Source organism: Rattus norvegicus, chromosome 2 (assembly GCF_021556685.1).
Source record: "Rattus norvegicus strain SHRSP/BbbUtx chromosome 2, alternate assembly SHRSP_T2T, whole genome shotgun sequence".
NCBI lineage: Eukaryota > Metazoa > Chordata > Mammalia > Rodentia > Muridae > Rattus > Rattus norvegicus.
In genome coordinates, this window is record NC_141535.1 from 30,553,403 (window position 1) to 30,840,000 (window position 286,598).

Below are 286,598 nucleotides of genomic sequence, written 5' to 3' on the forward strand. Positions count from 1 at the left end.
GTTCAGGTCCCCGTCATCAAAATTAGGTTGCCTGGCTTGGCAGCAAGCACCTTTTTCCCCCTGAGCCATCTCCCTGGCTCCCTCGATGATTTTGACCTGGAAATCAAATGGTTTCATTGGAAGGATGTATACCTTCAACAGCAGTATGGTTCCGTATTCTGTTGGATTTACATACTCGACTTTGCTCACCCAGGGTTATGACTAGTCCTGTTTTCTGCATTGTTTGATGTTGGGCATTTGCACACTTACAGGCCAGGCTCATAGTGATTCAGCCCTCCCAGAGCTGCTCATTCTGTGAGATCGCAAAGGCTTGTCTGGGAGCATGCTTTCCACTCTTTGCTTTTTCTGCTTTTCGTGTACAAATGAGCCCCTCTAGAGCTCACGCCCTCAAGCACTCCTTATCAAACGCTCCCACACAGAAGCAATATTCTCCATACCCTAAATCATCCCTGAGCTGGGTTCCAGCCTACCCCCAGCCAGCCTCTCACTGAGCTTCCACATTGACAGATCGTAGGCTGCTGGTCCCTTCCCCAGGATCCCCCAGGACCCCGAGGACCCCACCAGCACCCTCCAGGACAGACTGTCCTTCCCCTCACTTTTGTCCTGTTGTTCTTTGCCTTTGTGATGATTTCTTGTGGACTCACATGTGCTTGGAAATAATGCTATCTTTCTTCAGTACTCCCTGCTCCCAGTTATGCCTCCCTAGATGATATATTGAGTATGTTTCTGGGACAATTAGTTAATGTTAAACTGCCTTTTTTTATATATATATATTTTTTATTAACTTGAGTATTTCTTATATACATTTCAAGTGTTATTCCCTTTCCCGGTATCCGGGCAAACATCCCCCTCCCCCCTTCCCTTCCTTATGGGTGTTCCCCTCCCAACCCTCCCCCCCCATTGCCGCCCTCCCCCCACCAGTCTAGTTCACTGGGGGTTCAGTCTTAGCAGGACCCAGGGCTTCCCCTTCCACTGGTGCTCTTACTAGGATATGCATTGCTACCTATGGGGTCAGAGTCCAGGGTCAGTCCATGTATAGTCTTTAGGTAGTGGCTTAGTCCCTGGAAGCTCTGGTTGCTTGTTGTACATATGGAGTCTCGAGCCCCTTCAAGCTCTTCCAGTTCTTTCTCTGATTCCTTCAACGGGGGTCCTATTCTCAGTTCAGTGGTTTGCTGCTGGCATTCGCCTCTGTATTTGCTGTATTCTGGCTGTGTCTCTTAGGAGCGATCTACATCCGGCTCCTGTCTGCCTGCACTTCTTTGCTTCATCCATCTTGTCTAATTGGGTGGCTGTATATGTATGGGCCACATGTGGGGCAGGCTCTGAATGGGTGTTCCTTCAGTCTCTGTTTTAATCTTTGCCTCTCTCTTCCCTGCCAAGGGTATTCTTGTTCCCCTTTTAAAGAAGGAGTGAAGCATTCACATTTTGATCATCCGTCTTGAGTTTCATTTGTTCTAGGCATCTAGGGTAATTCAAGCATTTGGGCTAATAGCCACTTATCAATGAGTGCATACCATGTATGTCTTTCTGTGATTGGGTTAGCTCACTCAGGATGACATTTTCCAGTTCCAACCATTTGCCTACGAATTTCATAAAGTCGTTGTTTTTGATAGCTGAGTAATATTCCATTGTGTAGATGTACCACATTTGTTAAACTGCCTTTTAAACTGATGGTATCACTCTCTACTCCCAGTACTAGTTAGTGAGTCTGTGGCCATCTAGGCCAGTGGTTCTCAACCATCCTAATGCTGCAATCCGTTAATCCTCGTGTTGTGGTGGCCTCCAACCATAAAAGTATTTTATTGCTGCTTCATAACTGTGATATTGCTACTGTAATGACTTGATGCGAGTACCTGATGTGCAGGACATCTGATATGCAACCCCTGTGAAAAGGCTGTTTGACCCCCAAAGGGTTCATGACCCAGAGGTTGGGAACTACTGTTCTAGAAATTGTCCGTAAGTGGATAGGGTATTAGCTGCACTAATATCATGTAGTCAGATTTTGAGTGAATCTGGGTAGATTTCCTGTTGAAGAGGCGTGGACTAAATGTATCGTGGCTGTTGCATAGGCATGGCCCCAGCCTTTCCCTGGCGGTGGGTCAGACAGCCTCCAGATTGAAAGATCATCAGGCTTTGAAAGGAACTAAGTACGATTCCCAGTAAGTGATGCTATTGATTCGCTCTCATTCTGGTGTGATGTTTTGCTTTTAGAACGCTGAGACATTTTCAAATTGGCAATGCTTGAGTTGCCTGCCAAATATCTCATCTTTCTTTCTTCCTTACCCACAGAAGTCTGGCGCTGTGAAACCACCCACCGAGCCCTAGCAGTGGCATGGCTAAAACCAACCATGACAATTTATTCTGGCTTTCTCACCCTTTGTCATCTGTATATCTGTATAACTGGGGCTTATTACTGACCGTGGGTTAGTTTTAGAAATAGAGATCTGAGCAGAAGTCTAGAGGAAAAAGAGAGAGAGAGAGAGAGAGAGAGAGAGAGAGAGAGAGAGAGAGAGAAGGGGGGGAGGGAGGGAGAGAGGGAGGGAGGGAGGGAGAGAAGGGAGGGAGGGAGAGGGGGAAGAGGAGAGGGAGAGGGGATGGGGAGGGGAGGGGAAGAGGGGGGAGAGAGAGAAAGGAGGGAGAGGGGAAGAGGGAGAACAAGAGGGAGAGGGAGAGGGAGAGGGAGAGGTGGCTAAAACCTATTTTCCCATCATTTATGTCTACCTCAGAATCTAGATCTAACATCAGAACACTTATCTTGGCTCATGGTCTCAGAGCACCCAGGTCAACACAAGAGCAAAGACACGGAGGTTTAGGAACTATTCTGAGGTGATAATTTAACACAGTATTCAAGCCCTGGCAACTTTCCCCATATTTCTCATGACAGGAAATAAATCCCCACTTGGTTAAGGTCAGATATTGGTTATTGTAGCCGAGGGCACTGCTAACTAATGCGCTGAAGGTAGCCTAACGTGACCTGTACAGGACGTGTTATCTAACGAGTAATAGAGCTAGAAATGCTGTTATTGAATGGTTTCAACACAGGGACCATATTTGCCTTTCGTTCTGTATCTACTTCCTATAAATAATTATCGGTCTATACATATTTATCATATATCCAAGTACTGCTGAGTGCATGCTAGGATAAACTAGACAGTTGTCCTTCTTCAAAGGGACTCGTGGTTTGTTGGGAGACAGTGGCAAGAGTAGTTGTAGGAATCTGATACACGAAGAAAGAGGACTTGGATAAGTGTTTTGTTAGCACAGAAAAGACCGGCCCACTATGCTGGCGAGTATTGACCTGCCAGTCTCTAGATTCACCTAGGAGTCAAACCTCTGAGCACATCTCTGAGGACCTTTCCAGATTAGATTCAGAGGCATAGGAGACATACAGTCCTGTTGTGTGGGCTGAATGGAAAGGAGAAAGAGATCTGAGCACAGTACTCTGCTTCCTGATTGCGGAGGCCACATGACCAGCTGCCTCATTCCTCATTCCTGCTGCCTTGACTTCTCCACTGTGATGGGCTGTATCTCCAGCTGTAAGGTAAAACAAACCCTTCCACCCTAAGCTGCCTCTGTCAGTTGCATAACCATAGCAACCAGAAAAGTAACTAACACAGCCACTTTGCCTGGGGTTGGCAAGGTTGGGAGCGAGTAGCAGATAACATGGGAAAAGAGCGCTGTGGGGATATTGACTCTTGAAACCTTTAAGTATTGGGAAGACATGCTAACAACCACCTTCCTAAGAAGAAGCACAACAGGGAGAGAAACAGACTCTAGAGGTCCAGAGCACGCGCTGGGGGAACCGCAGTCCAGCATCCTGGAACTGGCTCTTAAATTACTTTAACCAGTGTGCCCGATACGATGGAGCGGGGGAGTCAAGTGCACCCCAGTGATACAGAATGATGGGTTCGGTATTGTTAATCTTCCCGGTCACCTTAACTAGATTAACGAAGACCTACTTTGGTGGGGGGGGTGTGTGTGTGGGGCTATCCTATGGCTCAGGGGACCTCACTGGAATAAACTAGGAAACAGGAAGACTCCAACGTTCTCTTCTGTTTTGCTTCCCGGCTTGCCACAATATGAACGTCTCATCCATACTTTCACCATCACATTGAGCTAAACAAACTCTTGGGCACTGCGAACTGAAATAAATGGGGTCCAGTTGTCATAGACCATATTGTGAGGCCAATCACAATGGAACCAAGATCAACCTTACCTATGAAGAAATCTTCTAAGTCGGTGCTTCTCAACCTATGGGCCATGACCCCCTTGTGGGGTGAACGGCCCTTTCACAGGGGTTGCCCGAAACCATTGGAAAACACAAATAGTTAGATTATAATTCATAACAGCAGTAAAATAGCAGTTATGATGTAGCAACAAAGATAATTTATGGCTGGTGGTCTCCATAAGATGAGGAACTGTGTTGAGGGGCCTCAGTATTAGGAAGGTTGAGAATCACTGTTCTAAGTGATAAGTGGCAAATCATTTCTGTCTTGTGTTCCGACCTGACTAATATGCAGAAATCCAGAACAACATGTTTGGGAGAATATGAATCAAACCTTTTATTAGCTAGGACTATTCCGTTTACAGTCTGGTGACCTTCTTTTAAAGGCCTCTCTAGGCAGTTGACTCAGACACCACAATGGACTCCACCCCCACTTCCCCAGATTCAACATATCCATGTCTCTCCTATTGTTTACTTCCCTTCATGGGCAATGCTAATGTAGTACAAGAGTCACCATTAGAAACTGCCTCAGCCATCTGTGTGGCTGGGAGGAACAGCTACCAGGTCCTTTGGTTTTGAAATGACAGGGAGGTTAGGTGGCGGGTGTCATTTTCTTGTCCTAGAAGCAACAAAACAACCAGTTTCCTGTGCTATCATTAAAGCAAGCATATTCATTACAGAAAAAAAAGAACAATTTATATTTTGAGTCTCTTTTTTTCCCCCTCTCTCAACCCAAAATGATCTCAACATTCTGTCCTACAAGCTGCAGTGTATAATGTATTTAGAGCAGGCTTGTTAGCTCTGCACCTCTGAAACTATCAACTTCTTGGTAATAAAAGAAAACAAAATGAGCCACATCTCTGATAACCTCAGCTTTCTCTATCGGTGGGACACTTACACACCTGCGTATCAATCACACTCCAGGGCAGGCCCTGGGACAAAGAGGGGGTGGGGTGGAGCTGGGTAGGTAGGGAGTAGAGGAGGAGGGTACCTGGAAGGTGTTAGGGGACGGGAATAAATATAATCAAAACCACTATGAAATTATCAAAGAATTAATAAAAGCATTACTTTTTTTTATAAACCCTATATTATGCAAGACTTTGTTTTAGGTTGGGGGTCCTGGGGCATATCTTTGTCAAGTTAAATGGCCCAAGAGGAATAGGTTTGTGTGCTGAATTAATACCACTTACAAACAACAACCCCCCACAATTCATGCAGATAGCAGTAGTCAAGATTTTCCTGACTCTACAGTGATAAAATAGTCAGAACGTGTCTTGGATACCAGCCCTGCCCCCTGTGCCCTGAGAAGTTAGTTTCTACCCTGCACAGTTCGCATGAGCAATCTCTGTTGCTTAGCAACTAGGATATTGACTTCCGTGTGCTATCTGGCTTAGCTGCAGCATATGTAAGGCTTGGTGTCCTCTCCCTTCCCCCAAGCGCTTATGTGTGAGGAGTTTGATTCCCAATGTTGCAACATTAAGCCCTGTAGGACCTTCAGGAGGTGCATCCAAGCTGGAGGCCATTGAAGGGTGCTGTCTTGGGAGAAAATAAGGTCGTTCTCATGAGAAAAGCTGTCCCCAAAGTGCAAGACCCTGACAGGGATGGTGGTGTGTTCCTCTAATCTCAGCCATTAAGAAGCGGAGGCAGCAGGAATTTGAGGTTAAGGCAAGCTGGGACAACCTAGGGAGACCCTGTCTTAACAACAACAACAACAACAACAACAACAACAACAACAACAACAACAACAAGCCAAAAAAACACACACACACACACACACACAAAAAACAAAAAACAAAAAAACAAAAGGGCAAAAATCAATCTTGTTTTCTGTCAGGTCCTGTCAGTTTTCCTTCTCACATATGTGCCTCACTCTCACTGATTGAAGATAAATGAATGAATAAATACATAAATATAAAAGGAGGACATGATGCCCCTAGATATGAAGGAGAAGAAGGTCTAGTGTAGATTTGAGGGAGAGCACAGGCAAAGGCATAGGGAAGGGTCCAGAGTGAACATGAAGCCAACTAAACAGGGCTGTGAAGAGAGGAGAGAGGAGAGAGAGGAGAGAGGAGAGGAGAGAGGAGAGAGGAGAGAGAGGAGAGAGGAGAGAGGAGAGAGGAGAGAGGAGAGAGGAGAGAGGAGAGAGGAGAGAGGAGAGAGGAGAGAGGAGAGAGGAGAGAGAAGGAGAGAGGGAGGAAGGGAGAGAAGAGAGAAGGAGAGAGGGAGGAAGGGAGAGAAGAGAGGAGAGAGGGAGGAAGGGAGAGAGGGAGAGAGGGAGGAAGGGAGAGAGGGATAGGAGAGAGGGAGAGAGGGAGAGAGGGAGGGACAGAGGGAGGGACAGAGGGAGAGAGGAAGAGAGGAGCCAGAATGGTGGTCAAGAGGCCAAGAGGCCAAAGGGCCAAAAAGGACTGGCAATGTCACATGGCTGCCTTTATAGGAAGAGCTTCACAGAGAAGGGCAGCCCAGACTAGTGCCTTAGCTGGAGAAGTTTGGAGTAGGGGGCAGGGTATGAGAAGTAGGAGAGCGCAGTAACAGGTAGAGACTGAGGGATGCCTGGAGAACCTGGTGGCCAGTGTCCACTTTGATATGTTAATAGGTACCTCAGATTGGTGTATGGTGTGTGTGTGTGTGTGTGTGTGTGTGTGTGTGTGTGTGTGTGTGTGTGTGTGTGTATTCAGGCCCTCACCAAAGTGTAGCATATTCAGGTGCCATGATCTTAAAAGAAAAAAAAACCTTTTATTTGATAATTTCACACAATGTATTTCAATCATATTCTCCTTCCCTCCACTTCTCCAAAGTCCTCTCAGACCTGACTCCACCTTCCCACTTTCCCCACTCACTTAGTGTCTTTTTTTCCCTTTGTTGTTTATCTTTGAGATTGTAATTTGATTGCCTTTCTCTCCTCCCTTCCTTCCCTTCAAACTCCTATACACCCCTCCATGCTCTCCTTCAAATCTGTGGCCTCTTTTTTAAACATCAATTATTATTGTGTGCATATGTGTATATACATCTACATATGATATACATAGACACAGATACAGACACACACACACACACACACACACACACACACACACACACACACACACATCCATTTCAGGGATGACACCGGACAACCCAGTGCTGTGCTCTACCCTGCGTTTACTGTTGTACGTCGTGGACATGCCTTGTCACACGGACCGTTATTGTGTCTCACAGGGTTTACAGCTGGGGGTTTATAGCTGGGTCAGACTGCTGGTGAGCTCTACCTTACCCCCAACCCCCAGCAGTCTGTAAGTGACCTCGAGTGCTATGAAGGCTAGTCAGAAGGTAGGAAGCTTCCTGGTCAGTACGGTTCATGATCTTGAACTTTTAAAACTATGAACTAGGGCTGGAAAGAGGACTCAGCAGTTAAGAGCACTGACTGCTCTTCCAGAGGTCCTGAGCTCAATTCCCAGCAACTACATGGTGGTTGGCAACCATCTGTAATGGGGTCTGATGCCCTCTTCTGGTGTGTCTGAGGATGGCTACAGTGTGCTCATATAAATAAAATTACATAAAAATCTTTAAAAATCCCCACAAAACCAACTGTGAACTAAATAAATATTTTTTCTTTTTATGTATTTGTATATTACTGAACCTCTGGCAGCCTATTGCAGAAACAGAAAATGAAAACGCAAATGAAGCATACAGTAACTCCAATGTCTATACTTTAAAAGTCAGTCTTGGTAAGAACTGTATAAGAAGTAAAGCTTAGAGAAGTTGGGTGATTTTCTCAAGTTCTAGAACAGTACTAGCAGTAGAGTTAATATTTGTGACTTCAACTATGAGGCCTTTTTGTCCCACTAGAGCACCCCAGCCAGACTCCTGTATTTGGGGGAGCTCTGTACAGTCCTCAGGTGCTGCAGCTTTTCCTGCCTTTCCCTTATTCCCTGGGAGAACCAGGAGGCGGGGAGCCCAGTGTTTGCCTGAGTGTGACTCTGTCTTCCCCAGGATTCAAAACTCTAGTCCTGGTCCCTACACAGCATTCCTCTCCTGGCTGTCCTACCAGTTTCCTTCATGCACAGCACCACTGCATCCTGACAGGAACAGGACTCTGGGCTCCTGAGGGGGTTGAGTAGAGAGCTAGAATTTTTTTTGTTCCTATGCCTGTGGTTTGGACCCTTCCTGAGGAGTCCAACACTTCTTGTCAGTGACTCTAGGTTCCTTGCCCAGGCAAACCGATGCACTGCTTACCAAGCTTCACTTTCCTCAAGTTAAGGTGGCTAATGTTTGAGAGAATAGTCATTGCGATTTATCCACCACCTGGCTTAAAACGTAACAGGTTTTATTTCTTAGATGATGATCAAGGTGGCCCTGGCCAAAGGAAGGCCACATTGTTGGCCAATCCCTTCTGAAACAGTCCTGTTCGCTGACTTACTGAGGATGGTTCAGCTGGAACTTGTAATTGGTGACTTCTCATTTCTTTTGTGTTGGGAGATGCGACAGCAGCAGAGAGGTGGGGAGGGAGGGAGAGGGAGAGGGAGAGGGAGAGGGAGAGGGAGAGGGAGAGGGAGAGGGAGAGGGAGAGGGAGAGGGAGAGGGAGAGGGAGAGGGAGAGGGAGAGGGAGAGGGAGAGGGAGAGGGAGAGGGAGAGGGAGTGCATTCTCAGGATGCCCCCAGTATCTAATTGAATGGAACTGGGAACCAAGGAGAGATAAACGAAATTGTGAGTGAAAGCAAAAGATATTTAAAGGTTGTTGGAAAAGGACCTTTTACAAGTTGGTCATCAGGACAGTATACACTCTAGGACTCATGTATAGGAGCCTCAAGAAGAGAGAGCTGTAGGGTGAGGTATGTGTTTGCACAGAATGTACCCAAATGAACACACACTGGTGTGCTCACACCCACACGAACTGTCCCCCACTATGTTGGCTTCTTTCTACCCACTTCTGAATTTGCTGACGTGCTTGTCTGACCCAACAGAGAGTTAAGGCTTTTCTCATCATCTTCATCCATGGAAATGATGAGGTGTGGGGGCGGGGGAGGGGTGGGGTTGCTGACTGAACAGACAGCACCTTGAACACTTCTGGCTGTGTGGAATTTATAGTAAGTAATTACCACCATCACCATCACCACCACCACATCATCCTTGAGGAAAGCGTCCTTCCACAGTTAGCCTTGGCACTCCCTTGTTGCTATCTCAGTCTCCTTTCATGTAGGTTTGTCTTTCTACTGTTGTTTTTATTATCATGGCTACCCATCAGGGTTCTAACTGAGGGCCTTGGATATTCTAGACAAGCAGTTTACTGCTCTCCCAACAACCTGCCCTCTTTTTTTTTTTTTTTTTTTTTTTTTTTTTTTTGAGATTCTGTGAATGGTTTTTGAACTTTAATGAATTTGAAATATGTAGGAGTTTCAAGTTTCTGGATGTCCTGAGAAAGGTGTGAACCTGTCAAAGAAGGAGTTGGCCTTGTCACATGGCTGAGAGGTTTCCTGAGCCACTCAGCAGAACCCAAGAAAGTACAGACTCTGAATATCCTCACTTACCCCCTCTCTGGGGATTTTTATCAAACCGTGGTGACACGTGGTGACTAAAAATGGAGGGCTAAGTTTGTTACAATGGAGGGTTCTGAATAGGTAAGCTAGGCCATAACACACACACACACACACACACACACACACACACACATATATATATATACATATATATATATATATATATATATATATATATATATATATAAAACAGCTTCAAGGAGTGGGGGGAAGGGATCTATCCTAGACAACAGATGTGAGAGCCCTCTTTTTTTCTCTTTCTCCCTGCCCTGTGGATATGCCTGAGGCTCCGGCATAGTGACTCACTCTTGTGGTATCATATACCTCAAGATTAAGTGAGCGCTGTAGAAAGTGTGGGACAGGATTTATCAGTGCCAGTTCCTCCTTTGAAGTATCGGGGCAGGCTACTGGGTTGATGGTTTCTGGAACTTGGCCAAGTCTCAGTATGCTGTGAAAATAGCTGTCTTAGGTTCTCTTGGCACTTGATCGCATTTGCACTTGATTCTCAGGCCCTTGTAGCTTTCTTATGTTTTCAAGGCTGTGTGTTCTTGGGACTGAGGGCCCGGGGCCAAACTGTAATCCTGCCTGTTTGTGCTCCTTCAAATGCTTTATCCCAACAGGGCTTTGATGGCTTGAGATACAGGCTATAACACCAACCTGTGTTCTCAAAGACTGGCAGGCAGGCTGTGAGTGGCTGTTGAGCACTAATGTATAGATTTCTCTGTCGTCTGTATTTCCTGTTGTCCTGTGCCCAGATACAAAATGTTGACCAGTCAGGCTTTACTCAAACAATGTTTCTGTGTACACAGTGCTACACCCTCACCTGTATGGCTTCCAATTAAAGCAGTGTATAGGAGGAGGAGAGCCACCGTGCCAGTCAACCAAAGAATACAGACGCACACAAATAAAATCCTTTCCTAGTAAAAATTCCGGCACCTGTGCCTTTCTCCTTCTGCATCTACCCATCATCATACTACTATTAACTGCGAGTTATATTAATTACAACTTCTATTAAGCATAGAAGGTTAATTATGTTGGATTCCCAGACACTCTTCCAGAGACAGGTTGGGCTATCAGCCACATTCCTCATCAAGCAACTATGTGTAATAAATAGCTTCCTCGTAAATGGGATTGCCCAATGGGTTCTCCACTTCGTGTTTTCTCCCCTGGCCTGGGAACCTGAGCTTTTCCTGATTTAAATCTTGTCAACTGGTGTTAGGGAACATGTAAGGAAGCCTTTCTGAGCACCTTTCCCTCTCTCCATGCTTGGCATCTTGACTGAACTGAGTCTCAGGGAAGACCCAGAGGCCGTGAGCTCTGAAAGCACAATTGAATATGGTTGCACAGTGGGTTTTGTTATGGGATAGACTGTGTCTTCTGCCTTGCCTCCCAGTTCATATATTGACGTTCTAGCTCTTGGTACACCATGTGGTCTAGGGACAGGCTGTTTACAAAGATAACCAGATGACAGTGAGGTCATCAAGGTGAGCCCTAATCTATTTTTGGTTGTGAGTCTAGCCTTTAACGGCTGAGCCATCTCTCCAGCCCGGTCAGCCCTAATCTAACACAGGTGGCATCTTCTTTTAAAAAAGGGAATTTGAGGGTAGGTGAGATGGCTCAGCAGGTCAAGGTTCTTGCTGCTGAGCCTGGAGACTTGAGTCCAATCTCTGGGACCCACACGACGGAAGGAGAGAACTGAATCCTGCAAATTGTCCTATGATTTCTACAAGTTTGCAGTGGCATGTGTATTTATGGTGTGTGTGTGTGTGTGTGTGTGTGTGTGTGTGTGTGTGTGTGTGTATGCGCACGCAAGCACATGAGCACACAAGTAAATTAATGAAATTTAAAAAATCTAAAGAGAGTATTGAGAAACAGACCTTCCACGCAGGGAGAATGGATAAGAACATGAACACGGATATCTTCAGGTCAAGCAGAAAGCCTGAGGCAGATCATTCCTCACCCCCCCCCTTCGGAAGGGGCTGACCCCTGACTATTCCTTGATTTATACTTCCAACCTTTAGAAGTCTTAGCAAACACATTTCTGTTGTGGAAGCCACTGACTGTGATACTTTCTTTGAGGCAAACTTATCGAATGACTGTTGATGTGTTTGTAAAAAGATAAAGAGAGGATGTGTTCCGTGTTTTGGCACCAATGTTGTGTTTATAAAAAGATAAAGAGGGTAGATTATGTTCTACAGAGGTGTGGTGAAGTATGGGAAAGGGGGCGCCTCAGCAGGCTTATGCTGAGACATCCCTTCCCCCTGAGGGACCAGCCACATGATGGTATAGCATAGACTAGAGTTTATTCAAGGCATGGGGAGGGGAGTTAAGAGGGTAGTAGGGCAGAGTAAGAAAGAGAAAGAAAAGTAGAGAAATAGAAGAGTAGGAGAGTAGAGTAGAGGCCTGCAATGGGCACGTGGAGAGAAGTGGGGAGGGGAAAAGGGTAAGAGCAAGAGAGCAAGAGAGAACAAGAGAGAAGCAAGAGAGTGAGGAGGGGGCAAGCAGCCCCTTTTATAGTGAGTCAGGCACACCTGGTTGTTGCCAGGTAACTGTGGGGGTGGAGCTTAGACAGAATGCTAACAACAATAGGCCTACCTTAGCTTGTGTTTCTACAGCAAAATACCCAAGTTTTGGTGATTTATTTGCAAAGAATAGATTCCCCCCTCCCCCAATACAATTCCAGAGGCTAGCCAGGAGCCCAAAGTCAAGGCCAGTGGAAATTTGGTTATCTAATGAGATCCATGGTCTGATTTCTGAGGGGACAAGCACTGCCACATTTCACACGGGGTTAAGAAGATTCTGTAACAGCAAGGCTTAGTTCAAGTCCTAACACCTCAGGACAAGAAAGCAGTCAGAAAAGCACAGACCTTGGGATTCAGGTGTTGATTGGTGTGAGTCATGAAGCCCAAAACAAGAGCCAGAAGGTCTGACATCCACAGGCAGGAAGAGACTACTTCTGATGTAAAACAAAGTGAATTTCCTTTCCTCTGAGTTTTCGTCCCATACAGGACGGGACAGATCGGGTGTTTCTGTAGAAAGCAGCTTCTTTCTCCTAATTCTGCACCACCCGACTCTGGAGAGACCCTTCCGCGTAGTCATCAAATACCAGACCGGCCATGTCTCCCTGTCAGCAGAAGTGTGGGAAGTAAATGACGCTCTGCCAGATTTCTTGGTATTCTGTGGTCAAATAGGATCACCCATCACTATGTCCTTTGTGTATCTGACTATGAGGAAGAGAGCAGAGTGTAGGTGCATGAGGACATGCTCATGGGATGGACTCTCAGGAGAGGAGAGGACCCTGGGACCAGGCTGTGGCTGAGCTGAGTTGGGCACCCAGCAAAGGTGTCAGAAGCCAAAGATTCCCTCACAGTTAAGATGCAGATTTGCGCTTCCATACCCTTCTGTCAACCAGTTCCTAGGTGATGAACTGCTTCCAGAAGGAGCTGTGACTCCTGGGGTCCAGTTTGTATCAGACTCCGAAGAAGATGACAGTTGGGGGATGGGGTGGTCCTTGGGGGAAATCCCAGAAACCAGGGTAGGAAGTGTTCTTTTTCTTTGGGAGAGATAGCTCTTGAGGGCACCCAGTGACACATGTCACGAGTACAAGCCGTCATAGCTCTCTGTTCCTGTCGCTTTTCAATTTAAGGGTGGCTTGTCACATTCAGTTTGAGTTGAATTTGACTGCATGTGGTGCTCTGTTCATTTCTCTGTACCCATGCTCTTGGCAAAGCAGGGTGTGGCTCCCTTTGCTTTCCCAATCTTCCCTGGAGAGAGGTAAGACATGGGGACTTGCAGATATCTAGGGATATCTAGACTGGACACAGAAACTACTGTGGGTAGATTGAAGCAGAGGGATTCATAGGAGAAGGTAACAGGAGTGTGGGGCAGGCCGGAGAAGCTCAGGAGTGGTAGGTGCTCCCAGAGACTGGAAGCCGGATGTGGGCTGGCTGTGCTGGAACCTACACCAACCCTAAGCTACTTCCAATGACTGGATCTACGAGATCCCCCTTGAAGCAGAGCTCAGGACATCATGTGTCCTGAGTGTTGATGAGACCAGGGCTGCCACTACCTCGGCTTAGAGACTGCTAATGCGACATCTCTAGAAGCATTCATCCTAAGATTCAGGTTCACTTCGTTCATTATTCTGAATGCCATCGGATAATAAATTGATTCGTGTTTGTTCCGACGTTGCTTTTGAAGCATCGTCATTTATCCTTATGAAAGAGACTGAGCGCGCCTGTTCCCCCCCCCCCCCACACACACACACACACATCGCTGAGCTTTGCGGATGCTAAGTAAGCAAGGCACTGTGCTCCTTCTGTCTAAGCATGTGGTTGGTATAATTTTTCCACAGGCAGCTGAAGGCAACAGACTGTGCGTGGTAGTTCAACAAAAGTGAGGACAAAGTGAGGCGATCAAGGTCATTAAAAAGACACCTAGGATTTTACTAGGCGCTGATGCCTCAGCCGGGCAGTCAGCTGTGGCTAAGGCCAGTTTCTTCGCATCCGAGAACCTGACTCATCCCTTACGTACTCCGTTTCTTCCGAAGCCCAGGCTTGCCGAAGTTTTTTTCATTAAGTGCTGTAGTTACTGATGGATTTTTACCACCTAGCGTATCGTCTTAGCCATCTCCTGCTTTCTTCAAATACGCTGCGTTGTAGACATTTTCCCAAATCATACTTCCAATCTTAGATAACAGGCTAAAGCCACATCGCCTATCGAGAAGTCACTGTGCGCCTGAGCCGCGTTGTTGCCATGGTTTCTTAAGAGACAAAGACATTGCAAAGGGGAGAGTGTGGCTGGATACAATGTAGCATGAACAGGAAAAGATGCTTCATATTCCTTGTGCTCAGAGTGCCAGCAACACTTCCTGTTCACGTTAGGGACAGTCATCTGCCTTAGGAAAGGGTGTTGACAGAGAATAAAAGCTTTGTTTAGCTCACTTAGGATTTGTAAAGTATATTCTGGGTAAGAGGTAGTTCACCCTCTCAACTCCCAGGGGGGGAAAAAACAGTTGATTTTCCTTCATGCTTCTGGAATGTTCCCCCACAAGCAAAAGAGAAAAGGCGGTTTTGTGGAGCCACAGTTGTATATGGGCTTAATTTGAAATGATTAGTTTCATTGGCCTTGATATTCTAATTATGTCTCTGTACTTTCCCATGCAACACTTCACCGCTCAAACGAGTTAGCTCAGAAAATAATTGTCATGCTCATGCATAAAGAATATACAAAACAAAGGGTTATTGTGCCAGGGCTGGAAGAAGTGTGTTTTTCAATCGTTTCTCATTTCCCTCTGTGTTTTCTACAGAAGTCGATGTGGAAAGTTCGGTAAGGCCTGTGAGCAACTGGGAGTCATCATCCAGCAGAGCCCTATCAGGATGTGAACATACCTGGATGAGTTCTTGAGTAGTCAGTCATTCGCTTGTGTCACGATGTAGGGACAGCACTAAGATTCTTTCCATTCGGGACAGAACCCATGTCTAGTTCTTTTCTGAGTAATGTGTAATGTTCAAAATTAACCTGGAAGCCCCACCTGCCGAGTAATTAAGTAACTTCCTGGAATGCTGGGAATTGTAGTCCTTGGGAAATATCAAAGTCTTATGGGAAAGTATGGTGGCCTGTAGGTTTGTGCTTATAAGCCCCTGCAAAATGTGACTTGAGGCCATTTCGGATGGGAAATTCAGAGAATCGTCCTGACTAAAGCCCATTTCCTGGTCAAGTATTTAATATTTAATAAAACTTGGTTCAAATTTTGTCCAAAATGGTGGAGTTGTTTTTTCTGGCAAATCTCAGGATTAACACATGAAGCTTATGGAGTTTGGAACTCACCAGACCTGACTTCTATAATAACATTTCTGTTTCAATTGATAAATCAGAGGAACCGGGCAGCTGTGTAAGATACTGTGTGCATGAAGTGATGTGACTCAGGGACCTAGGATTCATTACAGGATAACGAATCTATACTGAGATCTCAGTTGCTAGGGAATCTTAGTTTAGTCTACTCTGGAACAAGAAACAGAACAACAAAGCAGAGTGATTATTTTTTTCAATTTTTCCACTAATGCGTCAGTACTGAGAGTTCCAGAAAGATCACACCCTCATGTCAGCCATTTCTTAAAGTTGGAGAGGAAATCTTGGGGGAAAACATATGGTAGTGAAAGGAGAATAGAGATGGCTCCTTACGGTGGGCCATTTCTTCCTGGAGTCCCCTGTGTGCCCTAGAGTGGGAATACCAGGCAGTGTCTCTGTCTTAGCACCAAGCTGTTTATGAAACGGTAGAGTCCTGACTCCAGGTAGAGAATCCATGGTGTTTCTTGAGTGTTTGCATCCACCTTTTCTACATAGAGATGTGGCAAAGGCAGAGAATACAGGCAGTCTGCTTGGAGAGGTACAGTGAGCACATTCAGGAAGGTTATCAAACTGTACACCCGTCTGTGCTCTGGGTTTGTAGGGCAGAGGTTCTTCTCTTGTTTAGGGAGAGAGAGGACAAGGTCAAGCTTCTTTGGAGCCACCATGGAGAAGCTTCTGGAACAAAGAACAGTTTAATTGCAGAGAAGAAAAAGGTCTAATAGGTGCCAGCCAGACATTTGTGAGCTCCGAGTTTCGTCAACACCATGATGCTACTTCATTTCCCTCATAAACCACAGTGAGCATCACAGTTTTGCTTCTGTAGTGACAAAAGAACCACAGGCTGCGGTGAGAGATCCCCCGACAGGGCCATGCTTCCTCCCAGCTAAGTGACTCACCCTTTACCCCAAGGTACAGGACTCAGACTGATGGCAGATAGGGACAACCCATGGCCCTCCAGCTTGCTCTGAGGTAGATAAAATCAGGATTCCGTTCTGTTTCGGGATGGGGAGGTTTTGGCCTGAGGCACAGAGGCGAGACTGGTAGAGAGTCCCATCCAGCTGAAACTCAAGGGAGAAAGCAAGAGAAGACGAGGCTTGCCGGGAAAGCATCTTAGTTGGGCTTCTGTTGCTGTGACGAAACACTAAGACCAAAAGGAACTTGGGCAGGAAGGGTTTTCTTTCAGTTTGCCATTCTACAGTGCAACCATCATCTAGGGAGCTGGAGCACAAACCTGGAGACAACAGGATCTGAGGTAGAAACCAGAGAGGAGTGTTATTTGCTATCTTGTGCTTCATGGTTCTCTCAGCCTGCTTCCTCATAGCTCTCACGACCACCCACCAGCCCAGGGCAAGCACTGCCTACAGTGAGCTGAGCCCACCAGACACCAATCAAGAAATGCCTCAGGAGCTTGCCAACAGGTCAGTCTCGTGGGGGTGTTTTCTCAATGGAGATTCCCTTTTCTCAGATGACTCAAGCTTGTGTCAAGTTGACATAAAACTAGCCAGCACAGAAAGAGCGCCAATGGTATACCCAGAATAGTAATTAAGGAGGAGCTAGTATATATGCGTGTACTTAAGGTGCTATTTATTCCTTGGAATTTTCTTATGTGTGTAACATGTATGCTGATCATCCAGTCTTCCCTCCCTTCCACCCCCCCCATTTATTCAGTCTATTGTATACAGTTAGTGCTGCTTATGTGCACACAGGCATTAGGGTCATCTACTGAGGCATGGAGAACCTACCAGTGGCCACACTCTTAAAGAACAGTGAATTTCCCTCCCTGTAACAGCCAATAGGTTGGTAGCCCCTCCCTTTACATGGTGGGATTTCTAGCTGGCTTGATAGCATGCACCCATTATGTAGGTGACTACTGTTTCTATGAGCTCATGTGAGTTCATGTACAACAGCAATATTATATCCATAGGACTCTCCCCTGTCCTCCTGTGCTTATGTTCTTTCTGACAAATTCCCTGAGCCCTAGGAAGGGAGAGAAAGGAAGGAAAGGGGAAGGGAGGGGAGAGTATGGGAGGGGGAGGGAGGGGAGGTGATACAGATGTTCCATGTATGGTCGGATACTCATAATTGCCTATTTTCTAAGCACTTTGAACAGGAACAATTGTGCGTTCCTGTAATAGCCATTACCACTGCATAACAACAACAGAAAGTAATATCTTTTGATGGAGGATGGGAGCAGCGCAAACCTATGGCTATAAACACAAATATTTAGAAGGAGGTTTGACAAGAAAACTTAGAGAAATAGCATTAATAGTGTCTCCCCTACAGTCTATGCGCTCCCTAGACACGGGTTTTTGCCTTTTCCTGTCAGGCATGGAATGCCACCTGGGGAGCAGGCCGCCCATCTCCCTCTCTCTAACTTCCTCCTCCCTCCGGTTTGTCATATTCTACTTCCATGGGAATAGTTCTACAAATTAAACAAACAGACAAGCAGACAAATAGCAAGAACAAAGCCCACTTGCTTTCCTGTATCAGTAGCACACCTAATAAACTCTACTAGTAAAATACAGGAGAAACGAAGGCAGAGAGGAGGCGCATCAGGAGGAGAAATGGAGGAGAAGTAGGGGTTGGCAATGGCCTATGGCTTCCCAATACTTCACCACCTGAAGTGGCTTTTCCACGGAACGTGTGTTTGGGGTGAAGTTGCATGTCCTTCTATGCCCATGGCCCATAGCATTTTTAGTTAAGAATTTTAAGGATGATAAAATATGCACAATACAAAAGAAACTCCCAGTCTTCACGGTAGTACTTCATCCATGGACATTCTTGTGTAACCTGCCTCCAGAGCTTTCTTCGTCTTGCAAAACTGAAACTCTGTAGTCATTAATCACCACCCATTCCTCCTAACTCCCGTCAATCACTCCATCGCCATTTATGGCGAGTTCTCTGTGATGACTCTTGTGGGATACTGAGTTTGCGACTGGCTTATTTCACTCAGCATCATATTCTCAAGGTTCGTGTTTCGTCGGTGTGGAACCAGCTATTACGTATTTCTTCCCTTCTGAACAATGCTCTATCACGTGTAGAGATATTTGGGTTTCTTATTTTCTGCTCTAAGCACAGCTGGAGAAGTATCTCTTCAGGACTTCACTTTCCAGTCTTTTGGTTACGATCCAAGAAATGGAATTGCAAGATCATGGGTGACTCTATTTTCGCTTTGTGAGTAATATCCATGCTGTTTGTCTCGGCACCAACACAATTTTGTATTCCAACCAGTGGCATGCAGGCACTCCGGTTTATCTGTAGCTTTGACATAATTTTCTGTTTTGCTTTGTTGTTGTTTAATAGTGGCTGTATTACGTACGAACTTACCCCTGGGGCAAATTCCTGAAATGAAGCAGAAGCTCATCGTTTTGGGATGTATACGGTCCATGCTGGCAGGGAAGGCATGGCAGCTAAGACTCCAGGCAGCTGACCACACTGCATCAGCAGTCAGGAAACAGAGAGGGGTGCATGCTAGGGCCCAGTCACTATCTCTTGTTTCCTCTTTTTATTCAGTCTGGCACTCCAGTCGTGCAATAGTTCCATTCACATTCAGAGTGGGCCTCCCATGCTCATTTAAGAATCTCTCTGCAAATGCTCTCACAGACACACCGGGACATGTGTCTGTTAGGTCACCCCAAATCCAGGCAAGTTGACAATGAAGCTTGACAGTCATGGTCGTCAAGGCAATGGGTGTAAGTTGGCTCTTGGGGGTATAAGAATAACAGGCAATTTCACTGACTGGCTGTGAGTCCGTCTTTGGAACACACAGGTGCTAGAATTTGGAGCTGAAGTGTTCCCTGGTGCCTGTGTGTTAAAGGTTTGGTCCTCAGCTTGGTGACCCTAGAAAATGGTAGAACCTTTAAGCAGTAGGGTGGGGTGAGAGATGACTGTTTATTGGGGACATACTCTGAAAAGAGACCCTGGAAGGGTAAGTCCTTCTACCCTTTCCGGCAACTGTGAGGTGAGATTTCCTCCATCATGAGATCCCCACCAGGGATTAATGTTGCCTCATGGCTGACCAATCATGAACTGGAGTCTCTGGGCCTGGGAGCCTATACAGACTTTTCCTCCTTTTAAGTAGTCTTCGTTGTAGTAATAGGAAGCCGGCTGACATAATTAGTTTATAAATGACTGTGAGACAGTAAGAATTTTGACCTGGCTCTAATGTGCCAGGAATGTAATTAAAGGAAACTGTTCTTAAGCTCAGACAGTCTCTTTCATGAGCAAAACCTTATTTTACACAGTTCCTGTAAGTTCTTGAGACATGTCGATCTGTCCTTGACACCGGAACTGAGAGCCGTTTCCCTTGAGTTGTGTTTTCAGTGTAAAGCAGACTCTTCACAGGCATCCAATTAAATTACATCTGCCATAGGTCAGTGCTGCCAAGGAGACAAAGACAAGGGAAATCCAGCAGTGAGTCAACCTTATGCTTTGTGGATCACAGTCCTATGGCAAGGGCTCCTGTCTATGAAGACTCTGGTGTCCATATAGCTAAGACACAAAACATACATATTGTACACTTTTGTTTAAATTGGAGTGTGTGTGTGTGCATGTATGCATGTGAGTTTATGTATGTGTGTGTATACATGTATGTATATGTGTGTATGTGTATAGGTGTATATCTGTGTATGTGTGTATGCCTGTGTTCCCTCACTTCTTGCTGTACTTGTAAGAGCCAAGGACATTCAACACCTTATTTGTATCTTGCTGACACTTCCTCTCTAAGTCATAAGCAATCTAAACAATTGGTTTTAAAATGGAAACCTATATGCTCTTTGTATGTATAGGGGGCACATATGTGTATATGTGTGTGTGCAGGTGGTGCCCATGCAGAGCCAGAGGTTGATGCTGGATCCTTCTATCATTCTGAACTTTGTTTCTATCTATCTATCTATCTATCTATCTGTCTGTCTGTCTGTCTGTCTGTCTGTCTGTCTATCTATCTATCCATCCATCTCTTTCTTGATTATCTCCTGACCAAGAGACCAAGTAGGAAAAGAAACAGTGGGCACTAGGTAGCTGGTGACACTGAGTAGTTTACTTGCCTCTTAAACGTTAGTTGTTCTGGCTAGGATTCCTTTCTTTCTTTCTTCCTTCCTTTCTTCCTTCCTTTCTTCCTTCCTTTCTTTCTTTCTTTTTATTTTTTATTTGTTTTTTTGTCAACTTGACATAGGATAGAATCATTTGAGAGGAAAGAACCTCAGCTGAGAACCTGCTTCTACCAGGTTGGCCTATGGGCAAGCCTATGAGGCATTTCCTTGGTTAATGATTGTTGCAGGTGGGCCCAGCTGTATGAGAGGGGTCATCCCTGGGCAAGTGGTCCTGAGTTGTGTGAGAAAGCTGGCTAAGCCAGCCCTGTAGAATAAGGTAGCAATAGGCACTCCTGCATGGCTTCTGCATCAGCTCCTGCCCACAGGTTCCTGCCTTGCATTCCTGCCCTGAGTTCCTTAGGTTGTGAACTGTGATGTAGAACCGTAAGTCAGATAAACTCTCCCAGTGACTTTTGATTATAGTGCTTTATCTCAGCAATAGAAACCCTAACTAAGATAACACAGTCTTCTTCAGAATAGGTTTAGGATTGGTTCCAGGACCCCTGCAGATACCAAAATTCTCAGATTCTTTAGGTGTATATGATCTAGTATTTGCATACCATCCATGTATGCCCTCCCACAAACCGTAAGTCATGCTTAGATTACCAATAAAACCAAGCACAATGTAAAGGTTATGTAAATAATTGCCACGTCGCTTAAGGAATAATAGAGTCTTTACACGGTCAACACAGGTCCTCTTTCTTTTTGATCCACTGCTGGTTGGATCTGCAGATACAGAAGGCCTGCTGGACCTTCAGCTACTGGCCATTGTATGTGATCTGTGGTTCAGTTGTAGGTTTGTCATGTGCAGAGAAGGAAAAGATGCTTCTGAGAAGAGCAGTGACAGGAAGAGCAGTACAGGCTCTGTGAACAAGTTGAGCAAATGCTGGCCTCTCGTTTTGCATGTTTGAAGATGTTTATGTGGGAACAGATCACAGACATGCGTAGCTGCTCCTGATGCTATTGAGGGAAGCTGGTGACACAGTAGTCTCCTCTTCTCTTTTCCCTGCGTCTCCCCCATCCCACTGGATGAACGTTTGATTTATAGCTCAGATTGGTCTCACTATCCTCTTGCCTCAGCCTCCTGGGGGTTGGAATGACAGGTCTGCAATACCACAACAGGTTCAAATTTGTAATCAATACTATCACTTGACTTGGGCAGGAACCCTCATTTCTTGGTGTATCTACTTGTACAGTGTGGAAATAGGCCTATCTCATGAGATGGCTATTGGCTTCGAATGAGATATTGTATACAGATTGACTAAAGATAGAGCCAGGCACATAGTAGGTATTTAGTAAACAAGAGATGACCTAGAAATTCCAAGATTTTGTACAGTTGGTAGGTAGGTCTGAAGCTAACAATGATGCTTTCTTCTTCCCAAAGAGAACACACAGAACCAAAGACCATCAGATCAACCAGTCGGCCAAGCAGAAGATATAGCAGCAGATGGGAAGGAGTCATCTTCTTAGGAAACTCCCTGCAACACCAGAGAGCTGCTCGGTTGAGGTATTAACATAGTCTTCTCTTGAAACTTCTGCTCATAGACAATAGCACTGATCTGAGTCTCAACTTCAAGTTGGTAAACAGCTCAAAGGAATTTAATTTGCCCTGTGAAGTGTGGGTAACACCGCTTTATCTTTCAGAGAAGACACACTGCAGCTTCCATAACATTCGTAATGAGGCCATTACCACCGGAGAGCGACTCCCTCCTGAGTTCTGACAGAGCTGTAGGCCACATGGTCGTGATTCATCTGTAAATCATGCTCTCTGTTTAGAAATCTTGGCGACTTCCTCCTTGTGCCCTGCTGTCTCTGTGGAAGGAGGCATGGGAGGGAACTGAGGGGAGGGGAGGGATGTGAGGCTTGACTCTGTCTTCTGTAAAACCATTACCCTTCTTCATTTCCACTAGAGTACCCCCGTTTTTGCATGGTATTTTATACTCGATTAATTCCTGGAGATATTGCCAGAAACTAACGTGTTCTGTGTGCCTACTGAATAACTGTGGGGATTTTTTTTTTTACTGTTGTTATTTGTTTAGGTCATATTTTTGCAGACAGCGGCAATGTATTAATTGTTCATTCGGTGCATAGAGTAACTAGCCTGAAACTATTATTCTTTCTTTGATATGATTCATGCATTCTTGACCCAAAGGCTGTTTTGCAATGAGAAAAAAAAAAAAAAAAAGGCCGAGTGCAGTGGCAGCGTTTGGAATCCGTGCCCTTGTGGGATTGGTACGTGGGAGGGTGGGGTGGGGTGGCTGATGTTGGGCTGGGTGTGGTGGAATACCCCTTTAATCCCAGCACTCTGGAGGCAGAGGCACTCAGGTCTCTCTGAGTTTCAGCTTAGATAATGTGTCCCATACCCACCATAGTTCAATTGTGAGACACTGTCTAAAAGAAACAAAACAGCTGATTGGGGTTTGGAATGGAGGTTAAACATTGAGTTGTGTTGTGCTTTTATAGAAAGCAGAGATGATCGTGGGTGAGTTCATAATCTTTGTGAGTCTCCAAAAGGGGAGACACCACAAGCTGTAGAAAACACATAGATTGGGATCAAAGTGCGTAGGTTATGATTGGCCCAGACGGCAACGGGTCTTTCCCATCCTTTCCTCTCCTCACCGCCTCGTAACAGAGGCTTTTTATCACACTCTAGTGCATGGCCTGGGACGACAAACTCCAGAGGCTTGGAGACTTATGATGGCCTCATGCCTAGTAGCCCTTTCGGTAATACACTTTTCCTGCCTTGTTTTTTGCATAGGTGCTAACATCAAGTTTGGGGATCCATCAGGACTTGTGAGTCCTCATTTGAGTCCAATACCAATACCAACACTAGTCTTCTTCCAATACCACACTAGCATCACCCTATTCTGTCAGGCTTTTCTTCTTTGTGAATACGAGTCAAAACAAAACAAAAAGAAGGAGGTGGTCTGGGACAGTTGCTCAGTCATACATAAATATCTGAGTTTGACTCCTAGCACCCATGTAAAAGAGCACACTTGTGATTCCTAGGCTGGGGGAACATAGAACAGTCAGATTCCCTAGGGACTCAATGGCCATGCAGTCTAGATGATATGGAGACTCTAGGCTAAAGAGAAACCCTGTATCAAAAGTGGAGGCCATCTGAGGGAGGATATCCAAAGTTGGCCTTTATATATACACCTCTCTCTCTCTCTCTCTCTCTCTCTCTCTCTCTCTCTCTCTCTCTGTGTGTGTGTGTGTCTCCCCTCCCCCTCCCCTTCCCTCTCCCCATCCCTACACACACACACACACACACACACACACACACACACACACACCGGTCTTTTTTGTTGAGACTCTCACAATATCTTTCTGGGTCTAATTATGATGCTGGGCTAAGGTTTCAAATGAATGATTTCATTCTTTAAACAATCAGTGTCTTTTAAAGCTCCAGACATCTTTTTGACCATGTCCCAAGGACCTCGGTGGACTGATGTGTCAAGGGGTTTCTCAGTCCTGGCTCATGTTTTGCCAGCTGCTCTGACCAGCAACAGAGAGAAAAAGGCACTCAGGCTTATAGGTCGGATGCTTGCATTTTTTATGTGTGGGAAACATTCATGGACAGACCTCGAATTGTAAAAAGCCGACCGGTGCATAGGATGTCAGAACACTCACTGTCTCTGTCCTGGGGACAGTTTCTTGGCATGGCCTTTTGTTGTCTAGGTGTGTCTAATTGTTTTAAAGGCACAGCTGCATGAATCTGATTTGCCTTCGAAGGTGGGGGTTGGGAGAAAAAAGGGGGAAAAAAGAAGGGGAAAGAAAAAAGGGGAAAACTATTTTCCTAAGTCAGGAAACAATTTTCAACTACCTTCTTGGTTCTCACCTTTGAATTTCTGGGAAGCCTGTTGTAGACTTTCAACTCATTTGGCGGCTAAGTAGAAAGCATTTTCCCTCTAGCCTCAGAGGGCGGCTTTCCATATCTTTGAACTTATCTCAGACAACAAAGAGCATTCAGAACTGGCCTCCTCACTTGTGCTTTTAAGCATGCTCATAGCTCAGAGCTAAATGGGAAAAAGAAGAGGGAAGAGAGGCAGTCTTTGACGGTCACCCCTTTGTGGATTTGGGTGACCCTTTCCTGCAGGCCGCTGTGGGGGTGTTGCCAAGAAAACTTCGCTTCCGCCAGCCGGACTGTAGAGACATAACAGACACGTTTTCCTGGAGCTGAAGTAAATATTTCACCATTGATGTTGAAGGCGCCTGATCGCAGGGAAGCAGGAAGCTACTATTTTTAGTTGAGAAAAACATCAACATAGGATGAAGAGACCCAAGCCGAGGCCAATACTTCAAGTTTCTTCAAGTTAATAATATCAGAGACACCCACTAGGCAATGGGCACAGCCCACTGGGCCTTTCATTTTTCTACAGTCCTGGCAAATATAACCTAGTGTATTAAGACTGCTAAGCATTTTCTCCACTCTGAGTTGCTCCCCAGCCTCAGTCCGGACCATGCATTTATGGAGCCTACTGATCAAACAACGTTACCCAAACCCAGCAAGGGCAGACACTTCTGGAAACAAATTCATCTTTGAACCCGGAGGAGGCTGCCTCAGTATCTTCTGTGGGAAGACTGCGTGACTAGAATGTTCAAGAGGTGCCATGGTCCTGCCAGTTGCTAGCAACTGGGTCACACCCTTCCCTTTTAGGAGCCTTCTTGTGGCTTTGGAGATCGCCCTCGGAACACTCCCTAGCAAGTGACTCATTCACCAAGCTACTCTGGCCGAGTCGCACAGATGTTAAAGCGCTCACCAAGTAGATGGCTACTCTCAATTACTGTTGCTCACAGAAGACAACCCTGCTGGAAAACAAAAACAGAGTCAACAAGAAGCCACTGCTCTAGGCTTCTGATACCCAGGAAGCACTCTTTCCGAAATACCTCAGCACGAATAGCCCCCAAGTGGCCCTTTCTCAAACTCCCTAGTAGATAGATATGATCATTTTTGCAGTTTAGTGGCAAAGTGGGTGGCTCTCAGGGCTCTGTGCCAGTTATAAGTGTCAGAAAACTAAATACTGCCAGGAAAGCTAAATGTTGTCAGCAGGACATAGTCAGTGCTCGTTGGAAAACTACCTTTGGGTCTCAAGGCAATCTTACCTGTTGTCACTGTTGACTGGTATTTTAGTGAGTTCCACAGGAGTCACTGCATGGTACAGGGGAAATCAAAGTCTCCTTTGGGGTTCTTAGTCTCATTAATAAAATAATTTAATGACAGACTCAAACAGAAGCTTGGGGGACAATTTTCTTGAAATTTAAAAGACAATCTTAGGCTGGCTCAGGGGTTAAGAGAGTGTACTGCTCTGTTCAAAGGAACCACATTTGGTGGCCATCACCCAGGTTAGACAGTTCACGACAGGAGGGATAAGTGCTAATGGAAGAAACCCTGGGAGATCTGATGCCTCCGGATACTTGGGCACCCACATTCACACGCACACAGCCACACAGAGATGTATAGACATCACATTCACAAATAATACACAATGAAAAGAAATCTTTAAAAAAAACCCACAATAAGAAACCACCACTCCCTCCCAAGAGCAGGAAAACTAAATCTTGGCAGCTGCGTAAGGAGAAGAATGGAGGAGAGAAGGAAAAAGGTCATGCGGCTCAGGCAGCATGGCGGCTCAGGCAGCATGGCGGCTCAGGCAGCATGGCGGCTCAGGCAGCATGGCGGCTCAGGCAGCATGGCGGCTCAGGCAGCATGGCGGCTCAGGCAGCATGGCGGCTCAGGCAGCATGGCGGCTCAGGCAGCATGGCGGCTCAGGCAGCATGGCGGCTCAGCCAGCATGGCGGCTCAGCCAGCATGGCGGCTCAGCCAGCATGGCGGCTCAGCCAGCATGGCGGCTCAGCCAGACCGCAACTAAGCAGCCACATGGTGGGAGGCAAGGGTTAGAGAAGGAGTAAGGAAACAGGATCAGCTTAGGCTCCTCCGCATCTGAAAAGAAGAAAAAGAAAGAGTTAAGCCTTTCTCAGTCTAAACAAAGGTGGGCAGAAAAAGCAGAACTGTGCTGGCGGGTGTGTGGGAATTTGGAGAAGGAAAAGTACAGTATCTCATTAAAGGTATAATCATTCCTCTCATCTCTTCAGTGTGGCTTAGGATAAGATTGCCTTCCTAGGCGTGGTCCCTTAACCTGGTCATCAACCTGCCCAATTGCAAGTCCATCTAGACCCGAGATTTCATTCTTGGACAGAAGGAAAGAATTACCTCAGTTGGCTTTTTCCACTACTGTGATATCACCATTGAATTTTGACAGTTCTATTTGTTTTTTGTTAGATTGAAAAAAAATGTCAGTTCTATTCGATGGCAAGATGATTGTCAGCTTCATTACAGAAAGAAGAAGAAGAAGGAGGAGGAGGAGGAGAAGGAGAAGAAGAAGAAGAAGAAGAAGAAGAAGAAGAAGAAGAAGAAGAAGAAGAAGAAGAAGAAGAAGAAGAAGAAGAAGAAGAAGAAAAGAGCTATTTCCTTCACAGATATCTCAGTCCTCACTGGGACCCCAATCTTCCCTCATTGACTCTAATAGAGTCATATACTCAGTACAATGGTCACTTTGGATGCTGTGAGTCATATGTCATGATGAGCCATCTTTCCCAGAATCACAAAGGCAGAAAATAGGAGGTGAGCTTCCCAATGAAATGGGGGCATCTCCACAAAAAGGACACCTGGAAGCTAAGTGTGACAAAACATACATATGCCCACTGGGGACACAGACCATGGATGCCACTGTGTCTTCTCAAGTAGTAACAACTTCACAACAGAACCTGCTCTGAGTTTGGGTTAGAAGAAAGGACAGGGAGATAGCTTCGAAGAGGAATGTGGTGGGACCTCTGTGCTTAGGGAGCCCAACCCCCAAAATCTTGTTGTCAGATACTGCAGATGCAGTAAAGTGGGTACCAATGGACTTGGTCCTCAGAAATCTTGGCTTCACTGTGCTTGAAGAAGCCAGTAACCAGAACCAGATGCTGGCACGTAGCAAGACTCTTGCTTTTCAAGTTTCCTTAGGATGATCATCAGTGAGTTGGGGTGGTCAGGTAAAGTAGGTTGAGTGTGAACTGAGGGTGAGGCAGAAGGTTACTACTTAGTCACTGACTAAAGGTCACTCAGCGGTTACTAGAAAAACCTGTTTGAGAGTAAATGTTCATGTAGATGGATATTTCATGACTGTAGATCCCTGGTTCTTACAAATGGGCAAGTTAGTTATCACGTATCTTTTCTAAAGTACTTAAATATAATAATACTGGCTAAATCAATAAATAGATAGCAAAGATGCTGTCTGTCCATTTATAATTTCTTTTGACTAAGAGCTTTGTGAGATAGAAAATTCTTTCCTTATTTCACTTTCTGTAACATAATCTACTACTCTCGAGACTCAGAAAAAATAATCAGTTGACTCAATGGGTATAGTACGTAAGGACCAAATCTGTTTCACAATAGTGCATGGCACAAAAGGCAAAGCAGAAGTGGTAAAAGCCACAGGAGACACAGACATTTTGAAGATGGGTGCATCCTTGATGCTCTAAGAACGATCAAGACTTGGGACCTGAAAACATATAAGGGTCATGACCTCGAAGGGGTCCTGGCTGTCAGTGGTACGTGTTATTGTTCTCAAACTGAATCCATACACGTCTTCTGTGGTCCTACTGTGTGCGTGTAACTATTAAAGCCTCCATGACATCAAAGAGGATAGGGTTGCCCTGTTAAAGAAGAAATAAAACTCAAGTTGAAGATGAAATATTTATAAGTATGAAAACCTAATAAAGCAGTCAACAGAAGGAAGTATTAATGGAAGAAATGCAGGTCGACAAAAGACGAGTAATTAGTAAATGAATCATCTGAACAGTCAGGGGAACCTTTTAGAGAGGAGTGATTAGTTCAAGGTAGGCATTGAAGAGCCTCTTCCTAAAGAGGTGGCCAGACCTCAGTCGTGGGATGTTAGTTCTGCATAGGTTAAGTAGCCCCAGGAACAAGAAGGTGAAGAAAAAGGTCACATTATAGTTGAAGAAAGTGTGCAAATCATTTGCCTGGAGGTGGTGCTCAGTGTAGAGGAGTAGAGAAGGCTGTAAGGCTCTCAAATGTTGACCAGAAGATTTTAGACGTAATCCAGTTAGTGATGGAGGATCACGGAAGGCTTCTGAGTGACAAAGTGGGGTGGTCGATCCATGTTTGGGATGTGTGTGTGTGTGTGTGTGTGTGTGTGTGGTGTGTGTGTGTGTATGTGTGTGTGTGTGTGGTGTATTATGTGTGTACGTTGTGTTTGTGTATGTGTGCATTGTGTGTGTGGTGTGTAGTGTATATGTGTGTTTTGTGTGTATGTTGTGTGTATGTGTATGTATGTTGTATGTGTATATATGTACTGTGTGTGCATGTTGTTTGTGTATGTATTTGTGTGTTATGTGTGTATATATGTTGTATGTGTCTATGGAAACATTTAATACAGTTGTTGGGAAAAGAATGGCCGTAATAGATTGACATGAGCAGGTGTGTCCCTGGTGTTATGGTGATAGACAGTAATAGATATTAGAGATGAGGAAGACATTAGGGGTTTAAAAAATAATACTAGAAAAAAAGCAATTTAGTTTGTTGTCAGTGGGAATATAATCAATGTCATGAAATAAAAATCAGCAAGACTTGGTCACAACTTCATGTTTTTTAGAAGAGAGGCACTGTGTGGGTCCTAAGGACTGAAGTCAGCTTACCAGGCTGGTGGCAGGTCCCTTTACACACCAAGCCATATGGTTAGCCCTTCAGCGCATACTTGCTGCAAAAGTAGTTAATTCCTTTTTAGGGATGAACAGTGTTATAAAATATAATGAGGCAAGGGAGTACCTGGCGAGCCCATGCCAAGGTGTCCCTCTCAGAAATCACTCCATGCAACAGATCTGGTATAAGGGGGTTTATTTGGGGAAAGGAAGGGGAATGAGGACCTGCAGAGGAGGTGGAGGAGTGGACATGTAGACAGGCAGACAGACAGGAGCAGAACCATGAGGGCAGAGAAGGGACCAAGAAGAACAGACAGAAAGGGAGAGAGAGTACCAGCTTAGAACATGTGGGAGCAAAGAGAGAGAGGGTTGGAGTGTCGAGGCTGTCCTTTCATACACAGCCCAAATCTGAAGTGGTTGCAACAGGTGATGTAAGGCATTGCTAGGTCCCTGGGAGGGGCCTAGTGGGACCACCTGTAAGCTAACAGTGTTTTATTACATTACAATATGTTTATCTTCCTGCCCGTTGATGGACATCTGTGTTGTTTCATTCTGGGGCTATTATAAGTGAGGGTACTATGAAAACCCCAGCACCAGTTTCTACACTTGTTTTTATTTCCCTTGGATGGATACCTAGCCCCTGTGATAAGTACAGATTTGTTTCCCCTTTGAGGATACTGCCCTGTTGTTTTCTAAAACAGAGAGTAGATGAGTCTTTTTATATTCCCAACACTACAATCTGAGGAACTGACTCCTCACTTTCATCATTGGGGTGTGTGTGTGTGTGTGTGTGTGTGTGTGTGTGTGTGTGTGTGTGTGTGTGTGTGTGTTCGCGTGCGAGCGTGCGCGTACACGTCCATGCACATGTATGCATTTACATGCTTAATTCTTCAGGCATACTAGTGTTTGCATTTTTCAAACAACTATGTAGCTGATCCTCTTTACATGGGTTTATGGGCCTTTTATACATCTACAATAAACTGTTTTCTTTTGAAAGATATTGCCCATTAAATCTATCAGATTGGTTTTTCTTGTAGTATTCTTTATTTGACCTCCCTCCCTCCCTTACATTCCTTCTCCCCTCTTTCTCCATCTCTACCGGGACCTCCTGTTCCATCCACCCCCACCTTCACCCATGCATGGACTCTTTTTTACTTTCTTCAGGTGCATACTTTGAAGAGCAGGCATTTTAAATTGCTGTGAAATTCAGATAAACAGATTTTTAAGGAGTTGCATTTCCCATGCCCTACTGAAGAAATCCACTTACATTAACTTTGTAAAGGTTTTTTTTTAAAATGTTACCTTGTAGAATTTGATATGGTTTTCATTTGGACTTAATTATTTTGTAGTATAATATAAAGATTGAAATTTATTTATCTGTACATCAATATTATCTTCCCCCAGCCCATTTCACTGCAAAAGTACCTTGAATCAGATTGAAATTCTAGATAATTTCTGAAGCTCTGGAAGTGTCTGGCTTTTCTTTCCAACAGATGACACAATGTCTTCTTTAAAAAGAAGCAGACCAGTTTTCAGAGTTAGACACTGACTGAAAACACACTCACAGATCTGGCTGCACTGACGGTGGTTGTAGCACTGTGTAGATTAGTCAAGCTGGGATGTACTGTAGGACATGAGAGATGAGCCGGACCTATTCACTGTGGGGCCTGTGGCTGAGACCCTGTAATAAATGGCAGGTTGACGAGAGACAACAATTCATTTAAAACTAGAGATATCCTGTGTGATGTTGGGGCTCCGAGGAGTGAAGACACAGAAACTTCTATTTTTATTCCATTTTTGATGGCGAGGTGAATGGTTGTGGAGAAATAGACACAGAGGTCACGATCCACTGGAAATAAAATGGGGAGCTTAGCAAGGCCAACTTTTAAAATTCCTTCTTTGTCCTTGTCTTCAGAGAAGAGGACATCTCTCTCCTCAAGGTACGGTGAGGGACAGCTCCTACACCAGGGCTTTCTGGTGTAGTTCAGAGGAGAGTCAGGCAATTCTTTCTGGATGGTATGACCTGTATCAGGGCAGGAAGAGGAGAAGGTCACAGTGATCTTCCTGGGTCTGATGTTTTGACAACTGTCACAGTGCCATCATTTGGACTGGTAAAGCTTAAGGTTCAGCATAATTTAAACAGCCACCCATTGGGGGCACGTTAAATTAAAGGATATCCATGCAGTACACAGTAGGATATTATAGCCCATGTTATACTGACATTCTATATGCATGAACAAAGAAAACCCCCCTAATGTGCTTCAAAGGAACATGTGCCAGTCACAAAAAAGGGACACCTGATATGTCAATGCTACAGAGCCTAAATAATAATAGTTCTTCATGTTCACAGAGAAAAAGACAGGCAAGAGATTCCTCGGGTTCTGGGATTCCAGAAAATCGTTTATTTTATTTTTTTAATAGATTTTTTTATTTTATTATTTATTTATCTATTTTTAAAGATTTATTTATTTGATGTACATATATGTATGTATAGACAGTGTCACTGACTTCAGACACACCAGAAGAGGGCATCAGATCGCATTACAGATGGTTGTGAGCCACCATGTGGTTGCTGGGATTTGAACTCAGGACCTCTGGAAGAGCAGTCAGTGCTCTTAACTGCTGAGCCATCTTTCCAGCCCTAGATTTTTTTTTAAAGAGTATAAATGACCTTTAAAGTCAGGGAAGAGGTTCTTTATGAAGAAAACCATGTCGTCTGGCACAAGGCTTAAGGATTCCCATAATTGTGGCTTAACATATCAGTGTATAATATCTTTATCTCAAATACTTTTAGATGGTGTGAACTTTGGGAAAATCCACTTATAGCTTAAATCTGGCTTTCCTAAGTTAAAGAGAGCCACAAAAGGCTTACTGTCTCAGGGACCGAGGGGAACAGACATTTGAAGCTTCATTTCCATTAAGATGCAAATTAGAATTAAGGTTATCCATATGGCGGTGTGTCTAACTTTCCCTCAGTCTCTTTCCAACCCAAATAAGAGATAGTTTCTATTTCTAAAATCTTCACTGATGTCATTCCTCATAATGATAAGCATACACGGAAAGCTCTGTTTTCCTATGGGGAGATGAGTGTGTCTGATCACTCACTGGGCCATACATTCCTTCCCCCCGGGACACATTCTGTTTTCAGGTGCACAAGTCCAGCTTTGCAGAGGATGGCTCCCAGGCACTGACAAAGTGTTAAAGGAGTCAAAACAAACAAACAAAAACCCCTCAAGACACATGGGAATCAAGAAATATTGGGTTACATCCAAAATTGACACAGAGATGAGCTGGGAGGCGCTACAAAGACAATGTATTCCAGCAGCACAGAAAATAAAGCAGAGCAGAACATGGCTGCTCATATCAGAACCAGAGCGCTTGTCTAATGTATAAAATATTGATTCTCTTTAAGTCAAGAAGAAGAAAATACAAAAACAAAACAAAGTAAAACAAAGCTAGCAGGCAAACAAATAAAAAATAGCAAGTAAGAGGGACCATGCTTACTCTCGGTGACCAAGGCAAACAGTGTCTTAATTTCAGGAACCGTGATAGCTTTTATGATGTGAAAATAATTAAAATCTTTAGAAATATCTTATTTACTATATAAAAAGCCTTTATTACTTCTTTTTTGATGTGAGGAAATGGAAGCTTGGGTCCTAAGTATTAAGATTACAGATTTGACCCCAGGGCCTAGTGAGGAAAAATTTGTGTCATCAAGGATTTCCATCACTTAACTTACGATTTACTCAAAAATAACAAAAAAAAAAAAAAAAAGAAAAAAAGAAAAGAAAGAAAAGCTGTTAGAGAATGGAAAAAAAAAAAGCACTGGTCAGCCATGGTGGTGGTTTTAATAAGAATGGTCCCCATAGGCTTAAATGCTCAGTCATCAGGGAGTGGCACTACTTGAGAAGGATTAGGAGGTGTGGCCATGTTGGAGGAAGTATATAACTAGGGTTGGGATTTAGGCTTTCAAAAGCTCAAGCCAGGCACAGTGCTTCTTCTCTTGCTGCTGCCTGAGGTTCCAAGTATAGAACTCTCAGCTACGCCTTAAGTATCATGCCTGCCTGCATGTGACCGTGCATCCTACCACGATGACAATGGACTAAATCTCTGAAACTATCAGCAAGCCCCCACTTAGATTCTTTCTTTGTAAGAGTTACTGCGGTCAAGATGTGTCTCCATAGCAATAGAATACGTCATACAGTAAGCACATAACATACTTTCCCTCATTACATAGACCTTTTGCTGGTTGGTCCGATACGTTCAGAAAACTGTACAGAAACCCTGCAGACCCGAAGAATGTGAATCTGGCTACTGCTGATGGGAATTACATCAGCCAACAATTAGCCAATCCAATGAGTGCATATTGCATCTTGCTATGAATTAGGCACATGATAAAATTTATCACATTCATATTCATTGCTACTATAAAGAGATTTACCTGTAGGCAAGATGACATATATATATATCACTTTATAATGTTCAAACTTCTTATCCATTAATTGAGCTAAATTATATAGGAGGTGTGAAAAGCAGTTGCTAGGCCACTTCGCACACAAGAAAAGTGATTCCCATGGGGCTAGTGTCTGTGTATAACCAGCAAGTATGTGATCTCACATCCTAGGTGTTTCTTGCTATTTGTTTTAAGGCTTTATTTGGATATGTTCAATTTTTTTTTTGGTTTTAATAGAGTGGAATAATGTCTCTGCCAAAATAGATAAGGAATTAATAACTAGCTTTGGCAGAATCTCTTTTCCTAGCATGGATGCAGCAAGTTATAACGTGTAGTGTTTGAAAACCATGGCAAAATAGCCAAGGTGTGATTACCTCTGAGAAGCTCTGTTGTGCCTGGGGTTCAGTCCCTGGCTGGTGCAGCATGGGAAATACGCTCTTTGTCAATTTGTATGAGAAGCAGCTCAGAGAACTGTGTCCATTTTGATTTTCGATAATTAATGCATTTTAATTTTCTGAACAGCAGAAAGAGAACCCAGATACATCAACCCAGTAGGTGAATGCCTTTGAGAAAGTAGAGGGCTGTGATGTTATAGGTTAAAGAAAGGGCTGTAAAAAGTGAGCAATCAGAACAGATCCTACAGTGTACATCCCTGAGTTGTCTTCGTATTATTTAACCTGCCACAGATGCTCACAAGGAAGAGCTGAAGCAAGTCTAGGCTGGGGATCACCTGGGAGGATGTGGAAGACAGCTAAGATGGCACAAGTGCTTCCTGTAAGCTGGTCACTCTTCGGGAATGATCAATAGACGTGAAACTGTTATTGGAGGAGAAAGATCAATGATGGCTGAGTATGAATGACAATATCCCTGGTACTCTGTCTCTTAACTGTCATTTTCTATTTTCTTTTTAAAAACAAAGTTAACTCATTCCTAGAGTTTAAATTCCAGAATAAATATAGACTTGTGATTCATTTTGCTTTGTAACTCTCTTGGGATAAAATATCAAGACTATCAAAGCCACTTGTCTTCATGGTGTTGTTACCCATTCAGTCAAGGCTGGGGAAGACCTGTGTATGCATAGGACTATGCTGGGGACTGGCCCTCTGTGGGTTTGCAGCTGAGGAGAGATAGGAATGACACACAGATGTCATATTAGTCTGTCCTGAAGCTATCAGAAGGTCTCAACTCAATGCAAAGACCTTCTGTTGTAGGAATTAGAGGAAGAAGATATTTAGTACTGTTGAGTGGCAAGAGGGAAAAGAGAGCCTTTTAAATGAGAGAGTCCTCATGGGGGCGGGGGGAGGCTTTCTCAGGAGCTGTTTTACTCAACTAAATAAAAGCCCAGGGAAGTTTACTAGCAGATCCTAGATAGATGGGCAAGCTGGAGTCAGATTGTGGAGAGTTTCAGTGTTTGGCTAAGTGACTGGTATTGGGAGGCTAATGAAGGACCAGCTGAAGGCATCTGCAAGTATGGCTGTGCCTCAGAGCGATAAATCCAGCTGCTGTATAGGGTGGACTCAAGTGGAGAAATGGGACAGCGAGAGACACACATCAAGTGTGAGGCTATTGTAATAGACCAGATAAAAGATCAGATATCCCTGAGCTAACAAAGGTGACACAGGCTGTGAGCTATTCCAAATCAAAACCAGCAGATTCTTGGAGACTGTGGGATTTGAGGAAGAATGAAGTGGAATGCAAGACGAAGGACTCATGTTTAAAAGAAGATGCAGAAATGCCATCTTGGAGTGTATGTAGTTCTAGTGATTGAATATGCTTGGCCCAGGGGTGGCACTCTTAGGAGGTGTGGCCTTGTTGGACTAGGTGTGGCCTTGTTGGAGGAAGTGTGCCACTGTGGGGGTGAACGATGAGACCCTTCTCCTAACCACTTGAGAACCAGCCTTTTCCCAGCTGCCTTTGGAACAAGAGGAGGAACTCTCAGCTCCTCCAGCCCCATGCCTGCTGGGATGCTGCTATGTTCCCACCTTGATGATAATAGACTGAACCTCTGAACCTGTAAGCCAGCCCCAATTTTGTCCCTTATAAAAGTTGCATTAGTCATGGTGTCTTTTCACAACAGTAAAACCCTAAGACAGTAGTAGTAAACCCTAAGATGACCCTGACAGAGTAGCCACTTTCTATGCCGTTCAAGATCACTGTTCTGGAGACTCCAAGTTCAAGGTCAAGGTCCCGAGTGAAGCTAGTCAAGCCTCTCTTCATGGCTCACAAATGGCAACCTACTTGCTTTCCTTTCTTATGGTCTTACAGTGTGCATATACCACTGATGTCACCCCATGCCTTATTTCCTCTTCAGGTCATCAACCAGATTGATTAGGGGCCCATGCCTATAATAAGACCTGTGGAATTTGAGACACATAAAGATGTCTAGAAAGTGGCTTAAGGCATGGGCTGGAACCCTGAGGGCAGGTGAGAAGACGAGATCAGTCTCAGGTCACAGTGAAAGACAAGAAGGTGACAATAGCTGTTGTGTGTTGACCTTACTATTTATCAGTTCAGGGCTAAGCCCTATGCAGGCTTGGATCAAGGACTATAAAAGGGGGATCTTTATTGATACACTCAATATCATTTATCCTCACTGTATAGAAAAGGAGCAGAAGTTAAAGGTTTAATAGTTCAGAGTAGAAGAAGCAGAATATAAAATTGTATGTCAAAGTCAAAGACAATGCTTAAGCCGTGAGCCGCCCTGAGACCAAGGAAAGCAAGCAGAAGGAAAGAACGGAAGCAGAGGTAGAATGTGCATTTGCAGAGGAGGTGGAGCCCAAGTGAGAGGCAGAGAAAGGTCAGAGAGAAAAGCCAGGGAGCCAAAGAGGGCTGCAGCAGAAAGGTGGCTGGCTGTGGGGGCACAGGGAGCAAGGCCAAGTACAGCAGAAGTCTAAGAATTAAAAATACACCCGTGGGCCGGGTAGCAGAGAGGCTGCAGGGTAACCTTTATGAGAGCTGGTGTTTTGTAGAGCTGGAGGCTGTTGACAGATGGCAATGTGAGGAAGAGAGAAAGGGACGCGAAAAGGAGGAGGTGGCAAGCTTCGTCATGAGAAGGACAGAGAAGGCTGTGGTTGGAAGGGGAAGCCGAATCAAGGGAAATTTATTTTCAGAACAGGCCAGAAAGAATTAACAGTATTAGTTGGTAAGGACGAGAAAACACAAGTTCTGAAGGTGAGAGAGAGGACACAGTTGAATGAAGCTTCGGCAGAGGTGAGAGGGCAGGAACTCAGGTTGAGGTGGCTTTCTGAAGAAACTCTGAGATGTGAAGGAATTCACTAAGGAAAGGTGACGATGGATGAGGCAGGGGGTGAGCTCATCTGAACCAAGAGTTGCCGCACAGCAAATGAGATCTTCTGATGAGTTGGATGGGTCTGAGGAGTGTCCGAGGCACCATCCACATGGATCCATAGATGGCAATGTGTAGACTGCAGGCAATGCCTGAGTTTACAGAGGCTGTGGTCAAACCTGCTTCCAGAATCTTCTAACACAAAACCTCCCTGGTGTCTTATTTTAAGACGATGAATGCAACACCACAGACTTCAACAAAATGTTTAACACAGCTAATAAAAATTTAGCATTGTTTCTCTGAGGCAGGGTGGAGAATGTGAGTGCCTGACGATACGTAATCCACAGCGTGGGCTGGATAAGACAAGGCAAACCCAGACCTGAGAATGGAATCAAATGGATATAGTGGGATAGTGAGCTTTTTGTGACCTCCCTATATGCCTGAATATACACCGGGAAAGCCATTTCCAATCAGACAGCATTTAGGGAAGGGCTTCTATATAAAGAACACTGTCAACGCTTGGAAGATGGCAGCTGTGAAGTTTTTCTTGTTTGTCTTCATGCAATCTTACCTTTAACCAATGACAGAAGCAGCAGCATGGGTAGAACCTGAACAAAAAAAATGGTTAAGCACTAGTCACGTGCCTTCCCGTAGTGACTTTGCAGATGAGTTTAATTCCTTAGAGTTAGACTGGGTAATAACTAAATCATGGTATCAAAGGACTCAGCCTCTAGCAATCTGGCTTGGTAACACCGAGAGCCAATTAATTAGAAGGCAATTTAGTAACATTGCCTCTAAATCATCCACATGATAGAGCCGAGGATGCTGGGCCTTTGGAAGTCATGGTCATCGTCCAGAGAAAGGCCAGGTCTGAGTGTGCAGCTCTGGGTGGGAGTCGAGCACAGATACACAGCTGTTCTCTGAACCACACCCTGTCTCCCAGGAGCATTGCCCAATGGCTGGGTGATACTCTGTTTGGATACTGGGGTAGATTCTTCCAAGGGAGTCTAGTTCAGTAAAAGGAGAGCTTGGTTTAAGAGTTTGAATCTAGTGTGGAGTAAACGTTGAAAGAAGAAAACAAAAAAGGGTTTCATAGATGATGCAGGGCTGTGAGCACCAGACGAAAGCCAAAAGGGACTAAGGATCCCGAGGCTGTGCTATCTCCCAGGGCCGGGCAGTAGGTTGAGGCTGTTTTCCTCCTTGAAGGTATATTTGGTTTGGTTCTCACATATTGAAAATCGATTAGTGCTAGGGAAACTGTTAAAGGACTTCTTTGGGTCTAGTATTGTAGCCAGGACAATGGCTTATCCAGGAGAGTTTGCAGACAATGACCTGAGTTTACAGAGGCCGTGGTCAATCCTGCTTCCAGAATCTCCAGACACAAAACCTCTCTGGCTTCTTATTTTAAGACGACGAGTGCAGTGCCATAATTTCAACATTTTTTTATTAAATGCAGCTAATAAAAATTTAGCATGATTTCTGTGAGGCAGGGTGTGCCGGGCAACACATGCTGCAAAACTTATTTTGCAGCCCTTTAGGCTGTTACATGGATGCACAATTTAAAAGTCAAGCACCATTGTTTTCAAATGAGAGACTAAGGGAGCACTGAATGGAGGAGATATTTGGAGGTCGTTTAGTCTGTGTTCAGGAAAAAGAAAGCCCAGGCCTTACACAGAGTTCTGACAAGGGTTGCCCAATGAGTAAGTAAATGCGTCTCTGGCCTCCCTTTTGCCCAAGAGCTCAAAGACTTATTCATATTTACTACTCAGTGAACACTTTCAAAATCGACTCAATATATCTGACACACACTTAGATGCGAATTAAGACCCCAGAGAAGATTTATACACCACAAGGGCTAGTACTATATCAGAGGGATGATCATGTCAGAAACTTAGACTGAGGGACACCACTGCTTTAATGCAAAGGTGACTTCCCTGTCAGCCAAAGCTGAAAAGAAAGAAGAGAAATCCAAACCAAACTAAACCAAAAGCAAAACAACGAAAGCTATACAAGAATTGCTGAATTAATGACCATTCATTTTGAAAACTTCTATTTTTTCAAGGAGGAAAACAGTGAGAGGGATTTGCTGAATGTGTTATGATATGATAGCGTTATCAGCTAATTTTCCATTGCTGTGCCCACAGTATCTGATAGAAACAACTTTATTTGGGGACAGCAGAGCTTCATTCCATCATGGCGGGAAAGCACAGCGCAGTCACTCAGCTCATTACAAGAAGCATGTGGCAGAGGCTGTTCACCTCACAAAGACCACCGAACAGAGGCTGACAGGAAACAGAGCCTCAGTGCCTGTTCCTAGGGACTTTCTCAGCTACCTAAGTCCTACCTCCTAACAGGTTCCCTGAATAGCGCTGCTAACCGGGGAACCAACATCCAAACCATTGAACCTGTTGAGGGCTCTTCAGACTTATGGCAGTGGGTATAACAACAGCTAGGTATAATAACTGCTGTTTCCTATATTATAATATAATTTCTATATGCTCTTAAAATATCGAGCACGACCCACAGTCACATTGGTGTAAAAGAATTCTAAAGAGAACTTGATGTAGTCTGTCTGTCAATGCCTTTGTAGCTTGACTTGAAGGACTGATTAGTTTGTCACTTCTTTCCAAGTTGCTGTGGCAGGCAGGAGCCAAAGTCCTAAGATAAACAGTGCAAGGAACGATGATCATTTTACCCAAATGTGGGAGTGGAAGGAGACAAATTTAAGTAGCTTACCTGGTACAGAGAATCTGACAGGTTAAAAGGAATCTGGCTCTATGAAGATGCACGGTATATAATAACTCCAAATCAGAAGGGTTTTGGGTGTTTTTGATGGAATCTCTAAAGGAATTTCTTCTCCCAGCAGGCCACTTCAGACTATAATCCAAGACCTTGATATAAGTACATATTTGATTATATTTTATCTGAGCTTTTTACCTTTTTTTTTTTTTTAGGAAAAAAACCAGGAATTAGATGATAATTCGAAATCAGAGTCTCTCTTAAGTACTTAAAGGACGGTCATTGTAGACTGAGAGACTCTCATCTCTTTTATCCTTTTATTCTTTTAATCTATTTAAAAATGAGATTTTGCTTTTAAAAATGGATCAACACCCCTTCACTACTGCTACAGAGAGAGAGGGGGGGGGAGGGGGCCCACTACTTCAACAAACACACAATGCTGGTTCACAAGTTACATCCAGGCTGAGGTGCAGAGAGTCTGAGAGACGCAGATGAGAGCTTAGTTTAAGAATCTATGTAATCCAGTGTACAGTTTTATAATTTGCTTGTAATTCACGTAAATTACTTTGTACTGTGACCAGCATTAGAGAGCGTATTGAGGGCTACAGGCAGGGTGAAGACTTCTGCTGTGTAGAGAATATAGTTCAGTTGAATCCAGGGACATAGAAGCAGTGCACCTTGCTATTCCAAATGCCACAGTCCTAAGTCTTCAAGATAATTTAGGTTGTGAATGCTACTTGTGTCCCTAGTCCATGCTTTATGGTAATAACGTCTTTATATAATTTTCTTTCCTTTTTCATTTCCAGGATTTTTCAGTCCTGACCATAGCACATTCAGAGTCTGATGGAGTCTGAACCCCTTCTCATCGGGACTTCCTGGGAAGATGGGAACAAATGCCTATTCACTTCAGATAGGGCACAGATGACAGACAGAAGAAATGAGCCCATTCAAGTCTAACTGGCTGAACCAGAGAGTTTATGGGGGTTGCTTACAGAGCATGGGTGATGATTTAGAGGCACACAGGTGACTCAAAAGCAGCTGTATCACCCAAAAGCCCAACCCAGCATGGGTGGCGACTTAGGCAAGTTACATCCCTAGAGCTCCCTTCACAGCTTGTGCGAAGCTTGACTGATCTGGTGAAAGTGTTTGCCCTCAACAAGTTGTACCACTTCCATAACCTTGTGTGTGTGTGTGTGTGTGTGTGTGTGTGTGTGTGTGTGTGTGTGTGTGTCCTCAGGAATCTTGTGCATTCTAGATGCTTTCCCAGCCATTTAAGTTTCACTTTACTCAAATCTTACAAGCCTCCTTCTTCCCACCAGAAGGGCGAGTTTCAATTGAGGAGGAAATGGGTACCCAGCAGTGTAATCTATTCCTCTTTAGGTTAGTAGCTAATGGGTCTGGGAACGGTCAAGTTCTTGTCCACCTCTAACTTGACTTTCATTATGTTACTCCAGATACCAACTATCCCAACCTCTGGTCCTCAAGTGTGTACTGCTTTCAACAATCCACTGTGGCTTTCTCGGACATGTTTTCCCAGTCATCTCACCAAGACGATGACGACGACTACGACTACTACAACTACTACAACTACTTCTTCTTCTTCTTCTTCTTCTTCTTCTTCTTCTTCTTCTTCTTCTTCTTCTTCTTCTTCTTCTTCTTCTTCTTCTTCTTCTTCTTCTTCTTCTCCTCCTCCTCCTCCTCCTCCTCCTCCTCCTCCTCCCCCTCCTCCTCCTCTTCCTCCTCCTCCTCCTCCTCCTCCTCCTCCTCCTTCTCCTCCTCCTTCTTCTTCTTCTTCTTCTTCTTCTTCTTCTTCTTCTTCTTCTTCTTCTTCTTCTTCTTCTTCTTCTTCTTCTTCTCCTTCTTTTAATACAGTTTTCTTTAAAAAAAAAACCATTTATTTATTTACCTTATGTATATGGCCACACTGTCTGTGACATACCAGAAGAGGGCATTGGATCCCATTACAGATGGTTGTGAGCCACCATGTGGTTGCTGGGAATTGAACTCATGACCTTTGGAAGAACAAACAGCCAGTGCTCTTAACTGCTGAGACATCCCTCCAGTCCTGGAAGACTTCTTTTCGTTAGCAGCACTCCAGCACTCATAACTACCATTATATAAAACAACTGACTGACATTTGATGATTGGATTTATTGACTATCTTTCCTCACTAGAATGTCAACCCCATGAGGGGATATGTCTGTTTTGCTTACTCCTGTCTTACCACAATCTAAAACCCTATCTGACTATATGCTTGTCTTTTTTTTCTTGAGACAGAGAACAAATTAATGTCTAATATCCTGTTCATGTATAGACTATCAATAGTTGAAAGAGGCCACTGTTTAAAGATGGGTGGTGCCTGGTGTCACGTGACCAGAAACAATTTAAATACACACACACACACACACACACACACACACACACACACACACGGGTAGAAGCACAGAAATATGAGTTGAAATAGTTTGTAATCTCCTCCCATAGAAGAAATAATAGAAGGTACAAGTGTTTATGCAGAATTCGAGAAATAGAATATAGTGGCACCAAACAGTGTGTTGGGGAATAGTTTCTAGACATTCCATCCTCACAAATTTTCTTTTCAAAATTTTTTATACCTTTTGTCATATTGTCAAAAACTTAAACATTTTCATAGTAATTCACTGGTCTTTCTGTTTTGTTCGTTAAGCTCATCTATAACTGTCAATTAAAATGTTGGATCAAAACTGAAATGCTCAGAGCATCATAAGATGATGCAATAATTTCCTCCATCAGAGGTGGAGGCTATACACCGTTTGTTTCAATAATTATATTCTCCCTGTTGGATTTCCAAGACTTCAAAAATAGCTCAAGGATCTCCACTAGCTTTGAAAATGCTGTGACTTGCCCACGTAGCAAATCATTAACAATATTGGACTGGGACTCTGGTCTTGTGATTCAATTGGTACAATGGGATCAATTTCCCTGGTTATCTATGAGCAAGCTCTGCTTGAATTATGCACTGAGATTCTGGTGGTAACAATAGATATTTTTATTAAAGGTAGATTATGTTTGTACTAATAAGACTTGATTCTCAAGGTGCCATTTATTAGAAAAAGTTTTACCCTTATTTTAAATAGGAAGAGACACAAAGAAGGCTCACAGCTAGTAAGAGACAGAGCCAGGATTTAAACCAGGTTTACCAATGTCAAAGCCCATTATGTTCTTCCTTAAATCTTGCCACCCCTGGATCTAATGCCAGAATCCTGTGCTTGACTCACCTAGCCTAAGACCATTCCTTGGATCTGGTTTAATTATTTTGATGATGGAGCGCTTCCTCCCAAGTTAATAGGAATCTACTGCGTCTTTAATTCACTACTTTCTGAGGCATAGGGACGGGAAGAGATAATCATAGGAAATATGGCTAGGAAGGTGGGCGGATTTGGGGGCCGGATGCACTCTTAAACTACAGCCATTTCTGGAGTCATCCAAATCCTCTTCATTTCCCACAGATTTCCCCACCTCTTCCCTCAGCTCATTCTCTGATACATGCACACAATGCATTATTTGTGTCACCATAACTGGGGAGACTTTCTGTCTGGGAAACACATTTTCCGGCTGTTTAGAGGACTCCTTACCCACAAGCATGGCCTCTTTGAGCTCTGTCAGATGCTGGGCCAGCCAAGCTGTGGTCACAGGGCTTCAGAAAGCTGTGAAGGTCACACTGGTGGCCTAATGAGCATTTGGTTTCTGATAATGGGCTTGTGACCGACACCTGTCATTCCGACAGTAATTACAATGAATTGGAGTTAATCCTCATTGGCTGCCTAACCAGATAATGTTCTAGAAAGTCCCCAGTGGGAAAAAGACACAGAATCATGCCTGGCATGGCAATGCTGAAAGGCAACAGTACACTTTGTTCTCCTGGCGTGCTCCCTTCACTGACAAATCTGTTGAGCTGGAGCCCTGTTTGAGGACTGATTTAATTCATGTGACAGTCTAAATATGATATTTCCAAGATGGGCTGGGAGATGTCTGATCTCCCCCCCCCACCCTAAAGAATTAAATTCATGTGGGAAACACATGAATTTTTATAAACAAACAGACCTAGTTTGTTAACCCCTTCATTGCTGTTCATTAATGCTCATATTATTGAAAGCAACAACAATAGCAACACAGTTAACTCTGCACAGCCAGGCAGTGTACTAAACGGGTATCTGCATCACAAGCACTTGGTGTTTTTGCTGTGAAGTGTTGTCACTGTTTTACAAGTGAGGGGGTTGAGGTTTAGGGAGTGTATGAGTCAGGGGCCTGCTGACTATAATGAAAGGATACCTCACAGAGGTGGGATGGCAGGACGGAAGTTAACTAAGTATGTCAGGGTGCCAATCTAGAACAGCCCTGGTGTACTGTTAGCATCTAGAACAGAAGGGAGAAGGAGAGATGTGACGGATGCTTGTGAACGGATATGACTTGTCTGGAGGGAGCTGGTGTCATATGTGTACAGTGCCAGGCCTCCTAAGAACCATTTATACCTGTCCCCACAAAGGCCAAAGCAAACAAAGAAAACCAACACTGGAGCTGTGTCCTGGAGCTAGCAGTAGCCCTGTTGTGGACTGTAGTAGACACTAGTCCAGCTATTCAGAAAGCTCAACTCCTGTCTTTTAAACCAGAAAATATCATCCACTGTAGGCCAAAACAGGACAGGTGGGTGCCAAGATAAAGAATGGAGGGACTCATAGGCCAGCTCTGAGGGAGTGACTCCCTCATCAGCCTCATTGTGTTCCCTTCCATGAACAGACTGTAAAGTGTGAGGCCCCCAGTGCCATGCTGATTCCCTAAATTTTATTAATCACTCTTTTATACATGTTCCTTTGCACAATTTGCTTTTTGATGAAGCACACGTATTTATTATGACTGGACAGGGCTGGTTCACCCACACATCAGGCTTTATAACAAGTAACACAGGCAGTGGTAGTCCTGCATGGGACAATTCTCCAAGACTCTGGGAAATTCCCCAACTGGCTAGTTGGCACGGCAACCCCCAACAAATGGGATTTGTAACAACTAAGGGAAGTCAAGGTAGAGTTTGTGAGTAAGAAACCTGTAGACTCTTTTAACTATCATCTGGTTTAAAAAGGCAGAAGCAAATGGCAGATCAAGTGGGTGTTGGGCCCTGTCATCTACACCTGACTTTGTTCCATCACAGGATGATAGCGTTGGCACCTCATACCATGACAGAGAGAGCTGAGTCTTGAGCAACAAGACTCCTACTTCAGAGTCTTCTTACATAGCCTCTGAGCTTCCTGTATCCACACTGGCTTCAAACACCAGAACTCAAACTTCCTATCATTAGGCTGATTCAATGAGGGGTTTCTAAGTTGAGGAAACTTTATATATCCTAATAATGGTTTATTCCCTACAGCAGGTGTTGGAAGCCTTTGTATTTTCTCCTTAGTGATCATAAACAAAGTAGAGTGGGGTGGATTTCAACCTTCATGGAAGAGCTTGCTTGAGAACCGTGGAAGCGTCTTTCCATTCCTGGATCCATCAAAATATGCCACAAGGGCCTGGGGTGAGTGAGTAAGGCTCCATTAAAGAAGAATGGGAGGGAGATGATTCTTATTATGAGCCCAGTGCTCTCGGAGCTTTTCATCTAGTTGTTTGGAATTCTAAGAATCTGTCTCACAGAAGAGAGAATCAGAAGCATAGCCAAGATTTGTGTGGATGATATTGCTTGGAAGGGTATTTTCCTAGCTGGGAGAATATTTTTCCCATGAACTGGTCACCGAATCCCAATAGAGGGACAGCAGTCTTGCATTAAGAGTGTCAACTTCTGGAGTGATGGCACTTATAAAGATGAGGGGTTCTACTGATGAATAGGAACCGGACAAAGAGATGTCTAGACCGCTCAGCTAGAGTGGGAAGAAATGATCAGGACTGCCAGAGGAGGTGGGGCCAAGGGAACAGAACATCTGCAGGGGTGATGCAAGAACTATTATAGAAACTTCTGGGCCTGTACCCAAAGTTGGGGTGGCCTTCAGCATCTGACTGCATGAGTTTACTTAAACGAGAAAAAGAGAAAGGATACAGACTGGATGAGGAAGACAGAGTCATACCCATGTGGTCCTTGGGTGGAACCTAGCAGCGTAAGCATTGGCTTATTTCCACAGAAGGCCCCTGGAATCCTGGAAGTCTACATAGAGTGCTGGACCAGCAGAGCAGCCTGACCTGGAGTCATGAAGATCCAACCAAAATTTTAGTAAATGAATCTACATCTTTACATGGTCCCAGGTAACTTGTATGGTCACTAAAGTTTGGCAAGTACTAAATTTGGAGATAGGCATGTCCAAATTCATCCCAGAGTGTGGGACCAGCTGTCTGCCTCAAATCTCCCTCAAATGCAGCCCTTGGTTGGGACAAAGCATGGAAGGGGCCAACCTCAGCCTTGGTGTTTGGGGGAGGAAGAATCTTATAGAAAACTGAACCCTCAGGTGAGTGTTTAGATGGAGGAAGAAAGTATAAAGGGTCAAGGAAGAAGGGTGGATGAAAATTAAGATGAACACAAGACCCATCTGTCCTGGGAGGTCTCAAAACCAACATTGAGATTAGGAAGACAACAGAGCATCCTTGATCCACACACCCCAGGGGTTCATGCTGCTGGTAAGGCTTTGTTGTATTCCTTGCTGGGAAGGAGCCGGTGGCCTCAGTTCTGTATGTTGTTGTCACCATCTTCATTATAATGGAGGTGTAATGAGAATGGGATTCTATATACTCAACATCACTGCTTTTCAATTTTTGGATTTTGCCCCCCAAAACAGTCTACTGCTATGTAAGTCTGGTTGTTCTGGAACTCACTATGTTCACAGAGATCTAACTGCCTCTGCCTCCCAAGTGCTGGGATTGAAGGTCTGAGCCATTACACCTGACTTTATGTTTGTTTGTTTTTAAAATTTACTTAGAAGAAGGATTGAAAGAAAAGTACCTCATTTTTGTATAAATTCAGAGTTTATCCTTTTGCATTTTTGTACTTTGAAAAAAAGTAATGCAGACCAGCAACTTTCACAGTGCCTCCTCCCCAGTACCAGTAGGCCTCTTCCTTTCTCTTCTTGTCTGTCCCATCTTCTAGAAACAGGCCGTTCTTTTGTAATTAGAAGAGAAACAAAGGAAGCAAGAAATGAGGACAAAGACTGTGTTTAGATGTACCCTGTATTGTTGGCCATGTATCCTCTGTCAGCCTTGGCCAACATCATTCTTCTGTGGAAACACAATGTCGTAGCTCCCCCAAAGTTCAAAAGACGGCTGTAAGGAGGCCCCGGTGAACAGGAAGTACTATAAAACTGTAGTTCCAAGCTTGGCATGGTGGATCTTAAGAGAGTATCTTTCCAGAACTCTATGGCCCACCCTGGTAGGAGGAAGGGTTGAGTACAAGAGTCAATGCCTGCTCCAGTGAAAAGTCTGCAGCATATTAGACAACAGGGATTTTCCTTCCTGTAAATGAAAGGACTATGTGTACCCAAAGTCATCCACTACTAGAATGTCACCTCTTCAGTGTCAGGCAGGAGGAGTATCCCCTATTAATGCCTGCAGGATTTTGGCCGGGATGTTTTTCTGGGGCATCCTCGACATCTGGTGCAGCTGTGGCCTATTCTTAACAGACAAGAGTAATTATAATTATGAAGCAAACAAGGATGTGTTTCTGAGATGCTGAACAGGTTTGTAAAAGAATATGCGACATAATTAGCAAACAAAAAAGATGTATAATGTGACCTCAGTATATATGGAAAAAAAATCTTCCTGCTCACACCACAATAGCAAGACACCTTGATCCTGTAAACACGATGGACGATGTTAAAGAGTTGCTGAATCCAGGGCAATTAGAAGGTTAATAAGACTGCCCTTATAACTCTTGCTCGGTATTTTGGATACTGTTTGAGATGGTGCTTTAGAGATGAGTTCTTCATTGAGCAACACAGTGTCTGATGGTAAAGCAAGAGCCCTGTGAGACCAAGGTTCCTGATGATTACACACCACACACACACACACACACACACACACACACACACACACACACACACAGGCTAGGGAGATAGCATAGTTGGTAAATTACTTATTTTGAAATATTGAAGATCTGATTCCCATCCTGAGAACCTCTTATGCCTACCAGGTAAAAGATCATCAACCCAAATGGCCAAATTGGAGCAAGATTTTTTTGTTTGTTTGTTTTACTGTTGTTGTTGTTGTTGTTGTTGTCGTGCACAGCAGAACACAGCCTGTCCACTGGCCATTTTCCCCTAACGTGGGTTTCAAAGAACAGCCTCCTTGATGTAGAAAGGTAAGGACCAGAGTAAGAGGTTTCCAAGGGGGAGTTTTGGAAGGCAAGCAATGAAGGTCACAGAAGCAGAAAGTAAGCTTAGCAAAGTCATAACGACTTCGTGAAACAAAGGCATGATTATTGTCCCTAGAGCAGGCGGTGTAGAATCGTTTGTAGTTAAGGTCACAGGTGAGGCATAGGCCAATCCTTGAGAAATAGAAGTCTGATCACAAACAGGATAGGGCCTAGTTTGTCTTTACTATAAAATGACCTTTAAGCCCAAGATGGGGACAGGCAGGTTCATCAAACCCACCTTTAAAAAATCGAGGGTTCTGCTGTGGACCTGTAGTCCCAGGATCAATGAGGTAGAGGCAGAGCAGGTCCTGGGCTCCATGGCTGGGCAGTTCAGCCTCCTTGGTAAACTCTAGGCCACTGAGAGACACTGTCCCAAAACAAAGGGTAGGAAGTGGCCATACCACATGCCTTTTCAAATGCACACTTGTAAAAGACCTCTTTAGCTTTCAGAAGGAGTTCTGCCCCACTCCATTTCTCCAAGGAAATAAGAGCCAGGGCTGGGCTCTTTCTGCCAGTTTCACACAGACCTCCCACTTCACAGATGCAAAAAAGCCTACAGCTCAGCCCCCTGACTTACTTCGTAATGGCCTTGACCACCGTTAAATACAAACTAGACTATTTGGTGGCTTATTTGCCCTTGTCTGTGCCATCAGCTTTGACAGATGGTGGTCAACATGGTGACCAAGAAATGTGTGCTGGGCCAGCTCTCCCTGGGGTCTGTCAAGAAGGTCTGTCTGTTCCTCATTTTGTGTCTGTGTGGCTGTTTTGTGGACCTCAGCTGCACAGGGACTCAGACAGGCAGCTGCGGGGGAGGAGCCAGCCAGGGGGTGGAAAGGAGACCAGAGACCATTGGCATAGGAATGGCCAGGAACTTTAGGGTGGCGAAAGCAAGGCTGCTCTTCCCCATATCCTTGCCCTCTGCACCCCACATTGCCCTCTTACGGCTTGCTCTTCCCGTCAGGCCACATATTCCTTCCATTTTCACCAGTTTGCAATTGGGTAAAAGAGGAAGATAGACTCCTGTAAGCTGGGAACTGAATCGGACGCAGGAGAAAAGAACAGGTAAAGCACAGCATGAGCAATACTTTTAATGACTCTCATTATTTTCCAGATACCGACATAGGTAGTTTATATGTAAATTTTGGGGAGTCTAATGTAATAGAATATGCAAATTTAATTGTGTTACTCATCTCTGCCGCTTAGAAAGAGCAAGTTCTTTGTTTTTGGTGGGGAGAGGAGTCAATGCTGTTTTACTATGAACTGAGTCTTCTTTCTCCTCTAAAAGATGAGCCAAGCTCTCTACAGTGGTGGAGTTGATTCATAAATCACCCATCACTCCTTAAAAAATACCCTCTCTCTTTTGTAAAACCACAGGATAGATAAGTTTATCTCCCCCACACCACTCCCAAGGGCTAAGAAAGAGAGGCTTGAGGAAGAAGGAGAAAGGAGAACAGCCCAGAATGTCAGCCAAGGAAAGATAGGAAAGTTTCCAAGGGCAGTGACACGTTGTCTGTGTCCCTCGACTAGAGGGATATGGAGGGGTTGCCTTCACTAACAGGGCCACCTGCCTCTGACAAGACGAGCTAGCTCTGTAGACCTGGCTGTCCTGAGACTTGCTCTCTATACCAGGCTGGCCTCTCTCATGCAAGCAATGGGAGCAGAGGCATGTGCCACCCACCAGAAGTTTCAGGGGCAAATTTCAATCGTGCTTGTTAGAACAAGGGATAGTCGAATATATCTGACAATGGTGTGAAACGTAAAACATCGTACAAAAGAAAATAGAGGTGTACTCGTCAGCCTCATGTTAGAATAATGAAATGCTTGAAGAAAGTGGTTTAAAGAGGGAAGGCTTCTCTGACTCATGGTTTGGGAGCCCCCAATGCAAGATGGGGCAGACATGGTGCTGTGAGCCCCTTATAGGCATTTAGGGAATGTGAGTACAGAGCACAGAGTCAACCTGGCTCCATTTGGCTAGAAAGCAAAAGCGGAAGAGGACAAGCCAAGATGCCACTGTCCTCTTTGATCCATGCCCTCCTGACCTCAGAACTTCACCAAAGCTACCATGGCCAGAAAGGTCCACATTTCCCAATGGTGCTTCCCTGGGGAGTAAGGTGACAGCACACAGACCTTTGCTGGACACTGCCCATCCTCCAGCCACAGTGGGAAAGAATCAACAGACTCGAATCCTAAGAAGTTGGAAGTGTAAGAGGAGAACCAAGGGAAACATGTAGACATTAAAAAAAATACAGCAGCCAAATAAAGAAACAGTAGATGAGGTTAAGAGGGGAACAGAGAGGTCAGGGAAAGAGGATGTGAATTTGATGACAAAAATAGACATCACAGTCTGAGTGACAGAGATAAAAAAGTGAACAGATTCATTCAGGAAATCGAGGCAGTGAGGGCAGACCCCTCCCTTATGCCTCAGGGAAGACAAAAAATCAGAAAGCCTACATTCTCAAGAAGCTGAGAAGCTACCCCAAAGAAGCCATACCAGGACACAATGCAACTTTGGGAAACTAAAGGAAAAAAGGAAAAGATCTTAAAAGCAGAAACAGCTGCAGCTTTTCCTAAATTGTAAAATGCACTGCAATGGTAGTGGCCTCCTCACCAGACAGCAGAAAGGCCAGACTCAAACTGCACTGCTTGTTTTAGAAGCTGAGAGAAAAGGAACGTCAGTTCTAAATTCTGCATCCTGTGAAATTGTCCCGGGGAGGGACGATCAAGACTTCTTAGATGGAGGCAAGCCAAGAGCCTTTGTTGCTAGCAGTGAGCCCATCCTGAGGGAATGGCAAATGGGGGGCAGGTGGCTCTTGAAACACAAAGGAAAAGACAAAGAATCTTAGGATGTCTGGAAGGGGAAAAAGTGATAGAATAAAAATAGGAATAACATAGCTGACTTCCCTTCTACCCGGGGCTTCTAAATCTTGTTTGACATCTTAGGGAAAACCGTAGCATGTCTAAAGCTGAATTCCATATAAGGAGGGGAGCATGTGGGACTGGTCACAGAAAGTGTTGACTGAGGGCACAAGGGGACTTTTAGGGAGATAAGCACCTGCACTTTACTCCGAATGGCAGGACATGGATGCCGGTAGATCTCGGTGTGGCCCATAATTTGATTTTGATGGCTACTGGAATCTGAGGAACACAATAAAATGAATCAGAGCCAAACACATACATCATATCAGGGCCAGTTCCTGGGTTTAATACTATCTTGTACAAGGTGTGACTTCTGAACACACAGTGAGGGCTGCATGAGAATATTCTACATGTTCCTGTAAATCTAAAATTATTTCAAAATGAAAGAAGAAAGGGAGAGGGGGAGCAAGGGATTGATAGATTGAGGTGTGGGACGGAAGGGGGAGGAAGTGCACACACATGAACCCTATACCCTCATCCTGCCTTGTGGAGCCAGTTGTCTTTAGGGCATCTAGGTAAACCCCAAGTGGCTTTTAAGATGTCTGAGGTAAGTTCTGGCTCGGTAGAACATACACTGATTGAATGGAGGCGTCTGCGGTTCAGCCTGAAACAAGACGATCTTGTGTCTGGAACATATCTTGCCTTCCTGTGCCCTTTCGAGGGAATCAATATATTGATTTTCACTTACCAAGCCATATGCAGCAGAGCATGGTCTCTGTAGAAATCTCACTATCTATGCTTTAAAAGACAATAAGGCCAACTAAGTGGTCTACAAAGACAGCTTTCCTAGAGAGGACCGAGTCACCAAATTGCCTCTCCTTTGGAACTCTTCTGTTCCTTCTGGTTTGATCTGAGCCCACATTTTTGTCCTGGTAATGAGCTTATGATGTAAATCTGGAATTCGTACAAGTGCCCTCCCTTGGCTTCTTCTGCAAACTGGCGTTTAGTTTTCGTATCCCTTTTGGATCCATCGCCGGCTTCCTTGCCTGTCGAACTTTCATTGTTGTGCAGCACTTCACCACTCTCTCTTCTTGTCTCCTTAAATTCACTCTCCACACAGAGGCTCGTGTCTCACAACACATCAGATTCTGCCACATGTCTACGTAGCATGTTCAATAGACCCCCTCCCACTTAAAATCAAACTTGCTTGACCCGCCTTCTGGCTACTTCTCTGACCTCGTTTTGATAATGTACATTAGATACATTTGATACATTTGATACATTTGATACATTGGCCACATTGGGCTCCTCCTTCATCTAAGTTATGTCATGCCAAACCGGCGGCTCTCAACCTTCCTAATGCTGTGACCCTTTAATACGTTTTCTAGTGTTGTGCTGACCCCTACCATAAAATTATTTCATTGCTTCTTCATAACTATAATCTTGCTACTGTTATGAATGTCATTGTAACTATCTGATCTATAGGGCATCTAGTGTGCAACCCAGAAGGTTGAAGGGATTCCCACAGTACCTCTGTTGTTCCCTTCTCTTGTTTCCTAAGAGTCCTAGTATTTCATTGACTCTCCTTCCGAAGAGTTTCACTTCGACACCAATATCACACCAGAAATTCTTGTGCACATACCTTTAATCATGTGGCAAATTACTGTATTAACCACCAGGGACTCCAGTCGCATCACTTAATTAAACCATCTCTTTCTGTTCTTCTTATTAAAACCACGTGGGTTTTTAAGTTCTGTGTGGGTTTTCTCCCCACCCCCCTCTTTGAGTGTCTGCAGAATACAAACTGTACAGAAGAATGCCTGTTATTTTGTGTGGTTGACTAAAGGGTTACTATATTAAATACACAGGGAGGGCCAGCATTGTCTGGGTAAGCTCAGGCTGCCCAGTGATGTCACGGCTACTTGGGTGGTATGAAGGTCTGAGATGTATATGGTTGCTTACTGCTTTCTCTCGCCAAAACATCTGGAATACAAAATCCTGTCATTAGACAGCCCACATGTTAGAAAAACAAAGGACAGGAAAAAAAAAAAAAAGGAAACTCAGTCCCCCCACCCCCCACCCCAAATGGCTGGACGGAGACTCATTATTGCTGGTAGGAAATTAGACATTTAAGGTCACACTTCAAAGCAACTATTTTTATTACGAGAGGCTCAACGTTTTGATTTATTGGGCAGCAGAACAAGACTGTGACAAATATTTTCACCTCGAAGAAAAGGCAGACCAGGCCTCTAAGAAATCTGTATTAAGTAATTTAAAAATAAGATCTCTTGTGACAATAGATACAGGGTGCTTCTACTCTTGGACCCAAATAGATGACTACTTTGGACCTCAGGCCTAGGAGAAAAAGCGATTTAATCGTGTGGGAATTCACTTCTAATCACAGGAGAGTAACTACAATTGTTAGAAAGTCCAGGATACCTTTCAACAAAGGCACTATAGGGTCTGTGTACAATCCTCCTGCATTTCCTCCCTTTAATAGGGATGCTAAGAACATAGTTTAGGTTCTGAGGAGTCCATTAATATAATTGAACTACAAAGAACAGGGCTTTCAGATAAAGTTGTAAGAGTTTTCTCTTAAAATAATTTTTGTAAAGTGAACAACATAGCAACAAAGCTAGACCATTAGGCCTTGGCGTCTCTCTTATATTATGTGGTCATCACTTAGACCCTTCTTCAGTGGATGTAACTTTTCCTTCTGTTTGGTGGGTGCTTCTGACTAAATTAAGTCAGAAGATGTTCGTGATAGACTGCACATTAATAAATCTAGGAAAAGGTTCTTGTTCGCGTTTGTGTGCTTCAGATGAGCTGTAAGGTGGCCTTCTCCAGAGGTCTCTGGAGATGAAAAGCACTTGCCTTAGGGGAGCACATGGAGGCAGAATGCAGTGAGAACTCAGGCTGTGAGGTAAAGACCACAGCCTGAGGTGTGGTGCCAGCTTCTCTACTAACAAATCCTCTGACATGGGCACACACCTAAGGGGCATGAGTTTATTGTCCATAGCGTGAGACTGGACTAGGCTGGCTAAAAGACCCAAGTGGTGTGTTTGGAAGGAAGGCAGAAAGCATATGAGTCTGCTACTTAGGAAGGGCAGTTATATAAGTTGGAGGATTAGAGGATCAGCATATAGGGGTGTGTGTGTGTGTGTGTGTGTGTGTGTGTGTGTGTGTATGAAAGTGTGTATGTGTATGAAAGTGTGCGTGTGTGTGTGTGTGTCTGTGTGTCTGTGTGTGTGTGAACTTCTAAGATAACCTAGCATCGAGTCCTTCTACTCCCTATGCCAAGATAAAGGAGAATGGAGAACCAACCAAAGCACCAGAATGCTGAGTGGACTTTCTGAATCACTGAGACAGAAATAACGCCTACCCAGGCCACTTTAAAAAAACAAGTGTGCTTTGCTGAGTTCTGACTTTGAATGGTTAGGACATAGTCAGTGTGGTTTTGTTTATTGGTCGGATGGTATGTGAGATAAAAGTCTACTAACTAGAAAACTAAACTTGCTAGAACATCTCAGGTCTCGCAGTCGCTTTGCTTTTGGGTGATGATAATGAATCAAAGGGAAGAAGCCATGGGAACTACTCTAGAAGCCCCCGGAATGATGGTGATGACAACAGCCTGCTTTAAAACAGTGCCTCATGAGAAGCGTGCAAACCTCAGAGAACCAAAATTAACCAAGGTCATGGAGAGTCTGGGAGTGACAAGATCCCGGCGGGCGGGAAGATAGGAGGAAAACCAGTGTGCTGCTCACAATGTCTTTCAACAGAGCCCCAGTTTATCAGCTGACAACTCCTAGGACTGTCAGCCTTGGACTTTAAAACATTTGGAAAATGTCCCTAAACATGTTCACGATCCCCTGGTGTATGTAAAACATTTTTATACGATAACAGAATAGAGAGATGGCAGAGGCTTTGTTTGAACAAGTGTGTTGGTGATTTATTTTCCTGAGGTGAACTTTTCTGCTGAAAAGTCTTAATAATTGCTCTTAGGGAATGGTTCTTCTTAATTTTTGAAAACACCATAAAATTTATGCAGATCTCTAAACTTTATTAATGACAGTTCCTGACCCTCAGAGACACGTGGAGAGAATTTGAAGGAAAAAAAAAATGGCTTCACTGGTGCTAGAGTTGAGGAGAATTCAAAAGGAGACAAAGGGATTCTTACTTTGATCCCTGCTAATGTGGAGAGGAGGGTTTCTGCCCATGAGGAATCCTGCAGGCTTCTCTGGGAGGTGAGGAGGCCCATCCTGGAACAAACTAGCTATTTCCAGAAGAGAATCGAGTGTAAACTGCCACTGGCCGGTTGGTATGAATTGCCACTATTGACAGTTTAAAGCTTCAAAGGACAGAATGACTGGCAACAAAATTAGTTTATTATACTGGACACAATAGAAATTAGACTGGCTCTCTCCCTCTTGTCCCCTTTAAGGGATTTCCTAAGGCCATTGGAAATACTGTCCCTAGGCTTTCAGGGTGGGCTGCAAAGCTCAAGCGGGTTGCCAGGAAGTGGTGCCTGGCCAACCCTCATGTTCCTTCTCTGGCCTTTGTCTGACAGTTTCAAAGGCATTCCTTTGGGAGAAGGCACTGGTTGGTGTAAACAGCTTTGAAACTGAGGAGTCCGACCCTTCTCTGGGGCACTTGGACGGTCCGGTGTTTTCCTTCAAGGAAAGGGGAACAATGAGAAGACTTTATTTTAGCAGCAAGCGGGACTTGTGATAAGAGCCGACCTCAGAGCTCGTCTCTGTGTGTCTAGTTAATGACCAAACATGGGGAGGAGCAAGAATGCCAGCGTCTCGCCTTAGGATGAAATGGCTGGCATTCCTGAAGCAGCCCCAGATTCCTCACATCTCAACAGGCAAGCCTCAAGTTCACTCATTTGTGAAGAGGACCCATGACAGCCCTCAGTTCTCTCCTTACCTTGGCTTTCAGCTTATTGTGCTGAATGGCCTCTCTTAAACTAGAGAGTAATGACTGCTGATTTGACCATTGTCCACTAGGCCTAACTATGTCAGGGGTCAAGATCCATAGCTACAGAGAATTCAGCCCTCATGGGGAAAAAAAAGCTAGAAGAAGGCTTCATTCATGTGGCTAAATATTTAGACATCAGAAGGCAGTGGCTCTGTGGAAGCAATCTGAAAGGGCAGAATGAAAGCCAGGGAGACTCCAAACTGCCTCATTAAAGTGCTGAGGAATGCTGGGAGAGACAGCCACACAACAGAGTAATATCTATCCATTCAGATTTGAAATCCCTTCCCCAACCCGCCAGACAGCTTAACTGTCTTCACGATCCTTGGCCACACTGACGGAAGAGTCCTGTTTTATGTCTTCTAAGATTTGACAAAGTTGGAAAGGGAAAAAGGGTTAAAAAGTTCAGAGGTCAGCTTAAAATATTTAAAGCAAGGTTATCTGTAGAAGCTGTAAGGTTTTGGAACACAGTAAAATAGCATCCTTCTGTAGACACTGGATTGGTGGGAAGCGATTGTTCCATATCAGTGAGGTAGATTCTCAATCCCATTAGGGTTAACACCCAGAAAAGGGTCTTCTGGGCCATACGTTTGTGTAGAGCTAATTTCGTGTAACTTTAGGAAACTGCAGTGTTTCCTAAAGCAGCACCATTTGGTGTCCCCAGCAGCAGCATATGACAATTACGCGTGCCCACGCCTTTAACAGTAGCTATTGTCAGCTTTTATGCCAGCCAGTCTAATCACTACTTTGTGATAGCTTACCGTAGCTTTAACTCACATTATGTGGTGACTGATAGCATTGCCTGTCTTTCCATGCATAGATCTGTTTCTCCTTAATTTCCTTTGGGAAAGTCTCCAACCACTTATATTTATTATTTTCTTTTACTTTTCGGAACAAGGTCATATGCATCACGTAACAACCTCAAACGGGTTGCTTATCCCAGAGTGGCCCTGAACCTCTGCCTCTTGAATGCTAGCCACATACTCCTCTGCCCAGTTTATTCTCTGCAGGGACTGAACTCAGAGGTTGGTGTGTGCTAGGCAATCACTCTACCAACCGACTACACCGACCCCTTTATTATTTCTTTTATTGCTTATTCATTTTTATTGCATTGCTGATCTTACTATTAAATTTTTAACAGTTTTTCCTCAGGAATACACACACACACAGACACACACACACACACACACAGACACACACACACACACAGAGAGAGAGAGAGAGAGAGAGAGAGAGAGAGAGAGAGAGCGAGAGACTACATTTCTGTCTTCAGCTTCCTGTCCTGCCAACTAATATCACCGTGTGAAAATGCCAAGTTGAGCTCAGTGCTCTCTTTATCTTCAATGCTACCACCGTGTGAACATGCCTTGCTCACCCACAGACTTATCTCTTTATCTTCCGTGATCCTGTGACTTTCGAGGTATTCAGGGTGTGAACAGCAGGTTTCGTGCAGTAAGCCACGAGGAAGCTGGCTTTCTTTCCCACTGAACTTCTCCAGGCCTCAAAGCACCACGATTTTGCCTGGAGTCTGATAAATTCTGTAAGAGATCCACGGCTTCTCCAATTTCACTGAATTTCAGATCAGCGTAAGACGGTGGTTCTCAGCCTTCTTAATGCTGTGACCCTTTAATAGTGTTCCTCATGTGGTGGTGACCCAACCATAAAATTGTTTTCGTCGCTGCTTCATAACTGGAATTTTGTTACTGATATGATATAAATATCTGACATGCAGGACATCTAATATGCAAGCCCTGTGGAAGGGTCATTGGGCCCCTAAAGGGATCGTGGCCCACAGGTTATGAACCGCTGGCCTACAAGGTTGGTTGGGAACTGTTAATAGTATGTCCCACAGCACTCAACAAAATACATGTACAGTGATGTCTAACTTTCCTCCTCCTTTTATAGCTCCTAGAACAAGTTTCCTTCCGTATTTAGCATCTCGAAGGAAGCATGCTAGAAATGGCTGTTATCAATAATAATAGTATTGGGTATTCCTTAACAACAGCAACTCCAGTCTAACAATAATCACTGTGTGGTGATTTAGGAGCTCTCTACCTATCATTTTACAGTCATGAAAACAGAGGCGGGAAGCAATTTTATCTGTGGTCATATAACAAGGAAGTGGTTCCTGGACTCGGGTGCAGTGACCTGAAGGTCACTGTCATACAAGCTCAAATGATTTGCTGACTCAGTGTCTGTCCATCTCCTTGAGAAAGCACTTCAGGAAAGCAAACATGGGTTTTGCCTCACGTTTTAACACAGCCTGTTGTAACAGAATAGCCACGCCAGTGTCCCTCAATAGATCCTGTGTTCTAAGAACCATGTTCTCTGTGGAGTTTTTATTACGATGCAGTAATCTTGTGGCTTCGAGACAAGATTTTAGTAAGAGTCTGACATAGAATACTAGAGAGACTTTAAGGAAGCAATTTTGGGGAGGCGACTTGGAGAATTAAGGAAAGTATGTGCATTTAGTTTAGACCCAAGGAGCCGGGTATGTGTGGTAGGGGTCATGCAATCCATCAGATCAAATCCCTCAAAAGCATAATGTGAAGAATTGTAATCAGGATTTGCACGTTTAGAGTCTAGTTCTCACCCTTGTGACCTCCCACTTGGAATGCAATGAAAAGGCAAGCAAATCTGATGTATTATTTCTGGCTGAGCAGTGATGGTCTGTGAGCAGGAGGTCTAAGCTGGGTGTGTCTGTGGGGGAGACTCTGTTGCAGGCCTAAGGAGCTCCACTGAGTAAACCCCTCAGAGGATGACGGTATCCAGACCTGCGTCCTGCCTAACGTAAGGCTGGCTTCCACCAACAGAATGGCCTGTCAATAGAGAGCAGCAATTGTACTCACTAAAGCTTGCACTCTGGATCGATCATGCTTCAGCACCATTCACACGTATTTTATTCACATGTCTTAGCCACTGACATTTAATAAACACTGTATGTGTACATGGTATTTATGATATATATGTACCGGAGAGTGAGCTTCTCTTGAGGCCTTGCACATGTTGGGCCAAGTGTTCCAAACAAGATTGTATCTCCAATTTTAATTTTGAGGTAAGATCTCACTAAGGCGGCCAGGAAAATCTTCACCTTGTACTTCTGATCAGTGTTCTTGGTTATTAGAATCACACAGCTGTAGTAACAGACCTTGTCAAATATTTCTTCCTCTTCCCCCTCCCCCTCCCCTCCCCTCCCCCTCTCCCTTCCCCTCCCCCTCTCCCTTCCCCTCCCCCTCTCCCTCCTCCTCCTCCTCCTCCTCCTCCTCCTTCTTCTTCTTCTTCTTCTCCTGCTGCTGCTGCTGCTGCTGCTGCTGCTGCTGCTGCTGCTGCTGCTGCTGTTGCTGCTGCTACTGCTGCTGCTACTGCTACTGCTATTGCTGCTGGGCTTCTTCTTTCTCCACCTCCTCCTTCTCTTCTTTCCCCCTCCTCCCTTAATTTTTTGTGGACATGGGGTTTCACTGTGCAGTCCTAGTTGTTCTGGAACTCACTATGCAGACCGGGTTGGCCTCGTACAGAGATCCTTCTACCTCTGCCTTCCAAGTGCTGGGATTAAAGGCATGCAACACCACACCACACAGTTTCAAATACTGTGTTCTTAAGAGAGCAAACCTGGCTGACCCTCAGGCTTGCGTGCTTTCTTGCCTCAGGTATTTTTCTACTGCAGAAAAGATCTGAGGCAGTGAGAAGCATGGTTCATTATACCTCAGGAATCGGGTTTCAGAAATAATCACAATTCAGAAACAGATTCAGGGACAGGAGAGTGTAGTGGCTGTGGAAGGGGCCACAAGAAGATTACATCCATTGGCTCCGGGAGGAGTTGTCATAAAACCTGCTGCCACCGTGCTTTCTGGATACTGACTACTTCAGATACAATCCAGCAGGTCCCAGGCATTTGTCTCAGGAAGAACCCATACCCAAGAACAATGTGAAAGTAAAGTTGTCATTGAGAATGAACAGAGGGTCTGGCCAAGAAAAACAGAAAGAGGAGAGCTGTGTCATGCCACCCGTGAGCTCTAGGCATCATAGTCACAGGCTGAAAAGTTCAGAGAAAGACCAAGACTACAGGGGCTGAGGCACTGCTTCCACAGCCACAGTGGTCATGCAAACAGTTTAACCCAGGGAGACAGTCAACAGTATTAAAATGGCTCTCTGCCAGATGGAGCAGTGCTGGCTCAGGTGGCCTCTGATTGGTGCCTCTACTTCCACAAGCAGGTTAGGGTGTGTTCCTGGCCATCACAGATCTGTGGAAGCTGGTCATCCCAAGATGGAATCTCTCCTGTCAGACCTAGACATAAGGAAAATCAGAAACTACAGCAATTCAGGCCTACTTGCCCGAGATAAGCACTTTCTAACAATCCAACAGTTATTCCTTCTTTCCGTACATGGTCTGTGCCCTGCATCCCATACATGTATGCACACATTTCTAAAACAAAGTTTATCTTTAACATTCTTTATGCCTGTATAGAATTAGAAAAGGTGTTCTAAATAGACTCCCACAATGAACTCATTCCAGTTCCTGCCCCAAGTCTATATGACCAACGAACCCTGTCTCCTATCAGCCTCCTTTTCCTCTCCCAGCCTATTGTGACACAGGTATTCACATTTCTTCATGGAAAGACATGGCTAGCATGTTTATGACATATGTTTTTTCATCAGCAGCATTTTTTCCCATTATATAATTACCTTGCTCTCTCTCTCTCTCTCTTTTTTATTCTCCATCTTTATTAACTTGGGTATTTCTTATTTACATTTCAATTGTTATTCCTTTCTGGGTTTTCAGGCCAACATCCCCCTAACCCCTCCCCCTCCTCTTCTTTCCCCATCCTCCCCCCATTACCGCCCTCCGCCCCCAACAATCACATTCACTGGGGGTTCAGTCTTGGCAGGACCAAGGGCTTCCCCTTCCACTGGTGCCCCTACTAGGCTATTCATTGCTACCTATGAGGTTAGAGTCCAGGGTCAGTCCATGTATAGTCTTTGGGTAGTGGCTTAGTCCCTGGAAGCTCTGGTTGGTTGGCATTGTTGTTCATATGGGGTCTCGAGCCCCTTCAAGCTCTTCCAGTTCTTTCTCTGATTCCTTCAACGGGGGTCCTATTCTCAGTTCAGTGGTTTGCTGCTGGCATTCGCCTATGTATTTGCCGTATTCTGGCTGTGTCTCTCAGGAAGCAGTATTTTTTAATTGGCTGAGATGTTCACTGTGACTTTTCCCACCAATGACCAAGGCAACAAAAGAGAGGCCATGGCAACTGAGAAACTTTCCAAACAGTTTCCAAGCTCATCTCCATCCTGTATCCAACATCCCATCCCATATACCATGATCTTATACACAGAGCATGATGGACAATCTGGGTTGCCAACTCGATGCGACTGGTAAGAAATAGAACCAGAGATGAGGCATCGTCTCCCTCTGATGCACCTGTGGGGGGTTTCTTCCTGGTAACATTTCTGATTGACATTGGAGGGCTCAGCCCACAGTGGGAGGTTCACTTAGAAAGTGAACATGGGCTATCTAAGAAAGGTAGTAGAACTTGATCCTGGATGTAATTCAGTAAGCAGTGCTCCTCCGAGGTCTCTGCTTCCGCTCCTGCCTCCCGTTCCCTGCCTCAGCTTTCCCTTCATAGGAGACTGTATAATCTCTAGGCTGACCTAATCTCTTCCCCAAGGAAGAGATTATCGTCTCTTCGTCACAGTTATCACAGCAACAGAAAGCAAGCTAGGACACATGCTTACCGATTAGTAAGGGAGGGGATAAGGGGGACAGGACACCTTCCTGAAGCCAACTCTATCCTGGGAGACTGTCACCTAAGTTCCTCACAGTCAAGTTCTTTGTTGTGCCCAGTATTGTTTCTATAAGATTTAAACAAGGCATCAAGACACTGTGTCAGAAATCTTACAGAGTCAGATGAATTGGAGGGAGGGAGGGAGAGAGGGAGGGAGATGGGGAGGAAGGGAGGGAGAGGGGGAGGAAGGGAGGGAGAGAGGGAGAAGAAAAGAATGAGATCTCTGACTATAAGTGGGCTAGGAGTAATTTTTTTCTTGGAAGTGTACAGCTAGTTGCAGTTATCAAAAGCAATTCTCTAAGTACTAAATTAGTAGCCTTAGAAAGAAAACAAACATATATATGTATATATATATATTTACACACACACACACACACACACACACACACAGAAACGAATCAAAACCAAACATAAAAAAACCCTCACTCAGGACTGAGGATTAGAAGATGTGGGGCGTTGTAGTTTCAGGTCCTGACTGAATGCAGCTGAGCTCAGAGCAAGCAGGAGACTGAGCTGGCCTCTCTCCCTAGGAAACCCCCCCAAAAAATCCATGCAAAAGCAATTCAGTTATGGTGGGCTTAATAGGGGAGAGATTTCCATTGAGTCAGAGGGGTTTCTACAACAGCCCATTGATGAAAGCCACTTGAGAAGCACCAGGGGCTGCTGTGACATTGTCACTCAGCAGATTTAGGCCAACTCCACTCAAATGCAAACTTGTGGATCTGCTACAGAGCCCATCGAGTTCTCAAAAAAAAAAAACAAAACCATTTTTTTTTCGCCTGTGTAGCAGTACAGTCCGGAGTGCTGTGGTTTGAATCTCAAATCCTCTACGAATCCATGTTCTGAACATATCCTCAGAGTATGCTACCATTTCAAGAGGCTGTGGAACCTTCACGGAATGGGAGCTGTTTGTGAGAAGCCTTCAGAGTGGACAGGGCTAGGTTATTTAGGGTCTACCTTCTTCATTTTAAATCTCTCTCTCTGTCTCTCTCTGTCTCTCTCTGTCTCTCTCTGCCTCTGTCTCTGTCTCTGGTGTGTGTGTGTGTGTGTGTGTGTATGAGTGTGTGTGTGTATGAGTGTGTGTATGTGTGTGTGTGAGTGTGTATGTATGTGTGTGTGTTTGTGTGTGTGTATGAGTGTGTGTATGTGTGTGTGTGAGTGTGTGTGTATGTGTGTGTGTTTGTGTGTGTATAAGTGTGTGTATGTGTGTGTGTGTGTGTGTGTGTGAGTGTAAGCATGCAGGGTTATACTTAGTCGGCTGAGCATGCATTACCCACCAGCAAGCACTTTTGCTAGCCCTGGGACCCCAATCCCCTTTGGAGATACAGCCTTGTCCTGATTTTGGTCCCTCTCTTGCTTCCTGGTTAGCCATTTTGTGAACACCTACCAATCATACTTTGTCTACCCACCATGGACTGAATTATCCTAGAATGTCTTTTCTATAGACTGAAAGTATGAGTCGGGATACAACATTCCCTCCCTTATGTTGTTTCTGTCAGGTCTTCTGGTCACAGAGGCACATAAGTCATTGATACAGAGAGGTGCTGCCTTACCACGCTCCTTTGTCATTTCTATGTCCCTCGCATGTGTTCTTGCTTCTCTAGATACCGCCATAATAACAAAGCCCATACTTCCTAGACTCTCATTTTTGTGGGTGGTTCTGTGTGGCCCTCTCCTATGAATATGGTTCGCCTCCCTCAAATGCACATTGTTGAAGGCTGGGCCCTATTGTGGCAGCATGGAGGGGAGAGAATCCTTACCGCCTTCCTGGATGGACTGGGTTAGTTGTCAGGAGAGTGAGTTGCCATCAAGAAGGGCTACGCTATCCTTGAGCTTGGCCTCTTTGTTGCCCCTTTGCTCTCTAACCAGGAGTTGGGGTACCCTGAGGCCCTTCTTTAATAGGGCTGCCTAATCTCAGACTTGTGAGCCAAAATAAACCTTTTCGTTATATATCACAGGTATTCTATGATAGGACCAGAAAATGAACTCAATCAGGTTCATGTTTATTGTTAATATATGCGACAACTGCATATAGTAAGACTAGAAATCCAAGGCAGAGAGAATTAAAGAACCTCCTCTTCGGTGGTTGTCGCTATTGAGAGAGGCAGGGAAGAGAGTTTATCAGAGCCTGGATTCTTCATTGCCCCGTGCATTCAGGCTGATACTGTTGACTCCGTACCCTTTCATGGCCTCCTGAGGAACCTGGTGGCTCTTTACGAGAGCACTACTACCTCCAACAGTTGCCTGGCCTTTCTGAGGCCCCATAGCCCTTCTTTGTCAGTCTTTTGTTAAAACTCATCTATCTAGGGCCGAATGCTTCTGTCCCTTAAACTTCCTTCCTGCCTTTAACAATTTTATTTTGAGGAAATTTTTCTTAAAAGATCTGAGTCTTTAAAAAAAAACAAAACAACAATTATTTGTTTATATGTATATGAAGATGACATTTATTTATATGTATATGAATATTAACACCCAGAAGAGGGCATCAGATCCCAGTACAGATGGCTGTGAGCCACCATGAGGTTTCTGGGAATTGAACTCAGGACCTCTGCAGCAGCAGCAGCTACTACGCTTAACTGCTGAGCCATTTCCCCAGCCCCACATTGAGGAATTTTTAAAATGGAAACTACACAATTAACAATGAAATCCAGGCCCCTGTTCGGTGCCCAGTACCATTCTAAGCTCTTTACACAGCTACCTCATTTAACCATCTTAATAACCCCTTGTGGTTGGTTATTTTTGTTGTTGTCGTTATTTTTCTATTTTTAGAAAAGTAGACAGGTTCCAGTTAGTGATCCTGGAGACAGGCTTCCGACTGAGTCCATGGGGATCAAGTGCCAAAAGTACAGAAACCCATTGGCTCCCTGCACTGGATTAGTAGGTTCCGGCTTGCCCAGATCTGTGTTCAAAACTCTCGTACCAGACAGGGATGCTTCCTTCTCTCCTATAGGCCAGCAAATCCTTGTCTTAATTCTTAATATTTTATCACTTTTAAGTGTGCGTGTTCATACACGTATGTATGCGCTTGTGCATGTGTGTGTGTACCTGTGTGTGTGCGCGTGCGCGCGAGTACACGCCCTTGCTTCCTTGCATGGATTTGGCGCCCCTGCACTATAGTGTTGGGAACCGCCCACATTCCAGAACCAGGTACCCTCCCCTGCCTGCCAGCACTTCAGTCACTTAGCGGCCGCAGCCATGTCATTACTAGCTGCCAGATGTGGCACATTTCCACTGTCACCACGAGCTGTGTACCCTTTATAACCATCACCCCACCCCTGTCATAATGCTCCCCAGCCCTGTCCCAGGTTAGAGGCGGTACTTTGCCCCACTGCACCTCAATAAATCTCTTGCATGAGGTCCTTTGTGTGGTATGAGCTCTGCAGTGTCCCTTGGCCCCCATTGCCAAGATACCCTACCACCACAAAGCCCTAACACAGAGGAATCGGGTATTCTGGAGCTTAAGTTACAGGCATTGTGAGTGGTCTGAGGTGGGGCGAAGAACTGGGACTCTGGCTCGTAAGCCCTGCAGCATCAATCACTTTAGCCTGCCTAGTGCGTGTTTGCGCTCACCCTATCTCTTTAGCATCTATATGTGTCACGAGCAGGTAATGAATCTTTACTAACCCTCATGAGTTCATACACTTGCTTGTCTCTAGTTATTCTACCGTCTACCCTATCCCCTTCATCTATACCAAACAGTCTTTCACTTCTCAAATATAGTTTGTATTTTTTCCTTTACTTTATTTTTATTTAATTTTTGAGACAGAGTCTCACTATGTAACACTGGCCTCAGACTCTCAGAAATCTGCCTACTTCTGCTTCCTGAACGCTGGGATTTAAGGTGTGTGTCACCACACTTAGGTGTTTTTTTTTTGTTGTTGTTGTTGTTTTGTTTTTTTAATCTTCTACAATCTGCAAACAAAGCAAAACAAAACAAAAACAAAAAACAAAAAAACCTTCCAATGGACTATACCCTACCTGCCAAGTCCAGACCACAGACCACAGTTTATTCCTGTTTAACCTTCATGGTGTGATTGGTCTTTATGTTTTCTAATTGTTGATGAAAAAAGTCCCAAGAGTAATATTCTGTGACAACTTGAACATGATGAAAATTGAAGTTACGTCATATCTGCTTTCAGTCTCATGACCACTTTAGAGTTACAATGGCCAAACTGATTGGCAGTAACAAAGATCTGTGCCTGGCAAAACCGATCGTTATTTGTCCGTTTTAGAAAAGTCAGCTGATGTCCGATGGAACCTTAGCTCCTTCTCAGTCCCTCGCCTGCTTTGGCTTACAGCGGAGATCCTAAATCATTTACATTAAGGGCTGAAGAGAAATCCCAAACTCCACTAATTGGGCTATAAGCTGACACAGTCCTTTGGACATTTCTCTATGATATCCACGAGGGCTAGCCATGAAGACGCCTTCCACAGCAGAGGTTGTACCTCAGGTGTACAGCCAACAGCAATTCTGTCATGTGCATACCAAAGGCACTTAAGCAAAATGTTACTGTGCATTGCTCACAATAACCTCAAGTGGGAAAAAACTTGTAAAAAAAAAAAAAAGCAGTAAGGATGTAAATACGCTATAGTCTATTTACCTAAAGAATGGCAAAACATAAAACAATAAATAATAAAAAACAGAACCAGCTTGTGTGTATACAGTATGTGATGGTTTGCATATGCTTGGCCCAGGGAGTGGCACTATTAGAAGTTGTGGCCTTGTTAGAGAAAGTGTGTCACTGTGGGGGAGGACTTGGAGACCCTCCTTCTAACTGCCGGAGGGTGTTCAGTCTGTTCCTGGCTTTCTTCGGATGGAGATGTAGAACTCTCAGCTCCTCCTGCACTATGCCTGCCTGGATGCTGCCATGTTCCTGCCTTGATGGTAATGGACTGAACCTCTGAACCTGTAAGCCAGCCCCAATTAAATGTTGTGCTTTATAAAACTTGCATTGGTCATGGTGTCTGTTCACAGCAATAAGACCCTAACTAAGACACAGTATAAACCTTACACGTAAATGACAAAGAAAGAAGCCTCATTCTAAATAGCCCACATTGCGTGTAGTGTGAATTTCAAAACCAGTGACATTGTCTGTGATGTTAGTAGTTAAGCTGGTGACATCTTACTTTGTGGTCCCTGGGAAGCAGAGATTGGAGCACAGGATTTTATTAAGGCTGTAGTCTGAGGTAAACACCTGGAGAGGTGAAGGATACTGGCCCAGGGAGGGAAAGCCACCACCTGGGTCCTAGCTGACCAATGGAGCAGCTGTGCTCCGCCCTCCAGGTTATGTTGGATTGGGGGTGGGGCCTTCAGGGCACAGTCATTTGCATACCAACTGCTCATCCAGAAGGAGATATTCCAAGGGAGGAGACAGGACCCTGGGGTAAGTCTCTCTTCATCTATGAAGACTGGAGAAAGGTTGGCACGAGAGCTTTTGACTGCTGATCCTCATGGCTCCAGAGTGTGGGAAGGACCCCAAACCATTACTGAAACCGGTTCCTACTCAGGGTAGTGATTGGAAGTTAACATCACCCTGATGGCTGCCACGCGGCTCCCTGCTCAAGAGGTCACGTGTTCATCTGGACATGTTTATACTCGTGATGTTGTCATTTTCTGTATCAACGTTTACAAATTGCTTGCTTAAGACCATTTAGGTGAAAGGACGGAATCAGCCAGAGGAAAAGGGAACTTGGTGGAAAGTAGTGGAGGGAGAAAACGAACGGAAACAAAGGAAGATGAATATGTTTACAATGTTTTTTTTTAAAAATATTAAACTCTATTATTTTGTGTGCTACCCTAAAAAACAAGAACAAAAAAGGTGAGAAAAAAACAAACAACCCCACTCCCAAAATGAAACTATGATAAAAATGAAACTGCGAGGAAAAAGGAAGAGCCATGGGGCTGGTCTCAGCTCGCTGGAACTGGTTACTGAGATGAAGAAAGGTAGACTGGAGACATGGCTCAGTGGTTAAGAGCACTCGTTCCTCTTGCAGAGGACTCTGGTTCGATTCCCAGCACCCATGTGGCAGCTTACAACCATCTGTAACTCCAGTTCCCTGGGATCTAACTGTTGTGGTTTGCCCTGGAGTTCTCTGTGTTTTGATGCTAATTCCATTGTCCCAAGGACCGCTGCCTAGTCACACACACTGAGGTGACTTCACCAGAACCTTCTCCCCATTTAATTTGTAAAATACAGGTGAGGGCTGATTCAGGATAGAAGGAGGCCTGTCATTGGACGAGAAGGATGGATGGGCGGGAGAAAAGTTTGAAGGAAGAGGAGGAGAGAACATGGAAGCTGATGTTAAGATTCCACTCTGTTATTTACGGGTTGTTATGAATGTTCTTGAGGGATGGATGGTACCGGGCTTTGTATGTTTAGGTGGTCAATTATATCTTATCAATTGGGTCAAAGGTTATTGTGTTGTGTGTTCTTTCATGTAGCGATTTAAGTGTAAGAAAGTGCGTGGTGGCTGGTCTGGGCCGCCACGGAGTTGGGATGTGTGTTTCTGGCATGGAATCCTGCCTTGGGAACTAGATAGGTAGAGAGATTGCTGCCAGGCTCAGAGAGAGGCCTTCAGCAGTGTGATAGGGGATGGAGCAGAGCGGGTGAGACGCTTTGCTGACTGAGATGAAGATGTCTAGCGGATACCTTGGGGCGCCGCAGTGCCGGACCTAGTGGGGGATAAAAGCATTTACTTTTTATATTTTTACAACAACATCCAACACTTTCTTCTGGACTCTGAGGGCTCTTGCGTGTCCACACTGCACATAAATCCCCACTGAACATATGGATACACATAAAAGTAATTAATAATTCTTTTAAAAAATTAAGAAGGGTAAGTAGCTCATCTGATACTGTCATGGCTACTGAGTTTTATTTATTTATTTATTATTTATGTATGTATGTTTTAATGACTGGAGGATGAGGTGATAAAGGCTTTCACAAGTCACCGAGATGCCAGGAAAGGTACAGGATGTAGCATGTTCCGTAGATTTTATAGAGGGATGCTCATTCTTTAGCTTGATGGCTGGCCACCTTTAGAGAAAATATCTTGCATATTGTATGGATACATCACTTGTCAATAAAAAAAAAAACTTATGGCCTATAGGAAAGGGTAGAATAAACGGTGGGACGATCCAATAGGGAGATTGAATTCTGGGGTAGAGAAAAGGTGGGGGGAGTCTCACTGGGAGGAGGAGGAAGAGATAAACTTGTGGGAGCCGAGCACACGTAACCAGCCACAAGGCAGAACGTAGGTTAGAATAAATAGGACATTAGTTATGATTGTATTTGGGAACCAAATGAGGCTAATAGCCAAGGTGTTTGTTAATACATTTTGAGTCTCAGAGTTGGTATTCCAGGAGCTTGGGGCTTGGAAAAAAACTTGGATCCGACAGCCACCCACTTGGGTGACTGTCAGGATGAGGGTGGTTTTACAGTCACTGGGGTAGAAGACACAGAGGAGCTGAGTGCAAATGACTCAGATGGTAGCCTGAGAATGGTAGGAGTCATGTGTGACCAGATGGGGCCCACAGAGGGTTCTGGTTTGAATGGAAAATAATTGAAAATCCAGGAGCAAGTATCCAGTGGAGAGGAACACACTGTATATATTAGAAAAACAGAGACAGTTGATAGAGGGCCGTTCCTGAGAGCATAGAAGAAAGCAAGTTCTGAGCATAGCCTCATCTATGAAAACAGCATGACTAACCTGGACCTCATCATTTATTTAGGTCACTTCTCTGGTCCTTATCTGGTGCCTCCTGTTGGTATGTCTCCCTCTACATGAGTGATTTTCATCTTTCAATAAAATCCTCTTGAGAACCATAGCTAAGAGCCCCCGGCTCCCCACTGATCCCTCAGCCCAGGGCCTTCTAAGTGCAGGAATTCCACAGCTGTGCCATGGTAGTAGATGTTGACAAGATGAGAGAAATCAAGATAAAGAGAGCAGATCCATGTGTTAGGCCTTGGTATGGAGCTTAAAACAAAAGCATCACATGAAATCGGACAAAGAACGCTCTTTGGATAAACTCGGACATTTTTCCATGGTTCCATCGGTACAGTTAATGCATCTGCAGAAGGGACAGAAAGTTCAGGGCAGTGGCCGAAGCAGGGCATTCCAAGTTTCACAACCAAGATGAAACGCTCTGTTTGATCCTTTCTCAGGACCATGACGTAGTCCTTAGTCACCCTTCAAAGCCCTTTCACAATCTAGAGAAAACAAGCTGGGAGACTTAGGCAACTCCTTAATCCCATGACTGTTGGCAGAAGCACTCCAAGTGTCCAGGTCTGTCCTACCAGCAGCCAGTGCCTGTCTGTCTGCACCGACCATGTGTTCCAGAGGGACTGCACATGCTGGTGGGTGAACATGCCAGGCCTGGGAAACTCGAAATGTGTATTTGATCAGGAACTCAGGGGCTTGGTCACTGGTGGAAATTCACTTTTCCCTTGGACTTGTCTACCCAGACATGCATGTTTGCATTATGATGACAATTTGTAATTACACGAAGTCTTTCAACCTCAAAAATCTTCAAAAATCCTTTTAGATGGGAAATGCTCTCAGGCCTTCTGTTTGGCTTCCCCGGGCTTTTCTGCTAGCCCAAGTTTTATGGAGGTGACGAACTGTCCTCTATGCACTGCTGGTGGGTGGATAGAGATTTCAAAGCAGAAGAACTGAGAGCTGTAATCAAAATTCTCCCTTCACAGTTGGATTACACATCTCAGAGAACTCCCTCACCACGTACAGCCAGGGACGTTCTAATGGAGTAAATGTCGAGAAGGGAACATGTGGCGTTTTTCTGAGTTTAGGCAATGCCACATCATCTCTTGTCATGGCAACCCTTTCTTTCTGCCTTTGCCTATTTTGGGGTTTCTGGTTTTAGAATCTCTGAAGGAGGATTAACAAGGAGTGCGTGACAGCAGGTGACAGTGGGGCAGAACTTATCTACTGATGTCTTTTCCAAATTTCCACCATCTGTCTGCCTGTTTGCTTGCAGTAGAGGTAGATGGTTTTGACTACAGATGGCTTCCCACCACTAGGTTCTCTTGCTTCTCTCTACTCTGGAAGGGCTTTTTGTGCCTCCCAAGGAGCTACTCAACTCTCTCAGAGTGAGGAAGATGTTTTCTGGGTTAACTATTCCCAGTGGGAATCCTCAACACCAAGACTCTATAGAAGGCTACACCTGGTTTCCTGATCCTGGGGGAGGAGGAGATCCCATAATAAGTTCTGCATTGTTTATATGGGGTCCCAGTGGGACTAGTGAGCTCCAGTTTGTTTCCATAAATGCCTTGTCACATTTTCCCCCTTTCCCTTCTCACTTTTCTTCATTATTTCAAGTTTGTTTTCTAGACTCACCTATGTGTTCATCCACCAGCTTCCAGTCTATGTCCCAGCACATGTTTTTATGTTGACTATTGTGGAGGACACTGTCTAAGCCATGAATTCAATTTAGTGGGGCAAAACCATCTGCAAACACGCAGAGTTTCCGGATGGCATCAGAAACACTCAGGTCTCTGGTTCTATGCATATGAAGGTATATACTGAATCACTATCAAGATTTACTTCTCCCTGTAGTCTGTGTTTAAAGGAGTTTGGGGATCATAGTTCCAAATGCTTTGGACATTTGACTTGCTCAAACCAAACATAATTTCCATATGGGAAGTGAGATCAGAGAGGGAAAGGAAACAGTGGGACTTGCAGGCAGCATTTCTCATAGTCATAGGAAGAGGAAGAGCCCGGATGCCAGTTTTAGAAATCAAAGGCTCAACCTGATGACCTCGGGGGCCTTATCTGCTCTGACATGCTGGACATCACCATTCCTGGAGGGTTGGCAGATGGCCATGCCCACATGGGTGGCTATCTCTTGATCTGACCCTTGAGTGGTTCAGAGTTTAGGGAAGCCCTCCACCCTCCTGCCAGTGCAAAGGAGCGGGCAAGCGACTCTTCCTGGAGTTCTGGTTGCTCATGGGAGAGGATTTCACTCATGGGTCACAGGGAAGTCACGCTGTCTGTTGGTAGGTAGAAGGTGTCCAGCGTCACTCCAGTTTGTTCTCTGTCTTCGGCGATGCACAGCTTCTCCGAATGGAGCTGTGAAGGCAAAGAGCAAACCTAGAGGGCACCGAGAACATGACGGATGGGATGCCATTGGAAAGGTGTTGTTGTTACTACAAATCTCAGTGTTTCCTAAGATTAGAGTCTTAGATGCTTCTGTCATTGCCCTAATTACTTCACATGCTTGACTTAGTGGCACCCACTGGTCCATGTCATTCCTTGACCAGGCAATCTTGAGATCCCTTCCCCCTTTCTTTCATTTCTTTCTTTCTTTACACACACAGTTCAAAACACCAGCCCTCTTCTGGTGGTATGAATAAGAATGGCCCCTCAAACAGTGGGCAGTGGCACTGTTTGAGAAGGTTTTGGAGGTGTGGCCTTTGTTGGAATAAGTGTGGCCTTGTTGGAGGGCTGGAGGAAAATTTTCACTGGGTATGGGCTTAGAGGTTTCAAAGTCCTTGTCAAGCTCAGTATCCCCCTCCATCACACATCTCCTCTGTTTGTCTGTCTCCCTCTGCCTGGGTAATCAGGTTATAGCTCTCAAATTACTTCTCCAGAACCATACCTGTGTGCCTGTCATCATGCTCCTCAACCATGATGATAATGGACTAAACCTCTGAACTGTAAGCCAGCCTACAATGATAAGTTGCCGTGGCATGGTGCCTCTTCACAGCAAGAGTGACTAAGACACCTCCCTTCTCCAGACTGTGATTCCAGAAGTCAGGGAGGTTGCTTATGTTATTTCTAACTTCTTTGTGCTCAAGATGAAACCAAGAGCCTCATACGTGTCAAATCCGCATTCCACCATGGGGCTATGTCTCCACTTCTCACCCAATTTTTATTTGCTCTCATTTTTACATCTCTGATAACTCATTTATTAGTATATAACTTGGAAGGGAAGAAATAAAGAAAAGAATCGGACCTTAAACCTTACCTTAAAGGACAGATGATAAGATATGGTTTTAAATTAGAAGAATCTATGGCCAAAAAAAACACCACCTCGAGGAAATGAGTTACCAGCTGATGGGAACAAGATAATCCCCACAGGAAGTAAAAAGCAATAGCAAGAGTAGTTAATAATTATTGAGTAGTTATTTCGCACCAAGTACTCTTGAATTCCTTCTCATATATTCACATTTAATGAATAGAACTGTGAGGTTGATGTGATTTGTGTCCACATTTGGTAGGTGAGGTGACCAGAGCATAGAAAGCTTGACCCAGGGCTGCCCAGCGGCATTGTTGATATGTGAAAACAGGGAGAACCTGTGCTCTTAACCAGTTACCTCTCCCATCTGTGGATGGAAGGTTCATGGAAACCTTGAAAGTCTTATTTTGTTGGGATAGTTAGAAGGTGGGAGTTTGGAAATGGGGAGCCAGGCATTTCACCTAGAGGACAGAAGCATTTTTCTAGATGCTAAAACTGCCCTGGTCCTGAGAACTGCTTGCTTTTCCTATAGTATAGGGCTTGTTGTAGCTGAATGTTGGATGTGATCTCCATTTGATAAGGAATAAATACCAGGCATAAGTAAGTAACATTTATCTTGTCTTACAGTGGGTTTCCTAGCCCTCCCTGCCTTTCTTTCTTTCTTTCTTTCTTTCTTTCTTTCTTTCTTTCTTTCTTTCTTTCCTTCCTTCTTTCTTTCTTTCTTTCTTTCTCTTTTTCTTTCTTTCTTTCTCTCTCTCTCTCTCTCTTTCTTCCTTCCTTCCTTCCTTCCTTCCTTTCTTTCTTTCTTTCTTTCTTTCTTTCTTTCTTTCTTTCTTTCTTTCTTTCTTTCTTCCCTCTCCACTTCAATCTTTCGTCCCCCCCTCCTTTCTGGTGCTCAACAGCAAGATGCTCCAGTCTGGGATGATCTGAGGAAAAGGCAAGGAAGAACAGTATATTCTGGGAATGCAGGCGCCGCTGCTTTGGACTTGCTTCCAGCGGAAATCCCCGTGTAGATCGTATCTTCCACGTGTCTGCTCAAACGCTAAGATAAATGTCACGAGACAGGAGCAAAGGAGAGGCTTCTAAAACACCAGGATGCTTGAAAGCAGAGAATCCTGTAGGGCCTAGCAAAGACCTTTATCTCTCTGCTTCATCTCTCTAGGGAGTCTTAACCACCCTAGATTCAGTATCGCCCTTGAGTGACTGGGAGGCTGCAACTGGTAAAATTATTTTCATTGTTTGCACAGAGTCCCTGGTTCATCAGGAGGCCAACGCCTCAAGAGAAGATCCACAAAGGACTGTCACAAACTATGGGGCCACAAGGAAGCAGTGTGCACACTGGCCTGGAAAAACATGTCAGGATCACAGGTGTATTTTACAAGCTTTTAGTTGATTCCTCGTAAGGGCAAAGTCTAATCGAGTCTCAGATATCAAAGTCGTGCTGCACAGAGTCCACTGTAGCCCTTAAAAAAATTTATGTTCTGTTTACCAGGGCCGGTAGGTTCAGAGCCACGGTCACCGGCTGCCTAATTACTCTTGCGTGGTTCCCTTTGCCTCACCCTTCCTTTGCTGCAGCCAAGAATTACGACCCTGATCATTCCAGGCTGTTTCTCGAATGTAACTGGAAATATTACACAGTGTGGCCGCCTCTCTTCTGGGACTGGAATATGAGATATTGTGCAAGCTTGCCTTGCATCCTTCAAAGCACATGGGGGTGGGGACTTTCTCCTGACGATTCCCACACTCTGTCCTCTTGCGTGTGCAACCCCTTCTCCCAAGTCTGCATTCTCTTCTCACATTCAGAATGATAATGAAAACAGGCTTATTAGGCATGCTGGCTCTTAAAACTTAGCACTCAGGAGACAGAGGCAGGAAGAAAATGAGTTCAAGGCCAGCCTGAGCAATATAGTAAGAGCCTATCATAGAAAGAAGACAAGAAGAAGAAGAGGCGAGGGGGAAGAGGGAGGGGAAGGGGGAAAGAGAGGAGGAGGAGGAGGGGAGGGGAGAGTAGGAGTAGGAGGAGGATGAGTAGGAGGAGGAGGAGGAGGAGGAGAAAGCAAGAGAAAAGAAAACCTGGCTCTTAGATTCAGTATGAGTGGCCCTCCTTTGTAGAGTCTCTTGTATTTTAAAAGACATTCATACAGACAGACATGGCTGGTCCTCAAACCATTGCTTCATACTAGTGGTTCTCACCTTCCTAAGATATAAACCCTTTAATACAATTCCTCGTGCGGTGGTGACCCACAACCATAAAATTATTTTTGTTGCCACTTCATAACTGTAATTCTGATACTGTTATGAGTCATAATGTAAATATCTGATATGCAGATGGTCTTAAGCAACCCCTGTGAAAGGGTCCTTCAACCCCACAAGGAGGTTGTGACCCACAGGTTGAGAAGTGCTGCTTTTTACCAATCCAAAGGCAGAAATGCATCTACAAACTGGCCAGTGGTAATATTCTGAGCTCTCACAAGGCAATTCTCTTGCAAAGCATAGCATGGCCTAGGGCAATAGGGTTTATAGCCAGGAATAAATGGATAGGTCTAAATGATAGGTCCCGGAGTACTGTCTTGGAACAGCCCACCAGGGCTTCAATGCAGGTCTCTAAGCTTTGTACAGACTCCCTGCTGTGCTCTGAGAAGCTGTAGGGCACGTTCATCCGCCCAGGCTTGAGGCCTTGTCTCACACTTGGCTCATTTATGTTTCAAGAGGTTTGCATGAGGGAGGTCAAAAGGAGCAAGACAGGCCAGGCCTCACCTCAGCACCAGCCAAAGTTTCTGTCAGCACCGGATGGAGAAATCATCAGCCCAGCCAGGTAAGAGGCCAAGGGAAACCTCTGTTCCCTCCAAAATACCGAAATGCTTCGCATTTTTCCTCTCTTTCGCAGATGACAATGTTGAGAGATGAATTCTTCTTTCTGAACGTTACTTCAGGGTCTATGGGCCAGCAGTCCAGAAAACTGAGGAGTATGTTTGGCCTTACTACCTTTGTAGGTTTTTTTGTTTTGTTTTGTTTTTTCTCTTCCGCTCCAGCTCATTGTAAAATTGGCCAACTTTATTCCTTCATTTAACTGTAAGTGTGCATTATGCAAACATTCTAAATGCATCAACACAATTGTATGGGATAGGCAAGGGGAAAACTCCCCAGTCTCAGCTCAGTACACTAAGTCGCCTCTGGGTTTCGCCACGATAGTGTGCAGATTTACCAGCAAGAAAATTATAGCGGACATGAATCTAAGCGTCAGCTTTGCAAAGAGCCTAAACACTAGATGGTAAATCTTCTCACACGTCACCACAGAATTTATACCCATCTTTCTATTTTGTGTTTATCCAGTCTGTTGGGTAAATAGAACGAGGTAAACCAATTTCCGTCATCAGCACAAATGACTTTAGCTTCTCCCTCTTCTTTAAGGGAGACGGTGCTGGCTACCTGTTTGGGATTATTTCCTCGAGGGAGCCTTCTAAGGGACTCGGTTCTATTTTTTTGCTCTGGACCCAGGAATACATGCTGTTTTCCTGCTTAGACTACCTTCCATGGTCTGAGCCCCATGGGAGATCTTCCCCGGGAAACTTTTCCCCAGATGTCGTAAGCCACGAGGGAGAGAGACAAGGTAGAGAGAGGGGTGGCAGAGGGGGCACAGGCCTTTATAGGAAAGTGGAGAAAACTCACCACACAGTTAATTAGAAAGTGCCGTGAAGCAAGTCCAAACTTTATGGCTTTCCTAGAATTGATGACGGCTTCTAACCGGGCCTGCCTGCTCCCATGCAGGTGTGTGGAACCTCCGGATCCATATGGTTTTTGGCTACCCTGGGCCTCATTCTTTGTTTAGCCCCGGATCCTGTAACTGAATATCGCTTAATAACTTTTTGTAATAATGTAGCTTGGATCAGCTTCTAGGTCCAACTACCCCCTGCTTCCTCCAGACTCCTGCTGTCCTCTTGGCACACCTGCAGGGAGACACAGCCCCTTGGTTGCCCCCTAGGGCAATAGCCACATCCTAGGCTTACAAGGAGCCAGCTGTGGGTTCAATGAGGGAGGAGGCCAGGGCATAGCTCTTACTCTCTAGAAGCAATTTGTTTCACTTAGGACCTGTGGGGAGGGCTGGGGTCCTGTGACTTGAAAAGAAAAAAAAAACAGAGTAGTTTACTTTAAAAATATTTTATGGTAATGAATAACACACAAGCAAGCCCAGGCTTATGAAATCTGATTTATAGGCACCCCTGAGAGGCCCAGGTCACTTGGGAGCCTGAGAATGGCCGGGACAGCCTTGTTACCAAAGAGATTCTCTTCCCTCTCCATTTGTTGTGGCTTATCCTCCTTGTCTGATACCCTCCCCTCGACCCCCTCTGTCCCACCACCTAACTAAGCGCATCACACTGGGAAAAGTCCCTTGTGGCTGAGCTTCAGACTTAGCGGGGTTCCTGCATCGAGGCAAGCCTGCAGTTCCAGACAGCAGGCGTTCATCTGATCCTCTGGGGTCTGTCTGAACCTCAGAACGTCCAAGGGGCTTTTGAGAGATGCTGGTACCGGAACTCACTGCACTGAATAGAAAGTCTTCCGGTGAGTATCAGAGTGTCCCTGGCTGGGCAAATGATTCTCCTCAGGAACTCCTTTCAAGTAAGGCACAGCCATGGTCACTTAACGTGCCTCGATGACCTTCCCTCTGCGGTTTGTTCTTAGGGGCGGGGCTTGCTTGAGCCTAGCCGTAAGTCCTTCATCCTTCGTCCTTCATGCCACGAAACACAAAGCAGGAGATAGGAGGGAGAGAGGCATGAAACTGCACTTTGGCAGTCACCTAGGCACAGCATCAAGAAAGGAACACCACGTGTGTCCTGAGCAGGGAGCAAGAGGGTCGGACATATCTGCAAATGTCCCGGAAAGCCCTTACCCATAGAAGGATCCGACCATTCAGCTGGACCAAGGCAGGCCGCATAGTGCTTCACGTAAGGGCTGGAGGTGGAGGGAGCAGGAAAAGCAGTCGGAGCACAGGAAGGAGTTTCTGCTTTCTTGTGTCTACTCCCACCGTGTTTTCATTTCTAACACCGATCCTGCCCCAGTGAGGACATGTACAACGGCCGCAGCTGTCCTGGCGTTTCTTCACACGCGAGGACGGAAGAGCCATGGTATCTGCTCCACTTGGATCATCTCACCAAATCTGAAAAAATAAAAAGAGAGATAATTATGAGTACGGATGTGTTCTACAAAACCAAGGATATGCTCTATAGGGTGGGTATGGTGCGGTCGGATGGGGGTACCTCATCGGGCTCGTGCTGAGGCTTCCTTCCCCTCAAGGTACCAGCCTCAAGGTACCAACAGGTCTAGTATAGACCAGGGTTTATTTGGGGGCATGGGAAGGGGAGTTGAAAAAGGACTAAAAGCAGAGAAAGAGCGAGAGCGAGAGCGAGAGGAGAGGAGAGGAGAGGAGAGGCTGGGCAGGAACACATGGAGAGGGAGAGGAGGCGGGAGGGAGGGAGGGAGAGACAGAGAGATGGAGAGACAGAGATGGAGAGACAGAGAGATGGAGAGACAGAGAGATGGAGAGACAGAGAGATGGAGAGACAGAGAGATGGAGAGACAGAGAGACAGAGAGAGGAGGTCAGAGAGAAAAAAGGGTCAGAGAGAGTCAGACAGCTTGGGAGAGGCCAGACATTCCCTTTGATAGGAAGCCATGCCTACCTGGCTGTTGGGTGGGTTGTAGAAAGAATGCCTTCAGGAACCATCACGGTCCCCATCTCAGGTGTGAGGCTGAGAGGTCTTAAGGGCATTTTGCTGCATTCAGGAACCCACTGCTGGTTAAGGGAGGGGTGTGGATTCAAAGCCAGCTGAAGCCTACTCTACTTTGTGACCTTGCATTTGCTTGATATGGCCCATGCTTTCTCTCCAGGAAGCAGGACCCAAGCCTGAAAAACACCAGGAATAATCTTGGCATTTACAGGTTCCTCAGAGCCCTAATGCATGCTGCTCTCCCTAAGGGGATACCTTCATTATTCTGGACACAGATCTTGGGAAAGCGCAGCAAAAAGGTTGAAGCTGAAGCCATAGGGTTCTCAGCATTTCTAGTCTATATCCCTTTAGATGTTATTTCCAAGAAATAAAGCCAAGGGAAGCTTCAACCAAATTCTTTGCTGATGCTTGGAACATTCCTGTCTCCTCCCAGTTCTTGAGATAGGCATAGAGGCTACTGAGGCATCGGGTTGATTTTGGCTAAGACAGCACAATGGGGCACAGAGACTGCCCCCTGCAGGCTCCGGCCTCCTATTTACCAATTCTGGGCCTGAGCTTCCTCCAACTGGTTTCTGAGTCCCCTCTAACCTACACACCTGCCTTGAGGGACACACACATCCACTTTGACTCTGTGGACACAAGAATAGCTTACAGGCAGATGTCACAACAGAAGAATGCCCACTTTGCTACTTCCAACTGTGGGTCAAATGTGTTCGTTCACCTGCCTGTCTCCTGTGGGCCAGGGAGAAGGGGGGAGGTGACAGCCCGGAGAAACTGTTAACGAAGCAAGACTTGATGCAAGCTGCCTAGACAGACACATTATCTGGGAGTAAAGGCTCAGCCTTCAGAAAGATTTATGGCAGGATGTGAGGGGGAGTGGATCTGAGGGTGTGTATATGTGGCGTGGGGAGTAGCCGTTCTGGATTTAAAGAGTGTAGCCTTTTGTTTCCAAAGCCACATCGCTGAGGCAACAGTTACCTGCTGGCAGCACAGTCCCCACACAATCACTTAAGATTCCTTCATTCTCCTTAGCTATTATGAGCGCATGACACTGGCTTCCTGGATTATACATTAGCCTAAAAATGTTATTAGGAGAGCACGTCATTGATGTATGCTTCAGAGTAATAGAAATAGAATCTTAAAGCAAGAAGTTTGTTTGTGTGTGTGTGTGTGTGTATGTGTGTCCTTTTGGGTGAGGTGTGATGAGAATCCTGTGTGGTATGTTTGTATGGTAATAATGTTAATGGCTGTGGAGTGTCCATGCTATGTGGGACTATGTGTATTAGTGTGCATAGCGTGCCATGTTTGTGGTATAGGTGTGATTTGGTGCACGGAGTTGGGGGTAGTGTAGCGGTGACGCTGCTGCTGCTGCTATGACGATGCATGTGTGTGTATACGTGAACCCCTGCACGGAGCAATGACGGGCATTGCTTTCTTGCTTCCATTTTTATTATATGGAATAGCACTCTGTCGCGATCAGCCAACACATCTTAGAGATTTCTCTTGGTAAACAGTCCCTAACACACATGAAGTCAGAGGGTTATTTTCCATTGCATGGGGGGAAATGTATGGTAGGTGTTCTTGAAACTCGTCTACGTAAGTCAGTGGGGTGTGTGTTTGTGTGTGTGTGTGTGTGTGTGTGTGTGTGTGTGTGTGTGTGTCTTTGGTTCCCTGACTTGGACACCGTAGTACCTGTTCCCCAGGTTAACCCTGCTAGTCTGTAACATTACCACATCACCACCGCCCTTGCTTTGCACAGTGGACATGGCACTGGAGCGAGGCTGAGGCACTGGGTCGGCTAGGTCAGCCATGACCTGCCCTAGGCAATATGGAACAAAGCAAAGGGTGAATGATGGGAGGTACCAACCCACTCTCTCCCTGAAGTTAGCAGTGCCCAAGTTCCCTCCACTGACTCTCAATGCCCAGGCTTCCTCTGTCTGACTCTCAGTGCTCAGGCTTCCTCCATCTGACTTTCACTTCCCCAGCTCCCTTCATCCGACTTTCAGTGAAGGTCTGACAACCTTGTACCTTTCCAGGTTTCTTCCTGTTTTGATACCAGATTCTCAGTCTTCAGTTTCCTTCTCACTTCTCAACGTTTTCCATAATGAAGTTTACTTTGCCATATTGCTCAAAAGAGGAAAAAAAGGCTCTCTTTTTTTCCGGGAGAGGGTCTTACTTATTTTATAACCGGTCACACATATCAAGTAACCTTTTGTGTTATAATCATTTGTCAAAAATGGACTCTCTTACAGCATGTGATTTAGTGGCACAGGAAACTGTGATAATCCAATTTATTTCCATCTTGACTGTAATTGTATATACCAAAAGTGTGTGTGGGTTTCCATGGTCTTTGAATTAAAAATATATCCATGTGTGTATCTGTTTTCCTGAGCAACATGTACTTTTGAACAAAAGTTTCAAGTCTTTAAGGGTACCTTGTTCTCTTCCAGAAAAGAAAGTGTTCTTCATTGGGTTTGTCCCACGTCTTGTAGGTTGGCTTGCTATGTAACCTTCTCTATCGTTTCTTGGTACAGAGCAGACAAGTATCTTGTCTTATAATTTTCTTCATTAGTTTAGCAGCTGGCTTGTTGCTTTTCTTGCCTCCACTACCTACAATACCCCTTTATTTTACTGCCCTTTTTCAAAAATTTGAAAGCGATCCTTAACAATCTCAGAAGATTGTGTCTTCTCAGATTTCCAAAGCTCACAGTTTAAAGAAATGCGTTTTCTGTTCCTTAGAAGTAGAGCCTTATTTACTCTGAATCATTAAAACAGTTCTTTGGACTTCTAGAGAGATTGTCCCCCAGGTCACAAGACACTTCCTGCTCCAAACCTGTTTCTTAACTGCTAGAACTTTTGAGATCCCACACATTGAAGATGTCTTGGACCCCAAGGCCATCATGACTCAATCTGGATTTGTTCAAGTGTCCTGAAATTCCAGCTGGCAGGCAGCCCATGTGATTGCTTCAGTGACCGTGGAGTCCGAATCTGTCGCACGTTTTGTTTTACGTGTCTTGGGTGTCAAGTGGCATCTCACGTGAATGAATGCTGTTGGTGTGAAACAACTGTGGCAATGGGGACTGTCTAAAGACCCTGATATGGCAATCCTAGATCTGCTTGTGATGAATACACGGCCGTCCACTGCTGTCCTGTTTGCTCTCTGTGCCAAGTCAAGCAGGAGAGCCATGAGTGCTTTCTAAGGAGCCCCGTGGTGAGAGCTCTTCCTGAAGAAACTGAGCTCTGCAAGCATCTCCTCAGCTTGAGCATCTCTTCAACTTTTTCAACTGAAACATGATGGACATGTTGGATTTTGAGATGCTGGCATTTAAAAAGAAATCAAAGTTTTCAACCACAACTTTAATTTCTTTTTAAGTGCATGATGTTCTTCCCCTTAATTTCTCCTCGCTTCCATATTATAGAAATTCTGGCTTATATATTTTCATTTAAAATATAAACCAAGGGCTGGAGAGATGACTCAGAGATTAAGAGCACTGACTGCTCTTCCAGAGGTCCTGAGTTTGATTCCCAGCAACCACGTGGTGGCTCACAACCATCTGTAATGGAATCGGATGCCCTCTTCTGGTGTCTGAAGATGGTGGCAATAAACTCATAAATAAAAATTAAATAGACCTTAAAAAGTAAACCAAATACAATATTTTGCTAACAAAAAAAATCAGTTCTTTGTTTTGACAAATTTATCTTTATGTACACATACTACGATTCACTTAAAATGAACCAAAAACCCAGATGACGTGAAGGGAAATCAACTATCTAGAATTGTTGTTAATTTATCAAGACTGCGAGACACAGACCAAGCAGAGTACAGCTGATTTTGTTCCTGTGATAAAACACCTTAGATAAATCAACTCAGAGGGAGAAAACATGCATTACAGCTCAGGCATGGTTTTGGGGGTTTGGTTCTAGGCTGGCTGATTTCAATGCTCTGGGACCTTGGATAATGAAAATCCCCATGAATTTTGTCTATAATAGAGGGAGGCAATAGACCTCCCAGCCACCAAGGAGAATGAGACAGAGACAGAGACGGGAGAGGGAGAGGGGGAAAGGGGAACATGCATGAGCCAGTGGAGACAAGGTTTACTTAGATCTATATCCTAACAGGCCTGCTTCATCCAGCCAAGCTCTGCCTTCTAGTAGCCAGTTCTCTGTGCACATATCAACCTGTGGATGGAGTTAGTACCCTCGTGATCCAACAGACTCCTAATGTCCTTCAGCACATGGCCCTTCTGGGGGCGGCATCACATGTAAACCAGAACAAGAAGGTAGTCTAAGGTGAGATAAAAGCGACACCTCCCTAATTTTGTGTAGAACTGGGAATTTCAAAATAACTGAGATCTGTAAACAGAATGTCAGAACCCAGAAGATTAAACTTCCTTTAAAAAGTTGCAGTTTTGTTAGCTGGGATTATGCCGTTTGATCGACTTCCATCTGGCTTGACGAATTACTTTGTCTAAAATATTCCTCAACTAAAATATTCCTAAACGTGTGACACGTTAGCGAGTGGTCTCCACCGCCATCTCGTTTTAGTTGGATTTTAGAAGTTGAGCCTGAAACATTCTTTCCTTAATTCTGATTGGTACTCCTTCCTTGTATCCTTCTTTTAATGAGAACACATGAAGAAGAGGCATGGATCTTCTAAATCTTGGAGGAAGTCTGTTCTCCTCAGTCGGAGAAGGGCCCCGTGCAGAAAAGAATAATCTGGAAAATGGAGGATGACACAGACTTTTGGCTTGGAGCTGAGTCATGTTATTGCCACACCTGGCTTGTGATCTTGGTTAAGTTACCTATTTGGAGTGTGAGTGTCTTTATTGGAAAAATAGGTTTACTCATATGTATTCATTAGTTAGGGCTAATAAAGCAGCACACACTGAGTGGCTTAAGCAACAGCATTAATTTCCTCATGTTTCTGGAGTCTGGTAGTCTATACTTGAGGTATTGGTAAAGTTTGAGTTTCTTCTGAGGCCTCTTTCCTTGGCTACTAGCTTTCTTCTCCACGTATCCTCACATGGACTGCCCTCTCTGTGTCCGTGTCCTAACATCTTCCTATAACACTCATCTTACTGGATTAGGGGGCTGATTTAACTACTTTTCTGTGTTTTTTAGCAAAGTAACCATGACCAAAAGCTACTTAGAGCAGAAAGGGTTTGTCTCATCTCAGAGTTCCAGGGGGGTACGATCATGGGGATTTGAGGTGGGGATGGCTATTAGGAAGCAGATCATGTGTCAAGGACATACAGGAAGCAGAAAAAGAGAATTAAAAAAAAGCAGAGAAAGACAACAGGAAGTGGAGTCAGGATGCAAAAACTCAAACCCCACCCCTAGTGATGCATTTCCTCTATTAAGGCTCCACCTCCTAAAGATTTCATACCTTCCAAGAAAGCATCATCAGATAGGAAACAAGTAGTTAAATACATGAGCCTATACATCCATATTTCTCATTCATCCATAACAGGGGCTTCTTCTAAGAAGCTTCCAAGGTTTTTTCTTCAAATCCAGTCATATTCTGAAGTAGGCGTTAGGAAAGAGGGATTTCAACAAGATTATGGAAAGGACACAGTTTGCCCCACCTCATACCTTTTTCCTAGGGGAATATTTTAAGATTTGATGGCTAAAACGTTTAGTATGCAGTAAAGATGCTAACAGTTGCTGGCATTCTCTCTTCCTTCCCTGAAGTCCAGATTCCTTGATCCTTGGTGGTAGAATGAACACATTTATTTTTCCATCAATCTAATTTCCCTCTCTTCCTTTCCAAGAAATTATTTGTCAGATATCATGGGAAGATAATCTACCATGTTTCCCCTTTTGTGAATCTCAAGTAGAATCCCTACAATTCCCCCTCTCTTCTGCAATATAGACATGCTCACTAGACTTACAACAGCTGTCTGCGCTCAGACCAGGAAATGACTCTGAGTTTTGAGTTTCTGTATAAGGTAGGGGTGAAAAAATTAGGAGAAACCCCAGGGCATAGAAGGTGGCATGTAAATGCCTGTCCTCCTTGGATACCTCAGATCTTCATGCTACAAAAGAGAGAAAAATGCTATTATTTATGTGATTGTTATTTCAGCCAAAAGATGTTTCCTAACTAATAGGGTATATGAGTGAAGTTGCCAAAATTGAGATGCATTTAATAAACTCGTTTAATGCATTTAAAAAGCAATGATTTCTTGTCCTCTTACAGTTGCCTGCACTGAATATAACAACACGATATGAGTGTGTGTGATTCTGAGTTCCAGAATCATGCAGGATCAAAACATGCATAATTAGTGTGAGTGCACAGGTGTTAGGTGTCAGATAAAGTCAGGCCACAAGGCAGGAAAGGGGCATGTGCAACATGGCAGCCATTGTGAGGGCTTCCACACTATTTTAATTCAAGGTGTCAGCCATCATCTTATTTTAAAATTTGAAATCCTGGTATAGATCAAAGAAAGGTGAGAAGGGGTGTCGCAATAGGGATGTCATTTGGGAAGCCATTTATTAAGGCAGGAGGCACTAAGAAAGAGGCCCAGGGTAAGAGGTACAGTTTGCAGGTTGGTTGGATGTAGAGGTTGACAAGTACGAAGAACCAAAAAGAACATATAATGATGTCATTTGAATAAGTGAGCAGATGACTGATTTTAAGGAAGGACACAGGGAAGTTGGAAGAGATCTCAGTGTGTTGGAGAGGAAATGAAGTCAAGATCTTGTTCTCTCTTTCTTTCTCATCCTCACTGTGTAGAGATGGTTGATCTAGAGCTAGCAATCAATCCTCTCGCTCAGCTTCCTCAATGCTGGGATTCTGAGTGTGGCCTACCATTCAAGAAGTTCTCTTTGGGTAGGAAGCATTCATGATGCCAGAAGCCCACAAAAGTCATATGGAAAAGACAGATGGCTATATTCCCTGAGTCTGGGCTTCAGGGAAGGTTTGAGATATAGATAAGATATAATGTAAAAGTGATCAGAAGCCATGGGCTTGGATGAGATCCCAGGAGGAAATAATTGCGTTGACTTGATCCCCAGGTTGTCTCTTCTTCACAAGGTGATTGGAAGAAGAAGAGTCATCAGCTCAGTGGAGAGTGGATATTGATGTAAATGGACAAACAGGAGTGAGGTGTCCTCGTGGCCAAAGAAGGGGCAGAGTGGAGTGTTGATGCACGCACAAGAGCAAGAGGCAAGGGCAGCATTATAGGGTAGTCAAGGACTTGATGGTACAGAGAGGGCCACTCAGCAAATAGGTGGGGATAAGGAAATGGGAACTGAGCAGAGGAAACTGGAGTCTCCTTGTCCAGAGGAAGGGAGGACTTGAATAGTGTGGGCTCAAATAGAGCAGATGAAGTTGGGGGTAGGGGAGAGACTAATGGTGGAGTAGGGGATGTATTATGTATATGTATGAAAAACATTTCATAAATACAGAATATATAGATACCCGTGTGTGTGTGTGTGTGTGTGTGTGTGTGTGTGTGTGTGTGTGTGTACACACACAAACATATATGGATACAACTGTATGTAGCAGATAAAGAGATTTCCAATGCGTACAATAGAAGAATGGAATATCTGACACTCTAAGGTACAGTTTCACAGTGAGATCCAGAACACAGATAGACTCCGGAAGAGGAGAAACATTGCTTGTGTGTTTTTGATGCAGAGGACTGAAACTGGGACCCCCACATGCTTCATCATAAGCTGTGTCTCCACCCCAGGTTTGCTCCTAAATTACCTTCCAAGATAATGCTGTGAAGCTCATTACTTTATATCAGCCTATTCTGACATTTTTAATATACTTATAGGCAAAAATTGCCAAAGTTCAAGCTATGACTTTTTTTTTTAAATCCTCTTAACATTTCTTGGCATGACTAATTCTAGAAAGATCATATGAATTAACATAATGTTATCTTTACCTCACCTTCTTTTGAATATTCAAAACTATTTTTGGTCACTGCCACTTTTCTTCTTTTATATGTTTAAAGTTAGGACTTTAAAAAAAATGTGTGTACGCGTTCACCTGAGTGTGTGCACACGTTTGTGCAGAAGCTATTGCATGTGCGTGTGTGCACCTGTGGAAGCCAGAGGTTGGGTCCCTTTCTCAGTCACTTTCACTGGGTCTTTTGAGACAGAATCTCTTCCTGAACCAGTTCAGTTAAGTTGGCTACTGGTGAGCTCCCAGACCCAACTGCCTCTGCCTCCCTAGCCCTGGGTATCACACATACTGCCTCGCCCATCTTTTCCGTGGGCGCTAGGGATCTGAATGCCGGACTCCAGGTTTGTGTGGTTTCTTCGCTGTGTGAATTACCTCCCTAGACTTTTAAAATATGTGTGCAGAAGTTTTGTGTGTGTAATATGGCTGCATCTGCTATGTTTGGGACATACCTGTCTCGCAGCTGGCTTTTATTTACATTTCCCACAGTGTTTTTGAATAATTTCCCACTGTGATTCATTTTGTTGATTTTTCTTCTAGAAAGTCATTTTGCCCCTCCAAAACCTAATAGTTGAAGGAACTATTTTGAAAGGCCGGAATGCTTTTCTGGATGGCTCTTTCCCAAGAGCATAAGGCTGAGCAGTGAGCAGTTTACCTAACCTCTCTGTGTTCCCTCAGGAAAACCCAGTGTATGTGAGATACTTGTCCCTTGGCTTAGCTTCTGGGAACTAACATCTGTGAACTGCATCTGTGAAGGTCGCTATGGCCCATTGTTTCACGTTTATTTTTTTGGTTTTGTTGTTTACTGTTCAGTTAGGACAGAGTCCATGTCTGGTCTCTACCCTGTAATATGTGTGGAGAAATGGAGCGAAAATCCAAAGCCTAGGCACTAACTTCTCTATAGGACGTTGGTGACACTAATCCAGAGGAAGAATTAGCTCTAGGCCTGTCCCCATCTAGGTAATAGCAGAAACCACCTAGGATTTCTAAAGTCCACTCACCGTTATTCCTCATGTCTCTCTTCTCCTCCCCCGCCCCCACCATATCTGATACCATTTTTGGACCTAGGCACAATGGCACCTGGACTCATTCCTGGACTCATTCCTTGAGGATCTTCTCTTGAAGTCCTTATTTTCTCCATGGGCTGAATATTCCACAGACCCATAATATGACCAGTTAGCTTCAGCTCTCCCACAATACCAGGCTTCAAGAAACCAAGACTCCAAGATTCCCTGCCTCAAATATGGTAAGCCTATGTCTAGAGCCTGCCTATGGTTCTAGCCTCTTGTGTGACCTTAGAAGGCCTGGGCAGTAGAGAAGGGAGGCTGTTTATAAGTGTTGTGAATAAAGTTAACTCTGGGATGGCTTATCCATGCATGTGAATGGAGCCCCTCATGGTGGGGACCAAATTAGGGAGAAGAAAGGAGTGGACCATGGGCCAGACTAGAACAAGTGGCCTCTTCTCTTGCCTCTTGGCATTCTGGAACTCTAAGGAGTCCAGGAATTCTGAATTTGTCAACCTTGGCTTTCCAATTTGCTAAACAAATTTCTCGTCAAGGTTGGAGGATGTCAAACAGTTTAATTAATAGACCTTGTTTAGTTTTCTTGTTTAGTTTCATGGTGTAAGTGTCTTCATTAGACCTTTTGCTCCTAGCCTCCTAGATGATGGGGTGAATGTGGAAAGGTTTGCCCTTCCCTCTCTTCTCACTTTTGCTACTTCTCACTCCTGCCCCGTTCAGCTCACCTTGTTTGGTTCTCTCAATGCTCATGGAGACCTGGTGATGTCCAGTTCCAAACTTCAGTACTGAAATCCTTCTGGTTCCCTCTCTATGCCTGTCTTTCTCAGATCATTCTTATTTGTCAGTTTGAGAATCCAGAACATGAAGATGGCTTTTTAGAAGATAAATAATAGAAACCTTTTTAATTCACTGATAAAATTAATAAAAGGACAGATGAGTATGTTCTACATATCACTCAAACAGGCCTAGGTGTGTTTTTTTTTTAATATTTACTCTGTCTAGTCCTTGGCCTACCTCTACATTCTCCCCCCTTCCCTTCCCTTCCCTTCCCTTCCCTTCCCTTCCCTTCCCTTCCCTTCCCTTCCCTTCCCTTCCCTTCCCTTCCCTTCCCTCCCCCTCTTCTCCTCTTCCTCTTGTCCTCCTCCTTCTCTCTTGTACATTAACCAGGCTGGCTTTGGATTCACAGGGTTCCACCTGCCTCTGCCTCCCAAGTGCTGATATTAAAGGCATGTACCACTATGCTTGGTTTTGCCCTTCCTTTCTGAGGTCATGAGGCATGTGGCAGGTGACAAGTGGGGACAGGGACACCTGGTTAACATATCCTGGGTTCTCTTAAAAAAATCTGTCCTTGAAATGGTCCCCTTCATTTCTACTACTAGTAGTTCTCAAATTTTTGCAGGCACCTGATTTAAAAAGAAGAAGGATTTTCGAAGCTCTTGTTGCATTTGCCCTCAAAGTTTCTGAGGTAGAAGATGGGTGAGGTTCAAGAGTTTGTCTAGCCATTTCCCAGGTAATGTGGTGGCTACTGGTCCAGGCAGTACCCTGAGAACCACGGCTATTACATTTTCCTGTGTAGGTCTCCATTGCTAATGACAAAGCACTTTCAACTTGTGGTTCTCAAGCAGACAGTGCCTGGGTCCAGAGCACTGCTTAGAGGCAAGAAAAGTGTCTAGTTCCTTGGCCAGGCAGACTTAGTTCCCAATGGCTGGGACGTTCTCCCACAGAGGCAACTTGAGCCTTGGCTTGGCAGAATATGAAACAACCTTGGCCTATACCCTTCTCTGTGAGTTCCTCTTTAATTGCAGAATCTGGGTGGCCTTCACACAGTTGTTTGCATAGCAAGGGAAAAGAGATAAGTTCAGTAACCTTGGAAGACCAGTCTCTCTTCCCCCCAGTCTCCTGAGAAGCGGTGCCCAGAGGAAGAAACACTGTGTGTGGGAAACCAGAGAGGGGCTCCAGAGGGTAGCCTACAGAGGCCCGACAAAGGGGTGGCGTTTCTAAAGAATGAATGTCTACTGAGCTGCCTAAAATCACTTCCTGTTGCTTGAGGGTTCATGAGGTGGAATTCTCTAGATGACAAGGGTCTCTAAATCTCCTTAGTTGGACTCCAGGCCATGATTCTCACTCCCAGGATATAATCACTCAGAAAGACAATCTTGGCTCCAGCTGCTGGATTACAACATCAGTCCAGAGAGGGGGGTGGCTTTTAAATTGAACCCCTAGAACATTAGTATGTGATAGGGACAAGGAATTCTCTGTCCGTGAATAACCACAGGTACATCAGGACACAGACTCAAACACAGTGAGTGCAACCAACAGCCCGGGTGCCTGAGACCTAGCCTGTATTTGTTTTCTCTTGTGCAAAACCATAATCCAATAATTGCTTTCTGTTTCCAGCCACACCTTTTATAAATGACTTGGGCCATGGGTTGCTGTGAGTCCATCCTGGATCTGTCATGCCGTGAGAGCCCGAGACAGTTTCAGTTTCATAGTGATATTAGCAATAATGGGTGTTAGTTGTGAGGTGAGAGCTTCCCAATGGGACCTGGACCAAGCATTCCTCATTCATGACCACATATCATCATTGTCCTCACAACAGTTTTGGACAATGGTGTTCATTACTCTCAATCTACAGATGGTGGAACTGAGGCTCCAGGGGTTGAATCACTTAAGCTAACCAGTGTATCTACACATACATAGAAAAGAACTTCAAAGGCAAGTTCTAACCTGTATCATTTAAAAACAGGAAACTTACTCAGCCAAACACTCCATTTTCTAGGCAAGCCAGCTAACGAAATTGTTAGAGTATAGTCAATATGCAATCAATACTCAACAGCTGCATGGTAGCTGTTAGCATTAGTGGGGAAGGGAGAGTATGGGTATGGGTAAGCAATACAATTGTGACCGTGATGAAGATCTTCCTGGCTGGCGCTTGGAAGCTCTGTATGAAACAAACATGGCAACCTATCTGAGGCTTATAGAAGTGTGGAGCCAAAAGCTCTTTTTGTAGGAACACTTAGGGTCCCCATATTCTTCGGCCAACCTCTGAAGACATGCTAGTTTGCACAATTTACTTCTTGATATAAAGACTTGTGGGGTTGGGGATTTGGCTCAGTGGCAGAGCGCTTGCCTAGGAAGCGCAAGGCCCTGGGTTCGGTCCCCAGCTCCGGGGGAAAAAAAAGAACCAAAAAAAAAAAAAAAAAAAAAAAGACTCGTGCTCTCAGCATTGGCTTGCTGGCCTCACATTGGGTGTGAACGAGCACACAAGGGAGCAGGCAGGGGATGTGAGCATATGAAGACATGCAAAGGAAGGATGTCTGCCCAATGGCCAAAAAAACCAGTGTGGGTCGTGCCACGTGGGATCAGACCCCTCTACACTCAGGGGAGTGCTGTGAGGGTGAGCTGACCTCAGAGACAAGGTCAGGAGGTCAGGAGCAGGACCTGGAATATCTCAACACCCCAGGGCTTTGCTCCGTCTTTGAAACCCTTCTCAAGTGTGTAGCTTTATCAGACAATGACTTTGGGGAGTTAGTAATTCTGCAAGGTTGCCTCTATTTTCCATTTGTTAAAACTCACTCTGGACAAGTCCGTTTTATGGAGCTGTTCTGGAAGAAATGTGCTGTAATAAAAGAAACCATCATGCATAATTTCACATGTAGAATATCTAGCTCGGAAACCCAGATCTGTCCCTTACTAGCTAAGGAGGACTTCCAGCCAAGATCATGGGCTGAGCTTCCATGGGGACCCCTTTCTAATCTTTAGGTATCAAACCACTTTAAGGGCTAAGTAGCTTAGCAGAAACATGCCTCATAGGCAGGAGACCCTGGGCTCAACCCCAGCACTGTACCTTAGCAAGCAACATGGACTGCTATCTAAAACAGTTTTCAAAACCTTCTTAACCCAAAAGGAATAAAGGGAACCTTCAACGGTCATGGTTAAAGAAGAAACCATGGACCACAGTGGGGCGGGACAAACTGTAGTGCCACACAGAACAGACACATGGCTTGAAAGATATGTTTTGAAGCCATTGTGGCATGCAGACATCAGCTCTTGTCCCTCAAAGGCAACCAGAGTTAGGTTCTTGGGGGAAAAAAAAACAACTGTGAACCAAAAGGGTTCTTCTGAATTTGGGCAAGGAAATGTCAGTTTTTGGCTCCCTGCCCAAGATTATGGTAGAAAAGGAATTAAGCAATGTCAAATATCAGATTGTTGGCACATCGTGGGTCAGGAGGCCTGGATTCTTGGTATTGAGTAAGTGGTAGGAGTCTCATAGCATAGTAAGCAAAAGAAACAATCATGTCCTGTTGGCAAACTCAATCAGTTTCTTGTGGTCACTGTTAATAATCTCATTCTTTTTAAATAATCTCATTTTCATTGTAATGATAATCTGAATGTAATATTTTACTACAGCACCCGGAGAGAGTAGCCCAGGCAGTCTTGAGCTTAAGGCTTTAAGATCTGCAGGAGGTTGGGTGAGGCCTTGAGGTTTGCTGGGATCCACAGTGTCTGCTTGCTTTCAGGCCCAGCTCTGGGAGTGGGGTGGGGTGGGGTGGGGTGGAGTGGGGTGGGGTGGGGTGGGGATTCAGACCTCCATTCTTTTGTCTCCTTTACTTTTCTCCCTTCCCAGTTGTATTTTCTAAGAGTTGCTACTGGGATTTAGATATTCAGCCCTGAGTTTCCTGAGAATGTTGATGATTGGAAGAGAAGCTTGGCTTGCTTCTAGTGGAAATCATGTGAGGCCCAGGACTGCTAATAATCCTGCGGAGGCTGTGCGGCCCAATAGCTCCTAGTCTGTAATCTTGCTGGTTGATTTGGAATGATTCCTGTGTTTTGTTTGTTTGTCTTTCATTCTTGAACTGTGTGGTCCTCCTCCCTCTTCCTTTATCTCCAGATACAAGTTCGTTCTCTCTCTCTCTCTCTCTCTCTCTCTCTCTCTCTCTCTCTCTCTCTCACTCTCCCCTCCCCCCCCCCCCCGTGGTTCCACACCTCTTCATCCTCTTTCCTATTGGATGTTTCTACTTACATACCCCACACATTTCCTCCCAATTAAAAAAACCAAACCCAAGCAAACCGAAAGCAACCTACCTGCCTCTAATCTCAAACTCAAAGAGCTTTCTAACAGGGTCACCTTTATAGCACAGCTCTTCACTTGGAGGGTCATCTACAAACAAACTAAATAAACCTCACACACACACAGACAATTCCCTTTCATTGCCATATTAAATTCACTCCGTCTTTTGGTATCTAGCTCCTTTCTAGAACTGTGTATTGATGGATGGTTCTACTAGCTATTCAGGAAAATTTTCTTATTAATTATCTACAATGCCTGGTTTAAATGCCATAGGAATTTGGTATCTATTAAAGCAGTTAAGTGTGTGTGTGTGTGTGTGTGTGTGTGTGTGTGTGTGAGAGAGAGAGAGAGAGAGAGAGAGAGAGAGAGAGAGAGAGAGAGGTCAGATTTTACCAGTCTTTCTCTTGCAGTAAAGGAATGAGACTGGGCACCACCAGGGACTCCTTTATTTCTTGCTCCAAATATTTCTGAAATAACTGATGACCCATGAGTGAAGACGGCAGATGCCTTAAAGGCAGCAGAGTGCTCCACCTTCTCGTTTAGGGAGGAGAGAACTTTGTAGTGTTAGTCATTGTTTCCTTCTCAGGGGTTTCTGTGTCTGTCTCTTTCTCACTTCTTACCAGTCACCAGCATAACTTGGACCAGTTAGACACTCCCCACACTAGAAGGTGACTGTGGCGTCTACAGGGATGAGAGAGGGTGAGTTCAAAACAAAATACCAGTGTGGTCAGGGATGTTTTTTTAGCTACTGAGCTTTGGTTTCTAGAAAAAGAAATCCTTTCAAAGTTGCCCAAATGAGTTTATGGTGAGGATGCAAAGGGATCCCACAGAAGCAGCCATAGGAAAGGCAGCAGTGCCTCATGGAGAGTGGAAAAAATCACTGGACAAATCCATCTCTGGATCGTATCCACATCACCTCAGCTCACCTTTACCTGCGATTCCTTTCATGCGTTTGCATGTATGTTTTAACACCCTTCACCTCTGCAGAAAGCCACCCACTCCAGCGCCCAAGTCTGCATGACATTCTGCAGACTTTTCTCTCCTCTGAGCCAGCCAACCCAGTGTCTTGGTCCCAGTCTCTAGTCCCACGGAGAATGAATCTGATTGATTTTTGCCTGGATGAACTATTTACCTTTGGTCTAGTATTATGCTTAAGATTAAAGGTGAAAAGACAAGAACAAGGAGAAAATTTTCCAAAAAAATCTTTTAAGACCGTTGTGGGTAGGGAGACATTTTTGAGTATATAAAGAAAGATACAGAGCCAACGTATACAACATACTCCAGACCAATCTGAGCATGAATCAAAGTTTACCACCACTCCAGCCCACCCAGGAAGCTTCCACTCACTTAATTGTCCCCAAAGACCATTTCTTAGGTATTTGTCTGCATTGAGTGTTGACACTGGGAACAGCCAAGGAGGACCAGGTCTTTGAGATGGCTAAATAAATGGCCCATACTTAAGAACTCACCATAACCAGGTCCTTTTTCAACAAAACAGTTACTCTCAGACCTGACTCACGCATCCTCCAGTGGTAAACAATTTTAATTACAGCTTCTCATTCAGTCTAGCTTTAAGAAAAGCATTCATGTTTCGGAGCACACCAATGTCCTACAGCGAGTTTCTTGAGACCTGGTTGACTCACCAGGGGCTGGTGTCTCACAAATGGAAGTGGAGATCTTTTGACTCCAAAAAAAGAGGGGTAGGTGTCTAGGACATTCTAAGTAGTTCCCTGGACTGGGCTATCTTAGGGTCATACAGGGGACCACTGTCTTGCTTTGAGATGTCTTCCAATGTGACTCTGTGTGTCAGGTAAATTTGTCCATTAAGTGACTTAATGTAGACTGTGAGGTGATGATGACGTTGGTGGAAACAGCAGTGATGACAGAAGTGGTTCTTAGCAGAGTCCCCCAACATTTCTTATCTGTTACATCATTTGGTCCTCACTGCAGAACTGTGAATGTAAGAACAACTCGCTCTGTCACATGGAGGCTTAGATGACATGTATCTTTATTTCTTTCATCCAAATGAGACATCATCACAATGCCCAAGAGATAATCAAATCAAGTCAAGTCAAGTCAAGGTCCTTTACATACCTGGTTCAATTATTTAAAAATCATGCTAATAAGTATCTTCTAGGCATCTCAGTGGATATCTCTCATTCTCATTATTTCTAAATTGGTAGTTTTCCGAACAAACCCTGAGTAAAATGCAGACTTTCAAGTCAGAACTTGCTTTGCCCTACATTCCGTACCCGATAATTCAAAGCCATATATAATGTTTATTCTGTTCAACTTCAAGCACCATCAGTATACCATGAAACCAGAAGAGGAATTTGTAGCTAGTTAGGCTGGAAGTCTAATGTGTGAGTCCTGACAGGTTACCTAGAAATAGTAACAGAAAGGCCGTTTCCCTGTCTCACAAATGTAAAACAGACAGACCTGTAAGTTCAACATTCCAAAAGGTTGAAGTCATCCTTTTACTGATTTAAATAATGAGGAAAAGAAATTTACACTACTAATAAAAATATTATTTATGATCGCCCAGTCATAGAGGCTGCATTGTCAATCACTGGGTCCTGGTAAACATTTTGTATCCCTTTGGTATTTGCAGACGGTCTATTTCGGTAATATGTTCACAGTACAAGGCTTGTGTTAGGACAGACAGAGCTTTTGTTGAAGTTCGCACTCACCTCTCTACCTCAAAGAGTCCATTCTTCATACCAGATCTCTCCAAGGTGTCTCAGTCAATTGATCTACTGGCTGCAGAGTGGGCTGGGAGCTCCAGGATCTTGAGAATTGGCTGTTGTCACTAGAGAACTGCAACGGAAACGTCACTTCTTGTCCTTTGACAGTTATGACTTTGAATTAGGACTCATTTTCTGGATCATGAATTTGCCCTCTGTCTTCTCTTTGCATAAGTTTATCGATCATTTCATTGTGCTCATTGCTGGGGACTCCTGTCTTCCTTGAAAGACAACAGGGAACTTGAGCGTGGGTAGAGCTAGAGGAAGATCTAAGGTCTACCATTTCCTAACCTGTCATCCTAGTCAAAACGCTTATTTATACCTCTTCAAGTACCTCAGCTCCACAAGAGGGATAACAGTGACCTTCTAGCGAGGCCTGGTAGCACACATCCATAACCCCAGCACTACAGAGGCTGAGGTAGGAGACTTGCTGTAAGTCTGAGGCCAAACTGGGCTACAAAATGAGTTCAAAGCCAGCCCGAGATGCATTGTGAAACGCTGTGTCAGAAAACATAGCAAAGCAAAACAAATGATTGTCTTTCAGTAAAATGAGAAGAATGAGAACAAACCAGGCAATTAAATTAATTGACGTAAGTAAGCAAAGTTTTACTCTGTTGTAATAAATATGATAAATTTAAAAATTCATTTGTAATTATCATTTTCTGACAAAAAAATCCTCGTTTCATGGCGATCTCTTTCATGAGTCAGTTCAAGAAATATTACTGCGTGCCTGGTTCATGTATAGTAAAAAATGTGACCCCCTTTTTCCTTTTGTATTTTTTGAGCTCATTTTTATTCATTTACTTATGGAAGATACAAGGCTGAGTATAGGAAGTAGTTGGAGTTAGCATCTTGCTTGATGCTATAACAACACCGAGGGACTTTTGCCTTTTCTTTGTTAATTAGTTAATCAAAATGAGTACAAATGTTAAATGTCTTAGAGACACAGGCAGGGTACTCGGGTGAGATACTCGGATTGAGAAAGGGCACATTAGTTCACACCCTCACTTTCAAAAGCGAGGCTTGTTACTTTTGTGAGTCAACAGAGTAGCCTTGGGCCTCCTTCACGGAGCTGAGAACTGGATCTTGAAAAATGGTTGGACCACAGTCAGGACAGAGTTATTCTTTTCACTGTAGTAGCTGCCAAAGTTAATCTGCAGAATAGTTCCTCTGGTCATCACTAAGGTGTCTTTAGGGTCAATACGACCCTTAGGTGTGCTTCCGCATCACTGTCTTAATTGCTACTCTTGAATGCTGGGGCACTGTTTTGAAGGTGATTCTAGTAAAACTGATCCCAGTCAGCTTTAGGATCAATCGCCACGTCATCATTGCCGTCATCGTTGCCCTTTGCTGTGCATCGGTAGATGCCGTTCCTTACGGGGGAGAATGCTCAACACTTTGACTCCTTGGGGCTGGAAGGAGCTAAAAGAAATGTATTTGCTATTCAGGGCTGTCTTATCCAACCAACCATGGCCATCATGGTTCCTGGCCAGAGCAGAGCTAAGAAGAGCTTTATTTAAGCCCCTTCTCCCACCCTCCTCCTCCTCCTCTCTCCCTATCTCTCATTCTCTTTCTCTTCCTCTCTCCCTCCCTTCCTCACTTTCTCCCCATCCCTCACGAAGACATCTGTTTTTAAAGGAAAAGTAAGTTCTTCCATAACTAAGAACACTTTTAAGATCATTCACGTCATGAGGCCTGTTTTAGCTGAGATGAGACAGGAGATCGGATGGCCTTTGTGGGGAGCAGGCTCTTCTGTTCTGCTCGTCTTTTAAAGCCTTTAGCAGGAGGCTCATTGATTCGGGCTGTCCCACCAGCACCTGAGCTAGCTTTCCTTGTTTGGTTTACCCCACGTTTCATCTCTACAGTGTTCATATTTACATAATTTGAAAATTTTCTTCCTAAAAGGCTTTGAGACATGATTCTGTACATTGTCCACACACACACACACACACACACACACACACACACACACACACACACACGAGCAAGTCAGACACACAGACATACAGACACAGACAGACGAGAGAGAGAGAGAGAGAGAGAGAGAGAGAGAGAGAGAGAGAGAGAGAGAGAGAGAGCGAGCCCATAGGTGCTGGAGGTAGATCATTCTGCATTCTGAAGGCTGACACAGCTCTTACTAGTCGTGCCAGGAAGGGTCTGGAAAGGGCCACGACTTTCCTCAGTTCCTGGGCTTTGGGAGTTTTAGACTCCCAGGGTGGTAGAAATTGGCTGGAAATGAGTAGTGAGTATCAGCGAAAAGCGCTAGCCCAGGTGGAAGCAGCCGAGCTTCTGCTGGACTAGAGCCATGGGAAGAACGGAAGGAGTGCAAAGGTTCAGAGCCCCCAGGGCCTCGGCTTGGCTCCGCCATTGATTGCTGGAAAGAACTAGAACATCTCCCGTCCAGGCCTCAGCAGTTTCGTTTGTGTAACTAGAGAGTTGATCTACATCAGCAGCCAGCTAAGGTTTGCAGGTCAAAGAGCCGCCCGCTGTCGCTGCCTGTGAGTTTATAAGTGACCTGGTGTTGGGCAGGTCTGTTCAGGCACCGGCTGTAGCTAGTTTTGTAAACAGGGAGGCAGAACTGACTCAGAAACACCATGCCCCACATGGCTTACAGGACTTACTGACTGGTCCTTTCCAGAAAAATCTGTTCAATCCTGGTCTAAGGGGCTTCTCCTCTTCAAGTCTTGATCTTTACCATTCAAAAGCTACAAACTGATCTTCACGAGTGCTGGGGAGACACATCCTAGCACCTCAGAGGCCTGCACTCCCGAAGGCTACAGAGGTGTGCCTGACAATGAGAGGAGCTCAGGTAACAAACTTCTCCAGGGAAAGGACACTGAGAGGCAAGGAAGGACAGTGATGACTGGGAGAAGTTTGGGAAGAACTCATGGGGCTGTGGGGAGAGGCCACCAAACTCCTGCCTTCAGAATTCTTCAGTGGCAGGGCCTGTGTCCCAGTCATAATGAAATCGGTTGTCCGATAGGGAAGCTGAGACTTAGCAGTGTTAATGGAATGAGGGTGGACCGGCTTGGTGGCCGAGGGGTATTCCTCTCCAGGAGATGTTGCCATGTATGATTCATAAGACGCCCTCTCTACTGAGGAGTTCTGCAAGAGGCAGAGACAGGGAGAGAAGGGGGAGAGAGGCATGTGGGGGATGGGTGGAGACACTGGGGTGCAGCAAGCATTTGCCATGATCATTGCTGTGCTCCAGCAGATGAGGTGGGTACAAAGGGGAGTAGGGTTGAAGCCTCCTCCAGAAGCTAGGCTAGATTTCTAGGGCTTGGGTGTTAGCATTGCTGCTGAAGACCGCCTCTCATCTCTGTCTTCTTAGCCTGGTGCACGAGCTCCTTCATGACCTATCACATCACTTCTTCAGTTTCCTCTCCTTCTGGTCCTTCCCCGGTGTGCAGAACTGATACCACTTCTTTAAATATAGCTGCGGCGTTGTTCATGCTTGCCTCTGGCCTTTGTCTGCGATCGTCAACTAGAAGTTCCGCCAGGCTGCTTGCCCCACGTACTATGGCCCCATTCCTACTGCTTTGGAAAGAATTTGCCATTGTTCTGGCACTTCTCTTTTATCTGAGTGTATGCCCTATGAACATGACAGTCCACGGCAACAGGACAGCAAGGACATTATCCCAAAGACTGCTTGTATTACAAAACTATGGAATGAACAGTGGCAGTTAGTAGCTGATTTCCCCTGCTCTGCTTTTCTGCCCAGAGGTGATAAAATACCAAACACTAAGCAGGAAGGAAGTGGGACAGCAGAAGGAAGATAGAAACAAGGGAGTTTATGGAGTGCGTTGTCACTGTGGGGCAGGGAGGTCTGGGGCACCTGCGGGCAGTGCAGAATACTGAGGTTATGCATACATCACGTGTGTTAATGGAGCCCTTGACATGCCCAATGTGCTCTATGGACCAAAGTGTGTGTGAGAGCCAGAGTTGGTCCTTTATCAGGGAAGCATCAATGCTGGCACTTAGATTTTTGGGGAACTCTGAGGTGGGAAGGTTCATTGGTTCCAGGTGTTGGGGAGCACTGACAGCTGTAGCTTCTGGATCCGACCAAAGAACAGACTTATAAATAACCACTGCTAGAAAATCCAGGGCCAGAGGAAGGCAGGATGGTGGGCTGTGCATCTCCCTCCTCCCGGAGCGTCAGTTCTGCATCCATGTTGGTTGGGCTTCTTCGTTCTCCGTGGTGTCAGAGTCTCTGAAACCTCAAATGGAGGACCAGAGACTCAAAAGCAAGTAAGAACGTGTCCCATGAGAGACAAGTTTTGTTGCCCTTTGATGGCCTGACATTCATGTCCAGCTTCAAGGGGAAGAGTCACAACTCACTTCTCCGTGGGTGGAGGGTGACGGTTACATCATAGGAGAGAACAGGCTAGAGATGCAGCCATAGCTTTCTCTAGAAAGTGGTTTGTCATTTGATGGCCTTCGGGTCTCTCTCTCTCTCTCTCTCTCTCTCTCTCTCTCTCTCTCTCGTTATTAAGATAGAGTCTTATTATGTAGCTGAGGGTGGTCTCCACAGTGTATGGTCCTTGCATGTGAAACTCTCGCAGGAGTGCATCACCACACCTACCTTAGACAGTGTATGTTAAAACTTCCCTTCACTAGAACGACCCATGACATCTCTGGGTGCCTTTGGGTATCCCCAGGGCACCCAGACTAAGCACTCAGGGACTCTGCTAGAATGCTAGCGGCAGTCTCATCTCTCTGTAAGTATTCCGTATCCCCACCGCTCTGCCTCGCTTTCTGAGCTCATTTGCGTGATGTGTCTGCTCACCTCCCACCTATGGCGTATGTCACAGAATAAGCAGCCTCAATCGCGGTGCAGGAAATGTCACCAGCAGTAGAGACTTCGAGAAAAACAACTGATAAGTCTGACTAAGATAAGTTTAGAACCGCAGCAGCCCAAAATACGATGAGCCAAACAAAAACAAATTAAGCACCAAGAAACTTTGACAGTATCATAAAAGATCAATTTCGGTGTTGCGGATACATGGAGAGATTTGCAATTGGATTAGAAAAGATGAAGAGTCTGATAGATGAACCCTGGTCACCCCAAAGGAGAAATACAAATTATTAAAATAAATAAAAAATACTTTTCGATAATTTTTTTAAGTAAAAGTAGTAATGCATCATTTCACGTTATACATCAAGGACAATGGACACCCTTTAATGTTTGCACATTCAATTAGTGAACCCTAAAATTATAAGGCTGTGGCCGTAGTTCAGTGGTAGAGAGAATGCCTAGCATGTACAAAGCCGTGGGTTTTGACATCCAGTGCAGACAGAGAAGAGAACATTCCAGTGCCCACATTGCTCAGTGCATAGGCACGTGGTCTCTTACCTCAGAAAGGGAAGAAACGACAGCATCTTCTAGCAGAGCAGCCAGGCAACCTCTGGAGAGAGAAGCTCTTGCAGTCCAGCAAGAAAAACCTTGGGGCAGAGGCGGGACAGATGACTCAGGAGTTACAAGGGCTTGCGGCTATTCCAGAGGACCCAAGTTCAGTTCCCAGCACTCACAGCAAGAGGTTCATAACTGCTTATAACTCAACTTATAACCTCTTATGGTCTACAAGGGCACCTGCATACATGTAACAGAGATTCAACACACACACACACACACACACACACACACACACACACACACACTCTCTCTCTCTCTCTCTCTCTTTCTCTGTCTCTCTCTGTGTGTCTCTGTCTATGTCTCTCTCTCTCACACACACACACTCTCTCTGTCTGTCTTTCTCTGTGTCTCTGTGTCTCTCTCTCTCTCACACACACACACTCTCTCTGTGTCTATGTCTCTGTTTTTCTGTGTCTCTCTGTCTCTTTCTCACACACACTCTCTCTGTCTCTGTCTCTGTCTTTCTCTGTGTCTCTGTGTCTCTCTCTCACACACACACACACACACACTCTCTCTGTCTCTTTCTCTGTGTCTCTGTATCTCTCTGTCTCTCTCACTCACACACACACTCTGTCTCTGTCTCTGTCTTTCTCTGTGTCTCTCTCCCTCTGTGTCTCTGTGTCTCTGTGTGTCTCTCTCTCACACACACACACACACTCACACACTTAGAAAAAAGACAAAAATATATAGACAGGAATAGTATTCCCATTAGCCAAGTTTGGCATGAGCAGAGGTGTCCGACAATAGAATGCTGTACTTGGTTATCTTCCAATTCAACTATTGACACCCGTACACCATTACAGATTGAATGATGTTTGTGATATCATTTCAGCATGTATATTTATTTTATTTTATGTGTAAGAGTGTTTTGCCTGATTGTGCATATGTACACCCTGGGCAGAAGAGGGCATAAGATCCCCTGGGTTGCTATAAACCACCATGTGGGTGTAGGGAGCTGAACTCAGGTCCTCTGCAAGAGCAACAAGTGCTTGACTGCTGAGCCATCTCTCCAGCCCCCACACAAGTGTCTTCAATGGAAACAACCACAAGTCAGTTTAAAACCGGCAAATATGCATTAAGTCTGTGCTTGTATCTAAAAATATGTCTACCTTTATGAATATATGTATAACTGTGTATACAGGAAACGAAGATGGAATTACGTATCTAAATATAATCGGAGATTACCTCTGAAAAGGTGTAATTATCGGTCTTTGATGCTAATTTCTTAAATTAATGCATCCTTAGGCTTCTTTGAAGTGAATGTGTCTGTACTATTACCAAATGTATGAGCAAAAATATGACAGTCATTTAAAAGGCATGTAAAATTGTGTAATAGTGCATGTAAGCCACTCACAGAATTCATATGTAATCCTGGCACTCGGGAGAATTGAATCAGAAGGATCTTGATTTCTAGGTCAGCCTAGCTATAACCTGCATCCCCAACCTTTGAAAAATAGCATATTTCTTACTTGTGCAAATTTAACCAACACAATAAGCATAAATGATTGATATTAATATATAATGTACATTGTTATGTTTTATATAGTATGCCCAATATAAATATAAAATAAAAAGAAAAATTCGTCTCCAACAAATGGTTTTCTGAAGGGCAGGGGAAATCTAGCCACCTTTCATAAACACAACCCAATGTGGCTGAATTCACGAGAAGGCACTGAGCATCTGAACCACTGACTAACAGTCTGCGGAACTGGCTTCTCAGCCTTCCTGATGCTCCCACCCCTTAATACAGTTCCTCATGTTGTGCTGACCCCCAACCATAGAATTAGTTTCACTGCTACTTCATAACTGTAGTTTTGCTATTGTTATGAGTTGTGACACAGATATCTGACGTGCAGGGTGTCTGATACGTGACCCCTGTCAAGTTGAGACCTACAGGTTGAGAACTGCTGGTCTATGGTCTTTATTTAAGAATAAGTACTAATCAGAAAAACCACACAGTCATAGAACAGACAGTGTGCTATTGTGAACTATCCCAGCGCAGAAGCACCGGAAAGCCCAGCTGGTCAGACTCAGAAGCAAACAATTCTTCCCACCCTCAGCCAGCCCTTCCCTGAGTGGAAGGGCGATGACGATGATGATGGCGATGATGATGCCCATGGCAATGACAATGACGACGATGATGATGGTGACGATGACGATGATATAAAGCTTGGGATGCTGGAGCACAGGGCCCAGCTTGGTGTAGAAAGGCTGACCGACGACCAAGGGGTGCTAATGAAGTGGACACTGTAGGAGGGAAAAAGTCCATTCTTCTAGGGTGACAGCAGTGAGACTCAATCAAATGGCACTTAAATCCCACCTGAGTGGGTTTTTCTTTTATTTCTTTTTTTTACAAAGCCCTGATAAAACCAAATAATGCTGGTGATCAAGCTTTTCCTCTTTCTCGCCCATCCCCTTGCCTTTGCACATTTAGAATCCAGGAAAAATGGAGCCTGTCAGGTGACTTTCCCCTGGATATCACTATCGTCTGTGAGTAGCATTTGAAGCTGGCTGAGAAATGTCTGTCCACACAGGTCATACCTAGTGTGAAAGCCTGACTTTGTTCTGCCTGCTGATTCCAAAGAGGGGAACTCGAGTCTCATGGAAGAGTCATGAACATCCTAGCCTTGAGGATTGCCCCTAGTCTCTGAGTGCATACCTGGGACACCGTTGGTTTCTCTAGGTTTCAGTCTCCTTGAATATGAAACAGGAATAGAAGACCGTTCTTGTGCAGCATGAGGGAGGGAAAAAGCCATTCCAGATGTTTCTAGTTCAGTATACATTGCCAGATTTCACAGAACAAGAACATAGAAGAGTTTGTGAGAGTTTTGAAAACACTCTCCATCTGGGGAAAAAAAAATACAAAACCACAGATTATTTCATTGTGTTCTGCAAGAGGATGGGAGGTTTTCACTCATAGCACTGAGAACCCAAAGTTCCTGCTTTAGGTGATGTCCCTAGTCCTAGATGTCATGTCCTGAGTTACTTTTAGGAATCAACTAGCTGCATTTTAAGGTAGACACATGTGAACTATAATAGGACGATGTGAGAACACTGGGTCTCCCAGACCTGTCCCTGGCTCTGTGTCAGCATAGCTCTGACATAGGCTTAACTCAAGTTGCTTCTCTCCCGGACCCGACCGTCATACACTAGGTGTGTAATGAGGAGCACGGGCTTCGAAGAAGAAGCTTCTACAAGCCCTCCGCCTTCTGTGTCTATTTTTCTCCTATCCACAGTACGGGATGAGGTTTTAACACCTATCTCAGAACCGTGGGAGGATGAATAAAATCATGTACATGATGTTCTCAGACTTCGCTAGGCTGCAAGGAAATGGTTTGTAAGTGTCGCGTTCTGGAATCTGTCTCCCATACCAGAAGACTCCGGGCATCCATTCCTCTGTGGTTTGCAATTCTGTGGCCACTTATCTTTGCATCTTGGCATTTTTCACTCTCTCTGTGAAATGTTCCCTTGGGTGAGTCTCATCAGTACCCCCAACACACATACACTGCACATGACAAAGCAATAGGAAAAAGAAGAAAGTGAAGGGTGTGTGTTCATACATGCGTGTGTGTGTGTGTGTGTGTGTGTGTGTGTGTGTGTGTGTGTGTGTGTGTGCAGGTGTGCCTGTGAATCTAGAAGCCAGAGGTCAACCTCGGATGTTCTTCACCAGGACGTTGCCTGTCTTGAGATTTGAAACAGGATCTCTCACAGAGACTGGAGGTTTGCTGACTCTCGCTAGTCAGTGAGTTCTCTTGGCACTAGCATCCCAACTCTTCACAGTTAACTTTTCTGTGGGCACTGGGGGTCAGTTGGGCCCCTCATGCTTGTATGGCAATCCCTTTGTAACTGAGCCATTTCCCCAATGCTCTCTCTGTGTGTGTTATTTTATGCACAAAAAGATTGTAGAACACGCACCAGATTCCATGTCCTTGTGTCCTACACAAGGTAGAATAAATTTTATTTAAGCATCAGAGAGCAGAAACATTGATGGGGATTAGGCCTGAAATCCGCAAAGGGAGAGCGTTAAGTACTCAGAGCTTCCTTTCGCTGTGTTTGGAAGGGGCAGTAAAGCCCTGTTGCTCCTTAGCTACCCTCTTTGAACTCACTCCCCTTTGTCCTCACTTCTGTCTATCGAAATTGTTCTTGGTTTCGTTCTGGACCCCAGCAAGATGCTGCTGGCTTGTCATTTAGCACCCAGAAGCTATTTCCAGGCAGAAAGCTAGACACACGCTGTATGCATGTTTTATGCCCCAATTCTTCACCTTGGTAGACTCCAGGAGTCTATGCCAGTCCCTGAAAATATTTACCTTGGTCTACAGCTCGACACTGAGTTAGTGACACATGATGCTTGCCAATCTCTTGAATTAGAAAGGGACCCAGGACAGCTCCCTATCCTGCCAGCCTGGGCTTAAACTTTCCATCCTGTGGAAAGAGCCTGGGTCTCACTGCTTGCTCTGAATTAAAATAGCCCAGTGCTTAAATATTCATGCTTTGCTTATTTCTGGATATTTAATTTATTATGTATCACTTTTCTGGGGTTTTATATAAACTTGCCTGAGGACTTTTTTCCCCCCCAGTTTGAATGCTGGCAGAATGTCCCCTTTTCTTTGGCAGTATGTTGATGAGTTAAAGAAAGTCTGCTTAGCTGGGAAGATGATTTTCTTTTTACAGATTGCCCTCGAACCTTAGTAAGAATGATAGTGGAGTTATTGCCACCAGAATTAATTAGTCTTTAATGCTCATTAGTGTGCTGTCCAATGTGAGGTTCTATTAAAACCTCTGCTTCATGGACTCCCAAGGCTGGAAGCTGATCTAGGCTGCAGGGTCAACTGACAATAGCAAGAGTGAGGTGATTTCTTCCTTTCTGTCCATTTCCCACTGAGAAAGACACTCTTGCCCCCTCTCTCATATCCTCACCCCCCTGTGAACTCATGGTGGGGTAACCCAGAGAGCAGGGGATATAAACTACATTTCCACCTACAGCTTCCTTTTGCCTGACTTAAGCATGTGTGAATTCTGGCTGGGTCTGGTCTGGGGCAGGGGTCTAGCTAGGACTGGGGCTGGAGCAAGGCTGGGGCTGGGGCTGAAGCTGAAGCTCAGGCAGGGCTGGTGAAGGCTCAAAACTCCAGGGTGGCACAGAGCATTTCTCCCCACATTGAAGAGAAAGGAACCATTGATTAGAAGTTGAGAGGTTCTTTCTCTGCAGGAGCGAATCTAACGGTGACTCTTGGGTGCACATTTTCCTCTTTGGTGCAAGTCACAAGCCTGCTGTACTCATAGTATATAAACAGAGATTGCTTGATTATCAAGTGTTAATTAAAAATGACATGTGTCGCCCCCCATCCCCACCCCCACACGTCATAAACCTGCACTCCTTCTTGCTACCACCCACACGGCATCTGCCGGAGCTTACATATGAGTTCCAGTATTAGCCTAGGAAAAAAAATCACAAAACAAAGTTAGAAATTTAAATTAGCTGCCATGGAAGGAATTGTATGTCATTCCTCTACTCAGAAGCATTATATAAGGGCACAGAAGAAAGAAAGAAGGGAAAAGGGAAAAAGGCAGAGAGAATCGGGTGAAGGTGTGCTAAAGACAGAGGAAGGGGAAGGGGAAGAATGGGAAGGGGCAAGGGAGAAAGCCAGATGAAACAGGAGGGAAGGAACAGCGCGGCTAGGTGAAAAGGTGGAAGCAGGCAAAAGAGAAAGTTACAAGTTACTGTTGGACATACAGTGAAGACTTTAATAACAGATATCTGCTTTGAAAACGGGATCAGGTCGTAATTCTAGAAGACGGTTTCTTTGCAAATTAATTTACAAACTTAACATGCTTATTCTTGAATAAAAACTCTCAGACAATTAAAACAAGTTACTCTAACCTTTCTGTTTTCCCGAGGACTAACTAGTTTATTGCACTTCTCTATTTCTAACGGGATAATCAATGTTGCCAGATACGAGATGGAGGAGACACGACGTGGTAATTCACACAATGCTGTTAAGAACAGACTGACAGAGGCGGAAAAGCCTGAAGCCAATGTCATATGTGAACATCCTACAGAGGGTAGAAGTGACATTCAATTGCAAGAACAGTACAATGGGGTTCTTGTGGCCCTCAGCTAACCTGGGATAATCTTCCCATGTCAAGATCTTTAACTTAGTCACAGCTGTCAAGAGCTTTCTGTGCATACGGTAATATACACAGGTTCCAGGGATTAAGACCTGATGTCTTTGAACTAACATCGTTCACCTCACTACGGTTAGTGCTCGATTAGACTCTTATCTCATTCACACATCAAATAAACCCACAGCACGCTAACTATGTAAATAGAAGAAAGCAAATAGCCTTGTGATCTCGGAGACTGTCTCTTGGAAGACGAAAGAGGAAATTGATAGTTTTCCAGGGTAGAAATTAAAAGCCATAAACAAGATCACAAAGAATCGCCACATTGCAAAACGAATTTGTAAGGGACGAAATGTTTCTATCTTTAACGTTTGAGAAATTTCCACAAATCAGAAAGAAAAAAGGTAGTTTAATGGAACAATAGCCCCAGGGACAGGGACAAGGTTTTCACTGGTGTAGAAAATGTAAAAGTCACTGGACATTTAATAATGTATTTTTGTAGTAGTTCAATGCAAATTAGACATTAATGGTGTATTGGCTTTAAACCAACAAATTGACAGAAATGTTGAAAAACTGCAGTAGTCAATAATGACAATGAAATGAGAGACTGATGCTTTCGTGCTTTAGCTGGCATGTTAATGGTAGAGGCTTCCTCAATGTATGTGTATATATGTGTATGTATATATGTATACACACACACATATATGTATATATATATATATGAAAGACCTTTATATTATCTTGGATTCGGAAGTCACAATTTTAGACTATGTTAATAAGTGAATGACTACAACACAGAAATGGGCATGCATGCCTTTTCTAGCTTCATTGAGACATGCAAAAATTACAGACTGCCTAATACCCACAAGAGAGGTTGGTTAACAGACTTTAGCATAACTTTAGACAGGGATACTCTACAAGCTTTATATAAAGAATTCTGCTTAATGAGATGGGAGCTGTTTGTCATATGTAGTTACATGTAAAAAGCTAGCAAGCAGACTACACATCTGGTCTGTGAGCACATGTGTTACACACGCATGTTCGGTTGTGTGTGAGTCTGAACTGATGAGGGAAAATGTTAATGGCTGTTATCACCGGACCACAGGATCATGGGAAATCCTCCCTGCTTTAAACAGAGCGATGGCTCCTCAGAACATTCAAACTAGAACTGTGGTGTGTGGTCCTACCGTCCTAATCGCAAGCATGCTAGAAGGAATCTGTGTCTGAATTTCAGAGAGACATTTGTACCTCCACATTGGCTGCAGCTGTATTCACAGTAGTGGATATACAGAACTACCTAGATGCCCACCAAACAATACAAGGATAAAGCTGGTGTCTATGCACACAATGCACGGTTACTCGGGCATATAGAACAAATGTCATTGTGGGGAATTGGGGGTCTTAGAGATCGTCATCTAGCTCAATGAAAAAAGTCAGACCCAAAAGGACAAAAGCCTCATGCCACCCTCTGTATGCAGAATCTAGAGTTTAAGAGGAAATGTGAGTAGAGAGGGGACTGTTTGGCAGGCAGGAGGACCACCAGGAAGGGGACGAAGCACAAGAAAAGAGGGAAACTGAACGAAACCAATGTCTATCATGCACTCATATGAGCGAATCTCAAGGAACCCTATTGTTAGCGATAAGGAATTATTTTGTTTGGGGGCTGGGGAGATGGCTTAGTCAAGAAAGACCTTGCCCTACAAGCGTGGGGACCTGAGTTTGATTCCTAGCCCCCACTTTTTTTTATTAACTTGAGTATTTCTTATATACATTTCGAGTGTTATTCCCTTTCCCGGTTTCCGGAACAACATCCCCCTAATCCCTCCCCCTCCCCTTCTTTATGGGCGTTCCCCTCCCCATCCTCCCCCCATTGCCGCCCTCCCCCCAACAATCATGTTCACTGGGGGTTCAGTCTTAGCAGGATCCAGGGCTTCCCCTTCCACTGGTGCGCTAGCCCCCACTTTTAAAAAGTCCTGGGCACAGAGTCCCTCACCTGCAATCACGGCTCTCAGGAAACAAGGACAGGAAGATTCCTGGGACTCACTGGCTGGTTGGTGTAGCCAAATTGGGGATCTTGAGTTTACTGAGTGTGGTCGTTAGGATGAAAATGGCTGCCAGAGACTCACAGAGGGGTATTATTGGAGGTGTGGCCTTCTTGGGGGTAGGTGTGGCCTTCTTGGAGTAGGTGTGGCCTTCTTGGAGTAGGTGTGGCCTTCTTGGAGTAGGTGTGGCCTTCTTGGAGTAGGTGTGCCCTTCTTGGAGTAGGTGTGGCCTTCTTGGAGGAAGTGTGTCACTGGGGGTGGGCTTTGCTTTTTCAGAAGTCCAAGCCAGGCCCAGTGTCACTCTCTCTTTCTGCTTCCCGCCCATCTGGATGTAGAGCTCTCAGCAACCTCTCCAGCACCATGTCTGCCTACACACTGCCATGCTTCCTGCCATGACAGTAATGGACTAAACCTCTTAACCGGAAGCCAGCCCCAATCGCATATTTTCCTTTACAAGAGTTGCCATGCTCATGGTGCATCCTCACAGCAACAGAAACTCTAAGATAGCGAGAAGACCCTGCTATAAAAGTTAGCATGGAGGCACACACCTTTAACCCCAGCACTTGGAAGGCAGAGGCATGCAGATCTGTGTGAGTTCAAGGCCAGCCTGGTCTACAAAGTATAGTCCCAGAGAATAAGAACTACACCATAAAACCCTGTCCCCCAATCAAAATCAAAATCACGCAAATGCACACATGTACGTGAACACACATTAAAAACAAAACAACCAAAAACTACCAATCCCACAGTTAAGTGGTAGAGAGTGATTGAAGAAGGCAGCTCACGTTAACCTCCGCCTTCCACAAGCAGGTGCACACACGTGTGCCAGCATGCCTATGTGAACACCCACATTTTTCCTTTAATTTCTACGCATGTGTGTTTCTCTCATAATTTGGGATGAAGACAAACAGATGTTTTTACCTTAAAATTACCTCCAGAGTGATGTGAAACCTCACTGTGGCACACGTAGGCCCTTTGTAGGCTGAGTGTTAATACCTTCCCATTTCTGCCTTCCTTGATAGCTTGTCACCTGCCCAAGGTTGCTATAGCAACACTGGATTTCTTGGCCTTCTGTGAACTGGTTCCTGGGCGCTGTAAGTCCATGTATATAATCATGCTGTTCCTTCTGGCTCAAATCCCAGGAGAGCCCCACCAGTCAATCAAGCTCAGACCTCTAGGGCAGGCCGAGAGCTTGGAGGGCTCTCCCCACCTGAACCCAGCAAGCTCAGCAGAATAAGTCACTCTGTTGACAAGCTTAGTACATTCACATCACCACATCATGGCTGCACTTCCATTCCGTTTCCTCCCCTGTCCTGTGAGCTCTTGAAAGGGGGTCAGAATCCCACAGATGAACCAGCACCTAACCTACCTATGAGGCAGGAGGGAGTGTGGCCCATGGAAAGCCTAAAGAGAAAGAGGCTACCTGGGCCCCCTTCCAGGAAGGTCAACAAAGAATTGGAGACCCAAGATAAGGATCAAACCTGACCTGCTCTGATGACCTAACTTATAACTGCATGCGATTATGTATTGATTTGTGTTGATGGAAATGAAATCAATTCGCTCTGAGTTTGGTTCGAGCTGCCTGCTGGAGGATTTTCCCAGCACTAGGAGAGCCATTTTGACAAATTTGGGATGTTAGACAGATAACTTGTGTGTTAAGTAGTTCACTCCTATTTCCAGATTTGCTGGTTGTATTTCAAAACAGTCTCACCTTTTTACAAAACCCCATCCCGGAGTTGCCTGGAATCATTTGTTGTGTGTCTTTGAGGATAATTAGCAACATTTGGAGAAGCAGGTGCTGGTTTCACACATAGCTTTTCCTGAAAGGCAGAGAATTGACTAGAAAAAGAATCGTGTCCTGGGGAGCATGTCTCAAGTGTCCAAACTCTCAGTGTTTGTCTTTTGTCTTTTAATAAGGACAGAAGGAAGAGCCTTCTGTGACTTTGATTGACAGCAGTTCCTGTGGATCTGACATCAGACAGGGGAGCGAGATGTTCTCTAGGGGCTGGTGGTGCTGACGGCAAAGCAGAGGACTTAACTGATGAGCAAGGTCACTGTGCCATCCATATCTAGATGTGGCTAGAGCAGGTCTAAGAAGGGACCTGCCAAAGAAAGTCAGGGTTGAGTCTGGCCTGCTCTGGTAGTGCCTGCCTGTAATACCAGAATTTAGAAGGTAGAGATAGGATGATCTTGAGTTCAAGGTCCTCCTTGGTTACACAGAGAATTCAAGAGGTGGACGCTCCAATACAAGTGTCCTGCTGTAGACTTAGAGCAGGGTGCTGATTCGATGGGGCCTTCTGGCTCTTAAGAGGCAGTGTCTCACTGGGCGCGGCGAGATTAGTTAGAATCTAGGAGCTGGGGTTTTAGACTTTAGAATCCCCCACCCCCATATTCCTAAAGTAAGCCTAGGTAGGGGCTGGAGTGATGGCTCAAGAGTTAAGCACTCTTGCTCTTCTTATAGAGGTGCTGGTCCTTGGTACCAGAACTCTCATGGTGGTTCAAAACCATATATAATTCCTAAGAGGTCCACTCAGTGTCGTCTTCTGGCCTTCACAGGCGCTGCACACCTGTGCAGGCAGAACACTCAGACACACAAAAATAAATGATTTTACAAAAAAAAAAAAAGAAAAAGAAAAAGAAAAAAAGCTGAATTCACCTGCTCCTGCAGATGGAGCAGAAGGCAGGGGTGGGAACGCAGTACCTAGTTTTCCCAGGAAGCAGAATGTTGAAGAGAGACAAGTGGGCGGACAAGCTGGCCTTGGGCTAAGCAGTGAACCTTGAGTAATTCATAAGAACACTGCTTGATAAGATGCAGGACTTGGACAAAATCATTGTTTATGTGCACAGGAATCTTGTGGGTTTTTTTTTTTTTTTCAGAGAAAATCTTACGCCCAATCCTGCCTTATCCATGCAAGATGCTAAAAGTAACTCTTCTTCTTGATACAAAGTAGGGGGAATTGGGTTCTGTCTGCTGGCCTCCCCTCGTGACCTTTTTTTTTTTTTTTTTTTTTTTTTGACACTCTAACACACAGGCGTCCCTTCCTGTAGCTTCGGCCCTTGACCCTCCCTCAGCTGGCATAGGCTCCATCTTCCCCTTTATCACTCTGACCTTGTCTTGTTTGGCCTCCTCCACTATATCCATTAGAGACCTGCCGGCTTCTCATTCTGTCCCAACTCTGTCTCATTTTGTGCCCCAACACCATTAACTCTGTCATAGTCGCAGGGAGAACAGAGTCATGGGGTTTCTGCTTGTTTTGTTGCTGTTTCCCTTTTCATACATCTGCCTATTCATTGAGAGGGGGGCGTTGCTATGTATTCCGACTGGCCTTAAACTCACAATCCTCCTGCCTTGGCTTTTCAAGTGCTGAGATTACAACGCACCACCGTGCCCTGCCTAGTGTCTTCTGTTTAGAGTATATGGGGAGGAGGGTGTAAGAGACACTCAGGGGAATGCCCTCATGACCCCACTCCTCACCAGGGGTCCCCATTCCTAAAAAAAAAAAACCGCCTTCCCTGACAGGCACTTTAACTAAAACCATTAAAGACAGATGGTTCATTATGGAACCAACCAACACTCTTGATTTCTTCTTCACCAGCAAGCACTGAAGGAGGGGATCCTCCTCTCTCTCTCTCTCTCTTTCTCTCTCTCTCTCTCTCTCTCTCTGTATGTGTGTACATGTGTGATAAGGCCCATGTTTACCTAGCTCACTGTTACTTACAGAATCTACAGGAACTGTGATCCAGTTCTGCCTAATCCTAGGGCAGTACACCTGATGGTAACTGTGTAGAGTGTGTGGTTTTTTTTCTTTCCTTTTCCTAAATCAGGTTATTGGAACCACTTCATGCTCTAACAGAAGATGGTCATGTATAGAAAGTTGGCCAGGTTCTCCTGCAGCTAATAGGACTACTTAATGGGACCTTTCCACATGAGTTGCCCAGTAGGATTCCTCAGTCTTTCTGTGGGGTCTGGGGCTTCCATAAGTTGGGAGGTGCCTCTGAGGCAAGCAGGTCCTAACCGGGCTCTTGAGAGCATTATCTGAGCTTAGATAGGGCTCAGAGGCGTTTCCAACTGGTCTCCACACTTACTGGTGTCCCTAGGGACTAAGGCTGTCTCTCAAGCAGAGCCAGCACAGGGTTAAGTTCTCTTCGGTTCTCCATGAAGGAGCAACATGATCTCTGCTGGAGCTTCAGAATGGTGGTGTTTTCCTAATCAGCACGCTCAGGTTTCTTGTCTTTGATATGTGTAGATCCATTCCCTCATGTGCTATTGACTCCTCTAGTGCCGTAGTCCCTGCTTCCAAAAACACCTATCACACACACACACACACACACACACACACACACACACACACACACGCATGTACCTCTCAAGACCAGCTCTTGACAATTCCACCATTCTGCAGACTGTGTCCTCTATTCAGTGTTTGCCAACAAACCTGTCTCCTTGGCAGCCATAAACCAACCACACATTTAAAAGAAAATTGATTTGTCCACATGGCCAAACTTGGATAATAGAGAAAATTCTAAGATATAGAAGGGTCTTTGTGTGTGTGTGTGTGTGTGTGTGTGTGCACATGCATTGTGCATGTACTTTTTTTGTATAAGTGCCTGTGTCCTATGTGTGTGCATATTTCTGTGTGTGTGTGTGTGTGTGTGTGTGAGAGAGAGAGAGAGGGGGGGGGGGGGGGGAGAGAGAGAGAGAGAGAGAGAGCACAACAAGACCATGTTGATCTAGCTCATCGTTGTCTAGAGAAACAACAGGAGTTATGAAGCAGTTCTATCTATTCCCAGGACAATGCCTCTCATGTAAATTGTACCCCACCAGCTCACTTTCTCTCTCTTCTAAGACCCAGACTTTGCTTTGGCTGAAAGAGACATAGAAAGGGTGTCAGACATGGATAGAAGACCTTGTTCACATTTGAAACTTTTGGGAGTGGCATAGAAATTCCACGGTGAGGTGGCTAATGGTTTGGACCTGCAGATGAGTTCTCATGGCACTGATTTTTGTGGCTCTGAACAGGTTATTTGATACCCCTTTGTCTCGGTCTCTTCATGAGCCTGGTGAGGATGAAAATACTAGTCCCTACCTCATGGGGCCATTATGACTGGAATTAGTTCCTGTCTGTACTATTCACAGTAAACTCTACTACACAAACATTTGATATTTATTATTATTAGACATGAGACCAGCATTCTATTCTCCCCAGTTACTGCTTTGTTCCCTGTCATTACTGACTCTGACCTGGGTCACTATACAACTTCTAACTTATCTCCTCATTTCTGGCCTGATGCTGTATCTTATCTGCTCATCTCAGAGGAAAAGAAAAGCTTATAGATGAGGCTTTAAAAGCCCCTCCCCTCTGGCCCTTATATGTTCTCAGCTTCCTCCTTTTTCTCATTCTGCCTCGCTTTACCAGTTTCATTGCTATTTCTCTGACAGCATAAAGTTTCAGATTATCCTCTCTTCAACTCTACTTGTATTTTACATTCTCTGGATACAAGAGGCCCCTGGAGGTAAGAATAGAAGAATAACCCTTTGGCAGTCTCCCAAGGACAGAGTTCAAACTCTGTGCAGTGCTTCTAATTGCTAGGGCACTTCCTTTCTAGAAATTCCACCTCAAAACAACGGCTCCTTGCTCTACTGGACTGAGCCTATCCCATCACAAGTGTGCATGCTGAACACTCAAAGTGCCATGACCAGGAAGCTGGAGAGGATTTGGTTTGATTCTGTGCATATGAATGTGTACCTGATTTTGGTTATTCTGTTGTTATGATAAATACTATGACCAAAAGCAACTTGGGATGGGAAGAGTATATTTAATCTTATGTTTGGAGTCTACCATCTAGGGAAGTTAAAGGAGGAACTTGGAGGCCAGAATTGAGGCAGAGGCCTTGGAAGAGTGTTGCCTACTTGCTTGCTCCACATAGCTTGCTTAACACCCAGGGTCACCAGTTCAGGGGTGGCACTGCTCACAGTGAGCTGGGTCCTCCCATATCAATGATCAATCAAGAGAATGCACACAGGTTTGCTGACGGGCCAATGTGGAAGGGTCATTTTCTGGATTGAAGTTCCCTCTTCCAAAATGGCTAACTTCTGTCATGTTGACATAGAATTAGCCAGAACAATGAATAATTGTGGATTCTAGAGACAGGATGCATAAATTAGAATAAATTCCTCTAAGCTGTGATTGCGTTTAGGGCTAAACATCCTCAATTGTTTCTGACACCCATGCTTCACTCACCAACACCCTTGCTGGTCTACTCAACTTTAAGTCCTTGTCTGACCTAGACACCATCTTTTCTTGTCAGTGGTGGCACTCCAAAACTTCCCCACTCCAGAATGACTCACAGGTTGCTGACTACCAGAATTCCCAATTATTCGTTGTGTTGGCTAATTCTACGTCCACTTGACACAGACTAGAGTCATTTTACAGAAGGGAACCTCCGTCCAGAAAATGACTCCACTGCACTGGCCCCGTGGGCAAGCCTGTGGTGCATTCTCTTGACTGATGATCGATATGGGAGGCCCCTGTTGAATGCCATGCATTGTGTTCACATTCCCCAGTGTAAATCTAAATGTCTTATGAGTCGTGGAGTAGAAGTCCTGCTGTAATGCATTTTTATGCTTGACAAGGGGGCAAGGAGTAAGTCTGTTAGCACAAGATACCAACCAGCAGGGTACTCAAGTGCCATGCGGAAGCTGATGCTGGAAGGGCCTCAGTTCCCATGTTCAACTCAGGCAGCCTCTGAAACCTGAATAAGGAAGAGGGAGGGGCAAGGCTTCAAGAACAGCCTTTGAGTTTCCTACCTGAGAGAAGGCCTGGGACTCACCTGATCTCAGCGGCTAAGACTTTGTTTTTATGAAATAACAAACGGGTCGGATATTTACACTCTACATGTGGGTTTTCATCACAATAGCTGCCCTGCTTTTGGAGATCTGTGAACAATTTGGTAGTAGAGATAAATAGGCAACCCTTTGAAAGGGAACACCGGTGAAATACCATCTCTGTCAAATGGGCACGTTCCCCCCATCCCCTCCCCCTCCACATAATCTCTCTGAGAACTAGGATAGTGACTCCAAGTGATCATTTCTGCGCCTTTGGATAATGAATTTAAAGACATGTCTGAAGAGCTCTTGGGCAACCAGGCCTACCCAGAAGCTGGGCAGCACGCCACGGACCTGGCTGTGAGCAGAGAAGAGGGGGCGTGTGTGTGCAGTAGTGTGGGGAGAACCACCCTGAGCCAACATGCCGCCTCTGGGGGTGGGGGGCAAGTTTTTGAGAATCTGAGTGGGTAGGGAGGAGTCAGAGGCAAACTAGCTAATTTCTAAATTGGAGAGAGAAGCAAGACCACTCTACACTCTGGATAGTATGTCCATATTTGAGTCAATGTTACTCACTCTCCTTCACTCCCCTTAGAGGGAATGGGAGGGCGAGCATGTGAATAGTTTGTACCTCAAACAATTCTGAGTATGGGACTGGGAAACTTCTCCCGAGAACCACTGTCATCGGTCTGCAAAGTGACCTTAACCCTCAACTCTTGCTGCTTCTGACACGGATAATAAGCAGGCGTTCTGCGTCACGGCGGTGCTTGCACGGGGAGCAGAACGATAAGAGGCCAGCATCTCAGGGTAATTGAAGGACAGCCTGAAGGGTTTGGGAACACGGGCTGAGTACAGAAGCTATTGTGTACAAAGCCATTTTGACCCGTATTTTATGCAGCCTGAGTTACTAAAGCGGACTGACTGAGTTCCGATGAGGATTCTTTCCTGGCTTGAAGACAACTAGCTGTCTTCTTATGGTGCTCAAATGTAGGAAAGACAGGGAGCAGGAGGAGGGGACAGTATGCCACTTCCTTACTTCCTCTACTCATGAGGACGCCGATCCCACCATGGGCCTTCATACTATTCACACTATTGGGATGAACCGTGCAGCGTTGCGGACACTGAGTCTTTTCCTTCACCAATTTAAAGAATTGAAAAAGCAAGAAGAGCAAACTTTCAGCCCTCAGCCAAGTTTCATAGAAAGCGAAAGCACATAGTACACATCCAAATCTCTTTGGTGAACTAGGGTTTTTATGTTTGAGAGGTGACTTGGGAGGTGACTTCCGTTCCACCTCCTGAACTGGCTGGTTTGAATTGTTGCAGGGGATTGGATAATCCAGACAAAGACAGGAAAGGTGATTGGCTCTTACCACAAGATGGCTCTTGCCTTTCAGTGGATAGCTTGAGAATCCAATCACACAGCGCTCTCTCTCTCTCTCTCTCTCTCTCTCTCTCTCTCTCTCTCTCTCTCTGTGTGTGTGTGTGTGTGTGTGTCGCGCACTCGCACCAAGTCTTTGTCTTACAGGAGGTGGGGGGAAGAACCCTGAAATGGGCCATCTTAGATATCTGATATTCCTAGAGCCTCTTTTCCCTATTTGTCTACCATGGTTGTCTCTACTTATGGCCTCTTATCTTCCTATTCATCTCCCAAAGGCAGCACGTTGAGAATTAGGACTTCAAATACTGTGTGGTGGTGATGGTGGTGGTGGTGGTGGTGGTGGTGGTGGTGGTGGTGGTGGTGGTGGTGGGTGTCTGTCAATCCGGAACTGTTTCACATATATGAGTAGGGCATCAGATTTTATCCATGTGGTGGCTGGGAATTGAACTCAGGACCTCTGGGAAAGCAGTCAGTGCTCTTAACTGCTGAGCCATCTCTCCAGCAGTCTGGAACTGTTGGTACTGTCTTTCCACTCTCCAAACGGAAAAATTCTGATCTTGTTTCCTAAGCCTGAGTATCCAATCAGGAGGTTTGGAAACTTAGGAAGTGGGTCCCCAGGTGTATTACTTACTTTTCTCATGGAGGTTATTGAACAGCTGACAAGAGTCCTTAAAGGAGGAAGGACTCATTTTGACTCACACTTTGAAGGGATACAGTCCCTGGTGGTGAGGCAGGCAGAGGAGCAAGTGGCTCCAGGGTAGTGGAAGCATGAGGCTGCTTGCTCACATCGGGCTGGTCAGGAAGCCGAGAAAAAGGAATGGCGAAGTTTAGCTGATTTTCTCCTTACCTCTCTTTGCTCAGTTTGTGACTTAGCCCCTGGGACTGTGCTACCCACAGCCAGAGCATATCTTTTGCAGACACGTGTCTTGTGTTCCCTAATCCAATCAGATTGGCAACTGAATTTAACAATAATTCCAAGATGGGAACAGAGAGTTTACCCTTTGGTTTGGGAGTTCTGACACATTTGCACTCCCGTGCTTTTTCCTAACACTTCTGTCTTTCATTCATTCTGGCTGTTGTGACAGAACACCAGAGACTGGGTGACCTGTAAATTATAGAGATTTATCAGAGATAAACAGAGCTTTTACTGACAAGAGTCTGCTTCATCGGTCATGTGCTTCTTGGTCTACCTTCACCCTTGTGGTAAGGGCAAGGCAGCTCACTGGGACTTTGTGTTTTATTGTTGTTGGGTTTGGCTTGTTTGTTTGCTCTCGTGGTTTAATTGCTCCCTCCTCCGATACCTGCACATTAAGGAGTAAGATTCCTATACATGAATTGTGGGGGAAATAGGTATTCAGCGGCAATGGTCTCCCTGTAGGTCAAAGGTATGGGGAAGAGGCCGCAATTGACTGGGCAACGTGTAGAGGAGAGGACACTGAAGGGACAGCCAGCTGTAAAGGTACCATGCAGTGCAGAGGGGCTTGAAAGGAGGAAGCCATCCCTAAAGAAGATCAGTTCGTTAAAGAAAGAAGATATTTGGTGGTGCTGTTCCTTCCAGAAGATTCTCTTCAGGGGGCTGAAGGTAGAGGTCTTTCCTATTCTAAGGCTGTCCCATTCCTGCCTCCCAACCTTGTGAGCTTTTGGTCAGGTTCAGAACCAGTACACAGCTCCAGCAACTGTGGCAAGGGTTCTTTCCTTGCTCTCTGAGTGCAAAGTCCACTTCCATCTCCTGAGGTCTTCTGTTCAGCCAGAGTTCTTTGCCTTGTGCCCCAAACCGCATTCCTTCCACACCTAAAAAAGGGTCTTGCCTTTAAATTCCTAAGTTTCCATTTCCTTTTGTACATTGGGTGTGGAGGATGATAACTACGTTTAATCTCTTTAAAGCTGGCTGAGTTTAGCTTTGCTCTGGCCTGAGGGACTTTGTGACCTACTGTTAACTCCTGTGCATACTCCCCACTCCATATCCTCACCTCTAGGTTTTGGCTGATTTCCTTACAAGCCCATAGGAGGAAATAGAACTTATTCATATTTTAACACCAGCTCTCAGCACAGGTCTTTGCTCCAGGAAGGGCCACCAAAAATTGTAGCTTTGAAAAAATGGTGTAGCATCAAATTATATGTATTTAAACTTCGATAAAGCAGGAAAATATGAATACTGTGATTTAAGTCATTGCTACAGACAATTTGCAAGCAGTTGACCTAATCCTAGAAGTAGGTCAAAAATGTTCCTTCACAGAAGGAAGTGTCACATAATATAAATGGGCTAATTATCAGCTAATTATGGGGAAGTTGGAAAATAGTAATTTATCGTGCTTTTGAGACAATCTGCGCTTGGAATGATTAAATTGTAGAATGATCTCCTAGTTTTTCTCTGCAATGTTTAAAGGCTTCAAGTTGGGCTCTGTGTGACTGTGGACTGTGATGTGGAACCCTTCTCCCTTTGCCCCCCATACTACACTGCAATGGGCCTTGACAGTGTGAAGGTCAGCCTAGCCCCGGGCCTGGAGGGATGCTTCAGTCACAGCTCAACCTGGAGTCCTCTGGGTGCAAAGGACCTACATCTTAATGGCTATGCCTGCGGTGGGGGTGTGGTTAGAGTTTGGGGGTTAGAGGTTGGCCCTCCCCCTTCCTCCTTCCCTGCCTCCCTGCTTTCCCCCCACCCCCGGTGTGTAGAAGTGTGGATCTGAGGACACTCGCTTGAATGGCTGGTGTTCAGAGCTAACCTTTGGACCTCTCCTCGATCCTGTCTCTTTACCTGACCAGCTTCCTTCCCTGTCTCACTTCCCCATTCTTTCTGTCAGTTTTTCAAGGAAGATTTCAGGATGAAGCACTTCCACAGGAAACCTTGTCTCTAGGTCACTTCAGGAAAGCCTAGCTCTTGGCAGTCAGGCTATGTGACTTAAGACAAATTACAAACTCATGTTTAAAACGGTTCGTGTGTGTGTGTGTGTGTGTGTGTGTGTGTGTGTGTGTGTGTGTGTGTGTTGTATGTTCCTATGTAAGCCTGCATGTGCACATCAACATTGAGTGTCGTCCTAGCCACTCTCTGCCTTATTTTATTTTACTACATAAATCTGTTTATTTACTTTAGTTGTGTGTTTGTCGTATATGTATGAATATATATACACACACACATATATGTATATATATGTATATGTACATATATGTATATGTATACATATATGTATATGTGTGTATGTGTGTGTGTGCACATACATGTCTGTGGGAATTTGAGCGCTATAAGAAAGTCAGAAGACAATTTGTGGATCAGTCTCTCCTCTCCTTCCACCATTTAGGTCCTGGGGATGGAACTCATGTTGTCAGGTTTAGCGGCAAGGGTCTTTTCTAGATGAGTCACCTCACCAACCATCTTTCCCTTATTTTTTTAAGACAAATTTTCTTACTCGGTCTGGAGCTCGCTGATACAGCTGGCTAGCAAGCTCTGCCAGCCCCATGCTGGGATTGCTGCCTGGTACAGCCATGCCCAAATCTTCTGTGTTAGCTATTGAATTTCGTGTCTCATGCTTGTGCAGCAAGCTCTTTACCAAAAGAGGTATCGCCCCAGGCGAGAAACTATGTCTTCATCTGTAAAACCGAGAAAGACTTAGGAAGGGAGATTGATACGTGGGACACTGGGCAGTTGTAGATGCCAGTTGTTATTGGGTGTCCCTCCAGGGTTGTTGTGTCACTTACCCCTGCAGGGGTAGTCTCCATGTCTGGAGTAGGGTAGGGTAGAAGACTGTTGGAGCTGCATAGAGGATTAAGGCCCTTGCTGTGCTGCCCTAGGACTGAGCTGAGGGTTCTTTCAACACAAAGGAGTCCATGGAATTCCATTGTGAGCTTTTGAAAAGTCTAGGGCTCAAAATTGGACTTTAAGACCATGAGTCAAGGTGTGGGTGCCAGGGGAGAATGCGGGGTTGGACTTCAATTACTCCGAGTTGTCTCCTGACTGTGAAACTCTCCTGTGGATTTTTTAACCCTGACAAAAGGGGCCTCTGCCTCATCCAGATCTTATACTGTGCCTTGGAGCCTGGGAGTTGGTGAAAGACCAAGACCGTAAGAAGGGCTGAGGCTTCCCCTGGGGAGAAGGGGGAATTGGTGTTGGGTAGAGGTGGGGCCGGAACGAGAATCAAATGGCTTCTGAATCAGGAACCTTATCAGAATTTCTCATTTAATGTACCATATCTGCTAGTGAAATCCAAGTGACTCACTTCCTCTCTGAAGCTGGAGTCCTGGGGACTTAATGTTGTAAGGTGCATTCTCGGGGTCCCTCCCCCAACTTCCACGTACTCCGCAGGCAGTCTTTACTCCACTCGCTTCGCCCTCCCGCATGTGGAGTGTCAGCCTGGGATTCTCTTATGCCCTGAGCATCTATCCCCAAGGAGCATTCAACATCTGCTGCGGATTGCTGCCTCAGCTCCTGAAGAGTCTCCTTTCACCGCCCACTGTAAATGCAGATGGGCTAAATGGCCATTTGAAATGAGTCAGAGCTCGCCCAGTGGAATGGTGCACATTGGGCAGAGTTGAGTCCAGAAGCAGGCTGGACTGGGAGGGTGAAAGACAAGAAGGCAGTAAGCCTTAGGGTAGAGAGCCACCAACAGAGCGCGCTGCTTTGCTTCAGGCACAGAGCTGGGAGGACACACCAGATGTTTTTTGTGCCTTAAATGTCGCAGGGTAAGAAAAGCAGTCCTTGCTGGCTTTGGGGAGAGCAGGACAAAGAAAACTAAGAGGACACCAAGTGAGAAAGTGTTTTTGCTGTAAGAAGGTGGCTTTGTTTCTAGAAGAGAGGCCCCCACTTTTGACAGGAGAGATGAGGTCCGAGGTGTAGCTCAGCTTGTCTAGCATACACAAGGTTCTGGGTTCAATCCCCACCACTGCAAAAGGAAAAACGCATCAAATGCTTAAATGCCCTCTTTAGAGTCGGGCACAGTGGTACTTAGCACTTGTGAGAGTGATAGAGGAGTCTTGGGAGTTCTAGGTTAGCCTGGACACCGTAGACCCTTCTCAAAGCAAAAAGCAAGAAAGAACTGGAGATAGACCATAGTGGTCCAGTGCTTGCCTGGGGTCCACAGGTTCAATGCCCGGTGTATTAGTTCCTTGTTTGTCACATTGGCAGGATAGCTCACAGATTTGGCTTGTGGTTTAAAGGGAAACAGTTTACCATGGCAGGAGAGGCATGGCAGTGGGTGCTCAAGCCTTCTCAGCAAGAGCTTGTGGTGTGGCTTGTGTCACAGAAGATCAAGAAACAGGGAAAGCTTAGCTCAAAGGGTTCACACACCTCAAGACCATCCATCTTCCAGTGACCCATTTCATTTAATGAGGCAACCCCTAAAGGTTCCACAGACCCCTAAACCACCACCAGTAGCTGAGAATGATTCAAACACATGAGACTGTGTGAAACATTCTACATCCAAACCAGAATACCCAGTGCCACAGTTAGAAAAGGAAAGGAAGCTAGGCATGATGCTCGTACCTCCAGCAGAAAGGAAAAGAGAACAAAGCAGGAGCTCCTGGAAGAAGCCAGGTCCCAACAGGAGTTAGAACATCGCGAAGGAATGAGCTCCTCCCGCCTGAAGTTCTGACGGGCTGAAACCTCTTTAGTGTGAGTGCTCAAAATGTCTCCAACCTAAAATAGGTTCCTGCTTCCAGAGAGGGCCTGTCAGAAAATCCATCGTGGAGAGGGGAAGTACAGAGGAGCACCAGGCAGGGAACCTTTTGATGAGAGCCGTGCTCATGGGCCTCCGTCGGCTCAGCCCTGGACCTTAATACTGTAACCCCTCAGCAGAACTCCTTTCCCACCTTCCAGAAAGTTTAATAAGTCTTTAGTCTTACAGACTAATCGGGTCTCAATTGCTGAACTGTATCCGAGATACACATCACCCTGCCAGGGCCAGATTCAGGGCAAAGAAATGTCAATGAAAGCCCAATGTAAATGGGGGAAGATTTTCCAGTTCCTGGTAGGGCATTAATAAGAGGCATGCTGTTGCCAGAGGACTGAAGAGCCCATGCTAATTAGCTGTGTGAGGAAATCTGACATTTCTAAACCTGCTGCCCTGTGGACGCCACATAACTCCGGCTGCTGCTGTGTGTACACAGCACACCCTGCACCTGTCAACTCTCCTTGTTTGCCCAAAACATTAACTGGTCTTTTCTTTGTCCCCACTAATCACCACTAATCCTCTGTATGGCACACATAAAGCCCCTCCCTGCCTCGCTTCCTTCTGCACCTACCTGTTATTATTAAATCGTGTTTTTCGTGGAAACATGGGGACACAGGGATTGCTTCTTGCTTGCTAGGTTTCCATGGATGCACCACCCTGACGCTGCCAGGCTGCTCTCAGAACCCTACTTCTTCACTCACATGACAATACCTGGTCAGATAATTCTCCATACGGACAAAGCTTTCTTAGCTATTAACCCAAGCATTAATAGACGGCCCCGTGTTGTCCTCAGTCTGAGGGACTGGTTAGTTTCATGAGGGGTGTGTGGCTGCCAAACAATAGTGTCTGGAAAAGGGCCACACTGTTTGTTTTCTGCCCAGGGCCAGAGAGAGCAGGAAGTTGGCTCAGTTAAGTCAGCGTGGGTTCCATTAGATAATATGGTACAGAGGCAGCTCGTAGGTGGACTCATTTTTGGCAAGTCCTGAAGAATGCCTACACTCTACCCACCATGACGGCAATGTGCCTCAGAGTGAGAAGTACATTTCTCTGCTCCAGTCTCAGCTCATAACACTTATCTAAAGCTTCTGGTAGAAGGCCAAGGCTATTTTATGAATGTGTTGGGATGTTGTTTATGGGAAATCTTTGGAGATGAGCTGGTCCAAAATCTGAGGGGTCAGTATGAACTCAGTTTCTCCATCTCTCCCTAAATCTCTTCATGTTGACTGCTGACTCAGTAAGACTTCATCTCAACCTCTCTGAGGGATCATTTGCCCATCTCCGTTCTGACAGCTACTGGCTATCACTGAAAGACGGCTTTGAGAAGTGGTCCAGGGCTTCCTGTGACTCTTCCTTGACCCCCTTGTGATGGTCTTGTGTTAGGTTTACAGAAACCAGGCAAGAGAATATGAAGGGACCTCCTGTATGTTCTCCAAGGGTGATATAGTCATAGCTGCTGCTTCCTGGGAACTTACAGTTGTGTGTGAAGTCAGTAGGGGCTGTGGTTCCATCAAAAAGATGGGTCCAGGAGCCCTGACAGCATCTGAAGCAAATCTGTATTAGTCCCACATAATATGACTGTGTTATATGGAAGATTTGATAGGAAAAAGGGACAGTGTGTGCTTCAGCCCCAAGCTAACGTCTATAAACTGTTAAAAATAAAACACACACACACAGTGCCACACACTGTCACCTGGATTTGTATTTTCTCATTACAACAAATTTATATTTGAGTGCGATGTTACTGAGTGAAGACTTGGTAATCTTCACAATGCTGTCACATGGGTCTTAGAACTTCCCTTTGCAACTGGCATCCATTCATTGATATTGACATCAGCGACAGACTTGGCTGCCCATCATTTTGTTTGCTAGTCCCTGCTCAGTCCTAACCTTTGTCTACTCTGTTGCTCTTTCATGGGACTCTTGCTATCTTAGAACGCTACTTTCTGCCTTCTCTAGTCCCTTTTGTTTGTTTTCTGCATATCATCCAGATACTGTCAACTCTCAAGCACTTTCCTGCCCCATGCCTAGGTGTCTGTCTGCCCCTTTCAGTACGTCCAGTGAGAATAAAATCTCATTAGCTGTTCTTCATCTTGCTCCTCTGTACCTTGTGAACTGTCAATGAGTTTTGTTGTTGTAAAATTATAAAATGGCTGTCTTTTACCCCCACTTGCTCTGGCACCACAGTAGCCCAAGATATCTGGTAGATATCTTGCCAGAAACACACATCCCAACTCCATGGCAGCCTAGTGTTTCTGCCACCACACACTCTCCCAAAGTCAAATCTCCATAAGAAAGAACACACAACACAATAACCTGTGATCCAATTGATAAGATAGAATTGCCCACCCAAACATACAAAGCCCTGTACACATCCATCCCTGAAGAACATTCATAACAACCTGTAAAGGTACAGCATGGAATCCTAACATCAGCCTCCATGTTCTCTCGGTGGCTTCTCCTCCAGTCTTCTCCCATTCCAGTCTCCTCCTCTTCCCTCAAACTTTTCTCCCGCCCATCCTTCCTTCTCGTCCAATGACAAGCCTTGTTCTATCTTGTACCTGCCTCACCTGTATGACATCATCCTACAGAGTTTGAGGTTTTTTCAGGTATGTCATCCTGTCTTAATGATCATTGTGAACACATGTGGTTCGTTTCAGTGTGATCTTGCCTAAGTACCTCCTCAGAAGAGTTAAAGGCATGCTAACCTTTCTGAAATATGGTCAGACCAATACACTGACCCCATCCTTCATAGGCTGTGGAGGTTTGAATATGAATGACCCCCACCAACTCATGTGTTTGAATGCTTGGTCTACAGGGACTGGCACTATTAGAAGATATATTGGGGTAGCTGTGACCTTGCTGGAGGAAGTGTGTCACTGTGGTGGCAAGCTCTGAGGTCTCCTATGCTCAAGCTTTGCCCAGTGTGGTAAATAGTCTCCTTCTGCTGCCCTCTGATCAAGATGTAGAACTCTCAGCTCGTTCTCCAGCACCATATCTGCCTGTGCACCTTCATGTTTCCAGTCATGATGATAATCGACTAGACCTCAGAAACCATAAGCCAGCCCCAATGAAATGTTTTCCATTATAAGAATTTCTGTGGACATGGTGTCTTTCCACAGCAATATAAATCCAAACGAAGATGCAGGCTGACTTAAAATTTGATCAATGTGCCTTCAGCAAGTCTCCTTTCACTGGAAATACATGTAACCAAACTGCACACTTTTATCACAGATTGTTACACGTCACTGTCTAAACCAAGATAGTAGTCTAGGGTTTGAATAAAAGAATAGAGCAGAAAATGTGAACCTCAGGAAAGCAGAGAGCAGGTGGTTGAATCAGGTGAGTGGCTCACGTTTCAGTTATCTACTGTTGTCCCTCAAATCACGCCTGAGGTCCACGGCAAAGGCAGTGAACACACAGACTCTGTGGGACAGAAGTGTGGGTAGGACGCAGTGGATGTGGCTTACATTTGCTGTGAGGTGGGTGGACACGGAACAGTTGGATAGAAGACTTACCCGGGGATTTCACTTGAACAACTGGCTCCCGGACTGGGGTGGCATCAAGGGTCCATTACAGGACCTCTGCACTGTCTCTCTGAGTAAATCAGAATCCCTTAACCATTCCAGTCAGAAAGACAAAGGTTGTATGACCCCGTGTAGCGAGACCTTGCAAGTCGCACAACATTAGTCCCACTGTACTGAATTGGTCAAAGAAGACCCAGCATCATCCCAGAGCCACAGGAAGGAGACCAGTATGTCTTCATCGTCAGATGGTCCCATCAAAAATAAAAGTTCTTTTTCTTAAGAGTCAACTGTATTCGTCATCCTAAGAAAAAAAAGCCCGCCATTCTCATTCAGCTCCTAGCTGTTCCTAGACCAGCCTACTACAGCTCCAGGAAGTCTCTCCTACTTTGATCTAAAGAAGGCCACCACCCCGCTTGCTGGTGATAGTGGTTGACAATAATGGACTATGCTTTTCAGGCTTCAATTTTGCTTCCTCCTCTTACCTACCTCAGGATCTCCACAGAGAGGACAGACAGGATCCATCCCTTACTTCACTTGTCAAGGACAGATCTACATTTGTGTGGATTCATCAGATTTTCTGAGGCTCTGAGGGGACCAAGGGAATATAGCAGCATGTAAAGAAAGGAATTTCAAACCACATCAGGGCACGACTGCCAAAATTACAAATGAAACCTCCCTGGGGTAGAACTTTTGTATCTTGTGTCTGCCTCCTTTTTTTTATAGAATCCCTCTTTTATAATGTGTGCTGATCTTCAGTTTGGGGGAAATTTTAGTGTTATCTAGGACACTATATTAAGATCTCTTTCTTCCCTTCTCTCTCTTCTGTCTGTCTGTCTGTCTGTCCATCTATCTCTGTGTATATGTGTTTATCTATCTTTTTCTCTCCTTCACCCCCTCCCTATCCTGTCTCTGTCTGTCTGTCTGTCTCTCTCTCTCTCTGTCTCTCTTTATTTGTCTCTGTCTGTCTCTCTCACCCCCCATGTGGTGCTAGGAACCAGTCTCAGGGTCTCATACATATTAAGAAAGTAATACTCTACTCCCAGGCACACCTTAATACTACACCTCTCTTGTAAGTTTGAGATATTTAGCAAAGAGTGATCCCCAAGAGAACTTGGGCACTCCAAATTTCTCAGGTCTTTCCAGAAGGAAGTTTAGTGCTCTCAAGTCTTGTAGAATTGTCAAAAATCATCTCCTCAATCTACATGAAGCTCTCAGTTAGTGTGGCTTTAGGAATAAACCATATTTGTCTTACTGCGTAATTGGTATTGTTCAAACATGTGCGGACAAATCTTTAAGAGCATCAATTAGTTACTAAATGTACTAGAGGTTCAGGCACAGGAGACAGTGGAAAAGATTTCTAATTGCCTTGGATACATGAGCTGCTCTGAGATTCCATGTCCTATCTCCCTTCACTGTCCTTCTTATTGCACCTGGAAAGCCTGCTAAGTTAAGAATTGCTCTACCGTTGCTGAGGTAGGCATGGCACTTAAGACTTGGCTGCAGTTTTAATATTATGTTCCTAAAGACAATTAAATTTTTAGAAAGTGGATAATCTCACCTGGCTTCTCCTAAGTGTGGGAGCAGGGGCCAAGGAGAGTAGGAATGCTTCTGGTGCGAGCACAAGGACCTAAGTTTGAATCCACAGCACCATGCAGAACTAGACATGGGCTGGCATGGTGGCCCATGCTTTTGATCTCAGTACTTGGGAGGCAGAGGCAGGATTATCTCTGTGAGTTCCTGTACCAGTACCAGAAGTAGAGACAGTCAGATGGTGGGTCAGTCAGTTGGGCCAAAATGTTTAACTACCAATGTGGCGAGTAGTGCTGTCTCTAGGCAATAGGGCAAACAGAGCAAGGGAAGACACTCAATGTGCTTTGGTGGCCTCTGCAGGTTTACATATGTGTGCACACACTCACATGCATAGATCACACACACACACACACACACACACGTTTGGGAACAAAGCAGTAGAAGTTGGGGTGCTTTATTGTTTAAGCTGATGAAGTCAATAGCAGTTTCAAAGACCCAATGAATGGTCCATGATCCGCAGCAGAACTCAGCCTATAGCAACGCTTTGACAGATTGACAACTTGACCTGCAGAACCAGCTCAGCACTAGCTGGGAAGATCCCTCATAAGCAGATTCAAAAACCATTTTCTTCCAGGAACATTGATGTTAAATATCACCAAGGTGAGTGCCCACAGCCATCGGGCTGTGCTGAGGATGGTTGGTAGATGACAAGCTTGGAACCCTGGTCCCTCCAGGCACAACAGACCTAGCCTTCTGAAGGAGAGTTTACTTCAACCTGTGTGGTTTCTGTCTGTGTGTCTGCCTGACGGTAGTCACGGAACCCAGCAGTTTGGTGTCACCATTCTTCATGATTGTCTTTTCTAATTTGGCCCCGCCCTCTCTTTAATCTACTCAATTCCACTCTGACTCTCTTGTTTCTTCTCTATCTCCTAACAGATAACTTCTTTATTTTCTGATGGCACCAACCTCGTTCTTCTATAAATGACTACAGGATTTTGTTTCCTTTGCAGTGCTCCAAATACCTCTGTTTTCATTTACCCAGGCACACGTCCTTTAGATTATAGGGTTCCTTCTTACATCCATGAGCAACGCCTTAGTAAGATGTCCATGGTACAAGGGAGAGATCCTCTTCACCTCCATCCCAACATCTGCCCCATCGATGATCTGCTGGAGCTTGGAAAGGCCTGGCCCTGTGGATCCAAAGCTGCAAGATCTTTGTGACATAGGGCAACAACCAGATGTCCTAGAGGAGTCCCTGTGAGGAACCAGTATTGATAGTACAGCAGAAGCCAGAGGTGTCGACCAGACCAACAAGTCATTGCAATGAACATTTGCAAGTAAAGATGTGTGGACAAAACTGTGTACTGTGTAAACACACTGCGAGACACTTTAGCTATCATGACAAGCCTTTATTTTTAGTCTGTCTTGCCTTATTTTCTTTGGGAGAGGTAGAGATTGCAAGGGCAGAGGGCTGATATAAAGATCCCCATGATACCATAGTAAGGAGTTCTAGGTTGCAAGTTTGTTAAGGCCACCCTGACTTGATAGTGAATTTTCCTTTTTCCAAGCTCATCTTAAACACAACAAAGGTACAGCCCTTGAGAATGAGTGACTTATTTTCATTTTGTGCATAAAATATAAATGACATCACATCTTTCAATTCCCCTCTTTTGCTTGGAATGAAGTGGCTTCATCTCAATGACTTAGACATCACATGATTAGAAATGTGAAAATTGTTATGTTTACAAGTATTTTGGCATGAGAGAAATCTCAGTCATTTGTATCATTTTTTACACATAGGTACCTCCCCCCCCCTCCATCCTCTCTCCATACCCATTTTCTCTTCTGTGGAGCCTGAAGCCACTGCTCTCCTTGGTCTTCAGGTTCTGCAAAGTTTGCCCTTTTCTGGAGCCTGACCTCCCCTCTCCTTTTAGCTTGGCCTGCTTCTGGTCCTCCTCCCCCACCCCCAAGCTCACACTGTGTTTTAAGCTCTCAGGGGTTTACCCCTTTAACCCTTTTCCTTAGGCTCATTCTTAGCAAGTCCCCAAATGTCCTGTACAAGCTAAGACTGATTATGATTACAGTTTAACCTGCTGCAGGGACTGTGACCATTGTTGCTCACCACCATGTCCCCAGTGCCCCCAGAGCTTCAGGGTTTAATGCAGATGACTGAGCTGATATTTAAATGAACATGTGTGTAGATAGCACTATATGAGAGATGATTATGAGAGGTCAGATCTCATTGAAAACACCCATCTAATTTGCTACTATATGACAAACACTACTTGGTTTATCTGATATTCAGATATATAAAACTTACTTAAGTTTTAATTTGTAAAATTAAAACCACAGTAAGTCTTCATCTTAGTTCTAGATAGTTTTTAGTGTCCTAGATTGGTAATGAGATCTCTCGTTGGCCTTTAAGAGTTCAGATTTCTATCCATAGGGGCATACATCTCTACCATCCAGGAAGAAGGTGACATCTGGTTTCTAATAAGCCCTGTCTTTATTGTCTAGAGGAAACATGTCCTCTGTTCTTCCTGAAGTTGCCAGCATGTGTGATCATGATATGTTGTGGCAAATCCTCATCCGACACTTTATACTTCTCTAATGTCTCTGATGCCTGTTCCTAACAGTGTTTTCCTCTAACTCATTTATACTCCAAAGAAGGGAAGAATTAATACTTGCTTTCTCTGTTTTCCTCAGAGTGATTCTTTGCCAAAAAGGGAGTTGAAGTGAGTGAGATACAAACTTAAGGTCATCTGTGTTGTTAGCTTCTTACTCAAAAGGCCAGGCATTGGGCATGGACAGTCATCCGGCAGTCCCAGAGAGGAGCTGATGCTCTAAGGATGTGGGACCGGATGAAAGCACTTGGCTTCATGATAACATTGTGACAACTGAACAGCTCTGCCTTAGAATAGCAGCCCCTATAGCAGCCCCTTCTATGGGTTTTCTTTAAGGCTGCATTGGCTAGGCTAGTATTCCTTACAGCCTGGGGCATTCCTAGCTGCTAAGAAGAGTGGCTATTAGTTCTCTATATCTGAACATACCTTAAACTTGAATCTAGTCTTCATCTGACATGATGAAGCTAACCTTAATCTGAACCTTACCATAACACAATAGGCATGTGATCCTAATTAAATACAACTACTTAAAACGAGATCCAAACTAAAAAACAGGTAAGAACCTTTCCGTTATTTATTGAGTTACAGACTGCCAGGACCACAGATAGCAAGTCATAATGATACACACTCAGTTATTATAAATCTATGCGTGATTTGACTGTTCCTTTTTACTCCATTGAAAACTAACCAACCCCAAACCCCACGCTCTCTCTACTTTCTTTGATTTTATCACACACAAAAAAATTTCATTAATGTGACTTATTTTTAAGAAAAAGAAAAATACTCTTTTCTCAACATCTAGTTCACCCAAGACCCCATCATTACCCTCAATTCAACATCAAAACTATTTAGTTAACTAAGAGCATAGCACACAGTCAGACAATGCTTTACTCCCTGACTTCCATACTGCAATTCTATATCTATAACAAACGAGATGAGTAGAACAATAACCCTTTGGCTCATTGGCCAATTTGAAATGAAAAAAAAATTGAGACAATAGTTATTCAATGCTAAATGAAAATGCAGAGACACTTCCAAATTCACATTATGCAAAGACCCCAAAATGGTTAGCTCTTTTTATCTCAGCGAATTAGGAGAGCCTGAGGCTTTGACTAAAACCACAAAGTGAGCCCTCCCACCCCTGCGTCTCCTTCTTTCTCTTGGCCTTTTCCCGTGGAGCCCAAAGCTAATAGGTTGCACATGCTGTTAAATAAGCCTCCATTTCCCCAAGGAGTCAACTCTGCCAAGAGGCCCTCACTCGCAGCGCAGCGGCATGTCTCACCAGTTCCTGGCTTTGGTTTCACGGGATCTGAAGCACTCTCACACGAAGCCAGGAAGATCTGCGGTGCAGCGGTGTGGAAAATGTGAAGCATCAGGCGGATGGCGTCGCTTGCAAAGCTGGACTCCGTAAACAAAATTTGGCTTGCCTGTTGTCTGCTTGATAAGGATGTATGAGGGATGAAGACTCTGCTGGCTTTCCAATCGGAGTGTTGGTCTTAAAGTGACACACCAAAGAGGCAATTAAACTGGGCACTCTTTGTTTCGCAGCCACTGGTAGCCACTCCTCATGCTGACCCGGTAGGGCATTCAGATGGGCATTCAGGAAGGTTGGAGGTGCTAAGTGGCTGGACCTCAGGCTGCAAATAGGTTTAGCAAGACCTTGGTGAGAGCACTAACACTGCGTTCTCTCTGGGGCTGAGAAATGAGTCTACCTGTGGTGGCTGCCTCCTGAGAGAGGACGGGGGGGGGGGGGGGGGGGGGGCTGTTCCAGTTGAAAAATGGCCTCACCTGTCTTGAGCCCGCCTACTGGTTTTAGGCACTCACAGCTGGGTTGTTTGAAACAAAACTAAATAAATACACTTTGAGCTTCCAAGATGGGTAGGACTCTATACTATTCATTAGTTTGTGGTGTGTCTGCTTTGCCTCTGCAGAGGCAGGATGCCATGTCTGTCAAGTCTGTTCAGGGTTTTCCAATCTTTTATTGATTACTCTTTACACACCCATGAAAGAGCTGAGTAAGAAGAGTGAAGTGAAGCTGGTGTATATGCATATGGGGTTTCCTTTTCTCTGATATTCCTTGACATATTACATCTGGCTGTGTTCCCCAAATTCATTTTTGTAGTTTACTCCTGTTTGGTGACATTATGGAAATCACTAATTTAAACTCTGAGCCATAAAAATAAATGCAGTATATCAACTAACTCAGCCTTTTTATATGCGGTGTATGCCAGTAGCTTTGGCTTCATTTTCTCTTATTAAAACAATGGTGGTCATGAGCACTGAATTTATTTTGACTCAACAAAGAGTGACCTGTTTCCCCATTCAAAATACTGGAATGGACGGGTAGTATCAAAGTCTAGGTGCTATTGTTCAGTCAAATATGCATTTACCCTAATTCTACATTTATTTGTCCTACATTTCATGGATGCTTTGTGTCAGGAATGTTTTAGATTTAACATTTTCTTTGGCCGATATATCAGCATCTTCTATTGTATCTTCTCCTTCTGAGATTCTCTCTTCATTCTCGTGTATTCTGTGTTTGTTATCCCTGTTCTCTCTCCTAGATTTTTCCATCTCCAGAGTTGCCTCAGTTTGTGTTTTCTTTATTGCTTCTATTTCTAGTTCCAGTTCCTTCACCTGATGGTTTCCTCTTGGCTTTCCTTAAGAAATTTGTTCATTTCCTCCAATTGCTTTGATTTCTTTTAAAGGGTTTATTCATTTCCTCTTTAAAGTCCTCCCTCATTTTCCTGAAGTTTGTTTTAAGGTTGTTTTGCTGTTCTTCATCTGGGTTGGAATATTCCAGGGTTGCTGTAATGGGAGAGCCGGCCTTCAGTACTGCTGTCTTGCCATATTGTTGTTGATTTTTGTTCTTACACTGATGTCTAGGCATCTGTGTTCGCAATGAATAAAGGTCTAGGTGTCTATTTCTGAGTTTGTCTTTGTTGGATGTGTGTTTTGTTCCTTGGTTTCTATTTCCTCTGTCATTTCTGGTCTTCTTGGTCTGTATTCTTCAGGCCTGTGTGACCTCTGGTCCAGCAAGGAGTTTCCATCAGAGTTGGGGACTGGGCTTCTGGCATCCAGAGTGGCCTTTGATCTGGCATGGCCTGCACCTGAGAAGCCACGTAGGGGTAGGAGCAGCAAGGGGTATCATTGGCTCTGAGTCCTTCAGCTCTGAACCAAGGATAAGAGACGTTTCCAAGGGCAGGTAGACCTATTCAGACTGATATGGTCTGCACCCAAGCAGCCTCAAGTTGAAACTGTAAGAAAATACAGATACAAGCCAACCACTAGGAGAAAACATTTTTAAAAGCACAACGAATAAAGGACTATTTTCCAAAATACACAAAATCTTTCTTAAAGTCAACTATTGGAAAATGAACAAGTATTTTTATTTTTAAATTTTTAAAAACAAATACTTTTAAATGAGCAGATTTCTCACCAGCACACACACACACACACACACACACACACACCACACACACACACACACACACACACACACACACACACACACGATAAACATATAAGAAGCTTTTCATACTGTGAACACATTGCAGGGTTGCACACTAAAGTAGCAATGAGGCATCACTACAGACCTGCTATAATGTCTAAAATTAAAAATTCTGTTGATACCAATAATAGTCAATACTGATGAGGATGTGAATCTATTGGAACACTCATTAAATACAAAAATAGTACACTTTGGAAGACAGTTTGGCAATTTCTGGGAAACTAAACATGCTGATACCATATGATCCAGCAACAACACTCTTTGGTATTTTCCCAAAAGAACTGAGTGTTTAAACTACACAAAACCTGCACATGATATTTACAGTAGTTTTATTCATAATTGCCTAAACATGGAAGAAATCAAGATGTCCTTCAGGAAGTATATAAGCAAATAATCTATGGTATATCTAGACAATGAGATATTTATCAATACTAAAAAAAGAAACAAACTATCATGCCATGTAAAGACACAGAGGAAACAAATATACATTGAATATTAAATATACATCAAGTTTTGAAAAGGCAAACTGAAAATCTGTATACTACATAATTTCAACTGTCTGACACTCTGAAAAACAATGAAACTATTGGGATAATTAAAAGAATAGTGATATCAAAGGTTACCTGGAGAAGGTAAGAAAGATAAGAATAAAGGCAGGACAAAAAGGATTTATATGGTAGGAGGACTACTGTGCATGGTGCTGTGATGACAGATACGTATCATATTTTACCCATCGAACTCACAGAATGAACAACACCAAGAGTGTGTCCTAATATAAACTATACATTCAGGAGGATATTAATGTATCAGTGTAAGTTCCTTGTTAATGGTGTAGATTCCCTGACTGAGTAGGCAATGTTGATGGTAGGAGAGGTTAAGCCTATGAGGGCAGGTATACGAGCTCTTTGTCCCTGTCTCCTATTTAACTTTGCTTTGTACCTGAAACTTTCCTCTAAAAATAAATTTATTAATTAAAAATATTTCTTAGGTTGTTGATGGTAAGCAAACCTCTACATAGCCTTCCTGAGATTCCACCCCTGTAGGTCCTTGACTCTAGATATCGTTTGGTCCCACGCACTTGCTTCTGGTTAATAGAATACAGTGGTGGGATGCTGTATTTTGTTAGTGCTTCGTTAGAGCCTGGTTGGCCCTCCTGGTGACATTCCCTTTCTGAGCTTTCACAATTCTACAATGAATGAAGCTACAGAGGTCCATGTGCCAAGGACACTGAAGGTACCCTCTAAACAACTGCATATTATTCCTAAGCCGAGTCTTCATCTGAGAAGCTGCTCTCCCTCTGCTAGCACCTTAAGTGCAGCCTTGTGTGAAACCCTGGGCAGAGGAGCCAGCCCAATCACGACTAAATCTTTTGGCTTCAGAGCGACATGATCCTCAATACTTATTTCGAGAAACTGAGTTTGGGGGATAATTTGTTGTGCGGTGACAGTCACCGTTAATCACTTTTAGTGACACACAAGGATGAATTGTGATTTTTTGGCTCTGGGACAGTACTCGCTTGACTTACTGTCCATATGAAAGGGCTTTTGGATACATTGTTTCTTGTGTGTATAGTGCTAGGTCTAGTCTAGTCGTTGACAAAGAAAGTTTTGAAAATTGTTTCTGAATGTCACTGTCTAAGGATTCCTCAGCACAAAGATGAAAGGTTTTAAGTCGTCTGCAATTTTAGCCTTAAGATCTATTTTATGGTCTGAGCAACTCCATTTGAAAACATCGGAGAAAGACGACAATCAATGCCAAGTTGCATGATTCAGCAAAATGGAGTGTTTTGAACCAAGCAGGAGTAATTCTGAACACGATTATCCGGAGCCATGCCAGGTGTGGATTTCCAAACCCCAGAGTGCTGCTTGCCTGCTCTCAGTCTCTAGATGCCTTCTCTTCTCCACCCACACTCACTACCTGAGTGATAGCAGCCGGTCTCATGGCTTAACGTCATCCACATGCTGGTAGAGCCTGAAAATATGTCTCAAGCCTACGCCTTTCCCTTGAATTCCAGACTTTTCTCTACATCTGCCCACTTAACATCTCCATGAGGATGTCTAATGGAAATATCTTAAACTTAACATATCAATATCAACATTCAAACCTCGCTTCCCTTCTATTCTTCTAACTTAAAAAAAATGACGGAAGCCAAAAACAAAAACAAAAAAAAAATACCAAAAAAAAAAAACAAACCCCAAAAACAAACAAACAAACAAACAAAAAAAACCCCAAAAACAAACAAACAAACAAAAAAAAAAACAACCCAACTTGGACTTGTTCTTGACTCATCCTGTTCTTTCTTGATTTATATTTAAGCCCATGAGCAAATCCCTTTAAAGTTTTTTCTTTGAAATAGCCGAGGACCTGGCCACATTTCCCAACTGTCACGTGACTCTTCAGTATCCTTCCTAGGCTGTGTTGCTATAGCAATGGTCAGGTCCTTTCCTTTCTACTCAGGATACTACAGTGGCTCTTTCCTGCTCAGACTAGAAGCTCGAGGTCTTAGAAATGGCATGCTGCTTAAGGTGTCCTTCCCTCCTCTCTGCCCTTCACTCTGGACGTCCCTTTCTTCCTTGCTCCAGTGATACTGGCCTCTTCCTTGCACACAGCAGGAGTAGGGCCCTCTGGTGCTGAGTTTCCATGACCGTCGTGACGATTTTAATTGAGATATTACACGACCGGTCATTCCATTCTTTAGGTCTTTGCTCAGATAGTGGAGGAGCGTTGTGACCTTGTCTTTAGAACCGTCTCTTCCCCTTTCCTGTTTTAGAGACAGAACCTCATGATGTAGCTCAGCCGGGCCTTGTGTTGGTGTCCTCCTGCCTTTGTCAGCCATTGTCTTACATTCCAGGCATACACCACAATTCCCAGTCTCATTTAGTTTCCTTCTACAACATTTTTCTTCTTCCTATGACCTACCATCCATTTTACACTGAACTAGAACACGGTAGTGTGAACGCCATATGGGCAGGCATTTTGTGTCCTCGGTACCTAGAACAGCCCTTGGATCAGGCTGGATGCTGCTGATTAGTTGTGAGTGCATGACAGAAGTTCTTAGCCTACCAGCCTCTTTTTGGTTTTCCGTTCTTATTACAGGTATCCATGTAGTAGTTTCCTGAGAACCGGAACTCATGAGAATCCACGTGAGGACAGATGTGGGATTGCCTTGTGGATAACGCCCTACTGCGTAGGAAGGGTAAGGAACAAAGTTTGGATTCTCAGCACCCACGTGAGCATAGGGTGGGGATGGAGGCACATCTGTGATCCTAATCCTGGGAAGGTGAACACTGGAGCTCCCCAGAGCAAGCTAACAAGCTAGGTTAACAGAATTGGTGTGCTATAGGTGTAAGGGCGACCTCGAATCAATGTGTAAGGTAGGGAATGATTAAGGAAGACATCTGATGCCAATCTTGGCCTCTAAACACTGGCTTACACATTTGCACACGCACCTTACTCACACATGCATCCACACATATGTGGACATGCATATATATGTACTTATTCCATGTGCATAAAAAACAACAACAACAAAGCAAACACCCCTCCCCCCGAATGTGGCTCTAGGGAAAAGCTACTCTTTTTCTCTAATACATAATTGTGTGAAGTCTGATTTTAATATACCGATGTTAATTTAAGCATAGCAGGAAAGTGTTTGGGAGGTTCAATAGTCTGAAATAATTAGAATATTAAATCCAACAGGGGTCTACTCCATAATTAATAAGGGCAAGGTTTCTACATGCAGAAGGCATGCATGTGCATGTTTTAAGTGAGTTAAAGGAATAATAAACTTGAGAGCAAGGTTTTAGAATATTCAGAGAGATCTTGCTCATCTGGAGACATAGGAAAACCACACAGTTCCTCGTCAGTAGCAAGAGGATCTCTCTTAAGATGTATAAGCGACTTGCTTCCTAGACAAGAATGCTTATAAACAACGTGAGAATTGATTATCCAAAGACCTACCCAAACAATGGAAAAAAATGCTTGACCGGAGAGGAGGCAGGATCCATGAATATATTGCCTCACACTCTTTTCTGCTGGCATGCTTGAACGGAGGAGCCAAGGCTCGCCTGCTGAATTAGGGCCGGTTGGCAATAAGAACTCAGAATGCTCTGGCATTTGCTCGTTGGAAGCTTAACCTTCCGAATAGTTGAGTGTAATTACATGTGGTTTCTTAAAAGAGGCTCGAACAAAGAGAATCATTTCAGGAATGTCCTAAAAGACATATTTAGAGGAGCTATGCTTTGGTCCCCATAGACCTGACTATACCTGTAAACAGACTTCTTCCTCTTGAACTGATGGAATGTTCAACAGCACAAAAGACAGTAATCTTTTGAACTCAAATTCCTCCTGACTCATGGGATCCAACCCACCTCAAATGTTCCTTGCCTGTAATTCCTTAACATATGCAACCTGATCTTATGTACCGAGCCAGGTAAACGAGTAAGGGAGGGTTTGCCCAGGGAGGCCGGTGGAACGGAGTAGTGAACAGAACTTGTGAAAGATGTTTTAATAAAAGAAGATACAGAGCTGCCCAGTGTTTCATTTCTCTATTTACCCGGCAAAAGGCCGGTCTGGGTGTTTAGCTTTTGTGCCTTCTAAGCCTTTGTATCTACTCTGTATTGAGTAATTTGTATATGTTGGGTAAAGTGCATGACAAACCCTGCAGCAAGCTCTGTGTGATGAGTACAACCGTCATATCTCGTTTAGCGTGGGGAGACATGAGGAGAGGAGGCCGAGGATGCTCTGAGGTACCCCGTCAATTGTGGAGCTTGGCCCGTATGCTGGTCTTTTGACCGGAGTCTCTACTTTCAAACACACAGTCCCTTGAGTCTCAACAAGCCCCATTCCGCACACCACACCCCCTAGTCATCCCTGATAATTACAGTGAGTGACTAATGGCACTCTTTGCAGCCTCCTCTTTCCCAGGAGGATCAGGATGGAGCCAATTCTGCAAGGTCCCTCTGCCTCGAAATAGTCTGTGGTCAACCTCCAAGTATATTGTTTTCAGATTCCCTAAGCCTGATGGTACAAAACGCATGGCCTGGCCGTTGTCCTTTGTAAGGGCAGCGCGTGGCTTGTGGGGGATGGGACTAGAGCCAATACTTGTCAGAGGCTGAAATGGCTTTGGCAAAGTGCTTCTAAGGATAAGATTAGATCTTTGAGGATTTGTTCTATTATTTTATGTTCCCAAGGCACAGCTCTGTGGTTTCCTGTATCTTGTCACTTCTAAAGACATTCCTTATTCTACTGTACTGTGGTCCCACCAGGTTATTAAGTGGTTCTAAGGGAGAAGAGAGAGAGAGAGAGAGAGAGAGAGAGAGAGAGAGAGAGAGAGAGAGAGAACCTGCTGGATGCCGCAGATTAAGATAGGAAGTAAGATTGAAGCAGTTCTTGGCTTCCTGGGTTCCCATACAGTGAGAGACACCACCAAGAACACTGTAGCTATGGTTAAGCCTATGAGGCAGGCTGGTTGGTGCCATGGGAATGGAAATACAAGATCTGAACATGGCCAGAGAGAACAGCACAGGTGCTAACACAGTCTAGGGGGTCTTGAATGGGTTTGTTTCCTCTGCCAGTTAAATAATTAAATGGCGGGAAAATTCTCAAGTAGCAGTAGAGACCTCTCAAAGGCTGCAAACGGGAATAGAGAGTCAGCAGGTAAAAAAAGGCATTTATTGAGGGTGAGGAACAGACACCCACACAGGCATACAGAGGAGAAGTCCCTTTGCAATGTAGAGGGAGTGGGGGTCTCAGAAAGTTGAAACAACTAGGCTCTTCTTGAGGGCTGGGTTTGTTGTTGTTGTTGGTGGTGGTGGTGGTGGTGGTGGTGGTGGTGGTGGTGTTTTTTCCCTCCCCTAATTTAGGGTTTGTCAGTTTGAAGGAAGATATGATATTGCTTGATCTACAACTGCTATGTCTTTTTCTTGTCTCAAGCCAGACGGGAGAGGAAGAAGCTGACCATTTTGGAAATCTGCCACCTTTATTACCTGTCCGTCAGCCATTTCTCTACCTGTCTAGCTCCTGGTCTCTCAGTGTGTTGAGGACATGAGGATAAAGGAGGAGAGGGGAACTAGATGGAGGGACTGGGCATCCTTCCTGTCAGGCTCCATGGTATGTCAGGGCCACCTGGCTCTACGGCACGTGACCTGAATCACTCACGAAAAGTGGCTGCCTAGGAAAAACAGTGAGAGCCACTGGAGGCTCTCGAGGTCCACACCCTCTTCAGGGCTGTCCAAAGTTGTGGCCACTGTGAGTGGTGTGGAAGAGCAGCCAAGAGGCAAACAACAACTTGGCCAAATCCAGTCAACTTCTTCAGAGACTTAGCTACTGCGAGTCTTAAACTCACCCTATACATTCTCTCCCTTAGTTTTTTCCCTCTGAGTCAGCTGACATAGACATCTTGGGGAATCTGCAATGTGGCACAAAGGGACTGTCAAGGCAGAGGCAGCAGAGAGTTCCCACTGCTCATCATCACGCGCTCCTTCTAGTGCACTGCCGGGAGCAGACAGGACAGAGGCCTGCAGGATGCTGACAGGTGAATGAGAAGGCTCTGGAGTAGAGGCCAGCAACTCCATTCCAACCACAGAGGAGCCGGGAGACACAGTTCAGTGCAAGAACATCTCTCCCTTCAAGCGAGCTTTAATCGCCCCCAAATAAAAGAAATTATCTCTACCAGAAAAATATGGAAGCAGGTGAACAGAGGCAGTTCCTTCTTCTCCTCACCTCCCCAGGTGATTGACAGCTACTCGCAGCTGCCCTCTATTCCCAGCCAGCGGGTTGGAGGGGCACAGATTAAAGGCCCGGCTGACAAAGGCCATGGGATTAGATGGTTCCTCAGAAATCCTTCTTTGAGCACTTAAAAGCCAATCTAGTTTTATTTCCCAATAACGAGGCTTAACAGCAATTCAGAGGCAAAGGCGGCAACCCGCAGACTTCCGCTGAGCGCTCCCTTCACATCTGGGGCTGGTGGCTGCCGTGCACACGGAACAGCCCACATCGGGAGGGAGGGTGCCTAGGAAGCAAGGCACAAATACTTCACTGCATGATGGAGCCAGTCCCGCACGGATAATCTTGGTATGTTTGCCCTCCCAGCTGCTGTTACCACCCTTCAAGCAGGGCCCACTCCGACAGCCATCAAAGTAGCAGACCCCGGAAGATGGATCGGAATAGGAAAAGACTTCCTCTCCAGCACCTAAGAGGCCACTTGCAAATGGATGTCGTTGCAGAGACATCTGTAAAGTCCTTAGCGCAAAGGATGACATTTGTTTAGAGCTCACGTCTGATTGCCTCAGCAGGCTAGCGTTTCAGAGTATGCATTCTCGGGCTGGTGGTACTGGTTTGGGAGATTATGTGACCTCTAGTTCGTAGAAACAGGTCGCTCACTGAGGGTAGCGGAGTGGGAGGATATAGGAGACGGTAGATTAATCAGTAAAATGCTTGCTATAAAAGCATGTGGACCTAAGTTTTTATCTCTAGAACGCACATAAAAACCTAGGTGCGGTGGTGGGTACTTATAATCCTATCGCTGGGGAGATACAGCAGGATCCCTGAGTCTAACCGGCCAGTCAGTCCACCTGAATCTACAAACCCCAGAACACAGGGAGAGACCCTGTCTTTAAAAAATGAGGTAGACGGCTCCTTAGGAACAAATCCTGGCCTATACAAGACTTCATGGCATCTGCGGTCCTAACTCAGACTCTAGGATGCTTCCTTGGCATCCCCAGGCCACTAGGGACTCAGTCAGTCTGGATCATCTGTTTCTGGAAGCTTCTCTAGATCAGTGAGGACAGCGGGTTGGAATTACACCCAGGAATAGAAAAGTTGTCTTTCTGGGTTACTTGGGTTACCTTTTACATTGCTCGAGGCCAGGATCTACGTGGTTGGTTTTACATCTTGGGCTGATTCCTACTGGGAGCTTCTAAACACCCGTGCTGAGCCTGGCTTGGCTTTTTCAGATGAAAAGCTTTGGTGGTACAGTCTGGAGAGACGTTTCAGTGTTCCACAGGTGATTCTCATGTGCAGCTTCATGAGAAGCAGTGATTTACACACCCTCTGCTCTAAATCTGTTAGGGTGCAGGGTTGGATCTTCCTGTTCATCTGCTCTCTGGGCTTGAGAGTATAATAAGCAATGAATTTATAGTATGAATCCCTGCGGGGGAGGGGGGAGAGAGATAGAGATAGATAGATAGATAGGTAGATAGATAGATAGATAGATAGATGATAGATAGAGAAGAGAGTCCTGTTCCTGCAGGCTTCCTCACCTCTAGAAAAAACCTACTGATCAGGGAGCTGCTTCTCCTATAGGAATTCCTTTCATCTTGAGAACATCCAGGAGTTTTGAGAGGCCCCATAACCCCTCACATTCACTTTTTTTTTTTAACCTGCAAACCCTTTGAAAAATCAATGTCCTTGAAGATGGAAAAAGCCAGGCTTTGACTCAGGTGGCCTGGAAGGTGCTTGTCAATTCTAAGTGTGAGCTGTAGGTTGTGGGGCATCAGTCCTCCCATCTCTGGCACGTGTAACACGTCACTCATACCCTACCCAGAACTGTCAGCTCAGCCTCGAGAAGCTCATGAGATGGTGCTTGCCCTGACTGAAGTTACTGAGTCCGTAGAAAGGTCTCAAGACTAGCTGGAGGAGCTGAGAGAGAGAGAGAGAGAGAGAGAGAGAGAGAGAGAGAGAGATCCTGACTTAAATGACAGAAGATGCTCAGTGAGAAGCATTCCCACTTAAACGATGGAATAAATCAAACTGGCTAGCAGGCACACCAAAGTCCTTTAAACCTGCATGAATTCTTAGGCAAATGCCACCAACATTCAGAGATGCATTGCTCTCTTTCCTCTCGGACACCCTCCCTACCCCAGGACACACCTCTGCCTCTTCGCCATGACAGTTTCTCACAGTCTGATCGTACTGAACACTGGGTAGAGAAATTGGGCTCTGGTTGGTTTTCAAAAGTGCCCCCACATATCTTGAAAGAACCTAATTTATTTGGCCCCATTTTTTTCCAGGGTGAGCTCATGGGAAACCTCATCTGGGGTATCTGGGGCTCTGTAAGCCGCTCATTATGTGGAACCTGGAACCCCACTTCAGATGATGCCAGGAGTGACATCTTCTAACGAGGTCACAGTGATTATGGGCAAATGACAATTTCCATGTCTGCCACCGCTGCTTAAATTGTACATGGTCTAAAAGAATAGTAAGGAGCTAATTTTGTCCCTTGGGTGGGGACCCACATGAGGATGTCACAGGTTGCTGCTGAGAAGGCAGTCCTGCCCTGACATCACAGATCTGAAATTCTGGAGCAGGCTCAAGTTGCTTTGGGCTGGTGCTTTGTGTGAGTGTTAACAGAAAACTTTCTGGGAAAGGACTGGGCTTTAGAATTTAAGCATTGGCTGCATAGGACGGGTGATGGTGACACATCCTTACAATCCCTGAACTTGGGGTTGGGGGCACTAAGGCAGGAAGATTATGCATTGAAGTCTAGCAAGACCTTGTCTCAAAACAAAATAATTAAAAGAAGTCACTGCATTTGTGTGCTGACACTGCCATAACGGTCACGACTGGGTGGTATAAACTACAGAAATCCACTGTCTTGAATGCCAGAAGTCCAAGATCAAGGTATCAGTGTCACCAGAGCTGTTAGAGTCGAAGCCTGGGCTATGATGGGCTTCACAAGCTAAGCATGGCCACCCGTTCTCAATATGTCGATTTAGAAACAACCCTGAACAGCAGAGAAAGGAGATTTATTCAATGCAGCCACACTTGGAAGAAGAACAAATAAAGGGGTCTAGTGAGCTCCAAGTTTGTCTTCCAGGTTCTAACACAAGGTTTAGATTTAAATAGAAGGCAAGAAGCATGCAGAACTGAGCAGTCCTGGCCAAAGTGTGGTCCTACTCAGCACTGGTCACCAATGCCTCTGCTCTAGACTCTCCTGCAAGGTGTTCCCGCAAGTCGGCAGAACTTTGTGACATCTCTTTCTGGGAGACAGAATCTTTTTCTAGCACGAGGCTTTAGCCTTTTTCTTCTCCCAGCATGAGATTCCTGGGGGAGATTCAATTCCTTGGAGATTAATAGTCTGATAGCCAAAGGGTGGGGCACAAGTCTGTCTCCTTAGGGGAGCTTAATTCTTGCCAAGATATTTACACAAGCAGACTTGCTTCTTGTGAGGGAGGGATCTGATCCTGGTTTACCTCCCTGGCTTCCTCGTTCCTAGTTTCCTTGTTCCCCTTCACGCCCTCTTTCCTGTAAAGGTATCTGTCTGTATGTCCAGATTTCCTTTTTTATAAAGTCACCACTCAAAGGCCCAGCGTAATAATTATGTTTTACTTTGACTGTGTTGGTGACGTCCCTGTCCGCGTGTGCCAGCCCATAAAGGTGCTGAATGAGAGCTCGGAAGACATGTCTTTCCGGCAAGGCTCAATTCAACTCATGGCAGATTACATCTAAAGTAAATCTCGTAAAAACGAAGTTTTATGGTTAATTTCTAGTGCGAACTTGACAATCGTTCTGTGCCTTCCCTTCATTAGTTTACTGGATTCTTACGATCCTTTGAAATCACTGCCGTCAGTACGCAGTGATAAAGGTCACGTGTCAAGGAGCAGAGCCTTATCTGGTAAGAGCCGGGTCGTAAGGTAAGAGCACATGGTTCAATGCCTAGAGAACTTACCAGCAATATTCTACATATCCTCTGCTTTATAAGCCTCAGTCGGAGATGTTTTGAGGTTTGTAGCAGCTTAAACTTTTTACTCTGGGGGGACTTAAGTACACAGGGCCCGAGCTCTTACTCATGGAAACCTGTTGCGTGCTGACGTCATCAAGGGTGGGCCGTCACAGCCTGAGCATGACCGAGATAGCCTGGGAAACGGGAGACTTCTGCGAGGGTTGGGTTTTGCCCTGAGGACTCCAAGACAGCCTTTGAAACCTTCCCTCCAAAGCAGAGCAGTCCAGGGTGAGTCTCCTATCTCGTCCACTCTTCCCTTCTCTCCTGTAACTCCTTCGATCTCCAATAAATTCTGTCTAACTGTGTCTTCTTGTCTGCATCTCACCTTGACCCTGGCCATTCCATTTCTGGTGCTTTCTGTAAATCTTAGCTTTTTGAATCTCAGGACCAGTTTGCTTTCTGGTGTGTCAAATCTCCACAATTAATAGGTTTCGTTTTCATGGTTCTGACCCCACCCCTGACCAAGAATTTTTCCTCCCTGCTAAAAACTAAGGCCGAAAATGGGTGCCTTTGCACCTCTAGAGGCCACCTCGGGTTTGTTTAAAGATGGCTCAAAGCTGATGGAAGCTGGTTCCCTGACCAGCATGCACATATGTGGGCTGCTTTGATGTGACCGATGGGATCGTGTTTGCTGATAGGGCCCGCTAATAATCCAACTAGGTGATGTCATTCTTGGCAGGGCCCAGAAAGAAAAACAGAGGCCAGCAGCTCCCCTTGGCTGCCCTGGCCCCCATAAGGGATCTTTAACTTGGCTTTTGCCAAGCAGATGAAATTGGAAAGTTCTGTGAACCCAGCTGAGTTTTCTTGCCTCCCAGGGATGAGAGTTTTTGTCAAAAACCTTGGGCCACTAGGCTGGTTTCCATAAATCCCTTGGAAAGCGTTGTACTATCTTTGGAAATACTCTTGGGAGTGGAGACTTCTCACGGAGCTGGGTGATAACGAATTCCTGAAGACCCAGACTTTGTTCTAGAATCGATCTGCCCTGTAGGGAAGAGATAGGAGCACCTGACCAGAGTAGCTTAAATGGCCGAGGACGGGGTAGGAGCACACACTGGGAGGAGAGTGGGGATCCAGCTCAGCTCAGTTGCTACTGTACTTGCTTAGGGTGACCTAGGGCCTTTATAAAATTGGGTATAGTGATGTAGGCTCACAAACCTAACTCTTGGATGGAGATAGGGGCAAGGGACTCCAAACTTCAAGGCCAGCCTGGGCTAACAAGACCTTGTTTATAAATAACCAAGCAAACAAACAAGCAAGCAAATAAATGATAAATCCTTAGTCTCTAATAAAACGCTTTCTCTTTTAATTTCCTCAATTTTCTTAGCCCAAATGCAAAGGGAATCTTATTTCCAAGTAGGGAGATTGTTAGTATTCTATTTAAGCTCCGCCCCACAGTAGCCTGGCAACAGCCTGGTAAGCTCCGCCCCACAGTAGCCTGGCAAGCTCCGCCCCACAGTAGCCTGACATTATATAAGGGTCTGCTTGCCCCCCCCCTCCTCATTCTTTTTGCTCTTCTCTTCTCTGGTCTTCCCTGTCCCTTCTCTCCCCACCCCTTTCCCTTCACGTGCCCATGGCCGGCCTCCTTTCCTCTCTTCTACTCTTCTCTCATTAAACCTCTCCACGTGGAACCGTGTTGGCTCGGTGTGTTCTGTCTGGGCGCGAGCCGAGATTTAATCCCTAACAGAGATTGATTGCAGTGCCATCCACAACTCCACTCTGCTCCTGGAAGCATATTCTGTGGCCAGCTCCCTGCCCAGAGTTGACCCTTTAGCTCCTCTGTGCCCACACCATGGCTTCTCTGGTCCCGTAGGCAGATACTGTTCATGGTATGAAACCCACACAGATCTTTATCTGTGTTTGTTAGGGAAGTCTGTGAAATATTCACGGCCTTGAGGGAAAGCATTCACCATAAAAATCAAAGGCTCCTGTCCTTGATCTGCATAGCCCAAGTTGTAAAACTCCCTTCAACAGGGTGGTCATTTTTACATCGGCTTACAAAGATGTACTTTCGGCCAAATTGCCTTCATATAATGGGGAGAGCGCATTCCTTTTTAGAGTCATTGAGAACCAGGGACTTTTATGGGCTGGGGAGATGCGAGAAGTAGTAGTTATTCAGGAGAAATTCTACAAATAAATATATTTGGTGGTTTATAGACTAGATCCCACCTAGCAGGCTTGGAAGGGTAGCAACTGTTGGTAAAGCAGATGATATTTTCCAGTTGGCTTTTATGATAATCAGGGCTCTGTTGCCATGGATAAATTCCATCAGGATGCAAAGTTGAAAACACTCGGAGGGAAAGGCTGATGGTGATTTCCAGTCCTACAGAGCTACCTCTGTCCATTCCTCAAATACTCATCGATAGTCACTATGTGCCTCCAGGCACTCAGGGAGCAAAGGGCTGCAGTGGTGGCCGGGCAGAACTAGCTCTGGGTGTCAGAAGCAGGCAATGAGGTAACAGTAGTTAAAACTGTGGACTATTGTCAAACAGTGTTAAATACTATTGAAGATGCTAGGCAGGAAGAAGGATGGGGGAGCAGTGTGCAATGTATACCCAGAACAGGTTATGCTGAAAATGGAGCATTCTGGTAAGGACCTGGGGGGAGAAAGGGAGACTGTCACTAGGACATAAAGTGCAGTGAAGGCAGAGGCCACTATGACTGTGGCAAATGAAAGTAATATTGAGGAGAGGTCAGAGGAAGTTGGAGAGCATGTTGGATGAGCCCGAAGGGCCAGCCACCCAGACTTTCTACAGAAGGCCCTTCTCCCAACACACACATTTCCCAACATTCCATCGGGTACACTCAGTTCCTGACTGTTGTTGAACTCCCTGGCTACTGCCCTTTCGAAGCCCCTTTCTGGTGGCTACTATGAGTTCTGGAAGTGCGGTGGAACTTTTATGAGTCAGCATGACTGGGCTAAGGGACACCCAGGTCAGGAGGAAAACATTTCCTGGTATCCCCAAGGCATTCCTGGAAGAAATTAGCATTTGAGTCACAGACTGTAAAGCTGATCCACTGTCACTAGGGGAGGCATACACCCCCCTGAATCAACTAAGGGCTTGACTGTGACAAAATGCAGAACAGGGTGTACACATTCACTTCCTGACACCTTTTCCTGCCATGCAACAGAGGTTGTAGGCTTTGGGGCTTTGGACTCGAGTGTAAGGGTCCATGATTCACCAAAGAATGATACCTGGGCAGACTCAAATAGTATGCAAAAGCAAAGAGCGTTTTATTCTGCAGAAGTCCAGCATGCTGGGGTCTACCATCAACCAAGATGGAGGCCCCTAGTGAGCTTGAAGACCTGACTTAAAGCACATTAGGGGAATTCTGGGAGGGGTAGGTGACCTCTATCTTATGTTGTCTATCTCTAGGGCCCCATTGCTGGGGCATGGCGGGGGGAGGGGCTGGAAACTGTTGCTGACAAATTGCCCTTGCCTCAGGTCAGGAGGCGGGGTGGCTTCTGATGGTGGGGCAGTTTCTGATTGCTGGACAGCTTCTGACTGGCTACCTGAGGCCTGGGTTTTTTTCAGTTAACTGATTTGCATCAACTTGCCCAGTTCTTGGAAATAGAGATTTAGGCCTAGTCTCCTGAATTGCCAATTTGGAGCCTGCCATGGAGTCAGCCTAGCCTTCTCATTAGGATTTTGGATGCTGAGGGCTTTCCTGGTCCTTCTGCTTGTAGCTAGCTCTTCATGGAACATCTCAGCTGAGACCAATACAGCAGCCATGTCGAATCACCTAGTTCTGTTTGCCTTAACTTCTCGTCAGGATCCAAGTCAGATGTAGCCTTTTTTTTTTTTTTATGTCAGGCACTCTGCACACACAAGGAGAATGCTTGTTACATAGAAAAGCTCTACCGGAGAGCTTTGAGAACTGTGCGTTTGTCCTTTGTGTCTGAAACTGAGGAGAAGGTGGTGTGGGATCATTTAATCTTGTCCATTAATCAATATTCTTTCAAGTACCATGATTTCATTTTGGAAATATTCAAGCCCAAATCCAAGGATTATAGAATTTCAAAGTGTGCCGTACTTACCCTGCCTTATTTAGTCTGTAGTAGGAAAATCACGCACCTTTGAAAATACTTCTCAATTTCTATCTTTGATTCGAATACAGATTTTGTTTGAAACCTTTCAAATCATAAGGAAATAGCAGTCTGAAATCCTTAGGTATGGAGTCTCGTGGGAGAGTGGGCGACACCTCCAGAAGGGGCATGACGCCAGACAGTTGGGGTCCTAGGAGTGCATGGTCCTTATCTCACTCTTTCCTTTATGTTTCTCTGTTGTCTGCAGAAGGAAGGGATCCAGCCAATGCTATGTTGGCAATGTTGTCATCAGTCTGTCTCACAAGGGGAAAACTGAAAGTCACACACATCATTTGCAGGGTACATAGACCTTGGTGGCAGGTTGGGTCCCAAAAAATGCCTGCAATCATGCTCCCCAATCTGTCCTTAGCCGTCAGGATTGGGGAATGTGTAAATAGTGTCAGTCTTTCGTTTGCACTCTGTCAATCCGTCTGTCCCACTAACTCTCTGGGAAGATAACCGAGCCCTTGGGTTCCCATGGTGGAGGCAGATGGTAGGACGTATCTTAATACAGGTGACATTCAGTAATCAGCAAGATAAAGGATCCAGATTCAGAGCTGATGCCTGGGGAGCACAGTCGGTGACGTGCCTAGGAGCCGAGGCTATTTTTGACTGTGGTAGAAAAGTTGCCACATGCTCCTTCCCAGAGTCTGGTAGTTTAAAGGTATATGAAAATGGCTTGGAGGTAGGGTATCAATGTCTGTACACAGATTCAGCATTCTGAGAGAAGTGCAAGTGATTCCTAGCTCGTAGACATTGGGGGAGTACAGACACCACTCACTGAGGAGAGATGAAGTTCTGGGAAACAATCTAGGGGTCCCTGTCATGGAGAGGTGCAGACTGGAAAAAGGCCGTCATAAAGTGAAGGCAGCAGGAGACTGTCTTCTTTGGGAGCTCTGGGCTTCCGCCTCTCCCAGGAGCAGAAGTTGAAAAGAACGGGAGGGTTCATGTCAAACTAGTGGGTTCAAGTCACATCTCACTCCCAGCTCCTTGGACAGAGTCTTAACCTCTGTCCATGTCTTCCCCATGACCAACCAACCCGCTCTGGTCAGCCGAGACTCAGACCTCACTTCCATGTTCTTTTTTGTGGGCTCTTCCAGCGACCTGCTCCACTTCCCCAGTGTCTGTGCATTCAGGCCACACATCAGCCAGGCCCCTGGGACTCTGAGATACTCATCTACCTGCTAAAGATGGAGGAGTAGGAAGGCCTGAGTGGATCAAGAAAAGCTAAGAGGGATAAGAAGAGCAATACTATCTTTGTGCATCTGACCTGTCTGTCTTAGTCAGGGTTTCTATTCCTGCACAAGCATCGTGACCAAGAAGCAAGTTGGGGAGGAAAGGGTTTATTCAGCTTACACTTCCACATTGCTGTTCACCACCAAAGGAAGTCAGGACTGGAACTCCAGCAGGGCAGGAAGCAGGAGCTGATGCAGAGGTCATGGAGGGATGTTTCTTACTGGCTTGCTCCCCCTGGCTTGCTCAACTTGCTTTCTTATAGAACCCAGGATAACAGATGGCACCACCTACAATGGGTTAGGTCCTCCCCACTTGATCACTAGTTGAGAAAATGCCTTACATATGGGACTCATGAAGGCATTTCCACTACTGAGGCTCCTTTCTCTGTTATAACTTCAGCTTGTGTTGAGTTGACACACAGCTTTGGTATCACCAGGTAAAGAAATTTGGAAAAGAGATCCTGGCCCTTTTGGGAACTGAGTCAGGCACCATGCAGTTACACATGCCCCCTGCTTATATAGGCTGCTTGGCCTTTCCTAGTATGTCACCCCATTAAGGATGGGCAATCTACATATGCAGACAGCTGATGTTACTTTACCCGAACATAGAAATAGCCCCCACTGACTTACTCAGAGACCACAACCAAACAAAAAACGATCCAGACTGACCCAAGGGCAAACAGACCCAGAAAAACTAATGGTACCTTCCTTAAATAGACTTTTTTTATTTGAAAACTCTTCACTTTATAAATAGTGTCTAATTTAACTCCATAAAAATAAATTGGCCAGATCATCTTGTGGGAAGATGAATTGCATAATGGGTCTAGTCAAATACTGTAGCCTAAATATTGACCCTATTAGAACTGTTGGGCTGAATTTTTCAGAACGTGATTCATCACATTCCTCCCCTCCTGCCTTTCTCCCTGCAGGCAGCCTGCTTTTGTTTCTGTTTCTCCAGCCCCAGGTGGGAGCCCCAGAACAACCTTGCCCTCTGTGATGTAGCACTTTTCTGATTTATGAGAGGCTTGAAAGATCTCTGTACTCCACCTGAATGGGGGTGTCCCTGTGTAAACCTCACAAAGACCACAAACAGCACTGGTAGGCTGCACCTGGGCCCCCAGGCCTTTGAAAGAACCCCGTAGGGCACAGGCAGCAGCCAGGCCATACCTTGAACTCTGCCGGCTTGTTTTTCCAAGACATTTTTATCCATTAGGGAGATTTTTCTGGGATCTGTGTAGAGGTTCTCTCAGTAAACATTTGCTTAGTCTCTGTGTGGTAAACATTGCCAAGCCACTTAGGGGACACAAACAGAAAAAGCTCACAAGGCAAGGCAGTGAGGTGCCTAACTGCCAGTCACAAGCTCCAGCCAGGTGAATGTGACATCCAGGTTCAGGTGGAGTTGCCTCGGTTCATTAAGAAGTATTTCTCATGAGATTCTAGGCTTAGAGGCACTGCTCATCCCCCAGAGAGAGCCTGACTGGAACTGTGACAAGGAATGCCTTCACGAGAAGCCCAGAGGGTGAGCACACTTCGGTGCTTTTCTTAGGACCATATGGTTTATCTTCACTGGTAAGATCTACCCTGTGGAGAGTTTGGGAGAGAGGGAATTTCCTCCCAGAACATTCCCCTGCTGTCTTGCTATCTCCCTGCTGAGACAAGAGTCCTGAGAAGGTGAGAGAACAGCTTGGGCTGGTCCTGAGAACTCTTAGGGGAAGAGCACTCACATTCCACACCCACTAGAGCCTACCAAGGCTTCCTGGTGACAGGCAAGGAATACCCCTGCCTGGGCTTTTCCAAGTGGCAGTCTGCATGAGTGAGCTGAGCTCCCAGGACAGATGCCAAGTAGTGTGGAGACGACTGTTTATGGAGACGGACCAGAGGACTAAGCAGGTTCACAGCATAACTTTTGCTACGTTTGATTCTCTTTCTTGAACTTTCCTTTGCATTGTGGTTCTCACCCATGCCTCCTTGGAACTTTAGCACACGTTTACTTTGTAGAGCATCTTTAGTGAGGGGTGGAGAAGGTGAGGAAAAGAAGCTGTGCTCAGAGTTTGAGAAGGTGGTAATAAGCCAGCTACAGGGGCTAAGACAGATGCCCATTCAGCCAACAGACAACAGCCTGGGTCATCGTTTGAGCCATATCAGCCCTAAAACTGAAATGTTTTATCTGAGCATCAAGGGGTGTCACCAGAAGACCAGAAGACTGGGAAGACTGTCAGGAGACAAATGTTTTAGTTGCAGCATTAGCTTGGGGATGGCAGATGATCCCTTTCTGTCTTTCCAGGTACTTGGCAGAGGGATAGAAGACTTACTTGGGTATCTTTGTGCCTCATGAGATGCATGTAGCCATGTGAAAGTCCTCAAGAACAGTCAGACCATCCCAAGTATATTGGAAGCTATTGCTAACCACCTCTTTTTGATGCAGCCCAACCCCTCACCACCATCATCTCCCTTTCAAACCACTGTGGTCAAATATGGTTCCAGAACATGTTAAGAGGAACAACTCCAGAGCTGACGTCAGCAGCATACAGTTCATCCCAGAGAATGGCTGCTTCCACACCCTGGTGCAGCTCTCAAGGCTGTTCTGTGGCATTCTGAAGCTTCAACCCACTCATTCTGGGTCTGTACATCTAAGACAAAGCACACAAATGAACCAAGGACAGAGGCTTTCAGTCATGGTCCTATGCTTTCTGAGGATGATCTTTAGAATGCAAGATGTGATCTTTTGTTCCCTTCTTTAGAACAGACAGAAAAGCCCAACTCCTGGGACACTTCTCATTGTTCATTGATACATACACTGGGCATTGTATGATTTTTGAAGAGACTGACAGAGGTCTGTTTTGTGCTCTTGTAAGATCATGATTTGGTGCAGGAAATTGTTAATTCCAAATCCCGGGAGGTCACTGTGCTAGACTAAAGTCCTAGACTGGGCCTTGAGAAACCAGGCCAAAGCTAAAAGTGCCATCGCTCTTCCTAAAGTCATTCATCATCAAGCTGAAACGCAACCACTTACATGATATCTAGAAACCAAGATTAGAGAGGAATAGCCAAAGCTCTCAAATGAGTGACCCATGGAGCTTCCTTCTAGACCCACACTCCACCTTTAGCTCTTCCTGTTTTTTTTCTTCAAGTTTTTAATTTTTCTCTCTATAAAACCAACTTCCTCTGTTTAATTTATTGGAACACTATTCTATTTTATGGAAGGAAGAGCTGTCAAGAGTCTAGGATCAAAAACGAAACCAATTAAGATGTGTGAGAGAGGGGCTGGAGCAATGGCTCAGCGGTTAAGAGCACTGACTGCTCTTCTAGAGGTCCTGAGTTCAATTCCCAGCAACCACATGGTAGCTCGCAACCATCTGTAATGGAGTCTGATGCCCTTTTCTGGTGTGTCTGACAGTGTGCTCACAGATGTAAGATAAATAAATCTTAAAGAGGAGGAGGAGGAGGAAGAGAGGGAGGAGAAGGAAGAAAGAATGCAGGGAGGGAGGGAGTAAAGAAGCAAACAAAAGCAGGGAAGAAGGAAGGAAGAAAGGGAGGGAGAGAGGGAAAGAAGGAAGGAAGGAAGGAAGGAAGGAAGGAAGGAAAGGGGAAGTTTTATATTTCAGCTATTAGGACCTGTTTCTCAGTCTCTATCATAGTCTTCTTGGAGGTAAAGATGGTCAGAAACCACGGGGTTAGCAACCTCCCATGGCTGTTTTTTGCTCCATTGGCATCAGTGAGGGAGATGGTGGCCACTGGGAGCTCTTCACATCCTGCACCTCACTGTATCGTCCCATAAGGCAGATACATACATGGACATCATGTCCATCATCTAGAGAGGTGGACTGAGTGATACCAGCTGACATCTGGAGAGGAGTCAGCTCCAGTCTTCATAGTCACAGAAGGACAGGCCTGCCTCTGAGGAGCTCCAGGGTCTTGCTAGAGTGGGTTTGCCAAACATGCCAGGTAAGAGCAACTCTAGAGTAGAGAAACAGTGCCTGCCTTCAGTCTTTTCTCCAGCTCCAAACAACCCTATTCTCAAGAGAAACAGGAGGTTTCTCCACTATGTTTATCTCAATTGATGGACACCCAGATTGGCACTTTTTGTGAATTTGCTTTCTTTGACATTTTTGCGGGTGGGTCATGTGAGGTGGACTTGTCCCTTTAAAATGGTTGCAGGTCACAATGCAAGAGATCAGCAAATCCTGGGACCTTGTACCTAACAGACATGTCTACACCACAGCTCCTGCATCTATGGCTTAGGGAACATACTGGAAGAAGGGGTGGAAAGACTGTAAGACACAGAACATCAGGAAGTATGCTGTGAAAGAGCCTTTCCTAAAAATGGCTGCATAAAGAAGATGAGAGGAATAGGCTGTTAACGGAAGGGAGAAGTTCTGCAGGGTCCCACTCTAGCCAAGAACCACAGGCAGCTAATGACTGCTGAGAGAGGGGAACTTACCCTCTGGCAGTGATGACTCCAGTGCAGAGTAGTCTACCCTGAAACCATACATGCACAAAGAGCACATAGGAGCTCAGCAGATTGTATTTCTACACATCTGTACACACACGTATAACAGGCCCCAGGCCTTAGTAGGCCCTGAGTCCTCAGCACAACTGAGTGCATAGTGTAAGTGCCATTTAGGTTTTAAAATGGAATACGGACAGTACCACCTGTCAAAACTAAAACAAAGGCCGAATCCATCAAATTCCATTGTCTTAGTACTTTGTCTTAGTTAGAGTTTAAATAGCTGTGAAGACACACTATGACCAAGAATTCTTATAAGGGACAACATTTAACTGGGGCTGGCTTACAGGTTCAGAGGTTCAGCCCATTATCATCATGGTAGGAAGCATGGCAGATGTGGTGCTAGAGAAGGAGCTGAGAGTTCTATGTCTTTTTCTGAAGGCAAACAGGAGAAGACTAATGTCCAGGGAGCTAGGACAAGGGTCCTAAAGCCCACGCCCTAGTGACACACTTCTTCCAAGAAGGTCATACCTACAACAAGGACACACCTCCAAATACTGCCACTCCCTGGGCCAAGCGTATTCAAACCACCACGTCCCTATGGTTCTGGGAAAGTCTTTAAATGTTCTAAATTTGCTTTTTGGCTTCCGTAGTTCCACTTTGTGCTTTTTGTTGACTGAAGTATAACAAACCAGAACATGGGTTTTGTGTTTAAAAGCTCACTCCAAGAAAAGCTCAAGACTACACTGTGATCCCAAATACCTAGTGTAGTCAGGGGTTGCTAATAAAGATTTTTTATTGGCTTAAACCCATGTCTGAGCAGTCTTCTCTGGTGGATACCCTACAACACACACATATATGTATGTAACAATAATAGTCAAAGAATAAGAAGCTACAACTTGAGAGTTGGGGAGAATGAGAAGGATTCAAAGGATGGTGGCAGAGATGGGCTGGACAGAGGAAAGGGAGAGAAGAAATGATACAATTCTATTTTTATTAAAAACAAAATAAAGTAGCCTCAGGAAAAAGTCACTCATTAAAAAGAGTTACATGGGCTGGAGAGATGGCTCAGCGGTTAAGAGTACTGACCGATCTTCCAGAGATCCTGAGTTCAAATCTCAGCAACCACATGGTGGCTCACAACCATCTGTAATGGGATCTGATGCCCTCTTCTGGTGTGTCTGAAGACAGCTACAGTGTACTCACATACATTAAATAATAAATAAATTTTAAAAAACCAAAACAATAAAAAAAAGATTTAAAAAAAAAAGTTACATGATGAGAAGCTGGGGTGGGGGTGGGGGTGGTGACTTCATTAGGGAGCACACACCTTAAGTGAAGAGACAAGTTCTATACTCAGAACCCACATTAAAAAATGCCAGGCATGAAGAGCCATGGTGGCACATACTTCAATTCCAGCATTTGAGAGGCAGAGGCAAGCAGATCTCTTGTGTTCGAGGCCAGCATGTTCTACATAGTAAGTTCCAGGAGATAAACAGAGCTATGTAAGGAGACACTGTCTCAAAATGCCAAAAAAGAAAAGAAAAAGTGTTGGGCGTGGTGATACATTTATAATTTCTGGAAAGACATAAGAGAGTCAGTCAGTCTACCTTAACTGGTGATTTCCAAACCAGTGAGAGACCTTGTCTTAGAGGAGACAAATGACATTTCTGAGATTATCCTCCTACCTACCTATCTAAACACACACACACACACACACACACACACACACACACACACACACACACACATACTCACACCACACAAACACTCACACCACCTATACACCACACATACATATACACACACTACACACACACACACCACAAACACACACCACACACACATACACACATCAAACACAACACACACAGCACACAACACACACTACACACACACCACATACACACCACACACACACAACATATACCACACATACCACACACAAATACCATACACACATACACACACAAACACACAAACACACACATATGCATGCACTCACACACACGCCACTCAAAATAATAATCATAATAACAATCACAATACATGAAAGGTAGAGGCAAGGAATATCAGGAGCTCAAAGCTAGCCCCTGTGAAATGGAAACTTAAGGGTTCTTTGGAAAGTCGGTTGAATGGTGTTTTCCTGGAGCAAACACATGATGAAAGGTCTAGCTGAAGCAGACTCAGGAGAAAGGATGTTCTGCTAAAGCAAGCATGTGAAAGGACACGTGATGAAGGATTCTTCACTAACGACACATGTGTACTGTCCCGCCTTACACTGCACAGTTGACCTGCATTTGTTGGGACTCCATAGAAACACACCAAAATCTTCTGGTGATGTGCTGCAGTTTCTTGCAGCTTCTGGGGGCTCTGGCCAATTTTCAGAGGGATGTCAGCTGAGATACGTGTGCTAAGGTTAGACCTGTGGAGGACACGTGATGTTTGGTCTTCTCTGATCGCTTCACTGAGAGAGGCACAGCAAAAGTTCTGGCCACCACTGCTGATTCCTTTTTGCTATCCCAACTCTACCGAACTGGACTGCTGGTGTATCTGTGAGGTGTTGTTGAGTGGATCGAGCTGCTGCTGCTGACCTGTGAACTGAACCGCCAATTTCCAGACAACACAGACAGGAGTTGCTCCAAAGAACCTTTCTAAACAGGTCCTCTTCCCCCATATCCTTTCTTTTCCACCACCTCTGGTGGGTGGTGGGCCACAAGGGAGATTAAAGCATTTAAGAACCATCATTAAAAATAAGGTTTGGAAAAAAAATTAAAGTTATACCTTTGCTTCATAAAGACTTGTCTCAAAATAAAACACTTCACAATGGAAGCTTAGAAAGGCTGAGTCTTCTAGGAAAGTTCCAGAACAACTGGATCAGACATAGCCCAGAGACCTCCAACCTAACAGGCCCTGGCTCCACTCACCCTCCCATGTATTAACATGGGGTACACAAGAGATTTTATCGAATGGGTTGTCAGTTGTCTGTGGTAGGTCGTATCGTCTGGCTGTGGTAGGTAATGTTACAGCACAAGGCCTTCCACCTCAGACATGAAGCGACTTTAAGCTTTTCTCATCCTGACATCTGTGTCAATAAATTCTGGATCTTCCTGCTCCCTTCAGCCATGATCGCTGCCCTTGTTAAGACTGAAGAATCCTTCCGGCCTCTCCTCCTGTCTCCAGAGTAGTCACCATACAGTGTTTCTCAACCTGTGGGGTTGGGGTCAGGTTGCCTGAGACCATCGGAAAATCAGGTGTCTAGATTACAATTCACAACAGAAGCAATTTTACAGCTATGAAGTAGTAATGAAAATACATTTTTGTGGTTGGGGATCGGGTCCAGAACCACTGCTCTAGCAGGAACCACCGCAATCAGTGTAAGCCAGACAGCGCTGGATTCAAGCCTCTGACAATGTCCAGCTTTGAGCTTTTAGCTTTCACTCTTACCCTTCACTTTGGCTGCTTCTCCTAAGGACCACTGGTCTTTTCCTTGTCGTCTTCTGCTTTCCCGACTCCTTTTCTTTTTATTGCTACAGGAGGTTGAACAGAGGATGCTCTTGCTCTGCTCTGGTCTCTTCCTTGCTTTTCCTTGAGTAAACAGTACAAAAGAAATCAGCACCCGAGGACCTTAGTAGAGATCCCATCCCCATATCTTGCGCTCAGTTCTCCATAGTCTCTGATAACATGCCATCTTGTCATCAAAACCATTGATGACCTCCAATTACTCCCTGCCCGCCCACACGGCTTAGTCTTCTAGACACCATTGTTCATCACCACCTGACAAGTTGCATAGACTCTTGACCATTTGAGTTTTGTCAGCCTCTCTCTGTATGTGGAGACTCTTCCACCATTAGAGTGCAGCGGTGTCTGAAACGAGTCCTGGCCCATAGCTTGCACTCACTAAATATTTATTGAATGGATAAATGAATTCCTGAGTCCTAATGTTCTGTAGCCTCAGTTGCCTGGAGAACCCAGCCAGGCTGCAGGTGATGGGGGTGGGCCATGGGGGTAGGGGCATGAATAGGAAGAGGCTATTGAGATGGTCCAGAGTTCTTGGGGAGTAAACAAATATGGAAGAAATATGATTCAAGAGTGAAGTAAGAGGAAAATAATCAGAAAGACCACGAAAGGCTCTGGCTAGCGCTCCCGTTGGTGCTGAACCAAGGCCAGGCCTGACTTGCTCGCTTCAGCTGTTGAAGTCTGGTTCTTGTCATACAGCAACCCCGACATCTATTTTGATATCCATCTTATGCGTCTCTTGGCATGCAGAGGACTCCTATCATTTAGCAGATTTATAGAAATTAGGGAAAGCGGTGTGAAATGCCTCCTGCCGTATGGGAAAGGCAGAGAAACGGCTGACATTTGGCTTCTTGCCAACTTCACTGAAGTTTCCAGTTTCCTACTCCTGCCCTGTCTTGGGTGGAGTAGCCCTCTTATCAAACGTCTATTCTCTGGGTAGCCATAAAGACACATCCAGGCATCTGGTGGGGTTTGAATATTCAAAGACTCATATGGTAAACATGCATAAAACCCAGCATTTCGGTGCAGCTGTTTTAAGAGCCAAGGTTTTCTTTGTCCTAAGCATGGTCTGTTCCCCCTGCTTCTCTAGCCCTCACGGGCTGGAGCTGACATATAGGATGAGGCATGTGCCAAGCCCAGCTCCAGCCGAGGCATCATGGGCACAGCAGTCTGTGCTGCCACCACTCCCGTGTCATGTGGCTTTTGCGCAACTGACTGCTTGCTCATTATGGGTATGGTCCTCTGGGATTTTTTATTGATAATTGAAAGGTCCTTCCCTCTGGGTATACTTCTGCCCTGAGCCTTATTTTTGAATTATTCCAAACTGCATATTATGCGCAGTTTAAGTTGGTGCTTGGCTCTCAGGCCAGCCTGGCTCGCATTCTGTGGAAACGTACCTCAGCGCCACGTGATTGTCCTGGATGACACAATGCTGCCTTTGGTGTCCCTGAAGCTAAAAGAGCTTTATTTCCAAATTATGTGATAAACAATGCTGTGAGGTCAGCTTGACAGAAATGATCAAATCTCCCTCCATCTAGATACAGCTCACCCTCAGGCCCCAAGCTACTGCTTATGTATTCGTTCATAGGCCGTGTTCTTAGTTCTCGAGAAATTTATACTTAAAGAGGTGATGGTGATGGTGATGGTGATGGTGATGAGGATGAGGATGATGAGGATGATGATGATGGGGTGGTGGTGATGATGATGGTGTGTGTGTGTGTGTGTGTGTGTGTGTGTGTGTGTAGGAGTGTGTGTCTGGGTGTCTGAAGGGGGCACGTGCATGCCATGGTAGGAGTGTGGAGTCAGAGGACAACCTCAGGCACTGTTCCTCCCTCCCCCTCATCCTTATTTGTACAGAACATCTTGGTTATTCTTGTTCAGTTTTGTGTAAGTCAGATAGCCAGCCCACAAACGTCTGGAGCTTCTCCTGTCTCTGCTGTCCGTCTTCCGTCTGGGATTACAGATGTGTGCTCCGTCTCTCAGCTTTACAAATTCTGGGCACTCCAACTCCGGTCTTCATGTGCAGTGAGCAATTTACCCACCAAGTCATGTCTGGAACCCGAAAGAACATTTTCTAAAAGGGTACTGAGCACGTAGGATGCACAAAGCTCCCTGTTGCGAGGATCCATGTTCATACAGTGTCACGTGAAAACCTCGGTGGACTGCCGATCGACTCTGCCCATGGGAACCGCACACGTGTTTCTCATTCCTCTGCTTATCTTTCCTCATGTGCTGTTTACATCTGTTTACTCTCTGGTGGATGCCTCCACAATTCTTCTGTTTGCAGTGCTAACTGTGTGCAGAAGGAAAATGTCCTTGTTAACATATAACACCAGCCTGTAATTTCTCCAGAAAAGAATTTTGTTAGTGTTCAGATGAGTGTTACAGCTAATTAGGAACACACACTCATTGGTAAAGTAAATTGCCTGGGGTTGGCAGTAGGTAATTGCTCATGAAGTGTAATGAAGTCTTGCTTTCTCCATCTAGATAATATCAGTAGACGATAAGCACTTTCTGACTATGTCCAGTAAATTATGCTCAGACTCTGGCTATGAAATATTCATCTTCACCACTTTGGATAGAAGCATCCTCCTAGCGTGCTTCATATTTCTTGTCACCCTCACTTAAAAGAATGAACTATTTCAACCTTCACAGTGACTCAGCCACTGCTGTGAGCATGGTTAATTCTACTCCGCTAAGGATACACGATGACCCCAGAGCCTGTTGAGTTATGAGCTGTGCTGGGAAAATTCCTAGGTAAATGGTCTCAGGGTCTTAGATTTCTTGAGCCTTTGTGAGTCTTCTGATTCTTCGCACCATGTCATGTCCATACTTCCTGCCTTCCCTGCAGCCTTCCGTTCAGGGTGTACTTCTGGAGCATTCACTGTGTTGGGCTTTCTTCCATGTATAGAGAATAGAGTTCCATTGGAGACACAGTTTTGATGCTTTCCTTGTATGGGGTGCACCTAGAACTGGAAGAGGAAAACAGTACTGAGGCCCAGTTAAATCAGACGACTCATTTGCTCTGGTCTGAGACAATGCCCATCGTACTTAGAGGGTTGTACATCAAAGAATCCAAGAATGGTCTATGTTAAGAGTCCATTGCTGTTTACTTCTGGCCCAGACCTGAGCAAAATGGCTCATTTTATTGTAATCAGGCGACTCTTTGCTCATCTTAAACTCAAAGCCAGCGTGGTCAATGCTGCCAAGTCAATGATGCCAAACTTCCATTTCTGATTTTGCCAGCTGCCATGTGAATGACTCTACAAGTCCCTGTCACCTCACCTTCCTGGGCTTAGCAGGTAGTACTAGAGGCTTTCCCCAAATCGAGAAATTGTTCTAAGTCCTTCTTTTAAGATCTCAGCCTCCATTCTCCCTCACATTCAGTGCCTCAAGGAAGCACATTCATGTTTTCAAATACACGACACTGAGACTATCCAACTAGAGGACTTTTCTGCATGAAATCCACCAGGTGCCTTTGGTTTGTGAGCCACCATTTGGTTGCTTGGAATTGGACTCAGGACCTCTGGTAGAGTAGTTGGGTGCTCTTAACTGCTGAGCCATCTCTCCAGCCCCCCTGGTTTGCTCTTGAATAAAGACTCTTATTACTGAGAAACTACACTGATATAATATTGACCGATTGATAGATTAACTGATTGATTGTAAATGTGACCGTGAACATGGTCACAGTGCATGTGTGGAATTCAGAGGACAACTTTGGGAAATCAATTCTCTCAGGGCATCAGGCTTGATGGTCAGCACCTTAACCCACTAGGCTATCTCACTGGCCCCATTCCTGGAGACTTTACAGAAAAAGTCTGGCCTGAGCTATCTTAGCATGTTAGGCTTGGCCACCCATCCATCACACACCAGTTAAAGACTCAATAAAAGTGAAATGAGCAGAGAAAGGAGATTTGGTCAATGTGGCCACATCAGAAAGAGGATCAAATAAAGGAGTCCCCTTTAGTGACTCCCAAGTCCATCAGAAGGGCACTGACATGAGGTTTCATTTAAATAGAGGGAAAGAAGTACATTAACTAAGTAGCCCTAGTTAAGGTGTGGTCCTGCCTATCGGTTACCCACCATAGTTTGGTCTATGGACAAAGACGATCTAAGGTATTAGAACTATATGAAATCTCTTCCTAAGAGGCAAATTATTTCTCTGGTTGGCACCCAGATCGGGCCGTTCCCTGTCCCCTGTCCCCCAGTATGAAAGTACTAGAAATTTTAAAATTCACTGGGGTCCATTGTTTCAATAGGTAGCGCAAGGTCTTTAAGGTTCTTTCTCTTGTGCCTGGATCCTCCTAGAAGTGAGTGTTGTGTTTTACAAAAAAAGAAAAAGAAGCCAGGGATATGTTTGGTGGAGTTGCAGTATGGTGAGGTAGAAGGGAGTGCCTCTGCAGGCCCATGCTGAGGCATCCCTTCCCCTTGAAGGACCAGCCAGACGATGGATGGTTATTATAGAATAGAGTTTATTCAGAGCATGGAGAGGGGAGTTGAGGGGGTTGTAGGGACAAAGAAAGGCAGAGAGAAGGAGGGGAGAGCTGGCCATGAGCACATGGAGAGAGAGAGAGAGAGAGAGAGGTGGGGGAGGGGAATGGGGAGAGAAGGGACAAGGACAGAGGAGGAAGAGAGGAAGAGAGGAAGAGAGGAAGAAAAGAGAAGAGAGGAGAGGAGGAGAGAGGAGGGGAGGAGAGGGGAGGGGGAAGGGGAGGGGAAGGGAGGGGGAGGGAGAGGAGAGGAGAAGAAGAATCGAACAAGAGAGCAAGAGAGTGAAGAGGGGGCATTATAGTAAGTCAGGTACACCTGGCTATTACCAGGTAACTGTGGGGGTGGAGCCTAGAAGAAATGCCAGCGGTGGGTCCAAGGACTGGTGTGACTAGCAGTCTGTTTAAAGGCTTCATTTCTTCTTTCCATGCCCCTTCCTGCTCCAGCCTCCTGTCCACCGCTCTCTCTTTTCCTGGACCAATTGTACTCACCGTCATGGTACTTTATCTGTGGGCATTGTTCAGCCCCTTATTGGACAGGTGACAGTCTCCTTCCGGGCACCAATGGAGAACTGGCTTCTCAAACATGCTCTGTACTCCTACAGGCTTGTGTGGAACCTGACTTAGGTGGTCAGGATTGGCTAGGAGACCACCATCTAACCAACTCTCAATAAAGACCTTAAAGGCTTTTGCCTGTACTGCATCTTGGTGGGCAACTAAAAAATATTTGTGCAACACTGTTGGTCTCGTCACCATCCCTAGGAGTATAAAGGTGACCACTGCCTACCTCTGTGGGACAGCAATCTGTCTAAAATGAAAGCATTTCTAAGTGAAGTATTAAGGTTTAAAGAAGCATAGTCCTTCAAAATGCCCCAAGAATGATAATGTAGTTCACTTGGGAAGGCTGATGACTAAATTAGTTATGGTCTTCAAGTAGGATTTTGCTTGTTTTCTGAGTTCCCCTGATAGAAAGTTTACATCATTCCGGAAACAAAACTTTCCAAAGGAAACTTGGGATAAAATCGAAAGGAACAATGGACTCCAAGCCAAAGCCTTATTTACTGTAGAGCTTTTTCCTATAAATACAGTAACATCAGACTGTGAAAAGGGGGAGGAGAAGACGTCAGACTGCATAGCTGAGATCATCCTCTGGCTTTCTGTTTTGTAAATTTACACTTCAAAATAACCACACACCACAACTAGCAATGCCTTTCTTTACAAACAAAGCAAGGGCCATATAGTCATTTTATGATGAGTGTTTGCAGTATAATATCAAGCAGTGCATGCTTCCTGTGTTCTAGCCTACTGCAGGATATTCTTTGTGCACATTTCAATGCACAGTGACTGCCTTTTGAGGTAACTCTGAGGTGAATAAAAGATACAGATACCCCCTTTGAAGTAAAATACCAATTCTGCAATAAGGAAATAGGAGACTAGTTTCTTTTGACTCAATGTGAAGGACTATGGTTTAGGAATACAGATTCAGGTTGCCCTAAATGGCTAGTTCTACCTCACAAGGATTATATAAACTTATGGTCACAGCAAGGAAAAAAGGCACGAGTGAGTGTTTTGAAAACAGGCATGGGTGGGTAGAAAAGCTCTAGCAAGAAACTACACATATGTTGTCTGTAGAACATTCCTGGCATTAGGAATGGTGATGTTTGTTGGGACAACAAGAGTAGAGACATATTCCAAGAACTTTAATGGAAAATCAAGAGACCGTTAGCTCAGATACAGAAGTTGGTAGCAAGTGGTAAAAGTGGTAACAAACAGTCCAAGATAAATGCTGGCTCTTGACCTGTAACAGACACCATGTTCTTAGTTAGTCAACATCATATCTGCAAGATCTTTCACACAGATGCAGCCTCTTCAGAGAACCTTGAGATGTCCATTTAAAGTAATTTGGATCAAATTAAGTGCCTCTTTGAAGACTCAGATCCAAAGCATTTGAACCAGAGAGCATTCTGAGATGATAATAGCCAATTTTGCACCTCATGTTGCAGGGTGCAAAGAGTGTCTGTGTTAAAATAGAGTTTTCAGATGCAACAAACGGGCCTAGTTGGAGCTTGGGAATTCAGTTATTAGAGGTTCTCAGGAGAAGCAAAGCTGGGGCGGTAAGAAACATGCTTTAGAAGAATAATAGAATAGAATTACTCAAAACATGCTCACCAAGTCCTCAGACCCTCCCCAATAATCCTACTGAATCTGGATTTCCGGGAGTTAAGAGTATATGTGATGTTTTAACAAATGCAATTCTTACACTTTCTGAAGACTGGGAAGCCCTGGTACAGACATCAAGTTCCACAAAGGCCAGATGTGTTGAGTTCAGGACATGTGTCCACAGCAATTTCAGCTCCCAGGCACTATCAGGCCTTTGTCATTTTCAGGGCCTGTCAACTCAATATCAAGGGGCCTAGTTCAACTTTTCCAACATAAACAGGCAGATAACTAACCAGGTGCCCCAGTGAAAGGCTGACACTCCCCCAACATGCTATTAGGAGCAGGCTGAATGAGGTCAGAGAGAAAATAATGACCAGAAAAGAGTGGTGCTGATTTGAGCCAGATTGATGGCTAGCTAGTCTTATTGTAATATTCATGATGAGCTGAGTTTTTGTAATGGATTTAGCAGATGTGGACATCCTCCTGCCAGACTCCCTCTGTCTAAATGGGAACTGCAGTCACCCAATATGTTTCCTCATCCTCTGGCCTAAGATTGAGTTGTCACCCTCGCCCAGATACTCCTCCAGGCGCCCCAGATGGTACTGACTGACACACTCCAAGGATGTCATTATGAACACGTGTAAACCACATGAGGGGAATGACTTTCTGGAGACCAGATACATGGTACTACCCTCACCCCTGAGGGCCTTAAGATACTGCTGGGAGCAGCAGAGGTAACTGGGTCTCAGGTGTTGGGAGGTCTTGGAAAATCAAGGATCCATTGGAAACTCTTAAGCAGAGGATTCTAGGCAGACAGTGGGAAATTCTCTAACGAGTTAACGTGACAGCAATATATGTTTGAGTTCTGGCATTTTCTGTCTTCTTTAATTCCAATGCTGTTCAGCTGCCTAATTGAGGGAGAATCTTTTTGGAATCCAGGTAATGTCACTATTTATCATTCTCTCAGAAAATTTAAATGATTTATTGTTATTTATTTTACAAACAGTATGATAGCTCTGGCCAGTTATAACACAAAGGCACATAGTGACACAGAATTGACAGAGTCGCTGGATAATTAATGGTCTATGACATAATTGACTTCACAAACTAAAGAACCTCATTAATCAGGATGCTGCATCTGATTTTTGGGAGTCAGGACCACCAGAATTCAGATCACTTGTCAGCACAGGGGCTTTGGTCCAGCTTTCTAAATGACACTTGGTTAAGACAAGCACTTTTCACTATTTCTAGTGATGTAGCGAAACCAAATGTCCACACGAGTGTTACCTCTGCTGTGGCATTCGGAAAGCTGGCGGGCCCTGTTCCTCTTGCAAGGGTTAATTTTCATCATCTACCTGACTGGTTTTAGAACCACCATGGCAATATAATTCTGAGTATATTGGAAGGTGTCCCAGGAAGGTTTAACTCAGAAGGTTGAAAGGTGGGGAGGCCCACATTGACTGTAAATGTGCCACCACTGTAGGCTGGAGTTCCAGACTGAATACGAAGGAAAAAGGGGACTGGGCACCAGCACTCTTCCCTCCTTCATTCCAGACTGTAGAAGCAGCACAACCCTTGGCCATGCCTTCACTGTCATAATGGACTATGTCCCTTCTCAGGCTGTAAAGGAAAACAAACTCTCCTTTCCTTAAGTTGCTTCTTGTCAGGTTGTTTACAGCAGTAAGAACATAACTAACAGACTCTTCAATGTCCTGGCTGGCCACAGCACAGATCTCCTGTGGGAGCTTCAGCTTAAATCTCTGAATTGCGGGAAGGTGTTGAGGACCCTAGAATGAATTAGATTTTGAAATGTCTTGCCAGTGGAACGTTTTTAAAGCCAATGAAGGAGAGATCACAAACCTCAGGGGGCCCATAGGGTACCATTTGAGAGGAACTGGGGACAGAAGTCTAGCAACTAGACTGTTTCAAGGAAGATGTATGACACCATGCCCAGCGATACCTCATTGGAAGCATTTTTTCCTTCCTGCAGACCACAGTGATACTTAGTGTACGTTTTAATTCTCTCTCCCAAGACCAGAGAACAAACAAGTGTGACAGTATTTTTGAAGGGCTCAAAATCCTCAGTAAATCTGAGGTAGGACTTTCATGGTGATTTTCCTGTCTTGCACCAGGTGGATATGACCTTTGGAAGATGGAGGTAGGAGCTGACAGGATCCTGGAAGGAAAGGAGCTGTCCACAAACACTGCTCTAGTCTTTGGAAGTTGTATCTCTGAAGATGTAAGACACAGTGGAGGCCCAGTCACAGTCCAGAAACCTGAGCGCCTGAGTGGGTTGGCAGTAATACACACTTAAGACAGACAAAACACACTTGGGGACACCATAGCAGTCCAACCTGCCCATTGACAGGGATATTGATTGGGATATTTTGGTTTACTTGGACGTTGGCTTTAGAGCTCCCTTAACTGACTCTCTTCCTAGAATATTACCTATTTCTAGAATAAACAGTCTTTTGAACTGTTTATTGAATTATTTTCTGGTGTCAGAACCAGAGAGAAACATCTCTGAAAAAGTCACCAAGACTAGAAGGGCTAATGCATTAACCATTGGTCTCCAGTATCTGCACAGATGGATTTATTAGACTTCAATCTCTCCGGAGATCACAGACGATCTAGACAACTGGAGGGACAGAGGCAAGTAAATACTCCGAGAAGATGTTTAACAACAAAAAAAAAAAGTTTCCACCTTGCAGAATGGCTTATGGAGCTTTCTTTTCAGAGAAGTGAGCAAGCTTGTAAGTGGTTTCAGACACTGCAAAATTAGACTTCTTCTCAAGGAAAAGTGGCCTGAAAGAAAACTCATAGGCTAACAAAAGGAAAGGAAAAAGTACTCTAATGTTTCCATCTCACGTCTTTGGATGGGAAAGTCAGATGGGATGTGTTTAAACACTTCCACATCCCCAAAAGATATCCAGGCATGGGAACTCTTTGGGAAGAGGGTATTTAAACATATAAGTTCAGCTGCTCCTGTCTTACCTGAGTGCTGTAGTCACACGATAATCCTCATAGATAAATCATAACACTGTCCTAGTTATTGGAAGGCCACGCTACTGACAGGACCATTAGTGAGTGCAGGTGTGCTCACAGGCCTGGGAACGAAGAAGTCTTTCCACACTGGATACGGGAAGATTGTGCTTCAGTCAACATCTGCAGCTGTTATCAAAGTCAGTGGTGCAGATGCTGGAATAAAAAGAGTTGGGAATAGCTAAGCTCTGGGGAATCATTTGCCCCTCATGGGCCCGACAGAACCTGGGGACCATCCATGGCGTGGCCGTGGCTCTTGATAATTGATCATTACTGAAAGGCTAAGTAGAATGCAGAATCTAGATTAGATCCTGGACCAATAGGAAAGGGACATCCATAGGAACACTGGTTTAGTTTCATTTCTGTTGCTCTGTTAAAAATAGTCTGATGCCCTAAAAAAAAATTTAGGGAAAAGGGAGCTTATTTGACTTATAGTATAGGAGATTACAGTCTCCTATAATAGGAAAGTTACAGTGGCAGTAGCTCAAAGTAGCTAATAAACTCCATAGTTGATAGCACGGAGAAAATGTATGCATGCATGCATGCATGCTTAGTGCATGTTATTTCTACTCTTACACAGTCCAGGTTCCACATGTCATCCATGGAGGAAAATAAATGAGTGCATGCAATGGTCATTTGCTTGCTTATGCTTGTTTTTTTTTTCCTTCTACTTTTATGCAGTTTAGGACCACCAGCCTAGGGAATGTTGCCACCCACAGTGGTTTGGGTCTCCCCACATCTAATGTAATTGAGACAGTTCCCCACAGTCTTGCCCACAGGCCCACCCAGTGCAGACAATCTCTCCTTGAGACCCTCTTCCAAGGTAATTTTGAATTGTTACAAGTCAACAATTATAGCTAATTACCCTAAATGGTGAAACCTGCATAAAGCATGTAGTTTAATACCAGCCCACCAAGGTGTATTGCTCAGTTTGTGTTAACATTAGGGAAGCTGAGTGTACAGCATATGGTAAATCTCTGAGCGTCTTTTGCAATATTTTATGTTTAAAATTACTATGAAAGTTTAAAACTATGTAATTTTAAAGCCATATTGCTTTTAGCATGTAATACGGAAGAATAAAGTCAACCAGGCAAACCCGGGCACACACAGAAAAGCCCTTATCCTGTGTAGCCAGTGTTGAACAGCAGAGCTCTAGACAGCAGTCACCATGTGGAAATGTGGGTTCTAGTTCCACAATTTCCTTAAGAAAAAACTTTTTCAAGAATGTTTTGTCTGCTCGTGTTTTTTTTTTTTTTTTTTTTTTTTTTTTTTTTTGGTTCTCTTTTTTCGGAGCTGGGGACCGAACCCAGGGCCTTGCACTTTCGTGTTTCTTTTTTTGAAAATAGTTTTTGTTGGCTCAGTTCACTCTGATCACAGCTCACCTCCCCACCTCCCAGTTCTTCCTCATTTTCCTCCCACCCTGACCTATAGTCCTTCCATCCCTTATCAGAAAACAAGCGAGCAGTTAAGGAATGATGATGATAATAATAATGATGATGATGATTATGATAATAATGATAATAATAAACAATAAACAATAAGATAAATCAGAATAGCACAAGACAAAAATGAAAGAGTCAACGAGAAGGCCACAAGAAACACACACATAGACACAGAGACACAGGCATTCTCACACACGGGAATCCTATAGGAACCCAAAACAGGAAGCCATAGTAAATCTGCAAAGGACCTGTAAAGTTAAAAAAGGAAAAAAAAATATGCCCTGACTCAACATTCAAGACAAAGAACTCCCGACTTCAAAGATGCCACTGGGTTCATTTTCTGTTGGCCGTCCACTGCTGGGCATAGGCCCACCCCTAAAAGTGGTTTGCTTCAGGGCCTCTTCAGGGTAGGCCCTACACTCAGCAGCAGCAGATGTCTAACGGAAAAAGAATGAGACAGCAATTTTGGATGTTACTTGTCTAATAATGTCCTGTCAGAGCCCTTCCTTTTTATCTTTAAATAACAACAACAACAACAACAACAACAACAACAAAAAAAAAACCAAAACCAAAACCAAAAATGTTATCTTAATTTGTTAAATTTTTATTTCATTTATTTCTTACTCTTTACTTCAGCCCTATGGATTCCTTCTGTGTATGTATTATTACAGCTTCCAGCTTAGCGGTTTGTTTGTTTGTTTGTTCTCTATGGAGTTTCTGAGTGTTCTGACGAGACGAGTGGGTCTCTGTTCTTGTGCCTTCTCTTAGACTCTTTCCTTTCTTCTTGGTGTGTCCAATTCTAACATGTTAGTGTTTTGTTTTATCTTATTATTAGTTATCATTATCCCCTCTGCCAAAGTGGGTTTTTTTAAATTCATAGACTCTCTTGGAAAGCACTAATTTTTCATTTGTTAGTGGTTAATAATTGAAGATAGCTTCTGGGTGAGGGTCCGGAGCATATATGTCCACGTCTCCTTTTAGCTCTAGGACTCCACCCGGTGCAGACCTGTGCAGGCCCAGTGCATGCTGCCTCAGTCTCTGGGTGCTACTCCTGTTGTATCTAGAAGGCCCGATTCTCTTATTTCCTTGATGTCATCCACTGACTTTGGCTCTTAACACTCTTTTAACCCTTCTCTTCCACAGATTCCTGACTTTTGAGGGGAGGGATGTCATGGAGACATCCCATGTAGGGCTGAGTGTTCCAAGGTCTCTCTGCATGTTGTCTGGCTGTGGGTCTTTTTATTTATCCCCCACTGCCGTGGAGGAAGCTTCTCTGATGATGAGTTCTCTGGTCTATGAGTACAGCAGAATGTTATTAGGAGAATGTCTTTTTATTGCTGTCTTTTTTTTAGGAGAACACTAGTATTTGGTTTTAGCCTAGGTCCCTCTCCTAGCTAGTGTTGGGTTCTTGGCTACTCAAGTAACATTAGGTCCACAGGGGTGAAGGCTCTAAATTGACACCAGAGTGAATTCTACCTGTGTTATCCTCAGTCATAGGGCCTTATTTTGCAGAGATCGACCAACAGCTTTGGCAACAGCCTGAACAGTTTGGGAATCCCTATGGGTCTCCTTTGACTGTCATCTTGATTAGACGTAACCCATTCTGGGTAGCAGAAACTTCCTTTGGTAGTGAGATATGTCCTGCTGGAGCTCTGTCTCCTCTGTTACTTGGCAACCTCGTTTAGACCACCTTCATACGTGCAAATATTTTAGGAAGTTTTAGGTTTCCATATGACCCCTCAGATGGCCCTTAGTTTTAGCTGTCTCTCCCTATATTCTTTCTCTTAGACTCCTCTCCCCTTTCTTTCCCTGTTTAATCCTTCCATTCTAGTCTCGTTTACTCATCCATCCATAATTGTCTATTGTATTTCTCCTTCCTAGGGATATCTATCCCTGCCCGCCCCCCCTTGAGTCCCTTACTGTATACCTAACCTTTGTGGCTACACAGACTGGAGCTTGCTTATCGTTTTCAGGTACTTTAAAAATGTGCATGTGTGTATGCTTCCCTGACGATTAAAACGTTTTTTGTTTATTTGTTGTTGTGTTTTACAATACTTCAGGGACACAGAGCACATTGTCACGCACACAGATAGGACTTTTATTCTGGACAGAGCAGAGCAGAGCAGAGACTGTGCAAGAGAATTCTCTAGAAGCTTTAAGAAGGTGGTGTTCCGGGCCTCATCCTTAGAGGTTTCAATTGGGTAAAGCCCTATGCCCAGGTTATTCTAGGTTATTCGTTTTTAGTAAGCATTCTAGGTGACTTTAGTATAGGAAAGTGACATACTCCTCTCTAAAAGACGATCCTTAGTTAAGTTTCTTTTTTCTTTTCCTCGTTATCCGTGATAACCAGTGCTCCTTCAAGACCAGTTCCACTGTAGGTCTAGAGGTGCCTCACTCTGTGTGAGCGAAGGCAGAGCACTGAGTATAAAACACACGTGCCTCGAAGACGTACTACAAACTTAACGGGCAAAGCATCCTAACATTTTACTATTAACAACAAACGATATCAATATTGATTAAATGTTGACGCGAGAACATCCTATGTGTGGTTCACATTCTAGCTATTTTTATTGGACTTACCTGATCTATGAAACTTTGATGAAGAGGCATCCTCTGACTTCGGCACATAATGGCGAAAAGAGCACCTAGTGTTTAAGCATCACACACGTGCCTAAATTACCAGGCACGTGTGTGTGTGTGTGTGGTACAACGTTAGAGCATTAAGCACTACCCGTGTTGCAGTAGCCATCTGTGAGAGCTGGATAAGATTTCCGACACTCAGTGTCCTCCAGTTGCTGTATCTGCCATCAAGAGTCATGAGTAAAGGACAGTCACATGACCAATGGGTCAATCACATGACTAATATGTCGCAGTCTATTGCAAGCACCATTTCTAGGTGTAGGCACAAAGGTTTTGTGCACTGCCTGAATATCCTTATGCTATTCAAATGCTGATTATCCTGCCCCCAATACTGTGTTGCAGTCCAGACATGGCATTGTAACGCTTTCTCTAAGAATCTCCTGTTTCAAGTTTGTGTAAACAGTGCTCCCCATTCATTCTCTGACTTGTCAATAAAAGCTGACCATCCAATGGCTGGGCCAAAGAGGACCAGACTTCCACTAGCTGGGGAACTTGGGGGGTTGGGGAGGGATTCTCCACCAGGAAGGGGTCTAGAGAGCCTTCATGAAAAAACACCGGAGCCCAGAGAGCCAGTCCAGTACTAAAATGCAAGTATGTCAGGACTTTGGACTGGGAGGGAGCCAGAGGGTTATTTTAGAGGGTTAGAATAGATCAGTGACTTCTCAGGTTTTGTGTTGGAAGCTAATTAAATACACGTTACAGTCTCAGTCTCCTTCATTTGAGAGTTAGCTGGGGATAAAGAAAAACTGCCCCTTAAGAAAAAAAGCCTTTACATCTAGGAGACTCCACAAAAGCTACATGTTCTGAATTAGGTATTAAGAAAGCATAGACTAGGGCAATGGTCCTCATGTCAGATTAAGTAATAATATCTTAGAGCCAGGCACGGGGGTGCGGACCTCTAATCCCAGCATCCAGAAAGCCGAGGTAGAGGAAACAGGAGATTAAAGGCAGCCTAGGCAAAATAGTGAAGACTTTTCTCAAAAAGCAAACAAAACTGAAATATTACGTTGGGGAATCATAAGCAATAGATGAAAGAAGCCTCTAGGATATCTTCATGCTGATGGTAGAGTTATTCAGTGGAGAAAAGGCATCAAGACTGAGACAAGATGCCGATAACAGAGGAAGAGTTCGAGGTCCTAAGAGTTGGTCAGGTTGTCCACAGTATCTCCAGGTCTACTCCCATCCCATCCACACATCAAACCCCTAAACATTATTACCTCAGTGCTGGCTTTACTCATTTTTATCCTTAAATTTTCACTGAATGTAAGGACTGTGGCGTGAAATCTTGACACACGTATTTTTCTATGTCACTATATGGCCATGCATCAGTCAGCCACAGCTGAGCTCTGAGACCTACCTGCACCGTCAACTGATTTGCTCATTGTGCAAACATCGTGGGATGCACTGACACAGCCTCAGAAGGAACAGGCTGCTACAGATGGGATTTGGAATATCTCCAGGCTCGATTATTTAAGCGTATGGCCACCAGTCTGCGGTGTCACCTGAGGTGGCGGGTCCTTGATGAAATGTAGCCTATGGTAGGTACATCTTCCCACCACTGAGAGCACATACTTGAAGCAGAGACTGAATAATTTTTCATAACAATTTACATATTACCTTCTGGTACTACCATCAAGATGATGTAGTCTGTCCCATACCAAATTTTGATTATGCCGCTGCATGGCGAAGTGACTCCTACAGTCGGGTTAACCTACTCATCATTTCAAAGTAGCCACACGTGCTTGCACGAGTGCATGCTATGTGCAAGTCAGGCGTGCAGGAGTCCGTGTGTATGGGGGAGGGAGTATGTGCGTGCGTGCGTGCGTGCAGGAGTGCATGCGTTTGTAAAGAGAACCTACTCTCTCGGCAAATTCTCAGGGTGCAGCCTACTACGTTAGATGGCTAGCCTGGCTCATCCTTCATGACTTTGAATCATGCTATCCCATTTTTCCCACACCTCTGTTAGCTCCATTTTATTTTCTATGTGTTTAATTTTTTTTTTTTTTAGATTGCGCGTATTGGTGAGACCATGCAGTATTTTAATTCCCACTTCTGGTATTTTACTGAGCATGATGTTACTGAGACTCACCCATGTTGTTACAAATGACAGGACCTCATTTTCAAAGGCTGAATAATAATCTGTTGTATGTTTGCAGCACAATTTCTCAGTCAACGCCTCCACCAGATCAATTCCCCCCATTCGAAAGTTTTCTGGCATCACAGGGGATTGAACCCCAGATTTTTTATGCTAAACGTGCTCTAGCACTGACCTACAACCTTGGCCTTCCATCCACCCTTCATTGGGTATCTCAGTTGTCTCCATGTCTTAGCTATTCTAAGTCACTCTATAATGAACATGGATTTAGATAGCTTTATATAGGAACTATTTCATTGACTTTGAGTCAAACTCCGCAGGAAGAGGCTAGATCATACCACAGTACCATTTTGATCTCTTTCAGAGCCTCCATACTGATTTCCACAATGTTTGCAACAAATATTCTCATACCCAACATTCCTTTAACACTGACCTCTGGCCAAACCTCTGGTGTTATTTTTGTGTCTTTTTGATGAAGCTATCTTAACAGATGTGAAACTACACCTAACTGTGTTTTGATTTACATTTCCCGAGGGATCAGAGACATCAAGAACTTTTCATCTAACTATTGGCCTTGTTTATGTTTCCTTTGGAGAAACGTTGTGCTGGTTAGTTGTTGAGGTAAATATTAAAAATACCTGAACCTTTTATCCTGCGCTAGCACTGGCACCCGTAGGGTCACATGGCCCTGCGGGTTATCTTTATCTCAGTGGCTCTATGCTACCCCAAGTACTCTCAGACCCAAGTGGTCCATGAGCCATTCCAGCGCGCACCTTGCCATGCTGGTCCCCGGAGTTAGTTCTGGAACCGGAGGGCCATATGGAACTAACCATAATTTACGTCTGGTTAGTATCTCTCCCAGGCGTCCTCTCCTAGCCTCGAACTCTCTGGTTCCAACTACCCACTAAAATCATGACTCAATAAACTGTAACTTAACAATCAGATTTATATGTTAAATTCTCAACCCACAATACATCCACACAATAAACTCACAACCAAATGATAAAGATATAAACTGCCCACCTAGATAAGATAAATTGACCTATGGAAATCTGTCCCTTAAGAAATATTCTTGGGGTTGGGGATTTAGCTCAGTGGTAGAGCGCTTGCCTAGCAAGCGCAAGGCCTTGGGTTCGGTCCCCAGCTCCAAAAAAAAGAAAAGAAAAAAAAAAAGAAATATTCTTAACAGCCTGTATCTGTGGAGAGATGCATGGTGAGGATTGTTTACATCTTCCTCCATGTTGTCTCTCTGCTCCTTTTTGCCTCTCCCTTTCCTTCAAAAATTTGTTCCCACCTCCTTTCCTTCTCATCCAAAGACAAGCTTCATTTTATCTTGTGTCTGCCTTCACCTGCACATAGATATCAACCTCACTTCACCCTTTCTAAGTATAAAACAAAAAACCCTTTTCTCTCTCAAATATTTGTGAAGTACAACTATTGCCATTCTGTAATTTATAAAGCATAAACTACACCTAACACCCAGTCCAACATTTATCAGTTAAACAGAACATTTAGTTATCTAGTCCAGCTTAAGAAAGAATTAAAATCCGTGTTATATCCTGGCTAGCTTGTATATTATCTGATAACTTTCTAATTAAATATGTCTTCTCAAAGTTAATAGCCTGTATAGGCTATAACTAGTTTCAACCTCATCAGAAATCTGAGAATGACCAATATTATCTGAAAATATAGGAAGCCTAACATAGCTCCCTGAACCGAGACAGGTTATAGAGACTGTTTTCTACTTTTGCAGTCCCCTGTTAGCAACATGTGAGAGCAAGTCTTCAGCCTTTTGGCCTACGATCATCTGAGAGACTTTTGAAATCCAGATTTATGAAAGGCTGATTATTCTGGCTCGGCAGAAGTTACCAGTCGACTATCCTGCAATGTGTCCTTTTCTAGACAGGATTTGTCTATAGATGAAATAGGCAATTTTTGCCCAGTGGCTACCTAGCCACAATGCCTAGTTTTTTAATAGCAGTAAAGAACTTGGTGTTGTATAGGCACAAAGCCTATATATGACACTAGCAATATTAATTTTAATCTTAAATCAATAAGAAGTTCATATAAAAGAAAATCTAAGCTTGTATCAAATAAATTCTGTACCAATGTAAAAGATTATAACTTTAGCTTAGTAACAAATATAAGGATTTCTACCAAATGAGATTATGGCTGTACAATCAATTTGAACTAATTCCTCCCTGTTAAATTATGACCATTTCTAAATTCTCTAGAAAGACAACCTTAGAATAACCACCTCCAGCCTCCCAAAGTTTAGGGACTCAGAGTGATGATGCTTCAATAACTTCTTCAAGCTGTATGTGGGTGTTGAGATATCCTTGAGGGGAGGGGGAGGGAAAATGGGGGATTTGCTCAGCCTAAAGAAGGCCATCCAACAATTGTTGTGGCCTGATGTCTGTCTTGACTGGAAAGTCCCTGAGATCAGGAATCCAAGCAGGCCAATTCAGCATTCTGATGATGAGCTTCACCAAAGCTGTACATTCTGTAATATATAAATCTCAAAACAAAATTTTAGTATCACTGAGATACCTTTTTGTTTGATTCTCATGAATCTAGTTTTTCAGGAGGTCGACCTTTATCAAATCTGATCAGAATAACTCTGGAAGGTGTCAGAGCCTAACCAGCCTTTTTAAAAACACAAACACAAAACCTTTCTTCTAAAATAATGTGTTCTTTAGTCTGTTACCAGAAAAGCTTGTATCTTGCACTCTCTCCCAGAGAAATAATATAACCACAAGATTCAAAATCATACCATTATGAAAATTAAAACAATTTAGAAAACTGAAGTATATATGAGCCTGTTAGGCCTTTTTAATCTGTCATGTCAGGAAATCAACTCAAAATTCCGGTAGAACCCACGGTAAGAGAATATGAGCCTCCTGCTGTGGTAATTTAAAAAATAACCACAAATCCTTGCTAGCCAGCATCGATGAACCATATGACCTTAGTGGGGTAATTCATAAGACAAGTTAATCACACTTTTATTAATACCAATATCAATAAGTAAGCAACTAGGATTTTAGCCCAAAATACAACTATCTCTTATGTTCTCTACCTGGAGCCTCAGACTTTTATTTATTAAAAACTGCTGTGATATATGTCTGTATTCACTCTGCCCGGTGTACAGACTTCTATTTTTTAATAACTTTTGTAATTGGCAAATATACCACTCTCTACTTGGAGTCAGTGACTAACAGGCAGCTTGTCTAACCAGGATTTTAACTCAAAATTCCCGTGGAGCTCATGTTAGAGAATATGGGTATGCTGAAGGACTTAATAAAGCAGTATATCTTCACCCGTCTGTTAAGTTCTCTACCTGGACGTCAGACTTTTATTTATTAATAACTTCTATCATATATATTCTATCATATATGTCTGCATTCGTTCTGCCTGGTGTACAGACTCCTATTTTTTAAATAACTTTTAATAACTTTTCCTTCTAAAACTTTATTCCCACCTCCCTTCCTTCTCATCCAATGACAGGCCTCATTTTATCTTGTGTCTGCCTTTGCCTGCACATAGACATTAACCCACAGTTAGTTTCCGTCAACTTGATACAAAACACTTACCTTGGAATAGGGAACCTCGGCTGAGGACTTGCCTCCTTGGATAAGTATAGGTAAGTCTTGGGGGATCATTGCTGGCATTTTCTTGATTGCTGATAGATGTGGGACATCCAAGCTCACTGAGGGTGGTGAGGGGCTTTTGTGATTGTCCTGGCTGCATAAGAAATCTGACTGAGCAAGCCAAGGGGAGCAAGCTGGTAAGCAGCACCCCTCCATCCATCACCTTTCCCCCTCCACTGCCTGCCTTGGAGTCCTCCCACGATGGACCCTAGCTGTGGAATGAAATAACCCATTTCCTCTCCACATTGCTTTTGGCCATGGTCTTGACCACAGCAATAGAAAACAAACTAGGACAAATATCTATTCAGGGCCTTTGCCTAATTTTTTTTAGTTATTCACTTCTTTGCTCTTCACAAAAACATTTTGTTTAATTAAGATAATTTTGAAGGTCAACAAGAGAGCACTGTGAATAAAAGTACTTGTATCCAAACTGGTGACCTGAGTTTCATTCTGGGGATTAACATGGTTCAAGGAGAAAAGTAACTCTGGTATATTGTCCTCTGACCTTCACATGTATAGGACATGTATGTATGCACACATGTGCTTACACATATACAATAGTAACAGTAATAATAGTAATTGTGATGATGATGATGATAATAATAATTTTTTAAAACTTATTTGAGGAGTCTCAGTATGTACCACAGGCTGACCTCAAATTTGTAATCCACTTGCCTCAGCGCCCCCGAGTGCTGGAATTAAAAGAGTGTTCCAACAAGTTCTTTGCTATTAGTTTGTATAAATCCCTTACATATTGAGGGTATACTAATTTCTTATAAGGTAAGTAGTACACAAGTACGTTCTTCAACATTTCTTCATTTTGTAGGTTCCTTTCTGTATCTTAAACAAGACTTTGCACTTCAAGCAAAATTTTTTGCATGTGTTTATAATCCGCGTATACTCGCCCAACCAAAATGTTGTTTCAAAGTATTTCAAAAACTATTTCATAAGAAACTTTTGATATTAAAAAAAAAACAGTTTCAATCTCCACTTATGACCTTCAACTTAAAGAGCTTCCTATACAGAAAGCTACATTTGGGTCAGGTTTGAAACTTAAGACAATTCAAAGTAGTTTTCCAACTTATTAAAAGGAACCCGACCAATTCAGTTTCAAGCGCTATCTCAGAATCTACAGGTAACTGCTTATTCTTTTGGGAGGTTCTTTTCTTGATCTTAGCTACTTGGATAATGTGAATCAGTGTATGTGTATGTAGGTGCAAGCATATGTGTGTGTGTAGGTGCAAGCATATGTGTGTGTGTAGGTGCAAGCATATGTGTGTGTGTAGGTGCAAGCATATGTGTGTGTGTAGGTGCAAGCATATGTGTGTGTGTAGGTGCAAGCATATGTGTGTGTGTGTGTGTGTGTAGGTGCAAGCATATGTGTGTGTGTGTAGGTGCAAGCATATGTGTGTGTGTGGAGACCAGAGGACAAGCTCAGGTACTATTGGTACTACCCATGCACTTTTTAAGATGAGGTCTTGCTAAGTAGGCTAAGCTGGTGTGATGGTTTGAATAAGAATGGCCTCCATAGGTTCATAGATTTGAATGAGGGAGTGGCATTATTTGAATGGATTAAGAGGTGTGGGCTTGTCTAAGGAAGTGTCACTGATGGTGGACTTTGAGGTTTCAGAAACCCAAGCCAAGTCCAGTAGCTCTTTCTCCTGCTGTCTTGAGAACCAGATGTAGAACTCTAAGCTACCATGTCTGTCTGCATGCCGCCATGTTCCTCGCCGTGAGGATAATAGATTAAACCTCTGAAAGTGTAAGCCAGCTCCAATAAAATGCTTTCTTTTCTAAGAGTTGCTTTGGTCATGGTGTCTTTTCAAAGCAGAAGGATATAGAGTAAGACAGCTGGCAGACCAGAAAGCCCCAGGGATACCCCTGTCTTCACCTCCCCAGAGTTGAAACTAAAAATTTGCATCACCACACCTGGCTTTTCTTATGTGAGTTCTGGGAGACTGAACTCAGGTCCTCATGCTTGAAAGGCAAGCTCTTTATTCACTGAGTTATGACCCCACTCCTTGTATTAATTTTCGATGACATACAAAATTAATACCCATATTCAGCATTTTTATTCCCTTGGCAATTACTTTTCTCTCCAGTCCCCTTTTGTTCATAAGCCCCCCAAGTCCTGACCTTAAACTTTTTGTTTTCATGGCTCTTGATGGTCCTACTTTCTGCATCTCTCTTATCCATCTCTCATCAGAGTAAGCATTTCTTCCCACATGAATTCCCGTTGGAAGCTCCTGCCTCTAGTCCAATGTAAAGGCTTACTTTTTTGCTCGATGTCTGTTTAAAATTATTTCCTAACTATTTTGTATCCATGGGGAGTTGAGGTATGGAAAATCTGTAAGGACTGTGTCTTTCTGATGGGCAAGCCACACACCTGTAGCAGTTAACCATTCCTGCAGACAAGCCAGGTGTTATTAGAATCAGAGAATGATTTGGACACCTACCCCTTGGGCACCAAATCAGAAATCCTTTTTGAACTATTAAAAGCCAATGGACTCAGCAGAAAACTTTAGTAGAACTGTTCATAGTTCCTTTTGAGTTGATAATAATCAGAAAATAAATGCACGACTAATAAGAACACTATGACTTTGAAATATGCAAGTATTTTGGCAATTGTCATAGAAATAGATGTGATCAGTTTAAGTCATGGCTTGTAATTTAATAGATATTGGCTATAAATTTGTCTAACTTTCTCATACATTACCACATTTAGTAAAATTCAGTCTCTTGGCTTCTCCATTCACATAGTGATTTTCCCAAGATGCTTAGCACTTCCCACTCTAGCCTGCTTCTTGGGCTTTGACTCCTGTGGGAGGCTCCACACCCTCACAAACTACGCACAGTTTGTGTCTGGTTCCTTCCAGACCTGCCTTTGAGGAAATGAGAAATACCTGAACCATGGAGTAGGAACATGAAGTAGAGATGCTTGTTAACCTCGGCTCACTTCCAAAACGAACACTGTATGAAAGAAGACATGTTAATTACAAGAGCAATCCTCAAAGTAGGGCAATGATTAGAAGAGAGGGGATTAACACCCCTTCGATCTAGCTTAAAGAGAGTTGTACCAAAAACAGTAAACGGGACCCTAAGCCTCATTAGTCACCCTAGGAAATGGGGAGGTGTGTTGAGCTTCACAGTTTCAAGCACAAAGTTCCTTAACAGCGACATGTTTTCCCCTGCAATATATGCATGAAGATTGCTGTGACAATACAAACTGAAAGGTGGCTTACACTAATATAGTAATGTAGAAATGGTTTTCTTATAGCCATTTTCTTCTACTGACCTGCAGAAAACATGAGAGCAAGCTGCTTATTAAATCATAACTCAGCAAAGATATTTCTTTGGGGAATTTAGCTAACGTGGTCCAGACCCCAAATCTTTCTGCTGATTTATCTTGACATACAGAGCGCTCAGAGGGCCTGGAAGAATGGATGAGTCAGCCTGACTCAGAGAGCCCCATTCTCGGGAATCTATTGCTTTGGTTGATATTTAGAATGGGGCCATGGACTGGTCCACATGTCTGAGAGCAGTGTGAACTATGGGCTGTGATTTCAGGCAGCAATCCTGAAATCATATCATGAGATGCTATGGTTTGAATGGACTTCAAAAATCGATGAGTTACGTGAGATATGGCAATGTGATAACATTAAAAGGTGCTTATGTCAGTGAAGGCTACTCCCTCATAAATGGGAGTAAGGTCCACAGTGGGGAGCACTTGCCAAGTCAGGGTGAGGAATGGAGTTTGGATTCCCAGAATCCCTACAAATGCCAACTGGGCATGGTGTCCTGCCTGTAGGAGATACAGAGCAAGCTGGTTAGGTAGAGTAGCCATGTTGATGAGCTCTGGGTTTAAGGGACACCGTCTCAGTGAAAAAGTAATTGGCAATGATTCCTGACATCAGCCTCTGGCCTCCACATGCATGTGCACATTACCACACCTGTGGCATTCTGCCATAGCACACGCATGAAGCAAATAATGAGAGAGCCATTTCTTTATGTACGAGGTAGGTTCCTGTTTCCCAGTTCAAGGCTATTGAAATGTAAACTTTCCCACAGATTTGGAGTAATGTTAAATTGTTGAAAGTCTGCATTACCCATGGGCTGTGACAGTCAAGAGATTTACCTGTGACACATTCGAAGCTGGCATTTCTAGTTGTTCTTCCTCTGATAGCTACAAAATGAACCCTCACCTATTGGCATGGCATTGTTTGACCTCCTTATCCACAGAGATAGTAAGCAGTCTCCTTGAGAGAACCATTCTACATGGTTCTAGGGACCATTTCAATGTCAAGAAACTCTGCTATGTCACATCCTTTGAAACCATGGCCTAGAAGAAATGGGTTGTATAGACAAAGAACTTCCTCATTTTAACTCACTGAGATTCTGATCCCCAAGAGACACTAGGAGATGTTAACCTAACACAGTCTCTATGTCTTGTGCATGGATGGATTGGGTGAGCTTGCCACTGTCCATTAGCAGTCATACCCCAGAAGCCAGTCTCTGGAAAGAGCAATCAATAGTCAGTACTCTTCATCAGAGAGCTGGCCCTGGCCTTGTAACCCAAGGGGCTGAGTGGGAGGTCTTAAATCTGGATCTTTCTTTGCTCAGCCATGAATAAATTAGCAGCTCCTAGCCTAGGGAAGTGGATATATTTGTGAGATCAATAAATACATCGAAAATGTCACTGAGCATAGTTCACCTGAAACCCTGAGGGGGAAGCAGCTATCCGAGCTGGATAGCCATGCTGAAGAGAGGCAGAGCATGTGGTAAACCACAGTCCAACAGGGGAACGCAGAACTGAATCGAAACTTTTGGTTCCCAGCACATGAGACTTCAGAGATCCTCATGGTGAAGGGAGAGGGGATAAGACCAAGTCTGTCCTGCTCAGGGGCTTAGGTCAAGGTTGTACTCTGCATTTTGCTACAAGAGGCCGTTGATGACGTCCTAATCTCCTTCCTTACCCTGTCCAGGTTTGTGCGTTCCCACCTTCCACTTTCACGGAAACTCAATGGGTAAATGAAGCAAGAGAGATTTACTTCTTGGCGCAGTTGTTCCCAGGGCTTTCAGGATGTAATCACTTCAGAGGTTCAGGGAGCCTCGGCCACATAGGGTTTTAAGGCTCCTGGGAGATTCTTAAGTGCTCCTGGGGTAGAGTGCTACTCAAAGATCAAGCCATCCTCACCCCAGCTCATCTCCACCTCTTCACCCAAGAGCTAAGGTGTGTGTGCACCATCTCCTTCCCCTCCTTTGAGAATTCTGGGAGGCTATTTTCTCACTTACTCTATCTACATTTTATTCTTAGAGAAAACTGCTCACCAGGAGCAGCCAAGTTCTCATTTAATTGCTGTGAAATTGTGGTTCTGGTGTTTAGGTAGTTACTTCAAAACCACCATCTTCACAAAGATGCTTTTACGTGATATTTTTTATGCAATTGCAAATCAATATTTTGAACTAGTTATTACTCCTCCCCTAAGCACAAACATCTGCAAATAACAACTAAAACTCAAAAAGCAGCGGGGCAGTGGTGGCTCATGCCTTTAATCCCAGCAATCAGACGGATCTGAGTTCCAGGCCAGCTTGGTCTACAGAGCGAGTTTCAGGACAGGCAGGGCAGCGCAGAGAAACTCTGTCTCAAAAACAAAGCAAACAAACAAACGAAACTTAAAAAGGAAAAACAAAAGGTAATGAAAGCCACCAGTAAGTGTTTTGTGACACCACCATAGAGTGAAGTCACAGCCCTACTATCCCCACTGACACAGTTTAAATCCCACTTTTCTCAGGATGTGGTATCCCTCAGTTAGTTCAGTGGTGGGATTTTTGTTTTCAAATGCTCATCTCTTTAAAAAACCCTTTTAGAATTGTTCTGTGGTTTGCATGCTTTGGGGATGGGAGGTGGGGGATCAGACTCATAAATCTCAGATTGTTTTTCAAGACAAAGAAAAGATTCTTTCTCCTAAGCAGAATCGATCTCGAAGGTGTGTGCACGTGCGAGCATGTGTGAGCATGTGTGCTCACCTGCATGGTGTGTGTGATTATATTCCCACACTGTCTTCATTTCCCCAAAGTGAACAGCCCCCAGCCTCAGCGCGTTAAAACCCTCTAGCACACAGTTGTGCCATCCTTGAAGATATTCCCCGAATGTGCCAAAAGATCAGCGGTAGCCCCTCTCAATTAACATTTCCAGACAGTGTGACAAAATCTAAAAATACACTCAAAGCAAGACATGTGCGTGTGTGCCCATGATTGGAGCACAGGCTCCTCCATCCAGGGTATTTTGAATGGGTCCATTCAGAGGATGTTAGATGGAGAAACCACTCATCTCCATTTACAGCAGCCAGACATGGCTGCATTCCTGGATGTGGTATTTTTAGATGAGAAAGTTTAGTTCAGAGAAGGAGAGAGCACAACCTCCCTCAAGCACACACAGGAAGAGGTAAGCCCTCTTTGCTTGACACCTACAGGAAGACCGGTACACGGGCAAGACACTGCCCAAGGAGCACTTCCGGAGGCAGCACTAGCATCATCACTGGTTTGTGAGTGAACCTTTTCTTTGTCCTGTTAGTAACAACTGGGGTGTCATTTGCTTCCCTTCATCCGTGTGTGGCAGGGACTGGCAAGCTGGTGACCAAAATTCTTCTTATTTACTTGGTGTGGTCACATGACCTGTGGATTTTTAGCAGAAATAATGTTATTTTTTTGTATCTGACCCATGAATTCCCACGGTGGTCTTCTATAACCTTGTTCCGATGAGGATTGATCATGATGGTCAACTTTATTAGATTCAGAGATGTCTAAGACGTGAGTAAAGCCTGCTCATCAGTATGCCTGTGAGGATGTTTCCAGAGATAACTGGCATGTCAGACAGTAACTGAGAGGGGACGACCTGTTCTGAGAGGGAAGACTTGTCCTGAAAGCAGATATCTGATGGCCTGGGAACCCCATGAAACAAAGGGAAAGATGAAGAAGGCCACTGATCAACCATCCCCCCCTCCCTCTCTCTCTCTCTGAGTCTGTGTGTGAATGTGTCAGTGAGTGTGTCAGTGTGTGAGTGTTGTGCAAGTGTGGTGTGAGTGTGTGAGTGTGAGTGTGTGTGAATGTGTGTGTGATTGTGTGTGAGAGAGTGTGTGAGTGTATGTGTGTCAGTGTGTGAGTGTGTGTGTGTAAGTGTGGTGTGAGTGTGTGTGGTGTGAGTGTGTGAATGTGTGTGAGTGTGTGTGTAAATCTGTGTGCGAGAGAGTGTGTGAGTGTGTGTGAGTGTGTGAGTGTGTGAGGGTGTGTGTGAGTGTGTGTAAGTGTGGTGTGAGTGTGTGAGTGTGAGTGTGTGAGTGTGTGTGAATGTGTGTGAGTGTGTGTGTAAACGTGAGTGTGTGTAAGCGTGTGTGAGAGTGTGTGTGAGTGTGTATGTGAATGTGTGTGTGAACGTATGTGTGTGTGAGAGTGTGTGAGAGTATGTGAGTGTGTGTGTGTGAGTGTGTGTGTGTGTGTGTGTGTGTGTGTGTGTCCTTCCCAACTGTCATACTCCCATTGCCATGATGTTCTGTCTCACTTCAGGCCCAAAACAATAGATCACTGACCATGAATTTAAGGTTCTGAATCCATAAGCCCACACCAACTATTTCTTCTTTTAAATTAGTTCCCTTAAATATTTATCACAACAATAAATGTGACACCAGGCTTAGTGGCACATATCTTATCCCCAAAGTCGGAGGACATGCCCAGGCCCTGTAACTTTGAGGCTAGCCTGGTCTACAAAGCGAGTTCTAGACCAGCCAGAACTACATAGTGAGACTATCTGCTTGTTAGACTCTGTAGGGCAGGACAGAGTCAAACTATTCTGGCTGCAAAGAATTCAGCCTTAAGGGTCAAGCAACCACCAGGCCCTCAGCCTCTCGGGTGTGAGCATTAGCTCTTATTAGTTAATGTAAGCTGCTATGATAGCGTCTCCTAATGCAGTTTCATTCTTTTGGTTCTATTCCTCCCCAGAACCCTGACTACACCTTCCTTTCAGATGCTCAGCCTAGCCTCACTGCATAGAACCCTGTCTTCCCTCCTTAGTTTGTGTCACATTTTCCCTTAGTACATTTATTGACAGGCTGACATTTCCTGGGCCACTCTGCTTGACACTGACAGGCATTGCCTACCCAGGACCTAAGCCAATTTGCTCTCAAAGCATATGCTTCCTGGATCTACATTATTCCTAGACATTCAAACCCACTGGTCTACTTCCAGACCTACCGAGTCAGGAACTGCACAAATGGACTCATCTCCCTGGTCTTTAGAACACCCTCCAAGTAAAATTTGATGCCCACTCAAATTTGGGAAGTATTGTTCTAAAATGAAACCTTCTGGAACCAGATCCTCAGGCTTGTCCTCCCAGACCAGTGGCAAGAATGTGGAGAAAGAGGAACCCTCCTCCATTGTTGGTGGAATTGCAAGCTGGTACAATCTCTCTGGAAATCAGCCTGACGGTTCCTCAGAAAATTGGACTTACACTACCTGAGGACCCAGCTATACCATTCCTGGGCTCCAACATATAACACGGACACATGCTCCACTATGTTCCCAGATGTCCTTCAACAAAGGAATGGATGCAGAAAACGTGGTGCATCTACACAATGGAGTACTACTCAGCTATCAAAAACAATGACTTCATGAATTCATAGACAAAGATGGACCTGGAAAATATCCTCCTGAGTGAGGAAACCCAGTCACAAAAGAACACATATGGTATGCCCTCACTGATAAGTGGATATTAGCCCAAATGCTCAAATTACCCTAGATACAATTCACAGACCACATGAAATTCAAAAAGCAAAGTGTGGATGCTTCAGACCATTTTAGAACGGGGGAACAAAAATACTCATAGGAAGAAAAAATGGAGACAAAGTGTGGATTTAAGGAAAGACCATCCAGAGACTGCCCCATCTAGGGATCTAGACCATATAAATATAGACACCAAACCCAGACAATATTATGGATGTCAAGAGGTGCATGCTGACAGGAGCCTGATATAGCTGTCTCCAGAGAGACTCTGCCAGAGCCTGACAAATACAGAGGTTGATACTCACAGCCAACCATTGAACTGAGCACAGGGTCCCCAATGGAAGAATTAGAGAAAGGACTAAAGTAGCTGAAGGGGTTTGCAACCCCTAAGAAGAACAGTATCAACCAACCAGACTCTCCACAGCTCCCAGGAACTAAACCACTATCTAAAAAGTACACAGGAATGGACCCTTAGCTCCAGCCACATATGAAGGCATCAATGGGAGGAGAGGCCCTTGGTCCTGTGAAGGCTCGAGGCCCCAGTGTAGGTGAATGCCAGAGCAGAGAGGTGGGAGGGAGTGGATGGGTGAGGGAGCACCCTCATAGATGCAGGAGGAGGGGTGATGGAATAGGGGGTTTATGGAGGGGAAATGGGGAAAGGGGATAACATATAAAATGTAAGTAAAAAATTCCAATAAATGCAAACAAAGCAAAAGGATCACCCTGTAGTTTCTTGCAGCAGGAGAACATATCTGGAATTTATCCAGATAATCCTGGCCTTTTCATTTGGTAGTGTCTTCAGCTAGCTCTTTGAAATGAAACTCAGAGCTCTTGAGACTAAGATAAAGCACATGACCAGAAGTTGACGTGTTTTCCCTACACAAAGCACTCTAGGCTCTTCAAATCCTTTTCGTGTGTTCATGTGTGTGTGTGTGTGTTTGTGTGTGTATGTGTGTGTGTGTGTGTGTTGTGATCTGTGTTTTAATACAGTCACAAATAGATTACTACTAGGGAACCAAGAGCACAATCCATACTTTCTGGAACAAACTGCTGGGCTTAAATCTCATTGTCATAAGTGGATGCACTGAGTTTGCAGAATTTATGCTGAGAATATCCATTTTCCTTTTGGAAGTTTCATCAAGAACCAGTGTGCTGGTTCATGCTTATAATCCTAGTGAATGGGAAGCTGAGGCAGGAGAATTGTCACAAGTTTGAGACCTAGACTACACAGCAGATTTCAGGCTAGTCTAGGCTAGAATTAGACCTGTTTCAACCCCAACTCCAACCCCCAAGGAAATGTCATTAAACAGTGGTTGCTGGGGTAGTAATCGGATGGTAGAGACCATAGTTCCTTTAAAATGTCAGCAAAAGTGAAATCTATCCTGGGTTGCTCTAATGCTGGCTTCCTTATTTAGGAAGGTGACAGCTTGGTCTGTAAGCACTGTTCCTCTGCCCCCAAGGTTTAATTACTGCAGAATAATTTTTCATTGCATTTATAAAATTACAGGCCCCCCCCTAAAGAAGAAGCATTTGAATATGAGATAGTCTTTGGAAATCAGAAAATAAGCTAAAAGTCAACATGCTTTCAAGAGCATGAAAAGTCAAAGACATGGACAAAGAAAACCATTTCACACACCAGTGACCCTGGTAACAGTTCAGTCGCTTCAAGTTGTGCTGGAGATGCTGAGCACCATTTTTTTTAAAGCTTTCTAAAATTCGTCGAGGCACGACGCAAGTGTTTCTGTATCATTTAGTGGGCTAGAGTCAGGATGCAAAGTGAAGCCAGGCCTACGTCATGCACCATCGTTGACCGGAAGGCATTCAGGGATTCGGTATGCAGTGATTTAGACTCAGAGCTCGTTTTCTGAATCTGTTTGACAAGAACTGAGAAGTAAATATGTTTAGAAGTCAGGGCCATGTTTGGGCTCATGTTGAAGACATGACTCAGATTCCTCTGTTAAGAAATCAAATAAACAATAAAGGTAAAAGAACAGAAGGCTGGTGATGTTCAACTTCTTCAAGACCTGATCAGAAAACCCTGACCAGTTCCTTCATATTTTCTTTTCAGACAGAAGCAAGGGATCTAGATCTTGTTTATACAGTCAACCTTCAATCCAGATGTGTTTATTCCAAACACAGTTCAGATTCCTTAAAGCAAAGGATGGATTGCAGCCTCGGAGGCGTCACTGGGCTGTGCGAGCGGCCACAGCTCTCCCCTAGCTCAGCTAATCCCTGGGAATGTGTGACAAATGTCTCTCTGTACTATGCTGCTATCTGCTTCCAGCATGTTTAAACCTTCCCAAGAAGAAGCTCCAATCATGAACCCACATGAGACTTCTGCCTTGTTCAAAGGTATCTGACATTTCTAATGAGAACTGTCATCTCCAGAATTCATTTTTAGGTATCCTGCTTGCATAACGCTCTGTGCTGTGCAACAGACAAAACAGAGCATTAGTATTTCCCAAACTCTTGAGACCTCGGGCAATAGAGAAGTAAGTACAGCCAAACAATCTGCCTTATAAACAAAGTGAGGAGAGGATGTGTAACTAGTGTCAACAAGCAAGTGACTCGATGGAATATAAGGAAGAGTGGTGACTGTGGCAAGCCTCAAAAGAACAGCCTATGTAACACACAGGCATGCAGCTCTCACACAGACACATGCACACACACATGCACGTGTAGCATACACATGCACGTGTACCCACACAGATAGTTCTTGGGGCTAGTTCTGTGTGAAGATCCTTCCTGTGGGCCAATAGAATGGCAGCCGGTGTTCCCCACGCTCTTCCAGGCTGACCTTCAGGAATGTGGTGCTCCTTTGGGTTCAATGTCCAATCAGAGAATCTCCTTCTGACCAATTGGAAAGGGTCAGTCCCATGAACTGCCCTTGAAAAAGGCATGGGGGTGGGGCGTTCTTGTGTTTTTTTTTTTTTTTTTTGCAAAAATAACCATGAGTCTTCAGGTTAGGGAAACAGGTCAGGCCATGAGATCCTGGAGTGTTAATATTTCTCATGACCTGTGAGAAGGAAAAATCTACAAAGAGCAGTTCCTAACGACAGCCTTGACAGTCCACACATTTGGTTAAATTATAAAACCCGGAGTAAAATTTCATAATGAAAACATCTCATGACAGGCGAGACGGCTCATGGCCAGGTCACCATGGAGCACTCAGGGGGCTCCAGAGCAGCCCCACAGATGACCACTTAACCCCACCAGCTAAATGGGATCTCAACAAGAGGTACTGATAGAACACTCAGAAGGTACCTTTTAATTGATCGCTTCCAACTGCAGTGTAAACTGTGGTGGCGCCTCAGGCAACACACACATCTGATCACCCTCATCAAACTTACCTTCTACATAAAATCTAAAACCCCGACAAAGCTGGGGTACGGAGCTCTCTGCTCTGCTGTTGGAATGGTTATGTTCATCCTGTGCCTTTATAATTCAAATAACAAACAAACTGGTTGTCTTAACTGTAAACAAGGGTGGGGAAGGGAAACCTCTGTAGGAATAACTATGAAAAGACTGAAGGGCACTGTCGCCACTGCCATTTGATCCTGGTCTATGAAAACTGCCTTTCCATCTCCCTGGCAGCCTTCACGGAAACGCTGAAAGAGCCCCTTTCTTCCTATCGGAGTATCCCAGTCTCCCACTCACCTCCCTTCCACCCTTCCCATTCTGTCTTGGCTCCAATCACCTGCCCACTTCTGCAGATCAGAGTGGACCTTAAGTCAGCAGGCTTGTGTGACAAACACCATTACCTGCTGAGCCGTCCCAGTGGCCCACTTCCCTTTGAGAAGCCTGACTTCGAGTCATCTACTTCTCTAGTTAGAAGTTAGTTGTGTGGCCACATTTAGATCGGAGAAAGACGCAGGGTGCACAGCCACCACCAATCCAAAAGAAACGCACTTTGGGAGGGGCTGTCGGAGCGACCAGCCTTGTCTCCACCACACCACGGTTTTACACGATTCCCAACGTGCTCTCCCTTCTCTGCCTCTTCCGTCGCCCCTCACGTCAATACACGAGCCTGAGAGGACGTTATACTGCAGTCAGAGGTGACTCTAGGCTAGGCAGATTTCTTTTTTTTTAAAGCAAGCACCGTGAAAATTTTGGAAATTTATGTGTTATTTTCTAGCCGTCACTTCGAAATCCATGGCAATATACCAAAATTCTATGACGTTGTGGCTGATAAAGTGGGTGGCTGTGTTGATGGACAGAAAGCTTAGGGGCTGAGGAAAATGAAGAAAAGAGGACCAGGTGAAATTTATGGCCAGAACACTGGCTTTAGACACGAGAAGACTATAAATAAAACCATTTAGCAGTTTCTCCTGGGGGTGTCAGCAGTACTTCTGAGGGGGCTGTAGTACAGACCTTTTACTACCCACAGGCTAGAACTAGCCTCACACCAACTAAGGCAGTTCATTACCATGTCTAGGGGCTATAAGCTTTAGTGTTCTCTCTCTCTCTCTCTCTCTCTCTCTCTCTCTCTCTCTCTCTCTTTCTCTCTCTCTCTCTGTCTTGCTCTCTCCTGCTCTTGCTCTCGCTCTCTCTCGCTATTGCTTTCTCAAGTTTTGGGCTAGGCTTGTTGTATATCTGTATGCTCAGCACTGAATGGGGTTAAAGGAGGGCGAGTGTGTAGCTTGTAGCTTGAGCTGTATAGTAAGTTTTGGGGTAGCCTGGGCTACATATTGACACTGTCTGAAAGAAGGAAGAAGAGGGTATTTAGAAATTTCTGGTTTGCTTCTTAAATATCACGAGCTGTGGTATACGGCTGCTTCGATGGAAAAATTGTACAAATGGAGAGGGAACCTAGTGGCTTCCACATCCACCAAGCCCAGGCTCCAACCTCCTGTGAGCTGGATGCAGTCATGCATCGGACACCTGAGCAAGCCTATAACAGAGAGGCTCATGAGAACTTTAAGTAGTTGTTTGTTTGTTTTTTTAACTACCATGTTCTAGTGGTTCATTATCCAGTGATAAATAACCAAAATCCCTTCTAATATTTATAAATCCTCACTTGGTGTCACCACCACCCTGCTGTTATGTCACAATAGTCAGATAGCTCTAACTGGCCTCTGCACTGCTGATAAGGGACTCAGTCCTCCAATCTCTCAAGGACTGCCTGTCTCCCTGTAATGTTCTTTCTTCTAGATCACTTGTTCTGACTGTTAGAACTAGTGGGGGCATCTTTGACAGGTACATACCTGTTCCATTCTGTCTGTCTGTCTGTCTGTCTGTCTGTTTATGTGTGAGTATGTTTGTTTGTGTCATGTTTGTGTGGTGTGTGTTTGTGTGGTGTGTGTGTGGGGGTATGTGAGCGTGTGCATGCACTCGGTGTGTGTGTGTCAAGGGGCAGAGGGAGTTCCTACAGCATGAGTCCAGTCCTTTTCTGGAACAACAACCAGAAAAACATGAGTTCCTGGCGTCTTTTACTAGAATCTGGATCCCATTTTCCATCGAAACCTACATTATAGGTTATTTTAGATCCTGTAGTGCTATCTGAATATAGTTCAACTGCTTTTGTTAAACAAACATTTGGGAGCATCGCTACCTTCTAGTAGGTTGTGCTGAGGAGCTACAAAATCCAAATAACTGAGCAACAGTGACCTCTGGGAATACACCCGGGTAAGAAGTCAGAGGCTTTCCTCCAGTTACGAACACCGATAGGTGGTAGACACTGGAGAAACTGAAGAAAATACACGATGGCATTCTCTTCCCTAGAAGTTGCCTAGCTTTTAAGAGACAAAAGCAAGTCTGAGACAACCAACAGGAAGGCAGTCTACAGGGAAATCTTAAACTGCATGGAGCCAGCAAGTGCTTCAGAATTGCAAAATCCAATCCAGAAGCTGTTTCCAGTGTGTATTTGCGTCGGTGTCTTGTTTTGCAGTTGCCTTGTGGTTCACAGCTCACAATTGCACAAGGGCAGTTTCCGTGCACCACTGCCGTGGGTGGACAGGAATAGATGCTAGCTTGCACCTGGCTGTAGGGACAAGGCAAGGTCTGAAGCCTAGGAAAAGCCAAAGGCTAACACAGACCTCATGAAGCCCCTCCCCCGTGTGCTTGTCAGCACGTTGGCTGGAATCACCTGTATCAGAATTCCAGCGGTGCTCACTACAAATGTTGACTCTTGGGTCTCCCATGCCAGACAGGGAAAAAAAAAGAAAGAGAATCTTAAGGGTGGGGTTAGCATTAGCATTGCTAATACCTTAGTTCCTTGCTTTGTTTTGTTGTTCTGTTTCTTGGTTGATTGAAGTTTGAACATTGTTTCAAAGAAAGTCATCTCTCAGGACTAGGCCCATCCTCTCCCACTTAGGCCAGACAAGGCAGCCCAGTTAAGGGAATAGGATCCACAGACAGACAACAGATTCAGGGACAGCCCCAACTCCAGACTTGATGGGCCAGAATCGGGGTGATACCTAGGGGGGCTTCCCCCTTCTCAGAGGAGAAGGGGAGGGAGGATGAGGGGAGATGTGGGAGGGGGTCTGGGAGGAGGGGTGCGGATATTGGAATATAAAGTGAATAAATAAATTAATGAAAAAGAAAAGAATTATGGACAGACGGACAGACAAACAGACAGACACTGTTTTCCACTGAAAGGATCCAGATTGTTAGATTGGCCCTCAACACGCTCCACTTCCAAAACCCTTGCTACTGCCAGCCAGGTCTGTAGGAGAAAACAAATCCGTGCAGAGAGCCAGGCAGAGGAGGGAGAAGGCCCTAACACCCTCTCCATCCCTTTCTGGCTCACTTTCCATCCCAGGCCTGCGCTGTGCACACACTGAAAACATGTCTAAGACATCTGGACCGAACCCCAGCATCTGTTGTAAGAAAAATGAGATTTCCAAGCAGGGCCTCTTTGGAGTGGGATGGTGCCAAGAGGGACGGGGCCTCCCAGGTAGACATCGTCACATGGAAACTTACTAGTGCATTTTCCTGGGATCGGAAAACGTGCTTTGAGCAAAGTCCCAGATCTGAAACAAAAAATGTGCTCCTCTCTTTCTTGGGGCACTTGTTTCAAGTGCCTGCCAGCAATGCCTTCCTACTGCCTACCGGGGGGGCATCTGGGCTCCTTGCCATCAACCCACATCAAGGTACGAATGTTACCGGACATTGTGCTGGCTTGGCGATTCGAGACGAAGTAGAGGCTTTCTAGAGTGAGACATGTGTGCTCATGTAACAGTAGCAATGGAAGTAATAGCTGCTGTTTCGTGAGTCCCTTTCCCTCACCTTGTAGTCCCCGGGATTGTGTCTCCATCACTGCTGGGTGTCCAAGCATGAATATCAACTGATCAAACCATTGATTTCTCCTTTTCAGGAACCCAGGCCATAAACAAAAGCTTTGAACGGTAACATAATAAGACTAATTTTTCATTTGTTCATTCCTCCTGTCCCCACTTCTGTGTGCTTCCCCGCTGCAGGAAACGGGTTGTCAGAGGGAGGGAGGGAGCCAATGGGTCACCCCACAGGCCTGTCCCCACCACTGGCCACAAAACTTTGGAGTTTCGGTGGGTGGGACCTAATGCATCCATTCCTGGAAAAGCCCAGGGAGGAGGAGAGGAAATAGTGAAGGCCTCTGGGGAGCCCTAGCCTCTCCTTAGGTCTCAGAACACTTCAAGAGACCAAGAAATATTTCCAGGAACTGAAAATAACTAAGAAGTAGACCATCTGAGCGAACACGGTGGTCTGAGTGATCGGAGGTGCATGTCTCAGAGAATGTCAGTCGGGGGAGGCTCAGACTCACCCCTTCCTTCCCACCAGTGTCCTAGGCTATGCCATTACCTGGGACTTAGACACCATCCTGGGAAAGGCGACTAAGGACTTAAGGGAACTTTGGATTTAGTCCTCAGTTTTGCTTCTAAGAGAGGTCCACGAAGGGACTGGAGGTCTCTCCGATTCCTCGGAGACTCACACCTGGCAGTGAGTGAACACCTAGACCGTCTCTTGTCCGAAAGGACTGGCAGCGCCTTGCTTGTGTGAAGGGCTTCATCCTGTACACGAGGTTTTGACATCACTCGAGCATATCGTGTAAAGCCTTTAAAATCAGAATACATAAAATGTCATCAAGTTACCGACTGGACCCTGATGTAATCTGAGGAGTCTACTACTTGCTCATTCAAAGCCTGTTGAAATTGAATATTTTGATCATGATATCCAGGGGTTGCTAAGGCCTCATTCTGGTTCATGGGATGCTCTGAGAACTATCTGGCGTGTGCTTGTCATAAATGTGGCTGAGCCCTTCAAAGAGATGATCATGTCGTTGTGACTTAGCATTTCCCTTCTTTTTCTCCTTTCTTTGTTCTCTGGTTTTTATGTCTCTCTTCTCATTACATAATTCTCTTTTACCTCTTCCTTTTTGGCTCCAGATTGGCTCCAGATTGTATTTCTTCTTTTTCGTTTTCTCTTCCTTTTCACTTTCCTGCCTCACGGTAAATACCTGTTTCGTCTTGAGACCAAGTCTTTCTACGTAGCCCTGGCTGTCTCAGAGTTCGCAGTTCTGCTGCCTCTGCCTCTCCGGTTCTGGGATTACTAGCAAGTCCCCTGCTCACCCATGTCGTCGTCCTGCTTATTACTGTGGAAGGAGGACCCAGGTGGATGCTCCTGGCTAGTGACTGGCCCTCCATCTCACCTTCTCCCACTGGCTCCTTCCAGCCTCTCTCATCATGACTTCTCATCTGGACCAAACACTGCCTCATGAAAATGCACTGTCTAGTCTTCATCTAAAAGGAAAAGGGCGCTGCTGGGAGGGATAAAGGAATAAAGAGAGAGACGAAAAGAGCCCTCTCTCAACTGTTCCCCACTTCAGCCATTGTCCATCCAGTCTTTCCCCCTGAGGCCAAGGTCCTCTGAGCACCTCCCTCTGCCCCTCCCCCTCTCTCTTAAAGTCTGCTCATCAGGTCGGTGGCCATTACACTACTCCACCAAAGCTTGACTTACAGATGGCAGAGTGTCCTCCACCTTGGAGACAGTGTGTGTAGTTCTTGGGGAATGGCATACCACGGGTGCCCCTTCCACATGCGACTCTGTTGGTTTGATTTCCAGCACACCCACGCCTTCTGGTCTTCTTCCAATCTGGGTTTTTCCTTGGCCTTCTTTGCTCTCTCATTTCTAAATCAATAGTTCTCAAATTTTAGTAGGCAAAGGAAACACCTGGAAGGCTCATTGTACCAATGTGCAGGGCCCTACCCAAAGAGTATCTGATTGCCAGGGCACAGATAAGCCAACGGATTTGCATAGCTAACGCGTTCCTAGGCAATTCCGCACTGTTTATCAGTAAGCTGTATTTGGAGTAACTTGCCTAAGTTTTTCCATCATTGACTTCAGCGATGACATTATGCATTTTCTTAACTAGTTTTTCATGTTAAAAACTAGCAAATTTTCGTGTCTAGGCCCAACCTTTCTCTTAACTCCCAAAGAATCTTGTATCCCTGCTTAGATGGCTGTAGGGCACCTCATTCATTAATGTCCTCAACCCCTAGCTCTTAAGACGCTCTCCCCAGACCTCTTCTCGGTTTTCCTCTCTCCAACCAAAGGTAGTTTCGATTTTCTAATAGCTCAGGCGAAGCACTTGAATATTATTTGGAATCTTTATCTTGTACTCCACTCCAATTCTTCAAATAATTCTTTTTTCTTTTTCTTCAAATAATTCTAACGGGTTCAAAAATACAACTACTTCCCACCATCTCCATATCCACCCCAAGCTGTATCCTCAGGTGACTGAGATGACTAATCAGGTGACTCAAATGTTTATGTGTATTCTCCACAATCTTGTCTTAATAAAGCAACTGGAGCCATGCGAGTAGCTCCTGGCCCCCTGGGACAGCACTATCACATTATAGTAGTGTGCTGTGTTGTCTCCTCCATCCTCCGGTCCTCGCTGAAGATCCTGACTCTGTTACCATGTGTTGCTTACTTTTGAAGGAAAAAAAATCAAAAGATAATGTGTTAGATCTGTAGAAGTAACAGGCTTTGTCACAGAAAGAGCAGCTGAGCACGGCCCGTAAAGTCTCCTCCTCTGGTGGTGAGGTTGCTAGCTTATCCATAGAAGGCGCTTTGAAAAGTCCCTGTGTGTGTGTGTGTGTGTGTGTGTGTGTGTGTGCACGCTCACCCATGCTTGTGCCTGTGGAGATCAGAGGTCAAAGTCTGGTGTCTTCTATTATTCTTCACTTTCGTTTGGACACAACACCTCTCACCGAGGCTGGAGCTCAGCACTTCATCTGGACTGGCTGGCTAGTGAGGCACCAGGAGCAAGCTGTCTCAGATGCGCTCATGCCTGGTGCTGAGGTCACAGATGTGCATGTGTGCCGCAGTCTAGCTGTTAAGCGGGTGCTGCGTATCTGTACTAGGGTCTTCGTGTTTGCTCAGCAAGCACATTGCCCACCAAGCCAGACTCCGGGCCCTGGCTACTGTTGAGAATAGTACAGATTGACTTGGGCAGCCTTCTCTTTTTCTTTTCTTTTTTTTTTTTTTTCAGAGCTGGGGACCGAACCCAGGGCCTTGCGCTTCCTAGGCAAGCGCTCTACCACTGAGCTAAATCCCCAACCCCTTGGGCAGCCTTCTATACCCACTGTTTGGCAGACTAAAACTCTTCTGCCCTGCCTCATCTATAAGAGAAATTTGCACTTGAAATTAACCAAGAAATTCCCAGAGATCGAGTGAGAAAGCGATGGTCCCCCAACCCCACGTGCAGATGACCTTCCACATCTGTGGATTCTGCATGCATGGATTCAGTGTCCTGTGGATTGGAAATCCTGGGGAGCCCCCATTTATCCTGATCATGCACAGATGCTTTCCTTACCATGATCCCTCAAACAATAAAGTGCTCTGTTGTTTGTTACACTTTATACTGTGTGAGATATCATAAGTAGCCTAGAGGACCAGAAGGGTATATGTAGATCAGACACAACTATTATTCCATTGCAAACAAAGGACTTGATTGATGGGGCCTGGAGAGATGGCTGAGTGCTTAAGAGTATGTAGTGTTCTTGCAAAGGACCTAGGTTCGATTCCCAGCACCCACGTTGGCAGCTCACCACAGCCAGTTAACACCAGTTTCAAGGTATCTAACATTCTCCTCTGGCCTCCATAGGTACTTGCACTCATGCAAACATACACCCACACAGACCCACGTGCAAAAAAATTAATAAAAACAAATAAACGTAAATCTTTAAAAAAAAAAGGTGATTGGTGCAAGGGTTTGGGCTTCCAGAGAGAGAATACTGAGAAAAGACCATACTGTTTTAAGGGAAATTTTCCTTGTTTCAAGGATTTTCTTCTTTGACCATTTCTTATCTGTCCTGATCTCTAGATGGAAAAGGTTGGCCATTTCTTTGAGTGGCTGCCATCAGTGTATGGCTTAGAATTCTAGGGCCAAGTATTCAGAAAGCCTGTGCAAACACAGCCAGCACACTCGTGTGACAAGGTGAGCACTTCAAAGTGGAGTGGTTAAGCTTCGAATGAGCGCTGCCACTCAGATGAGAAGATGGACGTGGGAAGTGTGCGGTGTTCCTGGATTCTTCAAAGCAGTTTCTTAGAACGGAAGGCCTTTGATGGTACAGGGCTGGCACCTCATCTGGGCTCACATTGCTCCCGGCGACACACTGATTGACACTTCCTTCCAAGACTATTCCCCTCCGGTGGAAGTTTATTTCAATGATTAGGGGCCTAGAGTCACTTTGCCTAGCCATGGGAAGCACAGCTACAAATGCAAGCCGGGGGACGGAGGAAGGGCTTTCTCCTACCGCTGTGGTTCCTAGTCATTTAAACTGCAACTGTTCTTAAAGGATGATCTGAGCTCGAGCTGACTCTGGAAAACCCTGTTGCTGTAAACGATAAAAATACCCTCAGACCCTCACTAGCTGGCACTGTCGAGCCATACGGCATACGGCATTAGCGGGGTATATTCATCTCAGTGGTGGCTGGTTCTAGGGCATCATGCCATGCTACTCCCCGCTATTCTCTGTCCCTGGCGATCTCTCTGCCCCTGTCACTAGCCACATGCCATGGCCACCCTCTCCTGGCTGGCTCTCTGGCATGGACACTGCCCACCGCTCCCTAATGGTTATAGTATCAACTCCTAGCAACCCATTAAAATCAAAACTCCAGATGCTTGTAATTTAGCTATCAGATTTATATGTTAAATTCTCAATCTACAAAACATCCACATAATAAACTCACAACCAATTGATAAGGATGTAAACTGCCCACCTAGATAAGATAAATTGACCTATAGAAATCCGTCCTTTAAGAAATATTCACAACTACTTATGGCCATTTAGGCCACATGGATCTGGGTCATCCTTCTCTGCCTCCACCTTGGTTCTTCTCCTTCCTTCTTTTTCCTCTCTCCCGCCTTACAAAAACTTTGTCCCCACCTTACTTTTCACTGTCCAACTACAGGCCTCGCCTTAACTTGTGCCAGCCCTCACCTGCATATAGACATCAACCTACAAAACCAAACTCTGGAAAACCCATTCCTCATCTAAAATAAGGGTCGATTTGAGGTTGTATTTAACAAAACCATACTTAAGCAAGTACAGAGCCAAAGCTGACTTGTTGATGGGCCACCGTGAAGCTCCAGGCCAGTGCTGCAGTTGGTCAATGACCTTACTAGATGCTCTTTCCCTCATCGACTTCTCAAATATCAACATGATCCCATTCATAAACTTCGCTGCCACACGTTAACGTTACACTCCATGTCAAATACATGGTCTAGTCAATAAGAACATCAATAACATTTCCACACTTTTTTTATATGAGACAGGGTCTCATGTAACCCAGCCTGGCCTTCAACATGTTGTGAAAATAAGGCTGGCTCTGAACTCCTGTTATTCCTGTCTCTACCTCCCTATGATGGGATTACAGTTATGTGTGTCACCTCACAGGTCACACATACATGTGGCAATGGTAGGGATACCACCCAGTACACCTGGTTTTTACTTCTAGCTTTGTCTCAAGCACCGTGTAAAAAAACCTTACAGGTGATTCCCTCACAGGATTTTCTCATGGATGATTGGTCAACAGTTTCATAAAGGTTCCCTGGTCAGAAGAGCCCTGTCTTTGGGTAACCATTTCTTTGGCTTCATTGTTAATAACTGACCCTTCATATTGTGTTCAAAAGTGAAGTCCAATGGGACAAAGGAGCATGCATGTTGGCCTCTGTGACTCCACCGAATCAAAGTTACCCTTTACTATCTTCCTACCACTTCCTGGGTCTTAGATCTTGCCCAATCCCTGTGTCCCAACATGGCAGTCACCAAAACTCTGCAAGAAACCTGGCGCCGAAGATCAAGATCAGATCCATGCACTCCGCAGTGTCTCGTGGGAAGTAACGATCCCTGTCCTTGGCTGACAACCCTGTGAGTACCCGTTGGTCAATCTGCTGAGGAGAATTTTCTTTCTACAGTCACCCAGACATTGAGTCCTTTCAAAGAGATTTCAATCCCTTGAAGATCACCCTCTGGCCAAGAGTTCGATCCCAGCCTGCTTTCTGTTCTGTAACAGAATACCAGAGGCTGCATCTTTTATAAGGAAAAGAACTTTATCTATGTAGCTCATAGATTTGGAGAGAGAAAGCCCAGCCTGGCAGGTGGCATCATGGCAGGAATACAGTTGAGAAGGAGCTGTCACCTAGCAAAACAAGTCAGAGCAATTAGGGATCAGATTCATCTTTTAATAAGAATCTACTCCCATGAGAACTAACTGAGATCACACCAGAAGCAAGAAAAAAATCTCTTTGGAGGACAGAACCCTAACCTGGGGATACACACTGTATCCACAGCTCAGTGACTGGACAAAGAGCTTTCAAGAAAGAAGGCTCCTTGGCCCAATCTCCCTGCCTCCTAGTCCTTGTCAGGAAGAATAAACCTCTAACTAATACACTACACACATTTCCAGACACAGGGCAGGGTCCTCAGGTATCTATGAGAGTCATCTTACCTCACATACTCAGAACTCCATGTGACAGAGCAGCGCTTACATTTTAGTGCCTTTTGTGGTGTTCCACCCCAAACCCTTGCTTTTCAGTAAAGAACATGAATTTTCATTTAGTGTTGATCCCTGCAAACAGTTAAACAGTTAGCCATTTCTAGCTCTGTTCATTTTATAGTAGTCCTGTTATAGTCCAGGAAGAGACCACAAATCCAAGGTGATGGAGGAGATATTCAAGCCCAAAGACACTCACTAAAACCTGTGCAAGCAAGCCAGCCACACTGCTCTAAGTCAAAGCTCATTGGATTATGCATTAGTCCCTGCAGAGGTCTAACCCTGTCTTTTTGCACCATCTGAAGTGTCTTCTCCTTTTTTACACATCATAAAATCTATTCCTGATTTGCTTTTATTTTGGAGACTGATAGGAGTGTGAGCACTTGGCAAGGTGGGAAAGGAAATACGGTTGCGTGGAAGCCATTCGAGTAGATGGGCAAACAATCAAACAGGCACCTTTCTGTGCAGAAGACAGGATTGCTCGGAACCTGAATTGCACCCAAGTGTATCAGCAGCAGCGAGAAGCAGATGGGAAGGCACGAACTGGAGATGGTGGGGACATAACGAGACTACTGTGCCAGTTGCCTTCTCTCCACAAGATGTCCCAGTCCTCGGTTAAATAGAGGACCATGCATATTAAACATTTTAGAGATTTTTCTCAACTGTTTGGAGCATTCTGATAATATATCTCCTAACAGATGGTAGGAGGCAGTGAATGTGCGTGTTGATGGTTGTGTGTGGAGACAAACGGAAGTAATCCAAAGCAGGAGTCCTGCTACCTTTAACCTTATTCAGGTATAAATGAAAGAGTCCTGTAAGACTGAGAGCAGCTTGGCCTACACACACACACACACACACACACACACACACACACACACACACACGCACACACACACACACCGAGTACATACACACACACCACACAACACATACACACACACACATACACACACACACACACACACCGAGTACATACACACACCACACATGCCACACACACACTCACCACACAACACATACACACACACACCACACACACATACACACACACACCCCACACCACACATATACACCTACACCCTCCCCACACACATACCACACACTACACACACACTCACTCGCACACATACACAAATACACCTATTACACACACACCCCACACACACTCACTCACGCACATACACAAATACACCAAACCACACACACATACATACCACACACCACACACACTCACTCACACACATACACAAATATACCTATTACACACACACACACCACACAAATACACCTACACCACGCACCCACACACCACACATATACACCTACACCACACACACATACATACCACACACCACACACACTCACTCACACACATACACAAATACACCTATTACACACACACACACCACATCACACACCACACACACACAAATACATCTCCACCACAAACACCACACACACCACACAGGACACACACCACACACACTCACACAGAGTGAGAAAGAGAGAGAAGATCCTGTTCTAACAAAGCACAATAAGAGAGAGAAAGACAGAGACAGAGAGAGACAGAGAGAGGGACAGAGACAGAGGGAGAATCAAAGATAAGAGGAAGGGACACTTTCCACTTTAGGAAGTAAACATATCCAATATCAAAATTTAGAACACATTCCAAAATAAGAGAAAACAACAAACCAGTATTACCTATGCCTGTAAACACAAAAATCCTTCGTGCCACACCAGTGAATCAAACCTGGCGACATGGGAGAAACAAAACAATCATTTACAAGGAGGAGCAGGCTCATGTATGTGGGGACACTTCAACACTGGAAAAACAATGAGGGCAATCACTAAGACTCATAATAAAAGCAGGGAACAGCAGGCCGTTGCACGAAAGCAAGTGACAATGGAAAGCATCAACTTAAAATCCACGTCAAACTAAGAACAGGAAATAACTCCTTCAGTCTCAAAAGGAAATCTACCAAAGCCCCAGAGTCAACATAGTACTTAGGACTCACATACTCACACATACACATATATACACCTATCACACACACACACACACACACACACACACCCCACCACCACCACCACCACCACCACCACCACCACCACCACACCACGTAAAGGCAAGGACATCCAATAGGCTTGTCTCTCTGTTCACTGCCATAGAACATGACCAGTATGAAAGCAGTAGATACATGTCAATCAGAAAGGAACTAATGAAGCTCTCTATGTACAGATGTCACAGTTGTTCATATAGAAAGCCCCAAAGTATCTGAAGAACCAAGAAGCCAGTGTAACGGACTGACAGGAAGGGGGTAAAATGCAAGAATCGACTGCATTTTTTATATGATAGAAACAACTGAATAGAGATTCAGACTTAAAGACACTGGGTCAGACACTAAACCTCTGAATGGTTCATTGTCTATATATTGTGTCATTGCCAAGATTACAACAGTAAGACAAACGACTGGCTTGTCTTTAAGTGCTTCATGGCATGGGGAGCAGAATACTAGCGACCCACACTGCTGAGGGTTCTTCCTAAGGACAGCCACTCTCCTGGCAGCTCTTGAAGAAAGTAGAACACCTGTCCGACAGAATGTGGTTTACCCGTAGGCTGGCCATGTTGGCAACCTCCCTCACATACAGCCTCCAACCATACCAAGATAACAGTTTGTGGGTGCAGCTAGAGATTGAGTTAATGGCATCTGTGAGCTTCCAATGTGGGTGCTGGGAACAGAACTCTGATCTAGAAGAGCAATGTGCTCTCTTAGCCAATGAGCCATTGTTTCGTCTCTCCAGCCCAACGAGGAAAGTTCATGACGACCCTAACCTCACCTGAGATCCTTCCTTACCAGTGATGGACCAATCATCGTCTCTGCTGTACATTTCCCATAGGTCTGTGGGTTCTTGACACTGAGACCACAGCCATAAACAGAGGGTTTCCTTACAGTATGCTTGAACAGTAATCTGGGCCCTTGACTACATAGCAGCAAAGCATCTATTTTCCAAGCTTTCTTGCTGTGTGAGAAAGGAACTGAGCTCCGGACATCTGCCCATTGTTCTGCCACCCGTTAGGCAGTGGGTCTGAGATCCACGCTGGCAGAGCTCTCTGTTATTGTTCCAATGACATGGTGTTTAGCTCACTCTGTCTCAGAAACCTTGTCCTCAATCCACACAGAACTTTTGCAGTCAGTGTTGGCTTCAGCCAATGCTCGGTTAAAACTCAAGATTCTCTAAGAAGAGGAGTGTCTCTTTGCTTTGATCTCAGGATGCAGTCTCTAGGTGAGAGGCGAATGCTTTGATTACGGAAGTGTCACATCTAAGGTTGTACCCTGAGAGTCTATGAGCAGAAAATGGATGTCCCGTTAGGGATCCCATCTAAGGAGCGAGACATACATCTATAAGGGGAAACGTTTTTGAAGAAGACTTTAGCCCCTATCTTGTGTTTAGGGGCGAAATATTATTCTCTGAAAGAAAAGATGGTATAATACACACCCATTTAAATTCTGTGAACTTTTTGTTAGCTTCCATGCATACTGTGTTTTTCTGAGAAGTATGCATTATTTGAAATCATTAAGATTTCCAACATCTGACAGGAAACAGATCAATAATCAACACCTATAAGAAAAATCCAAGATATTCAAAGGCAACTGTAACTTTAAGACTTAAAATAGTTGTCTATACCAACTCACTAAACGATTGTACACACAATTAACTTCTGGCCTAATAAATGTGCATTAGATCAAGGGGTTTTTTGGACCATATAGTAATATGATATTCTCCGTATCAGTACAACTTAGTAAGACTACACTTTGACTCGCATCAGAAAAAAAAATGTGTTTATTTTCAAGTGCACAGTAATAATATACCTTGTCCTCTTTCAAAGAGGAACGCAGTATAGAATTGCAAAATCAAATAAGACCACTGACAAGAAAAACATTACAAGCTTTTGTGAGTAAGTAGTAACCTGAAAAAGTACATCCCAAAGGCTGGAATGGCTCTGGGATTTATGAAAAGGGAAAAGATGTTTCAGATGAATGGTTTGTTTAGTGCAGTAGAAAAATGTGCAGGGGTGTCTTTGTTGTGTTCATAAGAAATCTAGGTAATAAACCAAGCATGGCGGGTCACTCCTGTAATCTCAGAATTTAAGAGCCTGGGACAAAAGGATTTCCACAAGTTTAAGGCTAACTTGGGCTATAATAAGCTTATTCCAGGCTGAGCTACAGAGTGAAAGTCTATCTCTAAAAACTAAAAGTAAAAACGAAATTAAAAAATTCTATATCACCTGAAGTTTCCCTAGGTCTCCCAGAAGCTTTGAATACAGTCAAGGTATATTCTTCCCTCTAGAGAGTTTCAAGGAAGCAGCAAGAGAGAGATGGGGTGCCCTCATGCAGATGGGAGGCAGTGGATAAGGCCCCAGCATTGGTCATATTCCAAAAAGATGGATGGATGCCCAGGCTTTGTGTGCACTGTTTAACCTTCACAACCATAACTCCCTTCTATCTCCCTCCCACCTCTTTAGTTCCTTTCTCTGTCCATCTATCCCTGCTCTTTCTTTCCATATCCCTCCCCTTCCCATACTTTCCCTTCCTATGTTTTCATCCCATCTTCTCCCTTTGTGTGTGTATGTGCACGTGTGCATATGTGTATGCATGTGTGCATGTGCATCCGTGTATTGCATGTGTGCGCACATGTGCATTGTATGTGTATGCATGTATGTATATGCATGTGTGCATGTATGTGCACATGTGCGTGTGTGTGTATTTGTGTGCATGTATGTGCACATGTGCGTGTGTGTGCATGTGTGTATTTGTGTGCATGTATGTGTATATGTGTGCATGTGTGTATGTGGACGCATGCATGTGCACATGTGCATGTGTATGTATGTATATGTGCGTATACATGTATGTGTGTGTATGTGCAGTTTGTTGTTGTTGCTTTAAGACAGTTTCTCTGTGTAACCCATATTGGTGTTAAAGTGCTAATCCTCCTGCCTCTACCTCTGGGTCCTGGGAACACAGAGATGTAGCATTGCTGTCCCTCATTCTTATTTTTAAAAGAGGCTTGGAAGATCAAGAGTTGTAGGTTCATAGCTAAAAGAGGATCAGTCAGGGTTTCAACTCAAGTATCTCAGATACCAGTGTCCATGTCCTTCTGTCCTATCCATGCCTCTTCCTCCTTTGTTCCTTCATTCAAAGTATGTTGGACGGGCACCAGACTCCAGTGACTAGAGGTATGTCATAGTCACTTTACTTCTCAAGTCAGGGTTTATTTTGGTGCACAAATGGAGGTTATAGCCTAGCAGGATGGGGAACTCATAGGGCAGGAGAGTAAGGCTGCTGCTCATGTTGCATCCAGTCAGGAAGCAAATAGATGACATCTAGTGCCTAGCTTGATTTTTCCCTTTTACTTGATCCAGAATCCCATGGTACCACTCACGTTCAGGGTAGATCTATCCTTTTCAATAAGTTCTTTCTGGAAATCCAGAGATGTGTTTCCATGGTGATGGAAAACCTAGACAAGTGACAATGGTGTTTAACCTCGGGCACTACGTCATTGGATAAATGACAGTGCTGTAGGCTGACTTTACAGTGATGGAAAGACCTCAGCAAACCTGCACCAGCAACATGGCTACATTCTACTGTACAGCACTAACTGGAATGTGGGGACCCCTGATATCAATCATAGCCTTCATCCCTCCGCCTATTGGTTGTCCCTGGAGATACTTCATCTGCATATCACATGCTCCCAGGTTTCTCCCAGAAGCCATGTTGGTTTCTGTGTTTGCCACTGTCACCCTCCCAGTCAACCATGGCCAGGTCCAGCTGCTCCCTGCTCCAGCACCAGGCACACCGGGTTTCCAAGGCCACCTCTGTTCTGCCCATGGCTCTCTCAGTGGACAGTTGCAAAAGGCTAGGGGAGCTGAACTGCTCACCACTCAAGCGTGTTATCATTCCTTGCAGCAGCTCCTCCCCTCAGTGAATATTCATTATCGGCCTTCAGCAGAGTCAGCCTCTTAGCTGGACTTGAAGGTTGCCAAGGCAGAACATGGAAAGACACCAGAACCCAAAACCTTCAACACGCGTCTTCAAGAGGAGTGAGAATTCTAAAGTTCAAATGCAAAAGCAAAGTTTTCTTGCCCTGACTTCAGGACTGCTGTAGGAAGGCAGAGGCTCCTCTGACTCGTTGGTTCTGAAGAAATACTATGGCACAGCCACTGGGGCAGACTGTCAGTGTGGGGAGAAAGGAGGCCCTTTTACTCCTCTTATGTGTAGATGACTCAGAAGAAAGCCTGATTAAGAACTGGCACGCACCTTTGGCAAACTAGCGATATTTTATAGTGAAATTATGTCCTCTTTCTACCTAAGATCTTATGGGGAAGTATCTCTCTAGCACTACCAAGACATCTAAAGGATTCAAAAGACTGCCCGGACACCTTTGCATTCATTCCGTGTGACCCAAGGCGCTGTTTGCAGTTCAGATGTTGGGAGAAGAGCGTCTTGCAAGCCTTTCTTTCCCCCAATTAGGATCAGGAATCCCATACTGCAGGATTAAACTAACTTTCTGACTCAGGGGAAGACTGGTCACTTTGATAAGTGCATAGGATAACTTTGGTTGAATGCCAGTGGCCCTGACAGGAACCTTGAGAGGTCTGCCAGCTTCTTGTCATGTCATTTGGTCTTTGGGAGCTCTGAGCACCAGTGGCTCCGTGATTCATATTCTACCTTCTGTCTGAAGTCTCTAAGCTCTCCTAAAACAAAGAAAATAAAAGGGTCAAATTTCTTCTGTGGGTGTGGGGTGTGGAGTTGGCAGGCAGCCTGAAAACCAGAGAGAGATTCTCTTAGAAAGAGAGAAAGAAAGGAAGGAAGGAAGGAAGGAAGGAAAGAAGGAAGGAAGGAAGGAAGGAGAAAGAAAGAAAGAAAGAAAGAAAGAAAGAAAGAAAGAAAGAAAGAAAGAAAGACAGAAGGGACAGAGGGAGAGAGGAATAAGGAAGGAAGAAAGGAAGGAAGGAAGAAAGACAGACAGACAGACAGAAGGGACAGAGGGAGAGAGGAATAAGGAAGGAAGAAAAGAAAGGAAGAGCAAAACAAACCAAGACACCTCTACATCTCCCCTGTTGAAATCCTTCTGTGGAAATTCTGGTCCTGCATTTTCTAGACACATCCGAGGGAAGCTTACAGTCAGGAAGGCAGCAAAATGATTGGGTTTCTCTGTGCACATAGAGTGATCATTCGGATTTCCTGAACATCTTTTATTTTTTGTTTGTGCTCAAATTTGAATATTTACAAAACCAAACAAATGAGGAAAAAAAAAAAAGCAACTACCGCAGCAAAAGAGAGCAGCCTGCGAGTACGTGGCAGGCTGGCAGGCTACCCTGTGCCGGGTAGAGATGGAGAACATGAAGTGCTAGACTAGGTGCCATCTTCCCGACTGTCCTCCTAATGGGACAGTAGAAAGAGCGCAGGCTCGGGCTTGCCGTCTGACAATCCTACTGGTGTGGAGCAGAGGCACAGCTCAGGCAGTGCCGCTGCACAGTGCCTGGTTCTTCCAGGGCTACACATTGTGCCTTTGGTTCAGAAGCCACTGAGCTGCACTAGGAGAGCCAGGGCCAGCGTGCACCCCTCCTTACCACACATCCTACAGAGCTTTTGAAAACAGTCAGTCACATTCGCATTGGGTGTCAATGTTTCTTCGTCATTAGTCCAGAGAGGGGCGTGGCTCTTTTAGAAAACACATTCATCTGAATAAAACAAAATGACACACCTCTGGGATCTGCGGTCCCCAAACTTGAACCGTTCTGTGCCCTAAAGAGACCCAAGGGAAAACAGAGAAGGACTTCCAGCAACTAGAAAAATTATATCACAGAGGCTAGGGATGTAGGTCCTTTTGGTTTACCTAGTGTACATGAAATCGTAGGTATTAACCCAGCACCACACAAAACCAGGCCAGAGCCAACGAGTGCTTGAAATTCATTGTTAAAATGATTTCTCCACATCTTTATTATAATGGGCATTCTGGAGATTTTAAAAGTTATTTTTTTCATGTACATGCTAGAAATATTATACAATTGTCGCCAAGATCAACTCTTCTCAACTCTGTTCAATCCTTCACTGTTGGTAGCCACAGTCTCTAGGATTAGAGGGGAAATTACAAATTGTAAGTCTGGATATAACTTATTGCTTTGCCGATTGTTTCTATGTGATCTGAGGGAAAATGCTAACAATGAAATTACACCTGAAAGGGTGACAGGACTGTGGCCATTGTGCCGTGGATACTGAGGGACAGTCTTTTGAGTTATGAAGTCATAACTTAGGGACAGATCATGTCATAGGCCAGAGTGAAGTTCCGACACACCCTTACTGTTGGACTTTCATCCTATGCAAACTCACTGTAACCTTCGGGCACGAACTATTCGTCAATGGTAATTAACAGTAGGTTGAGTGCAGACACAAGAATTCATCGCCGACCAAGAAGCTAAAAGCACTTATGCATAAAGGGCATATGAGCTGTCTATATGAAAGTTAGACAGATCATTACCTATGTGAACACTGTTATTAAAAGCATGATTAACGTGACCTTCACGGGAGTAAAGTACAGGACGAATGTGTACACATAGACAAACATATTCACTCATCTCCAAGAATCAGCCTTTAGCCATTTACTAGCACACTGCTAATGGGGATGCCACACCCTTCTCTATCTGGTGCTTCTAGTGTGCCAGCGAAATGCAAGGGGCTGCTTGGAAAGGCTGGCTCTGGGGTAGAAGGACACATGGCTCTCGCTGGGGACCCAAGTTTCATTCCCAGCACCCACGTTAGGTCGCTCCCAACGGTCTACAATTCCTCCATGGGGTTCGACGAGTCTGGCCTCCACAGGTACCTGATTTCACATGCACATGCACGCACATGTTAACTAAACACTAATAATATCATAATCTTAAAAGGAAAAGAAACTCTGCTTCTCCCCCCGGCACCAAGCCAGTGTGTTTGGGGAAGGACACTCAGACTTGTGTGCCTTTCTGAAGGCCACCATAGATGAGGGGCAGGAGGAAGGGCAGTGCAGCTTCGCCCTGGGCCACACTACCATCCGGGTGTGTTCCCCAGACCTCGGATTTTTCTTTTGTGCTTTCCATTCAACTCACATGAGTAAGTTGAGAACCTATAAATCACAAAGGATCTTCCAAACAATGTTAGTATGTAAATATAAAATACAGCATTAACTCTCCATCATTAATATTGAAGAGTGAGTCAATATTTGATAAAAAAAAATTGTCTCAAGGGAATGTGCCTTTCAGCCTGGTTCTATGCCTCGCAGACTTATTCAATTATCATTTAATTACCCGGTTAAATGTCATGGCTTACAAAGCAGGGATTAGATTAATAAAAGCGTGAGGTTTATTTTCAACCAGTCCCACATTCGATAGATTTTGTTCTACCTCCTCTCAGGGCACAGAATTTACATTAGCCTCCCGCACCTGCTTCTGTAGGGAGCCGAGTCTGTTTGATCACCCCCCACCCCCCTACACTTTAAAGTTGTTCTGGGTTCGTCATAGTTTGCTAGTCTTTCAGCTTATTCTCCACCCCACCTCTTCTCCCCTCTGGGAGTCTTAGTTCTATAGCAAACCAAATACCTTAACTAACAGTCGTGCCGAAAACACAGAAATAGAAAGCAGACATTGGGCCCTCGCAGAACCGTCTAGTTTCAAAAGAAGGTAGGACACCATGCAGAGCAGTTTCCAAGCCAGCACCTTAGGACTGAATGGCTTGCTGGTTAATTCATCGCCCCATGGTTGCTATAGCAACCCCTCCACCAGGAAGATTTCTTGGCACCTAAATGGACTTTATTTCCCTGACATTCAAAGAGGAGAGCAGTGACAGTGTCTAATGAGAAGACTGGGTGACATCAAATGGCTCGCTTTTCTGCTTTTCCATATTGGGCCAACATTCGGGTATTTTGAGCATGGTCTTTTGTCAGTCCTGGAGGGCAGAGGTGCGTGATCGTGGAGTGGGTGGAGAGGAAGGGAGGGAGGGAGCAGACAGACCCCAGGAGGGCTGAGGGGAAGGCTGGAAGAGCAGCTGAAACCTGGTGGGCCACTCCGGCCTTTTGTTCCCCTGCCATCTGTGTGCTGCGGTTTTGGGAGTGAAGCCAAAGGCACGTTACCTGTAGTGTGTTCCCAGAGCCAGGGCAAGGCAGCCAGTCCTGCCTCAGAAGCCTCCCATTATGCAGGGACATAATAGTCTGGCAAATAGAGTATCTGAACATTTGGGTTTATGAATATTGAGCAAAAGTCTTCAAATGCATTATGAAAATGGCTCTAATTGAACAGACATCTGAATCCCACGAGCTCAAGGCCACACTCATTTGTATGTTAAGTGCGACGGTTGTATAAATGAGGGCTGTTTTTCAAAAGAACCTGGTACACTCTAAGGGGGTCCTATTTAACAATTGCTCTAAAGTACAGTAAGGTCATTTAGCTGAAACTGGAAGGCACATATTTAGTTGAAACTGGAAGGCACATGAGAAAAGCGTGTGTGTGTGTGTGTGTGTGTGTGTGTGTGTGTGATTTTCAGATAATGAAAATATAATCAGATTATACACATTTGAAAAGTCACGATTTGCAAAATACCACGTATCCTTGCAGGAAGTCAGATGGACAAGCAACATTAAAATCCTTAAATTAAAAACAAACTAACTCTGACTCAACAGTTCACCTCTACTAATCTGTCCCAGGGTAATCATCGCCACATAACGTAAAGCACTGATGACAAGCCAGTTGACTAAAATGCATATTGTAACTTAACCTTCGGAAATTTTCTAACTGTAAAACGCAGGGAAGTGGTTAAAAATCACCTATGGTATATCCACGTAAACAAGCAGAGTACTTTGCAGCCATTAAAAATACTAAGGTATGTTTGGCCAAATGATGGTCATATTAGCAATATTAATGTTGCCACTACTGTCTAGATCTGGCATGTGCCCCACGGGCATATTTATAAACAATTGGGGGATGTGGAAACTGTGGGAGGCGGGGCCTAGTGGAAGGAGTTAGGAAGTGATGGGCTGCAGGATATGAAGACCTTGGGACGTTCTTCTCTCCTTTGTTCCCAGTTGTCACAGGTGAGCAGCTGAGTTCTGCCACATGCTCCCTGCTATTGGGTCAAAGCTCTGAACCATGAGCTGAAACAATACTGTCCTCCTTTTAAAATGGCTATCTCAGGTTTTTCTTCACAGCAACCGAGAGTTCACTAAAACAACTGGCAAGCTAAACAGACAAGGCGACATGTATGAACGGCCATTCCCTTGGCCAACAGCGGACGTAGTCTGAACAGCAAAAGCTTTCAGACGCAGTAGCATTTCAATGGCGGATGTCTCTGTAGAACAGAATTATAGGTGATTTTGCTTTTTGTTTTTAAAATTTGCTGCGCTTGTTTACACCTTCTGAGTTTCCCATGGTGAGTGTATCTTGCTGCTTTATACAATGTTATAAATGTATCGTACAAAGGAAACACCTTTTATGTTTACGTCTAGCAGTCGCTTATGTAATGCAGGACCAAGTTGTTTTAGGAGAAGGGAAATCTTGGCCAGATGTTTTAGACTCACTGTGTCCTGATAAACTCAAGTCCACTCTGGGAATTAATGGACAGAGATGCCCAGGTTTCCTGGCCTGCAGAAAGATGCATGCTAAGGTCCTTTTACTGATAATTCTTGACCCTGAGACCTCCATCTCTGGGACTCTCCTGTGTTCTAGAAAAACCAAATGACTAGAAGCAGTGAACAAGAAAACACAGCATGACAGAAAGTATTATAATTGGAGTAATTAATTATCAACTAAGGAGACTGATTCTATACCAGAAACAAAACAACCAACCAAATAAAAAACCCCAAACAAAACAAAACAGCCTTTCCACCAATATAGCGTAGAAATAGCTTGCTGGGGTTGGCACGGTGTGATACACCTGTAATCCCAGCATTTAGAAAACCTAGATAGGAGAACTATTGCAAGTTCAAGGACATGTCATCCTGGTCCACACAGTGAGCTCCAATCCAGCCAGGGCTACATAGTAAGACCCTGTCTCAAAAAGGTGAATGTCTGGGATAATAGCTCAGTTAGGAAAGTGCTTGACACAAGAATGTGGACCAGAGTTCAATTCTCCCAAACCCACACAGAACAAGAAAAAAAAAGTCAGGCAGGTGACAAAATTGAAATCTCAGAATTGGTGAATTGAAGACATGGATCCAAGGGGTTTCACTGGACAGCCATCTTAGTCTACTTGTTGAGTTCTAGGCCAATGAGCAAACCTGCCTCAAGAAAACAAGGTGGGTAATTCCTGAGCAACGATAGGCAAGGCTCATGCATGTGCACGCACGCGCACACACACACACACACACACACACACGCACACACACACATCCAAGGCCACACACACAAGCACACACATGCAAGCACACACACAAGGCTTATGCACACACACACATGCAAGCACGTACACAAGGCATGCACACTCACACACACACACACACACACACATCCAAGCGCACACACACAAGGCTCACACATAAGCACATATGCAAGTACACACACACAAGGCTCACACACAATCACACACATGCAAGCACCTGCAAGAGGGAAAAATTAGCCTTCCAAAATTCTTCAGGGTTCAACCTGAGGAGGCACACTTACCTCTAACCTCTACTCTTGCTGAACTTCCTTGGGGGTATTACAGACAGTACCCGTTCCCTTTTTACCCCGTTCTCGCATTAGCACAGACAATAGCAATCAATCTATCGTTCAATTGATCAATCGATTAGAGTTTGCACTTTGGCTTGGATACCTGCCTTCTCAGTCAGTCAGAAATTTCCCAAGAAACATTGTAAAGGACTATAAGTCAGTCTACCAGGTTTGCGCTGTACTGCGGCACCAAATAAAACACCTTTGCAATTGGATAGCTTAGAACTCGAATGTCTGGGAACGCAAAGTCACGTCATACGTTTATTCTAATTTCTTTCAAAGAAAACGATATATATCATCCTATTATTTTACGTTACTAAATTACATAAAGGACTCTTAATGGCCGCTGAAGTTCGTTGTGTATGCCTATGTTAGTCTTGGCAGCACTTGCTCAAAACTATTACATTAACAGAGCTCCACGAATTTGATTTTAGAAAAAAAAATAATCCATCCTTGGAAGGAAAGTGTCATCACTTTCATGGAAACAATATCCCTCAGCAAACAATGCCCTTTATTTTGGCAACCTGTCCTTCCTGCCATCTGCCATTGCAAAGCACTTGCCAGGGTTGCAATAATAATTGAGTTAGAGGGGGATTAGATGTAATGAAGGGGAAGAAAATTGATTGCTTAATTTTTATTAACAGAATGCAAGAGAATCGTGAAGCCCTGCTGTGAACCAAAATGAGACAAAGAGGGGGAACGCAGAGAGGACTCCAGGTGGCAGGAGTGTGTGTGCACACACATGTGCAGTCCTCCACAGAGGCTGAGGAGAGGCCAGTGGATAGGTGAGTCGGGGACTCGGGAAGGAAGGCTAACAGACAAAGATAGCCAGAGCTGAGCAGATGTGCCTGTAGAGGAAGGACACGGATGTCTGGAACTCATGCATCTCAGCTGGGAAGGCAGGCTGAGCTCGTCCTGCACTCTACCTGACAGGGATCCCATCCTTGCTAGGTTGACGGTAGGTTGCAGGGATGCATGTGGGCATGGTGATTTCTGGTTCCTGGCCTCCAACCCCAACGGCGGCTAGTAACCTTTATGGGCCCCGGGGGTTCCTAAAGAGGAATGCAGAGGCTAGGGATACTCAATAGGATGCTGTCCGGACATGCATGAAGCCCTGGGTTCAGCATCAAATATACTGAGCATGCTGGTATAAGCCTGCAATCTCAGCACACGGGAAGTGAAGGCAGGAGGGTCAGAAGGTCAGAGTTCAGCTTTGGAGGTGGCTCAGTGGGTAGGAGAGTTTGCTGAAGAGACATGAAGACCCAAGTTCAAATCTCCGTCATCCACATAAAAGGGCTGAGCCTGACAATGATTACCTGTAACCCAGGGGTGTTACTGACAAAGACAGGAAGAGCGTCAGGGTTTGCTGACCACGAGCCCACTCCCAGGTTCAGAGGAGACCCTGTCTGTGGGTAATAAATCAGAGCGTGGGGAAACAGGATGCCTGAGGTCTTTTCCGGTAACGGTGCGCATGCCCCCTATGTTCAGATGTACATATACTGAACACAAACAACACACACACACAAAAAGCGCAAAGTCAATCTCGGCTACATAGTGAGTTCCAGACAGACTGAGCTACATCTGACCATATCTCAAAATCAAAATAAAAATTGCGTTGATCTGCTGCGGTCAACCAGACTGTATTCTGCTTATCATTAAGGGGCACCCACCCTACCGTCATACGATGTTCCTTTCTTAGAGGAACCAGTGACTCCTGTAATCTTCTTGCCCGTTGTCCCTAGAAGCAGCAGGAGTCTGAATATCCCTTACCTGATTACTGTGGATTGCAATTGCTGATTGCAGATCTCCGAGATGTGGAGTGAAAGGAAAAATGACTCGGAAAGAGAAGGCCCTGGAAGTCCGATCGTCATCACACAGGCTTCCGCTGCCAGCCGATGGGGCAGATGCAGAGACCTACAACCAAACCTTAGGCAGATAGAGGCCCCAAACTGAAGATCTCCCTCAGGCTCCTCCTCTTGGGGCTCAGGGAACCCCCGCAGAAGAGGGGAAGGAAGGATTGCAGGAGCCAGAGGGTTGAGGATACCAGGAGAACAAGGCCCACAGAATCAACTAAGCAGGGCTCGTAGCAGCTCACAGAGACTGAAGCAGCGATCATGGAGCCTGCATGGGTCTGCGCTAGGTCCTCAGCATATATGACAATGGTTTTTAGCTAGGTGTTTTTGTGGGATTCCTAGCAGTGGATGTAGGATTATCTCAATTCTTTCATCAGCTCCTGGGACTCTTTTCCTTCTATGCCTTGCTTCCCCCAGCCCTGATAGGAGGCTTTGTGCCTAGTCTTACGGTACCTTGTTACATAGTGTTCAGCCCATATCCCTGGGAGACTGCTGTTTTCTGGAGGGAAATGAAGGAAGAGTGAATCTGGGGAAGAGGGAAGGTTGGGGGAGGCTGGGAGGAGTCGAAGGATAGTAAATTGGGAACTGCGGTTGGAAAACAAAAAATAAATTAAAAAGAGAGACATTCTGATGACAACGCCATAGCATCACTGCAGGACTGTCCCCTGCCTCCTTAGTGTAGCTCCACACTGCCAACTGTCCCTGGGGACCTGGCAGTGTCTGGCTCCCTCTGTAAGGGGCACTCACGATCGAATGTGCCCAGATCTCAGACAGTGCATTCTCTCCCATTGATTCCAAACTCCAGAACTCCCTCCTATTTGGCTTCTTGATTCTGGGGATCAAGTTCGTAGTTTACTCATAGTATACATGATGTGAAGTGGGTTTTGTTAAAATTGTGACAGGCTCCTTAAAACAAAACAAAACAACAAAACAGAACAGAACAAACAAAAACAGCGTTGAGCCTCTCAATTTCCTTCTCTGAGAAAGGAAGGGAAAGCACACAAAGCCGAATTCTATGCCAACCGGTGAGGATGATGTGCCTATGGTCGCGTTACAATTTAGCTGATAAATGAGATTCCCGCAATGCAGGAGGGGAGGCGTAATATAGCACGATCATCTCTAAAAGAGAGTAGGACAAAGTAAGCTTGACTTATGAAACCTTCCAGGATATGTGAAAATATTCACATTATAAATGTCCTATTCCCTAGGCAAGATGGCACATGTCTGTGTCTCATAACTCTTGGAGGTCGAAGCAAGGTGGGGTGGGGTGGGGGTCGCTCCTGCAGTTGAGGCCAGTCTGAGCTCCACCCTGAAAGCCTGTCTCACAACAAAGTTTTAAACAAACAAACAAACCAGACTGCTATCACGTCGTGGTATGTGATATGCTCCACCAAGGGAGAAGAAAGAGGGAAAAAGAGAAATTTAGGGGAAAATGAAAGAACAGGGGGGGCTTTGCTAATGTATACCAAGGTAAGCTAAGCATGATGGAGCTGGGTGTATGATTTTTTTTTCTCTTTCCCATTTCTTCCTGCCTGATTTTGCTGAAGTAGTCATGGCTACTTACAAGTCAGAAAGCAAAATTTTAATGTTCTTACGTTGGAAAGAAATATATACAAATTTTCCAAAATATATACAAATATATATACAAATACATATACAAATATATGTACAAATTTTCCAAAACTAATTAGGGACACCAATTAGGGAAAGTTATCTTATTAAATTGCAACACAAATGACTTCTGACAGGTGGTGTTTGATCATAAACCCATTGATAGAAGATGATACTGGTGAGGCTGTGTCCTAATAAACCCATGACATGTTGAATATACCAAACTCAGGAGTGCATCGAATTGCTGGGTATGGTGGCCCACATCTGTAATCTCAGCACTTTGGACACTGTGGCAATAAAATCGCCACTTGAAGGCCAGCTTTGGATGCCTAAGACTTCATCTCTAAAGAACCAACAAACAAAAAAGTGCCATTACAGAGTGATGACAGCATAGAGACACAGCGTACCTCGGAGGCTCCCTTGTCCCCCTGCCCCATTACTGAGCTGGCTCAGAACTGTAGCTCACCAGTGCTGCCTGTCACAAAGGGAAGGACCCAAGGATGCATTGCTGCTGGCCAGGGAAGAGATCAGAATTCAAAATCCCAGTTGCCCAGTGCCTGTTGCTGTCACAGCAGAGTGACGAGGAAATGTGGAAAGTGGACCCACCGTGGGTCAGGAACTGCCTGTGGTTTGAAATATGTGGCTCCGCGTCAGGTGGTGAGGGCTGCGATTCCATGATTAGCCTCCCAGAGGCTTCAGTTCATCATGCTTCTCCCACATTGTTGGGTATCACCAGGCTCCCTGGCTCTCCTGACTCCGTTCCCCTTTTCTGAGCTTGGTTGAGTCTGTAATTGGATATTTTCTGAGGACCAACGGCCTTTACACTGCCCTTTGCCCATGTGGCTCTCGTAAGTTGTTCTGTAACCGAAAATATGCAAAGAGATGCTCACTCGGGCTGCCCACACACACCCGAGCCAGCCCCAAATTGTTCTCCGCAGAGAAAACGCCTGAACTTGAGGTGGCAGGTTTACCTCAAAGTATGATCCCTAGCCTCAAGATCTCTCTCTTCCAACTGTGTCAGAAATTCGAGAGATGTGAGCCAATGTTCCTAGTTGTCTCAAATTATAGCATCGTCCTCCCTGACTCAGAGCAGGCAGTACATGAATTCCCAGAATATTTGGATAGTATCTCAAGGCATGAGCTGACCCAGGTATCTACCCATCGGACTTGTTAATACAGACAGCAGGTATCCACGGGCTTTCCAGAACTCAGGGATTTTCTCTGTTGACTCTGAGAGTCTGGGAATGACATCCCTCTAGGTTCATCTGAAGCTAGGCAGAGGAGGCCGTTGCTGAGTCCCAGTTACACAGCAATTTATGTGTGTGGCTTGGCCAGAGACTTTTTTAAAAGACAGGGTCATACTATGTAGTCCAGGCTAGCCCTGAACCTACGAACTTGCTGCCTCTGCTTCCTGAGTGCTGGGATTGAAGGCATGCATACTTTCTCATTCTCTCTCTCTCCTCTCTGTGTGTGTGTGTGTGTGTGTGTGTGTGTGTGTGTGTGTGTGTGTGTGTCTGTGTCTGTGTCTGTGTCTGTGTCTGTGTCTGTATTTGTGTATGTAGGCATATATACTTACATCTAATAGACCCCAAAGGAAACTTTTACCCCACATCATCTGAAGGATGGATAAGTACATGGCTATTTCTACTCAAGGGAATACTTTTCTTTTCTCATCAGAGCACTGGGGGGTTGAACCTAGAGCCTTACAAGGTCCTAACCTAATATTCTAAGCCAACACTCTACCACTGAGCTATATTCCCAGACCCTTTCTTTTAAACTTTAATTTTGACATGGGGTCTCACTAAGGTGTCCTGGCTGACCTTGGACTTGGACTTGTAATCATTCTTCCTCAGATTCCCAAGCAGCTAAGCTATAGGTCTAAGCAAGTGAGCTGAGGTAAGGGTACATGACAGGAAAGAGCAACCACGATCAGTCCCATGATGGGTGGATCTCCCAGATCTGATGCTAGGTAGGTGTGACAGATGTTGAAGCATGTATACATCATCTACGTGTGAACACTTACATCATGATTATAAAGAACAAAAGCAATCAATAGACCTACAGTGGTAGAATGCATGTTCTTCATCTTGGTGGATGAAGGGACTTCTAGGGGTTACAGATGGCGTCTCTGAAGAGATACTAGTTCATATTTAAAGAGCCTTCAAAGCCATATCCTCAGGCCACGTGCACTTGGGTGGACATGTCTAAATTTGCTCAATATGCCTCAATAAAAATTACATATAATAAAAACATATGGACTCGGCCTATGTGTACTTGATAAATGACTATGTAATACCCATATCCATAACATGTAATACTTTAATAAAAGGTTATTTGAAACCAAATGTGAAGACTTATAGAAGTATGCGAAAGTAAAGAAGTGGAAGCTGATAGAACTGGTGCAATGCACATGGTTAGCCCTTCTCCTGGACCCTGACACTTGCCTGCAGGGTTTCCCTGCACTTGGCTGTGCGCCATCTTGGATGATGGAGGAGTACTTTGCACAGAGGCTTAGCAGTTTCATTCGTTGGCTTCTGGGTTCTACAGCACTGAGCAGGGTTCCTGACCCCTCAGTGTCTCTCGCACGGGAGCTTGGAGCTTGGTCAGCATTGTAGAGGCCCCAGGTGATCGAAAGAACAGTGGTAGCTGATGTCCTGCGTGAAAGTAACGGAGGCCTAAAAATGACTCTGTGGCCTCCTAAGCCTTAGGGGATGTCTCCTGGGACGCATCAGGCCCTCCTGTCAGTATCGACCCTCTTGGCTTCCTAATTTAAATCTTAATTAAAATTTCAGTTTGGCTATGTGCGACTTTGCGACCATGAGAGATTTTTCATCTCCAAAATGGTGTTGAGAGGAAGACTTGTCCTAGAAAATGCTCACCCTGCAAGATGTACGGATATTTGTGATACTCGTGATCATTCTTGCTCTCTTCTGCCATTAATATGTGACAGTGCCTTGCCTTAAATTCAAAGTGATTGGCCTTTGAGGTGAGCCAGTTATTAGAAGACACAGTCCTCTTACAGAACACCGTGAGAAAAATCACCCAGCTTCCAAAATGCATGCGGAATTACCCAGCACTGCTCCTTTAGAAACCTGAATGTAGAGAGAGCCACATGTGGGGACTTCTGAATCATTGGCTCTTTGAGCATTTCCCTTATGGGATATATTCATGAGAAACAGAGCCACAGGCCACATGCAGTCAGGAGACAACCAAAGCCTTGTTGTTGTGGGCATATCTCTGCTGAGGAAGCGAAGGCAGGGCCCTTACAATCTTAGAGCACAGTTAAGTGATTATCCTACAGTTCAATGCTCCTGAACGCAGCTGTACATTAGCCTGGAGGAAAATGGAGCAACTTCTTTATAGAACAAGAGATCTCGGAGTGGGATGCTGAGCCAGGCAGCCTGCCATGAGCTCACTGTCTTTGGCAACAAATGGAAACAGAAATCCAAGAACAGCAGCTGCCCGGAAGCTTCCCAGCAGGAAGCAGCAGCACCCGCAGCATCAGAAAAATCCAGAGGGGTCAGGTGGGCCCAGAGTAGGCTCTTCAAGGGTCTTGAGGCTATGAAGACATGGGCCTGAAGCACATACAGCCGGCGCTTGCCTAATACTACTTAATGAGAAGAGTGTTAAGTTGAAACCTCTAAAATCCGTCAAATTGTTTAGGGTCATTCATAGAAGTCATCTCTGATCCAAGCCCATGAGACTGTGGAGCATTTGCATTGGTAGGGGCTTGAGGATTGGCCCAGTGTAGCCCTGTACTATCAGGGGTATAAGATGAGCATTGTCAAGGTTACGGGACGAGTCCTGCCAGTCACAGTAGAGAAAAGGGAAGGGACTAAATCCCAACCGATCGCTGCTGCAGTTTCTCCGCACCTATCCTGCTGCTCTCACTATACAAATGTGAAACTTCTACAGTTAAAACATCAGATTTAGAGTGGGGGACGGTGGTGGTGCACACCTTCATTCCCAGGACTCAGGAGGCAAAGGTGGATCTCTGAGTTCGAGATCAGCCTGGTTTATAAAGCTAGTTCCAGGACAGCCAGAGCTGCACGGAGAAACCCTGTCTCAATCAAACTAACTAACTAACTAACTAACTAACTAACTAACTAACTAACTAACAACAGACCCAAAGCAGCAACAAGAATGACATCAAATGGAGGGATATGAATGGCACCTGAGACTCTGATGGACCTGAGGAGAAGTGGAGTCGAGTTCTTCACTGTCCCAGATAGGCCCTGTTTGCTTGTTTTGAGGGTTTTGTTTTTCAATTCTTGGTGACTCTCCCAGAAAACAAATACCCCCCTTCCAGGAGTAACCAGAGAGTTAATAAGTGACTGCAGAAGGTGACAGGTGCTGTTGGGTGCTGGGCAGCTTCGCAAGGGAACTAAGTCAACATCAGCAACACTTGCAAGGGCAGAACGTGAACCCAACGAGACAATCTCCTTCTCTGCAGACAAGGTCCCCCAGTCTCAGGAAAAACTACAATTCTCTTTTTGCTCAAGTGCCTAGAAAACTTGTAACTGCCTCTGTATTTACCGGCTAGAACAAGTCTCTCCAACCTGATGCGTCCTGCTCCTTAAATAACATGCCGTGTTTATTAAGCAGTGGCTTGTGTCAGGCACTGTTCTGAGAGGTTTCTTACTTGATCCTCCCCACAGCCCTGGTCAGGGGAAGGATCTTTACAGTCATAGCCATTTAGAGTGAGTGACTTCCCAAGGCCACAGAGCCATCTGACCTCCCAGCCCTGCCATCACACACTTCTAGAACAATCACGCAATAATGGAATCTCGGCTCTGCTGCCACCAAGAATTGCCAAAGCCCCGAGTCCAGCAGCCCAGGGGTTGTGAACACTCTCTGCCTGATCCTGAGGGCCAGCAGAAAGAATGGAAACAGGCAACCTCGGGAGGTAGGATGTGTACCAGAGGCCTGAAATGCCCTACAGTGGGAAGAGGGAACTTATAAAGTCCACCTCCAGCAGAAAGACAAGGCATCAAGTGAGGGATGCAGTTGTCATCCCACAGTCAAAAGCTCTGACCCAAAATTGTTCCTGAAAGAACCCCAGGGTCAAAAATGGAGAAGAGCCTGAGGAAAAGAAGGTCTAGGAACAGCCCCAAATTGGGATCCAGCTCAAGAGGAGGCCACAGGGCCTGACACTATTACTGAGGCTATGGGGCACCCACAAAAAGGGGCCTATTGTGACTGCCCTCCAAAAGACCCAGCAAGCAGCTGAAAGTGGCAGATGCAGATATTTGCATCCAACCAATGGACAGAAGCTGCTGACCTCTCTGGTTGAAAAGCTTAGGAAAAAGCTGGAAGAAGCTGAGGAGGAGGGCAACCCTGTAGGAGGACCACCAGTCTCAATAAACCTGGACCCCTGAAATCTCTCAGACACTGGGCCACCAACCAGGCAGCACACACCAGCTGAGATGAGGCCCCCAACACATATACAGCAGAGGGCTGCCAGGTTTGGACTCAGTCAGAGAAGATGCACCTAACCCTCAAGAGACTGGAGGCCCCAGGGAGTGGGGAGGTGAGGTGGGGTGGGAGGGGGGATGGGGACATCTTTGTGGAGACCAAGCTGGGGTAGGAGGTTGCGGGGAGGAGGTATGGGATGTGGCACAGAGGGTGGACCAGGAAGGGGATAAAATCTGAACTGTGTAAAAGGATTAAATTTTTTTTTTTTTTTTTTTTTGGAGCTGGGGACCGAACCCAGGACCTTGCGCTTGCTAGGCAAGCGCTCTACCACTGAGCTAAATCCCCAACCCCAAGGATTAAATTAAAAAAAAAAAAGAAAGGAAAAAAGTCTAAATAAGGGGGGGCAGCAGTGTTGATCAGCTTAGTAACAAAACAAGATCAGAGAACACATGTACAGGGAGTTTGGAAAAGCATATCTTGTCTAAAGCCAATAGATTTCAAGCATGCTCTGCGGTATTAGTTATAGAACATAAAATCCATCACTCTGTGGACAATTGGATGAAATGAGGACAAGTGCGGTATATTCCCTGAACAAACATTCCCCACACGGGGCAGTTCACAAAGATAAGCTAACTTAGCTATGCAGCGTTCACCATCCCCAGGCTGTACTTAGGACTGCTTCAACGAGGGAAGCAGGAAAAGCCAGCCACATAAAGCCCCGGGACAGAGTACTTCCGGTTTGACATAATACTTCCGGTTCACAGAGGAGCCACTCCCCTCTCTCATCTGTGATTTCCAGCTCCGTTTCTTATTATAGTTAACTTCCTCCATCTACTCAGACCTCTTACTACAAACCAGTTTCCAGTGTTGAATGCGTGAAATGGGTACTCAAAACTGTTGCGTTGATTGATCTGACCTGGTTTTTCCTATTCGTTTATTCATTCATAAAAGGATTCTGTTCTCTCAGGGTAAAAAAAAATGGCTGAAAACAAGGTGTCGAAGATGTCTATATCCTAGTGAGAATTGTCCCCATCAGCGGACAGCTCTCTACAGGTACTAACAGGAGATGGCTGAGTAGTTCCTCCTATTCACTGGTCAAGACTCTCACCCCGACCCACTAGGGACTAGGGAAAGAGAATCCTGAATTCATGGGTGTTTGACAGGGCCATGAACCAGCCCCTGTTAATTCAAAGGAACAACAAGGAAGTTATTTAAAAACCTGTGGGAAACTTACCAAAAAAGGAGGCGGGGATTGACATTAAACATTCCAGACTAGACATCTACATAGACAATGGGACAGGTGGCATGCCTTTGTAACATCCTTCCCGACAAAAAAGAGGAACTACATTGTGGAGGGGGTTGAGGTGTGCAAGCTGAGAGGAGGGGTAGGTGGGCATTGTGGGAAGCCTCTGCCTCTCACTGGTATGTATGGTCTCTGTAGGCCTAAGGGACACATGCGTCAATGCCCCCAGTTTCTCTCCAGTAGATCTTTGGAGGCCAGTGCTCTAGGGTCATCACCATCTTCCTAATGAGGTGAGGGCTTTGCAGTAGTTTTACCGTTTTCGAATCTGATTGGCTTATTTCTTTATCACTCATGAGCTCCAGTTCTGCAGAGATCTGGTTTTTGGTTTTTTAATTGTCCTTGGTTTATTGATCCTGATCTGGTTCTTTCCTATCAAGGGCAAAGGCCAAGACTAAGTTTTTGTTTTGTTTTGTTTTGTATTTTAAAAGAGCTGTTGACTTGTGGTGTCTTTGCTGTGTTCAGTACCTGCCCATCTCACAGGATAATTCGAAGTTCAAACACTATCAGCATAGAACTACAGGCTAACGGCTGTCCTTTTGTGTATTGATTACTAATAACTTAAGAGTTGTTGCCATTTCTGTGTGACACACACATTCCTTTAGGCTACCTTCAAATCAAGATGTAGAGCTCTCAGCTCCTCCAGCACCATGTCTGCCTGCAGGCTGCCATGTTCCCCACCATGATAATGAGCCGAACCTCTGAAACTGTAAACCAGCCCCAATTAAATGTTTGCCTTTATAAGAATTGCCTTGGTCACAGTATCTGATCACAGCCATAAAACACTAAGAAACCTTACCTCCAGGTGAAACCTGTACCAACCCAAGCCCCAAGCACCAGTCGGGGGGAGAAGGGTACCCCCTGGACTTGTGCAGCACTGGTCAGGAGTGCATCCCCACCCACATAAGTTCAGTTGATTATTCTCTTCATTTCCCAGTCTTCTGCGGTGCCGCACTTTGATCTTCTTGACTCTGTTAACATCCTGCACTTTGCCCTTCTGTCACTGTAGCTAACTGGTTTCAATTCCCAGCTTTAATTTGTAGATCTTCAGCTGTCCTTATCCCGACCGCTCGCTCTGCATACTCCCCTCTTCACAGCTTTCTGTGGAAGGGTTTACTGGCTTCTCAGCCGAGCTACACATAATGTTAGTAGACTGGTGTCTGTGCGATTTGTATGGGTTTCCTCTTACCCCTCCTGTCCAGTGAACCACACACCCCGACTTCAGATCACCTTTAACCTTTACTCACATGTTTTGATCTCTGTATGAGAAACCGAGAGCTAGTCTAAGATTTCTTGATAATCCATTGTCTGACATCCAAGGATCCAGCCCGGCGTCCTGTGTAGACTGAGCTGGGCTCCACCATTGTGCAGTTCTGACCATGAAAAATAGTGGATGCTTTTTTCCAACAAGCTCTTGTCCCAGAGGTTCTCAACCTGTGGGTCGCAACCCCTTAAGGGACACACACACACACACACACACACACACACACACACACACACACATATATAATATTTGCATTAAGATACCTAACAGTAGCGACATTACAGTTGCTAAGTAGCAAGGAAATATACTTTATGGTTGTGGTCACCACAGTATAAGGGATTGTATTAAAAGGTGACAGCATTAGAAAGGGTGAGAACCACTGTACCTCCTTTGTGGCTAACCTCACTCTCTACTCCTCCCCTCAGAGATCCCTCAGACTAGGTTGACAGTCTCCCAGTGGGCACTGGGGTTATTTTCCATGTCCTTGTTTTTTTGTTCCAGCTATAATTTTATTCCGACATTTCCCATGTAACAATAATGTTAACAATTCCAGCATAGTAACTTAGTTTATTCCCGATCAAGTCAATAATTAATCTAATTATACTTAATACGGACTAACCTAATGCTTCTGAAATAGTTTTACGTTGAACTTATTTTTTTTCGTTGCTTAAGCCATAAAAATAATTTTTACTCAACGGCCTTTTCCAATAAAGAACAAAATATTTTCTGTGTCTTAGGCTTGCCTTTTGCCCTGGGAGAAATAAATGAATAAATTTGTTTATAAAATTACCAACTGTAGCTGAGCATTGGGAGTTGATATAACCCTTTACTTGCCCACCACCTCAGTAGTGTTTCTCTGATCTCTGTCATACAGCCTGTGTTCATTGAAGATTCCCTCTGCAGGAAGTTAGGATAATTAACCTGTGGATATAAGAGATTTGGCTGTAGTATGTGGTGGGATTCAGGCAAGCTGAGTCTGCACTGAGCTTCCAGTATCCCTAGCCGGAATGCTGCTCTAATTTATACTCAAGGGTAAAAATTAAGGTTACCTCTTGGCAGCCAGCCATTTTGTTGCCCAGGTTCAAGCTGGGGCTTCAGGTTGCAAAGCTGCCATTCTGGGTTCTCTCTGTTCATGCTGTGTGGTAGGGACCTTGCTTCCGGGCTTCTCACCTGCACTTCCGTCGCAACTGCCCTTACCACGTGACTTTTATTGGACGGTTCATTCATGAACACAAGTGGAAATAACTCTTGAATTGAAGGCTCAAATTCATAAACACAGATTTTTTCCTTTCTACCCTGTTACGCGCTTGTTTCAAGATTCTTGAGAACCTCACATTTCTGCAAAGGCTCGTCTTCAACAAGACCCTAAAGATTTCCATTCACTATCAGTCCCACAACAACGCACGCACTGAATCGCAAACAGTCACCCCACAGAGAAGGGAGGGAGAGCTGTCTTCTCTTAGGCTTCATTTGGCTTTTCTTATGTCTGAAATCCCCTGTGATTTTCTTGCTTCCCATTGGTCTCTTAGCTATAAAAAGATCCTGAAAGACGCCTTTGTTGGAAAGGCCCATGGAGGCACAAAGAGCCCCATTTTAGAAAGGCAGCAGAGACCTGAGTTCCCGAGGAGGTTGAATCACATACATCAGAACTCTTGCGCGCTGCCTACCATGATACCATGCCAGGAACAGCGTTTCAGTGGCTCCCTGCTATCGTATTTGATTCCTCGGCAGGCAGCCCCACCACCCAAACTGTTTAGCCTTTCTTATAGAAATCCGTCTGCAACCCTGGGCAGCTGTTGTGTTTCCTGAGCTCCTTGGGAGATCTGGCAATGAAAATACCTTCCTTGAGAAATGCCAGCTCAGCACACCACAAACTGCTCATGACAAAGTAGTACATTTTCACTTTGGGATGGAACAAATTGTTTGAAATAATAAAGGAACAAGCTTGTCTCGGTTCCCACCTGAAACTTTCACTTTAACGGTTATTAATGTAGCTCAATTGCTAGGGTGCTTACCTAGTGTGCACAAAGCCCTGACACCCACTTCCTGTACCTTCAGAAAAGGGTGCAATGGCTCATGGAGGTAATCTCAGCATTCAGGAGGAAGAGGCAAGAGGATCAAAAGTTCAAAGTTATTCTCGGTTTTATATGCCAAGGTAAACTACATGAGACTCTGCCCTAAAAAGGAAAGAAAAGAAAGACTCTATTAAATGCATTCAACTCTGTTGAAGGGAGAAGAATATCTGAGTTCCACTGTGACTGCCATCCACGATGTGTTCTTGTGAAGTGTGTTCTGTCTTCAGAAAAAGAAAAAAAAAAAAAACGGTGTAGTTTTAAGTCCTTACATGTGATGTCAATAAGCACAGAAATACGTGAGCAGCGTTATTAAAAGGTAACATGTGACCAATGACTGTGACAGGTTCATTCTCCACTGCTGGAGATGCTGAGAAACAGTTGAGTTAAATGTCAGAGCTCAGCAGCTTTATAATCCAGGGGGCCTGGCCAATCACATTTGTTGAGTAAATATAGAACCGAGAAGCAGATGAGAGCTATCAAATCTAAAAGCAAATCATAACTTCTGATCCCCTCAGAGGCCTGCTTTCTTCCACACATGCTGGTTCCAGACCCCCAGCACTGTCACTGAGAAGGGACACCGAGGACTTCCCCACGGCTGAACTCTGCCCAGTGGGTAGCAAGATGCACCTCCAGGACGCTCTCTGAGAGGCAGTCATGGTGATGTTTGAGAGCATGAAGGGTCAGGGAGGCACGTGGAGCCAATGGTTCCTTCACACATGGGGACTGTAATGAAGAGTGGGGTCTGTGTCAGTCTTAGAGAGGACGGGGTTCATGGCCAAACCCTGGATCTCGACCATGTTTGAAAAGTCAAAGAGGAAGGAGGGGATAATAGATGGAAATGTAAGGCAAATATAATCATATGATGGATATATGTATAGAACTGTCAGAAATTAAGTGATTTTTGACAGAATCCAGGTGTCACCATTTTTTAAAGCACCATGTTAGTTCTCACAAAATTAATCACATGTCACATAGACCTACACGCTATAAGACCTAGCTTGTGTGCAAAGATTTGAGGATGCAACTAGAGACTTTCTTGTTACACATTAATCGAGTGCTTCTCAACCTTCCTAATGCTTTGACCCCTTAATACAGACCCCAACCATAAAATTATTTTGTTGCTACTTCATAGCTGCAATTTTGTTACTTTTATGAATTGTAGTGTAAATATCTGTGTTTTCCAATGATCTTAAGTGACCCCTGTGAAGGGGTCATTCAGTCTCCAAAGGTTGAGAACCACCGTATTAATCAATTACATGTTACATATTATTGTACAGAGCTAGTCACATTATTTATAGCATGGTTATAAAGAAAGTATAAATTGGCAAACCCGGTTATAAAATGACATATTTCTGCTTACAGTCTTGCTGCAACTGTTTCCTCAAATAATGATGGATTTTCACAATAATTTGGGTACGTTTCAACGTCCTTTCTGCTTACGACAGGCAGTTTACTTAAATTAAGGGGTTTGGTTTTTGTTTAGGAATGTCTCTATCATATGAGAATTTGGTCCATGTCATTATTTGATCTCATTATCTGGTCCTACCTAAGGACAATATCTTGGCCAACCCAAAATGCGGGGCAATAGAACCAATTGCTATTTTGTACTTATAAAAGACTCCCAGAAATAAATTTTCAAACACAGTGAATTATACAGCTCCCAAGACAAAGAAACTTGAAGACTTACTTCTCATAATTAATTGTTATAATTAATAATGCAATTCAACTTTGTTTCCAAGGGCCATCCCTTTTAGCGGTTGTACAAACAGCTAACGTACTTACAGGAGATGGGGGCATCTTGTGGTTCTTATGAGAGAGCCCATGCCAAACAAGCTAGAAGGGCAAGGGACTGACAACAGATTAAAGAATTTGTACTTGGTGCTGGAGAGATGGCTCAGTGGTTAAGAGCACTGACTGCTCTTCCAGAGGTCCTGAGTTCAAATCCCAAGAACCACATGGTGGTTCACAACCATCTGTAATGGTATCTGATGCCCTCTTCTGGTGTGGCTGAAGACAGATACGGTGTACTCATATATAGTAAATAAATAAATCTTTAAAAAAAAAAAAAAGAATTTGTACTTGGGAACTGTGCAGACCATGAAGAATGTAGAGCTGACTTTTCATTTAAAGAACACAGAGCAGGCGTGAAGAAGGCCGAGGTCTTCTGGGAGTGCGGTGTTCTACAATCTTCTTCAACGTGGACCACACCCTCGGAGCCCAGAGGGTTAGAGAGATGATGTAAAGGGATGCACACCCCTGAGAAGATGACTGTGCAAGCCGGAGAGAACAGGTTCTCTCAAGAGGTAGCCTGTGCTCAGCTCCTGCTAGGGCCAATATGTAAGAGTTGGGTCTTAGAATCCACTAGATTTTCCACTTGTTAAGAAAAAGTAGGAGTCGTAAATTGTCAAGTGATACACCTGAGTTTTAAACCCTGGAAAATGAAAACAAAACAAAACAAAACAAAAAAAACCCACTTTCTATGCTCCTTAAGCCAAGTAAACCCCGTGGGCGGAGTCGATTCAGTCCACACGCCTCCGCCTGGCAGCTTTCACGTTAACACGCCCTTGCAATTCCCTTGACACCCACACTTCACACTCTTTGTGTACCATTGTTACAATAAGTCCATACCTAGTGAAAAAATGATTTGTCTTGTTACCATGGTAGCTTCTTTCGTCTTACTGATGAGAAAAATGCTCTCTATTTAGACAATGCTAGGTAGGGGCCCGAGAATAGTTCTGTGCTTAAGAGTCACTACTGTTCTCATCAAAGAGCCCTATTAGGTCCTCACACCCAAGTTGGGCAGTTCATGACTGCATGTAACTACAACTTCAGGGGATCCAAGAACCTTTCTCTGAACTCTGTAGTCCCCCCCCCCCGACACACACACACACACACACACACACACACACACACACACACATACACACACATACTATAAAAATAAAACACTAAAAAAGACCAATGCTAGTCAATATAGAGCTTTATGAGTTAAAAGATATAACCAATAATTGTGTTTTTTGAAGAAAAGTAAGCTATTTTGCTTTAATTCTATCCAGCATAGATCAGTTTTAGAAACATTTTTGGATCAATAAAATCAGACACTTTAGCTGGGCGGTGGTGGTGCAGACCCAGCACTGAGAGGAGGCAGAGGCAGGAGGATCTCTGAGTTCGAAGCTGACCTGGTCTACAGAGTGGGTTCCAGGACAACCAGGGCTATGCAGAGAAACCCAGTCTGGAAATGAGGGGGGGGGGCGCAGGCAGGCAGAGAGAGACAGACAAAGACAGAGAGAGAGACAGAGAGAGACAGAGAGAGACAGACAAAGACAGAGAGACAGAGAGAGACAGAGAAAGACAGAGAGAGAGACAGAGAGAGACAGACAAAGACAGAGAGACAGAGAGAGAGAGAGACAGAGAGACAGAGAGAGACCAAGAGAGACAAAGACAGAAAGACAGAGAGAGGCAGAGAGAGACAAAGACAGAGAGACAGAGAGAGGCAGAGACAGACAAAGAGAGAGAGGCAGAGAGACAGAGACAGAGAGAGAGAAGCAGAGAGAGATTGAGAATTAAACAGCTTATCTTCAAACATCTCCCCTTTAATTTAAATCCAGTGCACATCTAAAGAAAATACAGTATGTCATTTCTGGTTCATTTACATTAAATCATTAAGATTTTGTTTTATAGACTTCTTTTGATGTCTGAGATGCATTTGGAATGTATTCAAAAGCATTTTAATCTTCTTCCTCTGTAGTCATATTTTGACCAATATAAACAAGTCCAAACACCAGAGGACTCCATTTCTAGGCTACAGCCCAAAACTTGCAGTCCATGAATTCTACACAGGACATAAATGAATTAATTCTTTTTCCCCTAATTACTAGTATCTCCTATTGATTCTATCCCAAAGATGATGGAATAAACTCATCAAGCCAAGAATTCCCATTTTTATAGTCATAAGAGTCTGTCCATTTTAAGTAAGGCCGCTGAACTGAGGCTGAATCCTTAGATTGTTAAAATAGCGCGAATTTGGTCTTAGAGTTCAAAGCTCCCGCACGCTGTTGTCAAGAACGCACACTTAATGAAGGCTGAGAAGATGATGTGTCGGATGGGGAAGGAATATATATTTATGAGATGCTTCTTCATGCAGGGAAGATGCATGCCACTTTCTGTTCACATTCAAACAGACAAAATAGGTCTTCGGTGAGAGATAGGGCTCTCCCCACATTACTGAGCTGTCACTTAAAATACAGTTTTGATTAATATCACTTGCAAATGGAATACTGACTTGGTTTCTTTTCATCCAGCAGGAAATGCAGATCCACTGGGGATACAGGCGAAGAACACATGTAAACCCTTGGGAATTGGCCCTGATGAAATGACCCAACGCATGATTATTCCTCGCTACTTCCTGACATCTATTCCTCAAATCCCCAAACTAACAGTTCTCTGAATTTATGGTTCATGAAAATGTTCAAGGGGTTTTCAGATCCCCTCTCCTGGCTCCCCAGAAAGTGCGGAAGGGAGGGATTTCAAAGATGTGCGCCAGTGGGTCAGCCAAGGTTCACTCCTTGAGATCTTACAGACATTTATTAGGCGTTCACGGGAGAGGATGCTCATTTCTCTAGACATGGATGGATTTTCCAAAACAAAGACTGCAGGTACTTTTAAGTCCGTGGCTAGACTGAGCTAAGCTCCTCTCTCGTGATAGGATTATTCAAATGTAGAGTGTCTAGTTTACACAACAGCCAGTGAGCACACTAGGATAGGAAGTGGGGAGCAGGCCAGCAAGTTTTATAAGGAAAGGACTCTCCCAGGCTGGGGAGGCAACAATTAGATGACCCCATCATCTCCACGAGGCATGGGAGAGTGGCTTTCTGAACCTCATCTGGACACGTAGGGAAGGGAGGAACCAGGTCATCCTCTTGTAAAAGGATGAGTACATTGATGGCTTTTACTCTTTTTGTTTGTTTGTTTGGCTTTAATGGGGTTGAATATGTTTGTAAAGATGCAGTCAGAGCCTTGGCAAATGTCCATCTGCAATGGCGTATGCAAATCACTGTGACAGGGACCAGGCTCTTCGGGGCGTCCTCGGTGATTCCTTCCCTTGTTTGTCTTCTCATATCCTGCACAAACTTGCCTTATAGTATAGAGGTGGAGGTGGGAAAATTCATGTTTTTGCTCCACAGACTCACGTGGATGTGGTAATCAAAGATATGTGTTGTGTCTTGGAGAATTTAAATTTTTTATTGATGTTTATCCCCCAAATTTCTTCAATATGATCCTTATAAAAGCAAGCTTTAGGTTAACAGTCGGTCCCGTATGTGACAGTGGCCTCAAGAATGGAGTTGAAAAATCTCTTACCACATGGCAACACTGCAGCCATCTGGGATCACAGAACAGTGAGTTGCTCACATGTTGGTAGAGATGCTGATGTAGAAGAGTCTATTGAGCTGCCAGTCATGGAAAACGTCACCCATGATTGTGTTCAGGGCCTAATAGGAGAAAATAGAAAATGGCCGTCACTGGCAGAAGTACTTATACTACAATCTACTCGCGCGGCCATCTTGAAGTATACACTTCTGCATATGAAAAAGTCTTCCATAAAATAGTATGGTAGGGCTGGTGAGATAGCTCAGCAGGTAAAGGGCTTGCTGTGTAAGAAAAGAGCCTGAGGGGTTGGGGATTTAGCTCAGTGGTAGAGCGCTTGCCTAGCGAGCGCAAGGCCCTGGGTTCGGTCCCCAGCTCCGAAAAAAAAAAAAAAAAAAGAAAGAAAAGAAAAGAGCCTGAATTAGGACCCCAGAACCTACATAAAAATGGAAGAAGAGACTTGACTCCAGGGGCTTGCATTCTCTCACAGGTTCGCCATGGCACATGTGCCCAAATGCACACACTGTGCACATAAATACAATAATAAACAAAAATGTTGAAAATATGCCTCACAATGACCATGACAGCTTCACTCATCTCTTGTGTTCGCTTGCTCCTCCCTTGCCTCCAGGAGACAGTCTAAGTGATGGGCTCATAGCATCTAAGCTTGTCAGAATCATTTTATGATGTTCCTACTAGCACAAAGTAATCCAAGGATACATTGACCAACACTTCCTGTTACCTATTCAGTCATAACTATACCTGTTTTTTTATTCCTATCAGATAGCACACCCATAGTAGAGCCCAGATCTCACTTTTAAGATTTTTGGACTTTTACGAGCATTCATACTCATGTAACTACCTCCCAGAACATGACATAAAATTTCCCATAAACTGCCCTGAGTGAATTCCCCAATCAATACCCAGCCCCTGTCAACGATAATGTTCATTGTAACTTCTATGATCACAGAGTAGTTGATTCCCTTATCTATATATAATCTTACAGGACAGACTTCGTTTTTATTGGTTTCAGAAATCAGCATACTGTCTTTGGGAATTAAGGATGTTTTTGATGGGGAGGAAGTTGACGTTTTTAAAATTGCTGTCTAGTATTTGTTGTATAAATATATTACAATATATTTACTCTTTGTACCACTGATGAATATTTGTTTTTCCCAGTTTCTGATTATAATAAATAGAGCTCCCGTGGACATGTGTAAAGTTTGTTGGATATGAATACTCATTTCTCTTGGACATATATCTGGAAACAATACATACATTTAGCTATATTGATGTAGCTAAGTAGTTTTCCAACGTGATTGCACCGTTACGAACTGACTCCAGCACTGTGGAAGTCTGTCACTTCCTTCAACCTTGTCAATACTTGGTTTTGCCCATTCACCCCTTATAAACTTACACATTGTGGGGAATAGGAAGTGCTACATCACTGTAATTTCACCCATATTGACTAATGGTTAATAACGCTGCGCACTTCCTACATAGTGACTAGCCGTAAATATAGCCACGTTCACTACTGTGCTTCTTCAGCGCTCTCTCTCTCTCTCTCTCTCTCTCTCTCTCTCTCTCTCTCTCTCCTCAATTAATATTCTTGTCTTTTACTTACTGCTTTTTTCTTTCATGGTCCCTTTTTACCCTTTGGTTTTTTAAAAGTTATTGTTTGTCCCAAGATCATGAAGAGTCTCTTTCATGTTTTCTTTCAGAATACTTAATGATTTAATTCTCATTTGAGGTTATTATCCATTCTGGCTTAATACTTAGGTACATTTTGGGGGAGAAATCAAAGTTATTTTCCTCCCACATAGTATCTAAGTCCACCCAGATGGTATGAGATTAAGCCGTCCTTTCCTTATTAGACTTTACTTCGTCATCAATCAGCTATACTTGTGTGTTAGCTATACTTGAATGCTTCTGTTTCTAGAAACACCTCTAGAAAAAATATTTGTCCAGTTTTTGTCTTTCAACAGCTCTTATAACCCACACTAGTAACAGTTGTTCTGCTAGTCAATATCTTTCACATTTGTTAGAGACAGACTTTGTCAAAAACAGAAGAAAAAGACTTTGAGACTTGAAAGTAATTTGGGTCCTGTGCTAACCCAGGGTCTTAGTTAGGGTTTCTGTTGCTATGGTAAGGACCAAGTCCAAAAGCTTTATTTTACCTACAACCCACAGCACACCAAGAAGAAAAAACCAGGCAGAAACTCAAGGCGGGAACTTAAAGGCAGGAACAGAAGCAGAAGCAATGGAAGAATGCCTGTACCTGGCTTGCTCCCCCTAGCTTGCTTAGCCTGCCATCTTATGCACTGCAAAACCAGAGATGACATCATCCAGCATGGGCTGGGCCCTCCCACATCAATTATCACAAGTGTACCTCACGGGCCAGTCTGATGGCAGGCACTTCTGAGATTGAGATTCTCTTTTCCCAGATATGTCTAGGTTCCATCAAGTTGACAAAAACAAACCAGCACACTTAGAATTGGAAAGAAGATAAGGGGAGACAGTGGCTAATCTACAGCCTGTGGTGGGTGGAAGCATGTGCTGCATCTATCTGAAGACTGGGATACTGGACAGAAACATCAGTAAGGTAGAAAACCTCCCTGCTGAAAGTGGGGAGGGGAGACCAGCATGACCCACGAGAGAATCGGATGTTTACTCCTAGATTGTTATTCCAGGAAATATGACCCCAATCAATGCTAAAGACCAATATGAGAAAGGAAAAAAAAAAACTAAAACATTTTTAGAACAACCTGACTGATTTAAGTGGATCAAATCCATTAATAATTTTAAAGCAGCCAATGTGTAATATCTGTAAGTCAAGACTTTAGTAAGGGGTCATTAGGATGGAGCTCTCAAAGGAGAGAAGACGAGAGACAATAATAGAAAGGATTAAAAGTTGGAGTTAAATTGGGATGGGAAATGGGAAGGCAGAAGAGAGGAAGGGATACCAGAGGAATCAACAACACTAAAGACCTTTAAAACAAGTCACCTAGAAACCTACTACTGTAGAAACACACACACACACACACACACACACACACACACACACATACACACACACAGAGTGAGAGAGAGACAGACAGACACACACACACACACAGAGAGAGAGAGAGAGAGAGAGAGAGAGAGAGAGAGAGAGAGAGAGAGAGAGACTTAGAATGGAGTTATCATGAGATAACACTTGTAGGAAACCACAGGCTAACAAATAAAAGCCCAGGACCAGAAATAGGTTACCCCTTTTGTAGTCGTTGGTCAGTGGGGTTCCACAGATCTCCACACATTACAGGTTATTGCCAATTTTGCTGATTACCCTCTAGAAGGTGATGGTAAGACCCTAATGCTGAAGCCATCGCATACCTAAGTCACAGAACATGAAGATACTAAGCTGGCACAGTCCTGGGAATTTTGTCCCTAACTGAATAGCTTTCAGGGTGCTGGGAGGGGCTGTACACACCGAGGGAAGAGAGAAGTCACTATCAACCTCACTCAGATGTGAACCCTGTGAGGTGACCACAATGACTGGCCTGGTAAGACACTCCTGCTGATATAATACTGGCATCACCACTGGAGCAATCAAGCACTTTCTGACTGGATCTGCAAGGTAAAACTCATGCCTGACACCATTATCAGTTCAAGAAGCTGTGGCTACACAGATCATATGCCCTAAGCAAGGACCTACTACTGTTATCATGCTAAAGTTCACATAATATTAAACTGAGTTCTAATGATTCATTGTTACATTCGTCGTGTTCTAGTGCATTTTTAACCTTCTGAGGAGCTTCTACTTGAAATAAAAGTTGACATAGAGACCTACAAACGATCAAGGTACAGAGAATAAGAGATTGTGAAACATTCAGCCCTAAATGGGAAATCCCGATCACACCTCCTGCTCCCCGGGGTTTATAATGGAAAAGGAGGCGTACGGACTGTAAAAGCCAAAGGTGGTAGACAGACGTAAGGAAACAGTGTTGTCTGGAGAGAGCAGGACAGCTGTACATACAAATTCGAGGTGATTATAACAGCTCACACACATCTGTGCAAGTTCAAACCAATCCAATACCAGCATGGAGAGAGGAGGCGAACACCAAATCCTACCCCGAGCTGAGGATCGATTGGCAACTGAGAGCAGCTGGGAGAGAGAGTCAGTTTTCGTCATGAATGTAACTCCTGCTAAGTCAACCACATTCCGTGGGAAGGCCAGACATCCAAGAATACACGGACAGCACACATCAGACTTGATTGGCATTCAAGGAATAAAATGATACAAAGTTGAGCAGTAGAGCAGACGGTGAGGGGAACGGTCTGAGAGGAGCTGGGAGAGAAGCTACAATGATCAGACCACGCTTAATGAATTCTCAATGAACTAATTTAAAAACTTTATGATATTACATATTCATTGCATAGGGTGCCATGGTATACAAAGATGCCTCCAGCTTTCACATCGAGATGCAGTGCACGCTGAGCACGTGGAGTAGCAACGTGTGTGCTGTGTGTGAAGAACCCAGCTCTTGGGCGAATGGCCCTACATCAGCTTCCCTACTACACCTTTGCAATTGGCAGCCATTTCTTCTTCACACCCGATTACTGATTACTTCCCTCTTCTCTATTACCAAGGCAACTTTCCACAAATATCAATTGAACAAGCTATTCACCGTCCAAATCAGCTTGAAACAGTGGGAAAAAGAACAGAACAGAATCCGAGCAGAGACAAAGTTTTGACTCCAATCTTAAAACTCTGAGATCTTGGTCCAGTTATTAAAACTTAGTCGTTGAAAATAGCCAAAAGAAAAATCTCAGCTTTTGTCTATCACACATGCTGGAGTGAAAGTGAAATTACTGTTTTATGTTACACAAGAAATGGCTATTGGGTTAACAGACACCTCTTAGATATCTTAGAATTTTACTTGTACAATAGAATGTTGTGAAATGAATCATCACCTATATTAACTACAATATTGCATAGGTCAAGCACAATACCAAAATAGTCTTGTAAGATTGTTATTTACTTTTAATAGATGACGTAATTGAGATCTAGAGAAACTAAGTCTTTTGCCCACTATCACATAGCTCATCGAATGCCTGGGTGTGGGGTCTGCTCTCCCCCGGGACAGTTCAGTCTTGGCTAATGTGCATCGTTGAACTGGAAGACAAGGAGTCAGGTAGCACATCTCTCTCTTCAAACCAGTGTGGAAAGACACCATGAAGAACCAATTATGAGCAGCGGCAGCGGCTGTGACCTCCCCTTTCAGGATAAATAGATTGATAAATAGATCCGAGAAGCGAATCCTATCCTGGACAAGCCTAGGAAGCACAGAATGTGCTCAAAGACTCCCACTGATTGCTCACATCCAGCCAGCAACAACGCCAAGTCTAAGCCAGGCTGGGAACAAACTCCAGAGCAGATATGGCAGCAGCTGTGCTCAGTGACATCATCAGCATGCTTGGTGCCCATCAGCATGGAGCCATGCTGGCTGGAGACACTGCATCCCCAGTAGTGCACGCCCAACTCCTGTTCCCCTGGGATGCTGAGAATGCAGGAACAATGGCCACTGACTTCATTCCAAAATGGCATCTGGCTCTGAAATCCTTGCCTAACTTCATCTCCTCCGTCTCAGCATCTCTCTCTCTCTCTCCCCCACCCTCTCTCGTTCTCTCTCTCTCTCTTTCTCTCTCTCTCTCTCTCTACACACACACACACACACACACACACACACACACACACACACACACACACTTCCTGAAGCCACTATAATTTTCTGCAATGGTTAGCTTTATTAGATTCTCTCTTATTAAAAACAGTAAGGAGGGCTGGGAGGATCATTCAATGGGTGACGGAACTTGCCACCACTCCTGATGACTAGAGTTTGTTCCCCAGGACTCACAGGATAGAAGGAGAGAACTAACTGCCACAGATTGTCCACTGGCCTCCACAATGGTGCCATGGCATAGTGCGTCCACACACAAACATGTATAAATCATATATGCATGCATTCACATGTACAGGCACTCACATGTACATGCATTCATATATACACGCATTCATATTTGCATGCATCTTTTAAAGCCATGAGACAAAGGGAGATGCTCTCACCTCAGGTCTAGGGAGCAAACAAGTTTTTAAATTCTCTCGCTTCTTTGAAAATTATTTAGTAAATTTCCTACGGAATAGCAAAATAGAGCCATTTCCCAAATAGGCAATGGCTGGTGAGACATGGATCTGGTTGGAGGGGAACCGGGAAGAGCTAATTTGCCTTTGGACACTGAGCTGTGGATAAAGACAGATGCCTGCTAGGTGTGGTCTGGACTGCCACACACCCACCATTCAGCAGAGATCAAGGCTGGAGAGGCCGATGAGAAGACACACTCAACCACAGGGTAAGGTCAAAGCATAAAGACTCGGCTTCACCACTGAGTGGGGAAAGCACCACTCGAAGACTCAAAGACTTCCACTGTAAGTATTCTACTAGACACCCAGCTGATTTCCTGTAACTCTCTTGAAACACTGTCAAAATAAAGGTGTGTGAAATTGGAATAAACTTGGAATTATGAGCTTCCTAGAGAAATGCATAAAGACGGAGCATTTCTTTTGGAACTGTTCATACTAAACAGTAGTCTGTCACACAACTGAGTCTTTTTTTTTTCAACATTCTTCGACTTTTAAAATGTATTCCACTTTTCTAATGGAAAATGTAAACTTTAAATCTTCAAAATTTTGCCCGTATGCACTTGAGTTTCCTCTCTCCTGCTCTTAGAAAGACGTCCAAACACGAATCCTCCAGGCTGCTGATCTCCTGGTGGTGTTGGTCCACCCCTTGAAGCTGAGTAGGTAAGCTGACAGGTGTTGCAATAAACCTTCCAATAAACTGAGGGCCAAGGACCCAGCCACAGTACCCTCATCTGAAGATGGCTTGGAGGGAGCGAGTGGTTTTCTTTCTAATTACAAGACACTGTGGAGCTGTCAGGGTGCTCGTGGTGACAGAGAGCACTGGTGGCCAGGGTTGACTAGCTGAAACCTTGGCCAGGCAGAAAGCCATTGGAAAGGGTCCAGGTCAAAGCAAGAATGTAACTAAGGGAGGCGCCAACTCTGTGGGGGACTGCAGCTGCAAAAGACAAAGGCCAAGGTGGAGTGGCTGGGGTCAGGGTTGTGGGAAAGAGACACCCCAGGAGCCCGCATGTGCAGAGCAGAGGCAGGGAGAAGCCATACTCCTAACTGAGTCACAGACACAAGGATGTCACTCTTCTGAAAATTCTATATGTTTCTGAGGAGCACAAATGCACGCGATGAGGCTTCAGAATATGGGCAGTAACTGTGGTGTCGTTTCACTTGAGTTCGCAAACTGGTGTGCTGAGGTTATCTGAGCTATAAATAAAACCCATGGATTAGAGAGTGGCTGAAAGGCAGCTGTTTGCTTGTCCTATATGCACGCATGTACATATGTAGAAATATAAACAACATGGCCCGACAGAACACATTTGCAATTAATTTAAAATTACGAAGCACTAATGGACGATTTTAAAGATGCTTGCACACAATTCACTCTCAAGCATTTTCCTAGCTGAACTCCCTTCCTACTCCCCCAAGCCTTATTTACATTGCTCATTTGCTTAGCAAATATTCTCTAGCTAATGTCATGTTTGTCAGGGCTCCTGGCTTGTGCAACTGCAGAGGCTGGAGCCCTGCTCCCACATAAACACAGACACCTGGAGTCCAGAAGAACAGGGCCAAGCAGCTTCACTGAGGTCAGCTTCTTAGAAGGGACAGGATGTCCACCGTCTTCATTGAAGTGCTCAAAAGAAACAGAATCATCTGTGAAGCCTAAACACAAATAAACACATATGTGTACATGCACACATTCATACATGTATAGGCTACTCACTGTGTGTGTGTGTGTGTGTGTGTGTATGTGTGTGTATGAGAGAGAGAGAGAGAGAGAGAGAGAGAGAGAGAGAGAGAGAGGTCTCAAGATCAATGTCCTCTACGTCTTTACATCTCCCCAGTAGAGAATTACTAGTTTAGATAATCACTACTCCGGTAACAGAAGTGTAAGTAGCTTCTAGATGCTGGGCACAACCTTCAGGCTAGCCTAGCCGTTCTGAATAATCATCTGAGTTCTAACAGGGTCCCCATGTCACTTGTTGGCATACCAGACTCTAAGAACACTTGATTCGTTGATGGCTTGCTTAACCGGAAAACTGTTAAACTTCTGTCAGGACCAAAACACTAGGTAGCCCACTCTGGAGAAAACTGATACATGAAATAGACACAATCCTGGGTCTCATTGGCACTCTCAAGTCTGTATTTGTTTAGCTAAGCTAAATGATGTATTGTTGTATGTTTGTTCCCATGCAGGTACACGCTATTAAAGAATATGTAGTCAAAAATAGCCTTATTTGCATGTTTGGATATTCATAACATATTTTTGCAAGTGAAAGAAATCACATTCCAAAATGGTGTATACTAGATAAAGGTGGTCTGTTTTGCAGACACAAAATAATTGAAACGGTGTGCATGTAAGTAGTCTCTGAATATATGAGCCAGAAAAATTTTAGAATCTCTCAGGAAAGGGGATTATGGGTGATTTTTATCCTCTCTCTTAAAAGATTTTCGGCATTTTCGTCCAATCTTTTACAATAAGCACATGCTATTTTAATAATTAGAAAAGACAAGAATCCTTTTTTTATTTTTTTAGTTCTGCAAAAGATGACCTTACCGGCTGTATCTGTTCCTCTTCATCGTCTGTTCTTGCAATAAGGAGGTCCAAGGTTCATAAACCATGTCTACACAATTCCTCATCTGGCTAAAATTCATGCGTTCACTTGTCTGGAGACAGGATCAGGACTAAAGGCAGATGTGAGTCAAGTACATGTGTTGGGGGCCTTTATGACCTCTGAGGCTGGGGGTTGGGAGAAGACAGAACACCAAGTCTACGGTCAAGTTTAGCTCCAGGTGAGGAAGCAGACAGCAGGCCGTGACTCAACTATCCCAAATCCTCTTCCTCCTGGCCAGATGGCTGGGCTGCGGTTCCCAGACTTCTCCACGGCGCAGCTCGTTCTTAGGACTAATGAAATGTTAGGAGAGGTGGTGCAGGAGGCTCCACCCTACTTGCATCCCACGTAATTGTTCCCACTCTCCTCTCATGATGAGTTGGTGTCCATAGGGCCCTGGAGACAGATAACAGAGCCCCCGGGAGGGAGACCCTGAGCCCCGCTCACATGAATTAGAGCAGGCTGCCATTTGGGAACGTATTTTGGGTGTGGTATAAGCAAGAAATACTAAATCGTGATCACACTTGAGCGATGAAAATGTGGGGGTGGGGTGGGGTGGGGCATGCCGCCTGTTACAGAGCATTCGCATTGGGTTTTGAGCGAAGGACTGCTAGTCTGCCAAGATAAGAGAAGCAGAAAGGAATTGATGGCAGTGTATCCGGGGTTGGGTAGGGGTCCCCTTGAGGAAGATGAGTTTGACCAACTGAACTGAACTGCAGTTACCTTTATCCTCATATCCAAGCATTTGGGAACATTTACCTCAGAGAATCTTCGCAGTGGCAGTCAAACATTTGACACAAAGGAGGAAATGAGGAAGGCCCTATTTTTTCCTAGCCTCTGTGGTTTCCTTTTCTGGCCTTGTGAATCGGTTCATTTCTTATTTGCTGTGTGAAAACAAATACCTGACAAAGCAATTGAAGGAAGGAATGATTTATTTGGACTCAGGTCATTGGAACAGGAAAGTCATGGAAGAGCGTGAGGCAGCTGGTCAACTATGTATCTGCCGTCTAGAAGCAGGGAGAGATGGTGGCCAATGACCACTTTGCTTTCTCCTTTGTGTTCCTTCTGGGATCCCAACACATAGCCTTGGCGACTCCTTCCTTCTACAAACACACAAAGCACGTCCACAGCACAGCCTGGTTTCCTAGATTCTAGATCCCGTCAAATTGACCGAATTAACCAGCAGACTGGGAGGCAAGATGCACAAGACATGATTGTCTTAACCAGTGAAGAATGAATTCAGAACAATTCTCCTGGTCTGCAACAGGACTCTGAGATCCCTGTCACTCAAAACAACAATCCTGTCGGTTTAGTGGCAGTTGTGCGTAAAGGCCATCAAGTCACCCCCATTAGAGTGCCTGGACTTTCTTGCTTGCTCGAACGTAACAGCTCTTCCGCTCGAAATTACATTAAGATGAAACTTGGCACTGGGTTTGTCAGCCAGATGTGAAACTTTATTGTCAAACAAATAGGCCAAAGAAAGAGTGAAAAAATGTTTCATGGATCCCCAGTTGTTGTGATAGAATGTTTGTTCATTGAAAAATTGAGGTAGCAGATTAAAGCTTCGATGTAAAATATGAAATTTTGCAAACAGTTACTATTTTAAAAATATGACTGTATGTATATATCCAAGAGGGCTTGAAATAATAGCTACTAAGAAAAGGACTGCGTACATTAATAAACTATTTGGGTGGGCCTGAGAATTTTCTCTTTCCTTCTTGCTAAACTGAAGCCTTGATGTTGAGTAACAAACCTTGACCTACAAATGTCTCTCTTTGTCATGAATTTATTTCAGAGTCTTTTCCTAGGAAAGCAGGAGGCACAATCTGGAAGATATCTTAACAACCAACACTTCCTGTTGAATGTCAGGAACGACTGTTACTGTAAAAAATTGATCGTTTCTCCACCAACGCCTTGAATAAAGGCATGTTTGGTGACAGCCTAAGGCACAGTATTCCCAGGGATGAACCAGGGAATTGGGGTGTTTGGAGTCAAAGACTACCTGGTCAGGGTCAGAGAAACTTCAGGCTGTCCTTCAATGAGTAAGCACCCTAAAAAGGAGGAGCAGGGTAGGCGTGGACAATGTCATAGACACAAGAAGAATGACAATGGAAAAAAATCTGGCAAGCTCTCAGAAGGCACAGAGCAGAAGAGAAGTACCGATCCCTTCTGGAACACGAGCAAAGTCGGTGCTATTGATGAAGCCTGACTCCTCTAGGAGGCCAACCCTAGGCCCCCTGGAAACCTGATGCAGACCACCAGGGGAGCAGGGACCACCCCTGGAGGACCCCTAAGCTGGTGGGTAACTCTGGAGCCCAGAGGTAGCACTCTCTGTGGCCACAGCTCCTTTTATTGCCTGAGGGACACAATGATATTTATACTTCATTCTAGGAGTCTGGGGGGGTTTAATAAGTTCAAATGCACAGGCACCGAGAAGTTTGGAGAAAAGACTAGAATTATATTATTCCTGGCTGGGAGTGTTCCCTTTAAAATGGCTCCTAATTACAGTACCACCCTTGTAGATGCAGACCACATCGAGGTCTCCGGCTGTATTGTAAACTTATTCCCACCTAATAAACTTCTCTTCTTGGCATTTTTCTCCCCGAAGCATGCTCTTTTATCCCACAGTTCTAAACCCAGGCCTGCCCACGTCAGGAGATGTCTCCAAGGGGTGACACTGGATGAAGACCAGTGAAACTGTAAGTCTAATCCCTCTGTGTCACAATTAGGGCTGGAGCCTCAGAGGACTGATGTCCCACATGCTCACCTGCTAAGGGGACTCACCTGCGTGGCCCTGAGCTTCAGCTACGTGGTAAGTTTATCTGACACGTTCAAGATACCACTCTCTTGTTCTGTCTCCTCTCTCTCTCTCTCTCTCTCTCTCTCTCACACACACACACACACACACACACACACACACACACATTCATACACACAGACACAGTCACACACTCATATACACAGACACATTCACACACAAACACCACATACACACAAGCTCACACACTCAGACACTCACACTCATATACATGGACACATTCACACACCACACACATGCACACACTCACACATGCTCATCCATGCTCACACTCATATACACAGACACACTCACACACACATATACACCACACACACATATACAGCACACACACACACACACTCACACACACACACTCACACATGCTCATACATGCTCACACTCATACACACACACACACACACACACACACACACACACACTCACACAGTGAGTTAAGCTTCCTCAATTGTAATCAGGCTGGGTGTGTTTACAGCTCCTGTTTTTAGTCTCTGCTATTTTCTAGTGCTCATCCACGTGAGAATTCAAGATCTCTTCTTTTCATCAAAACGTTAGTGCTTAGTTATTTTAAGACGAAATGCTTCGGTGACGCACAGTGAGAAGGAATGTCATGCTCCAGGTGCTCCGCTACCTGAGCATGCGTGGGAGTCTCTGCGCCCATTCAGGCTTCATCTCTCAGATTGTTTTTGGCAGGGGGAAGTGGGGAGAGATGGCGAGAGACAGAGAGGCAGAGAGCCAGAGAGCCAGAGAAAGAGACAGAGAGAAAGATACAGAGAGACAGAGACAGAGAGACAGAGAAAGAGACAGAGACAGAGAGAGATACAGAGAGACAGAGACACAGAGAGACAGAGACACAGAGAGACAGAGACACAGAGAGACAGAGACACAGAGAGACAGAGAGACAGAGAGACAGAGAGGCAGAGAGACAGAGAGACAGAGAGACAGAGAAAGAGACAGAGAGAAAGATACAGAGAGACAGAGAAAGAGACAGAGAGAAAGATACAGAGACAGAGAGAGATACAGAGAGACAGAGAGACAGAGAAAGAGACAGAGACAGAGAGAGATACAGAGAGACAGAGACACAGAGAGACAGAGACACAGAGAGACAGAGACACAGAGAGACAGAGAGGCAGAGAGACAGAGAGACAGAGAGACAGAGAAAGAGACAGAGAGAAAGATACAGAGAGACAGAGAAAGAGACAGAGAGAAAGATACAGAGACAGAGAGAGATACAGAGAGACAGAGACACAGAGAGACAGAGACACAGAGAGACAGAGACACAGAGAGACAGAGACACAGAGATACAGAGAGACAGAGACACAGAGAGACAGAGACACAGAGAGCCAGAGAGCCAGAGAGCCAGAGAGCCAGAGAAAGAGACAGAGAGAAAGATACAGAGAGACAGAGAAAGAGACAGAGAGAAAGATACAGAGACAGAGAGAGATACAGAGAGACAGAGACACAGAGAGACAGAGAAAGAGACAGAGAGAAAGATACAGAGAGACAGAGACAGAGAGACAGAGAAAGAGACAGAGACAGAGAGAGATACAGAGAGACAGAGACACAGAGAGACAGAGACACAGAAAGACAGAGAGACAGAGAGGCAGAGACAGACAGAAAGGCAGAGACAGAGAGACAGAGACACAGAGACACAGAGAGACAGAGAGACAGAGAGGCAGAGACAGACAGAGAGGCAGAGACAGAGAGACAGAGAGGCAGAGACAGAGAGACAGAGAGACAGAGAGGCAGAGACAGAGAGTAAGAGCATTCACTTACTGTGAAGGAGATCTATCGTAAGACTTCGGTAGCTTTAGGAGCAGACTGGGCCATTGACTCTGGGACCACTCTTTTAAGTTTGCCACAGAAACTAAGCCCCTCTGATGAGGTCATCAGGACTGGAAGCTTTGGGTTAATTGATAGATAGAAAACCATCCCTGTTTTCCCCAAGACATTCCTGAGAGCTTCCATGGTACCTTCTCCTGAAGAAGTCTGTGTGTACACAAGTTGGAGGGGGAGAAGGGGAGTGGTGGCTTTGTTTAAGGCAAGATATTCAGAATAGAGCGTAGATAGAAGCAAAACCGAAGGTTTGGGGGTTTTCACATTAACTGTATCTCATATGTGGTTGCTGGCTAATCTGAGAAAGCATGGAGCATGCAAATTCTCAATATCTATATAAAAGAGCCACGGGGAGGGGGTGCCTGCCTGCTATCCTACACAAGAGGGTGGCTGGAGCTAACCGTGATGGTAGTTTTTGCTGAACTGGTGAGTTCTGGGTTCAGCAAAAGACTCTATGATAAAAAATAAAGGGGAAAGTGATAAGAGAAAGATGCCAAACATTGACCTTTGAACTCCACGTGCATACCAACATATGTGTGCAGTTACGTGAACACTTAGACTAGGTGTGTGTGTGTGTGTGTGTGTGTGTGAGAGAGAGTTCTGGGTTCAGCAAAAGACTCTATGATAAAAAATAAAGGGGAAAGTGATAAGAGAAAGATGCCAAACATTGACCTTTGAACTCCACGTGCATACCAACATATGTGTGCAGTTACGTGAACACTTAGACTAGGTGTGTGTGTGTGTGTGAGAGAGAGAGAGAGAGGTGAGGGGGAGAGGGAGGGGGAGGGAGAGGGAGAGGGAGAGGGAGAGGGAGAGGGAGAGGGAGAGGGAGAGGGAGAGGGAGAGGGAGAGGGAGAGGGAGAATGTAATTTCAGCATTCAAAAGGCTGAGACAGGAGGATTACAAGTCTGAGGCCAGTCTAAATTACCCAGAGCATTGAAGACCAGCTTGGGCTACTATCTGTTTTAAGACTCTGTCACAAAGAACTAAGAGAAAAGCCCATCATAAGCCCATCACTTACGAAGTTATTTCCGTGTAGAACATGTGACACAATCCATAAATCCCCATTGGCACAGTATCCTGGAAACATGATAAGTAGAAAGCAGTTATACTTCTATTTTCCATGGCTACTGTTTCCATTAGAACTGTCGTGTCTATGACAGCAGCATCACGGTGACAGATATTTTTGTTCAGTTTTTTGTACTACTACAACAGCACATGGTAAGTATGAATCAAAGTCTAACTAGTCCTCATAGCTTTTAACAAATTTCCTGGGTTCCTGTACCAATAAATGTTTTTGGGGGGCTACAAAGGTATATATCCCCCCATGTTATATAGCTGACTTGATACATGCCTCTGAATTAATGTTTTAGTGTGTCTTTGTTCATGTATTTAATGAATAGTTACACTTAACAACCCTGCTTAGCGATTGGTGTGTGTTGGTGTGTTCCTTAGGCTCTAAGTTAGCGTCTACAACGAGGGAGAGCCTCCAGTCTGGATCTCTGCACACCATCAGCAGGGGCCATGCTCTGGGTGTTCTGTGACACCTGTCACTTACATCACCGAGATTCCTCTCCTGGTCATTCAGCTTGTGTCCCGGAGCAAGTATTGAAAGCCAAGATACATGCAAAAGATGTGTGTTTGTGTGCAAGGAGCCGCAGCGGCTGAACAAGCAACTATATTATGCCGAGATGAAAGTATAAATAAAGCTTGACTGAGGTTTAAAAAATGGCTGCTGGGGCGTGGCTCCAATCCTTAGACAATTTGCAAAGGAAATAGCACAATAGCAGGGACCAGACTGACAGTTATATGCTCGATCAATTCAGAAGCTACAGGCAGGGTGTGTGCCCTTTCTTCCAGACATCTGAAGCAATGGGAGAGCCATCAGCGGTGGCCAGAAAAGATGTTTCCAGAGGGTGGAGTTCCTTCTAAGTGGTCGATGGGGTGCAGATTCCTCTGAGCTCCCGTCTGCTGAAGTGCAGCCTGCCTGTGCGGGGATCTAGGAATGAGTCTTGAGCTTCAATCCACAAAGGCTTAGTCCACAATGCTTTCAGAAGGCTCGGAAGCAAAGGCACACTCCGCTTTAGAAAAAACTAGGATCTAAGGGACTCTTCCCCTGTTCTCCGCTCCTCCATAGCCTTATGTAACTCCTCTGCTTCCCAGAGTAACCACAGAATTCCAACAGTGCAGCCATCCACAGGGCCTCTCCAAGGCTGGCTCTCTCCCCTCATTCCGTAGTCCTACAAAGAACTATTCCTAGTGGCCCAGCATAACCCTGTTATCATTTCCAGGTCCATGGGCATGAGTTGACTCACTATTAACTCCCGCAAAATAGGCCTTCTGAAGCTGTAGGCAGGAGCTGAGGGGAGTAGAACAGGTCCCCAAAAGATGGGGAGGGTGTGAGTCATTGGTTTCCTAATGTGGGGTAGCTCAGTGAACACACAGACTCGTAGTTTGAGAGCAGGCCTCAAGTTCCTAGTTAGATACAAACTCAAGTAGACTGCAGGAGACTTGAGGGTGGGAGACTCTAGTTCTGCTTTGAAGCCTACTGCAAAGTCTGCCCTCTCTGAACATCTGTTTTCTCTTCTGAGGAATGGGGGGAACATATCAGACCAATTGTACATACATCATTGCATCAAAAAATGTTTTAACAGTTTGGCTGTTTATAACCCACTGACAGCAAGATGGTTCTACTTATGGTGGAAGATAGAGACGCTGGTTGGAAGTTCAGATGAGAAGGTAGTAACTCGTAAAGGACCAGGGACCAAATGCATCACTCATTCATAAATACACAGAGCTGACAAACCTCTGTGTAAAATAAAACCTATATTAGGGTGAATCGTATAACAGAGGAGCAATCGTCGCTACTGTTTCCCTAGAGTATAATGTCATTCATCGTCTGGCAGGTGACGGCTAGGACTTCATGCAATCTTTTATTTTGTTGTTACATATTCCAAGGCACCTGTTAATTTGATCCCTTGTTTCAGAGCAAAAAGAACTGAGCCCCAACTCAGAAAGCTCAGCTGATAAGCATGTGGCAGAGTCACATTATAAGCCATTTTGTGTTGTAACAGGTTGGAAAGGACTGGATTAGCTGTCCCTTAGATGAAATGTGTGGAAATCAATAATGTTTAAAATTATACAATATGATGAGGTGTGTAGAACATGCGCCTTCCCTTCTGTCTCTCGCATTCCATACATTTAAGAAACCGCTCAGTAAAGGTACAGATGCACTGAAGGGTAGCTCTTTTACCGAAACCCAGCCCCTTGTCTGGAAGCTATGGCAGTGTTTCCCTCACAGAAGCAGGCACACGGGGAGACTGACAGCCCAGTCTAACCACCCTCCCAGGGCACACAGTGAAGTTTTTATTGGCCCATGTATGGGAATTCAGGCCTTGATGTTTTAGCACTTGGGCCATGTGTTTTGGGAGGTGCTATTAGGAGGTGTTCGGATTTGGGGATTGCACGTGTGTGTGTGTGTGTGTGTGTGTGTGTGTGTGTGTGTGTGTGTGTGTGTGTGTATGTGTGTAGAGCTGGGTGTTTTCCAGAGTGGAACAAGAAGGATTAGCTTTCAGGGTTTGGCCGGGCCTAACCTGTAGCAGATGGGCACTGGCTTTAAGTTCTCATAAAGTCGACCCCGGGAGACTTGTTAAATAATTTATCCTCAACTTTGGAAGAGCAAAGGAATAAGGTGATGAAGAAAAATGGAAGCCACACGATAATGTGCCGTTGATGGAGTGGGCTTGTCTTTCCCTGTGGTACCTGGTGAGTGTGATAGTGCATGGGTTTGCAAGGGGCGGGGGAGGAGAGCCTGGGGGTGGGGAGCCTGAGGACAGTCCTGACTTTATCCCCAGCAGCTGCCACAGAGAAAGTGAGAAAAGCCCCACTCTCTACCTAGGGAATGGCCCCAGCTTTAAGACATATTGAACCGTGTTCACTTACAGGCCTTCCAAAACAGTCGTTTTATTTCATCCAGCTGTGGGGCCTGACTTTTGGCTAGGAAAAGGAGAGCCAGAAAGAGGAGAGGGTCAGAAATGGGAAAAATAAATCCACAGGATGCCTGTCAGTACCTGCTTCTAGGCTGGAAGGTGGGATAAGGGTGGGGGGGTGTGTGCAGCAAAGTCACATGGGCAATTTAACACAGGCCACCATCTCCTGCTGGTTCTGAATGGCCCCGCTTTCCACCAACAAGGGCTAGACAGGTAGCTTCCAGCAGATCGTGAGACGCCAGCTTTCACTCCTCTCCAATAAGGTGTGCAGGACCATGGTTCAGTTTTCAAATCCTCCTGCTTCCGTTGAACAAAACACAGAAAGACTGGGTCAATCAGGACCGGTGGTGGCAAGGCACAGGAAAGCATTATAAATGACTTGAGCCAAAAAAGAACTCCACTGTGGGAAGACCGACTAGCTTGTAGAGTGGCATGTTTGGATAGTGTGCAGATAGAAAGGGAGTCAGTCATGCTGTGGTCACAGCCAGGGTCACACCACAGAAAGGCCTGGGTTGTTACTATACCTGCTCTGAGTCCCCCATTGAGTAACCGTTTGCATTGAGGACATGGCCACACTTAAACCCTTGAGAATTCTGTATTTCTCTGCATCAGCCACCTAGATCCAGGACATTCGCCTCCAACTCTTTCCACCAAGTCACGACCGTGAACTCTGACCTACCGTGAACTCTGACGTAGGTTACCTCCAAGATGTTTTGGGAGGGTCTGGTGTCAGGATGAGAAAAATGACCATATACTTACAACAATAAGGCTTTTTCTAACATCAAGAGCTCCCTTTCCAATGAGGACTAAACACAGGACTTCCTATCGGCATCATGGGCCTAATGGCCTCTATAGAAAATGCGTACTTCAAATTTTCTGGATGTTTCCATCTCTCTAATCCAATCTGAAGGAGAACTGGCTTAGAGGTTGTTGAGTCGGGGACGTTCACATGATGGTTTGGACACCCGGAGCCGTGGGCCACATTGTAATGGGACCGTCCTTTCACACAGAGAACGGGACAAGAGCTGCAAACATTCCACACTCATAAAACCACGGGCTCCTCTTTACAAGCTGAGGGAGTAGTTTGATCCTAATAGAAAATCAAAGGCAACTGTTTATTTACTGAAACACCTCGCCAGACATGACCTGTCTGGTTAGCCTGGAGATGTAGAGACACAGTTCAGGGTAGGGTCTGTTTGGCCTCTGTAGCCGTCATGTGTTTATGCTGAGTCCATGTCAGCCAACTCAGGCAGCTCCCCAGAACCAAGTCTCACACTGCCTTGGAAGGGAATCATTCCCAGCCGTTTGTCAAGCCCTCTTACTCCACTACTGTCCTGAGGAGGGACAGGCTGAGAAACAGAGAAAGAAAACAGAGCCTCAGGAGAGCACAGCACTAGGCCCTTCACAATCTTTACTTTAGAGACGTGAGGAAAGAAACACCCTTCCAGTCTGAAAATGAGTTATAGGAGTATGGATTTTTAAACACAGTGGATTCAGGTTTGGTAGCCCTAAAGAGAGTGGACAGATAGAGAAAAATACGAGTAGTACTGCCCATCCCGAGGCCCAGCATTTCCAACGGTTCAGACAGATACGGATTTGTCAATTGTTCAAACACGTCTGTGTGTCAAGTACCCTACTGACACTCACTTGAGACTGCTAATGCCGTCTGCGCATGGCTTCTCCCACAGCTGAAGAATTCACAGGAGATAAAATGCTTCCTACATAATAAGCATGCAAATTCAATACTGATTTCATAGCCAAGCTGGAAATTTAATGGCACAAGTAATAAAAAAAAAATACAGTTCACTGGAACTGGGAGCTTTATGTGTTATTAGGTACAGAGAAATGGGAAACTAAACTCCAAGCAGGGGTGACCAGGGAGGACATTAAACCAGAGCCACCCCCCTGCCTCACCACCACTACCACATCTCCTGTGGTAGCCAGTTTTATTGTGATTATTAGTAAATTCCCATTTCAGGGAGGAAAGATAGTTTTATTCAAGGTTTTAGTCAAGTCTATGGGAAGTTGCACAGAGCAACGCACGCCACAGACAGGAGGCAGCATGGAGGAGAGACAAGAAGCCAGGGCAAGATACAGCTTTCAGGGATACACCCCAGTGATCAGCCAGGCGTACTTCCACAAGGCCACTGTGTCCCAGTACTCCATTCATGGTTTGAGTTCATCAAACCATTCAGTGAGTCCATGACCACAGGAACAACAAGAGGAGTGCTTTATCAATCCAACCCAACTGACAATCAAAATCAAACAACATCCAAAGTCTGCCCAGGGATAAGAATGTTCCTGAGATAGACGGAATGGGTTGCATTTAGTAGAGACTCTGTTTGTGGAATATTAAAATAAAATGGATGCTTGACTCAAGAATTCAACTTGTGTGTCCTACGGTAAGAATCCTTTTTCTGTCAGTCTCTTTCTCCGTTAAGAAAACAGAATGCGTGACATTCTAAACACTGAGGATCTCAGATATGATGATATGTCCTTACTGATCGAATTCTTTGAGAAAATAAGGGTTAGAGCAGAAATTCACCCTGAGAAAGAAAATCAGGACTTCGCTGGGGTCAGAATGTCTCACCTCTTCATCTCTGGAGACCTGACAGGAGGCAACTTGGGGATACCTGTCTAGCTTTACTCTCTTGTTTGGTCCCTGAAGACAGTTCTCCTCAGCAAAAGATGAGAACGACAGTGGTGATATATCCAGGAACCTCTCAGACCAGCTCTTATTGAAAAGGGACTTGTGAGACACTCGGGGTTGTATGTCCTGACTTCCAGTTTGACGAATAGGACCCCCTGCCCCATGTGAGTGTCACCCATCTCTTTTTTTTCCTCTTCTCATGCCAATGGTCACCAGATTTCATCAGCATAAAGAGTATCAGTGAAGCTCTGTTCCCACCAATACTGTACATTCTGAAAGCCTTCCTATGACAAAATGTCCAACACATTCTGGGAGAACAGAACAAGTGTCGAGGCAATAGGAATGAAGAGGTAAAGTGCATGGTAAAAATAGGCGACGAGGGACTGGAGAGATGGCTCAGTGGTTAGGGGCACTGACTGCTCTTCCAGAGGTCCTGAGTTCAATTCCCAGCAACCACATGGTGGCTCACAAACATCTGGTGGGTCTGAAAATGGCTACAATTGTGACTGAGCTGAGCCTCCTGTACACTTTGGCACCCTCAGGTTTTAAGGTCTTTGCCAGCTGGGGTAGTAGAACTGAGACTCCTGTATAAACTTTGGACATCTGAAGTTGAAGTGTTGGCTAATATTCTAACACAGAATGGCAACACATGCACTACTGATCAGGGTTTCCTGGGAAATTCTCAGACTTGCGCTCGGCATCCTGTGGACTTGAACTTACACCACCTGTTTCAGTGAGAAGTAGCCTAAGTTGGGAAGTCTGCCTGAAGGTTTCCAAATGACAGTGTTCTGGGGCATTGGTTGAGACCACATTAGAGTTGACCCTAGGCCTTGGACAATTCCAAGACAAGAGGAAACAGAATTAGTGTTAGTGAAAGCAAAGGATGCCATTGGAGCTGGGCTGGGTGAAGATTTGATGGAATAATAAACATGCGTTTGTTCTCTGAGAATGGGTCTTGGCAGGGCGGAATCTCTAAAGCTTTCGTAATTTCTGGGGTGGCAAGAATGTTAAGAATGCCTTTCATTTACAGCTAGCCTTGGGCTTCAGTTCCTGGCTGCACTTGGAGTGATGGCAACATCTCTTGTTCTACTGAGGTGACTTGAGTTCCTAGTTGGGTGGTGTCACCAAAAACGACCAAGCCATGAGTGAGTTGATGCTTGGAACCTGCATCCTGATCCCCACGTCTTCCATCAAGGGGATTTGACTTAATCCTGGTTGTACAAATCCATGGATTGTGGAAGCCAAAGAACCTCTGAACCAGGTAGATGTACCTGAAGGCTGACCATCCCAGAGAATTCATAGCTCTGGCTGCCGGTGAGCTGTGCATTTCTTCCACTGACCTGTTCGTCTGTATCTTTTTCAATACCGAAAAGTAAACAAGTAATAAATCGTTCTCTGGAGTTCCCTTTGCCAACTTAGCTGATGATCAAAGAGCAGAAAAGGGAACTGTAGCATCAACAAATCATGACCAGGAAGGAAAAAAACAAAAAAAAAACTCAAGCCACAACCTGCCTGTGGCAGGATGAGTTGATACAGATCTCTAAATGTTGAAGTGGAGAGGAGATCAGAGAGGGAAGGAAGCAAAGCTGTGGAAGGGAAACATCTGGTGTGAGCAGAAGGCACCACTCACCCACACTTTCTCCTCTTAGCCCCACATCAGATTTCTCATGTGGGCCCATAAGCTGCAGTCTCAGCCTGTAATCTGCTCCTGTAGGGACCAACTCCTACATGATACTCTAGAAGAACAGCTGAGACGCTTTCGCAGTAAAGAGCTCTTGAGTGTCTTCTCTTGTCCCCTTCTAGATCATCTCCTATGTTCTGACACTCCATCCCTCCCACAATGCACCTGGTGGGAGTATTTTGCAGACATAGGTTAAGACCTTCTTAGAGGGGTAACGGGATAAAGGGGTGGAGAGGGCTCAGCTCAGCCTTCTCCCCACCTCAGCTGCTGCCCATCACTCCGGCTCCTGCTTCTGCAGGCTTCTAGTTCTTTCCAGGACTCAAAGGCTCTAGGAGATCCTGAGACAGTCAAAATGAACTTGTTTGCTTTGTGACTTTGCAATGTAAAGTTATACCTAGACTGTTTTAGGTAAGGTACAATTCAAAGTAAATATTTTTAATAAGACTCTCTAAATCGATTTCCGTGTTTGATTTTATTTAAATTATCTCTTACAACTCCATTTAAGCAATAAAATCATCACAGTACTAAGTCATTCCGTTTTCCACAAGCCTAATTTCCTGCAGGGCTGCGAGGTTTTAGATTACAGAGTGTCTTTTATTGCTGCTTAGACTTGGAACACAATTTAATTTTACAGCTTAAGAAACGGTTCATGTAGCAAATATTCTTGAAGGAAATCTATGAAGTGAGTGAGTGTTTAAAATGCTAAGTAGGGAGTACTGGTAAGATGACCTAGCCAGTCAAAGTGCTTGCTGCTTAAGCCTGAGGACCTGAATTTGATCTCCAGAAGGACTCCTACTAGTTGTCCTCTGACCTCCTCTACCATGGTGCAGGTACACACATGCACGCACACACACACACACACACACACACACACACACACACATACACACACACACACACACACGTAAATGTAAACAAAAGGTTATTTTAAATGGTAAGTGAGAGGACTGGAGAGATAGTTCAGTTGTTAAGCGCACATACTGCTCTGCAGAGGACCCTGGCTTGGTTTCCAGCACCTACACCAGGCAGTTCACAATCATTCGTACTTCCAGCTCCAGGGATCTTACATTGTCCTCTGGACTTCCCAGGCACATACATTCACATGCACACATAACACACACACACACACACACACACACACACACACACACACACACACAATTTTAAGTGGTTAAGAGCACTGACTGCTCTTCCAGAGGTCCTGAGTTCAATTCCCAGCAACCACATGGTGGCTCACAACCATCTGTAATGGGATCCAATGCCTTCTTCTGGTGTGAATGAAGACAGCAACAGTGTACTTATATAATTTAAATAAGTAAATCTCTTTTTAAAAAAAAGATACATCTTTACAAAAATTACATAGTAAGTGTACAGGAGAAGAAAGACCAAAGACAAAAACTCATGGGCATATGTGAAAAATAATCACGTAAACTTTAAGGCTACTGATTATTCTCCCAAGAAAAGTCTCACGTCTTCAAAGGGAAGAAGTGGGATATACGTGGTTAGACCCAAGCTAAGTCCCAGCCGTCATTTTAGAAAGGCACGTCTATGCACAGTATACAGTGTGCCATCGATTTGCCTCCTGAGGTCTCCCGTGTCAGACTCAACATAGGAGAGCAGCAGGAACAGAGAAGAAGAGTGAGAAGTTGTTCTCTTAAACTCACAGTGGGATGGGTGATCAAGCTGCCTTGCTAGGAGAACTCTCCAGCTGAGTGTAATATAGAAAGTAAAATAACATAAACTATGGAATGGCTGTGGGTGGTGGTGGTACCCACGGTGCAGGCTGGAACAGCAAGATGGTGGGACCCAGGGGGAGCTGGCAAAGCCATGTATAGCAACACCTACTACTACTGACCCAAACATTGGAGCATTTAAGAGGGAAAAGGAGTTAGTGAGGGAAATCAGCGGTGGGACCTGGGCAATGTTGTGTATTATGCTGCTGGCTGCTAGACCAGCACCTCGGGTTCTGTCTAGACCTCTTTGTGCTCTTCTCGCCCATCAATCTGTCACTCAGGCAGACTGTTTATGAGGCTCACACACACAAAACACATAAATACACAGGTCATAAATGTATTCAACCCAAAGCTCTTTGCCTGGAGGGATGGGGGCACGGCACACAGGCAGGGAGCTTCACGGTTCTCTTACGTTTCTGTTACACTCATCTCTTCGGAGCTGCATAACAAGCTGGTGAGGTAAGCACCCACCGAGAAGGCTGATGTAAAACCAAACCTAAGTACAGCCTGGTGGTTTGAAATCCCTCTTCTCTGTAGTCGAGGGCTCCCTCTAACAACTACCAGCTCTGCAGAAGAGCCAGGTCTGGCCCCTCCCGTGAGCCAGACCGATGTGGTTATTTGAGATCTTATCAGTTCTGGAAAGGAAAAAAGTTACATTCTCTCAGCCTTCTGGAAAGGATCAAATGCTTTGCCTTTTTACCCAGAGACTTGATTCTTCTTGACAAGGGGGTGAACTTGATGAGCTAATGTGAGGAATATGTTCTTACAGACCTGGTTTGTTTTCGGTTGTGTTTGTGAAGTTTGCTTTCAGATGTGTCTGCTTGTCCCTGTGACATGTACCAGTGTGTCTGCAGCAAGGCAGCCCCTCTTAAAGAAGTTACCCTCAAAAGGGCCTTAAAGCCTGGTCATTAGCCTTTCCCCCTTCAAATCAAGACACCTCTTACTGTGTGTGCCTCTGGTTCTGCCCCTTTCCTCAACATCGCTGGGGAGGGTAAACAGCTTTGCAAGAATATAATTCTTCCACCTCAGCACCCAATGTTCCACCCTTACTTATTTATCACATGATCCAATGGGGCTGGATCTCTGCTGTCAGATTTCCCGGGAAAGTTTCTTTGGGCACAGAACGGCAAGTTCAAAAATCTCAGAAGGCCGGCAATCCTATCTATCTATCTATCTATCTATCTATCTATCTATCTATCTATCTATCTATCTATCTATCTATCTATCTATCTATCTATCTGTAGCAGCCACTGAGACTTGTTCTACTGAGGTCTTAACCAATGTCTTTGTTTATTGGCCGGTTGACAGAGACCAGACTGGGAGCTCTCTTTCGGATTTCGATGCACAGGCTTGTCTCTGTCACCCATTTATTAGTAGCTGTGTATCACACATCAACTTCTAGTTTTCTAATGACTGAGTGTGTCTTTCAGTGGCAACTTTACTGCTGAACATCTTACAATGTCATCCTGTTGTTCCCCCCATCCCCAGTCATCTAATGGGGAAGTTACTACTAATATTCCCATTTGGTAGATGAGAAAAATGGAGGCTGGGGGGAATTGGAAGAAATATTGGAGCAAACATGACACTTAGACAATGTCTTGACCTTGGCATATTGTGCCTCTGGGAAATTCAAGGTGAGTCAAGTATGGATCAACGCTTCACGAGCTCATATGCCATTAGAAGAGACAGAGTTATAAAATAAAAACAATGCAATTTAAATATTACCCTAAAGGAGGGTGCAATGAAAATTGCAGGTGCTGGGGTGAGGGCAGAGGGCAGGGGCATCTCAGCCTCCTTGATTGGGAGGGATGAAAGTCCAGGCACTCTTCAGTGAGTCAAAGGAAGTTGCTCCCATGAGGAAATGTAAACTTCAACGAGCAAACTTTCTCTGGTAGATGCATAAAATACATCCTAAAACATTGCTACTTAGCAGGCTCATGTCCTTTGTAGAAGAGACAAGCCTTTGATTAATAAGAGAGACAGAGACTGCTCCTGAAGAACGTAGATATGGGGAATTAGTGAAATCTTCTCCCCAGAGAGTTAAAGTCCAGAAAGAAATATTAAGTGTCTATATCACTCTGGCTCCCTTGGAGGAAAAGTGTTAACTGGAAATAGTTAACATGGATAAAGAAGGGAGGTACCCTTAAACCAGGAAGATTGGTCAGCCACACTCATGAATTAGGTAAAGAGATTGAATACTAAGGATTAGAACACTCTCATCAGTCATGAGTAGACATGCTACTTCCCAACACACGACCCCAAACTGGCTGATTCCATTTGTCAAAACATAAAACATCCCCTTTATAAAATAAACTCTCAAGTTTCTAGTCCCACAGTTTTAAGCACTGCCTTTTGCTCCGGGAAATCGGCCACACTACCAGCTCCCACCTGGCTTCCCTTGAATACAAAAGGCACACACACAGTTTGTTCCTTTTCAACTTGACTTAGGACACAATTGCTGGGCATTGCTATCTCTTGCCTGGAAAAGTATGCCCTTAATAATATTTTTATCTCTGCTTCTCCCACCCATCCTAAACTTCAATAGCTAGTCCCACCTAACCCCTGCCAAACATCCATCAGCCTGTAGCAGTGGCTACATGCTCCAGCTCCTCCCGAAACCTCACATGGCTGCTGGCTTCTTCCCCTCCAAAGCATGACAGAAACCTCTCCTTCATTCTGTCTGCCTTTTCCTCCTGGGACCAGGAAGTCCCGCCTGTACCTTCTGCCTAGCAATTGGCCCAAGGCTTTCTTTACTGACAGATCAAGAACCAATTTGGTAATAGGACCTTAGCATCAGAACCACCTTTTATGTAGCTTCCCTGGGTTTTGTCTGTAAGGACAGAGTCTTTGGTCAGACAATCTGTAAACCTGCCTGGACTTGACAATAATATTTCTCAGTATAATACAATAAATCCCTCTCAAGGCCTGCATGGGGTTAAGATTGACCTGATCGGGGCATGGAGAATGGAGAAATTTCAGGCATAGGTCCAGAAAAGCTGAGATCAGGTGAGCTGTGTGCCCTCATAGAGATGCACTAACAGGGCAGAAGTTCAGCACATTTATGATATACAGCTGAGCAAAGAGATTGGTTAGTAATCTCTGTGTGTATGTGTGTGGGGGAGGGTCATCTCTGTATGGGGGCAGTCTCCTGCTGCAGTCATTGGGGAGGAGGAAGCTGTGTTTGAAATTTTCTGTATGCCCTGCCAACACTGGTACTCTGAGTAGGGGAAGGCCTTGCCAGTCCCATGGGTCTGAGCCATCATGGTCCTTGACATGTTCACCTCATGAATGCACATTGATACAGGGGTACGCTCACTCCTCACAAATCCCTATTGATTTTCGTGTATGGTATTAAGGATCAAGCATGGAGCCTCTCACACGATGGATAAGTACTCAGTCCCTGATTTATATGTTAAGCCATGAATTGTTCTTTATATATCACATCAGCTCTATAAGGAAAAAAGCACCATAGAATTTGAACAATTACCTAAATTCCTAAGATATTCTCATCAAACCAAGATACTGCCATGGGCAAAGCCCTCTTCCCGCACTACACTGCATAGAGCTTTGATGTGCAGAGACAATCTGACTCTAAAATACATTTAAAACATAGGCTTATTGGAGATCATAATATATCAGTGAGGTGTGAAATATCAGAGATCCAGGACTCCCTTAAATGCTTGCTTACTTTGTAGTAAGCACAGGTGTACAAACACCATCCCTTCTGTTTAAGTTCAGGAACTAAATCTGCGTCTTCTACTCCTTACCGTAAAGGGCACGGGTCAGGCTCGTTCCATATCATATTTGTAACCACGAGGGAAAGGCAGTGACACCATTATTACTGACAACAGCCTGGCTCGTCACATCATCTAGATTTGCTTGCTCTTGCCTCTGTTGATTTACTACCATTTACTTCTTTGTTTATGACTCAACATTATTCATCAGGCAGAACATAAACGATGGCTTCCAGTCACGTTCTCAAATGTTGTCTCTAGGTTTTAAAGACAGATAACCACAAATGCAAGTCTTGATTGGAAGACGCAGAAAAAGAAAAAAAAAAAAAAAGAACAATGATTCGTTTTTCAGCCGTCTTAACTCTGTGCTTGGGAATTGTATAGCATAGCCATAGAATGGCGCACCTTCCAAGCATATCTTCTCTTGAAAGCTTTAGGCTACAGCCAGAGGTTTGGTCGAGCATGGAGTGTGGCTTTTTATGTTGGCTGTGTCCCTGCCTTCCAGCAACCTCCACTGATACAGAACAGGAGCCCAGGATCCTGAGTTGCTAGGGTGTGGTCCATTCTGTGAAAACAGCATGCTAATGAATCCCTTCTGGTCACATTCATCTGTATAAGAGGCTAAGGGTGAAACATTCAGTGTCAGACACTGAACTGTAGGAGAAACGACCACCTTTATCTTTGAGAGTATATGTTCTCGTTAGCAACCGTATGGAAAACAGACTACTCTGCCCCTACAAAGGAGCAAATGATTCCTGTTGCCCCATGCCAGAGTTTGCCAACATCTTCAAGCACCAGAGGTGCCAACGAACTTGCTTTCATAATAACGTGCACAGATTTCCCTGTCTTAATAAAACTCTCAACCTTTCCTTTTGTCTGTTCTCTAAACATAGCAAGGCTGCCTGCCCTGTGAATGTGTGTCCCAGATGGCAGCCACATCCTTCTTCTCAAGTAGAAGCTTCCCCGTGCAGATTTGTCTCTTGCTTTTGTATGACAATTCAAGCAAAGAATGTCTGTCACTTATCTGACAGGGATTAAGACCCACCGGAGACAGCATAGGGTTGATGATGGATCTCTCGGATGCAAGAGAAGATGTTAATTGGGGGGGTCTGCTAGTACCTTAGAGCAAATGGCTCCCTGCTGTGGGTGGGGGATAGTCCAGGAGCCTGTGGAGAGCTGTCAGGATTGTCCAGGGAGCCTTGCTGCCACCCTCCACTGTGTCACCGCACCCTCTCACTCCAATATCCATCGATAGTTCTAGGAATCCAGCATTTCTTCTCTGTTCACAGGATCCATGTCAATGCAGAACAACTCCTCCTTCTTGTCTACTTTACACCTACATGTAAGTCAGGAATTGGGATTTTTACTCTGGCCAGTGGGATAAAGTGGGCTGCAATCACCTCTTCTTATTCTCAAATTTGTCCCAGATTAAGAAATACATATTTCTTTTTCTAAGAAGCTAAATGATCTGGGGCAAACCACTTTGTGCTTTTGAATTACCATGTCTCATCCTGTGTGACAAAGGAGTTACTTAGGGGAAAAAAAAATCTTTCATTTCCATTTCCATGTGTTGATCTGAAGAACCAAGATACAGAATTTTCCTTTCCTTCCTTTTCTAAAGGGCTTTCTAAAATCGCCATTTTTGTCTTGAGAGGATTGTTTGCATTTGTGAAACCATTTAGCTAAGGCATAATAATGGTCAGTTTAAAGCAACACATGACTAGGTAGCCCATTTATTCCTTCACACAGGGACAAGGAGGGAGTCCGGCCTTTTGTATCAAAGGGCTTGGAATAATTTAAAAATCCCCTGACCCTCAGCGGGGCAGATTTGCCGCTTCCTCTAACAATGGCAGTGCTCCTCAAATGAGCCAGTGTTCTTAGAACTCGTGTCTAGAGAAAACGCAGTTCTCACCCACCTCCTCATCTTCCCTCACACCCCCACCATTTCCCCCACCGGGAGATGCCCAACACCCACAGCCCTAAGGGTCTGTCTGTCCTATACATGCTTTCACCACCCCAGGATTTGATCTCATTAATGAGAACTGACAAGCTGATTGGGAGAGGATGACCCATGTGTTTCCACATCGTTTTCTCCTAGCCCTTACTGGCAGGCCTGGCTACTAGTCAGCCACGTTGTTCTGTGTGCTGTGTGTGCTTTCAAGCATCCTCCTCTACCTCTTTAAAAGAAAATCACCTCTAACTCCAGTATCTAATTCCCATTTAAAAATACATATATATAATTTTAGCTAGTCTGCAACATATATTGGTGTTTTGCGGAGTTGTAGTTTTAGACTGACTTTCCAATGCTGAAGAAAACATTCGAAGTCTTTCTGAATTAGAATTAAAACCAAAGAAATAATGGTTAAAAGCAAAACGATGTGTACGTACGAGCTCTTTTTAAAGGTGGTTCACTCAGAACAGAGACCGGCAAGCATCTTTGGTGGGCAAGCATCTCCAGTGGGTTGTTCCGTGATTTCTTTCTTTCACCTCACAGCCAGGTCAACGATGGAGCAGGTGCAGTGAAAGGGTTTGCTGTTTATGTGTTTCAAGCCTCTTACAAGCCTCCTAGTGCAACAGTAGTCTCACTATCGCACAGCTTCCCTTTCCAAAGGCTTTGATTTGGACTGGGGGCCCTGGGTGGGAGATTCTTTATAAGACATTAAAGATAATACCAGATCAAAATCAAACCAGTACAAACTTTCCTTTCTTCAGTGTTCCCAATGTTTTATAATTGCTCACAATTTGAAATTTGTTCCCTTCTCTGAGGAACTCCATAAATAAACCCATGTTGACCTAAATAGAGCTAGCCGTGCCCGAGTTTGGACCCTGTAGCTCTGCCCCATCAGCCACCCATCAGAAACCTCACATCTTCAAGGGTTAAGAAGAGGGTGGTAGGCCTGTGCTTCCATTCCATGCCCTCAGCACGTGAGCGCCCCAGATCTTTTGGCTCTGCTGGCAATCTGTAGAAGACTTTTTCAATGGAGAAGCCACCTAAGTTTAATGACTGAGGAAATGTGTTATTCTTGTTATCAACCAGGGAGATTGCCATTCGAGCTAGAGAAGAAAGCAGCTCTACTGTGGGGCATGAAATCAAATTTTCCAGGCAGCAGCAAGTCCTGGATACCGTAGGACGACATTTGCCTGCAGCACCTCATTTCAGTCTGTGGTGCACAAGCCATGGGGCCAGCTCCCCTCTAGTTACCCCCCACAAGCTGAGCTTGGAGAACCAACGTGCCCGGGTCACTTCTATGTTATTCTGTAAGTGTTCCCCACTTTGGTAAGCCTTTGTTCGAATTCAGATGCCCACGATGGACTCATACATTTTTTATGAAATTATTAATCTGTCCACCTGCGACACTAAATTGGAATCAGATCCAACAACTCACTCTGTGGCTCCGGGTCCTGTTTGTGTAGGGCACGAAACATTGCTTCTTGTGGATTTTTCAAGTCCTGCCTTTAAAAGTGTATTCATCAGAAAGGTTTTTGAAAAACAGAAAGAGAGAAGCCTAGATAAGCCAGATCATTTTTTTCCTGTCTACCCCTTTATATATTCAAAATTAATTGGCTTCTTCTGGATGCTGTCAGAGCATCCATCACCAGGAGTGAGTGTCAGGATGAATATTGAGGATATTTAAATATCAGCTTAGGGTAGGAAAGGCAATGGCTAGGAAGGCTTTACGTGCCTGTCCTTCAGAATTGCTTAAGAATTAAATCATTTTGGAAAGCCACCTTCTAACCTATAGCTCGTCTTGAAGTTATTGACATTGCATATGTGAAGGTTTCCAAATCAGGATTATTTGGTTCAAAGCTCAAGGTTTTTTGTAAAAGCCTTAGGTAAGGAAAAAATGGGATGAAAAATTCCCAATGTAGCAATTTGGGACATAAATTATGTAACGGCAAAGAACAGAGCAAAAGATCACAGCTCCTAGAGCCAATTTAGATTTTGATCAGATTTTTTCACCCCAGTTTTAATTAAAGCATTTGACTTAGAAAAATGACTATTAGTAAAACTGACTGCCAGTAAGGCAAAAGGGGAAAATTAATTGGAAAAAAGATATACCCCGAGTGGTCTGAAGATTTGTAGCATATGCTGGGAAAGGGGAACATAAGAGGGCTTTAATGACCTCTCCTAACATACAGTAGTATTTCTTTTTCCAGACATTTAGAAAAATGCGCGTGTCAGATTTTTCTCCATAGTTGCTGATATAAGTAAAAACAAGCAAAAAAAAATCCTTTTTTTTTAGATTTAAAAATCTAACAATAACTTCAAAATAATAGGCTGTAGCCTGTGGTTAACTTTTCTTCCCTGGTCCAGCCGGGCTAATCCCTACAGATATGAATCAGTTAGCTTGAATTTGCTGAAGGATTGCTTGCTTGCCTGGACACCAGGAAGATGACTGGGGGGTGTCAGTCACGGCTCGTGCTCTTGGGAAGCGTGCAGTCTTACTGAGCAAGGGAACAGAGGGGAAGGACTGAGAAAACTGTGGCCAAGCCTTGGCAGTTTCAAAGCTAAGGTAAGCTGACAGCTGCCTGGTTTCATCTACTCCACTGAGTCTTACGGGGTAGGAGGCTGGACCCTGGAGAAGATTTGGATAGACGCAGATAAAATCAGAAGTTGTTCCAGGGAAGACCGGTAGCAAAGCATCCAGAGGCCAGATTTGACTTTGGTGGAAAGTTCAAAGAAGCTGCAGGAGGACAGGAGCTGGCTGAACAGACCTGGTACACCAAAGCCTTTCACATCGGATGAGATGTGGCCTGACATTTTCTAGACACTGTGACTATTTATGTGTGCTGCTCCCTCTCTGTGGACACGGGAGGTCTAGAGGCAAGGACAGAACTGGGAATAAGAATCCGTAGGAGACAACAAAGACTGGAAGGAAGTGACAAGAAAAGCCTCCCCCAGGTCACATTTAGCTGGGCTTTAAGGGACACAGGGAGTTTTGCCAAGTAGAGAAGAAAGAAAACACAAAAGTGGAGGATCAAAATTAACTGGAAGCTTAGGCTGGCAAATTAAAGACAGGAATGTAAAATCCCACCAAAAGCCCTGCCAGGATCTTCTTTCAACTTAACCAGCCCGGCTATGGGTTTCCCCCAAAGGAAAAAGTGAAAAAAGAAAGAATTACAAACCTTGGCGAACACAAAAGCACTCAGAGGGAAAAAAAACAAAAAACAAAAAACAAGAAAAAAAAAAAAACTCACCTCGGAACTGTGTGGGAACTGTGTGGAAAACTTCAGGGGAGACGACTCAAGCTTGAAACTACAGCAACCATGTACATAGTTTGGCAAATGTAGTATCCACTTGCCGCCCTCACTTTCAGAAGGCAGAAACAGGGCTACCCAAGGCAAGCTGGCCTAGGTTTATTCATAGTCCGTGAGCTCCTGTTTCAGCAAGAGATCTTGGCTCAGTAAAGATAGTGGAGAGTGATGGGGGAAGACGCCCAACATCAGGTCCCCACAACACATGCCTATGTACACATGTGCATGTGCAAACGCTGAGGAACAAGATGTCCCCAAATCAGCAGGAAGTGCTATGATGACATCATCACCCCCTTTCCTCCCTATCCTTTTTTCTCACCTATGCAGTGTTAGGGGGTTGAATGGGAAGACGAACAAGGAGGAAGAAGAGGAGAGAGGAGAGAGAAGAGAGTAGAGAGGAGGGAGGAGGAGGAAGAGGAAGAGGAGGAGGAGGAAGAGGAAGAGGAGGAGGAAGAGTGGAAAGGAGTAGAAGGAAAAGGAAGCTGCAAAGTCACCAAAAGAATGGCTACAGAGCACAGGGCAGGCCTGGGTGTATCCGTTGTTTTTTGTCTCACTATGACAACATAGCTGTCAGAAGTGACCTAAAGAAGGAAGGATTTATACTGGTCGTTGGTTTTAGGGAGTTTCCATCTACCCTGATAGGGATGGTATGGGCAATAAGCAGCCTGTGTACAAGGGAGCATGAAGTGGGTCACATTGAATCAGGCAGAGAGCAAAACGTAGGCTCAGAAGCAGGGACAGATGATATCCTTCAAAAACCCATCCCCAGTGACCCACCAGTAGCAGTCAGGCCTCACTTCCTGAAACTTCAACCATTTCTCAGAACCCTGCGGCTGCTGTGAACCAAGCGTTCATACACTTGAATCTGTGGCAGACAGAACACACAGAAAGCACAATACCGGGAAGGTTCTAAGTACCCCTGCACTCCTGGGAAATACCCACAGGATAGCTAGAGTAAGAGAAAAGAGGTTAGGGGAGGGTAGGAGTGGGAAGAAAATACAATGTCACATACACACTGTCCTGGTTACTATGTTTCGAGAGTCCATTAACACAGAGACAGCTGTTTGCCCATGTACCTTCCAGGAAAACCCTTAACCCAAAACTGCACAGCTAAAAGATGGAGAGAGAGAGAGAGGGAGAGAGAGAGAGGGGGAGGAGAGGAAGGGGGAGGGAGGGAGGGGGGAGGGAGCCCTGTAGACATTCTCCTGTCTTCATCTGTCCAAAGGAATTCTATCCAAGTTAATCTCCCTACCTAGGTTGAGTCTCTTGGCCCATTTTGGACACACATTTCTTCCAGGGAAGTAAATTCTGAACCACATGGAGTGGCCCACTGGTGCGATTTGAGGGAAGTGAGGGGGGTTAAAGACAGTGCCAGAGAGCCTGGATGTCCAGAATGAATTGACTCCCTTCCTCCGGCTGCCAGTGTTAGAGGTGAGGATTCGAGAGAGCGGTGATGTTGGAAGAATCTGGGGAAACCTGACCACACATATAATCAGTTGCGGTCAGTCTTCTTGGGCGCCAAGAAGTTTCTAGAACCACCGTTTCTTTGATTTCTGCACACTATTCTCCTTCCGCCCGGTTATGTAGGTCTTCCACGGGGCAACATGAGGCTTGAAAAGCAAAAGCCGCATTGCTGTAATGCTCTCGTCACTCAGGAGGTCTCTGTCCAGCCATTAAGGCAAGCTGTCGAAGAACCAGGACAGTTGTCCGGAAACTCAAGAGTGAGGACAAAATTAGTTCCTGATCGTTTTTGCTGAAGTTTAATTTCTCAGCAAAACCTTGTTTCTCTTTAAATGGGAAGAGGGTGTGTCAAGGTAGTGTCTGTTTCCTCAAGATTTGACTGCCTCAGAAAAAAGGGCGAGGGAGGGAGGTGAGACGAACAGAAAAGAAGGAGACGCTCTGGCGGTTGAAACACAGTGTCTTTGGAAAACACACCTAACGTGGCCCTGAGATGTGTAGCACAGGAAAAGGGTGAGTCTCCACCACTGCCCCATCTGACAAATGTGTGAATTTGAAGCCGGCTTCGGGACTATGAAAGCAGCTAAAACCTAGACGGAGACCTAGACCGAGGTGGAGGTGGCAGCCAGCCCATGGCCAAGATCCCGGGCCTCCCCTGGAAGATTGCTCTTAACCTGAAAAAACGCTGCCGATATGAGCAGTAGTTTCTAGTCCATAACAATCGCCTCTCAGCTGGTAGCTCCTAATTAACCTCAGTCCCCATCCCCCCCTCCCCCCAGCCCTCCCTCCAGCGCCCCCCCCCCCCCCCCGTATAAATCAGAAGGGTCCCCTCATATCCTCCGCTTTTAAGTCACCCGAGGCCCTAGGGCCCTCTGCCTGGCCAAGCTAATCCTGACAGTACTTCTCAAAAAATAAAAAGATTGACCCTACCTGAAGCTACAAAAAAAGCAGATGGAAGAATGAATGAAAGCAGTTTTTTTCCTTTTGTGTGCTTAGACTCCCAGTGTTTCAAGGTCTGCGATATAACTAATTAGAAGAGAGAATTCAGAATAATGCCCCCTTTAAAATCAAACTTAAGGTCACAGGAACCAATTTGATACTTTTGTGTAAACAGTTTGGGTACTATGGAGAATTTTCACCCGGTGTGTATGCCCTTTTCGAAAAACTCCAATCATTTTCACACTGCTTTATAATTTCTGATGTCTCCAGATAGTGTTTGCGTTGGCTGGTTTTTATGAAAGGAACTAGCTACTTTAGCCTTCACCAAGAGATAACATGAAATTTCAATTGTGATGTGTGCTCGGTCTGTGCTTGCACTTAAGTTCAGTACCATATTATTCAAATTTTCTAGGCCTATGGAGCAAAGTAAAGTGTTGGTGGGATACTCTTCAAGTGAAGCGGTAAGAATAGTATCAGAGACCTTCTATACTCATGACAACAGATATGCTAGCCTAAACTGGTTTGATTCTTTTCTGTTTGTTTTTAAAAGAGATGAGCTTCAGGCATGGAGGGACGACGGCTTGGCTGTTAAGAGCCCTGGTTTCTCTGGGTTCCCTTCCCAGCACCCATATGGCTGCTCACAACCATCTATAACTCAGTTCAAGGACATAAAACATCTTGCTTGTTTCCATGGGCACCAGACACTGAAGTGGTACTTAAGACATACATGCAGGCAAAACACTCACTCATACATATAAAGGAAAATAAAATTTAAAATTAAAAAGAAACATTACAGTTGTCACCACCTTCAGGAAGCTTTAATGCCCTGTCCCTGAGAAGCACTGTCTGCAGGGATCTGTCCTTTCCTTTGTACACCTTCAATTTAAAAATGGATATGTGCATGTGTGTGTGCACATGTGTGTATGCATATGTGTGTTTGTATGGTGTGTGTGTTTGGGTGGTATGGTATGTGTGTGTTTGTGTAGTGTGCATGTTTGTGTGGGGGTGGTATGGTGTGTGTTTGTATGGTGTTGTGTGCTTGTGGTGTATGCATGCTTATGTGGTGTGTAGTAGTATGATGTATGTATGTGCAATGTGTGTGTTTGTGTGGCATTGTGTGTGTGTGGTGTGATGTGGGGGGTGGTGAGGTGTGTGTGTTTATGTGGTGTGGTGTATATGTGTATGTATGTGTGATGTGTATGTATATGTATGTGTGATGTGTATGTATATGTGGTGTGTATGTGGTATATATGTGATGTGGTGTGTGTGTGGTGTGTATGGTGTGTGTGGTGTATATGTGTGATGTGTACTGTGATGTATGTGTGTACAGTATGTTTGTATATGTAGTGTATGTATGTGTGATGTGTGTATGTGTATGGTGTGTGTATATGTATGTGCACGGTTTGTGGTGTGCATGCAGTGTGTGGGGTCTGTAGGTGGTGGTTGTGTGGTATATATGTGGTGTGTGTGTATGTGTGGTATGTGTGTGTGTAATGTATGGTATGTGTGGTGTGTGTGTGTGTGGTGTGTATGTGATGTAAATGTGGGTACAGTGTGTGTGTGTGTGTGATGTGTGGTATGTGTGTGTGGTGTGTATGTGATGTAAGTGTGGGTGCAGTGTGTGTGGTATGTGGTGTGGTGTGCATGTGTGCGTGTGTGGATGTGCAAGTACAAAGGGTGGTAGTCCTCGGATGCTGTCTGCTTTATTTTTAAGACAGTGGCGTCTCCCTGAACCTGCAGCTCATCAGACTGCTTAGTCAGACTGGCTCTGAAACCCCAGACCAGCCCCTTGCTTCGCCTTCCACAGCACTCACTGTACCGATGCGAGCGACCGTCCACTCTTGGGTTTTTTTGTGCATTCTCCAGATCAAACTCAAGACCTCAGGCTTGCCTGACACACTTTACCTATTTTCTTTACCGTCTATCTGAACTGTCTTCCCAGACCCTTTTCGTTTAAGTCCTTTCTTACAGGGTACCTAAAATCAGCACCAAAATAAACTCATTCTGAATCACGTTACACTACCCCATGTTCTGTATAGCTTACAACAGTGAGTTCAACTGAATTTGGCTGGTTAATTGGAGGGGAGGCTGTAGTCACACTTCTTCAGTCCAGTGGCTTTGCAGCAGTGAATTCCTAGACTAATTGCGGCTGGTGTCTGGATGTCCTACTCACTAAGCCTAGCACATTGAGGACACTGTACAGAAAGACCAGAGCAACATGGGTAGACACCCAGGCCAGGATCATATCCTTCTCTGCCTTTCTCCATCAGGAATTTGACTCACTCCACTGCCCCAAGAGTCTGTCAAAGAGGAAATGTGAATTAAGTGTGCAGACAGTTGAACAACCAGGGAGTTGAAGAAAAACAAGCTATGTTGGAGACTTGAGATAAGCAATGGGGGTGTGTGGGGGGGATCCCCTTGAGAAGGGGGCATGGGCCCACAGAGCCAGCTGCTCCCTGGCAAAGCAACCAGGTGAGAATTACTTTCAAACGCAACCCTTCCTGACAGGTCTCCGGCAATTATACTAAGGGCATAAAAGAAAATTAAGAAACATTCGTTCAAGAAATTCCAGTCAAGTTCGGTAAGAACAGCCAGACTGTGTAGCACATAGATTCCAGGCTACTCTCCCCCTCCCCCACACCCCACAGCTCGAAGACTCAGAAGCTCCACACTGGGCCTGTACGGCCCCAGTGCAGAGAACAAAGCACTTGACTAAGAAGGGTTGGCCATGGTTTCTCAGCTTCTGAAGTCCTTCCAAGTTCAGCCGGGAGGTCACTCCCGTCCTCTCCAACATCCACAGTGATAAGGAGGTTGTATCACCTCAGCTTGCTCATAGAGTGCTGGTTCCAGGCCGGTAGAAGTAAGCTGGGAGGCTCAGTGGCTACAGCCCCTCCCAGAGAGTCTTTTTGTTGGTGTGAGGGTTCCACTCATCCCTCATATCAGCAGCTGAGAAGTTTTACCCAGAGCATAAAGGCCATGGAGAGACCATAAGAACAGAAAGCCAAAGATCCCCAGGGGAAGCCAACTCTGTTTGAAGCAGACCACTGGGGAAGGTCAAGCCTGGAGACACTCTTAAGGTCAGAGGAGGTTGGGTAGCAATTGAGGGCAGCGGGTCTCTTTAGGAGAGCAACAAGTTCGCTCCGAGGTCAGCTGTTTCATCAGTTAAGAGAAGGTTGGGGTTGTGTTTTTAAAAGTCTTCCTCAGTCAGAAGAAACCTCAAAGCTACCCCACCAAGGTGACTGGACCCAACAGGATTAGACAGACTGTGAAACGACTACACCCAAGGCCATGTTGAAGACAGCAGTGGGTCCATCAGCCAGGAATTAGAGAAAGGCCGGAGTGATGAGAGCGCAGGATGGACAGACGGGATGGGGGATGACCCAGAGAAGAGTACTGTCTGAGCTGCTGCCACCCTAAAGGGACCTTGTATCCAACCCAATCTCCATCCTCTGATTATCCCCTGAGCTTCCCAAGGTAGGAAACAGCGTAAAGTGAACCACCCAAATGATTCAGTAGATGAGAGCCAAAATAACGCCTCGGAGAGGGCAAAGAGGCCAGAACCAACAGCTGCTGCAATATTTTATCAAAAACATTCAACAAATATTGAGATGTGGAAGGAAGGCTCGGAAGTAGGACCCATAGGCAGGGAAACCATCAAGCAGCAGAAACAGCCTGTAAAAGGGCGGGCTACCAGAGTGGACGACAGAGACTTCAAAACACCCAAGAAAATGTTTTCAAAATTAAAGCTGTCCAATGACAACATCTAATGGAGTAGAGAATACTAATGACGAGAGAGAAATTCCTAAAACTGTAAGTTGTTCCAAATTCAATGTAGCAAAGATTCATTTTCTTTGCCTCCCGATTACTTTTTTAATGAGTCACTAATTCACATCATTATGGACCCTTACGTGTTTATTTGATCTTGAGTTATGAACGAGTACTGCTTTATTTTACTGCTTAAATTTCCAGCTCTTGGCATTTGAGAGCTCTTTCTCTTTTTAATATATTTTTCTAAATTCCTTGAGAATTTCATACAATGTATTGGATCATATTCACCCCCACACATTCCCCTAACTCCTACATAGTACCCAAAATACTCTTAACCATGCCCCCCCCCCTCTCTCTCTCAAGTCCAGTTTGGGCTGTCCATTGGTATGAGGTCATCTACTGGAGGGTAATCTGTTTACCAGGGGCCACACCTTAAAGAAACCTCTTCCCCAGGAAACTATCACAGTCAAATAGCTGGGAGCTATTTCATCTGGCTCCTGGTTCTCTTTGGTGAGGCCCCCACGAATGTGGAGTTTGTGTTTCAGGTGTTTTGGTCAGTTTTTAAGAACTCCTTTTCTTAGTTGATACAAAATTACTCTTGTCTCATCTGTGTGATCCCAGGTTCAGTTCTAAAATCATCCAGTTTTCCCAAAGAATTCTACACTCTGTTATTGAGGATTGCAACCTGGGCACTGGATTTGCTGCGCTTTTCTTCTTACAACGATGTGGGTGTCCTAAACCTGTGCCCTTGATGATTGTACAGTTCTGTGACTATGCTTAAGAGACACTGAGTTTTCCACTCGTGTGTGTGTGTGTATGTGTTCAAGTGTGTGTGCATATGTGTCCATTTGAATATGTGTGTACATGTGTGCTCATGCATGTGGATGCCAGAGAACAGTCTTTGTGTAATTCCCCTCCAAACACCATTCACCTTGTATCCAGAACATGCTCTCTCACTGGCCTGGGCCATGCCTGCTTGTAGACCTAGGGATCTGCCATAAAGATGGCAGCCCTCTTGAGAGCTGGGATTCCAGACTGGAGCTTCTGTGCCTGGCAGAACCTCCAAGTTGTATGGCAAGTACCTTACCAATTGAGCCATCAAGCTCAACCGTCCACTTTAAATGCATGAATTATGATCTATGACTACAGCATACTAAATATACATACACACAACATACATGTACATACAGTGTGCAACATACTAAGAAGCAAGGAAAAGACTGATAGACAGAAGAGCTGTATAATGACAAATCCCTTGCCAATTAGAATCAAGTGTCGAGTCTCAGATCATCAGAAAGAATATATTTAGAATGGTGTCTACATACCACTTACTTGTAAAACATGTTTTAAAGAAAATCAAGTCATTCCAGATCATTGAAATCCTAGCTCCCTCCATGCCCTGGGAGCAGTGCATGTGGCCCTCTTTAATTGGAGCTTTGAAACAATGGAGTGGAAAGAAAAACCTCCTACATTCCTGGAAACCCACGGGAGTCTAAACTAGTCTGTCGGGAAAGACACACAGCAGTGGTTTGGGGGCATCTGCGGTGAACCTTTAATGTGTTCTGGCTGGCAAGATGTCTCCTCCATTCCATTCACAGCAGTGAAACCAAGACCCGGGGCCATAACATACTGCTACAGCCCTCAGAAAACACAAGGCTGGACAGGTGTGAGGGCTGCTCGCTCTGAGGGCAGGCAGAAGCAAGGGCTCCCTATTTCCATGTGTGGGAGACTAGTCATTGGCATGGGGCCCTGTAGGAGAGAGAAAGGGAGATGGGAACTCTAACAGAAGTAGGTATATAGACAGACACCTCTGCTGCTTGCTTCATGAGGTGTCCTGTTGGCTTTTGTTCTTGTGTTCGATTTATAGTTTGTTCCACAGCCAATACACTTGAAAAAGCACAGATGTAAGCACAAATGTGTATAAAGAGATAAATAAGAATGGATATGGCCTTCCGTAGCCATCACCCATAAATTCAACCAATCGTGGATGCATTTGGGTAAAGATTGCATCTGTGCAAAACATGTAGAGATTCCTGAAACAGTACATTCTCCCTGGAAGCTACTTAGGACCATAGACTTGACCCCGTGTTAGATACTATAAGCAATCAGGGAATTATTTAAGGTATGCAGGAAAACATGCGAAGGTTAGGCACAAATGTTGTATGTCATTTTGTGTATGGGACTTGAGCATTCCCAGATTTTGGAATTCCTGGGTGGTCCTGGAACCAACTTCTTGCAAATACTGAGGGAGGACTATATTTGGTGAGATTATAAAGTTACAGTTAAGATACCGCTGAGGAGTTGGACTCAGTGCATCCAAACTCCGGCTCTGCTGCTCCTCAGCATAGGGCCAGCATGCTTTCTCTCTGACCGTGATTCCTGTTAGATGAGAAAAGGAGGCTGGAGAGATGGCTCAGTGGTTAAGGGCACTGGCTGTTCTTCCAGAGGTCCTGAGTTCAATTCCCAGCCACCACATGGTGGCTCACAACTATTTGTAACTCTAGTTCCAGGAGATCTGACACAGGCACACATGCAGGCAAAAGACCACTGCACATAAAAATAATAAAATATGTAACTTATTAAAAAGAAAAGAAGGAAAGCGACTTAAGAACAGCAAACGTAGGTGGTGTTAGCAATGTTGCTTCTTCATGGGCAGCAGAATCAGAATTCTCCAATTGTGCACAATTCCAGTTGCACACAGTGTGCCTACAGGACAGTACTTCCCACTGAGATAATCTCATAATTCCTCATTTCCTCTACTTTGAATACTATTTTTTAGTAATTATCTATTTTGGTCACAAAAGTCATTTTTGCTCTGCACAGATACTTGGGAAGAAAAGGCTAACAGGGGAACTAAAAGTCACCAGTATCTGTCTCTTGTGTGGAATACTGCTCACCCTTTCTTCCTTTTATTTTTTTCCTGTGCATTAAACCAGCTTGAGATGACTGCGTTTATAAAGCTTGTCCATTTTATAGCAAGCATTATAAAATTAGCTATTTTATCCAAATTCTTTATAGGCAGTTTGTTAAATATGGCATATTGGCCAAGTGTGTTTATATCCTCTCCCTATAAAGGCTATTTAAAATAAGAATACAGAAATTTAAAGTGTATACAATCACAGAGACAAAGGGAACATGAGTCAGACGGGTAAGAGGCGGCGACAGAAGACTGGAAGGAAGTAGAGAAGCAGCACATTAACTTCAGAGTGGATAAGGTGCAGGGCAGGATCCGAACTAGCAGACAGCCCAAGAAAAGAAATTCATCTGACAGAATTCAGGCAGTCTGGTCGAGGACCGAGTGTCAGTAGCTATCAATGAGGGGCAGAAAGCGATGCTAAGCATAAAACTGCACACATGCATTCATACATACATATATACATACATAGATACATGCATACATACATACATGCATGCATACATTCATGCATGCATACATACATACCACACACACACATACATAACACACACACACAGAGAGCAAGAGAGAGAGGTAACAAAGTTCAGTGTCTGGGAAAACTGGACTGAAGAAAATCTAGAATCAAAGATGTCAGCTACACAGTGGTAGAGCGCTTACCTAGGAAGCGCAAGGCCCTGGGTTCGGTCCCCAGCTCCGAAAAAAAGAACCAAAAAAAAAAAAAAAAAAAAAGATGTCAGCTACAGCAAGGAAGGATGGGGAAGAAAGAAACATGAGAATACATTCTGTAGAACTAAGAGAAATTTGGGGTATGAACTGGGAGACTGCTGGGTTCTCTTTTCCCTTTCCTTCAACAATGCTAACAACCGGCCTAGGAGGATGGTTCAGTAAGTAGCGTTCTTGCTGGATAAGCTTGATGCACAGAGCCCACGTAAATCTGCGACACTGTAGCATACACATCTGTAACCCTGCATGGAATACACAAATGCTCAGTGACCGGCGGGAGAGCCTCACACACAGTGGTAAAGTACAGCAGACCCTGTCTCAAACAAGAGATTATCCTCTGGCAAGAATGTGCGTACGGACGCACGCGTGCGTGCGCGCACGCGCACACACACACACATTCACACTCATACGCTCACAGCAATAAAGTTTTAATAAAAATGTTGAATGAAAATAAATGTTAACAGCAGGCATACACAGCAGAAAAAAAGACTGGAAGATTCTTCACTCCCCCGACAAAGTACATGTTCCTGGAGAGGAAAGAATAAGGTATTGACAACCTTTGAGCATGAAATTTCAACCTGCTGTGTGTCCTCAGCTAGCGAGCGACGTCTCTGTATACATTCTCACTCTTTCCAATGACCAGAGACCGATGTCTTTTAAGAAGGATCACTGTGAGGAAGCTGCTAAAGGCCTCCTCTCCTCTCAGACAGCATCCAATGAGAAAGGTCCACAGCTCCGCACAGATAATAAGTGAATGAAGAAATAAAAAAAAAAAAACGGGTAGTTTCAGAGATGAGAGGGAGGTGCGCCAAATGAGTCAAGAGACTCTCCCAGAAAGCAGAATCAAAAAGCAAATTAACAGGAGACAAAAAAAGAAAGGGAAGAAAATTAGAGAATTAATCAAGGAAATCCAGTGTGTACGTGATGTACCAACAGAAAAAGAAGAAAGAAACAGGAAAATGGGGATGGGAGTTTTTTTTTTCAAATAAATAATTTTAAAAGTTTCTACCTTTAAGGGAATCATAAAATTTATAGCAAGATGAAAGCAAACACACCCAATAGAATAATATTCTTTGAACCGGGAGAATGCTAGAAGGAAACAAAATCTTAAAAGCTTCCATGGAGATCAGAACCTGTGTGTGTGTGTGTGTGTGTGTGTGTGTGTGTGTGTGTATGTGTGTGTGTGTATCAGGCTTCTTTTATAAAAGCTTTAAAGGTTTATTTACTGTGTATGCATATTTGTATGTATGCATATGCATGTGTATTTGTGTGTGTGTATGTATCTGTGTGTCTGTGTGTGTGTATATGTATGTGTCTGTGTGTGTCTGTGTGTGTCTGTGTGTATGTGTGTGTATGTGTGTGTATGTGTGTATGTGTGTGTATGTGTGTGTGTGTGTGCGTGCGTGTGCATGTGTGTCTGTGTGTGTGTATGTGCGCGCATGTGCATGTGTGTGTATGTGTGTGTATGTGTGTGTGTATGTGTGTGTATTTGTATGTATCTGTGTGTGTATGTGTGTGTGTATGTGTGTGTATGTGTGTGTGTATGTGTGTGTATGTGTGTGTGTATGTGTGTGTATTTGTATGTATCTGTGTGTGTATGTGTGTGTGTATGTGTGTGTATGTGTGTGTGTATGTGTGTGTATTTGTATGTATCTGTGTGTGTATGTGTGTGTGTATGTGTGTGTATGTGTATGTGTGTGTGTATGTGTGTGTGCGTGCGTGTGTGTGCGTGTGTGCGTGCTCCTGCACACATGTGAAAGTCAGAGGACAACTTGTTTGTTGGTTCTCTGCTTTCACCACACGGATTTTGGGGATTGAACTCAGGTCATCAGATCTGACAATTACCAAGCTGCTGGCTTTGCTACTGAGCCACTTCTGTGGCCCCGAAATCTAATTTCTCAACGGCAATATCTAAAGGTCGAAAGTACAGGGTGAGGATTTCAAAAATCCTTAGAGGTGATTATTTTCTACAACAAAGGGGGGTGGTAAAAGAGACATTTCCGGACAAGCTTTATTCACTTCTACCTTTTCTGTTGGGCACAATAATCAGTCAAGAGAAAGAAACAATGGGGCGGTCAAGCTGGAAGTGGGGCATCAAACTGGTCCCACTTGTTCCTGATATGGACAGATGTCCTGTGGGAAACATACGAATGGCCAACCTGGACCCTTGGCAAAGTGAGACAGTGCTTCATCCCAGTTAGACTGCCTGCTGTCAAACACGTAAAAGATGAGCTTTAGGGAGAGCAGCGAGGAAAGAGGACTCTTAGCTGGTGGCTTTGGAGTGAAAATTAGTGCAAGCATATGGAGGGAAGCATGGGGTTTCCTCAAAAATCTCTGAACATACATCTACATATGTGTATATGTGTGTATGTAATCTCAAGCATAGAATCTGACGACCCCACTACTGGTTGCATACTCATAGGAAATTAAATCAGTATGTGAAAGGGATCATCTTCACCCCATGGCCATTCACAGTGTCCAAAATAGGGCTGGTAGCTTATGATACAATTCAAGCACTTAGGAGGCCGAGACAGGTGAATTCCCATGAATTCAAGGCCAATCTGGGCCAATAATGTGTTCCAGGCAAGTCAACAGGAAGGAATGAGACTAGAGAGTAGGCAGTAATGACCAGAGAATCACTCACATGTCCACGTTCATTGGGTGCTTATGTGTGCATTATGATAATACAAGAATAATCACTTAGCACTGAGGTCAGTACAATGCTTTTCAGGTAGAAGTGTTTTATAATGGTTAAAACTGATAGTGTGTCTTGCTCACAGAAGCAGAAACTGGAGTTTACAACTCAGCCGTACAGTGCATGCATTCCATGTATAAAGCGCCCATGTTCAGTCTCCAAGCCGCCCTTTCTCTCCAAAACTGGACTGGCATGTGAAGTCTTATGATTACCTTAAAACTCTCTGAAGATGATCGAGCAGCCTTCACCAGGGATGGCCACACTGCCTCCCTTACCTGTGATTCGCCACAACTGCTAACAAGGTATAAAGTTCTGGGTGCTCCTTGTCGACATTTTGCATTGCCAGTCTTTCAGATGTTAGATGTTCTGATTCTAACAAGCTCCCTGCCTATATACTGTAGCCTCGCACACTCAGCTTCTATGCATTTGGTTAATTTTAGCTCACCACAGAGGTGGAGTCCTGCAGTATTTATCCTACTACTGGCTTACCAGCTCATTCACGTTATAAATGCAGACTCTTTCTTTATTCCACTGAAGACTATTGCTAGTATCTATGCTGTGTTTCGTTTATCTATTCACCTGTCAAGAGACACTTGGATTGCTTCTATAGTTGGGCTTTCGTAGCTAGCACTGCACTGGATAAAGGCATTTGGATGCCTCTTCAAGATCCTCATTTCGATACTTCTGACAGATCCAAGAGCCGCAGAAGCTTAGAGTAGTGAAACCAACCAGGCAGTCTGTTTAAGGACCTTGTCAAGCATCAACCTACATTGGGTTTATGAAACCTAAGTGCTTCACCTTTCCTCCCTTTTGTTGATGATTGGCAGAGTGCACAGCTGCCCACCACGCAGGCAGCCTGCTTCCCTATGGCCCTTACAGTTTTCCTTTTCTTAACAAAAATTGTGTGAGGGTTCATCTGTAAGTTTTACAACTTGTCTGTTTGAAAGTTTATCGACTGCATCATCTTGTCTGCTCATATTTGTCTACTCCAAATTTCTGGTTTGCAAGGAGGAGCTTGGTGGGACTTGAATGTTGAGGAAAAAGCTAGACCAGCAGACATGCTCAGGGGTCAGTGTTTTCTGTTGCTTTGTAGCTGGACCTAAACAGGCCCCTTTGAAAATGAACCATGGGACGTACAAATTCAGTTTGGGGTTTTCACACAAGTGTTCCGGGAATTGATCATTTGATCACTTTACTCTTTGTACCCATAGGTTCTGTCTTATATTGAGAAAAATCTTACATTTGTACTCAGAAGTGAATGAACATTTTTTTCACTAGTTCTTTCCCGTCTTTAGAGCCAGAATTGCACTAGATTTATTTTTTTTTAAATAATGAAAAAAGCAAAACCACAAACTAATGCTCTCACATCGTATAGCACCAGAAAAAGAACACAGCAGAACTGATGGAGTCCTCAGTGGTTGACACTAAAACAATAGCACTAATACTGGATTTTACCTCACAACCTAAAATAAATGGCAGCCAAACCATGCTGATACTAATTTATGGGAGAAGATGAGGGCTAGTTTTCCCTCACAGAATCTCGATCAAAAGCGCCAAAGAATAAAGGAAATTGAGTCTCACCGTCAGAATACGAAATAAGCATTGTTCCAGGCAAGATCTATCAATGAATGCTAAGAGGAGTGGACTACACTTCAAGAAGAAATAGAATTTGCTTAGCCTCAACGTATTTTTGCCATAAAAATCTTTATCAGTGCCAAAGGGAAAAACAGTAGCTTTGTTTTTTTTGTGGTAGAGACACTGAGTAGACACAGTCTTCTCCAAGAAATGAGGACTCAAATTACCAGTTAGAGGAAATATCAGCATCTTGTGCCATTACGCACAAAGGATATAGGTCTTGTAGTATGCTGAACAAAAAGATAGTGGTGGCTTATGGTAGGATTTTCCCCTAATAAATAAACATTACAAGGAACCAATCACAGGCGAGTAGGCGGGAGTTCCAGGTCGGGAAGAGGGAGGCAGACAGAATGGAGGAAGCCAGAGGCTGCCGATTGAGTGGCGGATCCGCCAGGATCTGCCCCTGGAGGATTTCTAACAGAATAATTTGTATTAAGATGTTAGGTTCTTCCCCCAGTGGTTGTGTTACCTGTTGATTCTAAACTAAGATTGTGTGTGTTTTCCTTCACTCAATGACTCAACTGGGTTCCAGAGAAAGGTACAGAGGCAGAGGTTGGTGTGCAAGAGTGTATCCCAGCCAGCCATGGAATTTGGAAAAGCCGGGCGTGGATGGCAACAGCAAGCCATGGTACCTTGGTGAAATGACAGGACAGAGCTCCAGAGAGACAGAGCCAGCCTGGTGTGACAGACCCTGGATAAAAGGGAAGAATGTAGTCTCCGCCTGTCCACTGGTTGGCGGCTGGTGATAGCTGGCGTAAGCATGAGATGCTTTTTTATGTCTTGACTACATCTGGAATGAACTACAATCCAGAAATGGAGGGCACACCTGGGATCCATCTCTTGAGGCATAGTGGCCAAGAAATGCTTAGGTCTAGCCAAGGTGGTACACACCTTTAATTCCAGGAGACCGAGGCATGCAGATCTCTAAATTCAAGGTCAACCTGGGACACAGCAAAGTCCCAAATCCAGGTGTGGTGGTACACACCTTAATATGGGCCATACCTTCTGCTAGAGGCCTATAGAAGACAATGGGAAAAGGAAGTATTTGTTCTTCTTCATTTGGCTTGCACTTGTTTGCCGGCATATCTGCTGGAACCTACTTCTTCAGGATCCCAGCTTATGAAGAAGACCAGCTTAAACAGCTAGCCTCATGGGACTGAGCAATTACTAGATTCTTGGACTTCCCATTCACAACTGCCCATCATTGGGTTCATTGGACTGCAGACTGTAAATCATTCCAGGAAATTCCATATGTTCTGTGACTCTAGAGAATCCTGATTACTATAATGTCTGAACTCCATGTGAGCTCCAGAAAACACCAGCCCAAGCCAAACCAAAGAGAAGTCTATGTAACATCTTCACTAGTGGTCTTCAAGGTCATGATGTTGACCTCATCTCAGAAACATAAACTGTGAGCCACTAAAGAAGGCAAAAGTGCAGTCTCCACCCAGACTCCGCCATGTTGAGTCTTGTGGGGCGTGGCCTCAGGCTTGGCCTCAGCCTCGGAGGCCTTATAGGGACTCAGCCCTTCAGCTGTGCTGCCACAGGCGCAGCTTCTACTGCAAGCGGCTCCCGCCGGGGTCCATCCTGCCAGAGACTATTCGGCACCGGTATCTGCAGCCCCGAAGGCAGGCACCACCACCAGGCGAATTGTGGCAGTCATGGGCGCCCTGGTGGATGTCCAGTTGAATGAGGGATTACTACCCATCCTAAATGCCTTGGAAGTGCAAGGCAGGGAGAGCAGACTGATTTTGGAGGTAGCCCAGCATTTAGGGGAGAGCACGGTCAGAACTATTGCTATGAATGGCACTGAAGGCTTGGTTAGAGACCAGAAAGTACTGGATTCAGGGGTACCAATCAAAATTCCTGTTGGTCCTGAGACCTTGGGCAGAATCGTGAATGTCGTTGGAGAACCGATTGATGAGAGAGGTCCTATCAAAACCAAACAATTCGCTCCAATGCATGCTGAGGCCCTTGAGTTCATAGAGATGAGTGTTGAACAGGAAATTCTGGCGACTAGGTTGTGGATCTGCTGTCCCCATACCCCAAGGGTGGGAAAATCAGACTCTTAGGAGGTGCTGACATTGGGAAGACAGTACTGATCATGGAGTTAATCAACAATGTCGCTAAGCCCATGGTGGTTATTCTGTATTTGCTGGTGTTGGTGAGAGGACCCATGAGGACAACGATTTATACCATGAAATGATTGAATCTGGTGTTATCAACCTAAAAGATGCCCCTTCCAAGGTGAACTCTGAGTTGTTGATGGATGTCCACATGACACCTATTCATAAAACTAGTGTGTTACATTTGACGCAAAGTGCCCCGGTTCTGTAAACAAAATACTTGTCTTTCCCACCATCATTTTCTAGAATACCGATGTACATTTTTCTCGTTGGTGTGAGATATAGACCTTTTTTTGACAAGTAACCCGGCTGTTTGAAAGCTGATTTGAAGGTATAGAATGGAAGCTACTTACATAGGCAGTCTTATTTTTAGTACAGAAATCATTTTTAGTGTTTTGAATTTCATGTCTAATGGGAAAAGGAAATTTGCAAACAGAAACATTGGCATCTAGTGAGCGTTCCCATTAGTGGTATCTCTCTGACTGGGAATCTTACATTTCTCTGTAGCTTCCTTATTACCCTGCTGGCTTTTCTGACTTGTCTATGGTCTACAGGTAGCGTTGGTATATGGGCAGAAGAATGAGCCGCCTGGTGCTCGTGCCCGGGTAGCTCTGACTGGTCTGACTGTTGCCGAATACTTCAGAGACCAGGAAGGCCAAGATATCCTGCTGTTTATTGACAACATCTTCTGCTTCACCCATGCTGGCTCAGAGGTATCTGCCTTATTGGGCAGAATCTCTTCTGCTGTAGGCTACCTTAGCCACTGACATGGGTACGATGTCGGAAAGAATCACCATCATCAAGAAGGGATCTATCACCTTGGTGCAGGCTCTCTATGTGCCAGCTGATGACTGGACTGCCCCTGCCCCTGCAACTACCTTTGCCCATTTGGATGCTACTGCTGTGCTGTCCCGTGCTATTGCTGAGTTGGGCATCTATCCAGCTGTGGATCTGCTGGACTCCACCTCTTGAATTATGGCTCCCAACATTGTTGGCAGTGAGCATTATGATGTTGCCCAAGGGGTGCAGAAGATCCTTCAGGACTACAAATCTCTCCTGGACATCATTGCCATCTTGGGTATGAATGAACTTTCTGAGGAAGATAAATTGACTGTGTCCAGGGCAAGGAAGATGCAACGCTTCTTATCTCAGCCATTCTAGGTTGCTGAGGTCTTCACAGGTCACATGGGAAAGCTGGTGCCCCTGAAGGACACCATTAAAGGATTCCAACAGATCTTAGAAGGTGACTATGACCATCTCCCAGAACAAGCCTTCTACATGGTGGGACCCATTGAAGAAGCTGTGGCAAAGGCTGGTAAGCTGACAGAAGAGCATGGGTCCTGAGGGGCCCTTGGGCTAAACACAGCACTCTGCACTGACCTCCATGCTGAGAGTTCAGTTTGCAATGTAGGTCACATAAGAGCCTTGATTGAAGATGTGATATTCTCTCTCAGAAGAATATTTAAAATTTTCAATAAAGCATATATCCCTCAAAAAAAAAAGGCAAAAGAGAAATGACATGTAAAGGCAGCATATAAAGACCCTGAAACAGGGCTGGAGGGATGGCTCAGTGGTTAGGGGCACTGACTGCTCTTCCAGAGGTCCTGAGTTCAATTCCCAGTAACCACATGGTGGCTCACAACCATCTGTAATGGGATCTGATGCCCTCTTCTGGTGTGTCTGAAGACAGCTACAAGTGTACCTAGATATAATAAATAAATCTTTAAAAAAAAAAAAGACCCTGAAACCAGCACATATAGCCTTGTGGGAAACATACACACACACACACACACACACACACACACACAAAATTTGGAGACTTTTATTTAAAAAGGGAGAGACAAATGGAAATCTTTTCATTAGCAGCTCCTACAGTAGTGTTTTCTCTGCCAAATCTTCCCAATATGTGAGGAGCCTGCGATAGAGAACTTGCCTGTGTGGCCTTAGGGCAGCTGGGATTGGCCGGAAGCTGCACAGCCAAGCACAGGTCCTAATCCAGCTGCCATATGCTGCCATGTGTCTGCCTCCAGCCTCCAGCTGTTACTGCTTTCTCTAAGCCTCCAACACACACACACACACACACACACACACACACACACACACACAGACGAGACAGAGACAGAGAAAGATAGAATGACAGAGACTCAAAAAGTAATTTCAGGGGGGTTGGGGATTTAGCTCAGTGGTAGAGTGCTTGCCTAGCAAGCACAAGGCCCTGGGTTCGGTCCTCAGCTCCAAAAAAAAAAAAAAAAAAAAAAAGTAATTTCAGTCCTCTTAGTGCAGTGGTTCTCAAGCTGTCGGTCATGACCCCTTTGGCAAGCCTCTCTCTCCAAAAAGTATTTACATTATGGTTCCCAACAGTAGCAAAGTAGCAAAGAGGGTCCCCATAACATGAGGGTCACACATTAAAGGGTCACAGTGTTAGGAAGGTTGAGAACTGATTGTTGGCATTTTGTCTAGGCTCCGCCCTCCAGTTGCCTGGCAATAGCCAGACGTGCCTGACTCACTATAAAAGGGGCTACTTGCCCCCCTCCTCCCTCTCCTGCTTTCCTGCTCTCCTGCTCTCCTGCTCTCCTGCTCTTGCTCCTTTACCCTCTTTCCCCCCCCTTCACATTCCCCTCCTCCCTTTCCACGTGCTCATGGCCCACCTCTACTCCTCTATTCTCTCTGCCTTTCTCTGTCTCTCTAAACTCCCCTCCTCATACCCTGAATAAACTCTATTCTGTACTATACCACCATATGGGCCTGCAGAAGCACCCCCTCCCCCTACACCTTACCGCACCTCCACCAAACATATTCCTTCTCTCCTTATCTTTTTATAAAACACAACATTGATGCCTTAGGGGTTCTTCCTCCTTGTTTTTGGGGGTGGAGCTTTGTCGGTTAGTGTCCAGTTTGCTTTATTGCAGGGCTAAAGACAACAGCAACTTGGGGAGGAAAGGCTTTTAGGATCACAGAGGAAAACTTTAACCGTCTGGTGGTCATGACTTGCTCAGGGAACAGGACAAGAAAATGTATGCCCACAAACTTGTCTATAGACCAGTCTGAGAGAGGAGTTTCCTCAGTTGAGTGGCTTATGTCAAGTTGACAAACAAAAGAACAAAACAAACACGCCCAAGGAGTACAGCCATTTTCAGAAATAAATGCCCCAGTTTCTCCAGGGTTAACACTGGAAGGGAAGACCAGTGGTCATGGCAACCTTCCACCTTGGTAAGAGCCAAAGATGGTCTTCCTTTTCAGCACCAGTGTAGCTGCTCCGAGCTGTATGTCATAATACATAGTTTTCCAAGCTTCTTCCCCACAAACCCTCAGTACGTGGTTCATCATTCTTGTCTTAGCACTGTCAGTAAATTTTCAAATAGCTGACTGGTTTATGACAGGCGCAGTTGTCAGGCGGACATCCAGTTATATGACTTGGGATATTCAATTTTGTTTTATATCCTTCAATAAAATTTTATCCCTTTATTGACACAAGCCTCACACAATTCTTGTTGCTAGCTATTTATGGCTCTTGGAGCCATTGTATGTAGATGTGTTTTCATTCCGGTTTGTAAGTGTGAATGCTGGTCTATAGAAAAGTTTATTGATATGAATAGCTATTTTTTTAGTGTGATTCTGAAATCCTTTCCTGCACATTATAATAAGAATGGAAAATTTTATTTCTAAATATCTATTCAAAAAACAAGAACAGTCAAAGTCACATCCTTACAATAGTAAGACAATGGAAAGATTTGTCAGTTGACAACATTTTTTAGAGTGTATGAACAAGCTGTTTAATATCATTCCTTGTTGTCAATGTAATACATAGTTGAATCCACAGAAGACAATTTTCAGAGGTTCATTGTATTAAGAGAAAGCGCAATATTTGGGGGTATGTAGATTTTATAATTTTATGTGAACATACACACAGCTATGAGCACAATGTGCCAAAAACATAGGCGTGTGTGTGTGTGTGTGTGTGTGTGTGTGTGTGTGTCTGCCTGTTTGCCTGTCTGTCTGCAGTGTTAGGATTTACTCAATAACAATAAAGTCACAAGGTTTGGCAGATTTACTAATAATTTGTCATAAAACCCTCCTGCCTTGGTGTCCTGGGTGAGGAATGCAGATTTTTTTCATCCTAGTCTTAATTACTAATACTAACTCTCATATAATAAAATGCATAGCACACAGCAAAGCAATCAATTTGTATGTGCATGCATGTGTGTGTGCAATTCGTGTGTGTGCATTTGTGCATGTGTGTATGTGTGTGTATAGTATGTGGTTTGTATGTGTATGTGTATGGCATAGTATGGTGTAGTGTGGTATATGTGTATGTGTGTGTGCTGTGTGTGTATGCATGTGTATGTGTGTATGTATATATATGTGTAGGTATGTGTGTTGTGTGTGTGTATATGTATATAACACACACACATGTGTTAGGTGAGAGGTTGTTATAGTGTAATGCTGTCAGAGTGTTAGGAGGGCATCATACCCTTTCCTCAATCTGGGTGACCTATAAGCTCTTGAATCTAGCCTCCCAGTATGATTTTTTATATTCTCAAGTGCCTAACAGAAGCGACCATCCAACCACCTGGTGTGAACACCAAAGGATAGACAGGTAGAGAACTCCTGATTATCACAGGAGTGAGGCCTTCAGCTCAGCACGGTCCCACAGCGTCTTTGAATTGCTGTCTGTCCGTCCGCCTGACCCTGACCCTGCTCTTCACTTCTCTGGCCTTCACAGTCCTATGCCTCACTTCCGCAGCTCAAGTTGACCCTCAGACTTGTCTCAAGTTGTGACCTTCTGGGTGGGCTCTGTAGCAGTGTCCCTGGCAGGGGACATGTTTTATTCCTGGGGAAATTCTTTTGCCGTCCTTATCTGTCCTTATCAGCTTCCTGCATCTGTCTCTCGGGCCTCTTTGGAGGGTTTTTTGGTTGTTGCTGTTATTTGTTTCTGAGATGGAGTTTCATATATCCCAGACTGGTTTCTATAGTTACGTAGTAGATGACGCGTTGAACTTCTGATTCTCCAGAACTCCTCTCCTTGAACTCCATGCAGCCTGTTTTACCTTCTGTGGCATTTCATAACCTACAGGCACACACACTCACACCATACAGGTACACACCCATGAGCACACACACTCACACCACACAGATACACACACCCACATGCACACATACACATACCACACACACGCACACACATACACACCACACAAGCACACATACATACACACACACTCACACCACACAGACACACCCACACCCACATGCACCCACACTCACACCACATAGATACAACCACACCCACATGCACACACACATACCACACACATATACACACCACACAGATACACACATCACACATGCATACATACACACACAAGTATTTACTGTGTGATGTATACTGTACGATTGAGAATATTAGTAGTCAACTTTTTTTTTTGAGAGAGAGAGAGAGAGAGAGAGAGAGAGAGAGAGAGAGAGAGAGAGGCCGGCATTTGCCTTGGCTGGTTATCAAGAGACTTGGGACTGTAAGACAAACTGCTGTCAAAGAATCTGCTGTGCCTTGTGAATTTATTGCTGGTCAATAAACTCTGACGCTGCGGGAAGACACAAGGGTATCTGTCTGTGTGTCTGACACAGTAAGCTCCCGACGGTGATAAACTTACCTGGTAGCAAGATCTTAGGGATAATCTGAGCCTGAGGTAGGAATCTTAGGAATCGCTCAAATCTATGCCCAGCCCCACTCCCTGGCCCATCTGTGGACTCTATGAAGAAAACAAGCTATAAATATCTATACACTTCAGAAGACCACCAGCAGAGAACTATGCCACAGGGCCAATCAGTCCTTCCTGCCTGCCAAGAGGGGTTCTTGGAGGACCATGATGGACTACTAGGAATCAGCAGCTGGGACCCAGAGCTGTAGCAGTGTCTAGAGGCGGAATCTCAGTCCTGTAAAGGCCACTATTGTCCTCTGGAAGACACTATGAGCATATAGGATGTGCTCTGTTGTCCCGAGGGCATGTAGGGCAACAGTAAGGGAAATAGAAGTCCTCCTAAATAACCTGAGATGGT

General features: G+C 44.7%; 6 long non-coding RNA genes and 1 pseudogene across 11 annotated transcripts; 5 read left to right on the forward strand and 2 right to left on the reverse strand.

The window, feature by feature from the left end:
• Nucleotides 1-16,503: 16,503 nt before the first annotated feature.
• LOC147996009 (uncharacterized) lies at nt 16,504-34,811 on the forward strand. The gene is made up of 3 exons (XR_015677642.1): nt 16,504-17,010; nt 22,067-22,189; nt 34,528-34,811. It is a non-coding gene; the product is annotated as an uncharacterized LOC147996009 (long non-coding RNA).
• A 42,150-nt stretch (nt 34,812-76,961) lies between these two features.
• Nucleotides 76,962-108,894, reverse strand: LOC147996010 (uncharacterized). Its single transcript, XR_015670558.1, has 4 exons — nt 108,813-108,894; nt 103,359-103,544; nt 100,640-100,728; nt 76,962-77,974 (listed from the first exon to the last, which is right to left on the reverse strand). It is a non-coding gene; the product is annotated as an uncharacterized LOC147996010 (long non-coding RNA).
• On the forward strand, nt 97,787-218,634 carry LOC134485581 (uncharacterized). Of its 5 annotated transcripts, XR_015670533.1 has the most exons (5): nt 97,787-98,095; nt 137,008-137,107; nt 199,424-199,562; nt 213,565-213,705; nt 214,724-218,634. It is a non-coding gene; the product is annotated as an uncharacterized LOC134485581 (long non-coding RNA). The 5 variants fall into 5 exon arrangements; XR_015670532.1 differs by lacking the exon at nt 199,424-199,562; XR_015670538.1 differs by lacking the exons at nt 97,787-98,095; nt 137,008-137,107; nt 199,424-199,562 and adding exons at nt 210,049-210,180; nt 211,409-211,581.
• Nucleotides 151,302-152,625, forward strand: LOC147996011 (uncharacterized). The gene is made up of 2 exons (XR_015670556.1): nt 151,302-151,624; nt 152,238-152,625. It is a non-coding gene; the product is annotated as an uncharacterized LOC147996011 (long non-coding RNA).
• On the reverse strand, nt 157,702-215,295 carry LOC102551152 (uncharacterized). 2 transcript variants are annotated; one of them, XR_015670555.1, is made up of 5 exons: nt 214,691-215,295; nt 180,336-180,402; nt 177,376-177,526; nt 167,561-167,764; nt 159,364-160,891 (listed from the first exon to the last, which is right to left on the reverse strand). It is a non-coding gene; the product is annotated as an uncharacterized LOC102551152 (long non-coding RNA). The 2 variants fall into 2 exon arrangements; XR_015670553.1 differs by lacking the exons at nt 167,561-167,764; nt 177,376-177,526; nt 180,336-180,402 and adding an exon at nt 157,702-157,988 and having other exon boundaries at nt 159,317-160,891; nt 214,691-215,179.
• A 24,082-nt stretch (nt 218,635-242,716) lies between the features above and the next one.
• LOC102551263 (uncharacterized) lies at nt 242,717-248,396 on the forward strand. The gene is made up of 3 exons (XR_015670547.1): nt 242,717-242,881; nt 243,313-243,395; nt 246,693-248,396. It is a non-coding gene; the product is annotated as an uncharacterized LOC102551263 (long non-coding RNA).
• A 31,478-nt stretch (nt 248,397-279,874) lies between these two features.
• Atp5f1b-ps2 (ATP synthase F1 subunit beta, pseudogene 2) lies at nt 279,875-281,987 on the forward strand (annotated as a pseudogene).
• The last annotated feature ends 4,611 nt before the right edge of the window (nt 281,988-286,598 follow it).